Below are 288358 nucleotides of genomic sequence, written 5' to 3'. Positions count from 1 at the left end.
AACGGTCCTACCACGCTGGTTATCAACTCGGTAACTCAACCCAGGGTTTCTCTGTCCGGCTGAGAGCGCGTTCACGTGAGAGGAGCGGGGTTATCAACATTTGACCAATCACAAACATGGACAAGCGTACTGACAGCGCAGCATCATACTTCCTGATTGAATAGTAAACTATCATGTTAGACAAATATGAAGAAGTTAAACTTTAAACATCCATGACTTAAACACTTTATCCAGGATCAAAGCAAGGTGAATACAAAACAGCTGGTAAAAAAATTAAAAGTGTTTGAATTTGTACATTTTTATGATATCACTGCCCCTAAGACACGAGTGGATCTGACTTTAATTACATTTGACTCGAGTGTTTCGTCAACTTAATGTGTTGTTTTAAATAATACTTCTGCATACAATAGCTATGTGACATTAAGTGTTGCACATACAGGTATGGCTCGAGAAGCTGACTCAGATAAGGAAATATATGATACATTACCGGAAACCCAGAGTTAACCCTGAAGTTACCTCGCTAAGAATCCTGCTTCGTAGTTCAGGCCAAGGGTCTGCACATGGGGTTTGTCGTTAAATTACAAAAATAAAACAATTATTTCAAAAGACTTTGTATTATACATCTAAAATAATGGAAGATTAAGATGTCTGATTATTTAATCAGAAAACACCATTCAACCAAAAATACATAGTCCACTAACAGAGGTGTATCTTTTACCTTGTAAATGAAACTTGACTGAGATTAGTTTCACTGTGAGCCTATAACACAGCGTATGAGAAAATGAGCGAGGAGAGACACAATAATCAGTAAATATTTGTAAGACTTACAAATTAGCATCACATTCAGGCTTTTTATCAGCCTGGAATCAGAATTAAATAGTATCGGAACCCAATGTTATATATTGCATTTAGGAACAATATCAATACCACACGCATCAATTCGAGAAATACAAAGACAACCTGCTTATTTCCCTGCTCTCAGTAGGCAGTGACTCTCATTAACACTCTTCTGACCTGCAGGCAACAACATCCCCAGCATCCCAGCAGAAGCCTTTAACGGCATCCCCAACCTGGAATGGATCAACCTGAAGACAAACAAACTCACCTCTGACAGCATTGATCCCAAAGCCTTTGAAGTAAGACGCTAAACCATTGCAGCCCTTCAGAATAAAACCACACTAGTTTTCACTCCAACCATCTACCTAAGTTTCAAATGCAGCTTTTTTAATCAGAGAAAAGTGTCATTTAAAGTAATGATCAACAATCAACCAGAAACCAAATACATATGGTAACATTTCTGCTATGAAAGCGCTACAATATTCACAAAGACCTTTACGGCCCGTCCGCACAGCGGCGTGCGTTGACGCTTGCCGGCGGGCGTGTCTGACACTCGACCAACAACCAATCACATGAATCTCCCGCCCCTGACACACAAGCAGCGGTTTGATTGGCTAGAGCTTGTACTGGCATATGATTCGATTGGCTGACGCTTCTGCCGAGGCGTCAAAAGTTGAACATTGCTCAACTTTTGCAGCGAGCCACGCCAGCGACGCTCCGCGTCGCTTCCCACGATGCAGTTCGGCTAAAAGTGACGTCACCCCATTCAAAGTGAATGGGCAGAAGCGTTGGAAGCTTCAACGCACGCCGCTGTGTGGACGGGCCGTTAGGCTTCACATAAATAAACAAGAAAAGTAACTTAAACACAAAACAGTTGATGCATTTAAACACTTAGGAGCTTGAAAATGATGTTCATGAAAATTGTAAATAAGGCAAACAAAAGCTTATTTTGAAATGTGCATCAACAGTATGTGTGTGTGTGTGTGTGTGTGTGTGTTTCAGGGTCTAAAGATGCTAAGGCGTCTGTACTTGGACGGTAACCTCCTAGAATCCGTGCCCGCTAACCTCCCCCCCACCCTGCAGGAGCTGAAGATCAGTGAGAACAAACTGAGAGGAATCCAAGAAAACAGCTTGGAGGGTAAGTGCCACTGTATCCCATAAGCTTCAAATGTCACTACCCATCAATTAGCTATCTAATGCCTGTTAAAATGAACTTTGATCTAATGCCTGTTAAAATGAACTTTGATCTAATGCCTGTTAAAATGAACTTTTAAGCTCAAAATGTTGCACTTGTGTGTGGGGGACCTTTTGAATGCAAAACCTTTGAGACGTCTCTGTGACGTAACATGCAGGAGACCCTCGATGGATTGAGCCCTCCCGAGTGCCATGCTTTCAACATAATTCAGAAATGGTTGGTTAATCTTGGCTAGACTTCGCCTCTGCCTTCTGCAGTGTAACACATCTCCCACCAATGATCATTTTAGGGGGTCTTAATTGTTTAGCCCTTTGACATTTTGATAAGCTGTAATGGCAAAGTAATGCAAGAAATGTTTGTTATATTAAATGAAATAACTATTTACTTTTCTGTTGTGCAAAGTAACTGTGTGACTATTATCTTCTGACAGATGTTTCCTTACTGCACTGATTCCAAGACACATTTCCAGAGAAAAACAATATGTTTACACTGTATCATTTATTTCCATCTGCAGATCTGAGCAGCCTGGTGACTCTGGAGTTGGAGGGAAATCTGCTGAGTGAGGGGAATGTGAATCCTCTAGCCTTCGCTCCTCTCATCCAGCTCTCCTACCTCCGGCTGGGCAGAAATCACTTCCGCACCGTACCACAAGGCCTCCCCAAATCACTGCTGGTATGAAGTAATATCTGTTGACATAACGTCTGTGTCTCTGCACTTACATATTCATTCCCGACACTGGAATTCCAAAAGGGGCAGCATATTTAAAAGCTTTTTTGCCAACCTTGAGGACCAACAGCAGTTGAATATTGCGGTGCAATAACCATTTATTATGGTTCAATATTTCCCGAAAAACGTTATTTAAAAAAATATTCACAAAGGACACTCAAAGTAGAGCTCAATAAATGTATAAATAAACCCACCAGCAGCATATGCTTTTGAATTAAGTCTATCTGGTCCCATTTCCTGAGGCCTTCTTAAAAGCTGCTGCAGTCAGTTCATCCTTTGGGAGTTGAGATTTGCTGATGCATCAGTATTTTCTTTTTGGCTCTAAAGTGTAGGACTCCTTTACTGAGTAAACTCAGCTTCTACCTGTGGGAAACCAGTCCACCCAACGTGTAATTATGGGCTCTGGTTAACCACAAACTGCAAAATACCAGCCACATGCTGCTGATGTAAATCCACCCTAAAACTAGCCTAGTTTCTACACATTACAAAATCCCAAAACCTAGAACTTTGGAGGTGTTAGTCCTAGAGATCATGGGTTTCCTGTAGTTATCACACTAATAGCACTTTATAGTAAAGTGTGATTTTGATAACGATTTAAGAATGATGTAGAATTACTAAGCAGCAGTCATCCAGAGTGTCTGGTATTCATTTCTCAGCTTGGTAGATTATGTAACCCAAGAGTCCCAACAAACCACAGACTAAACCGAAAGCACAATTAACATAATAGTTTAAAGTGGTAACTCATTAAAAACTAGAAAACCTTTAACATTTTGGGATCCTAACTTGACTCAGAAACTAAATTCCATGAATTTGAAAGCAAGTTTCCACTAATCTATCAATTTTACTTTCCAACCTTGATGTGAAACTTTTTTTCCGTCTTTCAGGAGCTTTACTTGGAGAACAACCTGATCGAGGAAATATCAGAGACAGTTTTCAATCAGACTCAAAATCTGAACGTGGTTTCTCTGAGACACAACAGGCTGGATGAGACCAAGATTGCCCCGCTGGCCTGGTTCAGCCACAGGTCGGACAAAAAGAGACTTCTTACTATCACCCATTATTTTAAATTGCTAATGTTTGTCCATCATTTCCTTACACACCATTTCTTCCTTCATATTCCTCTTTCTCTGCAGAAATCTGGAGTCCATTGACCTTTCTCATAATGACTTCTACCTGGTTCCATCATACCTGCCCAGATGTCTGGTCCACTTAGTGCTGTTGGGAAATAAGATTGAGAGGATACCTGGTAAGTGGACAGTGTTGATAAAACACCTGGCTGACAAACCTGACCCACAACAGATATGAGAGGTTTAACTGTTGGACTGAGGACTAGGGTTGCAAAGGGGCGGAACATTTCCAGTACATTTCCATGGGGAATTTTGGAAATACTCCATATTGGAAACTTTCCATGGGAATTTATGGGAACTAACTGGGAATTGAGGGTAATGTAATGTAATTGTATCATATCCAAGCATAAATATAAACATTTTGTTTTGTCATAAGAAAACATCCATGCAAAATGGATGAAAAACATGACATTTCAACAGATTTAAACAGAACAAGTTTTAATTATTTCATTGAACAATAATTTGTTTCATTGAAGAACAAAAACATGAATGTTGAGTTGGATATTACTTCTAGAAATCATCTGTGCATGTGATGGAGGAATGCACAGTGCCTGTAGGGGGTGTGGTCTCAAAAGCCATGCAGTAAGCAGTGTGCTATGTGCATGTGATTGAGGAATGGCATGGATATTCAAGTGTACTTGAATGGCATCTGTTTTGTTTTAGTCAGATAGATTATGCTAAAATATACTTTACCCAACTATATTTAAGTTCCCTATGAAGAGCCAACCTTCAATTATTTATTTGTTTGGTTTATTCTCATAAATACCCGTTTATTCCCATGGAAAGTTTCCATCTTTGAAAATTCCCGGAATTTTGCAACCCTACTGAGGACTTCCTTTAACAACTTCTAGGCCTACCATATATGAAGAATGACATACCACTATATTTCTCATGTCGCTAATAGATTTAAGGAAAACAATTGAAACAAAGGCAAATGGCCTGACATTACCCGGCCAAAGTGATAGTATCTCGAAACGATTTTCTACTGCAGGAACTCACTGAAACATTACCCTTCATTAAATCTGAATTTCCCCAGGTAGTGCTTTCCTTTCCACTGCACTCTGCCATTGTTACTGGATGAGCTGAAGAAGGACAGACTACACTGTTTTATAAAAAAAAATAAGATCAGTATTCATAGAGCTCAGCAAACAGCTACCACACATGAATATATAAAATCAACAGCGGTCTTCTGATAATGATGATACACTATTTCCTCCCAACACCTCCACAGGTTACGTGTTCGCCCACATGGACCCGGGTTTAGAGTACCTCTACCTCTCGTACAACAGACTAGACGGGGAAGCGATCGAGCCAGAGTCATTCTTCGGCTCGTACCACTCCATGGTGGAACTGTGTCTGGATCACAACCAGCTGATGTCTGTCCCGTCTGGCATCAACGAAATGACCAACTTACATTTCCTCCGTCTCAACAACAACAACATCAGGTATGAAGCCATCGTCCACCAATATCCATCGATTAGGGTTACAGATTTGTATCTTTAAAAGGAAAACTTCCTTGGAAAATATTGCCCTTTTTACCAGGATTTGTGTGATTTCTTGCCATGAATTAAGTTTAATTTAAAAATAACTATTAATTAATGATCATAAAGTTATACTTATTACAATAATAGGATGTTACTTTTTATGTATGGTTATATTTTGTAGAAAAACAACAATTTCTCTCTTTCTTTTTTTTTTTAATGGAAGAAACAACCGAATTTCACCCTAACTTATTTTCCCATCAGATCCCATTAGAGGTATCAGTTTGAATGATTAAGTGTGAGAGGTGTGTGATAGGCTGATTTGTGCTTTGCTGTACAAATCTGATTTGTGATTTTGGGTAATGACTTGACAAAGTTAACATAATGTCTTCCTAAATGTCAGCTATGTACTATACATCAGGACTGGTAGAAATGATGGATACAACTATAGAAATGACTATTAGAAGAAGAAGAAGCTGCTGACAGAAAACCAAAACCGGGTGAGTGAAGATAGAGTAAGGGAAAAAAATGTCAATATAGTCCTAAAAGATCAACAACACAGAGTCCCCCAACAGACCTGAGCGTGACCAGACGACTGACTCACTTCTCTCAGCCCGCCAGACAATATTAAAGCTAAGAAGTTCACTGAACGGAGAGTCGTCTTGACGACAAGAAACAAAACAAGTTGAAGTTTCCACCTGAGGGTCACCCTGAATAACCTCATTAAACTCACATTGGTCCATGCAAGATACACACAGCTAGTCCAGGCTGTAGCATGGCTTTATATAAAAGTAACCATTTCAACACTACACAATTCAGCAAATGTACTGCCAAGATGGTACTTCAGGTGTGAAAGTGTATTAGGCCTCCAAGCAAATATTGCTATTATTTTAACATAAAAAACCAACATCAATAATGTAAAGTAGAACCCTTTTTTAGTACGTTCAAATCTTGGCTGCAGCATTCTAAATAAATTATTTTTTGTATAGATGTTTTAGATAACTTGGTAAAAGAAGGCAATTTATAATAAAACATCAGCATCATATAAACTTAAAAGTGGTCTCCTTTTTGGCTATACTCTGAAGATGAAAAACGTATATATATTACCTTTATAGATTTGGAACTGTTGGTCCGACAAAACAGGTCTAAGATAATAGTGATGGTCATTTAAAAAATGTTTTTCTCATATTTAAAAAATATTTGATTGGTGATTATTCAAAAAAAATAATTATCATCATATTAATCGCTAATTGCTACATTAGTTGCAGCTTCAGCCCTAGACGTACCAAAAAAGTGCATTTAACTGACTGTTCTAACTGCATCCTGACACTGTCTTCCAGGAGTATCCCTGACGAAGGCATCTGCGACCCAAACCACAGCGGAGACTCCACTATGGTGGCCCTGAGACTGGAATACAACTTCATCGACCCCCAGAGGCTTTCACCGTCAGCCTTCTCCTGTGTACGCTCCTCTTCCAGTGTGGTCTTAAAACCCCAGAAAACCAAATGACCACACAAAGGCGAAAAGACAATTGTGTAAAACCCCAGAAACACTGGGGAAAAGATTTTGTTTTTTATTTGTCCCATAAGAAGTCAAACATAAAATAAGATACATTTCCCCTCCCTAGCTTCCTCTGATGCTGTGTTATTGAAATGACACCCAAAATCATAAGAAATCACATGATGTACAGGTAGAACATGGAAACATATACAGTATAATTCAACTCGGTTACTGCTGATGTAGTTTTCATGTCCTGTCCCGTCATATCCTTGGACTGAATCCTTACAAGCTGCAAAAAAAAAACCCTACTGATTTGACCTCTCCTTTGGCCCTAATATGTTTTATGGTAAATTGTTTTTCACATGGCTCACCTAAACCTGCTATCGAAATGCCAGAACACCTTCAAACTTTCTAAATCTAACACATCTGTCTGCTTTACTAAAATGTCAAACTCTCTAAAATGGAAAGACCTTCTGCACCATACACCGTAAAATGAAAATGCTAATAAAAAGAAATGGAAAGAATTCAATGAAAGGAGACCACAAGCCAAACACGTTATTTTTTAATGACCTCACCACCTTCATGTTCCATTTCTCAGCTCTATTTCTTCCAATGCCTTCTTTCATAAAAACTCTGACATGGAAAGGAGGAGTGGGATCACATGTGTGCCACATACTTTGAGCTCTTTGTGTAAAATATGAAGAGCAGCCATAAAGGATTCATTTAAAGTAAGTGCTGATGGGGAGATAATCCTACAGACGGATACAAAAAGACAGAAGATGTTCAGTCATGCCTGACAAGTTCCTCCATCTTGTGCACTTAAGTGTATAGAGGCAGAAGGACAGTAACTTCCTCTTCCTTTTGATTAATACTACATCATCAGACACATCACACATGTACTATCAGAATCTGTTGTGCTTTAATTATATTCACCGCATTTTTTATTAACCATGTGATATAAGAGACATTCGATGGTGCACACTACATCTTGTATTTCACCGTGTCTCATCATTGAAAAGGAAACTATTAAATGCAGTTGTGGTGTTTATCAAGCACCCAGGAAGTGTGTTTGACATTGAAGCAAATGTTCCTAGTGGCCAAACGGTTGAACTACAACTTCAGTGTCAGTCCGTGATGTCATTGGGCCCCAAAATACTTTTTCCCATCGTCTAACAATTGGAAGGAGATGACTGTAAACAATTAAAAATAATATATATTTAAAAAAAACTAAATCAACTACCCAGTACAAACACTTTTTAGCGCTTATTTAAATGATTACAGTCTCAAATATGTAAAATGCGCTGAAAGGCGAATCCAGACTTATTTCTCTCTCCATTAATTTGACTGGTGCCAGTGCGGATTGGAGGCGGGGTTTAGAAGAAACAAGTGCCATGCTCTACCTCTCAAATGCTGTATGGGGTTCTCTTTACACATCCATGGTGTTTATGCCATCGCAGCAGGTTTTCTATGAACTTTAATGGAGATAAGTCTAGCTATATGGAAACAACCTTCTAATGCATGTGTTTAAGATGTAGGAGGATCTAGTGGCTCCAGAAGTTTGACTGTAAATTACAATTCTAAAGTTTTCTTTGAATGACGTCCTCAGTGTTCTATGTCTATGCTTCAACCTTCAACCTGTGTAACTGCAGTATACTGTATTAATTACTCAGCACTGATCATGAATAAAAAAGGCTTCTGCTGGTTTAAAGAGATGTCATTGTGTATAAAAGAATATATAATAGCACAACTATGACAGAAAGAGCAGCTGGTAGCGTTCTTTTAATGGGCAATATCTTATGAATAACGAAGTGGAAAATAGTCATAGACTATACAGCCTCTTGATCTGAAAGCAGACTTTTTAGATGAAAACAATCTGAGCAGTGATTCAGAGGTCTGGAACGAGGCTGACACCTAGTTTCCACCGGGTCCGTCTGCGTCGCGTAACGGCTGCGCCGCGGTTTTGGTCCGGCCTCATACCGGGCGCGTTTCAGAAGCATTTCAGAAGCGGAGCGTCTTGCCTGCCGGCTCGCAGTTTTTGTTGATTTGTGCATATATCCTGGACAGGTTACTTTGTACAGACAACGTTAATAATAATTGTAATATTCCAGTTATAAACGACATGAATCAAAGATGTGTTAATGTATTTTAGTGGTAAAATCATCATAATTATTCTATATATATAATTTACACAGTGCCTGTAAACCGGAGGAGAACGCTGGCATTTCTCCTCCTACTTGAACGACTACGGAGGGATAGGGTCTGCAAAATGAGTTTGCGTGTGTGTGTATATATAGGCTATGCTATATATGCTCTGAACGTTCCACTTTACCGGGTCCGTCCACTAGTTTCCACCGGGTCCGTCTGCGGCGCGTTAACGGCCCCTACACACGGCGGCGTGCGTTACCGCTTGGCGGTGGGCGTGTCTGAAGCTTGGGGATTTTTTGGGGACATACAAAGCAAAGCATTCATGCTACATCCATGCTGGCTAAATATACTGTCTATGCTTGCTAGCTGTCCATTCAAACGAAGTACACTGGCTATAAACTCCCCAAACAGGCGAAAACCTACCAGTTTCACCCACTGTCTCTGCCACCTCCCCCCATGCCTGGCTCCTCCGTTTTGTATCCCTGTATGTAAAGAGGGACTGGTCATATAGTACCAGGTGATTCCCTAACGCCACGATCATTTCCTCCTCCATTTTTTGACATATGGGAAATAACTGCGGTCTGGCTCTCCCAACATACACGCGGTTTGATTGGCTAGCGCTTGTGCTGTCAGATTTGCATACGCGGGATTTGATTGGCTGACGCCTCCGTCGAGGCGGCAAAAGTAGAACATTGCTCTACTTTTGCAGCGAGCACCGCGAGAGAAGCTACGCTTTGCTCCCACAATGCAGTTCAGCGAATCATGACGTCACCCCATTCAAAGTGAATGGGCAGAAGCGTTGAAGCGGCAACGCACGCCGCCGTGTGTAGGGGCCGTAAGCCTCATGTTTCCATCTGGAAGTCTGTAGAGGTTTTCTTTTCAGGATTAGACGCATGTTGACACTGAATGCAAATACTCAACCTGCCTGAAGTCACAACAAGATTATATTCCATTGAATCTCCTGAGCCCATTTACAGTCTGCACATCCAGTACCTTGAGGATAGTATTCATTTATTTTCTTGTTACCAAATTTACACCTCAGTCCTTTGGGAGGAGATGGAGCCATGCTGACTATTGAGAATGATTCATGATCAAATGTGGTTATCTGGACATCATTTTTCCTCTGCCCTCCTGCATTAAGTATTCAATGGAAGCTGCAATTATCAGAACTGAAAGCCAACTTTATCATAATATTTTCCTCTGGAAGCCTGAGGTTGAGGATCAGTTACTTCAGTAGCAGACAGATCTGAAGGACGATTGGAACAGAAAAGTTAAACTGTTAAACTGTGTTAAACCTCAGCTCCTTCTTTGTTAATGTATATCTAGACAATAATACTTTATAAACTAAAAGAAGAAAAGCAATACAACAAAAACTATCAGTAATGTCTGGTCACTTTCTAGATATTGGCAGCCGACATCTCATCCTTCTTCAGCTGGAAAATGTTCTTGCAATGAGCCAGAGCTCAAAGATCAAACGTTTTCCTGGTCGAAAAGAGAAAGTTCTTCTTGTTTGCCAATGTGAACAGCTGCTGCATCCATCAGTATCACATATCAAACACATGAAGAATCCATCTAATGCTCATTAGTCACATAACCTCTCCAATGCTTCTCAGGGTGAAGGCTTAAGGCTCAAGGTAATAACGAGGTTATGTACTCAGCAGACATTTCATCAGGTCAAAACATTCACCTCTATAGCAGGATGAATTCCTTAAAGGATGAATTTGGTTTATTGTAACGTGGGACTTATTTAGACTTGTTTGTTTAATTCTGTTACAAAGTGACATGTAACAGTGTGACATCACTATTTTACACTTGCATTTCCTTTGGCTAGTGCTCCAAGGCATTGTACCTGATAGGCTAAGCGACGGCACCTCTTTAAGCGGTTGACCAATTACAACAGAGCCGGCCAGCTAACCAATCAGAGCAGACTGGGCTCTGGTTTCAGACAGAGGGTGAAAAGAGGTGCTGCAGCACAGGCAGTGTGAGACAAATAAAGAGCTTTGTGAACATTAAAGCACGGAGACATGTCACAGGAGAGGCACTACATACAAATGTGAATCTAATATTTAGCATAATTGAGCCCATTTAAAGAAGTTAAAGCCTCCAAGCAGAACGATATGAAATATTTAAAATGCCTTCAGTAAAATAAATCAAGTTAAAGTGTTTTATCCATTCCAATACTTTCACTCGTTTATTTGATCATTTAGATAATCCTATCTTTTAAAGTTAGAAAGAAAGTTAAAAAATACTCTTTAATGGACACGGTCATCATCTATAAATGCAAATATCCACTGACAATGGGCTACGTTACTCCTCATTTTAAGAGGTAACATGCCACACAGTTTGGAAACCATTGATCTCAACTAATTATTTTGTATATCAAACAAAGTGGGGGTTAAATACAATGAATTGTTAAAAATGTCTCATCTAAAAATCTAACTTTTTTGTGTGAAAGTATTTGTTGTTAACACTTAAACCTATATGTAGGTTTATTGTCCATGGGCTGAATAAAGGCCCTGGTGGCCCAAAACATACTGTACCTAAAATCAAAAAAACATAGGTCTGTAAGTTTAAAATCATATTTTAATATGTTTACTGAATAAGCACATCATGTACTTCTGGAATCTAAGCTTGTGCACAATATTTTTTATCACGATCATAATCTTTACGTGGACTCATGTTGAGTTAACATCATGGTAAAGTCGACCTGAAGGCTGTGTAACACTCTCAGCAGTAGGTAACACGCCCTGAGTTATGACCGTGTCACTGCTCTAACTAAATGTTTCCTGGCAAAAAGAGGCTACAAAAAATCACTAACGCACACCAGTGCTGAGGCAACTCCTTGGCACGGTTGCTCTGCAAGTTGCTCTGTGACTAACAGCATTTAAAGGGTTCAGATGGAGGAACATCTTTTTCTCAACATAAGAAGCTCCATGACAGACGTCTGAAGGGTTGGAAAGTATGATATCCTGAGTGAACAGACATCCTGAGCGCAGACCATCTCCCATCAGGAAATAATCTCTAAATTGTAATATGCAGTTTGAATACTGTGACTCCAACAATTACGCCATATATTATTTCAGTACCACAAACCAGTTTCCGTCTTTAGACTATTGAAGCTACAGTTTGAGGTTTCCATTCACAAGATTCTTGAGAACAGAGATTGAGAGCACAACAAAAATCATGAGCAAAAACTAAAGTTCAACCATTCAAAGTTGACTTTTGTATCTTTTTGTTTGGACAGACTAGAAAGATGTCCAGGCAAATAAAATCACAGGAAATACTTATGGGCTATTGGTCCTTGAAGTGTAGAACAAAGCCTGTGTCCTGTCACGCTGCATAGAAAGCAGAAAACTGTAAGGCGGCTTACATCATGCTACAATTAGATTCCTGCAACATTTGGGAAAATGGTTCCTTTTATCTTGAAATCTGGCTCATAGCAGGCTATTGTTTAAGCACGACTACAACTAAAGCTCTGAAAATGAGGGATTAACCCTGAGGTTTTAACAGGGAATAAAAGTGAACTTTGTAATATCAGATAACAGTACTTTACAGTGGACTTTTGAAATGGACGGACTGTCCATTACTGGTGCCTTCAATTATTCATTATTGATGCTTTTCATTTGAATCAGAAATGTATATATTTTTTATTTTAAGCTTTTTAACAGATACCAGTAAAGACTCATTTAGTTAAGTCAATCAATACTTCCCTAATAATCAAATAATAATACAAAAAACAGACCTTCTTTTCTAGTTACAACAAAGCCTGGACTCAAATCTCAGAATCAAACCAAAGACCTTTGATTACAAAATACATGTATACTGAAGACAAATGGCAATCTCTATGAGGTTAATTAAGAGTGACAGCAAAATAGTTTGTTGTGTTAAAACTAGAAAACTAGAACACTAAAGGAAAAACATCTAAAGATACTTTTGCTTAAGATCCTCTATGTTTATGAATTTTTCGTCAAAGAGTATGTTAAACACGAGATGATCATTTAACCAGATCTCCGATGGATTGGAAAATATGGTTTCTCCAAGAAGATGCACTGAAACCAGAACACAATCCATTTGGTTTCGTCTGACTGCCAGACCAGGGCATATTTAGATCAGCTCAGCAGAAAATAGCAGCACCAAATGTAAAAAGGAATAGTATACGGATAAACGAGCTCCTGTTAGCTTTTCCATTCCTGGGAGGTATTTTTTGCCTCAAATGTAAAGATTTAGGCTCTCATGTTGTGCCTTGTTAAGACTCATCATGCAGAACACAACACAGAACATATGATGTGGACTGCATGTTGCAAGCATCATCTCAGTTTGTCTTCTGCTATTCCTTTCCAGTGAAGAAAGATATGTATACAAAGACAAAAAAAGCCACCAGTTCTTACTCACTGTTAGGCTAACTTAAAGAACCTTATGTCGGAAGACTTATTAGCTTTATGTATTGGTTAAAGTAAAGTCACAGCTTTATGGAGACGTGAGGAGAGCATTACAGAATGATTAGCAGTGCGTGGTGATATTAGTTGGTGTTGATGTGAATGCTTTGCTTGAACTACAAAAGGTTGAATCCGACTTAATTGTCCATATTGGCTCCCTTACAGGGAAAACTGTTTTTTATTTATCTGCAATCTTGCCTTACTTCAGTGGATCATAACATATGAGGTTCTGAATCACTCTGGAAATAGTTTCAATGACAAACAGACTTTTCTATGGATGTCAGTTTCTGAGCCACAACAAAGGCCAACATGTGGTCTGCAACAGGCTAGGGTGCTTGTTTTTTTGGATTGCAGATTATGCTCCGAGATGTCTATATATGTTTCCTCACTTTGATTGGATCATTGTTTTTACAGAGTGTTGCAGCTTCTTTGTATGTTGACATTTTTGAATATATTTTCAGTCATTTCTTTGGATAAATAAAAAAAAGGGTTAATTATTCTGTGCTCTTAACCATAAATATATTCTGCTACCTGATGACAAGCATCACTACATCTCAAACATTCTCCTCCTGCTAGTTGCTTCACAAATGCTAATTTAGATGAATTAAATATGAATTCCCACTCTCCCTGTTTGCCCCAGTGCCAACAGGCCTTAGTGTAGGAACCGTTCATGTTGAGGTAAATATTTGATGTGGCACCAAGCTGTGAGGGTGGCGACAGACCTACCAGTTTGTCCAATATAAAGACTTCAAAAGTCTGAAGCTAATGATCCTGGCATCACTTCAAAGCTCCTGAAGAAAAGCGCATGAGTGAAATCCTAACATTGGCATTTCAGCTGTAGACCCAGAGATGTACAGACGGTGTGATCACTGAGTCACAAGCTCTTCACGGAAACACAAACTCTTACCCCAACAGCGTGGGTTTTCCGTCAGTGGGGGTGTTCAGTTTTTTTTATTATTTCTAGTGAGAGAGGGTGATGCTGTTCTCCGTTCACTGGGAATGTATTGACTGAGGATCCAAAGCTCAGCCTTCCAGCTGGACCCTGCTGCTGCTGCTCTGCTCACTGCGCGGGGTTTAAACCAGGACACAAACACCTGAGGTAGGACACTCCTGGATTTAATAACAACATAAGTGACCTAATCTTTTTGATGAATACGTTTTAGTGAAGTTTTATTTACTAAGAATGTATAATCTCCAATGTATATACACGTTTTACTTCTGCTGTGTGCCTTAAAGGTGATGGAGTTGTTACAGAGGAGCCACTAGGATGCAACATTTATATAATTATTTGTATTTAACCAACTCATCTGTGTCTGTATTGTAGGAAACATTTATCTATATTAAGATAATATTTCAGGTTTATTTATTTTTCTGACTGAGTTCGATTTGCATGCAAGATCAATTTACAGGAATGTTTTGTGGATGTCTGTGGATCACCTTTTAAGTAAACTATCATTGATATCTGAAGGGAAGATGAACATTGATTAAGTGCTGTGGTCTTTCATGTGTTACTTGCCCGGAGTCTCAGTTCAAGTAGATCTCATTTGACAAACATGCCATTTAATTGTCCAAGGGAAAACAAGTTAATTCCAAATAGTAAATACAAACACATGATGGAAATCTGCCAGAAACAGCTCAGATTTCTAAAAGTGGTACAAAGCAGATAGCTCTTATACTAGTATGAAGAGTGCTGAAACTATGAGTCAATTTGTCAATCAACAGAATCGTATCTAGTAATAGTTTTGAATCAATTGAACATAAGCATATTTTAAAGCAACTATTTTTGCCATGGCACATATTCGCTAATTCCAGCTTTCTTAATGTGAGATATAACAATTTTTTCTGCTTTATATCATTGTAAACATTAATATTCTGGGATTTTGGACTGTTGGTTAAACATATACAATGGGTGACTAGAGCTTCCTTTTTTGTTTACATTTAATTGACTTAAATACTATCCCAATAATCATAACAACAATTGACTTTTTGATCATTGGGACAAATACTGTATCCGAGTCCTGATGGAGACAGCAGGGATCAGAGGAGGATAGAGGGTGACTATACTCTGTTTGGATGTTTTTAAACTTCAAACCTCTAGAAAAATAATTCAGACTGTGAACAAAAGCTCTTTACTTTCACCAGTCCGACTGGAGAGAAGACAGGTTTAATGTATTGGTTGGGGCTTGTTTGATTAGGAGACAGGAAAACACAATAAACAGCATAATTATCTCCAACTCCGGGCCAAGTTGTAAAATAAATAACCATGTTGCACACATCAAGAAATTAAATGTGCACATGTGGAAGAAAAGGGAGTCTGAGTGCCCTCAGAGGAAGGGTCTACGCTGAGCGGTATGTGCTGATGCAGCAGGATGCTCGACCACCAACACATAGTTGTGGGAGGACTGACTCCTCAACTGAAGAATCTTATAATCCATTGAGATTACTAAAAGCACGCAACCAGACAACCTCTCTCTGCTGACTGTATGAATGTGTAACAGAGGACCATATATAAATCTTTTTGTGAATCACCAATGATGCTGAATAGGTGAGAGCTGCAGAAACATTTATGTTGGCTGCAAGAACTTGTTTCCAGTGGAAGTTCTCAGAAATTCATGGAAACACTAATAGAAAAAACAGCATTTACTGAAACTGATCACTTAGGGAAAACAGAGCCATTTCCCACCACACACTGTTTTAGTAATACATTCCTAAATCAGGATTATTGGAGGGCTGTAACTCAACTAGAGCACTAAAACAGTTTTAGTGGATATGAGGTGACATTTGCACTGGGGAGAAAACAGTTCATATACAATATGGCTCCAATACCCAAGAGTGTTGCTACCTGCTACCTACTTTAGTACAGTTCTAAGATACTTGTACTTTATATCCATTTATTGATACTTTTTGTCCTTCTCCAAAATAATTTTTTTTAACTTTTAAATGTATTTGGAAAGTAAAGTTTCTTGTTTACTATTTAGTAGGCCTTAACAATAGTTCAATATGATAACTATAAAGCTTTCAAAGAAATCATATCGTAATGAAATCGTGTATCAAGATGAATTATTATGCCGTTTAAATTGATAACATGTACATACTAACATATATACCAGGGGTGCCCAACCTTTTTTGAACCGAGAGCTACTTTTAAAATTGCCAGTCTGCCGAGATCTACCAGTCCAAATAGAGAGGCGTAGCCATTGTAGAGGAAACTTCTGTGTAGCTATGCAGTGGGAGTCACCGACTCAGGAAGGAGACACGGTAGGAGCAGTAGCTTTGATGTCAAACACATGATGGTTTATTTGGAGTTATGGCCGGATGGATTCACATCACAAGTCCAAGAGTCAGAGGTTCTGACTTCACGGTAGAGTTGCCACGTCAATTCTGGAGAGCCTCTCTCTTGCCAGCCCATCTAACTGGTTTCGCAGAGAGTAAACAACATATTTGAGGAGATAGCCTAAACAGTGTGGGAACACTGAGCTACCTGCGTCGGACACCTATGACCTCGAAGATTTCACCTTGGAGTCCACAAATACAGAGAAGGAAGTGTCCCAGTGTACCCACAACACAGACCATCTGTGACCCAGTATTGACCGGTCACAGAATGGGAACAATAACATTATTGGCTAAGCAGCCTGTGTCCTTAAAGAAGGTAAACAGACATCAAGGTTTGTCCTGTATGTCACATCTTGGCGTCTATGACAATTATTTCCATAACAGCCATTACTGACAGCCTACTACCAGGTAAATACACACTTCTACTTGTATAAAACTGACCTTTGTACGATTAATACCTCATAAAATACTGCAGATCCTTTATCTTACCTCTTTCTAATCTACACACATACAAGTATTTAACTGAAGTTACACAACAGTGTTGTTGATACAGAGTTGGAGTTTATTCACACGTCACATACTACAGTGGGTAATGTTTTCAAGAAACATTGAACAGTGCTGCCACATATGACACAGGGAAAAAAGAAAAGACTCTGAACCCTTTCTTTGCCATTATATAAAAATAGTGTTGCTACAAAAGTATAAATGAGGCTTACTAATAAGACAACTCAGATCTGAAGCTACTCAGGAATCTGCTGCCAAAGTGCAATAAAAAAGACAAAATGAATAGAATCAAACCCTTTTTTTGTTGCATTTTAGTAGAGTATAAAAAGAAATGCCTTTAAAATAGCAACACTAGTTTCTTAACCTGAATTGATAATAGACTATAATCAATTTAAACAGAACAGATCTTAATGTTTGCATTCTTATACCATTTTGTACAATAATTATCATGAATAAGTTCAAACAAACTAAAACTTACAGCTGATTAATAACGGTATCTAACTTGAGTTTTTATTATATCAAAAACCTGTTGAAATGCTACTGTTATTTTTACTGTCCCCCAAAAGCGCATCGGCAGCCTCCAGGAATGCTTCTTTCACAACTTCGCCGTCTTTGAAAGACTTCATGTGTTTCGCAAGAACGTGACTGACACGATAAGATGCTCTGGTAGCAGCCTTGCTCTTGTTGTTGGGCCTGGTGAAAATGGACTGCTGTGCATTTAGCTGTCCTTTCAGGCCCCTCCCCTTTTGGAGCGTAGGGCAGAATTAGGAGGGAATTCCGTCTCGTAGCGTTTGGAATCTTGAAATGCCGCTCCTAAATGGCCCTTCTTCGATAAAGCCACGCTCGCATTGCAGATGAGACAGATGGACTTTGAATTGGAATAGATACAAAAATAATCATCCTCCCACTCGGAGTGAAAATTATATATTTTGGGCTTTTTTGCTTCTGCCATAATTGCGGTCTTGTGTGTGTGCGGACTGTCACTCCTGTTGACACGGACAACGTCAGCGAACTAGTGCCCACCAGCCACGCCCCGACACATGGGGTCACGCCGGCCAATCACAAAGCTTTGATGCGTTCAAGTGCATTATTCTGGTACAGGAAGATTATGTTACAGGACATTAACGATAAAACTGAATATTGTTGTTCTATTTTTAGACACATCTCGCGATCGACTGGGAATTTCCCCAACAGGTTGGGCACCCCTGATATATACTTTTATAATAGAAACTGGATTTAAGGATGCAAAATATAGTGACAGCAATTAAGTAATGTACTCAAGGGAGTTGCTTTCTTTCTTTGGGTGTGTCAATGTGATATTATTATCACAAGTATCTGTGTTATTCTGCCAAAACGCCTTTTGTTACAGTATGTCAGCACTTTAACAAGGGAATAACTGTTTAATATAACAGTAACATTTTAATATATTGTCTGGCCTTATAAAACCGTGATGTTTGGCAGGTATGGTACAGTTCATAACACAGTTACTTTCTGTTTAAATAATTGATTCCTTTGGATCACTTTTTTTTAACTAAATACCTTAGGAAGGACTAAACACACACACTTAGGGATGTGGCGGTCCAAATACAACCCTTCCCTCAAAACGGCATGCAGTGATTATCAAATTGTTTTAAATTTAAATGTAAATATTTTTCAAAGACCAGTAGATTTTAATCTATCTAGTACTCAAAACAGCATCAATTAGACTTAAGTCCAAAAAAGTTAGGAACAAACCCTTTTGTGTGTAGCACAATTAAATGTTGCTCTTTCCAATCTTTTGTGAGACAGCGACCATTTAGCGGTTGGATTTTCCAATCAGATTTCCAAATAATCTGCATCTAAATGGAACTGTGTGTTCGAGTTATACAACAACGCTTTGCTCCAAGTAACTACGATTGACCCAAGATTCAAGTTTGGCTGTGTGCAAATTACTTTCAATCTAGTTGGGTTGGGTCCACTTGTATTGCTGCTAAATTCTGCACTTACAGAGACCTCTTAAGACAATATGGGTTTAGATCCTGTGAAACTCTTCCTTGTTCTTTTTACAAACATTGTATATAGTTGGTTGATTGCTGTATGCATTTCATAACTATCCTGAGAAAGATGGAGAGGAAGCAGACAAGTTCCCTGATTACGCTTATTATAAAATGCCATTTACACATGCCTGCTAGTGAAACAGTCATTCAATAATTGATCAAGGTTTTCTGTAACTGTTTTAACTTTAAACAAGGCCAAAGCCTGTACTGTGGTCCAGTTAGTGTTTACTTCCTGTCTGTCATCTTCTGTTGATTTCTCTGATGTCCAGGGCTCTATCTTTTCTTTTTCTTTACTGTGGACAGTTTAGCCATCTTCAACCCAACGTTTGGTGCTCTCCGCAAATATAAAAATGAACATTCAAAAAGTATTCACGATATCTTCTGATGGAGATAAACTATTGTTTGTTGTCCAGTATTCAACTAAGCCGTGTAATAACTCATTATATCCACAATGCAGAAGATTAGTTTTCAAATAAAATGTTGTACCAATATTCAATGATAGGACCACATTTCTACAATAAGGTATACAATATTAAAATATCGTGATATATGATTTTCTGTTTGTTGGAATAAAACTGATGGAAAAAAGAAACAAAAACATTTCCCTTCCTAGCGAGGTTATTTCCTCAGTGTCTCGTCCTGCCTCTCACTTTAGAGCTAACCTGACCTCCTTCTTATCCCCAGCTCTCCCTGGTTGCTGTATCTCGGACCCGCCCTCCAAAATAAAGCCATGAGGGTCTTTCTCCTGCTTTGCCTGCTGGCGATAGGCAACGCCAAACCCTACGAGCCAATCAATGTCATGGAATTCATGAAAAACTATGACGTCATGATGGCTGATTCAGCAGATGAAGAGAGCGATGAAGACGAGGATGATGATAATGACGATAATTATGAAGATGGGAACTGTCCCTCTGACTGCCGTTGCTCACCAAGAGTGGTGCAGTGCTCCGACAAAAGTGAGAGAACACCGCGATTGATATAAATGGCTTGTGTTTTTGTTTGGTATCACTGTTGTATTGCCTTGTATCCTGCTTTAGCGTTCAAAGCACTTTATACAACTGTTGTCATTGGTGCTTCATAGATAGTTTATATTATTTTAACTTTACTATTTTATGTCAGAAAGTGACAAGATGAGTAACAAATACTGCTGATCGTTTTATCCATCTTGCATCAATGAAAATGTTAATTTTAACTGAGATGGTAGCGTTTGAGTCAAAAACACAACAATGACTTCTTCACCTGCATCTCAGTATTGTATTGCACACATTGTTGTAGAATGAGCTCTCTCATCACTTTTAGTCCAACTCTGGTCTTCAATGAGGCATTTTTTTCTGCCAACAGGTCATATCTCTATTCCTGAGAAGATTCCTGAGGACACTGTGATACTTGACCTCCAGAACAATTACATCACCGAGATCAAGGAGAACGACTTTAAGGGCCTCAACAAACTTCATGTAAGAGGAACCTTGAGCACAGGTTTAACCCGCACACAGTGATGAACACCACAACCCCCTTAACATTAGACAGATGTAAACAAAAGACATGTCCAGAGTTCAAGACGTAATGAATGAAAAAATCCATCCGATCAATTCAAGCCAAATCTCCTGCACGCATCTAAAGCAGAAATATGCTGCAGGAAATGTTGTTAAATTACCATATACATCTGTAAATAGGAACGCCAATGTCTTTCCTACAGAAAATAAAATAAATGTGTGCTTGGAGCAAGTGCAATGCAAGCCATTACACTTTCTGTATAGACTTGCTTGCTTTTTTTCAGACGAACATACAATTTAACAATGTTTTAAAATAATTTTTAGAATTGGTCAATTGATCCAGAGTAGTAGAAGTATAGCATTTATTATTTGAAAATATTTCCCCCCGACTCCTACACCCAAAATGTGCATCTCTTGAGCCAAAATCAACTAAATAAGCCCTAGACATATTAGAAACAGAACTAATGACTTCCTATTACTTCCCTCTACAAAATGCCAAGATTTGGTTCAGATCTTCAATCACTCCCAATCAGACTCAAATTCCACGAAATGACAGCTTTCAAAGTTACCAGATAAAAAGAAACGGCTCTCTAATATCAGTCAGAATGTAGCCTGCAGCCTGACATATTACAGTTCCTTTGTATGAAACTCATTAGAAAATATGAGGTCTACCAACAGGTCTGTCTTTGATTTAACAAATGTTTTTTCAGCTGAGAATAAACCACATTAAGGCCTAAAGTTGAATAATACTCTGCTGTATCAAAGCAAACTAAGTAAGGACAGTATGACGTTCTGTGGTCATGCATTGGCTTGTCATCAAGAGCTGAGTGGTGCAGCTGACCTGAACCTGAATAGTTCCCTTTAAATGTGATTAATTTTGAGCAAAATAAAGAAACTAGAGTATTTTCGAAGCTAACAAACAGCTTTGAAGTAAGCCGAGTTTGACTGTCAAACATTTGTCAAAAATGAGAAGACATCTTCTTTTCGTATATAACATAACAGACAAACATTTATTTTTGGGAATAAGAGATTACTTGGGGCTCATTATACTCAATATATACTGTACTGTAAAAAGTAATATTGAATGTACTACATTTAATTTTTCCTTTCTCCTACATCAGGGCCTGTTTCTGATCCACAATAAGATTTCCAAGATTCACCCCAAGGCCTTCAGAAACATGGAACACCTCAGACTGCTGTACCTCTCCTACAACCATCTAACTGAGATCCCCGCAAACCTTCCTCCCAACGTCATCGAGCTCCGTTTCCACGAAAACAAGATCAATAAAATCCAGAAGGAGGCGTTCAAAGGCCTGAGGAAATTGCATGTGCTGGGTAAGACCTGACTTTAGTTTCCTGTATTAATCAACTCAAGTGGGGCAAACAAGTATTTAGTCAGCCACCAATTGTGCAAGTTCTCCCACTTAAAAAGATGAGAGGCCTGTAATTTTCATCCTAGGTACACTTCAATTATGAGAGACAAAATGAGAAAAAAAAAATAATCCAGAAAATCACATTGTCTGATTTTTAAAGAATTTATTTGCAAATTATGGTGGAAAATAAGTATTTGGTCAATAACAAAAGTTCATCTCAATACTTTGTTATATACCCTTTGTTGGTAATGACATAGGTCAAACGTTTTCTGTAAGTCTTCACAAGGTTTTCACACACTGTTGCTGGTATTTTGGCCCATTCCTCCATGCAGATCTCCTCTAGAGCAGTGATGTTTTGGGGCTGTCGCTGGGCAACACAGACTTTCAACTCCCTCCAAAGATTTTCTATGGGGTTGAGATCTGGAGACTGGCTAGGCCACTCCAGGACCTTGAAATGCTTCTTACGAAGCCACTCCTTCGTTGCCCGGGCGGTGTGTTTGGGATCATTGTCATGCTGAAAGACCCAGCCACGTTTCATCTTCAATGCCCTTGCTGATGGAAGGAGGTTGTCACTCAAAATCTCACGATACATGGCCCCATTCATTCTTTCCTTTACACGGATCAGTCGTCCTGGTCCCTTTGCAGAAAAACAGCCCCAAAGCATGATGTTTCCACCCCCATGTTTCACAGTAGGTATGGTGTTCTTTGGATGCAACTCAGCATTATTTCTCCTCCAAAGACGTCTAGTTGAGTTTTTACCAAAAAGTTCTATTTTGGTTTCATCTGACCATATGACATTCTCCCAATCCTCTTCTGGATCATCTAAATGCTCTCTAGCAAACTTCAGACGGGCCTGGACATGTACTGGCTTAAGCAGGGGGACACGTCTGGCACTGCAGGATTTGAGTCCCTGGCGGCGTAGTGTGTTACTGATGGTAGCCTTTGTTACTTTGGTCCCAGCTCTCTGCAGGTCATTGACTAGGTCCCCCCGTGTGGTTCTGGGATTTTTGCTCAACGTTCTTGTGATCATTTCGACCCAACGGGGTGAGATCTTGCGTGGAGCCCCAGATCGAGGGAGATTATCAGTGGTCTTGTATGTCTTCCATTTTCTAATAATTGCTCCCACAGTTGATTTCTTCACACCAAGCTGCTTACCTATTGCAGATTCAGTCTTCCCAGCCTGGTGCAGGTCTACAATTTTGTTTCTGGTGTCCTTTGACAGCTCTTTGGTCTTGACCATAGTGGAGTTTGGAGTGTGACTGTTTGAGGTTGTGGACAGGTGTCTTTTATACTGATAACGAGTTCAAACAGGTGCCATTAATACAGTTAACAAGTGGAGGACAGAGGAGGCTCTTAAAGAAGAAGTTACAGGTCTGTGAGAGCCAGAAATCTTGTTTGTTTGTAGGTGATCAAATACTTATTTTACAGAGGAATTTACCAATTAATTCATTTCGAACCGAACCGTGACATGGATTCTTTCCCCCCATTCTGTCTCTCATAATTGAAGTGTACCTAGGATGACAATTACAGGCCTCTCTCATCTTTTTAAGTGGGAGAACTTGCACAATTGGTGGCTGACTAAATACTTTTTTCCCCCACTGTATATGATATAATCGATATTGCAATTTGGACTAGTGCAATATTAAAATCGCAGCAAGCAGAATACTTGTTGAAGGATAATGTTTTGAATAAAGTATTGTAGAGCTGTAGAAATAATGAGTCCTTCAAAAAGTACTCTAAAGACTAAACAAAACACATGTTACTGTATATCCTCTTAGCACACTTTTTTTTACAGCCTAATCATTTTGATTTAATTTTCAATGTTTATTTGAAGAACGAATCCATGATGATCAATCCCTCCTATATCGTATTCACAATGTCAGTCAAAATAATGCTAACTAGGATTTTATCATATCATGCAGACCTAGATCAGGTCATTGCCAAGGAGAAGTTGGCAGCTTTCTATTCAACCCAAAGACTGCAGCAAATCATTTCATGATTCATATCTGTTGTGCAATCAACCATGTGTGTGCACTTTTTTTTAACACATGTTCTTGTCTCTTAATTGAATATGTTAGAAGCAGTTATTTATCCTTTTTAAAATTAGGTCTGGGACAGCTGCTCCATTTCAGAATGAAATAAAACACGTTATAGTAAAAAGGTGCAATAAGAAGATAAAAGTAAAATAGAATAAATATATTTATACAACAATAATACATTACAATTTAAAAAGTGCACATTGTACTACAATATTTAACAACAACAAATATGTAAACACTAGGGATGTAACGGTTCACAGAAGTTACGGTTCGGTTCGTACCTCGGTTTGGGGGTCACGGTTCGGTACAACAAGAAAAAGCAAAAAAAAGTCCCAAATGCATAATTCCAGGTTTGTTGTTATTTATTTTTTAACAGTAGTGCAAGTTTCAGTTTAAAAATAAGGAACTCTGACATTTTGAATAATTAAGCTTCCGTTATAAATTTTGGTCTCACGGCTTTCATGTCTATTGGCTTCTTAAAAACAGCGGGGATAAACTGTTGAACTGCTGTTGTCTTTCGCCGGGCTCCGGTGATTGGCAAATCTGGCTGATGCCTTCTGATATGATTTAGCATGTTTGGCGTGTGTTGCCATTAGCATACTGCACCGCTATCGAACAACGCTGACACACCGTCCTCGTCCGATCCACCACTCGCACACTCCATCGTTATTGTAGTCCACAGGGAACCCGAAATGTTCCCACACAGCTGATTTAAAAGAAGCAGGTGGGTTCTAGCTTTGAAGTTCTTTGGATATATTCCAAGTACACAAAGTTTGACGTTCAAAGGGACATTAATGTTAAACATCTCTGACAGACACCTAATAACATCCTTCCAGAAGATTTAAAATTGTGGACATTCCCAAAGACAATGAAATAAAGTTCCTTTCTCATCCAAACACTTAGAGCAGACATCTGGAATATTGGCAGACATAGGATGAAGTTTGACAGGAGTTATGTACATTCTCATTAACCATTTATACTGAAGTAATTTGAACCTAGTATTTATTGTCTGACTTTGTGCTTTTAGGCAAGCAGCATTCCAATCTTCCTCATCAATATCCTCTTTCATATCCGTTTTCCATGCACTTAATTTATCTAATGCTGATTCAGTGTCAAATGCAACCATCATGTTGTAGAATTTAGATACTAGGCCCTTTCCTTCCAAATTTCGATAAAGGTGGTACAGACATTATCTGTTTATGTTTTGATGACATGTAACTTTTTTTTAACTGTAAATATTAAAAAAAGTGCTTTTTAGGAATTTTATATCATAGCTTATCACAAGAAAGCAAAACTCCGTCTGTATATAGATCCATCATTTTCTGAATGCCTTTTGTATTCCATGATTTAAATCCTCCATCTCTTTTCCCAGGTGTAAACCTGTAGGCAACCTGTTCATTGCCCCAAACAGGAGTACATTGAGACAGCGTAGCTGTGTCGCCTACATGTTTGTGTGCAGCATACCAAACTGAGATCGTATTCTTAAGAAAAGGGTTTTTTGTACGTTTCTTAATATCTGAAGAGTAAAGATATATTTGTAATGTCAGATCTGGATATGGAGTTGATGTCTGCTCTATGTTTACCCAAGTCGGGGTGTTGTTGTACAAAAATAATATGAAGCTGAGTTTAGTTGGGCAGCCATATAATACCATATAATACCATTTAAGATTAGGGAATTGAAGACCCCCCCTCTCATAAGGTAGGTATAATAGTTTAAGATGGAGTCTGGCTTTTCTGCTGTTCCAGATGAATTGACTAAATCATTTGTTAAGCTTTTCGTAGAACATATTTGGTAGTGGCAATGGAAGCGTTTGAAAATAATATAAAAATTGAGGTAGGATGGTCATTTTTATGATATTTATTCGTCCGATCATAGATATAGGCAAGTTGGACCAGCGGCTTAGTTTTTCAGTCACTCCATCTACCAAGGGATCATAATTAGCTGAAACTATTGCCCCGGCCACACGAGGACGAAAACGGTCGTTTGCGTTGCTGTTTAGTGTCATATAGACCGTTCGGCCACACGAGGACGACCGAATACAGCACTAAACGACTGCGTAAACGATAACGGGTCCCAAGGTGGATAGAACGGCATACGCAACGCTCTGGGGGGTCCAACGGCTCCGTGTGTACGCCTTATACAATCATTTTCTGATAATGATGAGGCAATAGCCCCGCCTCTCCCCACCTCTGCTGCTCACCCCCGCGTCAAAATAAACTGCACACTGAATTCAGATTATTTATCTTTCTCTCGATATGGACCTAAACGCGAGTGAAGTCTAATCTGACAGGACGGAGACACGCAGCTCTGCTCACCTGCAGCTCCTCCCGCTGTGATGCGGCGGTGAACGGAGTAAAACACACACTTCAAGTCCGATCATCACCCTTAGCTATTTTAATTACCTCTCAAACTACCTAAACTAGATATAAATATGTTTATTTTTACTGTCGGCCGGGTCACTCATTACTGGATCAGCTGCTGCATGAAACAGACACTGGCGCTGTCCGAAGAGAGGGAGGAAAAAGAGAGGCTCCGTGTATTTTATTATTATAATATATAGATTTGTTATTCATTTGTTTTAAAGCTCAATAAATAACAAAGAAGACCTTTGACCGGCACTTTTATAATTTTGTCGGAAGATTTAAACTTTAATACACGTTGACTGGCGAAAAACTCTGCCCGGTTCCCTCGGCCCCCACCGCGGAGAATAAACAGAAGGGCAACCATGACAACCATGCTTCTTCGCTGCTTTTGTGGAGGAAGTTACAGCGCCACGTACAGGCTCCTGCATATGTACTGCAGCTTCTCCAGCGGTTGGAGCTAAACGGAGCTGTCTCGTGTGGACAGACACTATCCGGATGACTATTGCGTGTGGACGGAAGCTTTTTTGCGATTGCGTTTGCGTTAATCCTATGCGTTTAGCCGTTTTCGTCCTTGTGTGGCCGGGGCATATGTCTCTGAGTTCCGGGGGTGATTTTAACACCCAAATATCTGAAACCGTCAGTTGTTGTCATAAATGGAGTATCTACTATGGCAGTGGTTCTCAAATGGGGGTACGCGGACCCCTAGGGGTACGTTGGAGTACTGCAGGGGGTACGTGAGATTTATTTTATGTTAATGAAAGAAAAAAAAACATTAGTAATGCATGTAAACAAACTACTAATAGTAGATTAACTACTTTATTCAAAGGTTTACAGTAATTCTGGATAATAAAATGGGAAAAATAAACAGGGTGCTCTCTTTTCCTCTCCCTCTCCTGACAGCCCGTCAGTCTCGTGCAGCTCGCTGAACCTGTAATAAGTGACCCGAGTCACCCGACAGTAAAGAATAAATATATTTCTTATAACTAGTTTAGCTAGTTCCAGAGCAGATAAACTAGCTAAGTGTGTTAGGTCTAACTGTATTTTGCTCCACTCGGCGGAGCTGTGATCATGCAGAGCTGCGTGTTCTCCGTCAGCAGCAGCTGATCTCTGATCTCTGTCTCGCGTCCGGTTAGACATCACTCGCGTTTATGTCCAAATCTATCAGATCTAGCTAGTTCTAGTTAATGATATGACTGCCTGCTTATCAAAGGACCTAAACAATAAGCGTTGCTTGGCAACAGCTTGTGGCTGCAAAGTATTGCACAGCATTATGCATATGTTCAATGAGGGGTCAAAATCTCATGCTCATATATCTTTTTCTCTTCATTCCCCACGCCCCAAAATAAATAAATATACACATTTTAGGAAAAGTAACGAAGTTTGAGCAGTGTGGGTTTTATATTAACAGAGTTACACATATTTCAAAATGCGAAGTGTAACAACGTTTGCCTCCCTGTCAGAATGACAAAGGTCCTCAGTGAAGCACAAGCCCATGTTTCTCACTACATTGTAAGTACAACTTATTAAAAAGATCAGTTCAATGCAACTAATGTCGTCTTAGTGTTAGTGCATGATGTTAAAATTGGTTTGCCATGAATTTAGTGATGGATTGTAAACATTTGAAATGTAGCATTTAAGTGTTTCTCAGTTACAAGGTTGTTGTTTTAATAAATCAGACACCGATGGTGCAGCGCTGTACTGTACCTCTTTATATAGGCATTTTTTCCCTTACAAATAGTTTTTGCGCTGATCAGGGGGTACTTGGCTGAACATTTTTTTCAAAGGGGGTACATTATTGAAAAAAGTTTGAGAACCACTGTATTATGAGACTGTGTCTCTCTTTGTCATTCAGAAACATCAACACTGATTTAGAGTTATTAATTTTGTATCCAGAAAATTCACCAAATTCCTTTATTACTCTCATTAAATTGGGAATACTATGTTTTGTATTTGTCAAGAAAAATATTATATCATCTGCGTATAAAGAAATGCGATGTTCTATCCCCCCAAGAGTAATGCCTGATCATTCTGTATGTGCTCTAACGGCCATAGCTAAAGGTTTGATTGCTAATGTAAATAGCAGTGGAGACAGAGGGCAACCCTGTCGGGTAGATCTCTCTAAATTAAAGGGTGCAGAGATAGTGTTGTTAGTTAGGATCTCAACGGTTGGGGTTGTGTATAGCAGTTGAATCCATTTCAGAAGGGTTTCACCAAACCCGAATCTTGGAAGTACTTCAAAAAGACAAGTCCATTCAATCCTATCAATTGCTTGACACGCATCCACTGAAAGCATTGCTGTGTCCTTCGCGTTATGTTCCTCATGTAGTATATTTAAAACTCTTCTGATGTTGTGAAATCCCTGTCGTTTTTGCACAAAACCTTGTTGATCATCAACAATTAATTGAGGGAGATATTTATCCAATCGTCCAGAAAGAGCTTTGCAAAGTATTTTTGTATCACATCCCATTAAGCTAATTGGTCTGTAAGATGAGCATTCTGTTGGTGGCTTGTTTGGTTTTAATATTAAAGTTATCATAGCTAATCTCAATGAATCTGGGAGCGTTCCTTTGACAGAAGATTCTTCAAACATATCGAGAAGCGGCTTTACAAGTTGTTTTTTAAATGTTTTATAAAACTCTATGGGAAACCCGTCTGGTCCGGGTGCTTTACCGCTGTTGATATTCCCTATAGCTTCACAAAGGTCGGCTATTGTCAATTCTAGTTTTGCTTTTTCATCATCTGACAGAGTATGAAACTGTAGCCTGTCAAGGAAATTGCTCTGAGCTTCCCTGTTTTCTGATTTGTATACTGATTTATAAAAGTCTCTACAATTATTATGTATCTCTTTTGGGTCTACAGTTAAGTTGCCAGACACTGATTTTATACCATTGATTATTCTTTCTGCTCGCATTTTCTTTACTCTCCAGGCCAGTAGTTTCCCCTTAATCGTAGTACGTTTGTTTAGTCCACATTAGGCTTTTAGCCACTCTGTCACTTGTTAACTTATCGTAACTAGCTCTCATGACGGATAGATCACGTAATTTTTCAGGATCATTGTGACAGTAAATTTCAGTCTCTGCTTTCTTAATTTTGTTTTCTAATGTTTGTAATTCTTGATTATGCTGCTTAGTTTTAGAATTTGTAAAACTGATAATTTCTCCTCTTATATAAGCTTTAAATGCTTCCCATCTAATGCTGGCTGAAGTTTCATCTGTATTTAGTTCAAAATAATTGTCAATGCAACTTTCCACAAATGTAACAAAGTCTGGGTCTTGAAGTAGATCAACTTGTAACCTCCATCTTGTGTAACGTTCAAACCTGCCTAAATTGATCTCCATAAACACTGTTGCGTGGTCACTTATTACAATACTACTGTAACCACAACTTTTGACCTTGGAAAGAAGATCCACAGAAATCAAAAAATAATCAATGAGCGAATGAGTTTTATATGAGCTTGAATAGCAAGAAAATTTCCTCTTATCCGGGCTCAAGTTCCTCCAAACTTCACTTAACCTTATATCCTTCATATATCTAATCAGTGTTTTCCTTGTTTCCACATGAGTCATATCAACCTGTGTAGATCTATCAAGGAGTGGATCAAGAGCACAATGGACTACCTATGTTGCAAATGTATTATCTTTTCAATTTACACACGGCATCTATTGCACGCCTGTCCGTCCTGGGAGAGGGATCCCTCCTCTGTTGCTCTCCCTGAGGTTTCTCCCATTTTTCCCTTTAAACTGTGGGTTTTCTTCGGAAGTTTTTCCTTGTACGATGTGAGGGTCTAAGGACAGAGGGTGTCGTATTGTCATACTGATATTTTGTACAAACTGTAAAGTCCACTGAGACAAATGTAACATTTGTGATATTGGGCTATATAAATAAACATTGATTGATTGATTGATTAAAGTCTCCTCCTATAATATAAAGTCCCTCCAAAGCAGACAGAGTTAGAACAAATCTTTCAAAAAATGAGGGGTTATCCTCATTCGGGCTAGACACTTGTACAATGAATTTTTTGTGACAAAATATTGCCTTGGATAATAATATACCTTCCATGTGGGTGTTGGATAGTTTTTATAAGTTGAAATGGTATCGATTTGTGTACAAGGATGTACTATGGGAAGCATAAAATACTTGGCCACCTTTTGCTCAAATAGTGAACATCTGCAGCGAGTAAATGTGTCTCCTGTAGAAAGACTATTTTAGATTTAAGATATTTTACCCTTTAAAAACTTGCTTAAATGTAGCTAATTTTCTCATTCCCCGGACGTTCCAGCTTGTAACTTTAAAATCCAAACTACTGCACTGACTTGCTCTCTCCATAGACATTCATCTCAGCATTATAAAGTAACGAAACTGTAAATATCTTTACAAAATGATTAATATGGTGCAAGTGACCCCCCTCCTCCCCCCAAACGACACACACACACACACCCCAGAACAGGCACACCCTCAACCCTAGCATTTCCCCAACTGAAATGCATACCCCACCCCTTGTGTAGAAACATTGAGGGACGTTGATCCACAATATGCGAGGAGCAACCAGTCAGTGTAACTCGACCCAAGCTCACAAAACAAAACAAAAATTCGGTGCCCAACAACCACACATTAAACCTTGTCAAGTAATATATCCCTTCAGGACATAACACAATACCATCTAAACATATTAAAACAATATCTGCTGGTCTAATGAAACATACAAAAGACATATGAACACAATGCCATCCTTATTATATAGGTCTACTCTCAAACAGAATTATATTTAAATGGGCTTTCTCTTAAGAAGGAGAGAGAGAGGAATACAAGAAACCTCCATATACACACGCATATAAAGACAATGTAAATGTTTGCAACTGTAACTCAACTCACAATGCCTGATATCTTCCGATAAAATCTCAAGCTCATTGTGGCCGTGTGATTCCCACACAACACACACCAGAGGCTATTGTTTGATGCTTTTGTAGAACTTTTCGGCTTCTTGTGGCCTTGTGAAGAGATTAATCTTGCCGTTGTGTGAGTTTGCAGGGGTTGTGTTGGAATACAAGGCGTTGATGTCAACTTTGTAACGGTGTTAAATCCCTGTCTGATCCGGACCGTTTCTGCAGATAAATCCTGCGCGAATGATATCTTGCCCCCGTCATGTGTGATGTCTCAACGTCTTGATTCACGGTAGACAAACTTCTTCTCCTGAAACTTTAAAGACCCTGACACACCAGGCCGAAGTCGGCCGTTTTCGTTAGTCGGACGACGAAGCGTGCCGTGTCGCCCAAACTCAATTTGGTGTGTCCAGCACCGTCGGCCGTGACACGCCTTATTTGGCCTTTCATGGCTGACGCATGGCCGATTCAACATGTTGAATCGTCCATGCGTCGGCCACAGGCAGTCGGCCAAAGAAATCACTCCGATCGCTTCCGCCTCTTGAGAGACTGTTGCTTGAGAATGTCTTCCACAAGCAACACTCCAATGGCTGATAGCTCCAGTACCGCACGAAACATGTTTTCGATGGACGAGAGTGAAAATGGAACGCACACGCTATTTGTTGTTTGTTTATATCACGCAGTCCGTTCTTCTTCTCTGTTTTCCGGTTGTTGCCTCTTTTGAATGACGAATACACACTACCGCCGCCTGCTGGTTAGGAGAGTTATTGCCACTCACGCATGCGCAGTTCGTACGTGCTCAGCTGAAGTCTTTGCGGTGTGTTCCAGTGCGACACATGGCCAAGACGCAGGAGAACACGGCGACGCAACAGTCGGCGTCGGCGAGTTCTCTGGTGACTGCTTGGTGTGTCAGAAAATATCGCAAGCCTTGGTCGGAGGAGGGTTTGACATATCAAAGCTGATATTGTGTTAAAATATTTTTGCCGTGTAGGTAGGGATTTTGTATTAAATTATGTGTGGTTGTCGGGAGCCTCCCAGCTAAGCTGCCATCTTGGTCTCGTCCACGTGACCCCCTCCCCCCCCTCCATATATTATTTTTCTCTGAGTATACAATGTAATACAGTATTGCACAGTTAAACATTTTAGGTTATGCAGCCCAATTAATTAGTTTTTACCTTTCATCTGCATGGTCCCATCTGTTGTTACAGATCTGATTTAATGAAGCTTCAACTAGGAAAAGAAAAACCTTCTACAGTAAGTTTTTGATTGGTAAACTGGAGAGATATTGAGGACTAGCAAGCCCTGAAAATGCATTTTCTTGAATTTAATCAGGAGAAATATGGGATCATTGAAAAATGTAGCGGATCTTCTGTTATGACCTGGCTCACAAGGCTACAACAAAGAGGAGAAACACCATGTCAACGGCTATCAAAAGATGTTTATTTAGAACAAACAATTCAAATCAACCAATTTGTTATACTGTACTCAACAGAGCCGGGTGCCTGCAGGGAAAAACAGAGAGGGAACAGAAAGGAGCAGAGAGGCTTTAAATAGCTGCAGGGCACCAGACCCAGGTGCCCTGAGTTACTGCAATCAATACAGCACAGACAGGACAGCCACACCCTCTCTAATGATGAACCCACAGGGGCATCACAGCCCCCCCCCCCCTTAAGACGGAGGACCCAAAGGGATCTCCGAAAAACCAACACAAAATATCCAGGCCCAGAGAGACTTCCTACCCCACCGGGGCACGAGAGAGAGCATCCGCTACAACGTTGTCCTTGCCCTTAAATATGTCGAATGTCCAAATTATAGGACTGCAGAAACAGGGCCCACCTCATCAACCGCCGGTTCGGACAATTAAGTGAACAGAGAAAGGTATGGTCGGTATAAACTATAACTGGGCTACTCCCACATACACCTGCTGGAGGGCACATATTAAGGCCAATGCCTCCTTTTCGATTGTCGAGTAATTGAGTTGGTACGAATTAAACTTCTTTGATAAGTAACAAACTGACCTATCAATCCCCTTCACCCGCCCCAACAAGACTAGCATCAACCTCCAGTTTGAACGGCTTATCCAGGCGCGGCGCAGCGAAAACCGGAGCACAGCACAACAGGGTCCTCACATTCTCAAACGCCACCTGACACTGGTCAGACCAAACAAACTTGACTGTACCCTTCAGCAAATCAGTCAGGCAAGCAACCACTGTGGAAAAGTTCTTACAAAAGGCGCGATAGTACCCGACCAGACCTAGGAACCGCATGAGTTCCTTCTTAGTAGTGGGCACAGGAAACTGCAAAACGGCCCGCACCTTCGCGTCTACCGGACGAACTTGCCCCTGTCCGACCCCCCGTCCAAGGTACGTCACTGTCGCCCTAGCGAACTCACACTTGGCCAGGTTATCAGTGAGATGCGCCTCAGCCAGGCAACAGAACAGAGCACCAATGCGTTGGATGTGGTCATCCCATGTGTCACTAAACACAACTACGTCGTCAAGATAAACAGCAACCCCCTCAAGACCTGCTACCACTATGTTCATGAGGCGCTGAAATGTCGCTGGCGCATTACAAAGCCCAAAACTCATCACTGTATACTCATACAGACCGAAAGGTGTAACAAACACTGAAATCTTTTGCGCACGCGCTGTCAAAGGAACTTGCCAGTACCCCTTTAACAAGTCAAATGTATTGACGAGTCTAGCAGAGCCCACCAAGTCAATACAATCCTCCATCCGTGGTAACGGGTAAGAATCTGTTTTTGTCACCTTATTAACCTTACGATAGTCGTTACAAAACCGCGGAGACCCATCTGATTTGCCAACCAGTAGGCTAGGCGACGCCCAACTGGAGAACGACTGTACTGCAATCTGATTGTCTAACATGTACTGGACCTCAGCCTCCAGTACCCTACGCTTATCTGCAGGGCAACGATAACATTGCTGCTTGATTGGAGGACTGTCCCCCACGTCGATATCATGCTCCACGAGAGTTGTGCGCGACGGCGTATCGCCGAACAGTACCACAAACTTCCCGATTAAGGCCGCCAACTCGTCTCTCTGTGCTGCAGGTAAGTGACTCAACAAGAGGTCCAACTGGCATAACGACTCCGAATTCCTCAGCCTACCACACATAACAGGTTCATCTGCCGCCTTAACATCACACTCCTCAGCCAACCCTGGAGCTGAAAGCACAGAATCAACCATCATTATGAGGCCAACAATCAACTTTTTAGCCATGAAGCTATCCCCAACGGTATCACGAGCATAGTATGGTTTAAGAAGGTTGACATGACACAGTTGAGACAACTTCCTCCGATTTGAGTAGCAATCAAGTAGTTTTGATCTGACACTTTAATTTCAACAGTGTACGGGCCGGCAAACTTAGCTTTGAATGGTGAGACCTGCAGTGGCATTACAGCCAACACCTGATCCCCTGGGCTGAATTCATGATATTCTGCTTTACGGTCATAGAGTCTCTTCATATTAGCCTGAGCACCAGCTACATTTTTCCTTGCCATTTCCACCGCTACATACAGGCGATGACGAAAGCCCTGTACATAGTCCACTAAATTCTTAGGTGGCTCACTCTCATCCTGGAGAACAGCTAACGGACCACGCACCGTATGCCCAAAAACCAAATCATTAGGGCTGAACCCTGTACTTTCCTGAACGACTTCCCTGGATGCCAACATGAGCCATGGAAGTCCCTCCTCCCAGTCCTTCCCCATACAATAAGCACGCAGCATGGACTTCAATGTTTGATGAAACCGCTCCTGGCTTTGGGCATGGTAGGCCGACACACGGTTATGCCTCACTCCCAGCTGCTGCAGGATCCATTTGAACATATGGGAAGTATAGTTGGTACCCTGGTCGCTTTGAATCACACGTGGGATCCCAAATGTGGAGATGAACTGGGTTAGAGCCCTAACTACTGGCTTCACTGAAATGGAGCGCAAGGGAAACGCTGCAGGATACCCTTGTAGTCTGGCACATTATAGTAAGCATGTGCGCACAACTAGACTTAGATGGAGGCAACGGCCCCACACAATCTATGATAAAATGCTCAAAATGTTGGCCAAGGGCTGGAATGGGACTGAGGGGCATAGGCTTCACCACCTGACTTGGTTTACCAGTGAATTGGCATATGTGGCATGCTTTAATATAACTTGCAACATCGCGCTTTAACTGAGGCCAGAAAAAATAGCGTAGGACACGGTCATAGGTTTTTTTTATCCCCAAATGTCCACCACTATCATGCACAGTTTGCAATACCACATCACGAAAGCTACTCGGCACCACCAATAGCAGCGCCAAGCCAGCACACAGCTGGACCACATCAACTAATCAGCTGCTCAATGACACCATGTGCTCTGAGCACTACACAAACTTTTAACCAAATAACCCGTAGGACGAGCCCCCATTTGTTATGACCTGGCTCAAAAGGCCACAACAAAGAGGAGACACACCATGTCAACGGTTATCAAAAGATGTTTATTTAGAACAATTAGAACCAATTTGTTATACTCAACAGATTCGGGTGCCTGCAGGGAAAAACAGAGAGGGAACAGAAAGGAGTAGAGAGGCTTTAAATAGCTGCAGGGCACCAGACCTACAGTAGGTGCCCTGAGTTACTGCAATCAATGCAATCAATACAGCACAGACAGAACAGCCACACCCTCTCTAATGATGAACCCACAGGGGCATCACATCTTCTCTTTGTTTTTTCCAACAGAGCTGGGCGCCAACCCTCTGGCCAACGCTGGGATTGAGTTTGGAGCTTTTAACGACTTGTCCACCCTGTACATCGGTATTGCAGAGGCCAAACTAACCACCGTACCAAAAGGTAGAATATCACTCATCTCACTTACAGTATTATACACAGAGTACACCTCAATTAGGCTTAAACACTGCTTAAGACTGTTGCTTTATTTTAATACGTTTAAAAAATAAGTAATTAATTGAGTATACAGTATGCTTGTCTTGTTCTGCTCTTTATATTGGTTATGTTTGATTTTCTCCCAGACCTCCCTTCTTCCATCACAGAGCTGAGCCTAGACTACAACAAGATCACTAAGGTGGAAATAGAAGACTTCAAACGATACAAAAACCTGCAGAGGTAAAAAAAAAAAAAAACAAGCCTCACATTATGCCGGAAACTAACTTTTTTTCATCACTTCATTTCTGGAGAGTCGAGGATTTCTATTAACAAGGGGTGATAATGAATTGTACCTTTCAACTATCTTTTGACATTTCTGCAGGCTAGGACTGGGCTTTAACCAGATCAAGTCTGTAGAAAACGGCAGCTTTGCCAGCATCCCGAGCATCCGTCAGATCCACCTGGACCACAACCGTCTGAAAAAGGTCCCACCGAACCTTGGCTCCATGCGCTACCTCCAGGTGAGATACAGACACTTTGATCAGTATCAGTAGACTAAAGTGCGAGCCACAAACTGAAGTCATCTAGGTTTAGCTGACTGTGGAGTTAGGACAGGGCTAAAAGCTGGCAAACCCGCTATCAGGGCAGGATTTCTGAGATGCTGTATGTAGTCACGATGGTTGGTCAACAAATAGCTCCAAAACGAACTCCGTTTTACATTTCTTTAGAAGATAAACATGATCTTGACATATCTTTGTATTGGATGCTTAGAGATGGAAAATATATAATTCAAAGGTAGCAGCATCTGAAGGCAAAGCAGGTATGTTGCCAAGACTTCGTACTCAAAGGCCATGTCCTCCAGCTCATTCAAAAATAATCCTAAATTTCTAATATATGAGATAAAAAAAAATCCACAGGGTGGCATGCAGGTCAAGTAACTTCTCGTAATTAATCCTTGTCTCACTGTGAAGGAGCATATTACCAAGCCCAGACATCCCACATAGTAAATTTATTTTGGAACATAAATCCATAGTTAGATCAGGTCAGTTTCCTTTGTACTACAATAGCAGTTTCCTTCAACTCAGCAACCTTGAACGATGAAAATAAGAACTTTCTGACTCAGACTTTCTTTCCTGGTCAATACATTGTGATCTTGAGTTCAGGGAACATAACTCATGGTGGTTTACTGCACAAAAACAACTGTTTAATCTCTGTCTGTTTAGATGATTTACCTCCACGGCAACAACATCAACAGTGTGGGAGTCAACGACTTCTGTCCCATGGAGCCCAGTTTCAAGAAGAACTTGTACACAGGCATCAGTCTGTTTGCCAACCCTGTGAAATACTGGGACATCCAGCCGGCCACCTTCCGCTGTGTGAGCGGACGGAGAGGCGTTCAGTTCGGAAACTTCAGAAAATAGTTTGGAATGAAAACAATGCGCTCAAGAGAGAACTAGCATTATCCTAGTGTCCAAATTAGGAAGAAGTTGAAAACTAATCTGATAGATAAAACAGGATAAAAACTGGATTCTGAAAATGAATTTTGCGTATAAATCAAGATGTTGGTTAAGCTACCACAAGTAAAACATGTTTTTGTAGCTGAAGATCAAACACAGGGGGAGGACGTTATAACTTGCAGTACATTATAATCACATTCAACACAAGTGCCCTGCTACCTTCGTGAGGTTTCTGTGAGGGGATCCTTAGTTTTTGTCACTTGACTTTTCTGTGTAAACCTTTCCAGGAATAAAGCGCCTCCCTCTGGTCACTTTTAGAGCACAACGACAGAATCTACTGGCTTTTAATGGGTTTAAGCTATTTTCTTTCAAGTTTTAAATTAGACAACATTTAGAATTCAAAAGCTTGAGTTGTTTTCTAAACCACAACAAACATACTAATTGTCCGTCTTATGCCATATCTTTGCATATTATATTCATGTATTTTTTAAATTAAGATATATTAATCATCATAGAAGAGTCACTATAAGGCCAGAGTATTACATGACCCTAAAAACCACTTTCCTTCCAGCAGAAGTCTGTACTTGCATTTTTATTTAGTGCAATATGTCACTTTGAAGCTGTCTGTATGTGGATGTTTTATATTATCTCGCTGCATGTCTGTATTGTCTTTATTTAGAAGCGGAATGCTTCATGGATCATACAAGTCTTAGAAACCTAAAAGGTAATTTTGTTTTATTGAACTATAGCAACCAAGTGAACTAGAGTTATTATAAAAATGATAAGCAGGTAATGTAATTCCCAAGCTGAGAGCATCTTCCTTTTAAACTGTTTGTTTCTTTAAATGCTTCTACTCTTAAATGGTGCTATATTTATTGAATTTGCGATCTAATAAACCAGGATTACCCCCCCCCCCCCCCCCCTTGTATTTTGTAATTTATTTTTGAAAGGAAAATGGGTTTGAGTTGTAATGTAAACATTTCATTTTGTTCTATAGGCAAGTTATGCCATATCCTTTACACTTTTGATTTCAGACTATTTAAATGACAGAGCTGAATATAAAATAATGTTTCTGCCTAAATCAGTGGGCAAGATACTGGTTAAGATAATAGTGAAGAAAAAGGTTGATTATGATGAGGAATGATCAACACTTTTCAAATAACTTGATCCTTAACTGAATAAAGAGAGTCCGATGTGGATTGTATTCTTAGAGGGGCTGAAACTTATAATTGTATTTATTTTATTAATGCTTGTAAATAATTTGATTTAATCAAATCATCAATAGTCTACTATAAAATGTCATAAAACTGCTAATTATGTCCACATAGAGAAGGATAATTCCCTAAATGGTGTGTCCAAAAATATTCCAAAACCACAATATATTCATTTTAAAGCGATACAGACAAACAGCAAATCCTCACATTGTAGTAGCTTGAAACTCAAATAGAAAAGACTGAATCCAATACATTTCAATTATTGGGAATTGTGTGGTTTTGATTGAATAATAAATTAATCAGTTTCAGCACAAAAATGAAGTTTCCTGACTTGGAGGGGTACAGCTGTATTATTTGCCATAAGGCAGGGGTTCCCAACCTTTTTTCCCAAGAGCCCCCCCAAATGACTCCTGTTGGAGGTTGCTCCCCCCCCCCCACACACACACACACACACAAGGGGTGGGGGTTAGGGGGGCACAACAGCGGTAATTAAAGTTTCCTGGTTTGGACACTTTACGGGCAGAAGAAACATTTCTATTAAAGGAAAAAAAAAAAATGCTGTCTTTTTATGCCTATAATAACTTCGTACATGCTGCCCCTCTTGGCCAGGTCACTCTTGGAAAAGAGATTTTAATCTCAATGAGTCTTTTACCTGGTTAAATAAAGGATATATCATAACTACTAACTTGAATTTTTATTAAAATTAATTAATCAATAATTTTTTATATTTGATTGTAATGTAGAGACAAGACTTTTAGCGACAATCATGTATTGCGTTACAATAATATGTAAAAAAAAAGAAAAAGTACAAAAAAAAGTCTAAATATGATATTTGGCCTCAAATCATCTGAGGCCTGGCGCACCCCCTGCGATCTTTGGCGCGCGCCCCCCAGGTTGGGAACCACTGCCGTAAGGAATACCTTTGTTAGTTTGTTACGAAATAGTATAGGTTGAGCCAATGTCATTCCTGGCCGTGGATTCTGCAACAGCAGGCTCAGGAACAGCCTTTTCCACAACACCATAACCCTGCTGAACTATCAAACTCAGACCTAGCCCACTCTCCCTCCCCGCCATGATCCTCGAACTACAGTACAAACACACCACCACATTCCCCTTTGAATGTCATGGGGCTCCAACCCACAGCGCCTCACACTCGGGGACATTTCACTCCTTGTGATACAAATTTACAATTTACAACATCTATATTTGATGTTCATTACAACTGTATTTAACTTTGATATGCCTAAACCTTATATGTAAATGCTTCTAGATATGCAAAAATATGTATTAATATCTATAGTTTTATGTACATTACTACAACATTGTTGTTGTATAATTTATTGTAACCATATGCACTTAAATCTTTGCACCTTCTCTAGTTGGATGCAAATGCATTTTGTTGTACTCAATTCATTTTCATTTCATTTAATCGTTTATTTGAACAGGGACAATGCACATTGATGAACACTTTAAACAAATAATGCTTCAAATGTAAATATGCCGGATTTTTAGCTCTGAGCTAAATTCCATCCGTAGTCCGTCACATACAACATTTAAGAACATGAGATTTATATACAGTACATAGCAAAAATAAATACATGATATGCAGAAAGAGCATGAGCAGCATATACAAGCATTAAACACATGGCAGTAAAATATAGCAGATACGACATATAAAGTGCGGTGATTGCACATCTGTTTGTTTCTCAACCATTCTTTTAGTTGACCTTTAAAACTAGTGACAGTGGGACAATCCCGTATCTCAGTTGGGAGGCTATTCCACAATGAGCTGCCTTTAATGCAAAGGACATTTTGTCCAAAAGTGGTCCGTCTATGTTGGACTTCTCAGTCTCCTCTGGTTTCTGACCTAGTGCAGCGTCCAGTGTGTTTTTTGTGGATGAATTCCCCTAAGGGAGGGGGGGGGCCAGTCCATGTAAACATTTATAAAAAATGCACATACTTTTAAAAGACTTAAAATTGTCAAAACTCAAGAAATTGTGTTTATCAAGGATGGTACAGTGGTGGTATGAATTTGGCTTTCTGTCAAATACCTTGATAGCTCTCTTGTACAGCTGTTCTATTGTAAAACAGTATTCAATGTGGGATAGAATCATACAGTGAGTGGAGGTATGACTTTGCAGCATTGACAGTTAAGAAAGGTCTAATTTGTTTAACATTTTGCAAGTTGAATTCCCCTCTCTGGGGAACCAGCACCTTACCGTGGTAGAGAGGTTTGTGTGCCCTGATGAACCTGGGGGCTGTGTTGTCTGGAACCTTGTGTTCCTGGTAGGGTCTCCCATGGCAAATTGGTCTCAGGCAAGGGGCCAGACTAAGATTGGTTCAAAAGACCTCATGAAAGACGACACAAGAAGTGAGGATACCCGGCCCGGAGGAAGCCCGGGGTCCCCTTCTGGAGCCAGGCCCAGAAGGAGGACTCGTCGGCGAGCGTCTGGTGGCCGGGCTTGCCACGGAGCCCGGCCGGGCCCAGCCCGAAAAGGCAACGTGGGCAACACCTCCGCTTCTCCGTCCCGCGGGCCCACCACCTACGGGAAACATCGATGGGGTCGGGTGCGCTGCCAGAAGGGTGGCAGTGAAAGCGGAGGGTCTCGACGGACCAGACCCGGGCGACAGAAGCTGGCTTTGGGGATGTGGAACGTCACCTCTCTGGGGGGGAAGGAGCCGGAGCTTGTGCGGGAGGTGGAGCGTTACCAGTTGGATCTGGTTGGGCTCACCTCTACGAACAGCGTCGGCTCTGGAACCTTACTTCTGGATAGGGGTTGGACTCTCTATTCTTCTCCGGAGTTGCTCAAGGTGTGAGGCGCCGGGCGGGTGTGGGGATACTCACAAGTCCCCGGTTAGGTGCTTCGTTGTTGGAGTTTACCCCAGTGGACGAGAGGGTCGCCTCCCTACGCCTGCGGGTTATGGGGGGGAAAACTCTGACTGTTGTGTGTGCTTATGCACCCAACAGCAGTTCAGAGTATACGGCCTTCTTGGAGACCCTGGAAAGAGTCCTGTATGGGGCTCCTGAAGGGGACTCTTTAATCTTGCTGGGAGACTTCAACGCACATGTGGGCAATGATGGAGACACTTGGAGGGGCGTGATTGGGAGGAACGGCCCCCCTGATCTGAACCGGAGTGGTGCTTTGTTACTGGACTTCTGTGCTAGTCATGGATTGGCCATAACAAACACCATGTTCGAACATAAGGATGCTCATAAGTGTACGTGGTACCAGAGCACCCTAGGCAGAAGGTCCATGATCGATTTAGTTATCGTATCATCGGACCTGAGGCCGTATGTTTTGGACACTCGGGTAAAGAGAGGGGCGGAGTTGTCAACTGATCACCATCTGGTGGTGAGTTGGGTCGAGTGGCGGGGGAAGCCTCTGGATAGACCTGGTAAGCCCAAACGTGTAGTTCGGGTGAACTGGGAACGTCTGGAGGAGGCCCAAGTTCAGGAGGCCTTCAACTCACACTTCCGGCGGAGCTTTTTGGGCATTCCTGTGGAGGTTGGGGACATTGAACCAGAGTGGTCGGTGTTCAAAGCCTCTATTGCCGAAGCCGCGGCGGGGAGCTGTGGTCTCAAGGTCCTAGGTGCCTCAAGGGGCGGTAACCCTCGAACCTCCTGGTGGACACCGGTGGTCAGGGAAGCCGTCCGACTGAAGAAGGAGGCCTTCAGGGATTTGTTATCCCGGGGGACTCCCGAGGCAGTTGCAAGGTACCGACAGGCCCGAAGGGCAGCAGCCTCATCCGTGGCCGAGGCAAAGCAGCGGGTGTGGGAGAAGTTCGGAGAAGACATGGAGAAGGACTTTCGGGCGGGCACCAAAGTTGTTCTGGAAAACTGTCCGACACCTCAGGAGGGGGAAGCAGGGAACCATCCAAGCTGTGTACAGTAAGGATGGGACGTTGTTGACCTCAACTGATGGAGTGTTAGGGCGTTGGAAGGAACACTTTGAGGAACTCCTGAACCCGACAACTCCGCCCTCTATGTTAGAGGCAGAGCTGGAGTATGACGGGGGATCAACACCAATCTCCCGGGGGGAGGTCACTGAGGTCGTCAAACAACTCCACAGTGGCAAAGCCCCGGGGGTGGATGAGATCCGCCCGGAAATGCTGAAGGCTCTGGGTGTTGAGGGACTGTCATGGTTGACACGTCTCATCAACGTTGCGTGGAAGTCGGAAACAGTACCGAAGGAGTGGCAGACCGGGGTGGTGGTTCCCCTTTTTAAAAAGGGGGATCAGAGGGTGTGTGCCAATTACAGAGGCATCACACTACTCAGCCTCCCCGGGAAAGTTTACTCTAAGGTACTCGAAAGGAGGGTCAGGCCGATTGTCGAACCTCAGATTGAGGAGGAACAATGCGGATTCCGTCCTGGTCGTGGAACCAGGACGACCCGACCACGGATAAGCGGGAGAAGATGGATGGATGGAAGTTGAATTGAATGGTAGTGGATACTTTCTTAATATGTTTCTTAAAAGTCAAGTTCGAGTCCAGTACGACTCCAAGATACTTGAAGTGGGGGACTAGTTCTAATTCTGCTCCGTTTAAAAACACGTTGGATCCTTCTATTTTGACTGGTCGTTTACTGAAAATCATGCATACTGTTTTTTTTTACATTTAACTGTAAGCAAATGTTGTTCAGCCAGTGTTGAACCTTGTCCAATCAATCAATCAATCAATCAATCAATCAATCAACAACTTTATTAATCCCGCAAGGGGCAATTGGTTATGAGCAGCAGCTTATGTCATGTACACAGGCAGGAACATACAAGAAGAAAACACACAGATACACCCGGGAGCACAGATGTGGATAATTCTAATTTACACTATAAATAGTGAATTTGAGAGACAGGATGTGATTATTTCAGTATTTTTCCCGTGTACAAAGATGACCGCATCATTGGCATACATTTGCACATTCAACTCAGGACATACATTAGGCAAGTCATTAATGTACAGTGAAAAAACGGTCCAAGAATGGAACCTTGTGAAACCCCAACAGGGTTGACAAGGTAGGGGGATTTGGCACCGTTGACCAAAACACAGTTTTCTGTTCGATAAGTAAGATTTAAACCAATGTATCGAAACTGCAGAAAAATTGAAATGAGTCAGCTTTGTAAGGAGCACTTGGTGGTCAACAGTGTCAAAAGCCTTCCTGAGATCAAGGAAGACAGCACCTACATATGGGGTCGTGTCTAACATACATTTAACCTTTTCCACAAAGACACAGTTAGCTGTCTCAGTGGAGCGGTGAGCACGAAAACCAAACTGCATTGGGTGGAGTGGAGCGAAACCTTTGTCTAAATGTTTGCAATTACAATAAAGTTGAATCTAATCTTATCTAAAAAGTGAGTTCTCTCAGTCTCCCTCCAGCTAAATGCTGTTAGAGGTACCAGTAGTGGTGTTCCTGGTAGGAGGCTGATGAAGACCAGTGGGTCAGTTCCTTTATACACCAGCAGATGTCACAACACACTCAAGAGTTGAATTTAGTTCCCCTGGTGTAAGTGCAGGTCTGGAGATTGGTCCAGAAGAATAAGGGGAACGAGGAAGGGATTTGTCTAAATTTCAATTCTAAATTGTTAAGAAACTGTTGCTTCCTGGGAGACCCTTTGGACTTAAATGTTGCTTAAGTTTTTTTTATATCTTATATACCACTATTTCTAAGACAATTAACTCTGAAGCCAGACATTCAGAAAATAAAGAAAACATGAAGCACTATAAATGCCACAACAATTCATCAATACAGTACTTATAGAGACTATTCATGCCAAAGAGTTTTGAAAATGTCTTGTACAAAGCCTTGGGATCAGATTTGGGATCTGAGGAAATGTTGGGATCTCCACTAGAACATAAACAAATGTACATGTACATTTTTTTAAGGTTGACAGAAGCCCTGAGCTTACTGTAGTATTTTATATTAGAGACCTGCATTGCCACGGAATGAGGATTAATCTTTGTAAAACCTGTTGACCCCACAAGACACTGCTTAGAAGTTTTTCCATTAGATTGGAAAGACACAGGAAAAGGTGTTGCTATCTCAATGATGTGTTAAAAGTGAATGTTTCCCAAACTACAGAAAGCAGCGGTTACAATTCTTCATGTAACCGGGGTCACTTAATTTCAAACGTTTCCCTTAATAAAGTTGTTGGCACACAGGACTTACCTCAACCACATGAGAGATTTTGATAAAAATGTATTTATTTTCTTTAGAGTGCACTGAACATTATATTTATCTACTTCATGAAAAGGTATAGGCTGCTGCAAATATACAGATGCAAAAGTACTGTAGGTTTCGTTTTGATCAATTCTAAGGATAATGTTAGTTCATCTTTATTTCTTTGTGGCTTTTTGTTTAATAATTAATAATATAAAGCGGATCTGAGCTGAGATTTTGCTTGATTTGTATTGATGTTAACTGAAAAGTAATGTTATAGGTGATAATATAAAACAATAAGCAGAAACAGACTGGAAAACAGAGTTGGTGATAATGCTCTGTGGGTTCATCGGAACAAGCAGCATGAGGCGTCAGTAGTACTAATATGATGTTGCTTTTGAAAAAGGCTGTTTGTGTTTATACACTGTGAGAGATCTTGTGTAGGCCAATCAACTGTCAGTTATTGATATAAGGTGTCTTTTAGTAAATGTATTATATACCATTTACAATATATTTTATTCTTCTTCTCTGTACTCACAGACCAAAACTACTGAAACTGTCTAATTTGCATACCTCTGTACTTAAATTTGCCATTTTGTGTGTTCTAAAGCCAAGTATGTCAAATTGTAGTGCTCATAAGTATTCACTCGTAACGGTCAAAAAGTTGAGTGTGGAATGCTGTACACTTTTCACACCCAACAACCGACATCTTTGCTAGGTAACGGAAGTTACACGACCAGCCATCATTGCTGTTGCTCTGGTAAACACAGCACAAAAGAGATAAAAGGTATACATGTGGTTTGTTTTCACTAATTACTATGGTGGTTTTGAAAACAAGGCAGTCTGTAATGATTTGATACTGTGAACAACACCATTGCTAGTTTACTAGCTAGCTAACAGCAGTGATTGTCACTTATAACGAGGGCACAGCAGCCATGTGCGAACACTTACCAGTCGTCAATTTACACACACACACACACACACACACACACACACACACACACACGTGATGGGGAGTGTTTTCTTTACCCTCTGCGTCTCACTGGGAGGCCCCTGTCAAACAGCGGCCAGCTCCCTGCTGATTCCCAGAAACACAACACCTGTCAAATGCCTTTCTCAAATACACCTCTACCTGGAACTGATATCTACAGTCCACAGGAATCCAGGCCGAGCTGCAGCACAGTACAAACGGTGTATAACTGTTGATGGTTTGCTTCTCGACTGTTTTGTCTGTCTAAATGAAGATTTGTGCAGTGGGTGGGGTAGAGGGGAGCAGCCTCTCGCTCTTTCTCCAGGAAACATATGGAAAAGATCTGCCGGTTGGCCAGGCCTCATTCTGCCACGTCTCACAGCCACAGACACAGCCACACACACAGCCACACACACACACAGCCACACACACACAGCCACACACACACACAGCCACACACACACACACACACACACACACAGCCACACACACACACACACACACACACACACACACACACACACACACACACACACACACACACACACACACACACACACACACACACACACACACACACACACACACACACACACACACACACACACACACACACACACACACACACACACACACACACACACACACACAAACACAGGTATGTTGAAAAAAGAGAGAACTATTCGAAGCAGAAAAAAAACAGCATAATATACCGTCTGACAAAGGCCTGTGCTATAATGCTTCAAGTAACTGGCTATTCTTTACAACATCCTCAGATCAATAGGAGACAGAGATGTTAAGTTATAAATCAAGGGTTTTTATTATCATTTACAGCAGGGGTGAGGAACCTTTTTCCTTTCAATTTTTACAACATCCTCCGAGGCCCGTACACATTATTGAACTCAACCTCTGCTTAAAAAAAATTAAATCACAGCCCATTCATTTGGCCTTTCTTTCATGCTGTGCAAAGAAAAAGCAACCTCTTAATCCAGATATCTGCGCCGTTGCTGAAATATGTGCGACGCTGCTAGGGGGCGCCAGCCAGGTCCCAACAATTAAAAAAAAATATATATATATATTTTTTAGAAATAATAATAAGTGGCGACCCTTTTTGATTGTTTGTTATGTGGATTTGTAGTATTTCTGTTATTGTATGTTCAAAAAGGTATATTTTGCTAAATCTTGAGACATTGCCACTGGCCATCGGGAGGATTTTTTTTTACCGATCATACATCAAAGCCCTCGATGGGTCTCTGAGTGTCATTGAAGCTCGGGAGGGTGTGTGTATGTGTGGCACGAGCGAGCGAGAGAGAGAGAGTGCGCACCGGTTACTTGTATTGTTGTTGTTAGCATCTGGTTAGCTAGCTGCTCTAAAAGATATAAGGAGCTGTTTCAACAACAAGGTGGAGGGAGAGTCCTCTGCTGTCAGACTGAGAGAGATAACTACAGCTCAGGTGAGGTTAAGGACTCTCTGAGTGTTTAGATAGTTAACTTAGTCTAAGTTATCTTTTTGGGTCTCAAACGGTTTGGTCACCATTTATGTAAACACATATTTCCATTTGAGGGGGGAGTGATTAGTAAAATATACATGAATAAAAAGAAATAAATGTTAACTAGGTGAAAAAAGGCAAGATACCAGAGGTGTGGACTCGAGTCACATGACTTGGACTCGAGTCACCAATTTGATGACTTTGGACTCAACTTGACAACATCACAAAACACTTGCGACTCGACTTGGACTTGAACACCAATGACTCGGGACTTGACTTGGACTTGAGCCTTCTGACTTGAGGTGACTTGACAATTTAATTCAGGGGTCTCCAACACGCCGATCGCGAGATGCCGCTAGAAGAGCAGACTCCCGTCGGGGAGAGCAGAATCTCCAGCCGCTTCTACTGTTGTTGTGAATCCTTGCAGGCAGGGGCGGGACTTTATTTTGGTGAGCCACCATGCGGCCAATCATATGCGAGGACACACTAGGATCATACCATTATGTGAAAGAAGGGTGGGGGGCAAGTATTATTCTGTTGATCGATGTCATTACATTTGTTGAAAAGCACATAATGACTTGTTTAAGACTCGTTTTGTCAAAGTTTAGGACTTGGACTTGAACTTGCCCATCCTGACTTGAGACTTGACTCGGACTTGAGCGCAAAGACTTGAGACTTGACTCGGACTTGCAAAACAATGACTTGGTTCCACCTCTGGTTCTTGGTTTCGGTTCTTTGAGAGGGTAAAAATAAGTCACAAAAACATTTAATGATAAATGAATGTATTGATAAAAAACCTTTAGTTCAATTCATATTCACAAATCTCTTCAAACTGTTTAATTGAGTTTGTTTCACTGTGAATGGGATCAAAACTATCTCGATTTTTATGGACATAGTCCTAATGCATTGATGCTTTCAGTAACCAGTGTACTGCTACTTTTAGAAATAAAGTACAAAAAGGGTTATTTTTGGTTATGGAACATCCCTTCAATGTTTTAAGCCCTGCACATTTTCTGCAATGTTAACAGTTACAGATCCAAGCATTGAAACACAATTATTATCGTGGATTAGTTTTTTGCAGAAGCTCATTCAATCAGAGCCTTTCCTTTTCTTGTTTCTAGTGCTCGGCAAATCCTTCATGGGCATTGCCAACAAACCCAAACAACTAATGAGGTACAAAGTCTGCCCAGACTACTGTGGACGCTTTAAGAGAGAAATTAAGCACTCCAGGATGTCGAAATCACAGCAAAGCAGTCAAGAAAGTTGAATATTTGGTCTGTCAGCGCTCCCTCAACACACCTTCACTGTCCACACACACACACACACACACACACACACACACACACACACACACACACACACACACACACACACACACACACACACACACACACACACACACACACACACACACACACACACACACACACACACACACACACACACACACACACACACACACACACACACACACACACACACACACACACACACACACACACACACACACACACACACACACACACAGCTAAATGAGGCCAATGAAATTAAAATGTTTAGAGGCAAAGAATGAAAGGACTGTTTGTTCATTTGAGAGAATCCCAGCAGTGATGCTTTCTGCGGGGGAAAGACTGACATGAAAAATGAGCAAACGAGCAACGACGAGCCAATAGCTGTCTGGCTCTGGAGTGGAAAAAACTGGCCTAAGATGAATGTGTGTGTGCATGCCTGTGCGCGAGGGTTTGTGAGAGTGTAGATGAAACAGAGCATCACAAAAGTCAAATAAAAGTAAAAAGTAGAGTAATAAAACTATATATGTAAACTAATTAAAAAATAAATTGCTTCACAATTTACTTTCAAAGGTAAGTCTCTGTGTAGTGAAGCCAGCTAAATCTAGCATGACATTGAAAATGAGTCTGTTACCACCATAGACTGTTACAAAGGTTACATTTTTTGATGTGCTCATGCGAGTAGGACATGATTTGGTGCAAAACAGGTGGGTGAGATAATGCCTGAGCGATGAAAAAGTGTTAATAAATGTAAAGAAATTAACCAATATTTATTTATACTGTATAAAGGTAGTCAATAAACGTTTGCTAAATCCTGTTGGAATTATGGCAAACACATGTTTCTTCTTAAGATAAGCACTGAAAGAGGCCCTATTATGCTTTATTTGGTTTTCCCCTCCTATAGTGTGTTCGGTACCACTTTACAATAAGACTACCCTTATAAAGGGTTTACGAATAGTTTGTAATTCATTTATTAATTAGGTTGTGAACACTTTATAAATCATTGATAAGCTTTTATAAGACATGAGATAAACAGGGCAACTGTGACCGGTTGCTTGCCAAATAGTGAGCCCACATTTATCTGTACTGCTAAGCCTTATATTGGCTACTTAGCTTACTTCGTGTTCTTCATCAGCCAGCATCCTTGGTATCTGTGGCTCACTGAGTTGATTCTCGCTAAGCCAATATAAGGCTTAGTCATCTTGCCAAATAGTGAGCCTGTGTTCATGTATGAAAACTATGTTAGAACTGGTTTATAAATGGTTCTTAATGATTAATAAAGTGTTTACAACCTAATTCATAACCTAATTATAAACCCTTTATAAGGGTAGTTTTATTGTAAAGTGGTACCGTGTGTTCTATAGGTTTTTGTGCATGTAAATGGTCTGCAACGACTAAAATGTGTTCCCTCCAGAGGGAGTTTCTCTCCCACACACTCCCCCCCCCTGCCTGAAATGCTGACATGGACTTCTTGGTTTACTTCTGTAATATAGTGACATCACTATGTCACACTGGTTAGCGGTCCAAAATATTGTAGGTGATAGGCTAAGGGGCAGGAAATCTCTAAGCGTTTGACCAATCACAACAGAGCCGGCCAGCTAACCAATCAGAGCAGACTGGGCTCTGGTTTCAGACAGAGGGTGAAAAGAAGTGCTGCAGCACAGGCAGTATGAGAAAAAGAAAGAGCTTTTTGAACATTAAAGCATGGAGACATGTCACAGGAGAGGCACAGAATACAAAGATGAACATTTGCAAATTATGTCCTATGTATAGGCTCTTCTTCTGACCAAAATAAAAACATTCAGTTGTTCAAAATTGATGCTAATGCGGCCTCAACAGAAAACTTCAAATTCCTCTCTGTGGTGTTCGTCCATGTTAAAAAGTTGTTATTGGCCCTGACATGTCTCAGACCATTGGAAATATTTCCAAAGCAGGGGGGACCAGACTCACCTGCCAGAGCAAAAGGTGCACCATAGAGAGCATCCTGACCTTCTACAGGTACACCATAGAGAGCATCCTGACCTTCTACAGGTACACCATAGAGAGGATCCTGACCTTCTACAGGTGCACCATAGAGAGGATACTGACCTTCTACAGGTGCACCATAGAGAGCATCCTGACCTTCTACAGGTACACCATAGAGAGGATCCTGACCTTCTACAGGTGCACCATAGAGAGGATACTGACCTTCTACAGGTGCACCATAGAGAGCATCCTCACTGGCTGCATCACGGCCTGGTATGGCAGTTGCACCGCCCTCAATCGTAAGAATTTACAGAGGGTGGTGAAAACTGCACAGCACATCACCAGGACGGAGCTGCCATCCATAGAGGATCTTTACTCCCAGCGGCTCAGGAAGAAAGCCCTCAGGATTACAAAAGACCCCCATCTCCCCAGCCACAAACTGTTCTGTCTGCTGCCGCCTGGCAGGCGGTACCGCAGCATCAGGACTAAAACCACCATCCAGGCTGAAGACTTTTCTTTTTGTCGCTGCTTTTAATTGAACTATTCATATCTTAGACTGCACTGTAACTTTTATCCATGTACTTTTTTCTTTTAATGTTTAATTGACAGCACTGTAACTTTTATCCATGTATTTTTTCTTTTTAATGACTGATTTTAAATGCCATTTTCTTAATCTCTTTCATTTTTTGTAAAGCACTTTGAATTGCCTTGTGTTGAAAAGTGCTATATAAATAAACTTGCCTTGCCTTACCAGACTCGGCTACCAGACTCCGCCTTCACTGTCCAAGCTCTTTCCAGCAATAGGCCTGCAAGCACTATTCACACTAGACGCATCACGACACGCCCATTTCCCAAGATGGCGGCAGGCAGTTCTGGCGCAGTGGCAGCAATCTATCTCTGCATGATTGCCCTAAATCTCAAACCTCTGTGTAGCTACACCACTCATCTTGCCCCCATGGTAAAACAACATGTTGAGGATACATCATTGTCTGCACCAGCAACATCGTTGAATATCAAGCACTTCGGCCATGGTCGGCATATTATCTACAGTTCACTCATCTGGCACTCCTGGCAGACTCTCTCAAACAAAAAAAAGGGTTTAAAACGAAAAGAGGAGAATATTGGGCTATTGGCTCTGCTGTGTCTATTGCTCTAGGGCAGGGGTGGGGAACCTTTTTCCTCTCAAGGGCCATTTCAATTTTTACAACATCCTTCGAGGGCCGTACAAATTATTGAACTCAACGTCTGCTTAAAAAACTAAAATCACAGCCCATTGATTTCGCCTTTCTTTCATGCTGTGCAAAGAAAAAGCAACCTCTTAATCCAGATATTTGACCATGACCCGCGCATGCATGCACTGTGGCATGACCACCAAAACAGAAAGATATGGACACAAGATGTGTGCAAATGTATTTAGTTTCATATCCATGTGGACATGATTTAAGTGGGGGGGGGGATCTAACCTCATCTAGGGGGGTTTGGGGGCATGCACCACCAGGAAGATTTTTTTTTAATGTTGAAGTTAAAAGCATCAATCTGGTGCACTTTGAGAGTAAAACTAATAGATTTATGGATACATCTCTCAACACCCAGATGAAACAGAACTGTAAGCAGATTTTTTTCTTTATGGATATTTTACAAATCACTCCCCTTTTAAACTGTATTCTTGTTTAATAATAACTTTTTTTTACTGTCATATAGTATTTTATACCCGTTTACTTTATTCTCTTATTGTTTTATAACTATAATGATCATATAAAGATGTGCCTTTACCAGACCCGGCGTCATGGGCGGGCCCCATGGGGCCGGGCCCGCCCATCCAGGATTTGGGCCCGCTGTTTTAATCAGGGCTGAATACAACATTTTAATTGTTTTATTATTATATTTATTGTTATTTGTAGGGCTTTGTCCTAATATTTATTTTTGTTTTAAACTATGTTGAAAGATTAGTTTAATATCATGTTTTTATTTTGCTATGAAATTCTGAATGAAAGGCTGCGCGCGAGACTGGTTTTTCGCTGGGTTGAGTCGTGTGGGTTTTTGAGTGAGATGCGGCACAGCAGCCTGTCAGTTTACTCTTGCTAGGTTAGTTTGGCTATTATCATTTATATTTATCTGCAACAATGGATATCAGGAAGTGGTTCATGAAAGGAATATGGCAACTCAGCGCCAGATGCAGGCACATTATAAGACATCAGTTACGTTACCAACGAGCTAGCAAGCCAGCCAGGGACAAGGGAGGCTGGCAATCAATTATATTTTGAAGAGAAATTGACTCTCAAGCCGGCTCTCTCATAAACTCCGGCTCTGTGCGCAAGCAGACCGCTGTACACGCTCTCTGCCTCGCTCAATATCGCTCTCTCTCTCCATGACTCAACCTCACTCCACCTCTCCACCCTGTGTGCGCTCCTCAGGTTTGCCTGCGTGCTTTCCCAAGTTGGGAAGCGTCTAACAGCCCTCACCCGTTGACAATTCAGATTTCCCGGGATATGTACGTTTCGGGGTGGGCCCGCCCTGGTGAATCAAATGCCCGCCCAGAGACGTATGTCTGCCGCCGGGTCTGGCCTTTACCTCACTGGTTGGAGAAAAAGCTTCTTATATTCGTTAGCATAGCTAGCTAACCAGATGCTATTAACAACAAAGTTATTGACTGTATGATCAGTATGTCAGATGAACAGATCACCACTGGGCTTTCAACTAAAGACACAGCCACGCAAAAACTGCGGCATGTGTACAGCTCCTTATGGGTATTGCAATTTGTGAAGTCCCGGCCCGGAGCCGCGTTCTGGTGCTCTCCGTTAGAACTACACCCCTGTCAGACGAGACATATACCACGTGATGACACGTTAGGCTCGTGTTGTGTTCAAGGACCCTGACCTTGGCCAGGAAAAACAGGCACTCGCTTGTTTAATTATTCTGCGGTCTAGATTTCTTTTCTTTTTTGCGTGTGTTTATAAATTACCTCGAGGGGCGTACCAAATGGTCTCGCTGGCCGTATACGGCCCGGAGGCCGGAGGTTCCCCACCCGTGCTCTAGGGAGATATCCACCTGTGTCCGGGTCCCGGCGTCGTTTCCATCAACCTGACGGCTGGCGGCCCAGCCGCTGAGCTCCACAAACCATCAGTCGGCTTCCGAAGAGGCTGGCTAGCTGAGCAGCTAGCACCACCAGCGGGTCTCTGCGGTCTCGCGCCAACGGCTGCCGGCCTAGCAGCAGGACCTCTACCCACACCACCGGAGGACTACGGGTCCACGCCGAGGGCTGGTGGCCGAGCAGCGGAGATCCACACACCGCCGGCTGTCTTCAGAGGATAGCTAGCTAGCGGCCTAGCAGCGGAGATTCTCGCACCGATCGCAATGATCTCCTTATCTTTCTTACAGTGCAGACGCTTTTCTGCTTGCTCCTGCCTCTGCTTACTTTTTATGCTGATTTTCCTATTCTTATTCTCTAAAACTTCGAGCAGCGGCTCCTGGACATTAACTTATCACTGGGACAGTTCATCTTCGTAAATAGACGGAGGGTTTCAGCCATATTTCAACATTTTTACGACGACCTCAGTCTTACAGTAGCGTTGGCCTAGCAACAGCTAAAGCCTGGTAGGCTACTGCATGCTATTTAGCTTAAGCTAGTTGGTAGCAAAATGCCTCCGTTCTCTACAGATGACTTCCACAAACTTATACAGAAGATGGCTGTGTTGGAAATGAAAATGCAACGGTTGGAAGTTAACGTGGAAGTGAATGGACTATGTCGTGGGAATGACACCACTTTACCAGTGTTGCAAAATAATGGAGAAGGGTATGCTAACTCACAGCTAGTTAGCAGCTACAAGGATTCCAAGGAACAGGAGGGCTGTATACTGGGTAATAAATCTACAAGTGGTAGTCCTCCCTGGAACTCTCTGGGTGCAAAGCCTAAGAGTAAATCATTTCCATGGGATTTGGGAGGACGGATAACAGGCAGAGCCCAGCGCTCTGAAATCTGTGATGCGACCGGCTGGCCTGCATTGTTATCACCCAGGAAGAGCGCCTCTTCAACCCCTATTCATACTAGGAAACAGAAGTGGACAGCTGCTAAAGGGAGAATTACAAACAATCCTCCTAAACCACCAAGTGTGCCAATCCAGAACAGATACGTTCCGCTGACCGAGAACCGGAGATCTCTTTCTGATGACCTGGATAACCCGTCCTCTTCACACAGCAGGTTAAGAACCAATAGCTACTCCAAAAGTAAAAGGCTAGAGGGAAGCTAACGACTGGGCCTGAAAACTCTGATTGTGGGTGACTCTGCTGTAAGAGATGTAAAAGGTCTGTGTAATAAGAACAACACCAAAGTACTCTGTTTTTCCAAAGATGTGGTCTCTGACTTGGCTGAGAAGATCCTGCATATTGGGGCTGAACATCCGACTGTGAAGAATGTGGTACTACACATTGGAACAAATGATGTTGTGAAACAAGAGTCAGAAGTGCTGAAAGAAGACTTTAAATGTTTGTTGGAAACTGTCAGCTCTCTAAATGCGGAGGTGTTCATCAGTGGCCCCCTCTACCGCCAGTCAGAAGAGGAGTGGAGAGATTCAGCAGATTGTTTGCACTGAACACCTGGCTTTCAACTGCCTGTACTGACCATTCTGTCCATTTTATTGACAATTTTAACTTTTTCTGGGATCGCAGACATCTTTTCAAGGCAAATGGAGTTTGCCTGAACAAGTCAGGAGTGAAATTGTTTATCTCTAACATATTCAACTGCCTGCGTCATCAATCTGTTCCCTCTGCCAAGGACAAGCGGCAAGAGGAATCAAAACAGGAGATAGACACAACACATCGCGCAGAAAACCCTGAAGAATTATCACTGCACCCGCCTGAGGGATGTTCTGATTATGGGAGACCTATGAGACACATGGAGGAGTCTCCACTGCCCGTCACCCCCCCCCCCCTGTCAACGCCTTTGAGGATACTCCGTTCACCCCTTCACCCTCCTGGAGATCGTTGAACACATGAAGGAGATACAGAGGGTTGGCACCGATTCCTTCCTGGAGTTCAATAACCAAACTAAGGCGATACGCAGGGCTGGCAGCATGTCCTTTACCCCCGCTCCTCAACGACGCCCACCAAAATCACCGCAGAGACGCGCACCATCTCCCCCGTCTCCATCACCGTGCCTACGTCAACCACCTCTCCTCCCTTCAAGAAAGCATCTGCAGTCTCCGAAGCCTGATAAGGATGTGTGTGTACAAAATGCAACAAACTCTTACTGATATGTGCTGGGTCCAGGCTCAAGGGCGTATGGCACTCTCAACTCTTTCCAGGACATGCCGGGGCCCTGCCTGCCTATAGCTTTGCCGATATCTGTGTTGATAGGTAATAGATTAAGAGCGGTGAATCATCTTAGATACCGGAAGCGCTCAAACGTTTGTGTGATTTTATCTAATTTAGCAGTGATTCCATGTCAGCCACAGCTTGTTACAAAAAACATGACTGATAGTGTGTTTAACAAACTTAAACTAGCTTTATTAAATGTCAGGTCTTTGGCAGGAAAAACATTTTTAATCAATGATTTTATCACTGAGCACAATCTCGATTTTATGTTTTTAACAGAAACTTGGATTGAACAAAATAACAGTGCAGCTGTTCTTATCGAATCAACCCCTCCCACTTTAGTTTTATGAGTCAGGAAAGAATGCATAAGAAAGGGGGTGGAGTTGCTATTTTGTTCAATGATTCCATTCAATGCAGGAAGACATCTTATGGGAACTTTGCTTCTTTTGAATATGTGGCCCTTCAGCTGAAATGCTCCTCTCAAGCTCTGTTCCTAAATATCTATAGACCACCCAAATACTGTGCAAGCTTTTTTGATGACTTTACTGAACTGCTGTCTATAGTGTGTATTGACTTTGACCGTCTAGTCATTGTTGGTGATTTTAACATCCATGTTGACAACCCCCAAGACAGAGGGGCAAAATAACTGTTTTGTGTTCTTGATAGCTATGGACTGACTCAGCATGTGACGGAGCCCACGCACAATAAGGGGCACACTCTGGACTTAATTATCTCAAAGGGTCTGAATATCTCTAAGGTTGTGGTGACTGATGTTGCACTCTCTGACCATTCCTGTGTTTTCTTTGAGAGCTCTATTTCTGTTCACAAAAATGTTCAAAAAGAGGTAACCACAAAGCGATATTTAACTGAAAATACTAGGGAAATGTTTACTCAGAATTTTTCTTCCACACTTGCCCCTGCTAACATCTCAGTAAATGAGCTAGTAGATCATTTTAATTAAAAAATTAAAAATGTTAGAGATGCAATTGCTCCAACTAAGGTAAAGGAAGTGTCTGGCAAGAAAATATCTCCATGGAGAAAGGCCATGACCGTGAAAACAGAAAAAAGAGAAAGTCGAAAAGCTGAACGCAGGTGGCGAGAAACAAATCTCCAGGTTCACTTTGAAATCTATAAAGAGAGACTCGGCCTTTATAATTTGGAATTGAAAAACGTACGACAATCGTTCTTCTCTGACATCATTACCAAAAACAACGCACGTGCCTTGTTTGCTACCGTCGACAGACTAACTAACCCCCCAGTGTCAGTAGCCTCTGAATTTCTATCCACCAGGGCGTGCAATGATTTTGCCTCCTTTTTCACTGACAAAATTCAGAAAATCAGTCAGTGCCTCTGCATCAGGAACAGCAAATGTGTTGTCTCTGTGTCCACTTAACATCAATTCAAACACCATGACACAATTCCATCAGATTAATGATAAAAACCTAGAGGACATTATACAACTTCTGAAATCCTCCTCCTGCTGCCTTGATATTATTCCAACGGGATTTTTCAAAGATGTTTTGCCTTGCATGGCCAAAGATCTACTTCATATAGTAAACACATCTCTTCACTCAGGTATTTTTCCACAGGCCCTGAAAAATGCAGTCATTAAACCGCTCTTAAAAAAGAGTAATCTAGATGCTTCAGTAATGAACAATTACAGGCCCATATCAAACCTCCCATTTCTAGGTAAAATCATTGAAAAAGTTGTTTTTCAACAGTTGAGTAATTTCTTGCATTTAAATAACTGTTTCGATGTGTTCCAGTCAGGCTTTCGTCCAAACCACAGCACTGAGACTGCTCTTGTAAAGGTCTTTAATGACATCCACTTAAACACAGACAGTGGCAGAACTTCAGTGTTAGTATTATTAGATCTCAGTGCTGCGTTCGACACTGTTGACCACAGCATATTACTAGACCGATTTGAAAACTGGGTGGGACTTTCGGAAACAGTTCTAAATTGGTTTGAATCCTACTTAAAGGACAGAAACAACTTTGTTTCTATAGGTAAATACACATCTGAGTTGACAAATATGACATGTGGGGTTCCTCAAGGCTCCATCTTGGGGCCTCTTCTCTTTAACATCTACATGCTACCACTGGCTCAGATAATGAAAAACAACAAAATAAGTTACCATAGCTATGCAGATGACACACACATTTACGTAACAATTTCACCAGGAGACTATGCTCCAATTCAAACACTGAGTAAGTGCATTGAACAAATCAATGACTGGATGTGTCAGAACTTTCTCCAATTAAACAAAGATAAAACTGAGGTAATGGTTTTTGGAGCCAAGGCAGAACGTATAAAAGTTAGCGCTGAGCTTCAGTCTGCAATGTTCAAAACAACAGATAAAGCCAGAAATCTAGGTGTAGTCATGGACTCTGACCTGAGTTTCAACAGTCACATTAAAACAGTTACTAAATCAGCCTACTATCACCTAAAGAATATATCTAGGATTAAAAGACTAATGTCACAGCAGGATTTGGAAAAACTTGTCCATGCTTTTATCTTCAGTAGACTCGACTACTGCAATGGTGTCTTCGCAGATTTCACTAAAAAATCTATTAGGAAGCTGCAGCTGATTCAGAACGCCGCTGCTCGAGTCCTCACTAACACTAAGAAAGTGGATCACATCACTCCTGTTCTGAAGTGTTTACACTGGCTTCCTGTGTGTCAAAGAATAGATTTCAAAATACTGCTGCTGGTTTATAAAGCTTTGAATGGTTTAGGCCCAAAATATATTTCTGATCTACTGCTAAATTATGAACCATCCAGATTTCAGCTTTCTGTCCCCAGAGTCATAACTAAACGTGGTAAAGCAGCGTTCAGTTATTATGCTCCAAATATCTGGAACAAACTCCCAGAAACCTGCAGGTCCGCTGCAACTCTGACTACTTTTAAATCCAGGCTGAAGACTTTTCTTTTTGTCGCTGCTTTTAATTGAACTATTCATATCTTAGACTGCACTGTAACTTTTATCCATGTATTTTTTCTTTTAATGTTTATCCATGTATTTTTTCTTTTAATGTTTATTTTATTAGCTTTTCTTTTTAATGACTGATTTTAAATGCCATTATCTTAATGTCTTTCATTTTTTGTAAAGCACTTTGAATTGCCTTGTGTTGAAAAGTGCTATATAAATAAACTTGCCTTGCCTTGCACACCACCGGACACCACCGGACTGGCTTCAGAAGAAGCCGGCTAGCTGAACAGCTAGCTTTGCCGGCGGGCCTTGGTGGTCTCGCGCTGACGGCTGCTGGCCTAGCAGCAGGACCAACATCCACACCATCGGAGGACTGGGGCCCGCACCGAGGGCTAAAAGCACAGCAGCGGAGAACCATACATCACCGGCTGGCTTCAGATGAGGCTGGCTAGCAAAACAGCTAGCTCGGCCGGAGGATCTCTGTGGGCTCGTGCCGGCGACTGCTGGCCTAACATCTGGACCAACATCCACACCATCGGAGGACTGCAGGACTGCGCCGAAGGCTAGCAGCCTAGCGGCAGAGATCCATAAAACCCCAGCTAGCTTTGACTGCTCCACTGTCAACAACGGCACCGAGGCTAAGCCTAGAAATCCTGTATTTAAAAAACACAGTTGCACAAAAATGTTTCAAACAGTGAATCAAGCTAAAATAGTGTGGGATCTTCGGTGCAAGCCAAAGGGACTATTCAGTGGACATTTACATTTCCGCAGCATCTGCAATAAACATGAACAACTAGAACATCTCCTCCTTGAGTCCAATATTGACTGTTTGGAAATATCTGAATCTTGGCTAAAACAGTCGTCACCATCTTCTATTGCAGGGGTGGAGAACCTCCGGCCCCCGGGCCGTATACGGCCCGCGAGACCATTTAGTACGCCCCTCGAGGTAATTTATAAACACACACAAAAAAGAAAAAAATTAAAGAAATCTAGACCGCAAAATAATTAAACAAGCGAGTGCCTGTTTTTCCTGGCCAAGGTCAGGGTCCTTGAACACAACACAAGCCTAACGTGTCATCACGTGGTATATGTCTCGTCTGACAGGGGTGTAGTTCTGCCGGAGACCACCAGAACGCCGCTCCGGGCCGGGACTTCACAAATTGCAGTACCCATAAGGAACCGTACACATGACACCGTTTTTTTACTTTGTTGTTATTAGCATCTGGTTAGCTAGCTATGCTAACGAATATAAGAAGCTTTTTCTACAACCAGTGAGGTACAGTAAAGGCACATCTTTATATGATCATTATAGTTATAAAAACACAAGAGAATAAAGTAAACAGGTATAAAATACTATATGACAGTAACAAAAAGTTGTTATTAATAAACAAGAATACAGTTTGAAAGGGGAGTGATTTTTAAAATATCCATAAAGAAAAATAAAATCTTTTTCTTTGCACAGCATGAAAGAAAGGCAAAATGAATGGGCTGTGATTTTAGTATTTTTAAGCAGAGGTCAATAATTTGTAAGGCCCTCGGGAGGATGTTGAAATAAATAGCCCTTGAGAGGAAACAGGTCCCCCACCCCTGTTCTATTGTATCCATGTCAGGATATAATGTGTTTAGGAAGGACAGACTGAAGGGAAAAGGAGGGGGTGTGTTGCTTAATGTGAGGGATACCTTTACTTGTAGGGAGATTGCACTCCCAGCTAATATTGAATTTGATTGTGTTGGTGTGGAAATCAAACTATCTGAGGAAATGTCCCTCACCATGATTTGCCTGTATCGACAACCCACCGCTAAGGTGGATTTCTATGACCAGGTAAAACTCATGCTGAATTCTTGTGACTCCAACAAAGAGCTAATTATTGTAGGCGACTTTAATATCAACAGGAATGACAAACAAAATAGAAAAAGCTTAAAACGGATCACAGATAAACACAACTTAATACAACTAATGGATCAACTGACTAGAATAACCAAAACGATTTTGGTGATTGATATCTCTTTTTGACCGTTAGAGCCAATAGAATCGAAGGGGAATTTCCACATACACACACACCTTACCATTGAGAAATGAGAGCTATGTGCACACAGTTTTGCATGAGAGCGAACCTATCTCTCGCTCTGACATCTGGAAACGAAAAAGCAGGTTTATTGCTTATGGATTATCAGAAATCATTTCAAAGGGACACATACACATTGGATTAACCTATGGATTAACTTTAGCAGCGTTTTTATCGTTTTTAATGCCATTGAAGACCACTTTTGACCAGACAACGACAAAGGTGAGCCATTTTGCCGTTTTTAGCTACCTAGCGCCACATGTTTTGATGTCTGTTCTTGTAAATATCTTGGCGAGTTCTTATCATGGAGTGATGATGTATGTACCGATCGATTTTGTGTCTTCTCACGATGCGAATCGATGGGTTGGACGTGCAGCTACGATAAGTAATAAGGGTGTTATGAGTGAGTTTCTGTGCAGTAATGCGCTAGCTTTGTGGGTTTTTAAAAAAATAAAAAAATATATATATCAGTTAGCTGAGTTTCTTCCCGTTACATGGATATAAACATTCATAGTTTATTGAATATTAAGATGCCCTCAGACGCTGTTTCCTGCAGATGATCCGGTATCGGGGGGGGCGGGCGGTGTAGAACAGGTTAAACAAATCAGACCTTTCTTAACTGTCAATGCTGCAAAGTCATACCTCCACTGTATGATTCTATCCCACATTGAATACTGTTTTACAAACTGGTCGTTTGCTTGTGCCACAAACCTGAAACCAATAGAACAGCTGTGCAAGAGAGCTATCAAGGTGTTTGACAGAAAGCCAAATTCATACCACCACTGTACCATCCTTGATAAACACAATTTCTTGAGTTTTGACAATTTTAAGTCTTTTAAAAGTATGTTTTTTTTATAAATGTTTACATGGACTGCCCCACTCATACCTCTCGGACCGGACACAGTTTGTCACACACAGTCCCCCAAGGCTCTGTGCTCGGTCCCCTTCTATTCACAATATACATCCTTCCGATTGGTGATATCGTCCGCAGCCATGGTCTCTGTTTCCACTCCTATGCCGACGACACCCAACTGTACATCAGTACAAAACCTTCTGCCCATCTCCCCCCTCAGTCACTAATCAACTGCCTACACGAAATTAAAACCTGGATGACCACCAACCTAATCAAACTAAACAGTGATAAAACTGAGCTCATGGTTGTGGCCCCCAAGGCACTGCTCGGGAAGGTTGGAGATCTGCTCCTCAACATCGACGGTTCCATCATCTCCCCATCCCCTCAGGTCCGCAACCTTGGTGTTGTCTTGGATTCAACCCTCTCATTTCAAAACCACATCAAATCCGTTTCTAAATCAGCCTTCTTCCACCTCAGAAATATTTCAAGACTCCGGCCATCACTGTCCGACTCTGTTGCTGAGAAGCTGATACATTGTTTCATTACCTCACGCCTGGACTATTGTAACGGACTCCTGTCCGGGGTTCCCAGCAAAACCCTGAACAGGCTCCAGTACATACAGAACTCAGCTGCCAGGGTTCTCACACGCACCAAGCCCTGGGAGCACATCACCCCCACTCTATTCAACCTCCACTGGCTCCCGGTCAAGTCCTGCATCACCTACAAACTCCTCCTCCTCACCTACAAATCCCTCCATGCCCTCTCCCCTCAGTACCTCACAGATCTCCTCCACCCATACATCCTGTCCCGCACCCTTCGATCCTCAGACTCCGGCCTGCTCTCCATTCCCCATTCACGCCTCCGCACCTTCGGTAGAGAGTGAGTATCAGCCGATCTCGATCAGTGACCGATCGATCGGAGCATCCCTAGTTCAAGCCATCATACTATATGTATGTATTGAATGTGTGTGTGTGTGTATACAGGGGCGCCGATTACCGACAGGCAAGTGCTTGGACCAGAAGGGGCCCCCAAATAAAGTAGATTAATCCAATCCAATCCAACTTTATTTATATAGCACTTTAAAACCTCCAGACCAAAGTGCTGTGCAGAGATATATATACAATATAAAATCACACAGCTCAGCTCACAAAACATAACATTAATTAAAAATAACAGATACAAACACAAAACAAACCAGAATAAACGTAACAATTTCAAAATTTTAAATTTAAAAAAAGATTTTAAAAAAGATGAAGAAGGTCCACCGCAACGACAACATGAAACACCCCTTAATTTACTGCAACGACTTGTCGGGAAACCCCCTCAAGGGGGCCCCATGCGTGCCGAAACTGCTTCTTCATTTCAGTTTCGTTGCTCCGCTCCGGGGGTGTGGCGACTTTACTGGCATTGATCCGGAACCATTGACCTTGTATAAAAAGTTTGAGTACCCCTGTCGTGGCTGCTACATTGTACTACCTTGTGGTAAATGCTTGTATGCTGCTCATGCTCTTTCTGCATATCATGTTTGCCATGTATATAAATGTTATGTTCATAAATGTTGTATGTGACGGGACTACGGATGGAAATGAGCTCAAAGCTAAAATCCGGCTCATTTACATTTGAAAGCATTATTTTGTTTCAAATGTTCATTAATGTGCATTGTCCCGGTTCAAATAAACGATGAAATGAAAATGAAAGACTCAGAGACAGTTTCATCCCACAGGCCATAAGGCTAACACTTTTGAAACAACATCCATAACTTTTCGGCGCCTCCCGCTTTTTTAACGCTGATTTGGGTGACTTGTGTAATTCGTGGAGAACCGAAGAGTTTTCGTTTCGGGGGGGGGAGTCCGTCCGACTGACGGACAACTTCTCACTTCAAAAAAGAAGAAGAAATCTAGATCGCAAAATAATTAAACGAGCGAGTGCCTGTTTTTCCTGGCCAAGGACAGGTTCCTTTAACACAACACGAGCGTAACGTGTCTTCACGTGGTTATGTCTCGTCTGAAAGGAGTGTAGACTAGAGTGCTGACGGAGAGCACCGGAACGCCGCTCCAGCTCTTCAAATATTGCAGTACCCAGGGCCGCCCCTCCCTACAGGCCAATCACGCAGGCTGCATGGGGCCCCGCCTTGCGCAGGGGGCCCCGCCCAGAGGGCCTCAGCTGCTGTGCGCAGTTCTCCGCTCAGATCTCCGCGCACCCCCCGCGAGAGTGAGAGGTGAGACAAGGGGAGCACGTTTGTAACCCGACACCGTTGCAATGAATCGACATCTGACCCATCACGGCTTTGATACGGTCACTAGTGCAGGTGAAGAGATGTCGGTGAAAAGACAGTTTCAGTCCGGCGCAAGCAAGAGGGTAAAAAAAAAAACATGAAGAAACTAGAGCATCACTCGAAGGTGGGTTATTGTATGAGTCAAATGTACAACTTGCGAATGTTGTATAAGTCAAATTGCCAATTGCCATATTAAAACATCAGCTGCAATTCACGACATGAAGAAGGCAGTCTCTGCAGCATATAGGCTAATGGAGATGCAGTTATTTCCAGCATTCTTTATTTAACATTCATTCAAGTATGTTATGCCTTTTATCTGCTAATGTACAGGAGGAAGAGTGATAATCTGTCTGTCTAGTTGGCTTACATAACAGTTTAAGTTTACAGCTTAAAAAACATGGAGCATTTGTTTCCCTTTTATTCATTTTTATGTCAATTTGCACATTTCATGATGATGCTCAGCCTCTCCCCTTAACTCCTAACAGTCATCATCATGTCAACCACAACACAGAGAAATACTGATAGAAATGTGTGTGTAGTTGTTGATACATTGCTGACAGAGGGAACTACATTTGAATACAGATTTAAGAAATATCAGTTTTGAGCATGTCATAAGCATGTTTTGTCTTGACTATATTACAACTATATTATAATAAAAATAATATAGTATTTATATTATTGAATTGATTATGATTATGATTATTATTAGTAGAAGTAGTTTATTTGCATTAATTATATTTTAATCTTTTTGAGGCTAGTATTTGGCAGGAAATGCAGACGTATTCACCTGTAAACGCATACTGAACGACATACATGCACATTTACCATTTACCTCACTGTATAAAAAAGTAACTGTGTTGATAATAATAATAAACAGGAATTATATTTGCAAAGTAGCCTACTTTGTTTCTAAATATGTTTTTTTCACTCCTGTCGGTTGGGGGGGGGGCCTCATCTCACAATGTCGCTTGGGGCCCCAGGTTGACCCTGGCAGTACCCATAAGGAGCCGTACACACCGCAGTGTTTGCGTGGCTGTGTCTTTACATGTAGTTGTAAGCACAGTGGCGATCTGTTGCTATTAGCATCCGGTTAGCTAGCGATGCTAACAAATTTAAAGAGCTTTTCTACAACCAGGTGGAAGAGAGCTCTCTCCTGAGAGGCTCAAATAACCTCAGCTCAGTGAGGTTAAGGCACACCTTGATATGATCCTCATAGTTATTAATGAGACATTAGAGACTAAATGAAAAACAGGTATAAAATACTATATGACAGTAACAAAAAAGTTGTTAAAAATAACAAGAATAGAGTTTAAAAGGGGAGTGATTTGTAAAATATCCAAAAACAAAAATCTGCTTACAGTTCTGTTTCATATGGGTGTTGACATATGTATCCATAGATCTCCTCATGTTGCTCCCAAAGTGCAACAGATTGATGCTTTTAACTTCAATATTTAAAAAATAATCTTCCCGGGGGAGCATGCCCCCGGACCCCCAGAGGAGGTTAGGTCCCCCCCCCCCCACTTAAATCATGTTCACATGGATAGGATACTAAATACATTTGCAAACATCTTGTGTCCAATCTTTCTGTTTTGGTGGTCACGCCACACCGTGCACATGCATGCATACGTGAGTCATAGTAAGATATCTGGATTAAGAGGTTGCTTTTTCTTTGCACAGCATGACAGAAAGGCCAAATGAATGGGCTGTGATTTTAGTTTTTTTAAGCAGAGGTTGAGTTCAATAATTTGTACGACCCTCGGAGGATGTTGTAAAAATTTAAAGGAAAAAGGTTCCCCACCCCTGCTGTAAATAATAAACCCCTTGATTTATAACTTAACATCTCTGTCTCCTATTGATCTGAGTATATTATAAAGAATAGCCAGTTAATTGAAGCACAGGCCTTTGTCAGATGGTATATTACGCTGTTTTTCTTCTGCTTCGAATAGTTCTCTCTTTTTTCACCATACCTGTGTTTGCATCACTTACTTGTATATAGACTCTTATTGCACTATTTCACTATTTTTCTTTTTGTATTTACTTGGTCCATTTTTTCAGTTGTATTGTGTTGCACTGTTGGAGGAGCCTGTGACCTCATATTTCCATTGTCATAACTACACTGTAGCTATGTACGTATAACTAAAAAAAGCCTTGAACCTTGAAATAAAACATGACATGAGGTTGCGGATTCCTCTTGTTCCGAGGCAAAGATTATTCATGAATATCAACCAATGAAGAGTCATAACTGATAACAATATGTCAAGGATAAATAGTTTGAAGTTTTTCATGGACAAATACTCTAGCCACCTGCACAAAGCAACATAGATTAACCTTTAGTTTGAGTGTAAAGTAACACAAACTGCTACAATGAAACTGGTTAGCTTACTAAAAGCACAATTTTGTTCAATTCCACCATTTGTACTTTTACCAGAAATAAAAATAAAGTAAGTCAACTGTAATACACTGGCATAAGAGTAAGGGTGGGTGTTTTTGTCCAAAACTTATATTACAGTACAGGGTTTTTTCTATAGTATGAGGGTGCTATTTCTGGCATCACTTTAGAATAGTATGTGGAAAAATCGACATGTTGGCGCACGCCGGAATTAAGTGGGCGCAGGGCCCCTGTTACCCGGTTTAGACAAAACCCTGCATGTTATATTTGACGAAAAAGTTATACATAACAATACTGTAATTTTTCTGTAAATGAATTTGTAAACGGTTTTAAAAAACCATACCATAATTCTTCATATTTGATTTTTTTCTTTTTTTTGCAGCACACAACAATAGTTAAATTGAAAGACTTTGGCAACTACTTTGTGTATTGCACACAGAAATACCTTTACCCACATTGGGAAAGACACGTCTGTTCATCAGCGGATATCTTTTTTGAGCTAAACTACTTTAATCAACTACCCAGATTGATCACTCTAAGGACTTTTTTTAAATCATCAGGGCAGAAACTTGTAAAATGCACTCAAAGCTGAATCCAGCTTATGTGTTTCCAAGACTAAAAAGTCTCCGTGGGCCCAGATACAGGTTATTTTGCTTTCGAGAGTCAGGCCATTTGGGCTACATGCGCCACTGAGCAACATTCTTAGGAATGAAGGGGCCTTGCCTGTGACACTGTATCCAGTTATCTTTATAGATCCATTCTCTAAACCCTTTTGCACGATATATATACCATCATATCGCCCAATCGCAGGGTTACAATCTGTCTAACACTTTTTTGTCCTATAATCATGTCATTGTTGCATAAAGCAAAAATCGTTGCTTTAGTAAAGGCATAAAGACAGACAGGAGAGCAGAAGAGAGACAAACAGACAGTCATAGCCAGAATCACAGACACTGTTATTTTAGCCAGTAGCTATCCTAGAGCAGGAGCTTTTGAAGAACAGTCCAATAAAAATAGATTTTATCCAGATGGAGTCTACTGCAGAGGAGACAGCCATGCTCTCCTCGTCAATTAGCTTAGGGGGAAGCATCCAAGACCACAATGTCCTATTAAACAGACATCATTACATTAACATGGGAACTTCCCAGAATCCCCCTGCTTAAATAAACACATGAAAAACACATTGACTTAACCACAAACAATAATATAGATGAACTGTAACTGGAGAGTAGGCTACTGTTTATGATTCACCGACTGCTAATACTTTACTGCACCTCAAAACGTGAGAAAGGCTCAATTAAAAGTTGAAACATACAGGTGTTTCCGACAAATTAAGAATTTCAAGCTACTTTTTTTGCAAGACCTATGAAAAGCAGTGCTGAATAATTTTTTTTGTAATGGGCATAACATGAATCGACAACTATATTAATCAATTAACCTGTGACCTTAAATTGTAGTTTTAGTGTCAAGGAAAAATAAATTGATTCTTATTTTTACCATATTTGTGCCAAATTACTCGATTCAACACGTTTGCAGAATTGTGATAGTAAAATGGTGAGAAACCATGTTATTACCAGAACCTTTGTCTCAGGTGTACTGGGAATATTGACGCCTAAGACAAACATATATTTAGGGATATTGGAACGATATTTGAACGTTGATTGGATTTCTAAAAAATGGTCAATGAGTTTATTGCCTCATTGGTTGCCAGTGAAGTTCAGGATTGGTTTCAAGACTATTTTAATTATTTGTAAAAGGCACACCATGGCCTGGCTCCTGCCTAAAGATCCGAGCTACAAACCCTTTTACCACAGAGTGGCCAACCAAAATAATGTTAGTCTTAATGCGTTCTAAATGTATAACAAAAGGTTAGCTCTTTGGCTATGCTAGCGTAGTCTATTGACCCTTTTAAATTTTTTAAAAAACACACTTCTTTTATTAGCTTTTCTTTTTAAATAAAGGGTTGATCTGTGGTTTGACTAGTTTGTACTATTTATTCTCTGTATGTTTGCTCTTTGCGATAGGTAACATTTATTTTCGTTTTTCTAAACTTTGCACTGTTAAAAAGGTGCTATATAAACAACATTTAGTTACTACTCGTAGAATCAGTATGACCCAGTTTTCTTTCAAAACAGAAGGAATGTCTGGATAACAAATTCAGTAGTTACTGGAGAAAAGAGAACACTTATCCAAAATAACCCAACACTGGAAGGCATTCAACACATAACACTCTCCATATGCCCCATTATGGTTTGGTCGACACACTTGTGCAGATCACAGCAGGCCTTCAATTAGTCCCATCATACTGCACCTGTCACTGATGACTGTCAGCTAGCCAACAGTGGGACTCATTAGTTTTAATGAGGAGCAAAGGTAATGTTTACCAGCAGAAGAGACAGTATTTCAGGTGATGTAAAACTCACTGATATTTACAGACTGAACACAGGATAGACACTGAGATTTCAAGCGCTGGCCCTGCACAAAACCAACCCCCTACATTTGGGGGACAGTCACTTTTTGGTGTTCCAAATGTAAGCTTATGTAACAAAAAACAGAGCAAGGCAACTTAACAGCCATTCTTATTCATGACACCTAAAATAAATAACGAAAAAATTACAGAATGAGAAATTGTATAATTTGGTTAAATTAAAACTCTGGTATCGTGGGCAATGCTTAATGATGCATGGAGTGTGAACTGTGGTGTAAATATTTAATATAAAATCAATCACTAATTGATCATTTAAAGGGGACCTATAATGCAAAATGCACTTTTTGATGCATTTTCTACATAAATATGTGTCCCCGGTGTGTCAGGGAACTCACGCAGCATCAGAAAATAAAACCCTCTCTCTTTTCTTCGGTACCCAAATCTCTAAAAACGGGGCTACAACGGAGCTGATCCAAATTTGCGTCCGATATGACGTAATATCAAAAATGTAGGCTGGCTTTACACGCACGGCCCTATCAGAAACGTTGCTATCAGAAACAATGCCCGACTGTTTTGGACGTAATATGGTCGGTGCATGTTTACATTAGCATCGCTAACACTCAGAACTAACCTGTACTGCACAGAGCATGTGTGTGAAGAAGCAGGAAATAAAAAGGAACTCACCTTGTGGTATAACCGGCAAGAGAGAAAGCCTTTGAGTTCCATACTGTTTCAGAAATAATTCTTGATAATCCATGATATGGCGTTTCATCACGGCAGTATTTAGTTTTTGCCGGGTCCCGCATGAGCTCAGCCCCCTCCTTCTTTCTTTTTTTTTTTTTTTAAAGCTTTATACCCCAAATCAGCACTTTGATACAGGAAGTGAAATAGAGGGATATGAGGCATGGCGAGAATGGGTGATCTGTTTGGTAATTTGAGCAAAACACTTCATAGACATGTTTTTTATATATTTGTATATATCTGAGACATATGCTATTGCCTAAAAATAGCATGATAGGTCCACTTAAAAAAAAAATAAGGGTTAAAAAAGCCTGTTTTTACTTTTCAGGGGATAATTTTAAGTTAAGATGTCTACAAAAATGCAAAATCATTCACCTTTACCGAGAACATAAATTCTTTAACTCTCAATCATTCCAATTAACTAACTTCCTTTTTAGGAGCCTCAGGTCCAACAATGAAGTGTTGCAACTTGGAAACACATGTTGACTTTGAGTTACCTCCAAAGATCCAAGTCATACTAAGTTCCCTCGAGCGATTAGAAAGCTTTCATCTTCTAACTGAAAAGGATGACAAATGCAGGGCAGCCGGGGACAGATGACCTGAAGTCAAATGAATAACTCAAACGTTGATACTTTTGAATATATTCGATAAAATAACCAGAACTCCTGATCTTTCATTCTTCAACAGCAGTATGGTCATCGTAATGGTACAGTATGATACAGTAATTGCTCTGTAAATTAATTTCGAAATTGTTTAAAATAAACATTACATTATTTAGATGAAAAACCCTTGGGTTGATAACCAAAACACTCAAAATGGTAAAACAAAAATTATTTCTGAATGGAAACATTAAGGTCTATGAAAACAATGACTTCAAGTTTTACAGGTTTTTTGTGTAACAGGTACAAATAAATACAAGGCCAAATGTAATACATGCAATCAGAGGGTGCGCTAGACTTTTTCGCTGCCCGTCATTTTGACGGACAGGATCGTAAAACTTCCGTCAAAATCCAGAATTACCCGTCGGCCTTTACACAACTCTGTCAACGGGGGGGGGGAGGGACAGTTCACATGCGCCGTGTTATGCATGGCTGCTGCACCTCGCGGGAGCGTACACAGCGTAAAGCCAAAACTCACAGACATTTCAATGATTTGTACGGCACAGTTAGGTTTGGAAACGGTATAATTTCCTTTTTGGAGGGCATGCATAACACGGCATAACACCGGAGCCTCGCTGCAGGGAAACTTTGGCGCTGTTCCGAGTTTGTTCTAATCTGTCAAAGTGACGGACTGCTTTCAGATTTGTCCGTCATTGTTAAAAAAATCCGTCATAGACGGAAAATATTCGGTTAACGCAACCCCTGCATGCAATAGTAAGCACACACAACAACAACAACAACAACAACACTCACATTTGTATTTTAGATTATACCAAAAGAAAAAAAAGTCTAGTTTATTTTCAAAATAAATTACAGTGTTTACATTGGGAGGAAATCTGCCTAGCTACTGCAGTAATCTACATTTCAGTAGATTAAAATGGAAATGATGAATTACTTTGGAACCAACATTATACTGTCGCACAGTTCCTTCTTAGAGAAGGAAAATGGCAGGAATGCTGGCATAACAAATCTAGTAATCATCAGAGAACAACTGTACAATACCACTGCACACTGAAACCCAGTCAGCGGGTAATACTCGCCATATGTCTCGTACTGGTGTAGTCCAAATTGTAATGTCTCAGTCTAATCCGAGCCTTGTCCAGTACTAAGTACCGACAGATCATCATCAAGACACAGTGCCAATAAAAAAATAAAATATTTCATCAGAAAGACGTATTTGTTGTGTTTTCCGAAATCTCAGCATGGAGGCTGTTGGGGTCAATAATTTATGGATGACTGTACTGTGAAACTTAATCTACTATGTCCATGTGTTTCTCAGATGCTTTTCAGATGGTTGATCAATCTTATCTCATACCTTTGTATGAAAGTATGTCTAAGGATAGAGGGTGTCGTTTTTCTCATACTGATATTCTGAACAATCTGTGCTGTTGTATTTGCTGTAAAGTGTCTCTACTGTAGGCTATTTTTATTTTATGTACAGCACTTTGGCTCGACCAAAAATCGTTTATAAATGTGCTATATAAATAAAACTTGATTTGATTTGATTTGAAAATTAGTCTTGGTTTTCCAATTAAAACAGGCATCTGAGGTGGGTATATACTGTGTTTTACTCTTTTGATGTATTAAAAGGCTAAAGTTAGCTAACAGCAACATTTAGCTTCTTCTATCTTTAAAAGCAACATGTTCCTATCTTAATCAGACAAATATTCATTGAGCTCATACTTTATCAGGAAACATGTCCATGTGTTTCTACGATACCTCTTAGATGGTTTATCAATCTAATGAGCCTTGGTTTTATCTAATTATTACAAACATCTAAAGTTGGAGGCTGTTACTCCACAACGCGGATTCCACAAGGTAATTTGACCAAATATTGGCAGATCTGTGAGATGTGAAGGGAAGTCCCTTTTGCTCTGTCTGCTCAATGTTGTGACTTGTTAGTACTGGGTCTCAGATCAAATCTTTATTTAAGTATTTTGTTGATAATTTGTTGGATTTAAACTCCAAGTTAATACGAACGGCTGCACGAACATGGCTGCAGGTACTGCCATTCATTTCAAAATGGATTACCAGCAGATATCTGTAAACTCACTCTAAATGACCTAGTTGAATGAATATTGAAAAATAAACTAGAAAATATTGTGTTTGAGTTTGAGAGCCTATTCACCTTTCATCATTCTAAAGTAAAATAAAAACGTGCTGTATGAAGTTCAAAATATGCTGATGCCAATGTTTATTCTGACCCTGCAGGTAGTCTGGCCTCCTGTACATCTTTCAAAATAATTGACAGTTTGAATTTGGATGTTGGTATATAAACATTGTGAGAGTTAGGGTAATCATTTGCCCCTGCTTCTAAAAAGAGCAAACAACAACACTGACCACCCATCTCTTTCACCACTAGTGGAAGCTACTGAAAGACCCTTCTCCCTGTTTTTTTAGAGCAAAGGCAGTAAACCTCATGCTGGGATAAGAGCTTCCAGGCATAGTTAATCAGCTCTTTACAGTAAGCATTTAGCAGCTGCACAAAAACAGAAGACCCTGAGATGTCCACAATAAGACATAAACCATAGATATTTTGTGATTCACCATACCACAACATATGAAATCAATGACTGTAAGTCTAAGGAGAGTTAACCATGAAAAAACTAAAAGGGCAGTTTAAAACGCAAAGACCAAGGCCAAGGTTGTTTCCATTTGTGAGATATAATGTGTGTATTCCCCTCGTGATTCGGACCCAAGCAAAAAAGTACAATTGGTTTTACTTGGTTTGTGCTCCACCGCTCCACAAAGTTTCCGAAAAATCGGTAGATTTCTGTAATCCTGATGATAAACAGACAAACAAACAAACTAACAAAACAGAGAACCTCCTTGGCGGAGGTAACCAGAGAGGAGCAGAGCTACAGTAGATGTTTACCCTGCGACTGCACGGTCTTCCTTTGGGCTGGATAGAATGAAAAAGAAAAAAAAAGGCTAATCTTCCTAAAGGCAAAAACATTTCTTGAACTGGAGTTGTAATAAATACACAAAGCAGGAAAGAGTACACAGTCTGCTCAGCATGCTGATTTATTTCTTTGACATTTCAACAAGAACAACATTCTGGCATTGGATCACTGTCATATCAAACTCAATAGGAGGTAATGGGAAGCATGCTCCGGTCCAGGCGTAAAATCGATCAATCCTGTACCTATACAACCCAATAGCAATACATCAGCTGTCTTATAGAGAATAACTTGTATAGCCTGACAGAGTCATGCTACATTTTAAGTCCCAGCCTTCCTCACTATGCCGTTCCAACATCTGCTCTGCAGCTGGCTCCATGCTGCAGGCATACTGCAGTTCGAAGCAGCAGCACAGCAACAATCTTTAATGCAGCTTCTTCGTGACACAATAAACATCAAGCAAACAACCTGACAAAGCAATTAGTAGATTTAATTTGATCTGAGCACAAAACTGCATTTACAATTAGAATTATATTACTTTTTAAATTGCTTTGTTGATATCTTAGTTAGGAATTTTCCTTAACACATTCTAAACAAGAGTACATCCAAATGGTCAGAAAAGAACAATTCAGCCTCGTCCTAAAACTCTGAGTTCAAGAAAAATAAATGAAATGTAAGATGTTGTATCAAATAAAAACGAACCTGTCGTTTCTAAAAAGAAGTGGTGGTGGTCTACTTGTGGAGGCTACAGTTGTTCTGTTTTAATCATCAGGTTGTCTTCGGATCCTCTGGGACTGAATTCCAAGGCTTAATGCCAGAATTTGAACCAAAGCTCGGCATAAGGAAAAAGACTCACGTCTACAGTAAATAGTAAGACAGAATACTCTCCTGTAAGGAGAGTACTTCCAAAAGATTAGAGGGGAAACTTTAAAAACAGACCTAAGAACTTAACTAACATCGTAAAACAGACAGCTCAACTGTAGGAATAACCTTTTCTGACATTTCAGTTTAAAGCAAAGAAAAAATAATACAGTAAATGTTGCACAAGGCCAAATCTATAAGCTACAACAGACTTACAGCTATGTACAGGTGCAGAGCTGCTTGATTATTTTCTGCACATCAGTTTGATTAGCCTAGTTTTAGTTTCACATGGAGGCTAATAAGGGAATTTAATTAGAAATATATGCAAAACGTATTACATAACAAGTCTCTGAGCTAAAATAAAAAACCTCATTGCTCCAAAACACACAGCTCCCAGGGGTGGGTCAATACATCATGGCAGTTGTCAGCCAGACCCATGCAGACCTGTTTAATGCCTCTCCAGGTGGTCCACCATGTTGAAGGCAGTCAAAAGGGCTGTATGTGGATTATATGTTGTTTTGTCTGGGATGGCTGTAGTCTGCTGTTACGTATTGCTCGTTTTCACCCGTCACCATAACACCCCGCTCAGTTGTCAGAAGAAATAAGCTAGAAAAAAAGTTTACAGGTATGATGATTATGTTTACATAAGGGAAAAGTGGTGTGGACCATAAAGGCCCTGTCACACTGTCCCGAAATTGACACCCGATGGACACACGATAAAGGAAATGTTCAAATTCGGCTGTGATCGTAGCAACATCGGGCCATTCGTGAGGGCATCTTAAGCCTTCGTATGACCGCCGGTGGAGTTTCTCAGGCTCCGGCAGCAACTTCGTGAGCGGCAACTTCGTAAGGCATCGTGAGGGCATCTTGTCAAATCGTGTCATCTTCGTGTTATCATCGGTGCATTCACCCTCACTCTGATCGGGGCGAATGCCCGATGGCACCGATGATAACAAGATGCCCTCACGATGGCCTTACGAAGGGCACAATTGACACACGAATTCAACACGAAAATGAATCTTCGCAAGGTCCTTCGGCAATTTTTTGGCATGCCAAAGATTTTGCCACCGCTCACGAAGTTGCTGCCGGAGCCTGAGAAACTCCACCGGCGGTCATACGATGGCTTAAGATGCCCTCACGAATGGCCCGATGTTGCTACGATCACAGCCGAATTTGAACATTTCCTTTATCGTGTGTCCATCGGGTTGTTTTATTGCACAACAAAATCATGTAAATATATTATGTAAATAACCCAATTTGTGTTCTGTGAAACTAAAAAGGATATAATATATTATTTTGAAGGACAGTTGACAGGAAGTTGTTGTTGTTATGGAAACAACATTACGGAGAAAACGTAATATTTTCTACATATAACGACGGATAAAGTAAAGAACAAAGTCTGAAGATATCAGTACAGTATCATAGTACTGTAACATAATTGTTTTTGGTACTTTCATTGCAGTTGTATGTCTTAAATGTAATGTAAATGTTGCCTTCGTGTGTGGTTCGGGGCCATCTTCGTGCGAAATTCACAATTCCATATTCGTGTGTCCATCGGGTGTCAATTTCGGGACCGTGTGACAGGGGCTTAAAGGATTACAACAGCACTCTGGAACCAACTAATTGGTTTTATCAGTTTGCTGAAAATTATAGCATTTTTACAACAAAGGAAGTATTTTAATGGAACCATTATTTTGAGTTGTATTTTTTGTTGTCCGAACCAAAAGTCTAAGAATGGAAGGTGCTGTGGAGTTATTCACCACTAGTGGCACTACAGCAATGTTTAGTGTGGTTCCCCAATTCTTTGTATTTTGCACATTCACGTTCAGGACACACATGCCTTTGGGCAACAGGACTCCTACCTCCGGTTTTCCCTAATTTGGCTGATCAAAAGTGGCTGAAACAAACATAGTAATGCACCAGCAAAGGCATTGAAAATGGCTGCAAGCCATTAAATAGAATAGTCAACATTGCAACGCGGATACAAGCGGCCGAGATGGGTTTTCTCCGCAGGGTGGCTGGTGTCTCCCTTAGGGATAAGGTGAGAAGTTCGGTCATCAGGGAGGGACTCGGAGTTGAGCCGCTCCTCCTTCGCGTCGAAAGGAGCCAGTTGAGGTGGTTCGGGCACCTAGTTAGGATGCCACCTGGGCGCCTCCCTAGGGAGGTGTTCCAGGCACGTCCAGCTGGGAAGAGACCAAGGGGTAGACCTAGGACCAGGTGGAGGGATTATATCTCTTCGCTGGCCTGGGAGCGCCTTGGGATCCCCCAGTCAGAGCTGGTTGATGTCGCCAGGGAAAAGAAAGTTTGGGGCTCTCTGCTGGAACTGCTACCCCCGCGACCCGACCACGGATAAGCGGGAGAAGATGGATGGATGGATGGATGGAACATTTGAAATATTCATAACAAAATCTGCTCTGCAAATGTTTCACAAGGAAGTAAATTAATTGAGCATAGTCTTGGGCGCTTGTTGTTTCATACTATTTTTTCCATCTGCAGTCTCGTGCAAATTGCCTTTTCCTGAGTGAATTATAGCATAAATGAGCAAGGACAACTGTTTTCAATATGAGTGAGCTTCTATTTTGCTTTTAAAAAAGCATTTTTAAAATTCCAAGTTTTACAAAAAAAGCTTTCTCATGTTCAGAAACTAAGACAGGAAAAAATTGCAGGAATAATTTGTTTTTAGTATATTGTTGTGGGTGGCTTTCCCCATCGGCTTTTTATTATTACTGTGCAGTAGAATTCTGTGAAACCACCCTGATAGTCCAAACTCTGGTATAGAAAATTAGTGACAGTAAAAACATTCTCCAGTTGCTGGCCGTCTTCCCAGAGTCGTAAAAGTTTAAAGGGGTTCATAATTGCTAACACACCTGTAACAGTCCGGGCTCATGTTCCTTGGATGTTTATATCTGGGCCCCATTCTTTTTCCTCTCCTCTTGAAGGCTGAAATAGTCACATGTTTTCTATTTAAATGTTTTGCTGTTAAACTTCAGTCTTTGCTCTTTCGTTCTGCTTGTTTATAAAGAAATACTGCTTCTCGTCATTTCACCATGTCTAGGGACGGCACCAAAAAAAACGAACAAATTCTTGAGAACGGCTCTGGGTAAGCCCAAATCTCTCTGATTTGACAACCAAGGTTGAAATCAACCCAAGAACAGCTGAAAACTAGAGAATACAATTCATGAAGAAATTGCTAGTGGGAATGCTTTATGCTGAAAAGCTGACGCTGAATTGCTATGCTGAAATGTAATGTGTAAGAAGAAAGTGAAGAATTTAGATTGAAATGATACATGAACACTGGGGGCTTGAATGTGTGATAAGAGAAGAAAATAAAGTAAAAAGGCTTGGAAAAGCAGCAGAATATTTCAACTGCAAACTTTTGAACTAACTTGATGGCGAATGATCTGTCGCCATGGCAACAGTATTTGATGACACCCCATAATACGCTTAGATATGTTGATGACTGCATCGTTACCAAACCTGTGAAGTTTTGGGCTGTTTGGAGCATTTTCACTGAAGTTATGAGAAAACCGTGTTTCATGGCGAGCATTGTGTTGCCATGGCAACGGCATTTGAAGAAATCTCAAAACTGTCCTGCAGATGTCTTCACGGCTGGACTGTTAGCACACGTGAAGTTTTAGCACTTTTTGACAATTTTCATAGGAATTATAGCAATATCGTGTTTTATTGCAAGGGATGCGTTGCCATGGCAACGGCTTTAGAGGAAAACTCACTAATGGCACATAGACATGTTGAGGGCTGGACCCTTAACTGTCATCTGAAGTCTGGTGGTGTTTTGACCATTTTCATATCAGTTACGACAACATCGAGGGATGCGTTTCTATGGAAACAGCCTATGGTGAGATCTCAGATTTGGCGTAGAGCTGTTGAGGCATGGACCGGTGATATACAAGTGAAGATTGGGGAACGATTGAACCGTGTCCATTGGAGTTACAGCGACATCGTGTTTTATGGCGAGGGATGCGTTTCCATGGAAACGGCATATGATGAAACCCCATAATTTACATAGGGCTGTTGAGGGCCAGACCATTAACCATTATCTGAAGTCTGGTGCTGTTTTAGACCATTTGCATAGGTATCACGACAACATCGTGTTTTAAGGCGAGGGATGTGTTTCCATGGAAACGGCATATGGTGAGATGTCAGATTTGACGTAGAGCTGTTTAGGCATGGAGAGGTGATATACAGGTGAAGATTGTGGGACGACCGGACCGTGTCCATTGGAGCTACAGCGACATCGTGTTTTATGGCGAGGGATGCGTTTCCATGGAAACATATGATGACACCCCATAATTGACGTAGAGCTGTTGAGGGCAAGACCATTAACCATTATCTGAAGTCTGCTGCTGTTTTATGGCGAGGGATGCATTGCCATAGTAACACCAGATTACGTAACATCAGATTTGATGTAGAGCTGTGTTAACCATTATCTGAAGTCTGCTGCTCTGAGCATGTCAGTTGGAGTTATGACATCATCGTGTTCCATGACACAGGTGTTTATATTTGAGCTAATGACGTGTCCAGAGATCAAAGGTTTCCATGGTGATGTACAGTAATCAGTGAGAGGAGAGCATTGTTCTGAATGAGAGATAAACCTCTTACATGTGAACGTTTTGTTGAAGAACCGTCTCAGATATCGGTGAAATGTCAACGTGTGAAGCATGTCAAGGAACTTGAGCATCTGAAGTGTACTTTTTGTGTACTTTTGGGTTAATAATGTGGCCTTTTTGTCAGATTAACTAAAGGTGTGCGGCTGCTGCTGTGAGGAAAGATGAGCTGAGGAAATAATTTCACTTCATGCCCTCAAGAGGCATTTTGTTTAATTTTTTTGCTTAATTTTTTTTTACAAGCTACGAGATGTTTTCCTACGTTTCTCATGAAAAATTATGTCTCAGGAATGTAGGGTTTGGGAATTATGGCAGGTTTAAAAGAAAATATGAAGACAAAATTAAATCTGTCCTGCACTCTAGCTGTGACATCACGCACTCTAAATCTGAAGAAGGCCTCTTTCCAAGGTCTGAACAATGTTTAATATCTCTAAAAGTATGAATCAGATTTAAAAGTTGTGTAACACGAATAATGTCAGAAAGATGTGTAACATTTTAAAGTTGGAATGAGGTTTCTGAGTGAAAGTATGAAGGAGAAGTTAGCAGTTGAAGTTGCATGAAGATTGTTCAAGTCTGAAGAGTTTCTCCATTGACTTCCATGTTAAAAATGTGATGAATTATGGGATGTATCTCTGGAATTTCATTATTATTATGAAAGTATGAAATAGCAATCGATTCCCGACCGAGCTGAACGTTTTGATGTTTGAACGGAGTTTCTGCGATGTGGAATGTGGGAGACGAAGAGCAGCAAAATAACCCGGCGGAATAATAATAAAGAATTGTGTGCGTAGCATAACAGATAGTTGGAATGCTGAATCAGCATTCCCACTAAATTACAGCTGTTAAGTAGACTGAGGGATCAGAGTTTCTTCATTTTTTATTACAGAGAAAATCTTGGCCTTATTGCTTTGGAAACATCTCCCATTCTACTTTTTCTTGCCACTTGCCAGTAATTCTGCTGATTTAATTTATGGTGTTATTTTGTGTGTGTTTAATCACATTAGCTGTAATTGTTGCAGAGTTCCCGTTAGCCGGTAATTACCGGACTATGACCGGTAAAATATGCTGAAGACCGGCAAATCTAAATCTCTCCGGTCAAAGTGTCTGGTCAAAATAATTTCCCCTTAGCGCAATACCGCATCAGTTGCGCCACTTATGTGACAGACAATAATAGTCAATTCTAATGTCTAACATTTATTGTGGAGAAAGAGATGTCCTGTATGGGTTGATTGTGAGTTGATCTGTTGGTAACGTCTCCGGTGGGCATGTAAACAAATGCATAATGCTGCGCTATACTTTGTGGCCTCACCCGGTTGCATAGCGACGCTTATTGTTTAGGTGTCTTTTAATAAGCAGGTAGTCATATCATTAGCTAGAACTAGCTGGATCTGATCGATATGGACATAAACGCGAGTAAAATCTGACGGGAGAGAGAGATCAGCTGCTGCTGACGAGTCGACACGCAGCTCTGCATGATCACATGCAGCGGTAAGCAGAGCAAAACACACTTCAGGTTAGAATATCACACGTAGCTATTTTAATTACCTCTCAAACTACCTAAACTAGTTATAGATATGTTTATTTGTACTGTCGGGTCACTCATTACTGGATACGCGAGCTGCATGATACTGACGGGCTGTCAGGAGAGGGAGAGCGCTCCGTTTATTATTCCTGTGTTATTGTAAGTTACAGTACACGTTTGAATAGTTAATCTACTATAATTAGTTTGTTTAATATCAAATCATAACAATTTGTTTTAAAGCTCAATAAATAACAAAGAAGACCTTTGACCGACACTTTTCTAATTTTGTCCGGAAGATTTAAACTTTAACGGACATTTTGACAAGCAAAAAAACGGGAACTCTGAATTGTTGCGTTATTGCTTGTACAGCACTTCATAACTCACTTAAAATGTGAGTCTGCAGAGGTCTGATAGATATTAAAACCATAGAGATGTGTTGATTAAAGAGATACACAGCTGAGATATGACTAGGCATCATTGTTCTAATTAGAGTTCACTCAGGCCACTGAGAACCTTTTCACCTCTTTTTGCACTCTTAATGATAATTTACATTGAATTAAATTACGTTTTATATGCTTGCAAAGGATATTTATCTTCTTATTTTTAAGAAGAAGCTAATATATTGGCTCTTAAGATACACATATACTCTCTAATAAGAAGGCAATGCCTATACAAATAATGTATAGGCATTGTAAAGACATTTAGACTTGAATATGGCTAAAAATCAAAGATGAGAAATCTCAACACAGATGATGTTTTTTAAGATGCATTATGGTAACTGAAGTTTGCATGCACTAACTAATAATGTATTAGGGATAACTCAATAAGAAAACTCACACATTTAATAAGATTGTCCTTTATCCTGAATAGGTAAATAAATACATATTACTGAGGCAATGTTGACAATAATAAATACTATGTCAGTATTTCAAAAGCTAATCACTCATTCCACATATTCAAAACAAAGACCTGACCATCAAAGACACGCTTTACCTGTGAAGTTAAGCAACACAACCAAATCGTTTTCCCCTTTTAGACACAGAACATAAAGTCAGAAATGGTTAAAGATGAGAATCATCTGAACTTTGGACCGAATTCTCATTCAAGATTCATCAGGAAAGAAGCAATAAGGACACCAAAGCTGCTGCTGGTCTGTTCTGGTTCCAGTCTCTAGTTGGCTTAGCTAGAGCAGCTTATGTCAGAACCAGGTTTGTGCCAATTTGCAAATAGATTGTATTCCAAAAGATGAAAGGCATGATTGAAGAGTTTCCTTTTTCTTACGCCAATCATTTCAACCAACTTGCTATAAGAACACAATGTTATTAAATTGAATCTCTAGAATCTGCGCTATACTATGAGTTGCATGTCCTTCTGCTGAGCCCTGTTAACCAGCACAAGTATGAGTGAATTTTAAAAACTTGCAATGAATTATCTCTTTTCCAATGGGTCTTACAACTAGCATCTCCATTATCTACATTCATGGTAACCAAAAGTTGTTGTTCGCTCCATAGAAACAGTTAACATTATGGATATGATTTTGATTGTGATATTCAAGCTAATTTATTGTCGCAAAAGTGTATAAACTCTTAAAAATGTTTATTCACCTGACAGATTCATACTGAATAATGTCCATTATCCAAGTATGTGAAGTTCTAGTGAAGGGATTAACACTATTGTTTCAAAAATATACACCCGCTTTCATGATGGTCTAGCTGAGAGAGTTATCAAACACATGAAAACCTGTTAAACCAGATCCACTAACATTTCCCAAAGGCTTATTTGAAGTTCCTAAGGTACCACAGGAACCTCTTTAAGGGCCCCTAAAACCCATGAACATCCTCAATTACCACAATAACCCACAGAACGTCCCAACAAATACTAAAACATCTGTTAGGGACCCTAGAATCTGCTTTAGATTATCTAAATAAAAAGAAAACCAAACACTAACAAGTAGTCTTACTGTTCCAGAAAGCTTAGCAGATAATTATATTGGTCAGTCCAAAGTAATCACATAAAAGCGAGCCTACTGTATAATCAATGTCTGTCTTACAGCTGCTAAATGTGTTTTCTGATCAACGGCGGAGAGAAAAACAGAGCCAGTGAAAAAGAAAAAAAACCTCATCCAGCCTAATGAAAGATTGGTTGGTTATTACGAGTCATTACGGCGTGGCTGGGCACAGACCACAGACATTCCTCCTGACAAAACACACTCGCACTGAGGTTGTCAACTTTAAAAAATGTTGCCATCTCTGCAGTTCTTGCTTTTTTTCCTGTACACATTTAAGGGACACTTCAGTCTCTATTTGACTCTTTGTTTCTTTTCCATGTGTGATTTTATTTGGTGTGTCTACCTCTTTCTGTACATCCTGTCTGTGTCTCTCTCTGCCTCACTGCAGATGGATGGTGGGTGGTCAGGAAAGGGTTAAGTGCTCTGCTTTATAAACTCTGCGTTAAGAGTCTGCTGGAAGCTACTGGTTCAGCCTTTAAATACAGTCATTTGACACATCCCAACACAGGCTTGAAGCATAGAGCAGCTGCTGACCCAAACTCAGGCTTTAAAGGCGAGCTGGTGTGTTGGCTTAACACTGCGTTGGACAGCATGAACGCTCTCTTATTCACCTGTTTGCTGGTGCCCTGGCTGGTGGCAGCCTCGGCCAGGAGGTTTGACCAGGAATCACAGCTGATAATGGGATCTGTACCTGGCAAGGATCCGAGCGGATACTTCATTGATCATTTAAAATCAAGGAGAGCTAGGGTAAGAAATGTATTTATTATGCCCTAATTATATGCTAAACTATTTTCTCTTCAATTAATGTGACATACACAAAATGTGCATGCATTTTAAATATGCTTTTCAATGAAGACATTCAAATGAGCTAGTTTATTAATGCTTTAGAATTTTTGGAATGTAGTTAAATGTCAGCAAATACATTTTTGCTTCACTGTTCACTTGTTTAGATAGAATGCAAAAATGTTGGTCAGACCAGTCAAGTGTTCTCTTATAAGATACAATTCTGTTAATAATGAATAATTAAAGTGAGAACAATAAATAACTCAGACAGATGAAAAAGTGGTAGGAATATAAAATGTGACTTTACTTAGTAACCACTATGTAATGCATAATAATAATAAAAGGTAATGAAGAAGGATTACAGGACCTAGTATTATATGTTATGGTTTAGTTATTTTGTCTTCTACTTATGACACACACACACACACACACACACACACACACACACACACACACACACACACACACACACACACACACACACACACACACACACACACACACACACACACACACACACACACACACACACACACACACACACACACACACACACACACACACACACACACACACACACACACACCACACACACACACACACACACACACACACACACACCACACACACACACACACACACACACACACACACAATCAACTAACCACTATTACATCTTGAAAAAATTAAACTCAAAACCAAACTGGTCTGGTTTATCTTTCAGCATACACTTGTAGAAAGTGAAAAACCCACAAACAATCCAGAGACTGAGATGGATAGAATAAGGGTGCTTCATTGAAGTCAACTTTTTAGTTCTTCCCTTTGATTGGTTTGAATGCCAGTCACTTAGTTTAAAAACAAAGGCAGTAGGATTGGGGATTGTTCTATGTTCAGGGATACTTTGATTTGTTACAGCACCTGAAGGGGACCAAGTCAGGGGATGATAATGGAAGATAAACCACCCAAACGTAAGGTGATGTAGAATTCCAACACTTGTTGGATTAAATAATTTTGGTTGCAAGCCCGCGGATAACCCTTTAGACTGGTTAGGTTGAGCATTGAATGCTTTATTGTTGACAAGTTATCCAGCCACGGAAGTTAAGAAAATGTACAGCTGTCCAAAACTCCCGAGGCTGAAGGACGCAAAAGATTGCAACCTCCAGAGGTCCAAAGGCTCATGGGGTCAGGGGCTTGGAATGCACTATACCTTGAACCCAACCCGATTCTCGTTGGCACTCAGCAGCACTTAAGACACTTCTGAAAATATGTATTGACCAGGTATGGTAATTTATCCACAAAATCTCTATCAGAAAGAACACTGCCTGGAATCAAAAGGCATTAACACAAATTAAAAAAGATATAATTCCTTAAGCACTGCAGCCAGCTCATGAATAACTAGAGTCTTTCAGCAGGAAAGGCTTTGGTCTGTCTTCAGCCAGTAGGCAGCTGTGAAATATAATGTGGACTGCAACAAAAAAGCTCTGCCAACCAATAGAGCTTTGGAATCAAAGAGTTGATAATGAGCCAAATGAATGGAGACTGTTTTAGACCAACAGCAGAACTATGTCACAAATTAAAGCCTCCTCATTCATGACAATCAGACCACTGTGTTGGCAAAGTGGGGTGGCCAGATGCAGAGGCTTTGGCCAAAGCATTAGACTTCCTGGATTGCTTTTCATCTTCTGACTTGTACGCTGACACCAACACAGACCTAGGTTTAATTCACCTTTAACAAACTTAAATTCTTGTTATGCCATGATTAACATTGGATTATCCCCTTCAATGTTTACAACTCATTAATGACAAAGCTTTATATTGTTACATTCAGTGTGTACATTGTATTTTCTAATTAAACAATGCCTAAATCTCAGCCTTCATGCCCATTAAATCAAACCTAAACAAACCCTGACAACCTTGTTTAAATGAAAAACTTAATTAACAAAATGGCATTCGTATATTACTAAACGGTTTGAAACCTCTAATTCTTGTTTTTCTTGCATGCCTCCATGATTAACTGGGGCTGCATTTAATAATAGCAGAACTATTCAAAGTTATCAAACAGCACTTTATCAACTCTCGAACAACTCACGCAAAAATAGTGCAAGTCTCATGTATCCAGTCGTGTGCTCACTACTTCCAAACGCATTTGTTTTTTAGTAAAAGCTTGTTAATACACCTGGAATCATCCAGGCTTGAGCGGACTCACAGCGCATCTATGCAAGTATGAGACTTTTTTTTTTCCAGGAGTGTTCAAAATAGTTATACATTAGCATGCTAGACTTAGCAATAGACACTAGTTGCTCAAGAAAAGGACAATGCAGTACAGATATCTGGGATTGTTTTACATCTTCATTTGGTATTTAGCCACAATTTGTTCCAAAAGTAACCAGTCCTAATCCCATCAAATGTCAATGTTTTGTTGTAGCAAAATGATTTGGCTGTAGTATTAAGATGCCATGTTTTCTCCTGCAGAGGGCGTTGCCTCTGGCTGATGAACCTGATGACAGCCCAGTGGAAGCAGGAGGAGATACCTCTGGTAAGAGAAAGACTTACGATTGTGTAGACACAACATCTCATTTAAACAATAGGATAAACTGCTAGCCCATTGTTAAAGATGCGTTCACTCAAATCTGATCATGGTTTGAAGGTCTGGTAAAAACATCAGATTTCTCAGAACAAATTAATCAGTGTTATGTTTGGCTGTGTTGATAGTGGTTAATAATATCCATCCCAAATTGTTTTGTAGTGTTTGGGGAATCTATGCCAAACCAGGGTACCTGTTCCTTTAGGTACTGCACTCAGAACTCAAACAACCTAAAAACAGGGTCTAATTGTATCGTAGAAAAAAAAACTATGAACTGTAGGATAATCATTGTAATTGCAATTACCTCAAGTTAAGTGTTTAAAGGACATTAAAAAACACAAGTTAACCGTATTGCTTTACAGAGATTTAACATACAATTAAATAATTAAAACAAAAAACCTTGACAGGGAACATGGAACAGTGAGGAATAATAGATCAAAGGCTAAACTTTTATTGAGTAACAACTATTGATAATTATCACTGTAACCCTAGTCTGATTTGAATTGAGCTGGATTAAAGATGAAAGAAGTGCTATAGATTCTTCTTCTGAAGACTTTATGTTTGTGTGGTGCCTTTGTGTTGCAGATCTGCCCACCTGCCTGCTGTGTGTGTGTCTAACTGGTTCAGTGTACTGTGAGGAGGTCAGTCCAGACATGACCAGCGTTCCTTCCTTGCCTAAAGAGACGGCCTACCTGTACGCCCGCTTCAATAAGATCAAAAAGATCCGCGCCAAAGACTTTTCCGACATTGGTAAGTCTGTAAACTGTCTCCATCATCACCTGTTGATTGCCTTATTAGCAAAGACTTACAGGCAAAGAATAAAAGCTTGCGATGCATGCTTCGTCTATCTTTGTCTTGTTCAATAATTAGATTTAAATGGTTAGCATTATAGCATGTGTTATCGGATCATGCTGGCCGAGGAAATAATTACAAAAGGCCTGGATACGTTTTTAGAACTAGACCCAAACACGCAACTAAAAGTCAGGCTTTATTGATATCTGCTGCTCATATTTACACTATTAATCTTTCCCTTGAGAGTTTCACAACTTTATGGAAGTGTAAAAGAAAATACTTCCTTAAAAAGGAATAGCTAAGTATCATCAGCGTAGCAACAGTAAGGGATTTTGTAGTGAACAGGGAAAACACTAAACAGCATTTGCTTTTTTAAAAACCGGATAAATAGACTCTCACTTTCTGTTGGCTCACTGCTCATGAACGACATGAAATGTTATGATAAGTGAATAGGTGTCACTCAAATACCAACCAAACAAGGTCAAGTAATGGCTGCCGGTCATTCTCCAGTCTAAGTGGGTAAACATCAGAGTTCACTTTTTATATTTGGTGTTGAAAGCACTGAATGTGATGCATCTGGGGTAGAAAATACACAAAGACGCTGGTCTATGTAGCTGCACTTTATTAATTAGCTGGTCATCTGGTCTATGTTTTGGTCTCTAAGAAAAACTAGAACATTCCGAAAAATGTTGACTATGTGACTGAAACTTGGGCGTGCGTCCCGATGCTAACATTACCCCCGCTTTGTAAGTATTGATAGCATTAGTTGTAGTGTTAAGGTACAACAAAGAATATCCCATCATTTTAGCTCACATTTAGCTGACTATTTGAAGTGTTTATCTATTATATTTTTGGATTCTTTTACCACATTCCTGCATCGTTTCTGAACATCTTTACCAACAGATTACTACTGGATTTAGTTAACGACAGACAGGTGTGTTCAAAGATCAAAGCGTTTTTTGTACAGCTCCTCTCCCCTCTAGCCGTGATGTCACCCACTCTAAGTCTTAACGAGCTCTCCCATTCATTCCTATCGGGCAAATGATCGCAGTTTTCTGCGATTTGCGTGAAAACGGTTTGGCGAATCTCTTATAAAAGACATAGCAACCCGATCCGGTCATTCCGCACATTTGTGCTGCTGTGATGTGTGTTTTGTGTGTTTTGTGTCAACGCTGCCGGACGAGTAGCGTGACAACATTTGTGGCAGAAGAAGGAGAATAAGATGAGATAAGTATGTTGAATACTATACTGTACGTGGCTTCGCCAGTCACACAGAACTACACAACTGTTGTAAGTCCTTACTGCATTTCTTAAATAGAATGCTTAACACAAAGGATAAAATACGAAACAACATTAATATGATGGATCTCTCAACAGTTACTCTGAAGAGGATTGACCTGACAGGGAACCTGATCTCAGAGATTGAAGAGGGGGCGTTCTCCAAGCTAACCATGCTGGAGGAATTGTCTCTGGCGGAGAACAGCCTGGTCAAACTTCCTATGCTCCCCACCAAACTCATATCCTTCAACGCCAACCACAACCATCTCAAAACCAAGGGAGTCAAAGCTAACGCTTTCAAGGTACAAATACACATCTCTCAAACTTGTTTTGATTAATAACATAACATACTTGGCCAAGATTGCAGAAAGCTGCACACACTCATTAAACCTGGCTGTTGTTAAAACAACAATCAGATGCAACTCTTAACCTAAATGATTTGGGTAATTGTTAACAAATGAATCTTTATGCTGATAATATTTTTCATCTCATCATATATATGTAATGAATGTTTACTAAAATGTTAAAGCATCTATAAAAGTCACGACTTTGCTAGACTTTACACCCAGGTATGCTTTTTTATTTACACGTTCACTTTCCACACAGTGAAAAGAAAACTAATAAACAACTCAACTGAATCTTTTTATTTCTTTGCTTCCCCATCAGAAAATGACAAAACTGGTCAACTTGTACTTGGCAGACAACGAAATGGAAGCTGTTCCACACATCCCAGACAGTGTTCGGACCCTACATCTACAGGTTCGTATCTTTTGCTGCTAAAATAAAATAAAAAGTCTTTGGAGACTCTCCAATAGTGGTTCAAGTTGCTGTCTTCTAAATTGATTATAAAACAGAATACAATCATGAATATACTTCTTTAACATAATGAGCTAGACATAATACGCTGTTACTTGACATTGTTTATATTTCCTCCAGAACAACAACATCACTGAGGTCAACGTAAACACCTTCTGCAAGTCCAATGACACCTACTACCTACGGCCGAGCCTCAATGAGGTCCGTATGGACGGCAACCCTGTGGTTTTGTCCAAGAACCCGGACAGCTTCACCTGCATGAAGGTTCTGCCTGTCGGACGGTACCGCTGAGGCGACAGAAACTTTACTGTACCCCCTTTGTTGTTGATGGAGCATTGGGATACCGTGTTGTTCTGGATTTTGGGGTGCTGGTCCCATAATGGGAATAAACGTGACAATGTTTTTACTTCAGCAAACCTACAAACAGTTTGTGAGATTGTCAGGTCAAAATGAAACCATTCACTGGACTGAAGGTTTAAAATGTAAGGACTTTCTCTACTCACGCATATTTCAGTTGTCGAGTCAGTCGAGTAATTGGATCAAAATCCCCTGAGAAGGGGTGTGAAAGCCTAAATGTGCTCCAAACAAGCATTGCCGGACCACTTAAAACATTTGCATTTCAACTAATCATGAAAGAAGTTTGAACACTTCCGCACACCTGGCCAATCACTCCGTATGTGTTTGTCAGATTGTCTGTTTTGCCAACATAGCCTTTGATTCTGCCATCAGAAAAGGGGCTTAAGAAGATGTTAATACATCGTGCAAACAGTTTGACTATATCTGACAGATTAAGGCCAACTTTTCAGAAGACGTAATACCAGTAGAACAACTGTATCCCCTAAAATGAGTGGAGAGGTGTAAACACCTCTACCTACTAACAGTCCGACTCATGATTTCATTTTGACCTGGCGCTGTACTGCCTACAGTACATGAATGAAAGTACACAAACTCCTTGTGAGTTTGGACCAACACACACACATGCAGCAACAAGCAAACAGGCGTGCTTGTAACTACCAGAACTTATAGGTTCAAAACACAGGCCAATGTCTTCATATTCTTTGTGAAAATAATTCTAAAATAATTTTTGGATTTCTTTCCAAAAGTTACTTTAAGTCGTTAAACAAACAAGATATAACTAAAACCTTTTGGATATCTTTGCTGCTTTTGCTAACCTAATGAAGTCTCTTGGACAAGTGTTAACCCTTTCATTTTTAAGGTTTTACAATACAATTAAACAACTCAATGTTGTATAATATTACAACAATTAAAATGTTTTCAAGCCTTATAAAGCCAGCTCTGTTTTCACCTTGCTCATTGTCGGTCATCAGGAATTTCATTTGGACAGACGTCAATGAAATATCAAAAATAATACATGACCGAATTGCAGTCTTTGATTATGTGTAATATTGGTGCTGAATGGCATTTCAAAATGTCCATACTAAAAATATAGGCTGGCTTTGAGGCAAACACATAATGTTAAAAAAAACGTTTTCAAAACAGAATTTTAGTCTGACACAATCAAATGAAGATGTTAAAATGTTTTTGCTTATTCCAATTCAAGTATGTTTTGCATTTAATATATTTTCTTATGACAGTAGTAGAAAAAGCTACAGTATCTTCAAAATTACAATTCTATAAGTCATGAAAAAAGGTAGATTCTGAAATGGCACTTAAAGGTGCAAAGAGCCTTTGAGCATTATTAACAGTCCTCTTTATTTGTTGTTACATTTTTGTCACATGTAAACACTTTCTCAGTGTTTCTTAGAAAGATACTACAAATGAACAAAACATTGAGTGAATTAATTGAACTTTCAACTATAGCATTTTTTTTTTTAAAGGCCTCTTTATAAGGGCAATGGCCATGCAGATTTGTGCAGAATTTCTTAAGTAATTGAGTGACTTAGCTTCACCTTTTTTATTTATAGACTGCAGTGAACTGGGGCACAATGTATCTATGAACTATAGTAATGTGAAAATTACTCTTTTTTTATTTTGTCTGCTTTTAAAATGTCTTGCTTGTGTCCCTAACTCTTCCCTTCCAGTAATAAAGATGACTTAAGAAATGATTACTGATGTGAATAAGACAGTGATGTTCAAGGAGATGTATGTGACATGGCTATGTTTTAAAATATTTTAATAAAGTTACACTTTTTAAATTAAAATACTTATTGAGTTATTACATTACATTACATTGCATTTAGCTGACGCTTTTATCCAAAGCGACTTACAATAAGTACATATTGTTGCCAAATACAAAACTTTCAAAATCTTATTTCAGATTAAGCTATCATTTGTAAGTTGTATTTAAAACTACTTGCTGATATCACAATTTTAAAGCCCCACCAGGAGCACAGCAAAAACAGAAGTGCATTACACCATTGCCCATGACTAACTGGAGAGTGTGCTTGTGTTGTGCATCTGTGTGCAGATGCCCACAATTGCAAAATGCCATTCAGTGATTGGCCACATGCTTTTAAATGTCTGTGGTCTGTGTACATGGCCAAGTTGCCAGACATCATCTGCAGTCCTTAACTGGCTGGTTAATGTTGCGGTTTAGCAACAGGAATGCAATGTATGAGAATTCTATGTGAATTTGTTATTCTTCTCAATACATGTTTATGTCTTTATGTCATTAATCATGAAAATCAGCATACAAGGCACTGCCCACACTACAGCAGAATCGTTACAATGGGAATTATATTTGTTTCCATAATAATACTGAAGAAAATGCAACTAAAGCAAAAACTAGAGTTTAGAGCAAGCAGGCCACTTTGGAAAATGTGGGTTAATCTTCTTTCAGCGCAGCAAACTTGGCAGAACTTGATATTCTTCAAGTAAACAGGAGAATGAGATCCATATTGTATCTGCGGCTTCACTTACCATTTGACATCTTGCTGCTACCCCTTCAATAAAGTCCCACTCAATATTACTCGATATATACCATGTCGACATTGATTCACACAAACAGCACTTACCTTAATTTTCATACTCTTTTATCAGCCAGAATCCAAGCACTTTACAAAAAATACTGACTTTGGAGGTGTCCTGACTGATGGACCGTCTGCTCTCAAATATTACAGGATGGACTGATCTCGTCCCCAACAAATAATGCAGAGATGTAATTTAGCAACAAGTAAAAATATTTCCCTCATGTTTGTTATGCTTTTTGGGGTTTCCCCTTTCCGTGTGTTATATAGGTTTTTGTGCATGTAAATGGTCTGCAAAGGCTCAAATGCCAAAGTTCCCTACAGAGGGAATTTCTCCCAACACCCTCCTCCCCTGACTTAACGCCTCCGTTGGACTCCTTTGTTTACTTCCGTAACATAATGACATCACTGTGCAACACTCTATTGGCTAGCACTCCAACACATTGTACGTGATCGGCTAAGGGGCGGGACATCTCTAAGCGGATGACCAATACAAATATCAACCTGAGAATAAGCATATTATGTCCCCTTTAAAAAAAAAAACTAAAGAAAAGCTGTGGCCATGTCATAAGGCAAACATTCTGCCATGTTTCCCACAAATGTGATCAGTGGTGTTAAGGGACAAGCACCAACCTGGTCCAATCCTCTATATTTGTTGTGAGGACCAAAATGGTTTATCATGCCAATACACACAAATGGTGGAAAGCAGGTGTGTGTGGGTAAGGTTGCCAGATTAAGGTCCATTTAGGTGCAGGTGTCTCTTTAATTACCTGGAAGTGTTGGAAGGTTCTGAGCCGGTCCTTACATCTGTCTGAGAAGGTCCTGAGAGTCCTGAAGAACAGCAGAAGGTCCCTGCTCTCCTCCACCCTGAAATGACATAGAATGCATCATTGACATTTTTTTTATGGAATGTTAATTATTTCAATTGTTGATCGATAAAATGTATACGAAATACTTGCGATAATGACAGCTTTTTCATTAAGTCATATTGAGTACATTGACACTCTTAGAATTCAAAACTGTGGTTTAGTCTTGGATCACGTTAGCAGAGTAGCAGTGTGTTCTCGAGAATGGGAAGGACACACGGAAACCCCCAAAAGGATGCTCAAGGATTAGCTTTTCAATCAACAAACATTTTCATTCAGTTATGCTTTCTTGGCCAATGCGCCTTTTTTAATACAAACTACAATTTACCAAGGCAGTCAGTCTTTACTGAAAAGGGTTACATTTGAAGACTTTTGCCTTATTATAAGAACATTATGGACGAACAAGGTTTAAATCCTATGTAAATCACTATGCTTTGACTCAAATGCATTATAATTATTACGATATTTCCATTAAGCATAACTGTGTTGTATCTCCAAATGCAAGAGCAAACCATTCATTTACAAGCAGACCCATCCAAACTACCTATACAAAAACAAAAGTATATTACAAAACGGTTCTTCCTTATATGCAATATGCTGTATTTCACAATGCTATAGCAAAAAGAGCATTGCTCTGTCTGATGAGTGAGCCTGGGATATTCTGTTACAGGTTTTCCAGAGTTTTCCATGGGGGCCCGGGGCTAGACGGCAGCCGGGTGAAGTTTCCAGACGACTGTTATTCCGCGCAGAGCTGATGGAAACATGGCTCACATAAAATGGAGCATTACCAAAAATACAAAGAGAGTGAGGGACTGATCGTTGGTTTGATATTGTTGTTTTTAAGTGATTTGGTCCAACTCCTTGTGTATTATTCAGTTTGATTCAGTGAACCAACTATAGTGGTTGTTAAAACCTTTTCATGGAGCGAGTTTGATGATGATTTGTGGGCTTTGAAATGTGGAAAATATAGGCGTTTATTAGTGTATCATCCAAAATGAGCAGCTAAATGTTCTGGCAGCAAACCGTGGAAAAAAACATCAAATTAAAACAAACAACACTTTGACTAGAAGCTATTTTGGTTTTGATTGGAACAAAACAAATACTGAGCTCAATACCCAGTCCTGCAGATATTAGGGCTGCAACCTAAAATAAAAGTTTTTGAGTAAATTAAAACAAACTTATGTTGTTGAATGCACATTGAGCTCATTTGAAGTGTATTCACTGCTTCACTGAATGAAAATTAATAACTTACTCAGATTTGGTGTTGTGATCATCTTTTTAGTATGGCTTTGTCTGCTAATTTTCAGGTTCATATTTGAAGTTTGTGCTTCTTCTGTGACATGTCTGTCTCCATGCTTTAATGTTCAATTAGGTCTTTATTTTCTGACACTGCCTGTGCTGCAGCACCTCTGTTCACCCTCTGTCTGAAACCAGAGCCCTGTTTGCTCTGATTAGAGTGCTAGCCTGACAGAAACAATGAGGGGTTACGTATGGTAACCCTTGTTATATAAGCACAGGCGGAGCCCTCTACTGGACTCTATGGGTACTACCCCTTGATCATATCATGCAAGCATTCATCCACTGAGACTTCTATAAACCTAGCCGGCCCCGGGGCGGTCCTACCTGAATGCGCTCGCATTTCACCGTATAAAAGGAGGCCTCGCCTCCTGACTGTCATCCTAAACCTCTCTTCAGCGAGCGGCATAGGACCGACAGGGCCCCGAGTAGAGGGCTCCGCCTGTGTTTATATAACAAGGGTTACCATATGTAGCCCCTCGTTATACAGTGGGGCAAACAAGTATTTAGTCAGCCACCAATTGTGCAAGTTCTCCCACTTAAAAAGATGAGAGGCCTGTAATTTTCATCCTAGGTATACCTCAACTATGAGAGACTAAATGAGAAGAAAAGAAAATCCAGAAAATCACATTGTCTGATTTTTAAAGAATTTATTTGCAAATTATGGTGGAAAATAAGTATTTGGTCAATAACAAAAGTTCATCTCAATACTTTGTTATATACCCTTTGTTGGCAATGACAGAGGTCAAACGTTTTCTGTAAGTCTTCACAAGGTGTTCACACACTGTTGCTGGTATTTTGGCCCATTCCTCCATGCAGATCTCCTCTAGAGCAGTGATGTTTTGGGGCTGTCGCTGGGCAACACGGACTTTCAACTCCCTCCAAAGATTTTCTATGGGGTTGAGATCTGGAGACTGGCTAGGCCACTCCAGGACCTTGAAATGCTTCTTACAAAGCCACTCCTTTGTTGCCCGGGCGGTGTGTTTGGGATCATTGTCATGCTGAAAGACCCAGCCACGTTTCATCTTCAATGCCCTTGCTGATGGAAGGAGGTTGTCACTCAAAATCTCACGATTCATTCTTTCCTGTCTCTCTCTCTCTCTCTCTCTCTCAGACTTGGAGAAGGCATTAGTGTGTCAGAATCATTATCTCCAGTATTTTTCCATTTCTTTTTTGCCAGATTCTGCAGACTGGACGATAAAATCCAGATGTGGTTTGGTTTCAGATATAGAGCAAATCAGACTGCTGCTCTGGTGTGTTGATCCACTGACAAAACGGACGCCTTTGAGCAGACTGTGGTTATCAGGAGAGACAATGCACCTGAGCATATACACACAACAGCTACAGCAAACAGGACTAGGACATCTTAACTTGGATCCATCATGAGTTATTAGATGCTCAGATGAATACTGATTAATTAAAGGACAAATGATTTGTTGCATGTTGAATCATTTAAAAATATATTTGTCAACTGCTCTGGTTATTAAAACAATATAGGGCACCTGTGAACGACAGCATTTGTGGTAAAATTACTGATTCTATGATGCACGTTGCTTCATCAGATTCTGAAATTTGGAAGTGCATGGTATTGTTTGGCAGTGTGAAAAGCAGTGAGGGTATGGTATAGTCAAGCATATGTTATCCATGTATCATTAACAGATTTATAATTTAAAATCACAGATTTTCAGATGTTTTCAGACTGCCAACTAATTCCATGGTCTTCCATTAAAAGTAAACTGTTCATTCCCTCTTTGCCTATCTTTTAGGAATATCTATTATAAATATATAATTTACTTTAACATCACTAAACCTGGCAAAAAAAACTGAGAAAAGACCCCTTAAATTATGACTTCTGGTGATGTTAGGGGGGAGGGGGGGGGGGAAGGACAAATTGAGGCTTAAAAATATGAGAAGACTGATCAATACCTCCATAATCTTCAGTGTGGTTAGCTATGAATCTTCCAAAACTTCCAAACATCTTGTCCTGGACATAGTTTCTACAGTATAAACTGTGCAACAGTACAGTAGGCTCACACAAACTGCAGAACACCGGGGCTTTGGGAGCACTCAAAATAACTTAAAATGATTTAATTCCCATTTAACCTGTTAAGGGGCTTTTCCCCCCGTTTCTTTTCTCACGAAACTGTGTCTCAGGGCTTCTTAAAATGTAATAAACTATTCATGTGTCCTACTCATTTAACGGGAAGAAACTCAGCTAACTGATAATATGAACCATGTTTATCGAAACAAAACACAAGTCTCACAAGAAGAGTCTAAATGAGTCCCGAGCGAAAAAATGCTAACGCACTCTAGGTATAAATCAATCGATATACTTATCGGATATGCACAAACAAGCTTAGCTAACAAGCTGAGATTCCACATATTCTAGAAATATAAGCATCATCACTGAGCGATCAGAACTCGCGACAGGGGAAGAAAATACAGACATCACACGACGTAGCTTTAGGTAGCAAAACACGGAGATATGCTCACCTTTTGCTGTTATTCTGATCAAAAACGAGAAAAACGCGGCTGAAGAATAATCCATAGGTTAATCCAATGTGTCTGTCACTTTGAAAAAATTATTGATAATCCATAATTCCATTTTTATGTCAAAAACTGAGTTTACACATTAGCTACTAATGATAGCTTCCAGAGTGTATGACAGCTTCCTGTTTTGTCTCCTTGGATACGAGTCCAAACAATTCACAGACTGCACCGGGCGCTGACGTAGGCGCCCTGTGACCATCAGATTTGACGATGCTGATTGGCTGAAAAAAATGTCGGCGCCATAGTTTAAAGATAGCAACAGTTGGCTTCTGCTGCACTTGCTGCACTCTCGTCTGGGCGCTATGCACAGCGCCCAGATGAGAGAGAGTAATGATACACGGGCAAGGCCAGGCAGGAAACATGTGACTTATCAGTAACCTTAGACATCGTTACACAATTTTAAACGAGATTTTATTGTAGATTATACATTTTACTGATACCAATTATATAATTGACCTTGTTTATTAAAAATATATATATATTTTTTTTTAATGTGGGAAGAGGGGGGGCGGCGCCCCTAGCGCCCCTATGGGCCAGCCACCACTGGAAGTAGGGCATATGTACTACAGCGTTTCCAGCATTCTCGTGTCAACGGACAAGTTAAATGAATCGAATGCGTGTGAACGGAAGACTTTTTTTTATGAAAACGCAAACGTTCCCGTGTAAATGGGGTCTTAGGCCCCGGCCCCACGAGGACGAAACGGGTTGTATCTGCATAGTTTCTCTTGCGTATAGCCCTTTCGTTTACACAAGGTCGTAACAAAACGATAGAAACGGACCCCGCAAACGATAGCGGGTCCCAAAGTGCAGATCTGCAAACAAAACGCTCTGGGAGGGGCAAACGGCTCCGTGTTTACGCCTATACGATCATTTCCTGATAATGTTGAAGCAATAGCCTCTCCCCACCTCTCCTGCTCAGAGATCAGCTGCTGGCCTATCAGAAGAGGGAGAGGAAAAGAGAGGCTCCGTTTTTTATTCTTATATTATTATATAGAGTCGTTATTCATTTGTTTTAAAGCTCAATAAATAACAAAGAAGACCTTTGACTGGCACTTTTCTAATTTTGTCCGGAAGATTTAAATTGTAATGGACATGTTGACCGGCGAAAAAAAATCGAACTGAAACTCTGTTGCAAGGTCCCCTCATCTCTTGAAAGAGGGGGATAGGTGGGTGTTATTCATCTGCTGGTGGAGTACCGGAGAGATTTACAGCAGGAGCAAACGCTTGCCTCGGGGAGGGAGAAAAAGAGCCAGAGCGTCCACAGCGGAGAATAAATAGAAGGGCAACCATGGCAACCATGCGCGGGGAAGTCTTCTTCGCTGCTTTTGTGGCAGGACTACAGCGCCACTTACAGGCATATGTACTACAGCGTCTCCAGCGCTTTTGAGCGGTCTTGTGCGAACGGACAAGTGTGGACGGAAGACTTTTTTGATAACGATTGCGGTCCATTTGCGTTATCGTCCTCGTGTGGCTCCAGCCTATGGCCTCACACTCCATGAATGACCGACGCCTTGCTAACCGGCTGAATCAGTTTTACTGTCGCTTTGAAGACCAAGAGGACAGCACTGACACCAACCCCCATGACACCTTCCAACAGCGCCAGTCCCACACTTCCCCGCCACCACCCTATCAGAGATCTGCTCCCCCACATCACTGTCCTCCCCTGACACATCAAAGACTCTCTCTATCAATAGGCGCTTTCACAGCAAGTACTTTTCCCAGGAATAGTTCCCGGAACTTAGTTCCCCGGAAATCTTTAGTTCCGGAACTATCTAAGATCGCGTTCACACCGGAATAAGTCCCTGAGGGAGGATTACGCAAATGAAGGCGCTGACGTCACTTCTGCTTTGGGTTTACTGGCAGGCCACAAACAACTTCACGGCGTATACTGCCACCCAAAGTCCCCGACCTGAAGTCTCCGGAGTTGGGGACTGGCTTCAGTTGAAGCCTTCAGAGTAAATAGCCAGAAGCACCGACACCTCCTCATCACTCCACCGCTCCCATGTTTTGCCATAAATTAGTCTCTCTCCGTTGGTGCGCTGGGCTAATGCTAATAATGCTAATGCGAGCAAATAATATGTTTTACGGGGCGTGGTTTGCAATTCGCCCAGCCAATCAGAAATTGGAACCTTTTTCTCCCCAGGAAAGTCCCTGCTCTCTAGCAGGGACTGAAAAGGGGTGAAAAGGTTCCCGAAAAAAAGTTCAAGTTCCAGATCTTTTTGGTGTGAACGCAAAATCCCCGGAACTGTCAGAACTATTCCTGGGAAAAGTACTTCGGTGTGAAAGCGCCTCATGAGAGTGAAGTAAACAGACACCAGGAAAAGCTGCTGGCACGGACAATGTCTCCCCCTCCACCCTGAAGCACTGTGATGATCAGGTGGCCCCAGTTTTTAGAGACATCTTCATGCCACGTTCCAGCATGCTTCAAATCCTCCACGATCATCCCAGTCCTGAAGAAAACAAGGATCACAGGATTAAATTACTACAGACCTGTCGCCCTGACCTCTGTGGTTATGAAAACCTTTTAGCGTCTTATCCTGTCCAACCTCAAAACCATCACGGACCCCCTCCTGGACCCCTGCAGATTGCCTCCAGAGTCAACAGGTCAGTAAACGATTCTGTCAACATGGCCCTTCACTTCCTCCTCCTCCACCTGGACACAGAAGGAACCTACGCCAGGTTCCTGTTTGTGAACTTCAGCTCTGCGTTCAACACCATCATCCCGGCTCTGCTGCAGGATCTCCCAGCTGCACGTGCCCGACTCCACCTGCTGGTGAATCACAGACTTCCTCTCCGACTCTGACCCCCAGAACATCAGCACTGGTTCCCCTCAAGGCTGTGTTATTTCCCCTCTGCTCTTCTCCCTGTACACCAACAGCTGCACCTCCAGTCACCAGTCTGTCAAGCTACTGAAGTCCGCAGACGACACCACCCTCATCGGACTCATCTCTGGCGGGGACAAGTCTGCCTTCAGGTGGACCGAACATCTTGTGACCTGGTGCTCAACGCTCTCAAGACAGTGGAGATGGTTGTGGACTTTAGGTAGAACACAGCCCCAGCTGCCCCCATCCCTCTGTGTGATTCCCCAGTAACTGCTGTGGAGTCTTTCTGCTTCCTGGGCACCATCATCACCCAGGACCTCAAATGGGAGCAGAACATTAGCTCCCTCACCAAAAAAAGCCCAGCAAAGGATGTTATTCCTGCGGCAGCTGAAGAAATTCCGCCTGCCAAAGACGATGATGGTGAAAATCTACACCACCATCATCGAGTCCATCCTCACCTCCTCCATCACCATCTGGTACGCTGCAGCGTGTCATCCGCTCTGCAGAGAGGGTGATCGGCTGCAATCTGCCATCCCTCCACGACCTGCACGCCTCCAGAACCCTGAGGCGGGCAGGGAAGATAGTGGCCGACCCCTCCCACCCTGGACACAAACTGTTCACCCCCCTCCCCTTGTGGGAATTTCGAGAAAGAAAGAAAATAAATAAATCACAATTTCAGTTTTATTAGAACAACATTGTGAAGTCCACTTAAAGAATTGCATAAAGAAGCAATTTTACGAGTTCCTGAAGTCATGTTAAGTGTTCATTTAAAACATTTGTCAACCAATTATAGCAATTGTTTTTTTTTTAAAAACTGAAATACTGTATCTTTCAAAATATATGACACTATATTCCACACAATACTTCTCACAGGGTTATCTGTTTGGCACAGTATGGTACCAAAAAAATAAAAAACAACAGTTGAGAGAGATTGAGGACAAACAGAATATGAAATAGATCAGAGTGACAGATTATTTTAAGAATTGCTTCCAGTTCAGTACAGGATACGACCTGTCCTGCATATACATATAGAATTCTGTCTTCAAACTGAACATTTTAGAGATAAAATAAAAACAAGCCAGTTTAAAAAGGGATTTGATGATTAACAGGGTGAAACAGAGATTATTTGCTGATTTATCATTTGTAATCCACTTGCTTTAACACAATGAATCATCTTCCCCTCTAGCGTAAAACGCACCTGGTAGAAAATTAATGATTCATATTATTGCTGAGTAAACCTCCACAGACCAGACTGAGCCCAGATATTTTTCATCAGTCACAGCTGGATGAGAACAGGTGTGACTAATGCTAATCATGGCTGTGCTCCAAATACAGGTGGGCGGGCCAGTGAGCCCAGCACAACTAAATGAAATGCAGCCTTTGCGAAAGTAATGATTTACAGTAAATGTGTGCCGTGAGAGAGGCTTATTGTTTGTGAGTAAAGAGCAGACTGAGAACAAGTACAAGTGTAACTGAGGGAGTTCAGCTGGACCACAGCCGTTTGCAGTTTCACATTTTCTACTTTAATAAACACTTCAACTAAAACAGGCAGCTTCATTTTGATATCCCAAATTAAATATGGAGAGCTGGACTGAGCCAAACTGACAGCGTAAATAATTAACAACTCACTGGCCAGAAACACCGGTCATAACGAACCAATTACGTTATCTATTTAAGTCAACTCTAAATCACATTTGATTAACTTCAGTTTAGCAGACTTTATACTCCACATGGCAAGGGATTTGCTCCCATTCAGCCACAAGAGCATTAGTGATGTCCAACATGGCTGGGGCTGCACAATTTTGAAAAAGATAAACTGATTGCGATTATTTTGACTGTAATTGCACTTTTGACATGATTTGCGTTTTTAGAAGAATAATGATTAGTCGCATTATTATTGAAATATATTATAAAATGAACATGTTTGGATTTCGTAAGAGCATATGTATGTACCAAACATGGATTTTGGTTGTATATAATGTTTGACTTCTCTGCAACACCACAATACTTTATTGATATATTGTCACTTTTTTTGCCTTAACCGAATATTGGGCATACTGCGATTTGGATATTGCATTAGTCTTTATTAAAAAAAAACGCATTTATTCATGTCCTGGGCCCAGGAGTTCAAAACTTTTAATCCCTATCTGATCGGATCAGATTTGGATTTTGGGGAGTTCAAAACAAAAAAACAGGATTAGGATCACTTTGATATCCGATCAGATCAGGAAATCCAATCCAAGCTTTAATCTGGATCAAATCTTCAAAACGGGTAGTTCAAACCGACAACACAGGATCGGGATCAGTTTGATCAATCCTGATCCCACCAGAGGGGTGGATTTCCAGTGGATTACCAGAGCGAAATGTACTGTACAATTTATTTTAAAATATGTTTCAATTTAAATAAGATGGCAAAGTTTGTTAACTGAAATAATACACAATGTTTAGCCTTCATGGGAAATACATTTTATTTTTTGCTCACGTTTGTGGTGGCCTATTTTGTTTTCAACCAAATCTTGAGGACATAAATGTTTATGTTCATAAAAGTATCACAACAAAGATTGTCAATCACAAATGTAATTTAGATTAAAGTAAAAATATCTTCAACAAAAAAAAAGTCCATCATCTGTCATCACCTTTCAAAAGTAATTGTGGAAAATAGATGTCTCTGCAATGTGGTCTCTTGTCTTCCTTGTATTATTTGTCATACCCACTAGATGGCGATCGGTAGGATTAAAGCACTGATATTCAGGATCTAGTAATCTTGAAAAATCGTAATCTGGATCAGGGTGATCCTATCCTGAATTGCTTTGAACTCCAGGGACAAAATCTGGCCGACTTGTCTGATCCTGGATCACAAAAAAATGGGATTTCAAGATCGGATCTGATTGAGATTAAAGGTTTTGAACTCCTGGGCTCTGGGCATCAGCACAGGAAAGTTACACAATTCCCCTGGCGGCTCTTATCTTAAAAAGCATTTGGTGATCTTCATTGGAAAGGGCTTTCATGTGAAATACATTTATTATTATTAGAATTAAAAAAGTCCCAGACTCAGCTTTAAGATGTCACCTAGACAGGACAGTCCAAATACTTCTGGCCAGAGAAGCTCACATGATGTTTTATCACAAGCAAAGTCAGAAATTGTACATAAATGTGAGCATACCTTTAGTGAAGCTTTGATGTATTTCACACAATTCCTTTGATTAATTCATACTGATTATTACAAGTATTAACTAATTAATCACCAAGAGGTTGATCCCTCTGGTTATTCCAGATCATTGGAGATGATGCGGCAGAACTTGTACAGTTTTGTTAGTTCTTACCCAGAGAGGAAACTGCTAAATGGCTGCAGGTCGCTGGCATCGATCACCACATTCAGATCACTGATGGTCTTCTTCAATTGTTCATCCTTCTGCAGGACAAAACACACCGTCAACTACTTCGTCGTTTTCTGTAAACCAGTCTGTTTTCAGAGTTAATTGTATCTATCTTTCATGAGGAGTGACAAAATAACAGACAAAATAATTCCATAATCCATAGCGGATGATAGTTAAACTTCAATAAAAGCTGTACATTATAAGATTCATTATTTTAATACATTAAATACAAAAGTAAATACAAGCAACACTAGAAGATATATACCTGGTGTACCTTATAAACTGCCCTAAAAAAAAAAAGTGTATGTTTATAAAAATGACTGTTGCAAAAATGACAAAGCCAAATAAGGAATGCCTTTATCAAAACAAGATAAGACATAAGTAGATATACTATAATGTTTAATGATAGCCAGGGAGGAGGAGAGATTCAGAGAAACCAGCTGTTCTGGTGGCCCATCCAGGCAGAATAACAACCAGAAGACTGCTGGACCAACATAAAGCAGGTTTACAGATTTCCCTACAATAAAACAAAATTACTCCTGACTGTACATAACAGGATATTGACTGCTTTTGAAGGTCACCCATCTTTTTTTAAATATGTAATGATCCAAAATGTGCTTCTGACTGGCCCAATGGGGAAATCTATCCTTTTTTTGGTTAAAGGTCCCATGACATGGCCATTTCTACTGATCATAATTCCATTGTTGAGGTCTACTAGAATAGATTTACATTGTTCAATGTTCCAAACTCACATTGGTTTCTCACAGTATCTCTGTATAGTATGTGTATTCACTCTTTGTCCTAAACAGCTTGTTGGAGCTCCTGCCCCCCTCCTCCCTATGAGCCCACTGTGCTCTGATTGGTCAGCTCGCCCACTCTGTTCTGATGAGTCCACCACCGTTACAGCGGAACATCAGTGATTATGTGTTACAATGGCGTTTGTTAGCAACCAGAAAATGACACCAGTAATGACAAACAGATGAGAATGCTGCGTGGGGTCTGGGTGCCGTGTTGGTGGGACGTTGCGAGGACAGTGTGAGCTGGGTTCATTTCCTGCTTGCTGCGTGGGGTCTGCGAGACAGCGAGACATCGTGAATGGGCGCGGGAAGGGGGGGTGCTGAGGGGGCTTCAGCACCCCCATCTGCGAGGCTCCACTAGCACCCGCACCCCCTAACGCGACGCACCTACAGTGTAAGCGCGCCACAGTTTCGCCGCTGCGAGGCTCCACTAGCAATTTCACTAGTTGTTGTGACTGTAAAATATCATGTATAGCTGCTTGTGTTTAGACAACATTTAACGAAAGAAGGGTTCTGCAGAAAAACATGTTTATATTTCTCAAAGTAAGGTATAAATAAAAGGATTGTTTTTGCATTGTTACTGTAACTCGGGCATCATATTTCAAAGGATACCCAGCTCTAACTGGAGGAAATGATACAACATATTTCTGGTGCACGAAACAATAAGAGGTGACGAGTAAAATATGAAAAAATGACAGTTCTCTAATATTAACTTAGTCGGAGTGACCAGAAAATGACAAACACCAGCTCCCAAATCGGAGGGTCGATTGTCAGTCCCTGGTCCCTACAGTCGAAATGTCTGAGTGTCTTTCGGCAAGATACTGAACCCCACATTTTCCCTGTAGACATTGTGTGTGATTTCTTTAGAAGTCTTTTTGAGTTTGGATACAATTGCAGCTAAATGTAATCAGTGTTTGGACGAGATGACCAGTTGTTATTGTTGCCAGCAGCAGGATTAACCCAAATACTACTTGCCACAATTTCTTCTTCCAAGACAGATTGAATGACATTAAAGATGCAATTTCTTTTCTGACTAAATAAAAGGAAGAGTGCATTTTATCCCTGATCATTGTAAGTAGCTCTCTTTCGCCCTCTGATGGGTGGTTAATGACAGTGTGTTACCTGAACCCTTCTCAAAACAGCTGGTCTTTTAGTATTTGTTGTGTGCAAATCTACAGATTTCTAGACCTACCACTCAGAAACAAATTATGCTTGATTCAAAATGAAGTGTCAATGAAAATAAAAGGCACCATCAATTAAAAGATCAATAGGCACTAAAGTGTGTGTGCAAATAATACAAGTGTGTGAATGCATTAATGTCTTATTATTCACACAGGTCTAAACAGAAGTTTCTGAAATCCGTGATAACCGGATAACATTTAGCACTAATAATAAGTATACTAGCCTAGTTACTGGAACAAAGATAACGTTAGGATACACATCAATAAAAGAAATGGCTGAGGGAATTCTTTATCAGTCTTTTAACACTGAAAACAAAAGACAAGAATAGAGAGATATGGATTAAAACCACAAATACTAATATGCAGTTTTTGTCTCCTTAAGAGAAACTTTATGATTGAAAACATTCAGAAAAAATTAAAGATCTAATCAAATCAACTCCATTTGTCCGATGCTTTGGTGAGGGGGTAATGATGGCCACATCGTACCAGAGATTCTCTGTTTCTGCAAAAGATGACTTGAACAATGACATGTCTCACCTTGACTGCAGAGAGCAGGAACTCCATCTGGAAGACCAGATCAGAGCAGACACCCGATACACAGAGCTGCTGGACCAGCTTCTTCTCACCTATTGGATACAAACACACCAGTGTGAGTACATTATTACATAAGAGACCCATTTAAAAAATTGCTCTGTGAGTTTTCTTGTAAATAAAACAAAACTTAAGTGTACATCCTGTGTTTCTCATCAAAACATATTGTGCATGTCCTTAGGCTGTAACAAAAGTGGTGAATGCATTTTATTCTTCTAAATATTTCCCAAAGCATGTGTTTTAAATATTTAAAATCTTGTATTGGTTAAACTCATGTTGACATTATAACATTCTACAGCTTTCCTGCCTTTATTTGTTTGCTATTTCTCTTGCCGTGTTATAGCTGCCATATGTGGATCAGTGTAATAGTGTAAACCAACAGGATGTGATTCACCATTGGTCAATAGAAAATTATTTTCAAAACATTGCTCGATAGCACTACTGGGGGTCAAATACTACACAGGGTACCTTTACATTTTCAAAATGTGTGGCCAGGATCATTATAAGACTGGGAACAAGGTACTAACCTCTAATAACACTTCGGGTAAAAATAATTTACTGCACATATAGAAAGTAATGTTCACATCATTTTTCTGATTCACTGATTAAAGGTGGGGTATGTAATTTATTTCAGAAACACTTTTTGTTATATTCCATGGAATGCTCTTAACATCCCGATAGCAATGAATATATGAAATGCTTTGACAATAAATCCATAAAGAAATGTCATCTCTGGAATCCGTAGTACTGTAAAAAGCACGACCAATCATTTGAGCCGGCCCGGCTAAAGTAACTGGATGGCCTACCTGCCTGTCAGCCTTCCATCTGGGCACAAACTTAACTCGTGCCCTCATTGGTCATGTGTGTGTTCGTGTGTGTTGGAGGAGGGGCTCTGTAAGGAAGTGGCAGATTTTTTCCGGTTGTGTATTTTCAAATTCTATCGCACTCGAGCTGGTTTCTCTAAAATTACCTACCCCACCTTTAATCACTAAATCTATAAAAGGCTATAGTGTAGATAGCGTGGTGCTCATACTTTTTTTCAGAGTCTTGGTACAGCTTTTCAGACTGATGCCATTCATCCGTGTCTGCAGCTTCAGATCCTCCTCCATCTCCTCCACCTCCTCCTTCAGCCCGGACAGCACCTTCTCTTTCTCTGCTCCATGTTTCTGTCCACAGATATACGACCTGTTGGGACAGGTGACAGGCCGTTCATTTACTGTGATGATGGTTGAGCACTTATTGAACATGTTCTACTTAATTTGATGCTTCTGCAGCACCTAGGTATACTTGTATGTGTACAAATATTACAGTTTGAAAACGACTGTGAGAGAGATTTAAACTTTTAAATAAAAAGAAACTCACATTGCATCCTGCATATGTCCCCTGAAGTTGAACGATATGTCCTTGTGGTTGTCCTGCTGTTGCTGCTGCAAGTCTTCAACTTCAGCCTGGAGCTGCTCGATCTGGGCTTCCAGCACTCGCACCTCCTCAATGGTCTCCTCGCTCATCTTCTCCATCATCCTGAAGGACAAACACAGACTGAATAAATACAAATCGTTTAGAACTTTCACTGGCTGAAGTTAGACCAATACATACAATACAATCAAAATGGCAAATAAGACCACTGTCACCAAATGCCATTAGTATTGTACTTTAGATTTGATACTCTGTAACAAATAAAATACCTGTGTTTTTACTTCAGTCAAAAAGTATTAGCATAATGTACCTTGAGTAACCATTATGCAAAATGGCTCATTTCAGAATAAACATATAGCAGTACCTGGAAATACTTAAGTTAGGTACAAGTGACGTTACAGCAAAGTAAAACTTGTTTTAATGTAATGTCATTAACGTTACATTACGACCTGGTTACACTTAGAATTAAACAGGCTGTTTCCCCCACATTAGTTATGAATGCATTTCTCCTCCTCTCAAAAGTTTGCTGAACATATTTCATTTATAAAAGAAATTCACTGTGAAGGGGTTAACGTTTATTTTGTATTAATCACGACAGTAACTTTAGAGCATTCTAGCTAGCTAAACTTACAAAGGCTTCAAAAAGACACTAGATAAAGTCAAACTGTCAAGTCTAAAGTTAACTTACCGTATTGGTCTTCTTTATAATGTAAATTGAATTAAATAAAAGTGAATTTAAGTGTATTTAACCCTCTTTTCCTCACTCTTCTTTCTGACAACCAAAACAATTTGGAGACTCGCGCCCTCGGACCTTACCACTTTCCCCCTAGAGCAGGGGGGAGAAACTATTTCTGTGAGAAAGCGTCACACAGTTTGCCCATCTAGAGATTCAAGAGCTGATAATTTTAATGTAAAGATCTGTATTTTAAAAGTACATTAGCTATGTATTATTGTTAATATGACTAAATAAAAAGTTGTTCAAGCTGGAAAATATGAGGTTCCCCTTTACATCGAAGCCGTATCTGTCAGCTGTTGGTAATCCTGAATGATTACAACGTTTTTTAAGCTAATTAATAAAGATAAACAAATATTTCGACATGATTAACACTGATAAATAAATAATTGTATTTATTAATTTACCGGTATCCCTTTCTGCGTTTATTTTCGTTTTTTCTAGAGCGGTTATTGTATCTCACACAGCGGAACGTTTCGCTTCTGCGGAAGGGAACAAGCGCGGAAAGGAAAGACTGCAGGAGTGCAACCCCGGACAGATTTACCGGTAACACCAGCTGGATACATGTGAGGTAAACATTTGTTGGTTTTTCTGTCGATATAATTTAAACCAGTGGTTTGATCTAGAATCTTCGGCTCAGTTATTGGTGAATTTATTTAGATAAGGTGGTTTATTTAGACTGTGTGTCGCTGTCTTAGTTCCTCCTAAGATTTAAAACTTGAGTTTTTTTTACACAGGGCTGTCTCTGTCTTACTAGCTGCTGGCTCACACTCACCTGCAAATTGCACTATATTTGCTTAAACACATTGTTTAAAAAACTTCTATCGAAACTGTATATACTGACCTAAAGCGTATTCATGGTATACCACTGTTTATACTGTACATGTCACGTCTTTAGTCTATGCACGTTTAATATCACACATTCATCAGTTTGTTTCTGTATGTAATGTCTACTTTTAACATGTTTATGTTTAAAACCTCTCTCTGTATGTTGTACTTATACTTGCACTGCCTACTGTAACTGTTACTGTTTAATCAATCCATTGTTTTATTTAAAGGGCAGAGTCACCATGCAGCATGGTCCCAATACAGTTGACTTAAAAACCGAATGAATACGTAGAATAAAGTCTACAAATAAAACATAATCCGCGTTAAAAGGATAAAAGTACTAAGTTCTAGGGTAGGCTGCAATGAAGTGAATACAAAGGTTCACTCTATTTCAGGTTTTCAACTTAACTTACTTCTTAAACATGTAGCTCCCCAAAAAAGGATTGAATGTTCAAAATATTGACCCAGAAATGTATAATGTACAGCTTTCACTATTGTAAAACCAAAAAGGTGCATATTTCCAGAGTTGAGAGCATAAAGTAAAGTGAAATGAAAAAATTAGAAATGCCAATTAATCTATACTCAAAAGTGTCATTGAGTACATTTCTGGTTGATTCACCTGTTATTGACCTTTTAAAATATTTTTGGTATTTTATGTTACATTAAATTGCACCCATGCATGTTGTATTGATGAGCTACTGACTCAGATGTATTGATGAGCAGACTGACTGCTGGTGTTTGTTGTGTGTGCAGTGACAGTGTTGTCGTGGATACAGAAAGATGCAACGGCTTTACGTTGGTGGGTTGAGCCACACAATCACTCAGAAGGATCTCAAAGATCGGTTTGGGAAGTTTGGACAAGTGGAGGATGTGGAGCTCCGGACCAGGAAGGACGACGAAGGTGAGGAGTCAAATTCATGGTGGACGCTCAGACATTATAATTAGTTAGATATTTAAATTACATTTAATTCTGCTCACTATCATGCTGTATTTTATGTTGCACACAATCTAGTATCCACCCTTGTCAGTCATTATTTTGTGATATTTACAAAAAAATCTGTTAGTTGCATTTAGGGAAGCTCTTTAGGTATTTTCGCATTTTCAATTATATTGTAAAAATTACGCTTATTATCGTTTGAAAGACACTTTTCTAGTACTGGTTATTGCTATAAATTATTTTAATTTGTAATATTTTTAACCTGAATGTGTTCTGACTCTTGTTGCAGGTGTTCCTTACAAAACCTTCAGCTATATTAACATCAACATTACAGACGCCGACCTAAAGAAATGTAAGTGAACTGAGGCATCTGCACATTTGGAATCATTCATCCTTATTTGAATGAAAACAGGAACAAATACTTTCAGTGTGGGTAGATAGAATACTCTTCATAGATAATGTTCAGTATCTACAAACTAAAAAATAATCAGATAAATGGCTGCACAATACTGGTTCTGGAAAATTATTTTAAAATGTTGATTTATTGTAGTGTGTTTAACTCTGTGTTTACCATACCTGACGTCAGAGCTTGTGTTGTATCATCAGTATGAGATCAGTCTGTTTGCTCTGCAGGTATGACGGTGCTGAACAAATCCAAATGGAAAGGAGGAACTCTGCAGATAGAAACGGCTAAGGAGAGTTTCCTGCACAGGTGCATTCACGTTCACCTCATCATAAAAGTCTTCTCAGTCTAACATTAACTCAATCACTATGGGGCAGGATGAAGTTGACATATTCAACCACCAAGTTGAACATTCATTTGTAATATTTGTATCTTTAGACTGGCTGAGGAGCGGCAGATGGCAGAGCAGCAGCGCCTCCTGCCGCCTGCAGCAGAGGATCAGAAGCAGAAGATGCTGGACTCCCTGAGCAAAGCCGGCGTGGAAAACTTTACCATGAAGGCAGCGGTGCCGGGGACAGAAGTACCAGGACACGAGGTACACTCATTTACAGCTTTATTTTTGGTGGTTTGACTGCCAAAAAATAACTAATAACAGCTGGTCGTGTAAAAAAAGTTCTTTCTTGCCCACAACTCTACCCAATTTAATATTTTCCTTAACTGGTTTAGCTGTTTTAATTAAAGTCATTGACATCTAAGGCAAGAAAATCCTGGCAAAAACATTGTTTTTCAGGCAGTAGTTCCATGACATGTGTCTTTTATACACTCTTGTCTTGTAAAAAAACTCAAATACTTATATATAATATGTAGGTGTTTAATTTCGTAAACTTTGTCTACTTGAACCTGTATTGTTTTCCAAAATTACTAAAAGTTAGAATAAGATAATGCCTCATTTGCATATTGTTACATACCATTTTTGAAAACTTGTAACATATAAGTCATTATCAAAAATCAACTGTTAAATTACCACTCTATGCACCTGTAGTGTCTCCCATGAAAACCCAAAAGCAACAAGAAGGATGAGAAATGGGAAATATCTGCTGTTACTGTTTGGTTGTATTCATAGTAGCTTAAGATTCATTAGTAATCAAATAAGAAGAGATGCTGTTAATGTCTGCTATTTAATTATTGCTGTGAAAATGGGTTGGATGGAGAAAGTGATATAAGAATAAAGGTGATGACTTCATGTGCTCTCTGGTTTCAGGACTGGGTGGTGAGTAAATTTGGACGCGTGCTGCCTGTGCTGCAGCTTAAGTGTCAGAAAGGCAGCCGAGCTCGAACCCTGAAGTACGACCCGTCCAAATACAGCCACAACATCCGCAAGCTGGACCGCCCCTCCGCAGACCAGTCCGCCTCAGACCTGCCCACCCCGGTGAGTCAGCTGACCTGGGAGCTGCAGGGGGGCGATGACGACATCAGCAAGAAGAGGCGCGGAGAGTTTCCCGCATACGAGCCGCCGAAACGCAAGAAGAGCCGGACAGACGCGGTCAACTTACTGAAAGCTGAGGGCAAACCCAGGTAACCATGGGAGGTTGTCCACTCATCCGAGAGGTCCACATGTTATTCTTAGAATTCCTGAACGTTTCAGTTTGTTTCTGTGATTCCCAGATGTTTTCAGTCTTATCTTAAATTCTCTGGAATTTCACCCGCTTCCTGGAATCTCTTTTAAGGTCCTGCTGGATTCTCAAATTCCCCAAATCGTTTAATGGTTTCTGGGCTTCTCAGCTAATTCCTGACATTACATATTCTCCAAGTTATTTTCAGGATTCTCAAAGTCGCAACCATGTTTATTGGACTCCCAAATGTTTCTTAAGGTTTCTTCTCATTTCTGACACCTGCTGGTATCGGGTAATACACATTTCAAAGTCCTCTTCAGGATTCTCAAAGCTTTCCATCAGTTTCTTGGATTCCCAAATCTTTCTTTCTTTTCTTAAATTCTAATAAGTTCGTCCTCGATTCCCCAAACTTTATAGCTGGCTTTTGATTTGCTGGGATTCTCAGTTCCTGCTGGTTTGTTGAATTAACAATTGCTCACACTGATTTATTTTATATTTTGTTTTAGGTGGCTCCTATGATTCTCATTATCCAAAATGTTTTATACAATTACAGAACCCCATAAATAATAAAGCCCTATTTTTAAGCTATCGGCAAACATCAAACATGTATTAGGTAATCAGTGCCAGGTGGGAACAAAACAGAATCATGTGGGAAATAGAGTCTAGAACTATTTCAGGTCAACTTAAGTCAAGATCACTCTGTTGGTATTAACAATACAAAGTTCCTGGAAGTGTAGAACTATGAATATGTTTAGTCTTGTTGAGTATTTGAGTATTAAGATTGACTTCATCCAAGTGTTATTTTACCCCTATCATCATCACCCTGTCTCCTCTGTTGTTTTCCTGTCAGACTGAAGCAGAGCGTGGACTCTGTCGCTCTCACAGAGGCTCCTCAGGTCACCAACGGGCATAAACCCCCCAGCGCAGTCAGACCAGCTCAGAGGAAGGGGCCGCCTCTTACTCTCAGTGACATCGATTCAGACGACGAGATCCACAAAATAGTGGCAGTCCAGAGCTCCTCCCATAATGCACTGCAGCAGGAAGAGGACGAGGATAAGCTGGAAGTGGTTGGACTGGATTATTTGGTGACGCCGGGCCGTGCTCGTCAGCAGCAGAAAGGTGACGGCCGTGTTTCAAACATTAAGTCCATTTTTTGAGAATTATAAATCTTTTTTGCATTTGTCTTTTTAAAGGAGCTTCTAAGAAAATCTTATACCAATATTTATAGTTTTTTATTTATCAAAGAAATTGTGACCATAATATATACTGAGTGGGTCATTTCACGGTAAGAAAAAGAACTTGTTGTGCTCTAACTATGTAATGAAAACACTGCCAGTATATCTTTGATAACAAGTGGAAATATTATCTGATTTATAGAAATGATATGTAAAGGAATGAAAATGGGAGAATGTATTAAATTGATAAATAAATAAGAAATCCTTTCTTTATTATTATTGAAGATGAACCCATTTTCTTGTATGTGTGTATACATATATATATATATATATATATATATATGTTGTTAAAATGGGACAAACTGCCAGAACATGCTTTTCTTTGTGATTTCAGGAGGTGATGAAGAGGAGAATGACTACGACTCTGCAGACACAGATGAACTGTTGGCCTCCAGGAAACCCCCTCCTCCTCGTTCTTCTTCTCCTCCTCCCCAGGAGAGACCGACCCTCACGGCAGGAAACATCTCCGGGAACAACACAGACAGGAAGAGAAAGACCAAGAAGAAAAGTAAAGCTGAAGAGGAAGAGGACGATTCAACAGATGCTGAAGAACCCTCCACACAGAAGAGACAAACAAAGAAACAAAGCAAGAAGATGAAAGTCCTCCCTGTTGTAAAACCATCTTCCTCAGAATCAGAAAGTGATGATGATGAGGAGGAGGAGGAGTGTGAGTCCGCTGATTCCAGTTCAGATTCTGATTATGAAGCCATGTTCTCTAACGTCACTCGTCTGGAGATCTCCCTGGCTGATCTGCAGAAGCTAGCTGAAGAATTCCAGGATACTTCTGAGACTACAGCTCCCAGCAGCCTCAGCGTCTCTGAACAAGAAACTAAGCCCCCAAAGAAGGGCACCACGCCGGAGGAGATCCTCGCCGCCCTCATGGAGGACGACAGCAGCGAGGAGGAGGAGCAGCAGCCGAAGAAGAAGAAAAAGAAAAGGAAAGCAGACGCTACAACCCAACTGCTGCCGGCCTTCAAGGGGACGAAGGCGCTGAACGAGGGGTCGGAAACAGAAGAGGGACAAAAGGAGGAAGAGGAGGGAGAAGGAACTGAGGTTAAAAAACTAAAGGTGGACCACAAAGCAACTAGCAGCAAAATGAATGGACAGAAACACACAGAAACCGAGAGCAGTGAGGATGAGGAGGAGGATGAGGAAGAGGAGGAAGAAGAACCAAAGAAAAAGAAGGCAGTGGTGAAGAACATGGCTGAGAAAGCTGAATCAGTTTCCTCCTCCAGCAGTGATGAGGAGGAGGAGGAGGAGGAAGAACAGGAGAACAAGGGGAAGGTGTTCAAGACCATGGCTAAAAAAGCTCAGAAAGAGTCCTCCTTTAGCAGCGATGAAGATGAAGAGGAAGAGGAAGTGCCAAAGGCAAATCAGAATGTTCTTCCATCTAAAGCTGCAGCAGCTTCATCCTCCAGCTCCTCCTCTGAAGAAGACGAGGACGAGATCCTCCCTGCTAAAGATGCAGTGAAAGCAGCACCTCCCCCTGCTCCTCACAGTGAGTCCTCCTCCAGCGAGGAAGAGGAGGAGGAGGAGGAGAAGCAGGCTCCTCTCCGTGTCCCGTTAGGAGCTAAGGAGGAAGAGGAGCGCCAGAGGAAGGCCAACATAAGGAGGCTGGCAGCTGTCCAGCAGAGGCAGAAAGAGACGGAGGAGAACAAGAAGCTGATCCAGGGAGCGCTGGCCAACCTGGTGAGGAGAGCCCGTCTGGGCCGTCCTCTGCTGGAGGCAGAACGGCTTGAGGTCTAGAATAAGTTCAGGTCTTTAAGATGTTTAGATTTAGATGAATTGACCCAAAATGTGTTTTTGTTTTTACAGCAACTTACACATAAAGACAGTACACCAAATGTGAGAGTGAGGAAGAAGGAACACAAACAAATGATCATATAAATGAATGAAGCGACTAATTGAAAACAATTATTAAACAGTCATTCATTTTACAGAGGGAAAGTCTTGACCTTGGAAACTTTTCAGATGAATAAAATTAGCATGAATTGAATTGTATATTATAATCCTTAATAGACGTCTTCAGTGGTTAAGTTGGCAGACACAGAGGAACATTAGCATGCAGTCTGGCTTTTGGAGGGGTGTACCTTTCTAGTATTTGTTTGTGGTGCAAAGCCACAAACAAGCAAGTTATTAACAAAGCAAGTTATTAAAGCTCTAATATTTAATACTAAAAGGTAAAAAGATTGAAAACACACCGATGTACCAATTGAATGTGTCAAACAGCCATACCTTCAGCCTTCAGAGCAGCATTAAACTGAGCATTGTCTGTAACATGGCAGCGTGTCTAACACACAGTATTTCCCTTCATTAGGATGCTCCAGCAGCAGGAGCTGGGAAACACATCGTCTTCGGCTCTGATGATGAGGATGATGAGGAGGCTGACAGTGATGATGAGCAGCAGACAACTTCAGAGATCAAAACGCCAAAGAAGACGCTGTTCCAGGACAGCCAATCAGAGGACGAGGCACCAGGTCATAAGAACACCTCAACAAAAGAAAAGGTGAGAGAAAAGTTACTGATGTTATTAATGTTCAGAATCTGCCCATGAATGTATGTAACATTCTGTATCTATTCGTTATCAAACACAACATTCAATCAGGAATACTCAGAATATGTATTATGGGTCATAGTGTCGAGTGACAATCATTTAGATGTTCCAATAATATCAATTCTGAATGCCTGAAACACTTTTAACCCTAATAATCAAAAATGTAAGAAATAAGAATTATTGTTGAAGTTTTCTACAGTCACCTTGCTGTTCTATGATACTAGCCAATAATAGAAAAGTAATCGTTGTTACATTTACCTTGTAACAATAACCTAAAATGTTATGTCCTTAAAGCTCTATAATTTTTCCACATTTTTACTGAATATTGATATTTTTAATATATTTGTAAGTAATAATAAAATATTCCAGCATCTTGACAACACTAATAGCAACCTTTTCCTTTCTTGCTGAAGAAACACATCTGAAATCAACTCCTTAATCATCTGTTTTTGAACTGTGTGTGTCTGTGTGTGTGAGAAGCTGTCGGGAACTCACCTGTTTGGCAGCAGTGAGGAAGAGGAGGATGCTGATGAAGAGGAGGATGGCAGCAGGTTTGACATCAGGCCTGAGTTTGAAGGTCGAGCAGGACACAAGGTGAAAAAAGGAGTTCACACATATATCTGTTTTCATTATATTCAAGTTCTATATATTATTACAAATGACATCAATGGCAAATCAATAATTGCTGTGTGTGTGTGTGTTGTTCAGCTGATGGAGCTGCAGTCCCGCTTCGGGAAAGACGAGCGCTTCAAGATGGACTCTCGCTTCCTGGAGCAGAATGAGGACAAAGAGGAGGAGTCAGGTGAGGCTGAGGGGCTCTTTGGGTATAGCTTCGAGCTAGATAGTTTCCTTCCTTTCTGCAGAGGTCTGGTATGTTCACGCTCAATGATTCAGGCTCATTTCCTTATTGGTCCATTTGTCCTTCTCCCACACAAGATTTATTATTTTTGGACAAAATAGATTTTTATTCATTTCTTTCTCAAATAAGTATGTGTGGGTGTATTTTTGTAATTGATTGTAAAGGCTCATTCAGGAGCTCCAGTAGTGAAGCTAAGAAAATAAATGTTGTCTTTAGGTTTGCGTCAAAATATGAGTTGTTGTCTAAAGAAATGAATACAGTAACTTGTCGTAAAGATTTGGAATTTTCTCTGTCAGTGCGAGAAGATATTTAGGCTTGAGTAGAACTAGGCTTATATGCATTTATGATGTATAAAGACAGTCGTATTGTAATCCTGCTGGATACATGTTGTTTGTGTGATATGCTTTGTTTTGTCCATCTGGACCACTTATTGCACTGAAGTGAAAGCTGTGAACTCAACTTCTTGTTAAATAAAGCGTGGGTTTGTGATTCAGAGAAGAAAAAGAGCGGGACCGAGGAAGAGGAGGCGCTGGAGGAGGAGAGGAAGAAGAGCCTGTCCATCCTGCAGAGCGTCCTCGGCATCAGCCAGCACACCTCCAGCAGCAGCAAGGCCACCAGCAAGGCCAAAACCTTCAGGTAGCACACTGACTCACTCACATTCACACAATGTGGACACGTTTCATCTGAAATAGGAAATAAATCCAAATAATAAAATGTGTGTTTGCAGAGATGTGTCAGCGCTGCACTACGACCCCAGCAGAGAGGAACACGCTGCGTTTGAGACCAAGACAGAGGAAACCAAGAAAGAGAGGTAAACTCACCGATCCATGTCATCTGCTCGGATTCTGACCCAAATAACTAGACATATTTTATAGGTTTAAGTCTGCCAAAGACAAACCAATCAAATAATCCAATCCAAATGTACAAAAAGGTCATATTTACCAAATACGTTTATGCAGGAATGAGTCCTTAAACAAAGGGTACACAAGCGTAAGAAATTGTCTTGTTCCATTCTATGAAATAAAATACGTCCCTGGTTGAAGCTTGTACAGTACGTGCCTTTTAAAAACGGCGGTTGCTCACAAGTGGCTAAAAGGTTGCTGGGGACACACTTTAAAAGGCTTGTTGAGTTTAAACTCACGGCATGTCAATCTTCCCAACGTATTATATCACCACACTAAGAGGAAGGACTTCTGTAGAGGGTGAAGTCATGTGACTGCGGTGTTGTTCAATTTGATCCTAACATATCTCTTTCACTTCTGGTGATTTCATTGAATCTTAAAAAGCATAAAAGGTGTTGGAAGTATTTTGAAGATGATCTTGCATTATAAATGTTTGTTTGCCCGAGAGCTTATTATCTGCAATAATCCAAGATCTAATAAAAAAAAGATCACAATGCCTTTTTGTCGAAGCAACCAGGGTTATGATAACTTCCAGGTTGTTCTCAAATAAATCTGTCCTCCCCTCCGCCCTTTATTATCAGCTCTACCTGTACTTCTGTAAAACGGTCATGTGATCTGATGTCTTCACAGTAAGGCAGCCAGGAGGAAGAAGAGGGAGGAAGCTCAGAAACTCCCGGAGGTTTCTAAAGAGATTTACTACGATGTGTCCGGTGACCTGAAGGCCGTGTTCGGTCTTACAAAGGAGGAGGAGGAGGAGGACGCTGTTGCTGTTGCAGAAAAAGAGGAGACAAACTGGGACCAAGAGGAAGAAAAGAAAAAAGAGCAGGAGGAGGCAGGAGAACAGGTTGAACAGCCGAGCCTGGAGTCTTCCCTCCCGTCAGCTGAGAAAGAGGAGGCGTCAGGATTTAAGTTCTCTTTCTTCGGAGACGACGTAGAAACAGGAAGTGGAGAGACAGGTAGGTCTTATCTCAGATATTTACTTTGACTCTCAGAGAGATGATTTCTTTTAATACTTTTTATATATCTGCCAGCTGAGTACAAGATAGAGAGCATCCAGGCGCCAAAGCTGTCATGGCAACAAGACCCACGTTTCCATGACAGCAGCTCAGATGAGGAGGAGGAGAAGGGGCAGGAGGAAGAAGAGAAGACGCAAAGCAACGTCATCGCCAAAATGTGAGAACATGCCGCTTGATTCCTGTAAACTGCTCTATGTATTCAAATTCCTCTTTTGGTTTGAGCTATTATTCTAACAGCTTAAAGTAGAATTCACCTGCATGAATAGGCCAGCTCTCAGTCTGTTTCTAAACTGTGTCCGTGCACAGAGAGGAGACTCCAACAAAGACCGGCCTTTTCTTCTTCTACCCTGAAGACAGCAGGCTGACCGGTAAGACGAAGATGACAAAAGAAGACCTTGTATATATGTGTGTGATCCCACAGACACTGTTAGATGTGTGCCTGGTGGAAAACCTACAGAACAGATAACAAAATGATTCTGAAATGTTTCTCTCCGTGCTTCCTCCATCAGAGGGTCCCAAGTTGTTCTGCCGCTCCTCTCAGCTGGAGGAGCAGAAGGAGCAGTGGGAGGAGAGGAGGACTGAGCTCAGACAGGTGACCTTCAGTTTCAACTTTTCAGCCATTCTGTCATTTAGGCCAAAATAATTCAGAGCTTTTCTTCTACTCGATAAAACAGCTGGATTGTATTTATGTTGTCAATATGCTTAGGTGTTTAGCGCTGCATCTAATGATTATTTGTCATTTTTGATTAGTCTTCCAATTTGTGTCCATAAAATTACACAAAATATGAAAAAGGCCATCTCAGTTTCTTTGAGTTGAAGATCTTTAAATGTTCATTTTGATTTGTACATGTTTACAGAAGTAATGCTTTATTAACATCAAACTCAGGGTTGAGTTTGGGAACATTTGTTAAAGACATTTCTATTTTTTGTTTCTACAGGAGTATCGCAAGAAACACAAGGATGCCCGGAGGAAGCTGAAGACCTCTGTAAAAAGCTGAGGATTATGGGAGGTGAAGTCTCATTGTTTGGGTTTCCGCTCACTGGTATGGACTTTAGAAATATTCATCTCCTTTGTGCCGTTTCGTGCCCCAGACTGGTTTCCACAGTCAGCAGGAGAGACACCCACTGGGAAAGTTCAAGATCATCTATTACTTTTTAAACTGGGAAGTACTTCCTCTTGGTCCGTCTGGTTTTGTTTTCTTGTTGGTTTACTGCTGCAAATAACCTTGTGGACAATCAGCAGAATGAGCCAATCACAACTGCAGAGGACCAAACCTGTTCATACAAATGGTTCAAATGCATAAAGAAGAGTTTATTCAAACTTTAATAAAAAACAATTGTGCAAAAATGTATGGCATTTTTTTTGTATTCTGTTGATTTCACTTTGTTTGTTGAAATGTATTGTTTATTTAAACGCAACAGTCTCCCCAATTCCAGAAAACACTGTATTTCATAATTGTTTGGTTCCATCCAGTACATTTTAAGGGAGAAAAACAACTTGTAAAAGACCAAGAAGTGTAACATCAATGTTACATTTAAAACGCCCTCATGTCCATTTTCACTTTTCCACTTCAGTTTGCCTTTATTTTGAAATGTATAACCGGAAGCTCCGTGTTGTATTCATGATGAGCAACAAGTGCTGAGGCAGCAGACTCAAAACTTCTGCATCAGGACCGGACGGTGGTCGGACTCTCAGAAAAACTGATGTATGGACTTTTTTTAATAACACAAGTTATATAAGTTGTTGCAGCACATGTCTGTGAAAGAGACGGATCACACGGAACTGTTGTTGTTACTTAAACGGTAACGAAAATGAGTCCGGTTTTGTTTCTTCTGCTGCTCTGTCTGCGGACCGCGGAGCTCCGTCACAGATCAGCCCGGGAGGTTCAGCCGGGGTCTGCGATGGAGACGGAGGATGCTGGACCTCCGGCACCGGGGACAAATGATGTTCTCTCCCCGGATAGGACTTCTCTTGGCCGAAATGAAAGTTTTAAAGTTCCCGGCCTGAAGCGGGTCCCCCGTGGAGCGAAGGATGGTAATTTCAGGAAAAGAGAGCCGCACTCACCGAGCAGTAACGGGCGACCGTACGACGACCCGAGCGGTTACTTCACCACCACCCCACGGGCAGCCTCCTCAGCCCGGCCCGGTACTAACTCATCGTCAGTACGCGGGTCGGGGCTCCTCAACCCGCTGTTCCCGGTCACCGATGGCTCCTACGCGGCGTACGCGGTAATGCTGCTGGCCCTTGTGCTGTTCGCCACGGGCATCGTTGGTAACCTCGCGCTCATGTGCACAGTGTGGCACAACCTGTACCTGAAGAGCGCGTGGAACTGCATCCTCGCGGGGCTGGCTTTCTGGGATTTCCTCGTGCTGTTCTTCTGCCTCCCCGTGGTCATCTTCCACGAGCTCACCTTGAAGAGGTTGCTAGGAGACCTGTCCTGTCGGCTCGTGCCCTATTTGGAGGTGAGAAGGGGCAGATGAATGTGTGAAACGTTTTAATTTACCAAAGTTGTATTTACTTAAACATTACTCTGCCGAAACTTAAGTTAGACTGTTGAAGTTGTGAGAAAATAGAAACGAGCGGAGCAACTTAAACTTTTCAGAATTTGTGCCAAAAGACTAAAATTGCCAATATATCCCAAAGCTTTGAACAAGCTTGTCTAAAACCCAATTACATAGTTTTCTCTCATTTTTAAAGAGAGAATAGCAGCAAATCCTCACAATAATGTAATCAAGTAGTGCTATTTATGTAGGCTAACCATGAGTTGCTTTTGAAAGTATTTAAGTTATCTCTCTATATATATATATAGATACACACACAAAAACGTGGATGTCTTTGTCAAGAGATATCAAACAACTTAAACAGTTCAAACAAACTACTCAATGTGATGATAATTAAGTCTGCCTTCACACTGTCAGTGCTGTTTTTATACCCCCATGTTAGACTCATTGTAAATGTTATCCAGTTTAATAAAGAGACACCAGGGCCGTGATGAATGGCCTGCCTGTGTCTTGTTGCTGCTCAGTTTCAGACTCGGAGCAGTAACAAACGTGCTGTTATGGGCTGTTTGGCCTCTGAAGCCGTCTGTTATGAAGCAGCAGTAGAGGCCGGTGGGGCCCTGCATCGAGAGACTCTTCTTCCCCAGCACAATGAAACACAGAGCCATAGTTATCAAGGACCTAGGTTGAATTTGGGGACATGGAAGACAAGTTATGCTTTCCAGAGGGGGGAGTTAACTTGCCACATTTTAAAACAAAAACATTTCTTTGTTATTTTAAGACCCAGTGTTTCTGCACCATGGGTTGCATATATTATTCTCCTTGGCACTGATGAAAGATTAAAACAACATGAAAACTAGTGCTGCAATCAAGTTCATTGATAAATCACACAATATATTTTTAACGAGTCGATTAGATGTCTGTAGATTCTCAGAAAATGAAAAAATAAATCCATAAAAATGTCCTAAAGCACAAGACAGCACATCTTCTAATTGCTTGGTTTGTCTAAGAAATGTACAAACCTAAAGATAAGACATAAATATATATTTTATATATGTCTCAAAGCGGCTCTACATGTTGATACTGTTTATACACATCTTACTGTCCACATGTACACGTATGTTTATATACTTCTATACTTTTTTTAAATGATAATGTTTTTAAAGCTAAATAATGATGTGAAAGTTCATGCAGTATCTCAGTGTTTTGGGTGAGTTTCCTTCACAGAGTATGAACTGAGATCCCTCCCAGCCTCTTGGCTATATGTTGGGTTTTCAGCAGCTTCATCTTCTTCTGTTTCATCGTGTGGAGTCCTTGTGGCTCTTACCCACTTCCAAACGCCTACACAGCTCTAAATCACTGAAGTGGAGTTTCACTCATTTGTAATAACAGCTTGTACGAAGCAGTCTTTAACAAGGTCAGGGTGCTGGCCTCCTCCTTTCTTTGTTGCGTCACCTATTTTCATGCAAATTAATGACTGAATTTCTTTCTAATTAATGAACGTTCTCAAAATGGTCTTTAGCAGTTTGTGGTCTCCTTATTGAGCAAAGTTGAAAGCGGGTCAGGCTGCCAGCTGCCCCTGTGTTAGTTAAACTATTTTCATGCTGATTAGGGCTCTGCTTCTGTCTTAATTATCTTCTGTTGTGTCTTAACTGTTTGAGGCCATTAAGCACTCTCTGTAATGATAGTCTGTGTTTTTAAACGTTAATGGGCACGAGGCACCAATAACTGTCTCCAGTCTGTCGGGTAAAAGCTGCGACAACATAATGGCTCTTTATTCCCTCTGTGGCTCCTTTTATTTCCCTGTTTCTGTATTCTAAAGCAGTTTCTTAGAACCTTGTTATTACTGTAGTTGTGGCTAATTTCCCTGGCTGGCACAATAAGGCAGAGGAAAGCCGTAAATCTGTTTTTTAAGCAACAAAACACCTTCCTGTGGTCTATTTAAACCATCTGTCTGCATGAAGGCGTGTTTTGTCTGAGTCGTGCTAACAGGTCACGTCTGACTGAACTGAGAGCATGAATGAATACAGTGAAAGTTAAGCTGCTTAAAAGAAGCTCTGCAATGTTCAAAGAAAACGATTTTTTTCTGATTTATTAACAACTAGGAAAGGCTCTGTTCTAGGAGGTTTGTGTGTGTATGTCTTTTTTCAATATAAAACTATGTTGTTCCCCAATGTGTGCTATCTATCATTTATTATTATCCCTTACTGTGGAGCTTACTGTCTGAGGAGGATATAAGTCTTGCAAAGATGTATCTCCCCATTGATATCTGGACATCAGAAAGACTACACATCTTCTGTCACACACTGTTAACCCAGCTTGTTTCACATGGCTGTTAAACCTAAGACACGCACACAAAAGGTACAGCTCATTTGAAATTAATGCACCAGCACTCACAATTATAAGCTTATTGGGTTTTTTAGGTGCAGCAGCAGCAGCAGGCAGTATGAGAAACATAAAGAGCTTTTTGAACATTAAAGCATGTAGAGACACAACATACAAATATGAACCTGAAAATGAGCAGAATAGGGCCTCTTTAATTAAATGTAATGTAAGTATTAACTTTCATCTGACTGCCACTCCGTCTTGTCTCTGTCAGGTGAGCTCTCTGGGTGTGGCCACATTCAGCCTCTGTGCTCTGAGTATTGATCGTTTCCATGCAGCCACCGGCCCCGGGCCCCTACAGACGCCGAGGGTGGAGCCCTGCCAGTCCATCCTGTCCAAGCTGTCCGTCATCTGGGTGGGCTCCATGGTGCTGGCGGCCCCTGAGCTGCTGCTGTGGCAGCTGGTGCAGGAGACCGTCAGCCTGCCGATGCTCCCCAGTGACCGGCAGGGAGGAGGCTCTCTGATGGCCGCCTTAAGGGCCCGATCAGAAGCCTTTAAGGTGGATATCTGCGTCCGAGAGCCGTCGGTGGAGCTCCCAGAGAACGTCTACTCTCTGGTGCTGACCTACCATGAGGCCCGCATGTGGTGGGTCTTCGGGTGCTACATCTGTATGCCACTGCTCTTCACTCTGGCTTGCGACTTAGTGACGAGGCAGGTGGTCGCCCAACGTCTCCCGCAGAAACCCACCGTTGAAAAGGTGATCGAAAGTTGTTCGTCCTCCTCGTCGAAGAAGAAGCAGCACACGAGAGAGCAGAGGCTGCGCACAACTGTGATGTCTCTCACCATCTTGTACGTCATATGCAACCTGCCGGAGAGCATCTGTAACATCACCCTGGCGTACGTCTCCGCCCACGTGTCCGCAGCTCTCCCGGCTCTGGCCCTGCCGGCTCTGGGTTTGCTGGGACATTTCCTGCTGTTCGTGCGTTGCTCGGCGACCCCGGTGCTGCTGCTGTGCCTGTGCCGCTCGCTGGGCCAGGCCTTCATGGACTGCTGCTGCTGCTGCTGCGAGGAGTGCCTCCCCGACGGCAACTCTTCCTCATCTGCCTCGACTGCAGCCACCTCCAACCCCTCCTCGCCCACGTCGCCAACTCCGTCCTCCCTGTCCCCTTCCTGCAAAGATGAGACCATGAAGAGCTTGTTGCCGATAGAACCATCAGTTTGCTACGACCGGGTGAAAGACTCTTCAACAGTTATCGGGACACCCTGCTGAGTTTTAGAACTGCAAATAGGTTTATCATTTAGGTGTATTTGTTTTGTCCATCATATAGTGAAGCAGGGAAGACATGTTTTTGTAGGGTGACCCGGAAGTCAGCATCACCCTGGTTCCCTCAATTAAAGACGATGGGATTTTCCCAATGGATTGTTGCAAAAAAATGGGCATATTAACTGACGTCTTTGATGCTGAAAAGAAATCGTTAAAGTATGTAAGCTTGTGTCAACCACAGATCTTCTTCAACCCATCGAGACGAGGGAACCGGAACTTCTAAATGCTCACACAATTCCGGGCTTTAGGACTTATTCCTGAATCACTCTTTCTCTATCACTTATAAGAATGTTGTACTCTCCAAGTTGATATCAGAGATCTGGGGGAAACAAGAAGAAGTCTGATGTGTCCGATTTTGTTAAGTTCTTCCAGATCCCCAGGGCAGTAAACCGATCAGACAGGTTGGAGAGAAAAGTACACACACTCCTCTGCACCAGTCTGTTTTCTAAGAAGGGAAATCTTTATACTGTAGCATTCAATAAGATTTAGGGGAATAGTATACTTCCTACTTTCCCCTTTTTAACAAGACGATGCCCTCATATACAAAACCAGCTCCATAAAGAACTGGGTTTCCCAGTTTGATGTGAAAAAACGTCACTGGACAGAGCCCTGATATCTGCTCTATCCAATGCAAACCCAGATTTGATCACCAAACATCACCATAACAATGCTTGTGTCTATCTTGAGTCTATGTAAACTTGATTTGGCACCAAAATATTTATTTTCCAAGGTAAAGTTTTAACATAAGGTGGGTCTGTAGAATGTGATGGATGTTACCATTGTTGACTTTGTTTTTCTTTCCGAATTAAGTTTCTTCAACCAACAAATTAGTTTCTAACCTGTTTAAATGTCTGACTGATCCATAATCCCTGTTTTTCTGTCAGCGGTAAACCTGCAAGTCCAATAAAATATTATTAAAACTGATAGAAATGATGGACAAAACTACTGAAATAAAAGTTGTTATAGACTGGAATTATCCTAAGTCTGTGAACCGGTAGTTTAGAGCCTGTAGGAGCAGAAACGTGACTACGGTTAGATGATTACAAACAATATAGAATGTCTGATTTTTTTTGTGGGGGGATTTTAGTGTTGTCCACCTGTGATGGATTTAATCCTGTTATTTTAGGAGTCATACATATTTTACAGGTGTTTTTTATTATTATAAAGTTATTCATATGGATCTAATGCTCTTTCGAATATTTGTATGTTCTGCTCTAAGTACTGTATCAGATAGAAACACTGGACATTAGAGGGATTTTTTAGGGTTAAACTGAAATAGAAATACTACTGAGACTTATCAGCAAATTGACTGCTGTGAACTTATTGACGTATTTGTGTTTGTTTTTTGTACATGATTTTGCTGTTGCTGTTTGTGTAGACAGCAGGTTAAACATGGGGATGAAAAGAGGTCATATTAGATATAAATCAGAATTTTGAAGCTACAAGACTTGGGTATAGTCCATTTTTAGGATGTCAGTAGATTCCTTTTGTTTTTAGAATTTACATTTGATTGCCCTGAACAGTGGAGATGTTGATAAATGCTCTATCTGTGTTCACAAAGCCTTTTATACAACAAATTACTGGAATAAAAATGAACTTAATGGATTTACAATTCCATTCAGCAAAAAACCTCTTCTTAATTCTTATTTAAAATCTGAATTCTTTTTTTCATTACATCTTTGAATATAAAATCTGTTTATTACCCACATTTTAAATGAATCCCATCCAAAGACCAAAACAAGTCCTCAACTGATTCATATGTCTTCCTCTGTGCTATAGAAGAAGAGCTTAACAAATGCTCTATTTCCTCCTGTTTGAGTAACGTTTGCTAAAAACTGAAGTGACCAGCTGAAATTACTTTAGTTTTAATTGCATTTTAAAGATGAACATATTCAGTAGAAAAAATGATGAGCTCGGCAGAAAAAAGTCAGAAAATGGGTCAGAAATTGACTAACAAGTTGTTGGTTTTTTTCTGTATGTAGGATTTCTTTAAAAGAAAAGTATAAAATAACTCAAACCAAATCCTGGAAATCTGTGGTTTTCATAAAAAGCAGGATTTTCCTCAAAGGAAACCTTGGAAACTAAACTTTTGTGTAAAAAAGAAAAAACTGAAATGACTTTCTGCAGAGATGTCTTTATATGTTGTTGTAAAAGACCTAATTGTATTTTACTTATAAAGTATTGGATTTTCAAAACTGCAGACATCCTGGTCCAGTTAAAGAGTAAAGTCAAATATTAAACCGCCAAAGAAATTCAGAGAGAAAAGTCACACAGAAAAGACATAAAGAAGACACAATAGAGAAACAAAACAATGGGGAGAGGAGAAATGTTCGGATAATATCCGACAAAGGAAAAACTGAGAGAAGGGGGGAAAGAAAAGTTTCCTGTTAGCGGGGGTGCCTTTGTTCCTTAGCCATCATGTTTTTCAGCAACAATCTGAACACTTGTGGATTAATTTTATTTGGAAAAAGACGGCGGATGTTTACTGTGATCTCCATCGGAAGGAATGCAACGCAGCAGTGCTCTGGACACCCACTGCAGGAGAAAGCTGTGCATGGCAGACTGTGACGCTCCTTTTTGTCATTATTCAATTATTGAAGGTCACAGCTTCACAATAACAGTTGGCCTTTGAGTTTCTGCAGACATAATTAACAAAGTCGCTCTGTGAGCAGTTGCTGTGGAGAGTAGACAGGAATTCCTCGTTTAACCAAGTGCTTTCAGCTGTTTCTAGACGTTTGAATGTTTACTTAAAAGATTGTCATTATTTTCTTCGAGCAAACCATTTTCTACAACATTTAAAACCACTTGGAGTAACCAGAAGGACACATTGTTCATTTAAGAATGAAAAACCTCAGAAGAAATTAAAATACATTTCAAACCAAACATTCTTGGTATTCTTCCCAGAATACCAAGAATCCTAAAAGACACATTTTTCAATGTATCAATCCTTTCTTGGAAGATGGCTTTTAGCTTTCAAGAATCATTCAAGATACTATCCTGTGACAAGATATGGATCTTAAATGGACTTTAAATCAATACAAATTTAAAAAGGGAAACAAGTACTTATATTGTTGCAATTCAGCATCAATTTAGGAACAAGAAACAAATAGATATTAACAAATAAAAAAGTATTTAACCTTTAAAAAACATAAGGCCACCTATTTGCAGCTTGGCATGGCTCCTTCACAAAATTAGTCCATAGTTAATTTAACTTGGTCTAATTCTGGTTTTTGGCCCACAGCTGACCCGAGTGCTGCTCTCTGCCAGACTGCACCCCCCCAAACCTGAGCCAAACCTGGACCAAACCTGGCAGCTGTGTTGGGCCAGAGCCGGATCGCATTTGGTCCTCTGGGACCAGAAAGAAATGCAAATATCCCGACGCTCAAATGGCCTCAGTTGTTAGAAAATCTTTGACAGATATTAGTACTTTAGGTGCATACCACTTGTTTTAAGAGCGTTTTTCTTTTTGGTTAAAGTGTGCCGTTTTTTTTCTTAGATTAATCCCACACTGTATTTTCCAACATGTTTTTATAAAAGCAACCCACTATCACTACAATAGACACACATACAGTAGAATAAACTGATATTCATGATCTCGCCATAACAATTGGGAAGACAAAAGAAAATGTTTTTTCATCTATTCCTTTTGTATGTATTTCTCTTGAAAAAAGGCTTACAAGTGTAGGAGTTCTCATTGTGTGTAGATTTGTGTTTGGTATTGACTGTACAATGTACTGTGAAGGTTATGCTTTGGACACAATAAACAGTAGAAGTTCAATCTCTGCTCCTCGTTTCCATGATGAAGAAAAACAGCAACTCTGAGTTAAAAGCATCAGGTGTTGGGGGGTGGATGTTTACAGTTTTTTTCAATTGCTAAAAGGGCTTATTTTCTCAAAACACTTAACACAATTCCCAAAGCCACACACCCAAAGTGAAAAACTCCTCATATATCCTGCAGAATGAAGCACTGCACTCAAGACTACATAAACACTAAAACCAAAGTTGCACCAAATGGCATTCATAGTAGGCCTATAAGGCACTTTGTCCAACCAACTACACACTGTGGTGCTTTATCTAAAGCACACTCATCTTTTATGGCGTTCTGTATGTAAAGAATTCTGCATTTAAAGATTGTTCACAAATATACTGTTGTTATACTTCTATGTTTCTCCAAAACAAATTAGTGCAACATTCATGCACAACACATAGTCACAGTTGTGTAAACAAAAAATAATTTTTTGGGAGTTTTCGAAATGTGAGCTTAGGTTCTGTTCTTTGAGTTTCAGTTTAAATAATTATGATTTGTGTGTCATTTTAGTGTGTTACCAACTGAAAAAAACTGTAAAATCACCGACCGGAAATGCTCTAAAAAGGTCCAAAGATATTCTTTTATTAAATAAATTAAGAAGAAGCAGTATAGGGAGATTTTAAAGTTTATTTCAGTGGCTTAATTTTTTTCCGAGCGGTTTAAGAAGAAGTTTTAGACCATGTCTGCTTGAATACTATAAAAGCATAAAGCATTCATTTTCCAAGGGACACCTGCAGGCCCTTCACAGATGTGGCGGGCCCCTAGTTACACTCTGCTGTTGTAAGTTTGAGCTTCGATTTCTTTTTGAGCTGAAAAATGTGTCCTCCCACGTCGCTGTGCATGGGCACAGAGAAGGAGGAGGGGAAGCTTCAATAAGGCCGGCTTTGTTCAGGCGTCCCCCTCTCCGGCTCAGAGAGAGAGACACTTGAACAAAGCTGCATATCAATCGCCGTCCACCAAGGGAGTTGCTAAGCTACACAACACCCACCGCCTCCCACCAGCTGCCCCCGTTACTGAGGAGAGAGAAAGAAGAAAGCGGGAGGAGATGCAGGGGAGGAAAACTGCTGCCATCCTCCCAGATAAGCCAAAACTCCTCTTTTCTTAGTTGCCTTGACAGCCAGCGGAGACGCATGCGGCATGGTGGCCTCAAGTTAGCATGATGGCCTAAAACCAACAAGGTCCTGGGTTTTAACCCCACTGTGTGTGGAATTCCTGCTGTGTACACGATGGCCCCTCAGGTGCTCCCTCCCCAAAAACCAAACAAGTTTTATGGCTTTAAATAATCAATATTAACTGATAATTATAAAACCAACACAGAGTCAGACACTGTCTGGAATCACTGTCTTATATAGGGCAGTGGGCACTATGTTGTCTACAATTTTAATTAACTGTCCTTGGAGTTGCCTTTTACCAAACTTCATGTTACTGTTATTTGTTGACGTCAAACTTGGAGTTGGCTTTTCCCACAGTTCACTTTTTTCTATCTTTATCTGAAAATCTAGAGATACGTTTTTACTAGACAGACAATAATCCTTATTAATCTGCAGTTTTTCAAGTGTTTTGAAACCATTGGTATCCATAATTCTTTGTATGTAATGTAAATGTAATTCTAAAATAATGCTTAATCCCAAATTGGGATAATTAAAAGATAGCGAAGGGCTACTTTGGAGATACAAGCAAGAAATGCACAGGGATATACAAATAATTAAAAAATATATATCAAAAAAAGCATTCGAAAATAAATTCCCACCTTAGCCATCATTTGTTTTTATGTATTTTGCTTTCAGCTAATTTAGCGGCATATATATGAATGTATAAAGTAACTGTACTTTACAAAAAGATCCATTAAATGAACATATTTTTAGCACTGACTAACCTATGCATGTGTTTTGTTCCCTTGTTATAAAGTGTACCTCAAATAAAGTAAATGTGGCCTTCTTCTTTTAAGCCTACTGTTAGTTACGTTAGCATAGCATGCTAATCATCTGTTAAATAGTCTTGACTGCCTTATCACGGGGAACTGTAACATATCACAAATAGTTATTGGGTTAGACCTGCAAAATGCTGACACTTTTCTATAAAAAAAGGGTTAACAAAATAAATACAGATTTTGAGTAATTAAACAGGCCTATGCAAATGTGATATGTCATGTAGGCAAAGATTTCAAAAATAAAAGTGCTGTCCTTCATGTGTTTGTGCCCCCAGCTCTCCTCTGTGTGGTCTGACAGCTGGTTTTTACACTTGTCTTGTTCTGTCTCGAGCCTCAGCGGGATGAGGAAACAGACTCAACAGCACAATATCTGTTAGCAGCAACCGCTACCAACACGACAAATCAATGCTAATCAGCTATGCTAACATAGTCCTATCCACATGTGGAGCTCTCTGTCGGCCTGACGCAGAGCCAGAGCGAGGAGTCAGCTCACTGACTGTTTGCTTAGGATCCCAAGACAACAGGGGGGCTTCTGCTTATTACTTGTATTACATTTATACTTATTTATGTTATTATCATGCCATCTAACAAATGGCTTACCATCTTAGGACCTTTGAGGATTTGGGAACATGAGCTATGTTCCTGTAGCTGGTTCGAACGAAGTTGGTTAAATATCTGGATTTGTAAAATGAACGAATGTCTTATAGAATATAATGTTTTCTGATACAGATCCTAAAAGTTAATTGATGATCTTAAGAGGTGTTCGTGGTGAATGTTTTTACTTTGATTGAGCCAAGCTAGCTGCTTCCCGTCTTTTCCCGTCCTGCTTTGATTTATTTAGTTGTATTAAAGGTCTCCTATCATGATATTTGTAGGCATATATTATGGGTCTCAGATATATAAAAATATGTAAAAAAACATGTCTATGATGTGTTTTCCTCAAAATACCAAACAGATCATGCATTTTAGACATCCCTCATATCCCTCTATTTCAGCCCAGTTAGAGAACGGCAGGTTCGGGGTCCTTAGCTTCTCAGCTAAATACTGCCGTGAATAAATGCCATATCATGTCCCAAACCACATCAAGGATTATTTCTGAAACAGTATGGAGCTCAAATGCTTTCTCTCTTGCGGGTTTACTACAAGGTGAGTACCTTTTTTTATTTCCTGCTGTTTTACACATGTGCTATCTCCAGTACAGCGTTAGCTCTGAGTGTTAGCGATGCTTGCTAATGTAAACAAAGACCATATTACGTCAAAAACACGTCAGGCTTTGTTTCTGATAGCAACGTTTCTGATAGTGCCGCGGGTGTAAAGCCAGCCCACATTTCCGATATTACGTCATATCGGACGCACATCTGGATCAGCTTCATTGTTCCCCCATTTTTAGAGATGTGGGTAAGTAGGAAAAGAGAGAGGGTTTTGTTTTCTGACACTTTGTGGGTTCCCTGACACACCAGGGACACATAATTATGTATAAAAGACATACAAAAGTGCATTTTGCATAATAGGTCCCCTTTAACTCAAAAGTTAACTCTATTAGTACACTTTGTATTTTACACAGGCCTCTCGAGTCCTGCTATTTCGTATTGACTTGACTCAAACAGTTGGTTGAAATTACCTGTTGAGTGGACTATTGCACATTTATATCAATTAATTTATCAAAATGGCAGTATTGATTAATGGGTACTGTAGGAGCAAACACAATAGTGGTGGCTTAAAGCCCACCTCTGCTCCGCGCCGTCCTTTAGATGAGCCTCGTCAGATTTAATAAAAGGAGTTCAAAACACCGGCATAAAAGTTATAACAATAATCTGATTTTAATACAGTAAAAAACACAATACGAAATACAGAGTGCCCTGAAACAGAGCACTCCGGGCTCCCCGCTCTACTGCCGTGCGATACAGATATCGGGACCAGCCAGTCAGAAACAGGGAGCATTTTGCATGAAGAAACAACAGTATATATGGACATATTTGGGGCGGAGATGTGTGTCGGCTCTTCCGTCCCATTTTACTCCTAAGCGAATCAGAGAGTCCGTGGGGAGGAGTTTGGGTCGGTTGCTCACTCCCCTAGGTGTTCTTACTGGTTGGATTCACTTTGGGTCGGGCCCAATACAGCGAATCAGAGTTCTGGGAAAAAGTATTTTTCTTCTGAACAGAGCGTGAGAGCCTCAGAACTACAAGGTCAGAATCACTTTTTATCTTACACCTGGGTTAACTCCTTTACTTTCCCAAGAAATATTTCACACAAACTATTCCTTCCCAAACAATCAAACATTGTACACAGATATATTGGTATCAAACATTGTACACAGACATATTGGTGCTTGGGATTATATTGGCCCCAGAAAGAACCTTGAAAAAGAACATGTGTGTGTTAGTGAGGGGAAGTGTATGTGTGTGTGTGTGTGTGTGCTGATAAGCGGAGGCGTATGTGTGTGTGTTGCTGATATCTGGGTTAAGGAGTTTATGTGTGTGTGCTGCATGGAGACAGGAGGTGTAAGTGTGTGTGTCAGGGTCTCTGGGTCATGGAGTGTAAGTAAGAAGGTTTATATATATAGGATTACTTTAAACAGTCCCAAATAATACATGTTCACTTCAATACAGTTCAAGATAATACCTGTTTACTTTAATACAGTTTAGAACAATATCTGGGTGCTTTAGTACCAATTTACAATAAGACTACCCTTATAAAAGATTCATAAAGGGTTTATAATTAGGTTATTAATTAGGTTGCAAACACTTTATTAATCATTAAGAACCATTTATAAACCAGTTCTAGCATAGTTTTCATACATCAACACAGGCTCACTATTTGGCAAGATGACTAATATTGGCACTAGCTTACTTCGTCTTCTTCATCAGCCAGCATCCTTGGTATCTGTTCACTGAGTTGATTCTCCCCCCATCCATCTTGATGTTTCTTGGCATCTCTTTATGACCATTTATTTATGAGTTACTAACATTTATAGCTGCCAAAAGGGAGCCTTGTAAAGTGTTACACAAATCACCATTTATTAATGAGTTACTACCATTTATAATTTGTTTAAGTTATATTAAAGGTCCCATGTCATGCTTTTCTGGTTATTACCCTTGTGTGTTATGTAGCTTTTTAAGCATGTAAACGGTCTGCAAAGTCACAAACCCTCAAAGTACACCCTGTAGCGAGTAAAACTAACACCGAAAAGACCTGTCTATGCTGCCCCAGAACGCCTTGTTGGAGATGTTTCAATTGTTTTCTTCCTGGTCATAGCAGAGATGGAGTACTCGACTCGGACTCGCGCACTGAATGACGCGACTCAGACTTGGACTCGTGAATTCTCGCGCACGATGACTTGGACTCGGACTCGTGAATTCTCGCGTACGATGACTTGGACTCGGACTCGTGAATTTTTCCCCCCACGATGACTCGGACTCGACTTGTACATTGACGCTCCGACTTGGACTCGGACTCGAACACAGGAAATGATGATTCGGACTCGACTCGGACACTCCTTCGGTGACTCGGACTTGGACTCGGACTCGACTACGACTCTCCCTTGGTGACTCGGACTTGGACTCGGACTCGATTACGACTCTCCCTTGGTGACTCGGACTTGGACTCGAAGAGTGGTGACTCGAGAGTGACTTGGACTTGTGAATTGGTGACTTGACTACAACACTGGGTCATAGTGACATACACACACTCACTCAGCCTTATCTTTTCTCAGCCGCGGTACTCTGTGGAGTTTCGCCGGAACACACAGCCTGGCTGTGAGTGTGTGTGTGTGTGTGTGCTCAGGCTGAGTTCTGCGGTGTCTCGCAGACCCCACGCAGCAACCAGGAAACGACACCAGTAATCCAGCTCACACTGTCCGCTCCTCGAGCCTTAAAGGGCGGAGCAGCGAGCCCTGCAACGTCCCGTCAACACGGCACCCAGACCCCACGCAGCATTCTCATCTGTTTGTCATTACTGGTCTCATTTTCTGGTTGCTAACAAACGCCATTGTAACACATAAACATTGATGTCCCGCTGTAACGGTGGTGGACTCATCAGAACAGAGTGGGCGAGCTGACCAATCAGAGCACAGTGGGCTCATAGGGAGGTGGGCAGGAGCTCCAACAAGCCGTTTAGGACAGAGAGTGATACACATACTATACAGAGATGCTGTATGAGAAACCAATGTGATTTTGGAACATTGAACAATGTAAATCTATTCTAGTAGACCTCAACAATGGAATTATGATCAGTAGAAATGGCCATGTCATGGGACCTTTAAGCCTTAAAGTTATGCATACCTTAGGGCGTGGTCACATTGAGTGACAGGTCTGTCCAGTGACTGCTTTTGTTAGCTTCCTGTCTCTCTGCTAGCAGCTACGTGATGCTACAGGGACTCAGCCTGCTCAGCTCATCCGGGGAACATAACATGAACACGGCCGTGTTTGTTGTGCTGGTGCCTTGTGTACTATTTTCTCCATGCTTATATCGGACTATTGTGACTCGCTCCGCGTTCAAAACAGACGGTGCATGAATGCGGTTTTGCGGTAAGTGACATTTTAGTACTGTAGTGCCGATGAAAGGGAGTCGGAGGCGGTATGTTGAGAATGGAGTTCCACTCTTTATTATCATTTAACATCAAGAAGGTAAATACACGTCTGCTCGGTATGACAAGCTAAGCAGGAATGACGATCTAAAGCTAAGTGTCCCCACTAAAGGGTCCGTGTGGCAACACAATACAAAAGGTGAATTATGGTCAAACATGGTGTCACCACTCAAGCCCCCCCAGAATTCACGTGTAAACAAAATCCGTATGGCGGGGAGGAACAACCCGCCTACCCCCACGAGACCTGCGCACCGGAGTCGGCACAGCGACTTCCGCCTGTGCGGCCCCCGTCAAAGGAGGGACCGGAACAACAGGTCCACACTGACAGGAATCAAAACCGGGGGGCGGCCCCGTCTCGGCGGCCGAGCCAGAACCACCAGCTGGTCCACGTCCAAGTGAGCAGCCTTCACCCGGTCAACCGAGACGTGCTCCGCCTTACCGCCCATGTCGACCACCAGGTGTTTGTCACCGTGTTCCAAAACCCGGAAAAGTCCATCGTAAGGGGGCTGCAGGGGGCCTCTGTGTGTGTCGTGACGGATGAAAACGTGCCCAGCCGAGCGTAGCTCCACGGGAACTTGAGACCTTGGCGCACCGTGCTGAGTAGTCGGAACTGGAGCGAAAGCCTCCGCTGTGTCTCGCAGGAAAACCCGCTGGGCCATGGCAGACCAGGGAGCTGATGCATTTGGGAGGAAATCCCCCGGAACTCTCAGCGGCTGACCGTAGACCATCTCCGCTGTTGAGCACTGCAGATCTTCCTTAGGTGCGGTCCTCAGGCCCAGCATCACCCAGGGCAGCTTGTCGACCCAGTTACCCTCCGTAAGGCCGGCCTTGAGGGCCGCCTTCATGGAGCTATGGAAGCGCTCGCAGAGGCCGTTAGCCTGAGGGTGGTAGGCGGTAGTCCTGTGCAGCTTAACCCCCAAACCGCCTGCCACGGCGTTCCAGAGCTCGGACGTGAACTGGGAGCCCCTGTCTGAGGAAATGTCCGACGGGGTGTCAAAACGACACACCCTTCACCTTGCAATGAAGGCCCGGGCAACGTCTGCAGCCGACGTCGAAACGAGCGGAACCGCCTCCGGCCAACGGGTCGTTCTGTCCACCATGGTGAGGAGGTAGGAAAACCCCTGAGAGGAAGGCAATGGACCAACCAGGTCAATGTTGACGTGATCAAACCTCTCAGGAACCAGGAAACGCTTCGTGTGGGGGTGCACCTTAGCGCGTTGACAAGCACGCACTCTCTGGCCCAAGTCCTCACGTCCCTTTTCAGCCCTTGCCAAACGAACTTCGCCGCCACCAAGCGTACCGAAGGCTTGACGCCGGGGTGTGACAGGCCGTGTCACAAACTATTCATAAACCCTTTATAATGGTAGTCTTATTGTAAAGTGGTACCGATTAAGGTGTACTTTTTCATTAAAGAGGTATCTATAACACATATTTATTAAAATACTGTACTTCAATACAAATTGGAGGTTATTGTTATACATTTGAGTATTTTCATTTTATACTAAAAGTGTACCTCGCTACTTTTCAGAGAAAAAAACATTGTACCTTTTTCTTCGCTACATCTGTTTGACATGCACTAACTTAAAAGAGTAATAGAGGAATGTAAGGAGGCAATTTGTATAAACTGTCTATGCTTTTGGACCTTGGACCTCTTTTCTTTTTGCACTTTTATCTTTCCCACTGAAGAGCACCTTCAGTACTTCTAAATCTTCAGGGCCTTCTCTTCTTTAAAGCCTATTTTTACACTTTGGCATTACGAGCTCTTCTCGAATACTTCTTCCATCAGTGGACCATAAGTCGGACAAAAGGCCGTCTCTGCTGGATGCCGGATGGGCTCTGTGCTTCCCACCAGGACCAGAGATCCGGATGCTTCCATGTCTCCGTCACCAGAACACTGAGCAGGATCCGGTTTGTTCTGGGGTCACGTCAGCGTTAGAGAAAGCAGGCAGCAAAAGCTAACCAAGCACCCGAGCCACTTCCTCTTTGAGATCTTTAAGAGCCATGGGAAACATCAGTGAACTCTGGGGTCCCTTTCAATCCTGAGCAAACACTGCTTTCATTAAATTGGCAGCACTCGAACTGGAAGAAGCCATAATCTGAGGATCGTCTTTCAAGGAGAACATCAAACAGTTTAACCCAAATTAAAATGTCCTTTTGTGTTAAAAAAAAAGAATATGGCAAAATCACAAGATCTAGTCTAGATCTGATAACTAAGAACCAGAATTACCAACATTCACTGATACTTTGGATTTTTACAAGCAGCTAATACAAATATCATGTTAGGCAGAGCAAGTCATGGTTTCTGTTTATATTGAAACTTATCACACTAGTGTTTATACTTTAGGCCACATATGCCCACTTCAGTTATAAAATCATTAACTGAATTTACTGTATTGGTTTGAAAATGTGTGTATTATGTATTTAATGAAGCTGACTACACTGGGTTGGCCGAAGCCTTAAAGAGGCATATTCATAGTTACAATTACTTTGGTGAGGAATATGTTTACTTTGAGGGAAAACAAATTGAAAAAATGAACAGAATTGAAACATCAGTAACATGATGATGACTCCTAGCATATTTGGTTGTGAAATTCATGCTCACCATCAGTAGGTATTTAAAGTGATGAACGTTTCAGTTTGGCCACATGGGGGCAGTGTTGCTTCATCCTGGAAGACTCACCCTCAGAAACACTCTGGGACTTGATAGTCAGATACAACATTATCAATTCAAAGTTTAACATAAAATAAGTAGTTTTTTTAAATGTGCAGTAACATACTTTATATATATATATATATATATATATGTTTTTTTCAAGATGCAGTTAATAATAATTGATGGGGTGTTGCGACCTTTCCTATTCCAGTAGAAACCATTAATTCAGTAGGCCTACTCAGAAGAAAAAAAGGAATCATGCGAACAAAATCCTTAAAAAAAATCACAAATTGACACTGATGTATTTCAAATTCCAATGGCTTTATTTTATGTATATATATTTGTATATTTTTATATATATTTATATATTATATATATACTTATGTAACAACTTTTACTCAGTTGCTTGATTATCATCTTTTGTTCAGCTTAAGTTCAAACGACATGACACTAAGACCAAGGCATTCCACATGATCATATCTTACAAAAGAGTAAAGAAAACAGCATGAGTGTGTGTGCACCTGTCGCGCACACACACACATGCACACACATACATCAATGTACAGGTATTGTGGTTGTTTGTAGCAAGAACTGAGAAATAAAAAGCAGATAAAGAGACGAAAGACAGAGTGAGAGTGTGAGGGAGAGAAAGTGAGAAACTGGAGGATTCTGTTGCATAGATTGAAGCAAACAGGAGGAGGATGTGTGATTGAAACAGACAGGATGAGAGTGACAAGCACACACACACTGAGGAAACACACCTTCACCGAGCCAACAGCCCACCACACACGCACACACACACACACACACACACACACACACACACACACACACACACACACACACACACACACACACACACACACACACACACACACACACACACACACACACACACACACACACACACACACACACACACAGAAGCACAGGATCACTGCTAAGGCTCAGAGTCTGACAGACAGGAAGAAGTCAAGTCCTCTCTTCACCTAAAGATGGAGAGACTACAGTCATGTGACAAAGATTTGCACTCAATGCTAATATGAGGCAAGCTGTTGTTTAGCAGGCGTCATTTTGCGGTGTGTGATTACATTGAAAGTCAATGCAACAAAGCACATTTTCGCCGGGCAACACCGATAATGCTAAAAGGCCCTATGCTTAATGTGTGCCATGTGGAAAAAAGCAAACAAATCGGCTTTCTCGTACGTTATTCAGCTGAGGCTAAAATAAGTCAGAGGATCACTAAAGTCATACAAATACATCCACAGTGATTAAATCAAACGTGGTTGCCACATTTAGCCTGCACCAAGGAAATAATATGACAACTTTTAGACCAAAAACGAATTAACTGTACTAAAAAAACATTTAGACCTCCATGTTGATACATATTAGAAGCTAAGTGATTGAACTCAATCTTCTGTTGCATTAGGTGTCAGGGAAACTGCTGCAGCAATGGAGAGTCAGGACTCAGAGAGACACGAGGAGAGTTGGAGCTTTGATGTCAAACACTGGTAGTTTATTACAAGTATTGGCCGGAGAATTAATATCACAATTCTCACCAGCCTCTCTCTCTCGATAGACCTTTTAACTAGTTTACAGAGAGTTAATCAACAGCTGGGAACACTGGAGATATCCCCAACATCTGGGCATACTGAATCACTTGCCTGACTCTTAGGGTCTGTGACCGAGAGTTGACCGGTCATAAAACTGAGAATGAGTGCAGCAGCACATTCTTTAAAGGAGATAACGAGTCAGGGTCGGTTATAAACGTCAACAGGCGAAAAGGTTAAATATCTTAGGAGTAAGACAGAATTATTCCCTCACATTAGGAACTCCTAGATCCTTGAGTCCTGTCTGTCAGATTTGCCAAACTAGTCTCCTCACATTCATTTCATCGTGATCACCAACATTCAGTCCTACATAGATGCAAAACTTTAAATGCTGTCAACATGATCGCCATGATTGACAACGTCATGTTTAGCCTAGCTTAGCGCAATGACTGGATGCAGAGGGAAACGGCTAGCCTCTTCAAAAGAGATATTCATGTCTGATTTAAGGTTCGAGTTTTTCATTGTTCCGGTGTGAAAATTCAAACCCAAATATATTTTCTTGTGGTTTGGATCAATACTTCCCATTTGGTTATTAACAAAGTCAAAAAAGCTGCTGATTACTTATTCTGCAAATCGACTAAGCGATACAAATGTTATAATAGAACATGTTACAATATTGTCAAACATTCTTTGAATTTAACTTTTATGTGAGGATTTCTCCTTTTCTTACCAAATAGGATAGAGAACTGAATATCTTTGGGTTTTGGACACATTTTATAAAAACAAAGATAGTGATAAATAAATAAAAAAGGGATAATAAGTAGATATATCAATACTGAGAACAATGCTGGGCTGCAGCCATACGTACATTCCTCAGTGCGCTCTCCTCAGGGACACACATCTGTTGTGACATGTCTTATCAGAAGACATATTGAGACACAGTATACTGTTTCATCTGAGATTAATAAAACCAGCTGATATCAGTCGGGCACTAACACAGACATTTTACAGGTGACAACAAACTCCATAATCCTCATAACCTGCAGCAGCAGAGAATCAGGAGGACGATGGATCCATGGAGATGATTGGATGTGAGATGATGATGACGATGATGAAGCCATCCTGAATGTCTCAGGTTAACTGTCATCATCTCCCTCCTCCTCTCACTGCACACAAGAGTGGGAGATGAGTGTGTGTAAACGTATGTGTGTGTGTTTGTATGTTGGGACAGGAGGATGGACATGGGACATTTTGTTTCTGGATAAATGAAACGATGGAAACAAAAGAAAATGAGAATTTTTTCATCTTTCATCTTTCATCAATCCATCCATCAGAAGTCACACAGTTTTAATTTCCTCAGTGTGTTTCACCTCACAGTGCAACAGTGTGTGTGTGTGCATGTAATGTTGCATGTGTTTGGGGCGTGTATTTGAGATTCATTTGGTAAAAACAAGTCAACGTTTTGGGATGTTTCATTCCATACTAAAACATGCAGAACACAGAACATTGAACACATATACTGAACAGTTAGTTTTATCCAAATGCAGTTTCTCTTTTTTTTCATCTCTTTTCACACAGAGTGGCTTTAGGCTACACAGAACACGACAGAACCAATCGCACCAGGTTGGACATATTGCTTTAAACCACCAAATGTTGTATATATGTCATGCATGCCACATAGATGATATTATGTTTATACAAAAATAACACCAACGCATATTACTGTGTATCATAGTAATTACAGAAAACAAATATTTTTCAGTCTTTTTTGCAATGAAGTTCAACTGAGAAACCATATACATCTATGTATTTATATCTAATATACACACGTATATACTAGATATAGACACATAAAGATAATATGTAAATATATAGATATATATGTTGAGTGGTTATGACTTTTCCAACTGTGGTATTCCAGTTAGTTTGATTCGTTTTTATATATTTTGTTAACGTTGAAGTGGAGTTTCTCCAAAATATTCCTTAAGATCTGACCACAGGAAGCTGTTCTGAGAAAAGGCAGTGCTCTGAAGAGGAAGCAGTCAAAATGCAACAATGACTGGATAAGAAGCGAGTTCCTGTTCCATTCAGAAGACCTGTTGGTAAACTGAGATCTTCTCCACTGTACGGTGCACCTGCCGTGAGATGTGAGGGCAACCAGTCCAACAGAACCACAGCCAGAGCAGAGGGACAGTCTTATCCAGGCGGCATGGGGGGGGGGGGGGGGGGGGAGTCAAACTAATTTGTGCAGAAGACAAAAGGAAAGGAGAAAAACAGCTTTGGCATCCTTAAAGCTTCGCTGGATGACGATTGGCTGATTGCCCTCTTTCCCACTTCCTGTGACCGACACAGACAGCAGGTTCATTCACTTTTTATATGACAATATTTACATTGCACTGACTGCAGGAGCAAAGGTAATCTTTCCGATTCAGCAGTTGAACAGAAACAAAGAGGGGGAACAAAATCATCATTTGGAAAGGTGCGTCTCGCTTCTAGCCAACGGACACACGGCAGGAAGAGGACGAGCTCTTTAACAGTCCTGCGCTCTTCCCCGGAAATGTTTCTGAAGTTGGTAGTTCGTAGAAAATGGCAATGACATCTACAGTTACAGCTGTGTCCCTCACAGGCTCCGCCTCCCTCAAAGTCCATATTTCACAACCAAATCAGAAATGCGCCGTCTTCTTGTTGTCAGAAAGAGCCCCCTGACCCCTCAGTATCATGTATTTAAAAAGCAACAGTTAACAATTGATCATGATCAAATCAGAGATAAAACAATATAAAGTGAAAAAAAACTGTTCTCGTTGTTGAAAGTGCAAAAGCACTGAAATGTCAACAGACATCCCATACTTTTCTCAAAGGTATTACTGCAGCTAGTCATAGATATTTATCGTAATCAGCGTAATAAAGTTACGACATATAAATGAACAGAGTGTCTGTTTGATGGGCCACTTTGTGGAGGTCCTTATGGGTACCATCAGTTTTTAGCATGGGTCCTGACCCAAGAGCCGAGTCGAGCTGGGTCCAAAGTATATTCAGTCTAATTGGGAGACGTTGCAATGCCCTACGACTCATCATGTTATAGAGGAAATCCAATCTTCCTGCTTCTAACTGTCCTTGAGTCAACTTTGAATCAGAGTCCATAGACCCACAAAGGGAGGCTGCCTATTCACTGCATGGTACGGTTCTACTCAACTCGACTCAATTTGTACTTTTTGGTTTTCCATTAGCAAAAGTAATGGATATCACTCAAGAAATTGCAACCCAGAAAATAGGCTGTAAGATTGACAAAGTGCAGACGTTTCCTCCGCTTGTTTGCTGATTTCATGATTTAAAGAAGAGGTGATGATTTCACGGCAGTTTTGATGCGGGGTTAAGTGTTCAGCTAATAATTGATATTGGGTCATATCTGCAGAGGTAAATGGAGAAAAGGAGCTGGCACCTAAAGTGAGTTGAGCCAAACCATGCAGTGGAAATATGGCAAAAGATCGTCTTAGTCTCAAGATGCTTTTTGATATTGGCCTATTTTTCTTTAATTACAAGCTGATGATGAATGCATGTTGGTTTTGGGTTTTTTCCCTCTTGGGTCCGCTTTGATGAATTCTAAGCTGTGGGGCTCAAAGCACTCATTGATTTGTCTTATGACTGGTCTTTGGTCCTCAGGTCACTTTCTCAAGTTTTGGTCCGTCAGAGAGGTCGAGGGTCGGAGCTCAGTTTGGACGAGGCAGGCCATAATAGGCCACACCCCCTTTAAAGGAGGCGGAGCCTGAAGTGGGACACAGCTGTGATCCTCCTTAAAGCTCTGACAACAGTCAGTTGGAAAACAGCATCAGTCCACTCATTCAAAGAAATCAATCGCAGTAGCTTCAAAATACAGAAACCCATTTAATGTTTGATACAGTTAGCTGTATTCACGTTGCATTGGCTGAACTCTAATGGAGCTGAATAACTGCGTAATCACATAGCGTGTAGTGTTTCACAACATTTTAGATAAAGTGAATATACTCATGTAAAAGGGGGCTGATGAGACTAGATTTTTGAGTTTCCAATTGAGCGGCCAACAGGAAGTAAACAAGTCACTGCAGGTTTCTGAGCCCTAACATCAGGTGACCAAGACGACACACGTGGCATAAATATTTAGAGAGCTGTAAAAAGACAGAGTCCACGTTAGATTCCTCTCATTCATGTACCGTACTGTCACCAAACTCTTCAGCCTATACATATATATTCATATATCTCCAAAATATTAAAAAGTACTTAATATAAAAATACAGAAGAATTGTAAAAAATGAGCAAAACATTGAATTTTATATGAAAACCATGCAAGAAAGATTCCCCATTTAGTTAAATAGTAACTCTAAGATTCGGGAAAGCAAGGGAATGAAAGGGAAGTGGTCGGATGAGAGAAGCGCAGGCGAACTGCCACCCACTTGCTTTTCATGTAAACATTGTAGAGGTCCTTTAAAACTTGGTACGGCAGTGACGACTGAAGATTTTCTCCTTGCTTTTTGGTCGTGTTTGGAGTAAAGGGCCAGGAGGGGGAGGGGAAGTCCAAAGGAAACCTCGATAACAATGAGATAAAAAAAACAATACAGACAACCTATAAAATATGGCTCTGAGTGACATAGAAAAAGCTCATCAGAGGGGGGAGGAAGAACCTAGTCATGAAAAAAAGTTGGAAATATGGCAGTAGTAGCACATAGGTTGAAGGCTGCTAGTCAGACTAAGAGGGGATTACACCATCGCTGCTTCTGATTGGAAGATGATTCCTTCTTCTTTTCAGACAGTAATCTGCGGACAACGGCAGGCAGGAAGTACTAAGCGGCAGTGTGGACACAAAGTCGATTTAACTCATAAAGACTGATTGGTGACATCGTCAGTCTCCCATAATCCTCAGCGTGGCCACCACACTGACGCCTGTCAATTAAAACAGAGCACGGCAGACAGAGATGATCAATCATCTGCTCTGCTGACGCTGTGTGATGTCACTGACAACCCATTTAGTTTCTGTCCGTAAAGTCTGACAAACGAGGGGACGAAAAACAAGAACTGGTACTAAGATGTGTCTTAAACACAGAGAGACGGTCCAGACGCTGTTCAGAGATCCATCAACTTCCTGTCTGTTAGATTTCAACTTCCTGTATTTTGACCCAAAACAGACTCAATCAATACTTTTCACATTATCCTCTGGGGGCAAATTAATAAAGAAAGGATATTGACAGTTGATGAGCATTTTTTATGGACAATTGAGTATTTGCCCCTAAAAACTGATCTATTAGTAGATCGGTGTTTACACCCTTATCCATGATTATGAGTTCCTGTTGAGGTGGTTGAGGTTTACAGGAATCCTCCCTGTAGGCGTATACTGGACAACTGGGGAGGAAGCCCCCTGTCAGACCCAGAAAACACTCTGCAGGGATTATGCATCCAATCTGGTCTGGGAACCCCTCAGGATCCACCAGGAAAAGAGATACCTCAAGGAATGAGTCTTGAAGGACTTTTATTTTGAAGAGACAAAGGCATGATTACTTGTCATCCACTTGTCTTTTTGTTCCTTTATTGACTGCCCTGCTCCAGTATTGAAGAGCCTCTCTTTGTATATGGTCTTGACAGGAAATCCAGTCCTAAAGACAGGAAGTCGAAGGAGTCGTGATCAGACGCTGCTGCAGACTTAACACACATAATGGTCGTCTTAACACAATCCCAAATATTCATTCCTAAAGTTATCATGCGACTCAACACGGATGAAACATAACATGCATCCTACTAGAGCGGGAAACATGAACCACACTCCTGTTTCCTATGGACACTGTGGACGTACTGGGCGGGGGGGCAGAGAGAGCCAGGACCCCGACTGCATGAGACGAGGACGAGTCCTCCCTGGACGCCGCCATGTTGGATATATTTGGGGAGTAAACATTCTGTCCTTCCACATGCAACACAGCTGATCAAAGAAAAGCCAACACATACAGACACGATAAAGGGAAGAACATTGTTTTAACAGTTGAACCTTGAAGACCGTAGTGTCACACTCACAAGACATTCTCAGGCGTTTTTGTATCAACCATCGATTAACATTCGCTTTAAAAACAAAAATTAAAAAAGATTACATTTTTGCATTTGCCAAAAAACAATTCTGATCACCAAACCCGGCTGTTAGCTGTGTAGAGGGGGGGGGGGGGGGAGCGTATGTACATGAGAATCACTCGTTCAAGAGTTCTGTGCCGAGAGCGTTACGCAGGGATGGGGCGAGGACAGAACATGCTGCGAGACCCCCGGAGATCCAACCACACGTGGTTTAAAAGCTTTGTCAAGAAAGGATCATCGAGTAAAAAATATACATGAATGGACTTCCAGGGTGGAGACTCCACCTTCTACTGATACATGTGTGAGGGGGGGGGGGACGACACACACTTACAGGCAGAACGACGCCACAGTCAGTATGGAAAACACAACGTGGCAGGAATGACTGAGGGGGGGGGGGGCGATGTGAAGCGTGTGTGAGCAGGATGAGATGTGACTCCCCTCCTCAGCGACAGTTCGGTTGGTGGGATGACGAATGATAAGAGGAGGGGGGGTGGGGTGGTGGGAGGAGGGGCTCAGATGGATGACTCGCAGCTGTGGGGGAAGGCGCTGGGCGGCTCTCCTCCCCCCCCCGCCCCAGAAGAGGAGGCGCTGGGGAGGGGGTCGATCTCATCTCCGGTCTCCTCGATGGTGGGGATGCGAGCCTCCTCCTCCGACTGCGGGACGAACTCAGGATGGGCCATGAAGCTGTGGATGGAGCTACGGGACTCTGGGCTCTCCAGCCCCACGTGCAGGGAGCTGCGGAACGCATTCACCACCTTAATCTGGAACAAAGAGAAGACGTCAGAGGGCTGAAGATGTATGAAATTGTGATGCAATGACAGGCAGCGGGGGCTGATGGGAAACATGGTGGTTGAATGGCTGAATCTGGCAGGGAGGTGCAAAAAAACACAATTTCAACACGTGAGAACTGGATGGGAACAACAACTCTAAAACACATCAACACAAATGCTAAAAAACAAGGTCAACACGATAATGGAGTGCAGGAAGGAGACCAAAAATCCACCAAATCAGATGCAACACACGCATGCGCACACATAGGGTTTGAACCGCTGACTTTTAGATTCTGCCGTATCTGTTAAATAATATGGTTTCAGACTCCACCAGTTCTGTCTGACTCACAGCTGTCTGGCACTGTTTCATCCAGAGGTGTGAGATTGAGTTCTCTCACGCTGAACTGGAAAACGCTTTTATTTAACGAGCTGGCTCTGTGCACGGAGCATTGTCATGTTAAAACAGGATTCTGAAGACCTGAATAAAGGATGTCCACATGCTTTAGAGCACAGACTCCAAACTTAGTGCTTTAAAACTTTCCTATTTGTATCTACAAAAACCTTAACCCCCCACCCGCCATATTTGATATGATTTCATTTATAAAATAGTGATCAAACCTGACCAAAGTGAGGAGAGCCAAATAGTTTTATAAACAGACGTTTTTGTACATTTCATAGTAAATGTGATGTGATTTTAGGGTATACGTGTGCAATTCACTCAGACGATCTCAAATCAGATAAACGTTGTGATATTAGGTGCTAAGGGGGGGGGGGGGGGGGGGGGGGGGGGCTTTATTGGGGTCTTAGGCCTATTGGATTTTAAATAGTGTAACACTCAGCAGCCTATATAACTCAGGGTGTCAAATTACGAAAACTAATTAAGTGTTATTTTTTTAATACAAAGTTGTTGAAACAGGTATTACTAGCATTTTTTTGTGTTTTCTAAACATGTTGTAATTGTTAGCTAGTCATAGGCCAAACTAACATGTTAACAAATGTCAAATATATATATATTTTTAAATAACATCTGTCATTTAGGTACAGTAGTTCCTTTTGCAGCTAAATTAACAATATATACATATATACCACTCTTCTATGGTATAAGTCGTTTTAAGTAGTGGGCTTTATAGGTGCATTATTTTACTGCAAACCAAGCAAGGCTAGCTTTTCCCCTCACTTTCTTTATGCTAAGCTAACCATCTCCAGACAGATGTGAAATTAATAAACATCTTCTTAAATCACTTGTAGAAAGTGCTTTTCCTCATGATATCTTGTTCAGTGTGATATTTCAGTGCAACATCACTAACATATTTGCATTCAATCACATTTGAATGCATAAATAAATATAGATAGAAAATTAAATTACAGTTGATATGCAAGAATAGTGTTACTCTTGTGTCCTCTGGGGGTCTGAGGCCACTTTCCCAACCATCAATTCAGCCTTTAACACTTTCAAACAATACCCTGCCCCAGTAATCAACACACAATGCAACAACACATGCACTGTCTAGTATCTGTAATCACATTCAGAGGCAGAATCATTTTGTCCTCTAGCTGCTCTCTCCTCTCTGCCTTAAGTCGTTTCCTCTGTCATGAATCCACAGAGGCTGCAGCTGATCACACTGATTTATACACACCAGCACACACTCTTCATCATAATTAATAACCCTGCAGTTCAAAGCTCTCTATTACTGAACCGCATGAGAGCTACAGGCCGAGCACTGCAGCTCAGAGAACACATGCAACCATCACACACATACAAAACACACGTTAAAAAGCTCTCAGCTGTTAAACCATGAGAGACTTGCTGAGCCTGACAGATTGAACCCTGCTCTGGATTAACCCATACAATTATCTCGGTGCCCAGGATGTCGCCTCAGAGAGGAAGAAGAAAAACAAAGGGAATAAAGCGGGATGTCACGAATCAGAGCAGTTCACAGCTTAATTCTCTTCTTGTGGGCAAACAGTTGTGATCTGTCATCGACTTGTCAGCCAGCAAGTCACGTCAGGGTTAGAGACGTGTGAGTTTAAATCCCCACAACATGCAGGAGGAGGAGCGGCAGCAGGCGCAGAGGAAAGTGATAAAAGGCATTTAAATAACAGAGGGAAAGGAGATTAAGATGGAGAAAATAAATCTACAGCAGAGGAAGGTCAAGTAGGGAGGAAGTGGATTTCAGAGATCGAAACAGATCAGCTGATCAGGTTGTCTGCACTTTGAGATGATAAAGAGAGCTTTCAGAGGAATGACGCTGGCCATATTCTACTTTTGTCTTTCTTCTATTTAAAACATCACATGGAAAGACCAGGACTCTGACATTCCTTGATTTGACATTTCTGGTTTTGTGTAGGTAAACAATACAAATGAGCTTTAGATGTGTATTATTCTACTTCTAACAAAGCCAGGCTAGCTGTTCCCCTGCTGTCGGTCTTTATGCTAAGCTAAGCTAACCACCTCCAGACTCCAGCTTAATGCACAGATGTGATATTAATAAACATCTTTCAAAAACACTTTCAGAAAGTGTTTTTCTCAGAATATGGAACTACTACTACTACTACTACTACTACTACTACTACTACTACTACGACTACTACTACTACTACTACTACTACTACGACGACTACTACTACTACTACTACGACGACTACTACACTACTACTACTACTACTACGACTACTACTACTACTACTACTACTACTACTACTACGACTACTACTACTACTACTACTACTACTATTACTACTACTACTACTATACTACTACACTACTACTACTACTACTACTACTACTACTACCACTACTACCACTACTACTACTACTACTACTAAAATGCCTTGCTATGTTTATCCTCAGTAGCTTTGTATTTTCAAACTGAATCTCTTGGGGTCTTAATACTGTACATATTAGATTTCCTACAGATGTTTGAGATGTTTTAATTGCGACAAAAGCAAACTGAGCACTTCCTGCTTTACATTAAAGCTTTCCACTGGAAAACCTTTCATTTGTAACATACCATACCTCCCTTCAAGTATTCACATCTGTCTGGATATGATAAAAGAGTTACTACCAAGTGTCCTTTGACCTGTGAGTGACCAAATTAAAATCATTTGAAGGAGACACTCTTAAGGCGAAACAATGGAAAACTGCTAGCTTTACTGTTAACCCTAACCCAAACCAATGTAGGATTTGTAATAACGTCATGTAAATTACAACTGTCAGTTATCTATATTATCATTAGGATGTTTCAGATCATTTAGGATAATATCGAAGGATGTGCAGATATTACAGAGACAGAGTTTTAGTGTTGGTGAGTCATGCAGCGTTCATGCGGTAAACACAGAGAGTAAAGGAAGAGTCCAGCTGGGTGAAGGAGGTGTTAGCTGGCCTCTGACACCCACTCACTGCCTGCAGTGGAGGAGGAAGCAGCGGCAGCAGCAGGAGGCACAGCCCCGGCCGAGTTGGTGAGAGAGGAGGAGGCGCTAAGCCCTACGTGGGTGGGGCTAGAGAGAGTTTTGGCGGCGGTGGAGTCATTGTGCTGGCTGACCACGGAGGGCTGACGGCGCAGGGCACCGGGCACAGGGGCCTGGCCTGTCTGGAAGGTATACACCACATCCATCTGAAGGGAGCCACAACACACCGTTAGAGAGCCAGGAGACAGGACAGAGGAGAGGAGACAGAGCAAGGAAACAAGGAAGAAAAGACAGGAAAGCCCTTTGAGAGGTTACAGAGACAGTTTTCCGTTTGAGAGTCAGGACAGGAGTCATGTTTCATGCTACAGTGCAGTACACTTCAAAGACCTTTACATGCAGGCAAATATTTCAATATTATTACGAAAATGACAATATACTGAGTTTGAGACAGTTATGTGGACAGAATTCTACGTTTGAGTGTTCAGAGTTAGACTTAAGTTTGATAAAGCATTTTCTCATTCAAATAAGTGGGATATGCTGACATTCAGGCTTTAGGAGCATTCTTTGGGCTTCTGTAACGCACATTTGAAATATGAGTCTTAATTGGGTTTTTCGCGCAGTTTGCGTTTGTTTATGACTGTCCCTGTGCATTGTACACAGACTATGGATGTATAACGAGAAGTGGATACTGCGTTGGAGCGCATTGTACAACTCTTAAGCTACAATGATTCAATAAGGGCTGTAAAAGTGTTCGTACTAGGTAGTTCATTTACCTCAATAAATGACAGACGTATCTTTCCCTATGTAAGCCAATGTCACTGGCTGACGCTGACATTGTAGTACCAGTGCTTGGCCACTAGGAACATTTGCTTTAACGGCCCTGGGGTTAACATGAATCAAACTTTGTCAAAATGTAAAGCTAACATCAACCCAACGTTGGATAAAGCCCTAGCTTATATTATCTATAACAATGAATACGTTGGTTAGCTGTTTAAATGTCTTATAATAGAAGAATAACAGATCAATACAAAAATATATTAGACGCAGCCCACTTAGGAGACAGGAAGTGCATCTGATCTCATAACATGGCCTATAAGGGTGTCTTACAGAGCCTAGCCATAGGAACAGAAGTATGCATGGCATATATGCAAACAGGTGAGTATTAGAACAAATATTTTAATCGCCCATATAAACAGCTTACTAGAACTATTCTTAATAAGGGCATAATGTATATTTTCATATTTTGAGCATGTAAAGGTCATTGTCAACAACTTGGTTCAAAGTGGGTACAGAGAAACAGAAGAAGGTGAGACAAGGACAACATGAAGAAGTAGTAGTACACGAGAAAGAGATCAGGAGTGAGGAGAAGAGGAAGAAAGTTTGAACATCTAAAAAAAGCACAAAGAAGAGAGCTGTAATTAAGTTAGTGAAAGACAATACATGAGAATCCAGAAGGAGCTGCGAGAGAACGAAGGGATTGACGGAGGAAACGCAACAATGAGTTAAGAGATTTTGAGTCGGACTGAAAGACCGTGTCACTCTGAATGACTGATAAAGTTTCTGCAGCGAGGTGCTGCTTGTACCAATTATTCCCCCTCTGTGTTTGACTGTCGAGGCGTTGAGCGGCACAACGCTGCCCACCAGGATTAGAGAGGAGGAGGACAGGAAGAGGAGCGTGGAGAGATAAGAACCTAATTAGCTTGCAGCCTTTCGTTGCCTCGCCCTCCACCTCCTCCCGTCCCAGGAGGATGACAGACTGATAATACAGATACACAGACAGGAAGAGAGGAGAGTCAGCTTCCTCTTTTCTCCGCAGCGTGTCTGATGGTGCAGAGAGCTTTATTTGGATTTCTCCTCACATCACTCCCTCCTTCCTTTCACAGGGCCCTGAGGCTTCACGACAGACAAGGTGGAGACACTGTCTGCACCCCCACGTCCATTTCAAAACCTCTGATGGCATCACATGGTCTTAATCCGCAGGTGGAGTAGTCAAATTGTCCTTGTAAAGGTTTGAACTCAAATGTTTGTGAGGACATCCAGCCAATAATGAGCTTTTAACCTACCTATATTTGTTGGCCACTTGAGGATGGGGAAATATGTAATCTTTTAAGGTAACATCGTGGCTAACTTGGGAGAGATACTTGTGCATCAGAATCAGGGTTCTCATCTGTATCCGTCCCCTTCTGATCTTATCAAATGATCTTACTTGGTAGGTGAAGTTACCAAGCTGTCAATCAAACTTCAGTAGATTTTTCGGTCACCTGATTGCATTGGGAACAAGTGGTGTGATGTGATATGACCAACTTTTGCTCACTTTATGTCAATCAGTGTCCTATTTAGAAATCCAGCAGCTAGGGAGAAACATGAACACTCACTTGGAGTCGCGTTTGTGTCCACCTGATCAATGGAAGTCCAATATTCACTCTTCTTTACGTCCATTTGGTATCTACTAACTCCTAAGGTCTTTTTAATGGATGAACGCACCACTATGTTCATTGGTTCGTCTGTTTAACAGAAAGAACAGTACGTTTTTACAGATCCAGTTCTTTTTCTAGATTCATTTCTTCTTTTCATATTATCTTTTTATAAATTGTCCCTTTACATATAAACCACTTTAAATCAAAATGAAATAAGATTGTTGCAAAGACGTTGTAAAGTAGGTATCATTGTAAAGGTATCAGAAAATAAATATTTAGATGTCAGAAAAGTCTTGAGTTTCTGTCTATGAGACTTTTTCGAGGTCAAACTGAAAAACTCTAGAGGTCAAAGCTGAAGAAGATATCAGCTATTATTAATTCAGATGTGTTTTTCCGACTGCAACAATAAGTACAAGTTAGTTCACTGCCCGGAGGAAAACACCGGACCTCTCTGAGTGTTTATGCGTGTGTGTGTTTGTGTGTGAGCAGAGCCCTGGCTGCTGTTACTGTATTTGTGGGCGTTAGCATCGAGGCTAATGAACCCCATAGGGACTGAATAGGACTGCCTGTGTACAAGCTAATGCTCACTGAGTGCAGATGTATCCTGTAGGAGGAGAAACACACACACACACGCTGCAGACTGTGAGATGAGTCACAGCTGAAGACGGCGCTGTTAAGGTGCTGCTGTTGGGCTCCAACACCGACTAACGGAAGAATACAAATATCTTATAAGCTTTTTGTCCCACGCTGGATGCTGTCTGCACCAAAGCTCTGCAGCAGTGTGAAATTAACTGGACAACCGCAATGTGTGCGTGTTAAATATCTCCACTTTAGCCTCCACACACTTCACTGTGTTTTAATTCAACACACACGTGGCTGAACATGCTAAATGTGGAGGATGGTTTGGAAATGAAGAAACAATAAGCTTGTCTCAACTGGATTTGAAGTGTTATGAAAGAGTTCTTGGGCAGTATTTCAGATGCTGACGTGGGACAGATGTGAGCAGTGAATATTTAAGGTGAATATAAACTAAAAACATGTATGTCACAAACATTTAAGCGTTTGCTTCAGGATTTAGACAAATCACTACACTAACCTCTCATCCAAAATACATTTAAGATGCGTCAAGTGTTCATTCTGCCTCAGCCTCTGGTTTGCAGTTGCATAAGCTCTGAGTGGAGACATATATATACCCTGCTTAGTGTGGTTTATGTGTAAAGATTGATGTTTTTTCCCTTCATAATCCTAGGTAAACTATTGAGCAATCAGACGATACTCTGCACTGACACACTGCTCATTCCACCTTAAAATTACATTTACGATTGTGCCCTGCGGCTCATGACAGGACAGTATCATCAGACCCATCACTGTGTGCTACGCTAACAAAATGGCTGGTGCTTCGAAGGAGAACTCCACGTCATCTTTCTTCTTTAGAAATGTTTCAAAAAGCTGCCATAGTGTATTTCATCTGTTCTAAAACTAAACAAACACTGTTCATAGAGCAGATCTAAGGAATGTTAAATATTTAGTTACATAATGAGGAAATGATGAACTAGGGAAGATTTCTGTGTAGTACTTTTGCACCTTAAACATGCAGTTGACTGAAAGCCAAATTAAACTTTAAAGCCTTGTCTCTTTCAATGAATTCCGTTTATTTTTAGAGGTGTGTTTCTGATTCTGTCTGAATGACTTGCTGTGTGTCTTGGCTGCAAAAGCTTAGGTAGAAACAACACAGTGGAAATGTTTCTATCATTTTATCATTCAGCTAATATGACATTTTGTTTTTGGCTCATTTCTTCTGCACTCACGATACATTTTAACTTGCCATAAAGGACACATTAAAGTCCAAGCAGCTTTTTGGTGTGATCATATGGGCTGAAGATTCAAATCCAAAAATAATATTTTGTTCTAACTTTGACCTCATGAGTTTTTGTTCAAGATTACAGTTGATAGTTTCCACGATTTGCAGGAACTATTATCTGCTACTTTTTGAGTTGGTAATAAATCCCAAAAATATATATTTTTATATTATTAATATATATATTTGTTACAATACCTTGTGTTCTACTGTTTCTGCAACTACAAGTACACTATAACACACATTTAAGATGAGCTTAACCAGCTTCTCACTGCCGACTCCAGCTCTTAGAAATGTGAAATACATCTTCCTCACTGTCTTCATGAAACAGATTATCTCCATTTGATGCATCTTACTTCTGTTTGATTTTAGAAGGACGAAGAACCGGAGGAGGAGGAGGTTTGTTTTTAAAGACGACAGCTGTCAGAATTGTACCTGAAAAGCTTTTCAGGTTTAAACAACAATTCACCAACACGAAAACAAAGAAATCAATTAAACAGAAATAAGTCAACAAAAATCATATTTTTTCTTCAAGCGCCTCCTGCATCGCTATGGCAACTGATGCCTTCTGCAGCTCCTTTGACAGCCGAGTCTCCGCCTTGGAAACTTGACATGGGAAAAAAGTTAGACTGTCGGTGCGCCTGTGGGGGGGGGGGGTCGTACCTGTGTCTGGATGCGGTTCAGCCCTCTGAACCACAGGATCTGGCCTCTCCGCAGCTCCATCTCAGCGTGGTCGATCTCGTCCGCTCCCTCCGCCATCTCCTCATCCTTGATCTCCTCCTTCGTTGTGCCGTGCCCAGCCTCCATCAGGAACTTCAGGTGGTGAGTGGGGATGGCAGAGATCAGCTGAAAAAAAGAAAACGTCATTTTTTCAGCCTTTGAAAGATTTAGGAATATACAGTTATAATAAAGAACCTGCGAATAAACGAGTGTGGAGTTTGAACATTTTGTTGTTTTACCAAAGTGATAATAACAAGTGCATTATGGCTTAATGTAGGAGCAAGTGTTTTTGACTCATTAAGGGATTATAAATCAGGATATCTTGGCCTCTACTGCTTGCATGTTTAAAATCTCAATGTCTATGAGTCTTTTCCTTTTGTGAAGGTGCCCCTTTAAGAGTGGTGTGAATCAACATCATTCAGGATGTTTTTTGTGAAATACACGCAAAGTTCAACAAATATATATATATATATATATTGTTTATTTCTTTACTATAGAATGCTATTGCCAGAAGTCCGACAAAAACAACATCTTAACCTGATTTTCTAACTATTATAATTTTACTTATCTTTTCTTAACAATAAATGAATTATTATGATTAAAAAGATTGAGGCATAATAACTTTTATTTGCAAGATACACTTTTACACAGTTGTTAGTGGCTGCTTCATCAATATATTTGTATGTTCACCTACTTTGTTTTATACTGCTGTTTATTTGATTTGATTACAACATGCGCTCACCTCTTTATATGATGTATTAGTATACTAACCTTATTTTTGCCTATTATATGCAATTTCGCTTTGCTTAAACAATGTACATTTCCCCACAGTGGGACTAATAAACCATTTCTGATTCTGATATGTATAATGGAGTACTGATGTCTCTGCACATCACATTGTGTATTGTTGCTCTGATTATTCCTTGTTCATTGTTCAAATAAAAAAAGAAAGGAGAGAGTCACACCCAGCCTCCTGCTGCAGCTGCACATTTGTACGTCTGTCACTTTCCTTCTGTTAGAAACCAAAGTGGTCTAAAATAAATCACAGCCTCAGATCAGCGTGTTTCTGTCAGCATCTTCCCGCCTCTCTGTTCTCTGCCCTCCAACTGAACCCACCAGGCTTCCTGCGACTCAACTTTAGTTTCTTTCTGCTCAATATATGCTTTCTAAGCCTGTGTGTATCCACAGAGGGACTGACACGCTGGGTTTGTTTTCCCTCGGCGCTCGTAAACAGGCGCTGCTTTCATGTGCCGCGCTCATTACCATGGCGATGGTTGGGATGGCAACGCTGCAGCAGCAAGAAGTGTGACAGGCAACAGTTTGCTGCCACAGACCTCAAATATCCACCTCTTCATCTTCCTCTCAGTAAATGTTGCTTATTCTTAAGTTAAGCTCATTTCCCACCGAACAGTGCAGTGCATTTGGCCATTTCTGGTTCCCTCAGGTGAATCGGTTTTCACTGCGGTTTTGGTTAGGCGCCTGAAGTGAACAAAGGCTAAAGACATTTATGCGTTTGTTCTACAACTTAAAATATTTAAATACAAAACATTAGCCACCTTTAGCTTAGCGGTGGTGATGTGAAGTTTGTGATTGCTGTAGCTTGTTTTCAGCTTTATGTTTTTTACTCCTGGCGATTGCATATACGCTTAAAATCATAAAAGTGGTGTGAATACGTGGAGATGATCCTACTGCTGAACAAAACGTTTCAAAAAACTAAGTTGCCAAAGAGCTTATTTTTTTTGCAATAATCCAAAGTCGAATTGAAATATCTCATTGCTTTTTTTGTGGGAGCCCATGCAATCAATCTGTAACACCACCTAGTTGAAACATCGATTCTGATATTTCAATTTGGACAATCAGCAGTCTATTTGTTGTTCTATATTTGTGGAAAGCCCGAAACACAAGAAAACCTGGATCAGTGCTGCCGTCCTTTTACTTTACGTTGATATTGCTGCAGTTCAGCCGTTGACACGCAGCTGAAGAGACAGTTTTTTTGTCTTAGGAGAAGAGATACAATCATTTTTTAAATAAATAAACTCCTATTTAAATAAATTATTGATTTATGCTGTAATTAGCAGTGTAATAAGCGAGACCATTGGCAATGAGCAGGTCATTATTGCATAAGGAACAACTACAGGGTCGGAGTTCCTTTCCCAATAAAGAACTGCCCACTGCGCATTCACTTTACTGATCCTCTGGTTCTGGTTGTGGTCTCACCTGTCCCCACAGCAGCTCTCCGACTCCGATGAACACACACCACAGCCACTGGTCGATGGTCAGCGCCGTGCAGGAGAACGGCTTCCCTCCGAACTGAACGATGACGATCTGAGGAGCAACAGAAACATACGGGACGTGTGAGCTGAGCGCTGCTTCAGTCTTAAAGGATTACTCTTCTGTATTTGTCTTATAGTCAGAAAATCCTTTATGGAAACCAAAACTAACAATGAATTGATCCACTAACAAGTACTGTCTGTGTAAGTCTGATATATCTGTTCCTCTCTGCCATAGAGCTCTATGTATGTCCACAATTATTATAGGAATAATTCACTGCCTACATTTATTTTTTTGATCAATTATACTTCAAATTCTAGTTTTTTTTCTCACACTAAGAGATAATTGAGCCTTCTATATGACTTCTTTCTGAGCTTTTTTTAAGATGTATTTCCTCAGTTGGAAACAAAGGACTGCACCAAATGTGTCGGAACAAAGACAAGAATATCTATCCTGAGTTCCAAACTTACAACTTAAAACAGATGGTGACACATCTGGTGCAACATCAATTCAGTTAATAGATAATATACTAAACAATGACCTTATTACATAGAAATGATCTAATGAAAACCTGCTGTATGTATCTCAAAAGAAACAGTACGCAGTTATTGAATGACTGCACTAGCTGATGGTGTTGGTGGTGGAGTTACCTGCAGGATGAAGGTCCCCAGCACCACGCTGCAGAAGATGGGGTTCTTGTAGATGCCCTCGAACACGTTCCTCTCTCCGTGGATCTTCCTGGCGTTGATTTCGTTGAACAGCTGCATCATGACGAACACGTTGAACACGATGGTGTAGTGCTCCGAGGGCGGCGCGTGCAGGGGAGTGTTGCGTCCGCTATCGATGTTGAAGATCATCTCGCCTAAGAAACACAAAATAAATATCTTAATATGCATGATTTATTTCCAACATTTATTCACATCCAGATTTTTAAAGACTGAACAATAAAATCCACAGGCTACATATCTTACAAAATGGGAAGGACACGATGGATTTCAAGAACGTGCAATTGTGAAAAGGATTTTTCAGTGGAAATACAATAATATATAGAAATCATTCAAATCACAAAACAGATTTTTGCCTTCAAATGTGGTAGGTTTGTTTAACTTACCGGCGAAGAGCAGGGTGAAGATGATGGTGAGCTGGTACACGGCGTGGCCCAGGATGTTCTTCATCATGGTCCTGGAGATCAGAGGCTTGTTGCGGCCGTACGGTTTACGTAACAGCAGAGACTCGCAGGGCGGCTCCGTGGCCAGAGCCAGAGAAGCCAGAGTGTCCATGATGAGGTTCACCCAGAGCATCTGGACGGCCTTCAGAGGGGAGTCCTGCAGGAGGGGGGAGGAGGAGGGGGAGGAGGAGGGGGAGGAGGAGAGGGAGGAGGAGGGGGAGGAGGAGAGGGAGGGGGAGGAGGAGAGGGAGGAGGAGGAGGAGGAGGAGGGGGAGGAGGAGAGGGAGGAGGAGGAGGAGGAGAGGTCAGGGGTTTCATTTACAGGAATAGTGGAAATAACCAACAGCACAACTCCATCTCTTCACATTTTGAGAAATACAGATTTCATCATCATTTCCAAACTCACAACAACAAATATTTGACCTCAATCATTTTCAGCACCAACATTTAGATTTATGTATCAACAATGACAACAAATATTTGTTATGCCATTTTTTTAGTTAAATGCGTAGAAAAAGCATCTCAACAGATTTAAGAAGCTTTAGATGTAATTACAGCCCTATTTGTAACACTCTCAAAACAGACAGTTAAAAAGGACGTTCATAATTAATAAAGCAGAATCAGAAATGCAGTCTTTTCTATTCTATACTTTCTTCCTCCAAGTCAGGCCTGCTGCCAACATTACGTACATTATCCATAATGCACCTTGACTTCGGTCATGTTAGGGATACCTTTGTTGTGCTAGAATCAGCTAATGATAATATAAAGCTCATCTTTAATAGTTCTTTTTGTTGTTTTTCATTTTGCATAAAACGTATTTGCCTCAATCAAGGGTTGACACAAGTAAGTGATCAGACTTTACAGCACATGTTTTTTTACTTTTTTTTTAAAGAGGGCCTATTATACTCATTTTCAGGTTCATATTTGTATTGTGTTTCTCTCCTGTGACATGTCTCCATGCTTTAATGTTCAAAAAGCTCTTTATTTTTCTCATACGGCCTGTGCTGCAGCACCGCTTTTCACCCTCTGTCTGAGCCCAGTCTGCTCTGATTGGTTAGCTGGCCTGCTCTGTTGTGATGGTCAACTGCTTAGAGATGTCCCTCCCCTTAGCCAATCACGTACAATGTGTTGGAGAGATGGCAAATTGAAGCGAGAGAGTTACATAGTGATGTCATTATGTCACAGAAGTAAACAAAGGATTCCAATGGAGGGGTTCCAGGCAGTGTGTGTGGCAGAGAAACTCCCTCTGGAAGGTACACAGGGATTTTAGCCTTTGCAGACCATTTCCATGCACACAAAACGATATAAAAACACACCACAGGGAAGGGAAAACCCCAAAAGCACAACTTATTCTAAACGTGCAGCAGTACTAAAATGGTGGAGTCGCCCTTCAAGTATAGTGGGTACATTAACAATACAGAGCTTTACATAGCATTTATATATTTTGTCACACTACCATAATAATAACCAATTATATCCTAGCGTGTTGTCTGCAAGGCTGATTCAAATGCATATAAAATACAGGAGAAAGCGTTTACACACACACATTTAGTTGGACCCCCTCCACTTGTGATACCAAACCCACGCCCAGAGCAGTCGCTCTGTGTTTACAATAACGACATAAATCAGTTTACCATCTTTTAATGATCTGTGCCAACATGTCAGAGGATGATCAGTGAGAATAAACACAGCGCAGAGACCTGCTGAGTCCCCGCTGCATTTCAGGATTATGATGGTGACGTGTTGCCATGGTTTCAGGCTGTATCTTAGCCTACTTTGTGTTCTTTACTCTGAAGCGGAGTTTGTTATCTGTCCTGCCAGCTGTGAGGCTTTCAATTAATACTCAGCCGCAAGTTACTTTTTATATTGTGTCAGGAGTTCAGTTTCCTTATTAGAGACCCTGTATGAAAAAAAAGAGAAGAAAGTGACACAGCTGCATCACACGGTCACATCAAAGTAAAACACTTTTGATTTGATCAAAAATAAATCCACAGAAGAGCAGATGCATCAAACACGAGAGTAAGTGTTTAAATGTAATATAACTATCAAGACAGAAGCTCCTGTTCATGTTCCACCCTTAACATCTACAAAGAAGGGAGGATTCACTAACAGCTGGGCAAAATATATCCTTGATGCTCCTGCCCTATTTGCACATACAGTATTTAAATCATGTAATATGCACACCTTTGGCACAAAAACCCCTTCTATGCAAATAAGCCTAATTGCAAAACAGTATAATGCACAAAGCACTTATAGCCACACGTAGTTACAGTGAAACTATTAGCTCTTCAAAGTGTTGGTGGTAACCAAAGTGCATTAAACACACAGACTGACATTTTATGTCACTTATTAAATCTCTGTCACTTTTACATTTTCACCTTTAACTTTTTTTTTAAGATGCCCTATTATGTTTTGGGGGGTTTTCACTTTCCTGTAGTGTTATAGAGGTTTTTGTGCAAGTAAATAGTCTGCAAAGGCTAACATCCAAAAGTTCCCTCCAGAGGTAGGCCCAATTCCAAACCGCCCCCTACACCCTACCCCTCCGTTTGCGCGTTCGCCATCTCCGCAGTGTGTTGCATGCATGTAGCAGCCGTGTGTGTAAACTGCCCCGCCCCCTCACACACAGACGGGGGAGAGAAATCTCGTCTCGATTGGAAAGATCGAAAATACATCATAGACGCATTTTTTTGTCTTTTTGCATATTAGAAACAAGTTGGCGACACTAAGACTGCGATATAATGTTTTTGTAGCAATAATACATGACATATATTTTTTAAATGTCTCCTAGTACCGATAAAAAGACCAATAACACAGGAGTTTAACGGGGTGTAAAACACACGTGATGATGTCACCAACGAAACGACGACTGAATTAGTTGGCAACTAATTTAGTAATCGATTTTAATCGATTAAGTCGATTAGTTGTTGCACCCCTAGTTATTAATTTCAATTTTTTTGTCAAAGAGATGCTGATTTGAAACCGTTGTTACATACAGTTACGGCATTTCCTGTTTCTGCTGGAGAGAGGGGAGGCCGTCCCTTTGGGGGGATTTACCTCCTCTTTGCCTCCGTCGTGACTCCCGCAGGACTCTAATGTCTTCGTCTGTCTGCCGCTGAAGCTGACGCTCCAGGAACGTGCTACCTAAAATGGACACCTGATTGCTGAGTTCTCACAGCTGTGGGGCCACGTCCCTTTAATTAGTTAACTCTCTGCAGCTGGTGGCCCTCAGATCCGTTGCAGCCCCTTTTTTAGCGATTTGGGTATGGAGGAAAATAGAGAGGGTTGTGTTTTCTGACACTTGGTGAGTTCCCTGAGACACCGGGGACACATATTCATGTATAAAAGACGTACACAAGTGCATTTTGCATGATAGGTCCCCTTTAATGTACATCCCTAAATCTGGTTACACCAGGTGACTGACTGTAGAGACACTAGCAATGTATTCCTACTGATATTATACTCTGTGTGTAGGAAGTCACAACTATAGTCTAAAACAAGAGGCAGAAAGGGTGAAATAATGTTGAATGTTATAATTTCCATGAACATTTATATGATTCAATTATTTTATGATGATGTTTGGCCAGAGTCCTGCATGGGTCTGATTTTCAAGACCCGCTCCCGCCCCGCACCCGCGACGTGCAATACCGAACCCGCCCCGCTACCCACACATATTGCCAATTAGTTCCGCAACCCGACCCGTCGGCACAAGATCCGCAACCCGACCCGAACCCGCATATGAGCAGTGAAAACGTGCAATTATTAACACACGCAGTTGCATATTTGTCTCAAAAAGCGTGTGATGTTGGTTATTTCTTCCATCTAGGAACCACAAGCCTCCCAGACGTTAGATTTCGCTCTTGAGGAAGTGTTATTGAAAATGCTGTATTCTCCGCTAGAGAGCTTCAGCTCAGCCATTTCGAATGTGGCGCGCTCAGCAGCAGATTGATGCGCTGCAGAGGTTATGATTATGCGCGGTCCCGCGGGGGAGAGGTCTGAGGATTTTAAACATTAAACAAATGTATTATTATTTTAATATATTTATTATGCAACACCCGCGACCCGACCCGCATCATCTTTGTTTTACCCAGAACCGAACCCGGAAAAAAGCGTTTGAAAAAATACCACCCGCGAATCACCTTTTTTGCGGGTCATCCGTCGGGTACCCGACCCGATGCAGGACTCTGGTTTGGACTACCATAATAACCCCAATGTTGACAGCTGGGACCGAACCGCACTTACAAACACTGTGAAGTAATTTATTGTTTGTTTAAACCTGCTGGTTATTTAGATTATTGAAAAGCATATTAAACACAATTTTACATACTGATTGTTGTTAAATATTGTAGTTTAATATACATTTTATGTTCACTTATGTATACATAAATGTGTCAATGTTTTAATCTTATTTTATCTTATTCTCAAATTGGAGTAAGGGTTTAAAAAGGATTTCCCTCAGAGGATAAATTGAGTATTTTCTTATCCTGATTAGTGTGCAGCTGTCCTACCTGTGTGATGCAGGCGCCGGTGAACGCCACGATCACGGCCACCACATTGACGGTCAGCTGGAACTGCAGGAACTTGGAGATGCTGTCGTACACGTTTCTTCCCCACATGACGGCCTTTACGATGCTCGAGAAGTTGTCGTCCGTCAGGATGATGTCAGACGCCTCCTTTGCCACATCTGTGCCGGCAATTCCCTGAAAAGAAGGAGCAGGAAGTGGAAATTCAGATCCTGTGTTATCCAATTTAGACAAAAAAACAGCTTACAGCTTGTTACAATATGATAAAGAGCTCCATTGCAGAGTATAATCTGATCCGATCATTCAATGCCAGTTTCTGCAAGATAAATCTGAGGAGTATTGAGTTCTGAGAGGGGAAGATCACTCTTGTATACAATATACAATGACGGCTCACAAGAAAATGTTGTAATCATCTCATGGGTCTAAACAGGCTGGTGTGCAACTGGTCAACTTTCTAAACCTAAAAGATTGTTTGAGCACAATTTCATGAGTTTCAGATTCTTTTTTTATGGAGTTTATTGTGACTCAGGAATACCAACTCATCAGTATTCTTCTTCACCTTTATATCAGTTTGATATACGCAAGGAGAGGGAAACACCAGCTGCTCGGCTTCAGAGTGGATAATGTTTCAATTTAATGTAGAAAACAACGAATTTACCTGTTTGTCCTTTAAAAGAAAACCAGACAAGGGGCCTTTGGTTTAAAGGATAATGCAGCTTAAGTGTACAAAGCTTGAAGGGACAATTTTTTTAACCCAATCATCTGGTACATTAAACCAGGAGAAGGTGTGTTGTGTTCAAATAAAAAAACATATTATGAATCTCAGCGTCTCGTGTCCGCTTTCCAGCAGAACAGGTGATAATTACACTGGGACAAATGGGCGTCAACTGAAAATATTCCAAATGGGACACTTTAGCACTGAAAGGTCTGCGGTTGAAATCCCCATGCTGCCTCTGTGATGTGTTCAGGAACAGTAGCTGTTGTCTGAGCGCAGAGCAGCTGCTCAGCAGTCTGCAGGGGATAATGGCATGCCCATGACTTTCCTCACAAAGCAAAGGTCACAATAACAACAAAGAAGAGGCAGCTGATGTTACTCAGCTCCTCCACATTTTAATGTGTCAGTATCCACTGTAACCTCAGCTGAGCATTTGTTCAGTGCAACTATTTGAGCTCTGAAGTCAGCTTGGAAACCAACACAATTTCATTCTTTTTTTAGGATTTTCTCCATTTACATTTATTTTTGAAAGGTGTATTTGGATTATACAATTTACTGTTAACATTTCACATTTATGGCATTGAGTACATTTTTATTAGTCTTTTACCTTTATTGCTGCTTAAAGTTGAAATTAAGGTCTTTGTCTTTATTTCCACAATATTTGATCTCAAGTGAACAACCTTCGGAAGCTTCATACGGTAGCACACAAACCCACTTTTGCAGGTTTAATGACACCCTTAAACGTCTAAAAGCATGTCATAAATTATTATTTACAGACCATGTTAGGCTCCAAGAAATATAATAATGTATGTTTTTATAAAGTTTATTTTTTAAAGATAATTTAACATGATTGATTGGAAACCATTCCACTCCGGGAATAGAGGAAAAGCTTAATCCTAAAACTATATATGCATATTATTAAATAGGATAAAACTCACTTGCATTTCAAAGATTTAGGTGAAGATCTTCAGAGATAATATTCAGTCAAGATGGATATAATGTCTGATATTATTTACTGTTTATAAAACAGGAATAATTACTAATATAACAGAGAGAATGTTCTCCCTCTCTGAGTTGATCTTTGGAGAACAGTCTCAGTAACGTGGCAGCAAAGTGAGACCCCGCTGTGCTGATGAGCACCGAGGCTCGGTATTTATTGATTTATTTTTCCATTTCACAGCTCTCCTAATGATTTCATGGCACTAAACTAAGAGCTATTGTGGATGACGTTTGGAGAAAAAAACCTTCTTTCACGGCTACTTTAAAAATGTAATGAATTTCTTTTTTTTCAATATTGGGAATAACGTGGAGCTAACTGGAGCAGCAGAGGAGTGAAGAGCTGTGGCACACATGAAGAAGTGGTTACCATGGCAAAGCCGACATCAGCTTTCTTGAGGGCGGGGCCGTCGTTGGTGCCGTCTCCTGTCACTGCCACCACCTGTCGGGTTTCTAACACTGTGCTGTCGATGATACCTGCAACATAAACAATTCTCCGTTTCAATCAGGGTAATACATTTCAAAAAGGACACTAAGAACAAATACAATTTCTATTTTTGTCAGAGCGTTTGTGTTTGATGTGTTTTTATTGTGCCAATGTGTTTTTGCCTTATTTTCTCTTGTATGTTTGCTTTTAATGCCATCAACCTGTATGGCTAAATCTGGCACATTAACATGATGGACTGAAGTGTTCATGTTATTAATGTGCATTGTCCCTTCTTAAATATATATTTAAAAAAAACCTAAAAACACAAAAAAAATCCACTGATATCACTGTAGTTCAATAAGATGTCAACCAATAAGAGATATGGACTGAAACTACGATTATCTCACATTGTACACATTAGGGAGTAACAGATGACATGTAAAGGGATTATGTAATCAGGATAGAATAAGGTAACTGTATTTCCTTACAGTTATATCAAAAAGTGTATTCCTGTTTACTGGTACGTTTTTAAAAAATATTTTGGATTACTAGCAGGATTACTTACAACACATTTACAACAACGATTTATTTATCATAGCTGTATAGCAAGAGACTGCCTCCATTTTCTTTTTGGTTTTCATTTAGGCTACTTTATTGTTTTTTATTTTAAATATCTTTTTTTTGTAATGCAGTAAGTGAACAGCTGATTCGTACAAAAAAATCCTGTGTTTGGTTTCAATTCATGTATTAAACCAAACCTGCATTTGTAAACTTAACTATTCCTAGGGTTAAGGGTGAGTTAAGAAGAAACATTTTTTAAACTAAATATCTTGGTTTCTTCTTTTCACATTTTCTGTTGCCTTATATGATACACTTAAGTTAAAGCCTTCCCATTTTGATTTATTTGCTTTGCATTTGATATCGAGGTAAAGGTTACTGAATCATTTTTTTTACATGTAATTAGTGATTATAACGGACTACATTTTTCAAGTAACCCTCCCAACCCTAAGCTAGCAGTAAATCATGCTAAACAACACATGTTACAACACTGAACCCACCTTTGACCAGAGTGTGTTTGTCTGTCGGTGAGGAACGAGCCAGCACGCGCAGTTTGGGCCAAACTTTGTCCAGACGCTCTTGTTCCACCTAGAAATGCAAATCAATAACATAAGACTCTCAGCAACAAGAGTAACGTAATGTTTTAGTGTTCGATTGTTACGTGTGTACATGCCCTAGGACTGCAGATGGAAATGAGCTAATAGCAAAAATCTGGCATACAGTAGATCATCTTTTCTCTTTTCGTGATGAATGTATCGTTATGCATGACCTTGTTAAACTTCTGTGCACGTGGCTCACCTCTCCCTGGTCGTTTCTGATCTGCTGGTTGAATTCTTTGCCCTCCATACACAGGAAGTCCTCCCCGGGCAGCAGGATGCCACACTTGATGGCGATGGCGCGGGCGGTGTTGATGTTGTCTCCGGTCACCATGCGCACAGTGATGCCGGCACGCTGGCACTTAACGATAGCATCAGGTACCTGGAAGAGTGTCAGAAGAAATATGTGAAACGAGCTCAGATGTTCAGAGGAACAGCCAGGTTCTCTTCCTGATTCATACATCTGTTTAAAGGTCCCTTTGCTGCTGTAACACAGCACATCTCCCAGTTGTGGGACTAAAGAAGGGTTATCTTATCTGATGTCTTGAAATGTCTTGTTTTGTCAGGCCAAAACACAAGGATATTCACTTTAAGATGAAACACGGAAAAACCCCCTAAAAATAACTTTTAACGACTATCACAGTTGTCCATTACGTTTGAGTCGATCGACTGCAAAGCATTTCATCTCTACTTAAAACTGCATTCCTTAGACTGGTTTATTAAACTGAAGTGCTGCATGATAAGACAGATCTAGAATCATATTTCCAGACAGCAACATGTGGAACCACACAGGCTCTGCACAGTGGCTGCTCTTTGTCCTAACAGAGACCTCATTCATCTCAGATAACATGAATGAACATGAATGAAAAGAGAGACAGACATCTGTGAGGAGTCTGTGGTGACATGACGGTCAGTGGACAATCAGAAAGCAGCCTCCTCTGCTCAGCGGGGGGTCAAATGACATTTGATGGAGAACAACAGGAGTTCTGTGTTACTTGCACAAACACACATCATATGTTTGATTCACCTCAGTGGAGGGCTTACTCATTATTAATCGCAGGTTTAAAATACTAGTTTTGACTTATAAAAGATAAAACAGATACCTGTATGGTATTGTAATAAAGAAATGCTTGACAGATGATATTATTTAGTAGCCAACTGGATCTGGGTCAAACTTGGTCATTTGAATCATTCTTTTTAACATGTGACAGCCTTAGTTTATAGCATTCATCTGGTTACGTCTTTATTTATTTTTACAATTAACAGTATTTTATTCACTCCACAGTATGTCATTTTTCTTTCTGTTTAAATTTGATCTTATTCTATTTTAGATGTATCAATCAATCAAAGTTTATTAATATAGCACAATCAGACATTTTAGATTTGTCTCAGGGGGCTTTACAGTTTTTACAGAATACATATGAATATGAATCTGACACCCTCTGTTCTACAGACCCTCACATTGGACAAGTCAAAACTTCCAAAGAAACCCCCCAGTTAATGGGGAAAATAGAAGAAACCTCAGGGAGGGCACCACATGTACTGTATATACTTTACTTATTTCTGCATTAACTTGCACATTGGTCTCAACATCGTCTTGCACTACTTTATTTGTATTTCTGTTTCTATTGCACTATTTTGTATTGCTTTGTGCCCTATGTATATTCATGTTGCATTGTTGGAGGAGCCTGTTATATGACTATAGATAGACAATAAAGCCTTTGAATCTTTGAATCTTCAATGTGCTGCACCAGGAAAGAAACCGGCCGGGTGAAACGATGGTTGGTGGGGGGTTCTTTAGGATGGGTCATTTGTCACACTCGCACAGTGAGACATATTACCCAAGGCAAATGTTCTAACCTGGAAAATAAAGTATATCGTATCGTAATGTAAGAAGTAGGGGGGGCTGATTCGGGCTGCTTTATTCAATAGTTGTTGTGTGTTGTCTCTGGAAATTGAACAGTTGCTACACTGTTTGAAAGTGGAAGTAGACCCTTTCAGGTCACAGATAAATGTACAATGTTTCATGAATATGTAAATTAATGTATGCCTAAATAGCCGAAATATCAATTTGGTGGCATCACATGTTCTTTTTGGATAACTGTGGATCTGCTGACTGTCTCCTGCTGCGCTCCAGTTATTTCCATCCTGCGTGTGTTATTTGTTCTCTGACATTAAAGCAGCAGGCAGCATCACTGATGTTGTCTGAGCTTCATTACTTCATTTAACACTTCAGAGCATCCACACACCTGACCACGACTACCTTCAGTGTCTCTGTTTGGAGAAAACTGTTTATCTCACCCCATTGACGTGCTATTGAACACTTTCCCCCTCTCCTTATAACACTAATATAATTATGAGCAGCGAGTCAGATCAGTGCAGTAACACTCTTGGGTTCATGTTCTCCTCTGTTCTTTCAGAAATAAAATCAACGTAGTCACTCAACGTTATGCCTACAGTGTGTGCATTTCAAGCTAAACCAAAGTCATTTAAGTACTAGCTAAAAGAAAACGTCATATCACTGATTGTTGATCATAAAATGCTCACAGACTGGACAGGCAATGGTAATGTTGCAATGCCAATACACAGTACAGTGTTTATCAGACCCAATTTATCAGATTGTGTTGTGCAAAAATAAAGATAGATGTTGAGAACCTTATGGTTAGCCTAATATTTATATAAGGGTAGAGCAGGGTTTCCGTTAGCCGGTAATTACCGCTTTTTAGCTGGTAACATGTATTAAAAACCGGTAAATTCAAAACCTGCAGGTCAAAATGTCCGGTAATAATTAAGGATGCTCCGATCGATCGGCCGCCGATCATTATCGGCCGATATTCTCCCTTAATAGTTTGATCGGGGCTCTCTATAAAGGCCGGTCAGAAGAGCTGGATCTGATCGATATGGACATAAACGTGAGTGAAGTGTAACCGGATGCGAGAGAGAGATCAGCTGCTGATCTGCTCTGCATGATCACCTGAAGCCCCGCCCACTGTTTAGTGAGCTGCATGAGAAACAGACGGGCTGTCGGGAGAGAGAGGGAGGGAGAGGGGAAAAGAGAGCATTCGTTTATTTCTCCGTTGTTAATATCCAAAGTTAATGTAAACTTTTGAATAATGTACTTCATCTACAAGTAGTTTGTTTCAATGTAATAATGATGTTGTTTGTTGTTTGTGGAAGTGCATCATTTATTGAAAAATGAATCTGAACTTTTCCATCTGTTACGATTATAAACTGAAGCAATATAAAAATGACTCCCATTAACTGAGTTTTAAACATCAGCATATCCGCTCATAGTCCGGTAATTACCTGCTAACGGAAACTCTGCTACACAACTCTTCTTCTTATTATTGCAACATGACCAGGAAGTTTAAAATGTGTCCGGTAAAATAAATTATTTCCGGACACTTGACCAGCAAGAAAGAATCCTAGCGGAAACCCTGATGTAGAGCTCTCCCTAAATATCTAACATGATGTTTTCTAGGGATCTTTTGTCTCTTTCAGTGGAGCCGAGTTACACATAGCTCCTCTTTATTTTCAACCCTTATGTCATTTATTTAAGGATGAGTATGCTCATCTTCAGGTTCATCTCAGTATGTTGTGTCTCTCCTGTGTCATGTCTCCATGCTTTAATGTTCAAAAAGCTCTTTCATTTTCTCACACTGCCTGTGCTGCAGCACCTCTTTTCACCCTCTGTCTGAAACCAGAGCCCAGTCTGCTTTGATTGGTTAGCCGGCTGGTTCTGTTGTGATTGGTCAACCGCTTAGAGATGTCCCGGCCCTTAGTCTATCACGTACAATGTGCTGGAGCTCTAACCAATGGAAGCGCAATGGGATTTATCTGTATAAATAAAGGTTTGAAATGAAATGAAATGAAAGCGCAAGTGTTACAGTGCTCCTTCTGGAGGGAACCTTGGGATTTTAACCTTTGCAGACCTTTACATGCACAAAAAAACAATTTATCACTACAGGAAAGGGACAAACCCAAAAAGCATGATAGTGCCTCTTTAGGACTGATCCCTACTAAGGCTGCATTCACACCAAGTCAGGTTATGTGGCGAAAAATCCAGTCCTCTCCCTTAGTTCCATTCAAATGAGGCAAAAGTCTAGCTGCTGAAAACTACTTAAAGATGAACCGATGGTGAAATATGATGTTTTCTGAAGCCGTTTCAATAATACCCCTAGTCTCCAGACATTTACATAACCCAGTGTCAGTGTGAACTACTTTTCCGGTGGATATCTGCGTGGGTGGTGTGAGGTTTCTTCTGTACCTCAGGTCTGACGGGGTCCTCGATGCCGACAACCACGATGCAGGTGAGTTCGTTCAGGATTTCGTTCTCGTTTTCCCAGTTGGGCTCTCCGGCCTGGGCGGGGAAGTCCCTGTACGCCACGCAGATGGTCCTCAGCCCGTCGCACGCCATTGGCTCAATCACCTTGCGCACCATCTCGTCACGGTCCTTAGGCTTGAAGATGCGGGGCTGACCCTGGGTGTCCAAAATACGAGAGCATCTGGGAGAGGAGAGGGAGGGAGGAGCTCATTAAGGGTAACATGTCATCGATCGACAGCTCTTCCCTCAGACTGGGGAAAACAATCACTAATTATAATTATTTTCAGTTTATTTGTTCTCTTTTCTTACTTCCTCAGGATGATCTCCGACGCCCCTTTGCTGTACATGCGGAAACCTCCATCAGCGTTCTTCAGCACCGTGCTCATGGACTTGCGGGAGGAGTTGAAGGTGTAAACCTTGTAGAGTTTTTCCTCGGGGACCTCGTCTCTGATTGGCTGGTAGTCCCTCTTCAGCTGCAGCACCATGCCCAGCAGAGCGCACTCCGTCTTGTTGCCAACGTGGCGAGGCAGGCCTCCTTCTTTCTCCGGAGGCTGAGGAGGGACAAAAGCATTAGGTGTAATGTTTCGAATTGTATCATTATCAGGCAACATTAGCACCAACACTACTTCTGTATGTACAGATGTGTTTGATCTGAAAGGTTGTTAGTCCACAAGTTTTAAGTCAGAAGAGAACAGAAGCTAACCTGGATCTGAAAACTTGTCTTATTTTCAGATCCTTTTACAAAAAACAAAATGTCCCGAACTAAGAGCTTCCGGTTCTTCTGAACACTGTTGCTGTTCCTGATTAATAACACCTTCAGAGAGCAGATTATATCAGCTGCAGCTATTTCACATGAATTTACTGTTCACTAAAGCTCTCACTAAAGCAATCAACTGTTGAGCTGTCATGTCTGTAAGCCAAGTCAATCTATTCTGTTTTCTGTTGAAGGGAAACCATTTGTATTTGCCCTGTTAATGTAGCTTACATGTTTATGTTGGCTGGTTGTAAAGTTAAGCAAGTCTTTAAGGCTAAATAAATGGTTAACCACCACTCAAAAACTGGGGGGAAATTGAAAAGGGATACATTTAGAGTCTATTTGCATGCCAAAGGTAAAGCCTTAAGAAATGGATCTGCCAGGTCTTTGAGGATAAGGTTTAGGTTATTAAAGGAAATCTTTAAAATATCCTACCAAATGAAGATCGACTTTTGACCTTGTTGAAATGATTGGTAAGACCCATTTTGTCCATGTCTTACTTCTTATAAGGCCTGTTTTTTTTCTACCATTGTGTCTTTATTGAATATAGAGAACAGATTGATTAGAAAGGGGGGAGAAAGAGGGGACGACATGCATCAAGTATTATCTTTTTTAGACTGGATTTGATTACATGTTTGTTAGTGTTGTGGTTGGTGGTTGCTGTGACAGTGAAGGTCTCACCAGGATCTTGGTGGTGTAGGCCGAGTTGATGGAGATGCTGTTGACCATAACTTCCAGAGTTTCCGGTTTGATGGCATCGGGCTCGGGGACAGTTTTGAAGTGCGTGTCGTTGACGTAGGCCTGCACCACCGTCATGCGGTTCATGGTCAGCGTGCCTGTTTTGTCCGAGCAGATGGCTGTAGCGTTGCCCATGGTCTCACAGGCATCCAGGTGACGCACCAGGTTGTTATCCTTCATCATTTTCTAAAATACGAACAGCGAAGTTAAAGGCTTAGATTTGCATTTGGACTTTGTTATTTAAACACAACATGACTCGTAGTTATCGAATCCTACACAAACACGATTCTTTGGGGGTTTAAATCCATTTATCTTACATTTCCCATAATCTTACCTTAACGGAGTAAGCCAGAGAAATGGTGACGGCGAGCGGCAGACCCTCAGGGACGGCCACCACCAGCACGGTCACGCCGATGATGAAGAATTTTACGAAGTACTGGATGTAGATGGGGGTGCACTCGGACGTCCAGGTTCGGCCCTGGACCGCGAAGGTGTCGATCACAAAGTAGAGGATGAGGATGATGACGGTCAAAGCCGACATGATCAGACCTGGTGACAAGAAGAAGAGTTTAAACACAAGTCCTTTTTCATGGCAAATCTTTTACTATGTAAGGGACCACTGGTTTCAAAGTATTGTATCTCATACGGTTAGAATTCAATTACATTAGCATTGTTTTTTTGTAGAAACACTTTTTAAACGTTTCGTGGTGCATTCAGGGACAATCCTATGTCCTAGAGCCAATGGCAGTTTGCTGAAAAGCCATGAAGCTGTTCTGAAATAAATCATTAATAAGTAATTCACAGAAAATAAACAAAGGATAATCATGTCATCACAATGTTCCTTTGATTGTGAACTTTGGTGGTCTCTTTCTCTCTATGTTTTTGGTCTGTCTCTAAAATTACTAAGTATTAAGGCCAACACAAATATTAGGTATGCAAAAATGTGCAGAAGACCATGTTGGTTTATGCATTTATTATTCAATGTTTGACTTGACTGAGTGCTGAATCCAACATCAAGCTCTGAAAACAAGCCAAATAAGTAATATTGGTTTATATTTTACGATGTCTGGATGCAATATAAAAAGGTGAAAAATATTAACAGGAAATCTTTGCACTAAGACGAGTCATAAAACAAAAATATACCTGTATTATCTGCCTAAAAAATATCATTATATTATAATATTCATCTGACATCATCCGGATCAGGTAGGACAGGTGAAACAGAGGAATCAACGGCTTGTGTTGTTTTCCTTCACCTTTCACGTCAGTCACCTTCTGTCAAAGTGTTTTGGCCCAGATTCTATTTCTGTAGTTCAACTGATATCTGAAGCCCCCCACCCTCCCGCCCCCTTCATCCTGTCCTGAAAGTCCCTCAATGTATTAAGGTCAATTGAAGTGACACAGAAAATACCTTCACTTCCGGGATGAATCTTGTTCCCAATAAAGCACCCGTCCAATAACACTGAGTGCACTGCCTATCCTTTTACTGCCTGATCACTTTGTCAGCTATTAAATGAACAGTGCTACATTTATCAAAATCCTCTCTTTGTCTTGCTGAAAGTCAGACATGAAGACGGGTATCAGGTAAATGTGTCCAGTACAAAGACATGTTAGCCTAGCTTAGCAAATGACTGGAAGCAGGGGATAACTGCTAGCCTAGTGCCAGTAAAAGGTTCAAATTGAACTTTTGTTATGTTAGCCACCATGCTATCACCAGCCCCTTCTGTAATTGGCTAATCACATTTAAAGTAAAAAAACTGAGTATACAATCTCATTAATAAGGACATGATCAGAGACTTCACAAATCATGCTCTCCCTCATTTATGAATTTCCAACTGGTAAGGAATAGATGAATTAGACCAGTGAGTTAAAGCTAAAATCCTAAATAATTCATATTTTCCATTCATAATTTTCAGTGAGGGGAGAATTACTTAAATATCCAAACACCTAATAAATGGATCCAGATGAAATGTGGTCTGCCTCCGGATGAATTGTTATAACAATGTTATTTACTCTATAATAACTCATTAGCCATTGAGAGTGTAAACATTATACCTGTTAAACATCAGAATGTTAGCATCATTATTGTATGCATGTTACGTTATGCAAACATATCATGTAGCTAAAAAACACTGATGAGTGTTGAAGGGTTTCAGGGTGTACTTACTCCCTAAATACTGTCTTACGTATATTTTTATAATTGTATTTTGTTCTACTTGTGTTTATTAAAGTCCCTCTAAACTATTATATGACATAATGTTTTGCTGATATTTTCTTAAACCTGTTTAGTTTTGCAAACAGTTTTGTCAAATATAAATGAATGAACTTTAAATTGACCTGACTTCACTTAAAATGTGATAAAAGGTAGATATTGAAAACATATTTGAAAATGTAGCCTGGTTAAAGTTTGCCCCGACCTCTAGTCTTTGTGCTAAGCTAGGCTAAACAGATCGTGGACTTTATGTAATGTTAGTGATATTTTACATGTATGTGTGTTTGTTTTACTCACCAGCCTTCCCGATCTGCACAGCTAGTTTGGTCAGTTTGCCCTGCAGCACTGATTTCTCCTTCTTGGTCACATTGACCTTCTTCACCGGTTTCACCTCCTCTTTCTCCTCTGACTCGGTGGCCTCCTCGCTCTTCAGAGGCTGGATCTCCAGGGCGATGCCGTCCTGGGTTTTGGCTGGGAGGAGGAGGAGGGGTGGGAGGAAAAGTTGGTGGTTTGGAGGTAAAAGGAGGAGGAGGAGAAAGGTGGGACCATGATGGAAAGTAAAAAGAGATGAAAGAGGTTTAAGAAAAGTGTTTTGACACGAAGAGGTGAAAAATGAAGGACAAGGAAAAGAGGGATGGAGGGATATTTTATGGAGGCAGATGTTTTTTTAAATAAAGATGAGGTCAAAAATGGTAGCAGAGGAAAAGGGGAGGAATTTAGAACGGGTTGACAAAAGGTAAATTAATGAAATTAATAAATAATAATACATTACAAAAAGGGGGATGGAGCAGAATTGGGGATGAAGGGTAGAGAAGCAGAGAAAACATTAAAGATTCAGTTGGAAGGAAAGCTGAAGACGACACACAACATTCTCAGAAAATACTTTGACATCTTCATTAACGAGTTGACCCTTTTACTGAATGCAGAGTCGCATATCTATTTATGATCACAAAACATTCATGAACAAGGTCCAAGTAGCGTTCAGAGACACACAGCGGTTCATAATGAGGAGCAGCAGACAGAACAGAGAACAGCAGGAACAACAGAGAGGATTTAACCACACACACACACACACACACACACACACACACACACACACACACACACACACACACACACACACACACACACACACACACACACACACACACCCACACACACACACACACACACACCACACACACACACACACACACACACACACACACACACACACACACACACACACACACACACACACACACACACACACACACACACACACACACACACACACACACACCACACGTCCTGCTCGCCAGCTTTGCTCCTCATTTGCATAAACAAACGGTGTATTTGCATTTCACTTCATCAGCTGGGATCTGTTTGGACTGTAGTACTGTAACGTGGAGCTTTTTGATCCGTTTGATGTCTGCTCAAGAGCTTACACTGAATGCAGCTGCACTCCCTCCACCCCCTGCCGTTTGTCATATTTCCATACCAAAGAAATGTGAGTTGGCGATGAATGTAAACAGAGCAGATGTGCACTCTTCTGAGTTTTGATGTTCTGTTTGTCCTCATGAACAACTGAGCTGACAACACCGGGAGGATTTATTAGCTTTACATGTTGAAAGTGTTCTGATCCATCAGCTAACTGTATTTATCCCTGTTGGAGAGCCACTGCTGGCAACACTGTCAACATCACTTCTGGAACCAACAATACCAACAGATCATGGACATAAAGCAGATCTAGATTCCTGGATGACCAGTGAGACGTTTTTAAAAGAAACAGGTGTTTGATGATTAATATCCTTTTTTATAAAAAAGCGATGAGGCAAACGTCTGTTAGAGAACCTGTTCCTATTTTATTATCTACTACTCCCTACAAATAACACTTTTTTTTTTATAATATTACAAAAATTTAAAAAATGTAATAATAATATTAAATGTATATAACAAAATAATTATAATAAAATTGATTACAACAATTATTACTTATATTAATATTATTAATGTCTAGTCCTCTTATGTGCCATTTCTTCAGTGCGTTTTCAACCGTCAATTGAAATAAAACATATATTAATACGAACTGATTGATTGGACCTCATGCAGGAAGAAGTCGTTAAAGTGTTTTTAGAGCACTCGTTACCTTCAGGGATTTAGCCTGTTGTATGATTAATGTACAGATACATAGATATTGGAGGAATATTAATGTGCTGTCTGGTTTATAGTGTGAAGGTGGGAATGCAGAGAGGCTTACCGAGGGGAAAGGAAATCTATGCTGAGTTTTATGTACATTATATATTTTATGGTGAAGATGTTTTTATTCTTCCTTTATTTTGAAGAAGAAGTTATTAGCTATTGCAGAATTGGAAATCAATACCAAGTGATCTTTTATTTACTCTTGGGTGACATTCTTATAAAAACAAAACGCAACAACACAGTTACTTTCAATCAAGTTGAAGATGTTTTTGTTTACTGCTTACTTTTATTAAATAAAATAAGTCATTTTTACACAGCTCTGTAACTTTTATTCTTGTGTTTAACACCTACCTGTCTTTTTCATTTGAACTTGTTTTATTTTGGTGCGTTTCTTTTGGCCTTTGATTGATGTACTTTGGCTTGCAGGAAATGTGGTATGTAAATAGACTTGTTTGAACAATTGTGCAAGAAAACCTGATGAAAAGGTTTTAGAATATGAACAATGTTCTTGAGTGGGGCTCCAAGTCTGTAAAAGACAAATCTGCTTTGATAACCAATACTTCCTCTTACATGGAGCTGGGGGAAATAAAGCAAAACCAGGTAATGTGTTTTTTTTAAAAGTGATATTTACCCAAAAACGTTTTCACTGTCATTTTAACTGCCTCTCTCAGAAGTCCCCGCACTGTATTTTGCTAATAGGGAAGTCCTTTCATGGCAGCATGACCTCCACATGACATTTAAACACTCTGAATGTGGGGATGAGTCGGTGTCAAACCAGGAAGCTGTGGAGCTTTATGCACATGGTCCACTCTGAAGACAAGCCACAACATAGAATCAACTGACACAGCTTCACATGAACAGGACTGAGACCCACTGACCAACCACAGAACTGTAAACAGGCGCAGCACTGAACCATGGGAGAGCGCACGGCGGGCAGCGGGGAGGGGGGTGTCTGACAACCAAAATAAATAAATAAAAGAAAGCAAGTCAACCAAACAGAAGACAAAGGATCACCCCAGAAAACGACAGCGATGCAGAACCACGACAGAGATTGACAGGAGGAGGAAGAGGAGGCTGCAGAGCTGTGGAGGCTGCAGGAGGCTTCAGCAAGACACAAAAAATAACCGAGAGGAGGGAGAGAGTCAAACAGTGATTACAAGACAACATGGAGTCCTGAGCAACACCCTGCAAGGAGGCAACAGTGAAAGAAAAGAAACTGAGGAACACAAACAGACCAGACGACAGCCCACTAACACTGCAAGGGTGCAACTCCCACACACACACCGACAGCCTCGCTCAGCCAAAACACATCCCGGCACTGTTGGCTTTTTCTGAGCAGTGTCAACACAATACAGTGGATACATGTGTGGAAATGTGCGATGGGAAAACATTTGAAATCCTCTTATTTATGAAAAGGGTGTTGCTGTCGGCGAAACTCAACACCTCCTGCACAGATGTTTCACATTAAAAGCCTTCCAGCAGCTCAAAGGGACAAATCCCCCCTGTTTTGGTGGGCTTATAATGTGAAACATCTGCAGGAAGTTTGATGAATGCTTATTTAACAGTAATAGCTGGCAAGGTCGAGGTTAATGAGGGAATGAGAGCAGTATCAGAGTGGGGACTGTTGCCTGATCTGCTCCACTTTCATTTGTTATTGATCAATCACATGTGTACAATAAGAGTCATTTCACCACTCTGCCTCTCCAATTATTTTTCAGCACTGAAACTGTTTTCATGAAGTCATTTTTTTCTCAGTTGCTTCAATTTTGGTATAATTAGCTGATTTATCAATCAGCCCATCTACTATTATATTTCAGGTTTGTTACAGGATCTCATTCAAGGGGATTTGTTCTATTTGAGTTAAGTGATATTTGAGTTTGTTTCCCAGATTATTTAGATGTGAAATTGGGCTTTAGGGAAGTGAAATGGAAATATTATTCATCAACCACCTGTAGGAAGTTGCGTAACAGTGATCGGAAAAAACCCCCAGCAAAGTTAAAGCTTTTGAAGGATTTAAATAGAAAGCAGCAGTCATTGTTTTTTCGGACACTAGGGAGCAGAAGAAAGCTAATCATAGTCTGACAAATACACCATCCTGACATATTGTAAAATACAAAACACAGCCTCGTTCTTCATCCAGTGAAGCAGAAGCATCTGGAGCTGTGTGAAACCAAAACTAGGAGCTTAAAGAATGAGTTCAATAGAGTGGTGCAGTGATGACGTATGTATCTAGGCAACCCAGAAATTAGCGTCGTAAGGGCTCCCTCGACAAACGGCATGGGATTTTTCCATTGGACTTTGTAATATTGCACATAATAAGATCTGTGGCTAACAAACGTTTATGTTACTTAGCAGGATAATCTCCACATATCAACACCACTCTATAAAGAGTAAATATCTGCAGAAGTAAAAAGCTTACGTGAGAGTATAAACAAACGACACCACAGTCCCATAGTCGTTAAGCTAAACTTTAAAGGCACATAATGTTCTGCGTGATGATGTTTGGTAGTCTGATTTAGTCACTTGTTAGCCACCGCATTTGCTCATTTTTAGATTCATAGAACATCATTAATAGAAGCCTCACTATTTGACTGACATGTTATGTTGTAAATTAAACTATTACGTTTCCCTTTATAGGTTTAATCTAATAAATAAAAACATTAAATATTACATTTTTTGAAAAGCTTTAAAAGGCATCCTCACAAAGCTGGAAGAAACTCATTAAAAGTTGAACTGTAAGAGGCATTTAATTCTCACAGGTAAGTACCACTATGAATATATGACGATCTCATTGAGTAGGATTCATTAAACTACCCAACGGTATATAAAGGAGATCAAATTAACGTTAAGTTACAAAGTTGTGTATCTGACTTGAGGCATTTCTGCAGATTTTGATCTTAATGCGTTTTAGTGGAGGTCATTCTTGATTGCAGGTCTGAAAAATATCAAATATTTTTGTGCAAAAGTGTGAGGAGGATCCACGTGCCAGAAGTGTGTGTGTGTGGTGTGTCTGTATGTGTGTGTGTGTGTTTGTGTGTACATCAAGTGGCATTCTGGTCGCAGCAGATGCTCAAACCATGGGAGGTCGGGAGGAAGGGAGTTGTGTGAGCGTGTGTATGGAGTGTATTGGGGTGTGTGCGAGTGTGTGTGCGGAGACAGCTTGTAGAGGAAGTCGGACATGTGTTGGATCACACGGGACATTGAGGACGGTTGGCTGTTTCGAGTTGGGAAGTTGGCACAAAGACGTCATCAACACAAACACACAGCCATAAACATTAAATATGGAGGGCAGCACCGAGGGAGCGCTTGATTTCAACACTGCGTCACCCAAGAAGGAGACATCAGAGGTCAAACTAACATGTTAGACCTCTGGTAGAGTTTATATTTGTGTCTCAATTCTTAGAGCGGGATAGGACATTTGAGTTTTTGCAAGCACATACCGTTATTTTTTAGCAATATATATATATATGTATATAAAAGAACAATTTCTCTGTGAACAAAAGTACTCTCAATTAGTATGTGTTGATCTAATGTAAGCTAATAACTCACACTCATTTGCTCTTTCTTAATTTAACTTATCAAAACAAGATAAGTTATTTATTTATTTTTACCTTTATTCAATCTTTTTATTTTCAGTATAGTTATCTTGTTAGGTCGTCAGCTATCTTCTGCCAGATTAGCAGTAGGTAAATAAACTAGTTTTCAACCGGGTACATCCAAGAAAGCCAGCACCAAGAAGGTTTGGAATCTAAGCTTGGAAAAAACACTTATGATTAATGAATCCACAAATCAGTGAGTCACCTTGTAACATGTTTTTAAAAATAAATGTAGCACACAAAAGTTTTTTTTTAAATGGAAAACATCAAATTAGCCAAGCCTAAATAGCTAGCTAGCTTAATTAGCTATTTGGGTCATTCTTTTTTTTTAAATCATTTTTAAAAATATTTTCTTTATTCTTTGAGCCAATGGTAACAATAGTCCATATATGAAATGAGCACAACACTTTTTTTTCTGGATCATATGTCTATGAAATAAATATAATGTGATTGCAAGAACTCTTTGTTGTGCTTAAACTGTGCAGACACACTCTCAAAAATAAAGGCACAAATACAACTCTATACTGTATTAACCCCACTATCACAGATCACCATGACAACTGTAGACGCTGTGATTGGCTGTCAAAGACTGAAGGTTGAGAGTTGCACCCTTAAACAGGTAAAGCAAGGCGAGAGAACGTCCCCCTTTATATAGCAGAGAGAGAGAGAGAGAGACATGGACTGGACACTCCCCTCCTGCCGCTGGGTGGAGGGGAGGTGAGGAGGGGGGGAGTAACAGGGAGGATGGAGGGACAGAGAGGGACAGATGGATGAATGGAGGGGTTACCTTTGTTGCGATTTTCAGAGGGTCCTTGTTTTTTACCTGTTCGGACAGAGAGAGAGGGCGGAATGCTGATAAAATGGCTCAAAAGAAAAATAAGATCAAAACAAACTGAGGGAGAACACAAAATTCAAACTGATAGAAACCCACATGTGTGTGTGTGTGTGTCGTGTGTGTGTGTTGTGGGCAGGAATGGACCAATCAGAGGAGAGAGACGCACCGCTTCCTGCTGTCGGAGAACCAACAGTGTTTGACAAAAGAGCTAATAAAACCAAGACCTCGGTTATCAAAATAAATACGAATTTGATTCAGTTGAATTTCAAACAATTATGTATTCAACAAATATACATTATCGGTATGACCAACTTCAATAATAGTCAGTATAATGTTCTGTTGTGATATTTGAATGGAGACATGTCAGTCGAAGAATAATCCTCTTAGCACTTTTAGTATGAACACCACTTAGTCACTTACAGACTTTATGATGCATAATGGTTGTGTACTGTGTGTGTACTGTGTATGGTGAGTGCTGTCTTATATGCCGGTGCCAAAGACACATTTCACACTTACACTTGTTATCAGTCGCTTTGGATAAAAGCGTCAACAAAATTAAATGTGATTTCCATTTTATGCAAATGTGTTGGACACTAAAGTGATCTGAATTTGAATGATTTCCCACAATGTACATCGGTTTGGCTACATTGTTGAGGGTACATGCTCCTTTTTGTCATTTGTCATTCACCTACATAACTAATGTATACAATACTGTTATACTGTTTGGCATTATCTACATTTTAAGACAATTATCGTTTGTAGGATACTTATACTTTCAACAATCATCTGGTTTCTTGAATGCAATTGATCAACTAAATTCTTTTTGGGACCATATACATACCCTCGGGAGACGAGTTGTTCACATCATGTATCTTTTTTGACAACATCTCTGATTTCAGTGTGTCTGGTTCAAAGTTGTCCCTTCTGATCTCTTATTTCATTTCCGGATGTGTCGATACTGCATGTCTGAAAATCTGAGCTGTTTTTTCTTTTGTTTGTTTTCTTTTTAATGAGGTGTCTTATTTCATTACAGCGTTGGTAAAAGAAATCCAGACAAGTCATCCTCTCAATTGGATGGTGATGTGAGGAAGAGGTTGTGGTTTCTAAATAATTATTAAGGACAAACCTACAAGTTCTTTCAAACAATGTGTGCACTGGTTGTGTTGAGGTTTTTTTTGAGTGATGGATGTGGCTTACTTCCTTCACTGCAGATATATAAACTGATATTATGGCTGCACAAGTCCTTGTTGATCTTATCATCTATTATTGATTTTTGTCATGTTTTGATAAGGTGTGTAAAAGAAGCAGGTCAGGTGTGTGTTTCCTCCCTTAGGGACATTCACTTCCTGTTGCCCTAATATGGAGCTATTTGCTTTTATGTTGAAAGGAGTTGTTAGCAAGGTCAAAGCCAACATGAACACCCACACACTGAAACAGCTCTTTGATATTCAGCCCGTGGTGTGTGATTGATGACAGGAGCTAAACTGCCGCAAGTGTGTGATTGTGTGTCTATGTTTACACATACTGGAGGCTCTTACTCTAAGATAACCAATGGGTGTGACTTTACTTGTATGCATGTGTTTTTGAACGTCTATTTGTGTGTGTTCAGGGTTGCTGCAGCCATGTGTGACGGTAAAGTCTGCTGTGTCGGCTGGTACCTCAAGAGACATACAACAGCTTCATGTGTGTGCATTCTTGTACTCCTATCTTTGTGATTACGGATGAAAAAAGTCAGTTCAGAGAAGTTTTTAGCCATTCTTCACTTTTCCAAGGGGCTTTTTGAAGGTTTCAGCTCTGGTTTAGGATTATAATTATAATAAGATTAGATATTAAGGTTACAGTTAGGGGCTCAGAAATGTATTATGAAAATCAGGGTCCTCTTAAGTGAGGAAGAACAGACGTGTGTGTGTGTGATTCTGATGAAAATGTTTAATTTCAGTTGTCGGTCTTCTGGTTCTCCTCATTAGGAATTCATTAAAGGTTGTTTATATTTAAATGAATGACTGGAGGCCGAAATGTAAACCTGAGCGTCTCTCTCCGCTGAGCTTGTACATTCAGCCAGTTCACAATGAATGCCTGACAAACTCAAACTTTAGCCAATAAAACAAATGATCAGACAAAAAACAAACTAAAGAAAAAAAGACATGAGTAAAAGGGGGTTAGCATGATCACAAGCAAATCAAAAGCAATAGAGACCGACTGCAGAAGCCTGTTGGTTTACATCAACCTGCTCTGTGATAGTACAAGGATCATCTGCACTTTTTGAAGGGTTCCACTTCAAAAAGCAACTGTATGTAAACAGAGAAGGTACGTTTCACGTTTTTTAACAGCATCACGTCCCTGTCGAATCAATACCTCAGTATTTCGGCCATAAACTACCATGAATAAATGAGACCACGATGTGCAGTAGTGTTTATCAGACTACCGACACAGAATTTTGTATTACGGTCTGTGTGGAAACATATTTTTTATTTGTCTGTCTATGATTTAAAAGTATTAACTCTTTATATCAGACAGCAGATAACAAGTCTCCATTATCTACCAATTTGTTGATATTACAAAATGGCTGGCATATTTTACAAGCTTTTATTACTCTACCTAAAATGTGTAGTTTGATGCTAGTAGGACTTTCTTATGGTTTTCTTATTTAAAATGGAAACATGTCAAAGACTCCTAAATAAGCATTATATGGTCACATACATAGTTTTAAGATTACTCCTCATGTAATTTAGCATATTTTTCCAATTTTGGCTTTCAGGTATAGCCTTGATCACAACTGTAGGTAATGAGCCAGTTAGCCAGGCATGCTAAACATATCAGCTGACTGCTAATTGACTGCCCTATAAACCATTCAGATGCCATGTACACAGGTTCAACGGGTGTTTGTTTAAGTTGCTCAGCTACGATTGGACAATATATGTTAAGGGCCAGGTGTTTCGTCAACCGTCAATTAAGCTTTCTGTCGTAAACATCTTATGTGAATTGTGTGTCGTAAGCAGATAAGATCACTACATATGAACTCACCCATGGTCTCATTTATTCACTGATGATGCTTTTGTGATCAGATGTAATGTTAATATATTATAGTTAGACCCTTCAAACAGCTCTGCTGGGATCAGCTCAGACTGGATGACCTCTACCTGCAGACGGCTAGTACGACAGGAGCAACTTCAAATCAACACCAGCTGATAAAAGCGTGCAAATATTTCCAATCTGCACTGTTCAAACAGTAGAGTAGAAATATTCAGAAGCTGACACGATGGTAGTTGTCTTTCTTTCTTTCCTCCCAACACTTCACACACTTTGTGTCTCATATGACCTTAAGCACTTCAACATGAGTTGTGTTTTTTTGTGTGCGACAGGCTTTGTCTCATGTCTTACTTTTCTTGACCTTCTTCACTTCTTCGTTGTCGCCGGCGCACAGCAGAGTAAAGATGATGCCAGTTTGAGAGTTGAGGCCGACAGCCGACACCACCATCCTGCCTGATCCCTCCATTACATGGGTCCCTGAGGAGACATTCAAAAAGCTGGGGTCACAACTGGAACTTTTCTTTGTAACTGTCTCTGCGTAATATCTGTAATCTGTGTTATACTTTGCTAATATAACAAACTCAGGGTCGCCACAGATCAATCTTAGGGCCAGTACTTCTTAACTTGATGCATGTATGAGGATGCTGATGATACACAGCTATATGTGGATGATTCTTCTGATGACACAGAATTAAAGGTTGCTCCTTTTAGATATAAATGTTCATCTGTGAATGTTAAACGTTTGACAGTTCAACAAGGATGATCAAGAAGTATAAAATTAATATATTATTATTATTATTAAGTGTTTTGCTTTCCCTGAGGCTCAGATTTGTTTTGGATTTCATACTTTTGACGTGTGACAAACAGTTTTGACAGTTTGAAGATGTTACTGACCAGATATATTACACAGTCAATTATACTCTAGGTCAGCAACTCCTTGATACAAAAAAATTAACTCAATGTCTGAGTGTCCCATATTTTAACACCAAAAATGGTCCATAAATTGGACATAGAGGCTACATAATGGAGACGCACACATCTATCTAAATGCCCAAGATAAGCATTCATGTACATATGTTGAGGGTTTGTCCTCTTTGCCTTAGCCTATTAGATATCGAATAACCACAATATCTGAGTTTACTGGACCTACTCTTGCTCTTTTGTTTGTGCACCGAGACAATAAGTGAATGTGCACTTAAATTAAATGTAATAACAGTGTTAATAACAGCTATAAGTGATTTAATTTTTTTTGTTTTACTTTTCATATTTGATGTTTCCTTTTAGCAGTTGCCTGTGCTCTGTATTGCATTAACTTGTATTAAGGTGCTCAAAAAACATTAACGGCAACAGCTGGTGCAGTGTGAAATGGATAAAATGTATTTTGATTGTTGATGAGTGATATCCGTTTCCATTGGATGAGTTTATTTAAAAGTTGTAGTATCAGTAGACACTTAAAGAAGAATCATCAGTGTGAGCAGGCACTCACCGGACAGCAGCATGGGGTCCTTCTCCATAGATTTCCGGACCTGATCGGACTCTCCGGTGAGAGAGCTCTCATCAATCTTCAAGTCGTTGCCTTGGATGAGGATCCCGTCAGCAGGCAGCAGGTCTCCTGCAGGCACAGAGATAAGGAGTTCAATTTCATTCATTTCTGAAAATCAGCTGCAGGGGAAACACATTTTTGTGACTCAAGACTTAAAGACATTTTGAATCCGTCTTAAATTTGGAAGGCAGATAGGCAGCTTTGATTTATTTTCTGCCTGGTGTTTGCTGTCTCGTACCGTATTTGATCTGAGCGATGTCTCCCACCACGATCTCGGACACAGGGATCTGGATGACCTGGCCCTTGCGGATGACGGTGAATTTTTGTTCCTGCTCGATGCGACTCTGCAAACCGCGGAACTGCTTCTCCTTGGACCAATCGTTGAAAGCCGTCACAAGGACCACAATAGCGACGGAGAACAAGATGGCGGCGCCCTCGATCCAGCCAGCCTGAGCCTCGCCCTCGTCCTCCACGCCGCCCGCAACCTGGCCACATGCTGAAAGAGAGGAAGAGGAAGCGTTCAATACAAATAGCTTTCACAAAAAACATTTTGATAATCAAAAAATTAAGAAAATGCTTCAATATTTTTTACTCAATCCTAGGCTAATTGGAACCGGTCTTATAAACATTATTTGTTTTTTATCTTTTTTTTTACATTTGTGTTGCTGTAGCTAGGATTGTGTCAATACTGATGTCATAATTATATTGTGAATGGGAGAATAAAAAAAAGGCATTGTTAAAAAAAAGTGCAGAATAAAATAAAAATAAATAGCCATCATGTGCTTTAATTGTAGAATTAAATATAGATTATAAAACAAATGGCGATGACTGTACCGACCTTCGCTGTCGCCCCCTGGTGGATGGTAGAAGGACAGGCCGAGCGAGATTATGGCGGCGATCTCCAGAATAATGAGCGTGACGTCCTGCAGAGCCTCCCACACCAGCGCCAGGAACGTCTTGGCCTTCTTGGGAGGGATGAAGTTCTTCCCGAAGGAAGTGTGACGTTTCTCCAAATCAACGGGGTTACCAGAGAGACCTGCAGACACAAAGACAACACATTCATGATCACATCAATGATACATTTCCTCTTTTAAACATTATGATTTATATGGGTTATGGTTATTATTGTGTGCATTCGTGGTTGTTGAGGTTCTTTCAACATTATTGTATGATTTTATTATATATAGGATTTGTGGGAAATAGCAAATCCAGTTTCATTTATTTATTAATAATACAAAATAACTGTAGTTTGTATTTGCTGAGCTACGAGGAAAGCAAACATTTAGGTCATATCATAAAAAAAAATCTTTAAAAAAAGATAGGATGATAAATTAAAAATGTTTTGAATTCAAAGAAATATAGATATGTATGTGAATATAGAAATATTTAGAGATACACGTTGGATTCATTAAGCATTAAGTATGTGTTATACAGTCAATCTCCCCTTCAATTACTTGTAATGTAGCTTTCAATAAAGCTTTTAGTTGTACCATTGCATCCAGTGATGCAATGGTGATGTTAGAAAAGAAAGCAACTAAGTCTTGATTGGAGGCGTGATACCTCTCTGCACACTGTAGCTGTGCTACAAGATGCACAGAAGTTATAAAAAGATTATTACAGGTTTCCATAAACAGAACTTTTGCAACATGACCTACTTCTGTTGCCATGAAAGACTGCAGTATTTCCATATACAGTGTTTATTTGGGCGGAACACCAACACAGATTTGTTCCACCCACAGAAATGACGTATTTCTGTATTCATTATATTTCCTCCCATTTCCATGGAGATTCAGTAAAAAAGTAAATACTGAGAAATGATGCTTTCAGGTATTTATACAAAAAAACACCTCTGTCTGTTGTATCAAGCAGCGATTCTCCTTTTTTAAACTGGTGAATTTTGATAATTTTAGGAGGCTTGACAAGCTGAAACGATCCAGTAATTCACAAGAAAAAGGTAGTGAAATATCAGAAAAAAAGATTGAACAATTCATTTTTATTTTATTGAAATTTAAATATGGAATAGTGTAGTAACCGAATTGCATTTGACAATATTTGTTAACGGCATAATACAATTCTAAATTAAGTATTAAGATATAGCTTAGATGCTCTGGCCTACAAATAATATTCTGAAGATTTAAGAAATTATTATTATTTTTTTTTAAAACATGATCATTTTGATTTTTTCACTGAAGATGAGAATAATGATGCACAAATTGTTATTCCCTCCAATATCATGAATCATACCCAATCAAACTAATCAGAAATAGATTTATTTTCCAAAATGGTCTAGCCCTAACCAGAGGGTACGTTTTCTGTAGGTTCCCCTTCCTGTCAATCATCCTGCGACCCCTCCGGGTTGATCAAGTGGCCCCTTGTGTGGGCCTCGACCCCCAGGCTGAGAACCACTGTTGTGTGTCGTCAGTGGTGGCGATGCGTTCATGGCAGCCTGAACTGCCTCCACCCCCCCCCCCCCCCGCCCTGCTGGACACACAATCTGCTGCTCCACCAGAGCCAACAGTCTCTACGTCACACCATGGTCTGAACAAGATAACAAAGAACATGTTCTGTAGAAACTTCTCTAAATATCACAGGATTTTCTCCACTGATTGATAATACCGGATAACTCAAAATTCCGTCTGATGTTTCTCTTCCTGCCCCTCTGCAGAAAGCAACGCTCTGCTCCCTGAAGACCAAACAGTATCTGTGAGTTATTGAATCCAGAGCCATGACTGTCATTTTCCGGTGACTCATATCTAACCGCTCGTTACTGTGCATACAAAGAAGATAAAAACAAAGATCTCACAGTCGCCCCGGATGTTACAAAGGGAGCAGAGCAGGAGGGCTTTGTCTGGGAAACTTCTAAGTTTAGTTATATAATTCACAAATCTAAAACACCATTTGCAGTTTATTCATTATCAGAATCTTAAATCAGGTTTATTGCCAAGTACTTGTGCAGCGTGTATTTATCTTGTGTTTATCACTCTACTAGAAGAGGATATGCTCATCACCAAAGCACCTCATTAACTTCAGTAAAGAGTTTATTTGCAGCAACTCTTCGTATGTAGTCGGAATGAACCGGTTGACCTGATGCGCTGCTTTGTCTTTTTTTAATAACTGTGACTTCCCCTGCACAGCTGTGTGGGCCACAACATGGCTGCCGTGGATTCTTGGAGGAATCGGGGAGATGTGCAGTTGAACGTGATGTGAATGTCGACAGACCGCACTGCCAGGATTTCTCAGTAAGTCAGCGTGAACATGTTCCTGCCTTCATGAGTTTGAATAATAATGGCCTCCAATTCCTTCTCTGGTGATTCTCTCCAGACAGACTACAGGAAGACGTCCTCTGTTCCTCTTTTCAATCTATTACTCTTTATTCCTTTGATGCATTATTCAGGAGAAATAATCAGATACCAGCTTTAAGCCATTTTAAGTATTATGCAACACAGGTACTATTTTCCTCATCTAAATTAGATGGCTTCAATGCCATAATTATTAAGCTTAGATATTCTCATGCATAATTACAGCCATTTAAGTCCAATATCCATGGGTGCACATCACTTTTTTGCCCTGGTTCTCAAAGGAGCACCTGGAGATGTTGCTTGGTGCTCATCCTTAAAATGAAATAAACCGTAACTTTTGAGGGGGTCTTGACTTTATTTGCCAGACACACGGCACTGAACACACATGCAGAGGTGAACACAGAACACACATGCAGAGGTGAACACAGAACACACATGCAGAGGTGAACACAAGACAACATTAGCACGACCAGTAATCCTACAAGCTGTCATCACTACCCTCCTGACTGTTCTCCTCACTGTCTTCCTCTCTGTCAGACATGGTAGCTGATGATGTAGGCCTACTTCTTCCTCTCTGGTTGAGTCTGCGATTAGCTGCTTGCATCCACAAGTCAACAGCTGGTTCTATTTCGTATATGGCTTCGCCCTCTAAGGCTATCGCTATTGGGTTTACCCTTCTGCGCCCCCGCGCAGTACTGAAAACACTTGTAGTCCACGCCCACCCGCTAGGTGGGCCCCACCCTCGGGCCTCCTTCCGGTATAAATAGGGAGGTTGCCCGGCGATCTGCTCCCTCTTTTCTTCAGCAACCAGCAGTTTACTGAAGCACGAGAAAAGCAACATCATGAGCAATAAAGAGTGTGTCCGTATGTGCCCTTCGTGCAATACGGGCTACATTATGAGCTACGATTTGCATCCGATATGCGCAGCCTGTCTGGGGCCAGAGCACGCGGACGCGGCTCTCAGCCAGCAGGTCGCATGTCCTCACTTTGTGCGTCTTCCTTCATCCGAAGCGAAGGGCGGACGCTCTAGCTTCTGCGGGTGAGGAAGACGTCTGGGGTGGGCAGGAACCCATCCAGAACACACCACCGTGGCCCCAGAGGAGGCGGAGGAGATCGCTAAGGCGGCCAGCACGGCGCTCTCGCTGTGCGCAGCCGTGGCGGTGTCCCAGGCGATGATTACAGCCTGGATGACACAGATCCAGCGTCACCTCTGGTTACAGCAGGCAGCGGTCACAGAGCCAGCCAGGAAGGTTTTACTGGACGCTCCGATCAGCTCGGACGGGCTGTTCGGGCCCCAGTTCCTGGCCATGGTTGATTCCATGAAGGCGGCATCGGAGCAGGCGGAGGACATCCGCCAGCACGTCGGCTGGCTCCAGCCAGCGGTGAAGCAGCAGCGACACCAGCGGCAGCAGCAGCAGCCAACCCGGCCACAGCGGCAGACGGACAGACACCAGCAGCAACAGCAGCCGAGGCATCAGAATCGTCCGTCAGAATCGTCCGTCAGCGGCGGCCGGGGTACCGGCCCACACCTCCAGGGCACCGTCCCGCACCTACGGGCCCCCACCAGAGGGGGGTAAAAAGGGAGTGAGATACTCCCGTTCGGCGTCTGCTCCATGAGAGCCGCCGAGGAGACAGAGCGGCCTTGACGGTTTGGGAGGGAGTGTGAGGAAAATAAAAAGAAGCTTATTTTCCAGCATGTTGGCTGAGTCATCAGTTTCAAATATGTTTCACATATCCCCCACTCTGGGTAAACCAGCTGCCATGACCTATCGGTTAATAGCCAGCAGGATTCGTTACAAAAGCCTGCGCATTTTAATCTATCGATTAATAAGCTGCAGAGCACAGTAACTACACCAGCTGCCTTCAATCTGGTGATTAGTAGGCAGCATGGTTCCCTCAGGGTTCTGGTGGTTATAACTTTCGGTTATTAAACCACAGACCTCGCGGCATTCCTCTATCCGAGATACGCCACCTACACACGGTGACAATAAGCCCATGAGCGCCGTGGTAACGCCTCATGTGGTTATCACTGCACACACCTCCACCCATCCTCTGAACGTGTACGCGCATCATGATGAGAGGGGGAGTGAATGCAACGTGTGAAGGCCTCCTCACAGCCTTTTCGCTAGGCCCACCTTGGGTTGCCTCACGGGGCCTCCGCCCCCCCACCAGGAGAGGGGGGGTAAAAAGGGAGTGAGGTACTCCCGTTCGGCGTCTGCTCCATGAGAGCCGCCGAGGAGACAGAGCGGCCTTGACGGTTGGGGAGGCAGTGTGAGGAAAATAAAAAGAAGATTATTTCCCAACATGTTGGCTGAGTCATCAGTTTCAAATGTGTTTCACATATCCCCCACTCTGGCCGGTGAGCCAGCTGCCATGACCTATCGGTTAATAGCCAGCCGGGTTCGGTACAAAAGCCTGCGCTATTTAATCTATCGATTAATAAGCTGCGGAGCACAGTAACTACACCAGCTGCCTTCAATCTGGTGATTAGTAGGCAGCAGGGTTCGCTGCAGGGATCTGGTGGTTATGACTCTTCGGTTATTAAACCACAGACCTCGCGGCATTCTTCTGTCCGAGATACGCCACCTACACACGGTCATAATAAGCCCAGGAGCGCAGTGTTAACGCCTCATGTGGATATTACTGCACACACCTCCACCCATCCTCTGAGCGTGTACACGTCTCATGATGCGAGGCGGAGTGATACGCAGCGTGTGGAGGCCTCCGCACAGCCCTTTCGCTCTAGGCCCACCTTGGGTTGCCTCACGGGCAGCGGCGGCGAGGGTTCTGGCGTGGCTCGTCGTCATGACAACCACAACACATCTCGAGCATGCGCGCCCGCTGTCAGAGTGTTTCTCGGCGTGGCAGCGCATGTGTTTGATGGACGGATGGATGCACAGGCTGATCAGCAGGGTACACCCTGCAGTTCGCCTCCCCCCCCCCACAGTTCAACGGGATACAGGTGACATGCCTAACATCCCGTGAACAGTGTCTTGCGCTCCAAGCAGAGCTACGGGAACTCCTGTTGAAAGAGGCTATTTCCAGGGTTCCCCAGGAGGAAGAAAATCAGGGGTATTACTCCCACTATTTTCTTATCCCGAAAAAGACAGGGGGAATGAGACCCATCCTCGACCTGTCAGTTTTCAACAAGGCAATAATGAAAAGGCCTTTTCACATGCTGACGGTCAAAAAGGTGCTAGAGTGTGTTCACCAGGGAGATTGGTTCACCTCTATAGACCTAAGGATGCATACTTCCATGTACCCATCATTCCGCAACACAGGAAATTCCTGCGGTTTTCATTCCAGGGAATAGCGTACCAGTACAACCGTCGGTCGTTCGGCTATTCCCTGGCTCCTCGTACTTTTTCAAAGTGTGTAGAGACGGCGTTGCAGCCGCTACACAGAGGAGGGATGAGAGTACTATTTTACATGCATGGCTCGCTCCAGGGAGGAAGCGGCTTTACAGACGGTACAACTCATATCATATCTGTCAAAGCTGGGTTTCATGATAAATTGGGAAAAGAGCTGTCCTATTCCAGCCCAGAGTATTGTTTACCTGGGTGGAATTGAACTCAGCCCGCATGAGAGCACGACTCTCACGGCAGAGAGTGGAGTGGACACGCTGACAGCTCTCCTTCGACGTGTCACACCCTGCAGCGTGGTGACGAAAAAGCCCCCCACAGTTCAATGGGATACAGGAAACACTCCTGTCCTCCCAGAAGCTATGTCTTGCGCTCCAAATCCGAGCTGCTGGAACTCCTGTTGAAAGAGGATATTTCCAGGGTTCCTCAAAGGGAGGAAAATCAGGGGATTTCACTCCCGTTATTTTTCTAATCCCGAAAAAGACTGGGGCAATGAGACATCCTCGATCTGTCAGTATTCCACATGCTGACGATCAAACAGGGGTTGGAATGTGTTCACCAGGACGACTGGTTCACTTCCACCTGAAGGATGCATACTTCCACGTACCCATCATCCCGAAACACAGGAAATTCCTGCGGTTTCTCATTTCAGGGAATATCAGACCAGACAATCGTCTGCCGTTTGGATATTTCCTGGCTCCTCCCATTTTTGTGTAGAGAAGGCTGGAGCCGCTACACAGAGGAGGGATGAGAGGGTGGTTTCCTTTGGACGACCTGCTAGTTGCTGGCTCGCTCCAGGGAGGAAGTCGCTTTACAGACGGTAGATCTCGTATCGCATCTGTCAAAGCCTGGGTTTCATAACAAGTTGGAAGAAGAGCTGTTCCCTTCCCTCTCAGACAAACGTTATCTGGAGTGGAATTAAAAACTCAGCCAGCAGCAGAGCGCTCTCTGGCAGCGAGTGAGAAACTGACAGCTCTCCTCCAGCGTGTCACAAACCACACAGCCCTCTCCGTAACGCAGCTGCTCGGCATTAGCGTCAGCTGGTCACGGGGGGATTCCCCTGGGTCTCCCCCACAGGGGGAGTCTCCAGAGGTGCTTCATTCACTGCAGAAGCCTGCTGTTTTAACCTATTGGTTTATAAACTGCAGAGCTCGAGGCATTCCTCTGTCCCAGATATGCCTTACACACGGTCATAATAAATCCACGAGCACTGTTATAACGCCTCGTGAAGACAGCATACACACACCTCTCATCCTCTGGGCGTGTACGCGCCTCATGATGAGAGACAGAGTGGAATGCAGCGTGTGGAAACTCCCTCGCAGCTTTTTTGCTTCACGGGCAGCAGCGGCGAGGGCGTGGCACGTCACCATGACGACCATTACGGCACATCACAGAGAAGCCTCTCCCCCCAGCAGTTCCATGGGATGCAAGAAACACTCCCGTTATCCCAGGAACAGTGTTATTTCCGGCGAATTTAACCGAGGGGCTCGCAGAACGCAGCAGCCGTGCTATGCGAGGAGTATGGAGACTCAGACCGGTGTCACGCACACTGGCGCCTCAGTGGGATTTGGCTTTGGTGTTACGCGCACTAAAGAAAAACCCCATTTGAACCTGATCAGGTTCCCCTTAACTGTATTCAGCCAAAGTAGTACTGCTTTTGGCTCTATCAGAGGAAAGGGTGATCTGTCTGCTCTCCCGGTGGCTCCGTCATGTCTCCGGATCCATGGAGATGCAGTTCAGCTGTTTTACGCCCTAACCCGGCTTCATGCCCATAAGGTCATCACAACTCTTTAGGTCAAGAGTGATCACCCTGGCTGGCTTCTTCCCCCCTCCTCACAGGTCGGAGGAAGAAGAAACATCTCATCTCCTCTGCCCGGTGCGCACGCTGTCTGCTATGTGGCGCGCACGGCGGCATTGCGCCGTTCTCAGCGCCTGTTTGTGCATTACAGAGAGCGCTCGATCGGGCAACCTCTGTCTACACAACGGCTGTCACACTGGCTGTGTGGGGCTGTGTCACAGGCATATGTCTCCTCTGGGGTGGAGCCCCCGGAGAATATCAAAGCGCACTCAACCAGAGGAATTTCCTCCTCCTCGGTGTTGCGCGGAGGAATGTCAGTGGAAGATATTTGCACGGCTGCATCTTGGTCTTCCCCCTGTTCATTTATTACATTGTATTTGAGGGATGTCTCCCTTTCCTCTCTGACACGCCCTGTACTGGGTGTCCTGTCAGAGTGAGTGACGTCAGGGATCCAGCTGTGCGCCTCTCTCCTGCCTCGCGGCACACAGAGAGCGGCCCTTTTTCCCCTCGTAGGAGAGGGACGTTCCCCTTCCTCTGACACACTTCGTAGGGAGTGCCTGGTCAGAGTGAGTGACGTCAGGGATCCAGCTGAGAGCTCTCCTACCTGGCTGACACGGAGAGAGCGGCTGTTCCCCCTCTATGATCGCAGGACAAGGTGGGACCTTCGTCTCTACTTTCTCACAGCGGTCGGTATGTATTGTTCCCAGCCTTCACCCCGTCAGGAAAACAGGTATGTTTGCTCCAGGGACGGGGATGTGCCATTACGCATGGCACAACAGGCAGGGGGGTGTTATTGAGCAGGTGTGTCTGTGCTTCTAGTGCTGGACGGACCCAGTGGGGCGCAGACTACATCATGCTTCGCCCTTAACCCAATAGCGATAGCCTTAGAGGGCGAAGCCATATACTAAATAGAACTGAGGTTACCTACTGTAACCCAGCTTCTATGAGTATTGGCGCAGCCCTCTAAGCGCTGGGCCCCACTGGCTCTACGAATAGCTGAAGAAAAGTTATATTGTATGGGAGCAGATCGCCGGGCAACCTCCCTATTTATACCGGAAGGAGGCCCGAGGGTGGGGCCCACCTAGCGGGTGGGCGTGGACTACAAGTGTTTTCAGTACTGCGCGGGGGCGCAGAAGGGTAAACCCAATAGCGATAGCCTTAGAGGGCTGCGCCGATACTCATAGAAGCTGGGTTACAGTAGGTAACCTCAGTTTTGGGTCGAAAGTCTCTGTTGTCATCTTAGACAAGTGGATGTAATCAAATAAGTATGTGAACATAACCAATAACCTACCATAGCCAATAACAAATGAAACTTAAATAACAATTCCAGTTTGTTTTCATCTTTGTCAATAACATCAGGGAAATGTTCTGCAAATATCAGACTCTCCTTGCTTCTGCTTTGTACTTGAATCACCTGCTTTAATGTTCTTTATTAACCACATTGGTTTAATCCATCCATCGTGTAAGCACCAGTTCAATCCTGGGCCAACAGCTCATTTGATGACTGCTCGTTCCCAAGTGGAGTAAAGTTAAAAGCACCTGCTCCTGCAAGTTTGTCCCAATGAATTTTGGATTATGGTTTTATCAAATAAGGCGAGATAAAAGGAGGTGAAGCGATGGAATTATGAGATGAGGTTATTTTTGGTGACACGAGATGAAAGGAGTTAAAAGTTACATAATACTGGTTTAGTGCTGCGAATGCGGCGGGTTTCATCTGCCAGAAACGGCAGAGCACACTCGCCTGTCACAGATGTTTATGAGCTTCAGCAACAGCACAAATGGACTTCATTGGTCCAAAACGAGCTCTCTTCCAATTCACAGCTTTATCAGCCGACGTGCAGCTTCAATCCTTTCCCATACAGCACCATTCATTCTCCCTCTGCAGCAGGGATTCATGTCCAGCCTCATTGTTCTATACGTTTGAAGCCCACTACAAAGTAGGGCTATGTAATATGGAGGGACTTATATATCATACATTTTTTGGACAGGATACATCGATATGTTGACGAAATGTAGCATAACCATTTCATGCTTTCACAAAGAGCAATAGGGAAATAACAGAACAGTCTGCTCAATTCATAACATGTAATTACACTTGCAATATACACATTAAATGATGATTTGTTAAGTCCCTCTCAGAGTGTCTCCTGGCGTGGAAACCTCTCAGTAACCCTAACCACAGATATAAGCTGACCAACAAGGCCATCAAGACCAATAAATACTGTAGTAGAGGAACTGAGACCCCTAAATCCTGAGATACCCCAACCTGAGGTAAAGCACAACTATTTTTTACATTACTTTAATCAATCTAGTTTTTGAAATGGAAGGTCTTAAACATTTGGACCTTTCCCATAACTGAAAACAGTGAAAATGTAAAAGTATATACATTCCTCTGGGATAGTTTATTTCCTATACAATTTCCGCCCGTAATTCACGTATGTCTAAGTGTATATATAGGGAGGTGTGTGGCGCAGTTGATTAGTGCGTTGGTGTTCAGATCAGGGGAGCACAGGTTCAAACCCCACTGCAGTCAGCATGTCGTTGTGTCCCTGGGCAAGACCCTTCACCCCAAATTGCTCCTGTGGGGATTGCCCACAGTATTGAGTGTGTAAGTCGCTTTGGATAAAAGCGTCTAACAAGTGACATGTAATGTAATGTATACAGTATATTACAAAGATGAACATAGGTATTGATGTAAAATTGTTTTATTGAATGCCATACTTCACGGTGAAGCTTTAAAATGTTGTGACATACTGATAATTATTTCCAGAGATACATGCAGGGAAGCAGACAGACCCATTTTCACTACTTTGGTTGTGGGAAGGTTCCAACATCAACTCAAAGAACCAATTTTGCAGTGAAATATTTGTATACATTTCAAAAGCAAGACATATTTAAGTAATGAAATAAACGTGTTTGTGCTAACTCGAGTAAGGGTATCTTGAAGACTAAAAACTAATCTGCTGTGGCTGTCCTTAACATAGAATTATTAACATGAACTCCATCTTTCATCACACACAAAAAGTGTATTAGCTGTTGAATATCCATGTTATGTATTCTATCTGCCCCTTACTGTATTCAGTGAGGCATTTTTTCCATTTTATGGAATGTAAAGGACTGTAAAGTTTAACACAGCCACAGCTGGACAAATAGTCTATGACAAATACATCAGGGTATTCAGATGTGTTCGGAGAGAACACAAAGCAACCTTTAGAGTCGGTGCAATTATATCTATATTTTAGAGATGTGGACCGCAGGGTCACTTAATGAAGTTATGCTTAATGACTCTTATGAGGCTTGAAGGTCAACTCCATAAACAGAAACTGTTTGTTGTTAGATAAGATTCAGTCACAAATTCTGAACTGAAGTATGTATATTTTTAGTGTGTTTAATAACAGTTCAATAGAAAATTCCTCATTTATCCCGAAAATGTAAGTTACATTTTACAGTGTAAATGGTTTGTATTTACAGAAAATAGCGTCTGTTGGTTAGATCTTTCGCTTATTCAAATATTTTGTCAAAACTGACTATTAAATAGAGGCTTATAAGATTATGTGGCAGTTGGTGACAAAGTTGTTTGTTCAGGATCTGTAAACTTTTTGGTCAAACGTCAAAATGCAAGCACATACAGTACAGTATCTGAATTTCATATCATTAGTGGTATTTCACCCCGTTTAATACGTTTTCAGCACTCATGACATTTTTTTATATAAAACCTACAAACCCTTTAATCAGGATCTTGACTCGAGTAATGGAATATTTTTCTATATATTTTTTGTTGGCCTGAACTGCTTTTCTTTTTCTTACTGTGTGTGCAACCCTTGATGAATGCACTATAAACCAACATAGTCAATTTGGTTATCATCATTTTCCTGTAACAGTTTTCCTTTTTTTTCTGCAGCAGTCATCTGAACTACCTACAGTTAGTTACCACCACTGTACTGAATGTTTATATCACATGTCATTTACTGTGATTTCTCCTTCGGTCTAATGGGAAAAAAGCCATTTCCCTCGATTTAAAAATGCATGAGGATATGTGGCGTAATGGCATGCATTGGTATGTGGTGACACACAGGTCACGCAACATGTACATTCACACCCACACAATGCTTATCTTTTTTATAAGAAACTGAGCTAGGCATCAATTGGAAAACAATTATATTCCAGGTGATTTTTAAAAACCCAGATGGTTATTTAATAAATCTTACAGTTGTATTGAACGTTTTTACAAAATGCATGTAATGTGCTGTCCCTTTGTGTAAAACAACATTTAATATATCACACTTTTTGTATGAAACCATGAAGCATTGTGAAGAAATATCAATTAATAAACGTAACTGATAATTATTTTAGTTTTGTTTGTAAAAAATTGAGATTTCCAGCAATCATCTTTGTTTTTGTTTAAGAAAAAGAAGTGCATCTTGTGAAAACCTTTTTTAATGTGCAGCAAATATGATTGTAAAACTTGTTTTTGTGGATTTCAGGAAAATACATTAAGAACAGCAATGACAATTGTTATGAATGTAGCTTAGCATCTATCTTAGCTCTTTGAATCAAATGTAACGTTGGTACATGAAGCCAAAGTCGGCACTATAGCTGGTTCACAAAGAAGACTATAGTCAGGGGTGCACATCACTTTTTTGCCCTGGTTCTCAAAGGAGCACCTGGAGATGTTGCTTGGTGCTCATCCTTAAAATGAAATAAACCGTAACTTTTGAGGGGGTCTTGACTTTATTTGCCAGACACACGGCACTGAACACACATGCAGAGGTGAACACAGAACACACATGCAGAGGTGAACACAGAACACAGATGCAGAGGTGAACACAAGACAACATTAGCACGACCAGTAATCCTACAAGCTGTCATCACTTCCCTCCTGACTGTTCTCCTCACTGTCTTCCTCTCTGTCAGACATGGTAGCTGATGATGTAGGCCTACTTCTTCCTCTCTGGTTGAGTCTGTGATTAGCTGCTTGCATCCACAAGTCAACAGCTGGTTTTGGGTCGAAAGTCTCTGTTGTCATCTTAGACAAGTGGATGTAATCAAATAAGTATGTGAACATAACCAATAACGGAATGTAACTTATTTTATTTTTGTTGTTCAATCATATCTTATTTTACCTTAACATTTATTTATTTATGCATTTTTTTTATCTCTCCAGTTTTAAAGGATATTTGTGGTTGCTGTCCTATAGTATACATTGGAATGATTTCAAACCTGTTTATCCCAATAATTATAAAGGAGTGCCTTGGAAATATGTGTTTACATAAATTGTGACCAAACCGTTTGAGACCCACTGTTACCTCATTCACACCAACGGTGTTTCAGGGCCGGTTCGGAGCTGGAGCTTGAAAAGTACCGGGTTTTCCTCTTCACACCGCAGCGGAGCAGCCTCTTAGCTCCGGAATCCGGTTTGTTTCAAGCACCAAAAAATTGTCCGGCCAGAGCAAAAGCACCACATACGTCACGCTTACGTCGAGGCAGGGGCAGGGGCAGGGGCAGGATCAACTCCTGAACAACAACAAGAAGCCCGCGTTTTATCCAGCTTGTACACAACGATGGAGAAACTTAACAAGCAGCAGTGGTCCACAAATCATGTGAAACCCAGATTTGGCACAAAAAAGGGGGAATACACGTTTCGCAATTATGCCACATCAAGGTGGAACGCTCTTCCCACAACTGTAAAGGAAAGTAAAACTATACTTACCTTCAAAACCTCTCTTAAAGAGCACCTTCGGGGGAGAGCATTGCAAAACTGGCCCCGGTAATGGTACAAATCTCAACCTGTCGTTCAATGGACAGCTTCCCCCCCCCCCATCTATGTATATACTCGCATTTTAGACTCTGTTACTAACTGTATATCTGTAGACTTGGTATGTCTTAAATGTCCGGTTAGGATGTATTAGAACGAAATCTAAAATGAAAATTGTAAATAAGCAATCTGTATGTAAAAAACCACCTGTATGTAAATTGTAAATAAGCCATCTGTATGTCAAATATGTCTTATATGTCTTAAATGACATGATGAATTGGAAATGGGGGACCCTGATGTAAACAAGACGAAAGTCTTTCTCTGGTCTGCATCCCCTTAACAATTGTATGTTTTGAGCTGTACTGTACTGTACCCAATATACAAGCTGTTAATAAACTTTTCAATCAATCAATCAATCAATCAATCAATCAACCACTGAAGAGACCAGAGTTGCGTTCCAATAGTCCATTTAGCTTAGGAACCTTCCTAACCAAGTGAAATGACCCAGAAGTACGTCAGTGGCAGCCATGATAAGTGCCGTTCCAATTCTCTAAATGAAAGGAAAGGAGGTTTCAAACTTCCTTTATAACCTCCTTTAGCTTAGGAACCACTGGACCTCCCTAACCGAAAGGAGAGGAGAAAATGCTGCCCCACAATGCATTGCAGCCGCAGCATTTGCCGTCACTCAACAGTCAACAAACGATTATGACGGAGAAATTATAACATGAAAGTTACGGTGCTTATGACGCATTTTAAAACGTATGTGGTAAGTTGCCAAAGTGCTTTGTTTTGAACGTTCATCAGTATTATAATCAAAGAGAGAAATATGAACGTTAGTTTTTACTGAAATTATCAAATAAAGTCAACATTTCACAGTGTTTACTGAGCTGTGTGGGGTTGTTCAACTTTTAAAAGATGTTTGAATGGTGTAATAAATAACATTTGTATTTATTTTAAGATATTTTCATCAATCATACGTATTGAGATCATTTGTATAAATGTGGAACGGAGGGAGAGGGTGACGAGCATAAGTTTCACTTTCCTTTTTTATTTCAATTCCAACTTTGGTCATGAAGAATATGTTTCTCTGTTGTCCACGTTCATAAAGCATAAAGCAACAGCATCAGAGCACGGTGCAGAGTCTCTAGATGAGTTTACAGTAGTCCCTCGTTCTTATTATACATCCATGTTGTAGTCCGCTGTATAGAAAACTGTAGTTTCCATAGTTTCCCCACAGCAGCAGACGCACATTCATGACGTCCGCTGGCGCATCATAAACACGTCGGATAGTGAAAGTGCATTCGGATTCTCTAAAGCACTGCAGTCTCTTCTCCTAAGTCCTTTTGAATTCTCCTATCCACTATCCCTTAACCCCGTGACGTTTCACTCAGAGGTCAAGGAATAGGAGATAGGGTTAGAATTTAGGAGCTGATTTTTGGATTATCGGAACGCAACCCAGCTACCTACTGGGAATCTGGTCTTCTGAAGAGGTACAGAGGAAGCTGGAGCACAATCGGCCATTGTTGTTGTTGTCGGTGTCAGCTGTGAGGGGTTTCCGCGCAGTTTGGCTTTATGAAGCAGGCACGCAAACGGTTACGTCATGACGCAAACGATGACGCAATGACGCAGCACCAGTCGGACTCTGGGCGGTGTGAAAAGAGCCTCCGCTAAACCGAAGAACCGGTTCTGAACCTGAAAAGCTCTAGCACGGAGCTTGAACCGGAGTTGCGTTGCTGTGAATGAGGTATGAGATAACTTAGACTAAAGTGAACTATCTAAACACTCAGACTCCTTTACCTCACTGAGCTGTAGTTATCAGCCTCTCAGTCTGACTGGAGAGGACTCTCCCTCCACATCATTGTAGAAACATCTTCTTCTTCCGTAGCAGCTAGCACCAGATTCTAATAGCAACAGCGCTGGTACCGGTGCACCCTCTCTCTCTCCCACCCTCGCATTTTGGCTGTGAGCTGCGGGCGCCAGATAAGCCAACATCCCCCATTTTCATCACTTACAGCGCCCATCGTACAGGGCAAATAAAACGTGTAACCGGGGTGAAAAGGGTGTTACATTTACTTAATTATGAATATTGTTACATCAAGGCTGAAAATTAGGATGAGCCCCAACGGTCAAAATGTTTTTTTTCCTCCCAGAGCTGCCAGCGCAGCGACTCCACAGATCTGGCGCCCTAGGCGAACATCTATAACGCCAGTGCTACGGGCCGGCCCTGAGTTCATATGCAACTCGCAAATATCTTTCTCTCTCTCCTCTCTCCTCTCTCCTCTCTCAATGTAGATACGCAAATGCACCTTTTTTCAAATGACCCGGTGCTCTTTTTTTGGCGGAGGTGCGCATGCGCACCTGCGCACCAGTTATGTGCAGCCCTGACTATACTCAAGTTTCAGATTGTAAAAATATATGCTGTGATATTATTCCTAGGACAGAAGTATCCTCAGGATGGGTCCTGAAGTCCATCAAAGATTTCCGGACATTTTAAAAGGAACTCACTAAACCCCATATCCTCTGGATTATCAAAAAAAATAAAATCCTTTTGCAGGATTAATATACAGTGAGTGTTTGGAGCCTCATTCGCAGTCAGACTGCTTTTCTCAGAGTATTAACTGTGCAGTTAGGGAAATGAATACGCAGACTATGAGCATAAACTCACAGACACTATAAACAAAACAGGTTTTTGTACTTTGACTGTAGACATCGCCTAAACTGCAGAGAAACTGTTGTCTTTAATACACATAGAATGGAATCATCATCATCTACCCTTGAAGGCAAGATCTCCTCAGATCCAGATACTGCTGTTGGCAATATTACATTAAGATCTAAATTATTAATGATAATAATATCGCATTTTCTTTTTCAGCATTGGAGAGTGATGTCTGTTTTTCACTCTCCAGTATACAGTACACACACTTCATTTCACACAGTATACGACATCCTCTGATGCAAGCTTTATAATATATTATGCAAGCTTTATAAATCCTAAGTCAAATAAAACAGGAACCATTTACACTACACATTTACATATATTTTAGATTTGTTTTCCTCGGCCCCTGTAATTTACTTATGTACCCCGCCTCTTGCCCCAATGTCCGCTGGGACATCAAGGATAAGTGGGTACAGCTAATGGATGAATGGTTCTCAGCCTCCTTTCAGGTTTTTGGTAAGTGTGGAGAGATAGTTTCAGAGGGTGAAGTCGACTGCAGATAACGGTTTATTTTTTATTTATTATAAGAGGTGTGACGGAGCGTAAAAAAAAGGAAAGGGAAGACATGAAAAGCGTTGCATGTCTTGGTGTATTTCCTTCTATCACTGATCGCTAAGAGGAGTTTTCTACTTTAATTGGTAGACATGGATGACCTGGGGCTATGTGTGCGTGTGTGTGTGTGTGTGTGTGTGTGTGTGTGTGTGTGTGTGTGTGTGTGTGTGTGTGTGTGTGTGTGTGTGTGTGTGTGTGTGTGTGTGTGTGTGCATGTTCACTACAGTGAATGAGACCCGGGTCACGCAGCTCAAGCTGAGGCTCAGATTGGTTGCTGACTTCTCACACCACAGAGCTCGAAAAGATCCGACATGCCAAGCAGGCCGAGAAACCTCTGAACCTACTTACACTACTGTAAAGAGTGTGTGTGTGTGTGTGTGTGTGTGTGTGTGTGTGTGTGTGTGTGTGTGTGTGTGTGTGTGTGTGTGTGTGTATATGATTTACAGCTCACATTAAACCCTAACTGAATGTCTTTTCTCTATACATATCTTGGTTTCAACAATATTGATAATGTTGGTTATCTATTTTTTTAAGGATCCAATGTTGGTATTGATCTCACAAAGCCAATATCAGCTCAGCAATTGTTTTGCTTTGTCACAAAATCTTTAAATGGTCTGCAGTTTGTAAAAAAAAAAAGACAAAGGAGGAGACAGTCCAAACTGACCGATAACAGTTGTCATGCCCTCTAAGAGTTATAGAAATTAATAGAAATACATCCACTTATTTATCATTAATCAGGGATCCAGCAATGGGACAAAGCAGATGAAAGGCCACAATAAAACAAGTAGGTTTTTAACATTAATAGAAGGGTCAAACACGTGATGAAAACAAATATGTACACATCTAGAAGTGTAATAAAAGTAAGTAAACTAGGAGCCAGTAATAACAATAATACACAGTTAAAAGATTCTGAATAGACCCTTTACTTTTCATAATGCAAGGTGAAAAGCAGGAGTCTGCAGAAGTGTTGATGTACACACTTACAAGTACTTTTTACAACAGTTTGAATCATTTTAATAAAATTCCCTTAATAAGTGAGCATATGAATGGATAAATGAGACTTGGACTAAAGTGTATCAATTATGTGAGAGTTTGTTAACTAATGTTTCAATATAATTTAGCTGTAAGCCCCCATTCTTTTCAGAAAAACGTATCTATGTTTTCTGATTCTTCTGTCAATGTCTTTCAAGAAAAAAAAATTCAAAGTAGCACAGATTGAGTTATTAATATACAAATGTTTATTTTGGGTTTAAAATATTCCTTTAATATTTCAATCCTCTGATCACATGTTCTCTGTAGATCTAACCCAAGGTAATAGTATCTGTACATGACAGAAAAAGTCGTAAATGTCGACACGGTTTGTTCTCTAAATGAACAGAAAACTAAACATCTGATCATCAGCTGATGTCAGGGACTGTTTTAATAGTTTTTTTCTGCCAGTTTCAGCTCTCCTTCCTCTGAAGACACTAACTCTTTTACATGAAAGCATAACTTTGACATTAAAGAGCCAAAAATAAATCATCTCCTGACGTCTTCTCACCTGAGCGGTGACATATCACGCTGCTTATCATTTTCCTAAAATAGTTGTTTATTTTTATACGAGTCTCTTTGTGAAGCTCTTTGTTACCCAAATCCTGTTTGAATAAAGTTTACGACTCACTGTGAGTCTCCTGCTAAGAGGCAGCCTGTCCTCCCAACATGAAATACACAGATTTAGTAAAATGATGAGGAGAACGATCAATGACCTCCAAAGAGGCAGCAGTCCATTTCATCAATACACATTAACCAGCGGGAGGGTGGGGGGCGTGCCTGCAGCTGAGCCTGTGTGAGTGTGTGAGTGTGGTCAGCGTGCAATCAGCAGCTGATTTAACAGGCGGAAAGTAAAAGCAGCTGAAGAAGAAACAAGTGACTATCACAGCCAGCACAGTGAGCTGATACAGAAACAGTTAAATATAACTGTGTGAAGTCGCTAACTGCTAACATAATGCTGCCGCTACTGAGGTGATCCACTTAGATAACATTCAGCTGGCTTCAGACAGAAAAACAGGCTTTCTATTGGGTTTGGAGATGTGAGAAACAATGACTCATCACAGCTTCATTATTTCAGTCCCCGATATAGTGTGTGGGAGAGACACTCTCTGGAGGGAACTTTGGGTTTTTAGCCTCTGAAGACCATTTACATGCACACAAACCTATATAACACACTACAGGAAAGGGAAAGCCCCAAAAAGCCTTATAGAGCATCTTAAGGCACAGACACACCGGGCCGATTTCGGCCGTCGATAGATGTCTGGCCGCCGATGAGCTGATTTGTGTGTCCTGCACCGTCGAGTCTTTTCGGCCGTGTCGACACCTTCCGCCCCCGATTCAACATGCTGAGTGTGTGAGTGTGGTCAGCGTGCAATCAGCAGCTGATTTAACAGGCGGAAAGTAAAAGCAGCTGAAGAAGAAACAAGTGACTATCACAGCCAGCACAGTGAGCTGATACAGAAACAGTTAAATATAACTGTGTGAAGTTATATTTGCATGTTTAAAGGCCCGGACACACCAGGCCGAAATCGGCCGTTTTCGTTAGTCGGACGACGAAGCGTGCCCAGTCGCCCAAACTCAATTTGGTGTGTCCCGCACCGTCGGCCGTGACACGCCTTATTTGGCCTTTCATGGCCGATGCACAGCCGATTCAACATGTTGAATCGGCCGTGCGTCGGCCACAGGCAATCGGACAAAGAAATCACTCTGATTGGCTGTTCAGCTATCGAATCAGTGCATGAGAAGCGAAACGGTTGCTTGAGAATGTCTTCCACAAGCAACACTCCAATGGCTGATAGCTCCAGTACCGCACGAAACATGTTTTCGATGGACGAGAGTGAAAATGGAACGCACACGCTATTTGTTGTTTGTTTATATCACGTAGTCTGTTCTTCTTCTCTGTCTTCCGGTTGCCTCTTTTGAATGACGAATACACACTACCGCCGCTTGCTTGTAAGGAGAGTTATTGCCACTCACGCATGCGCAGTGCGTACGTGCAACTTGGCCGTTGGCTGAAGTCTTTGCGGTGTGTTCCAGTTTAACTTTTTGGCCAAGAGAGACGTTAGGCAACAAAGCAATCGGGTCCGTCGGGACGTGTTCTCTGGTGACTGCTTGGTGTGTCAGGGCCCTGACACACCAAGCAGTCACCAGAGAACTCGCCGACGCTTACGCCGACTGTTGCGTCGGCGTGTTCTCCTGCGTCTTGGCCATGTGTCGCACTGGAACACACCGCAAAGACTTCAGCTGAGCACGTACGAACTGCGCATGCGTGAGTGGCAATAACTCTCCTTACCAGCAGGCGGCGGTAGTGTGTATTCGTCATTCAAAAGAGGCAACAACCGGAAGACAGAGAAGAAGAACAGACTACGTGATATAAACAAACAACAAATAGCGTGTGCGTTCCATTTTCACTCTCGTCCATCGAAAACATGTTTCGTGCGGTACTGGAGCTATCAGCCATTGGAGTGTTGCTTGTGGAAGACATTCTCAAGCAACCGTTTCGCTTCTCATGCACTGATTCGATAGCTGAACAGCCAATCAGAGTGATTTCTTTGTCCGATTGCCTGTGGCCGACGCACGGCCGATTCAACATGTTGAATCGGCTGTGCATCGGCCATGAAAGGCCAAATAAGGCGTGTCACGGCCGACACCAAATTGAGTTTGGGCGACTGGGCACGCTTCGTCGTCCGACTAACGAAAACGGCCGATTTCGGCCTGGTGTGTCCGGGCCTTTAAACATGCATGAGAGCTTCTGCAAATGCTCACAGCAGGGGTGAACTGTAGCTATAGATTAACTCAAGTGCTGTACTTAAGTACACATTGGAAGTACTTTTACTTACCTTGAGTATTTTTACTTAATTATCTTATATATTTATATTTTTACTCCACTGAAGATATTTGATTGCTTTTGTTACTAGCCATTGCCCATTTCAAAGATCTATATATATTTTTTTTAATTAAACAAAGTATCATACATAACTATACGTTAAACTACCGAATAGTTAATAAAGTAATTCTCTACTAAGTGCAACATCAAAGTGATGAACACATGAATGCATCACTAATTACAATCCAATAATTCAATATATATGAATCTGAAACGGCCATTCTGCGTAATTAGTACTTTCAGTTTTCGTACTCCCAAGTATATTTGAATGCTGTTACTCTTTTACTGGAGAACATTTTGAATGCTGGACTTGTATTTTTACACTGTAGTATGATAGTAGTACAATATATGAGTGCTATTCCACCTTTGATTTACAGGCACAACGTTTTGTGAGGGTAGTTCATGCACAATATTTATTTACATTTAACATTTTTAAATGGGAAAACCACAGGGGGGCTTATATAGTGATACAGCCAAAGGAAATGCAGTGCAACGGCTGCGACTGAAGGCATCTAAAAACCACTATTCTTTTGCAGTTTATGTCAGTAGTTCATTTTTAATGATCTGCTGAGAGCGAGCTGTTTGATGAAGAGCAGCAAATGAGTGTTTTTGGAGAGGTACACCTCTAACGCATCATCAGAGTAAACAACTATTTTTATCCTGCTGTGCACAGCATGGACTCATCAGGCTAATTAAAGGCCAATGACCAATTATTGACTTTTTATTTATTTAATAAAACAACATGAAGCGAGGAATCCTCTCAGCCCAAGTTTGTTTGGCTGTACTTTAAACAGATTGTCATGGAAATGGTAACATTTAAATTACGTAATTTTAATTACTCATGAGACCCTGGATCATCACATCACTTAACTAAAATGTTATGGCACATTATCGATTAGATACCTTGCTTGTGTTAGGTGCAACTAATTCAGGGATGTGTTTTTACTTCTGTATAAAGCTTAATGTGAACAACTGTAGGGGGCTCACTATTCAGAAGAGAAAACATTCAATGCATTAATAATATAGATACAAAAACATGTGCATTGTCCAAAAAAGTACATAAGCAACAAAAAAAAAACATGCTTGCGTCAACTTATTGACAGTTTCTTCTATTATGATTGATGAATATGGGTTACTGTTAACTGTGTGACATTGTGTGTTTTGAATATTTACGTATTTTGTTTTCTAGGCTATGCACTTTCAATGCGCCATATTTTACCGACCCACCACACTGACCCGGATTTCACTCACTAAAAATCCCTTATGTGTTTCATATGTCCACTCCACTTTTCAACACAAATTGTTACCTTTGGATACATGTTTGATTTTAAAATCTTTTAACTGTATCACCCAATTTCGATCCGGGATAGTCGAAGTATTCTGATCTCTGATGATCACATGCGAGCTCTGTAGCTGTTACCTTTTATCCAACATGGACAAGCGGTCATGATGGTGCTTTGTTTGAAAGTCTTGAGGCCAATCTGGAGGACCACTGAGCTAAAGACTGGTAAAAACTATTGGAAGCTCGACAAAAACACCTCAGTAAGTGGTTTTGCTGTGACCATCATCTGTTAGAGGCTATTTACATTTTCCCATCTACTCTCTGACCACACACTTTCATCTCAAATCTTTCCCATAAGCCCCGACCCAACCTCATGGCTGTTTTTCTAGGTCATCACACAACCAACTCCACAGCTAATTTGAATTTATATGTATCGATTCATTTATTCATTTGTTTATTCATGTATGTTTTATTTAGTTTGTATTTCATTGTTAAATACTGCGGAGTAATGTTGTTGGGCTGGACTGACTGCCAGTGGAAGAACAAACCACTGAGCACTCTTACGACTACCACTTGGTCACTCAGTTTAAGTAAAGTAAAGTAAGGCACAACTGTTGTGTATGGTATTGTATTACTGGAACAGAGAGACATTTCCATTTTATGCAAATCTAATGAACAATAAAGTAATCTAAAATCTGATAAATATTGGCTTAAGATTGTTCTGTCAAATCAGAACTACAATCTGGCCCGATATATACAGTGATAGCTAAAGCTGTGTGATAATATTGGCCTTTGGGTGTATATATCTGTAGTACAATTAAAATAAATCTTGCGGTACATATACTGTGATAAAAAGATTGTAACGATACGAGCCACTGCATCCCACTGCTGACATCCTGCTCTCCACTCAGTGCCACAAAGTGAATCAAAGACTGCAACAATTACCCTGGAGATACAATTAATTAAAGCGGACACAGTGTTATAATCTACGACGCATTAAAACTAAACTGAAAATCAGTTCTTACACTGGAACAACCATAGGGCATGACACAGAAACCTAAATATAGATTTAAAGGGCCCATTCCTGTGATTTCACACGTCAAAGTCAATTAACAAGTCAGGGTTAGTTCTATAGTGAAAACAAAGGGTGGAAGGACTTCAGTCACTGTGGAGAAAGAAACTAACCCTCCAGGAATTTCCATTTATTTTCTCTAGCTCTGTGAATTAATATATGGGTGCCTCAATGATTTTGTCTTTTTGAATTCAGTTTTCACGTGAACTCTCTAAGGCAGGGGTTTTCAAAGTGTGGGAAGGTGAGCCTCCCCTCAGAGAACATAAGAACAGCCGTGCACCCTCCTCCCAATTATTATTGCTATTATTATTATTATTATTGTTGTTGTTGCTATAATGCAGGGGTATTCAATTGCATGTCAAAGAGGTCCAGTAAGAGAACATTTCATTAAATGCTCTGTTTTCGCTGTCTACCTTTCTCTTTTTTGAGCACGCCATTTGAAATGACTCACTGACTGCACCGATTTGATTGGCTGAGAAGCGTCACCTCCTTAAAATATTAAACAATAACTTTTGTTTTAAACATTTTTAACATCGTGGATAAATCCTTATATGCTCCCACACACTGAACCTCAACTTTGCCTCCTTATTACACTCACCTCTACTTTAGTGGGAATAATGAGTCTGCGTCTTTGATGCGCACAGGCGGATGATGCGGGGATCAGAGTCCTGCATCGGGTCGGGTACCCGACGGGTGACCCGCAACAAAAGTGATTCGCGGGTGGTATCTTTAAAAAAAAAAAAAGATCCGGGTTCGGTTCTGGGTAAAACAAAGAAGATGCGGGTCAGGTCGCGGGTGTTGCATAATAAATATATTTAAATAATAATAATTAAATGTAATGTTTAAACATTCCTCAGACCTCTCCCCGCGGGACCGCGCATACAGTAACATTTGCACCGCATCAATCTGCTGCTGAGCGCGCCACATTCGAAATGGCTGAGGTGAAGCTCTCTAGCGGAGAATACAGCATTGTAAATAACTCTTCCTCAAGAGCGAAATCCAACGTCTGGGAGGCTTTTGGTTCCTAGATGGAGAAAAGAACCAACATCCCACGTGTTTTTGGGAATAATTGCATGTTTTCACTGCTCGTAGGATATGCGGGTTCGGGTCGGTTTGCGGATCTTGTGCCGACGGGTCGGGTCGGTTTGCGGAACTAATTGGCAATATGTGCGGGTGGCGGGGCGGGTTCGTTGGGCTATTGCACGTTGCGGGTACGTGGCGGGAGCAGGTGAAGGGAATGAGCACTTTTACAGCCTTTTGTCTCCACAGACAGCTAAAAGTGTGCAAGTGACACTTTAGTCATCGTTATTTTTTTCTCACGCTGTCCCTCCCCTGAAGCTCTCTGGCGCCCCCCCAGGGAGGCGTGCCTCACACTTTGAAAAGTTGCGATCAGAATCAATGTCCGACGTGTTTTGGACGTAATATGGTTTTTGTTTACATTAGCAAGCATCGCTAACACTAACACTCAGAGCTAATCAGTCCTGGAGAGCAGCACATGTGTGAACAAGCAGGAAATAAAAAGAAACTCACCTTGTGGTAAACCGGCAAGAGAGAAAGCCTTTGAGCTCCATAATGTTTCAGAAATAATCCTTGATGTGGTTTTGGCGTTTCATCACCGCAGCATTTATTATAAGCTCTGCCCCCTGTTTTTATTATTTTATTTTTATTTTTAAAGCTTTATACCCCGAATCAGCACTTTAGTAACAGGAAGTGAAATAGAGGGATATGAGGCATGGCTAGAATGGGTGATCTGTTTGGTATTTTGAGCAAAACACTTCATAGACACGTTTTTAATACATTTGTATCTATTTGAGACATATGCTATTGCCTAAATATTGCATGATAGGTGACCTTTAATGTTCAAAAAGCTTGGTTAGTCTGTGGGAGAAATGTTAGCCTTGGCAGACCATTTACATGCACAGAAACCTATATAACACACTACAGGAAAGGGAAAACAAAACAAAAAAGCTAAATAAAGCCCCTTTAACAAAATAACTGAAAATTATTCTTATGACGTATGGATACAAAAAGACAGCAGGTGGATTAAAACGTTTATCCTGTATCACCTCAGTTAACAGTAACAATCATGGTGTTTGCCCTCAACATTACATTTAGGTTTCCCCTTGTTCCCCCCTCTTCTTCCTCTCTGCAGTGAAAATATAATTACAGTTTCTTCATTAAAGTGAGTAATATCTTGCGTGGAGGACGCGACTACAGCTGTCCTCTGATTACCAAATGGAACAGAGCAATGATCTATGGAGCCATTAGGGGAACAGGCTGGAACTAATTTCAATCCTGGAATGGATGGACATGGAGACACACACACACACACACACACACACACACACACACACACACACACACACACACACACACACACACACACACACACACACACACACACACACACACACACACACACACACACACACACACACACACACACACACACACACACACACACACACACACACACACACACACACACACACACACACACACACACACACACACACACACACACACACACACACACACACACACACACACACACACACACACACACACACACACACACACACACACAGAGATGAGGTGAAATAAGAAAGAGCAGCGTGTCAGCCATTTTCTGGCGTCACATGAAGCTCTGACTGAAATCCAAGCTGATCATCAATAAACACAAATGCAGAGTGTGCTCATGCATTGTGTGTTTGTTTGTAATATTATCATTGTTTAATGGCACACACTGTCAGCTCCTAAAATGTGTGTGTGTTTTTTTTTTAAATGTCAATGCTATTTATTAAATCAAACAACTATTCAAATATTGAACAGCTTGCCTTGTTGTTAAAAATGTGCTTTAAATAAACTTGCCTAGCTTTAAATGTAGGAAAGGAAAAATAAATCACAAATTGGGATCAATAAAGTAAATCTTATCTTCTCTTATCTTAAAGTAATACACACAAAATGCATTTCCTGTACTATACCTTAGTACACTTTTTATGTACTTATACTCGAATATTCACATTTATAGAATTGTATACTTCCATCACAGTATAATTCATAATTTTCCTTCACTATATTTATCTGACAGCTTCAGAAACTAATTTCTTTGCAGATTAGGATTAATACGAACTATATTAAACAAACACATTGCTCATTCATACTTTGGTATTTAAGTAAAATAAGCAACAACACAGTGTAGAAATACAGATCTTTGTAAAAGATCATTGATTGTAAAATAGTTTAGGGGTGTGTTGAGACAGAAGAGTTTGTCATGCCATTATCGTATGTTACACTCTGTACAAGGACGAAGGACTTTCTTTGCTTTGTTGACAAATCAACGTGACAACCGAACCGTGATTCAATGGCATGAGATTCAAATGGGCAGCTCTCCTATTGACGATTCAAATCATTGACTTTACTATCAATAAATATCTTGATTAAATTAAGTATGAATCAAAACAGTGATTTCCAAGCCTTGGGAGTGGACCTGTAGCAGGCCATTAATCATTGAATACTGATACTAGAGCAATACCATTATGTAAAAGGAGGTCAATGGCTATTCATCTCGAAGTGTTGGGACTTTGCTTTTTATCATCGCTACCTGTCACACTCACAAGGAAAATGCTCTTGAAGTAAAGTAGGCAAAATCATCAGTCAGTCAGCCCCCTCTTAATAGAAAGTAAAAATAGTTTGAGCTTTATTGTAGGAAAAACGAGTGTGAGTTTTATCAAATCGTTTGATCTTTATGTTGTGACTAAAACTAAATCGAAGTAGAATCTAGGAAATGTTTCCTGGTGATGTGGACTGAGTGTGGGTATGGTGTGTTTCATGCGTCTCACCTTCGATGGCGGATGTCTTCAGACGGCGGCAGAGGCCCTGCACGTCTCCATGCGTGTCCTGGATCTTGCTGACACCCTCGGCGCTCCGCAGCTCCATCAGCTCCCTCAGGTCCATCACCGTCACCCCAAAGTCCCCGTCATGGTTGCCCTCTGCAACCGAATTCCCCGGAGGGTGCTCCGCCGTGTTGTTGGCCATATTGGTCCTCTTCACAGCAGCGTTTGTGTTTTTTTGTAGTTTTGTTCCTTTTGAGTGTCTTTTTTTAAAGCGTTCTAAATGTCAGACTGGGTCGTCAGTTCCCAGGTATTGTGGGTAGTGTAGTTTTCACAGGAGGCAGGTGGAGATGAAAGTTGACGTTAACTCCTGACCCGGTTGTGCATGCTCCTCTCGGGTTACCACGGAAACAAGGGAGTAAACATCGTTCTTGACGCTGCAGAGGAAACAGAAAGACATGGTTTTATAAACCAGATCCAGACAGGAAACAGTCCCAACATCATCATCAGCAGACAGACAGATCAGTTTGGTTTTTACTAATTAATAGCGCAGAGGCCAATTACAGCCAATTAGAGGAGAGTTTCTCATCGCAGATTATTAAAGGAGTCCGCTAAATCACTGACGTCGTTAAGATATAAACTGATTATTGCCGTGCTGCTCCTTTGAGATACCGTCTGCTCTGAGGTTTGTTGACTCTGACGTAGAAAGAACAATATTTTATTCAGGGCATTACCGAAAAAACCCAGAAACAAAACACTTTTATTCAACCTTTTAAATTCAAGCTTTTAATACTCCCATTACCACTTTTATCAAAAGTTTTAATTTTTTTTGAAGGACACATTTTTGCAAAGAAAAGACAAATAATATAAAACAATTGACAACCTAATGTACGCAACAAATACACCTGCTGGACAGTTCTGAATCCCAAACTCAGTAAATATAATGTCACGTTTATGTATGTATTTTATATATTTTTTACTGCTTATTGTTTCAGGGACAAAGCACAATTAAAAGTTTAATGGGAGTTAGTTAGGGCTGCAACGGTACATGTGTGTACCGAAGTGTACCGAACGAATATAACGTTAAACATAAAAAATTGAGAATGTGAACAACCTTTTGGAAGTAATCTCAGGTGCTGCGTCGCAGCATTCAGAGTAATTTGCTCACATTGGGTTCAACGCGTCATAGAGCGACCAAGTCATTTCATTGGACGAGAGGCATACTAGAGAGCTGGTCACAGGGATGCGTTCAGCAAAAAAAAGCACTTAAGGATACATTTTTTGTGACTCTAGCCATCTTATTTAATTCCTAGTTTTTTCATCGACCCTTTTTGTAACATAGTGTGCATCTAATTTGCATTTGTTGTCTCTTTGCAGATAGACAGTAAACAACCACAGAACCATGAAACGCACAAAACATAAAGGTCCTTTAAAGCGTTTTTTCTGTAAAGCGGGTTGAACACATTTTAAATAAAAAAGGTTGAAGAACGGAAGTGGAAACTCATGACTGGAAGTCTGTGAATTCAAATCAATTACAGTGATCAGATGACAACTAGTTGCTAGAATGAAACCTATGAACGCGTACAGTAACAAGGAAATTGTATTCATTTGTCCTGATAATGAACAAACTGCGAGTCAGAGAGCCAATCAACATCAAGCAGAGGCAATATATGAATGAAAGGGGGATTCCAGTGGGTCAGTGTGTGTGTGAGAGAGATAAAGTGTGTGTGGCCAAAGTGTGACATTCCAACCCATCAGCACGGATTATGTTAGTACACATCAAAGGCTGTCCTCCATTTCTCACTGTTTACACACACACACACACACACACACACACACACACACACACACACACACACACACACACACACACACACACACACACACACACACACACACACACACACACACACACACACACACACACACACACACACACACACACACACACACACACACACACACACACACACACACACACACACACACACACACACACACACACACACAGTGTTAGTTTGTGGTCATAATGAGAGCCAATAAAGTGGAAAACATTGAATACGTAACATGGCTGGTTTCTTTTTTTAAGCATTTAAAGGGACAGTGACACCAACATCTGAAATATGTCTCCCCGTTAGATGTAGTACTAGTAATCAATTTAGATTATTTTTTTGGTTGAACTAGCAGATTGGTAGAGATATCCTCCCTACAGATGTCTGTCTTATCTTAAGTATAATGGAACCAGATGGCAATGACGAAGGACATTATTAATATCCACATTAAACTGCTCCAAACAAGATCTGTAGATTATAAGTAGCCGGGTCATGACTTCTGGAAAGAGACATTGCTATGTAAATGTATTCTTCATCCCAACCCAAGTGGAGTGCCATCTAGTTCGATTATATTAGAGAGAAGGCAGAAATCTCTGTGGAAAACATCTCCAACACTCGGAAACTCAAATCAAAACAATCTAGATTGATAAAACGCAGTACAGGATTAAGTAACTCTGTTGTCCATTCCTATAATGTGGTATTAATTTCCTCTGAAACCTGGCACTCAAATGATTAATTCACAGATATTGACACTTGTGGAAATACAGGCAAGCAACTTAAAAAGGATATATTATTAATCAGAAATCATATCCTAGGACCATGGATGTACTGTAAGGGAAACTTCTGTAGCAATGGAGAGTCAGGACTCAGAGACACGAGGAGAGTTGGAACTTTGATGTCAAACACTGATGGTTTATTTGGAGCTTCGGCCGGAGAATTCACATCACAAGTCCAAGAGCCAGAGGTTCTGACTTCACGGTAGAGTTGCAACGTCAAATCTGAAGAACTCTACCCCAGACCCATGTATTTAGCTAGTTCAGAGAGAATAATCAACATCCTGCATAACAAGATATAATCATAACTAGGGATGCACGATATTGGTTTTTTGAAACCGATACCGATAACTTCCTGCTTCTCAAGACTGATACCGATAACCGATAATAATATAATATATATATATTAAATGTACCTGTAGTTTTTGCACACCTGGTGGTAAAAAAAAGACTAGTAGTGAGCAAATGACATGAGCATTACTACTACGAACAAAACAAAGCCAAGAACAGTTTTGACTCTCGTCAAGCGCTATGATGAAGTTAGAGATCGTTTTAGCCCTGGGGTCGTCTCTGGCAAACTTCTTGCCTTTTTCAAAGGCCTCGTCGATAGGTAAAAGCCCCGGTGCCTTTGCAGCTGGCTTTGGATTCGCCGCTAGTTTAGCAGCGCAGGCGTCTTCGTACGCTTTTAACACACCATCGTAGCGATGGCGATGTTTCAGGTGACTAATCAGGTTGGAAGTATTATAGCTCGTTGCCTTTTTCCCTCCTCGTGGAACTTCTGCATTTGTTAATACAAATAGCAAGCGAACTATCTAACTCTGAAACTTTGAAATAGTCTCATACTACCGGCGACATGTTTGTTTACTGTCCTGACTTCACGGCCGCACACCATTTACGTCACAGCCAGGCATGAGTTAGGGAGCGCTGGATTTGTGAAGAACTCCCCTCTTCCTAAACCACTAATACCACAGTACTGGCAAAACGGGAGGAGCCGAGTGAAAAACAAGCGCCCCTCATCCCAATCCACCCACACCGCAGTATTTTTTTCTTTTTTTTTTACCCAAAAAATATATTGTATATTATCGGGGCTATTAATACTGTTATCGGGTTTATCGGGATGACGTCATAATAATTATCGGGCCGATAATTATCGTGCACCACTAATCATAACACCTCTATCAGCTGACGCCAACAGGCAGGAACAGGGAGACAAAACACTGAGAGCACAGCAGCCAAGGTTACAGGTGCGTGTGCTCAGTCAGGACAGTTTGAACTGATAAACTGGGTCAAAGTTATGGACCGTGGAAAATATTTCTCCAACATGTACAAAGACACAGGACACCGCATTGGAGGCAGGCCCCGTTCAATCCTATGGAAGTTGTCCACTGGCACTTAAAGCCAAAAGGCCTTAACTTTTGAGAACAAGAAAAATCCAGCGATCTTCTTCAGCCAGAGCAAGCAGAAATGTGACTATGGATTTGGCTATTAGCACACTTTTAGGACATAATCACTTGGATTATCACCAAATAACATAAATTATCAACCAAAAATAATTGTGAGTGATTTACAGACTGTGAGGGAATATTTCTGTCTTTACTCCTAGATATTTAACCTTTTGCCCTTTGACGTTTATGACCAACCCTGGCTCTGTTATCTCCCGTAAGGAATGTGCTAATGCAGTCATATGTTGATATTTCTCAGTCTATGACCAGTCAACTCTGGGTTGACCGGCTTCAAGGCCATTAAGGGTCAGACGCAAGTGATTCAGTGGGCCCAGCTGTTGAGATTATCTGCCCCAATATGTTGATTAACTCTCTGTAAACTAGCTAAAAGGTCTATCGAGAGAGAGGCTGGGCAGAATTGATGTGGCAACCCACCCGTGCAGTCAGAACCTCTGGCTGCTATGACTTGTGATGTGAAATTCTCCGGCCGATACTTGTAATAAAACACCAGTGTTTGACATCAAAGCTCCAACTCTCCTCGTGTCTCTCTGAGTACTGACTCTCCATTGCTGCAGAAGTTTCCCTTACACAGACTTGTAATGTAAGTGAATGTATTTTTGGGCCCTATGGAATCCTTTAACTGGCACAGGAAATTGTAATTCCAACAGTTTGGCCACTCTGAGAATTGTCAGCTCTTCCTGGAGGCTTGTCTTGGACATGTAAGTGCACACTATTGCATACCTGACTAGCCTAATTTGTACAGCGGGGGCACTGTACGAGACTTTGCAGAGGGCACCAAAACATCCGGGGCCGTCACTTTAATCACTGCTGGGTTTTGTTGGTTTGTTCCACTGTTTCCGTTTCAGAGGCTCCGTGTGTCTGGGGGACAGTCTGCTATATCTCCCTCAGGAACTAAACCCCGGAACTAAATCAGGAACTACAGTCAGGACTCATTAACTTTTCATTAAATAGACTTGATAAACAAGACATAAACGCAGGAACTGAATGTCCATTCAGCACATTTGTGTTTGCTTTTTCAGTGATAATCAGGTAAATTCAGGAGAGGATCATTTAGTGTCAGTTTTTCCATAACAGCAGAGTTATTGTTTCTTTATTAATTTATGATTGTTTTCTGTCAAAGACCCTAAACAGGGTTCTGGTGATTTGAAAAATAGCCATGAAGAGCCAACTTCGGCAGAGAGTTCAGGATGAAATCAGGAGATAATGGTGAGTTTAATGTCCATCCAAAATCAGCATTTAAAAATATATATTCTGTAAGGCACCTAGGTTCAAATTAAAGCATATTTTCATATATATCTGACACAATGATAGCTTAAAGATTCAGTTTTTTGTTTTAAACTGTCTTTTATATTTGTTGTTGTTATGATTGTGTGTGTGTTATCTTTTACAGAGCAGGACAACAAATGGCGTCTCTGTGTTCACTAATTATGTTCATTGGCCAGAAGTGGATTCATTACTATGACAGAAATACATTACCCACAGACATCACCACGTTAATGTTTGTTGTAAGTTATTATATACTAGATGAGGCAAGAAAGCTTTCAAACAAAAACATATCAGAAGAATAACATGTTTGAGATTTAAAACATTTGATAACATTTAAAAAAGGACGATAGATAATAGAGTAAAACAGTTTTGGAGTTACGTCACAGTAAGAAGTTGTAGTCGACCTACTGAAGCGAGGCTACTGTATGGGTGATCAGTCGTAACGTAAAGTGAGAGGAAATGCATTATACATGACTGAAAATGACATGACCTGACTTAACATCGTTGCTCCGGGGTCAGCACTAAACCCTGGCTGTGGTCATGTTGATGGTAACGTGGAGACGGGTGAGTGGTGCTAGTAGCTTGTAAGAGCTGAGGAGAACTATGCTGAGGTCCATTGCTATGAATGTTTTTAACGTTCTGTCTTCTTCCTTATTAATACCTGACAGAAAGCACTTTAAGATGTTGATATGGAGTGGATCATATACTCTGAGCAGTAACATTTAATCCATGTCCTCTGCTTAATGAAGTAAGTATATGAGTGTGCCAGATTGGCTGGTTCTTAAACAGCTATTACCACCCAACACACGTCAGAATATTAATATATATATAAATATATAGGAAAAATATTGTAACAATCTTCAATCTCTGTTGAGCTTTAAACAAGCAGCTCACTATCACATTTTAAAGAGGCTCTATTCTACTTTTTGGGCTTTTCCCTTTCCTGTAATGTGTTATATAGGTTTAAGTGCATGTAAATGGTCTGTAAAGGCTAACATCCCTGTGTTCCCTCCAGAGGGAGTTCCTCTCCCACACACTCCCCCACCTGCCTAACAACACCTCCATTGGACTCCTTTGTTTACTTCTGTAACATGGTGACATCACTATGTAACACTCCTGCTTATATTGGCTAGCGCTCCAACACACATTGTACGTGATAGGCTAAGGGACGGGACATCTCTAAGCAGTTGACCTATTACAAGAGTGCTGGCCAGCTAACCAATCAGAGCAGACTGGGCTCTGGTTTCAGACAGAGGGTGAAAAGAGATGCAGCAGCACAGGCAGGATGACAAAAATAAAGAGCTTTTTGAACTTTAAAGCATGGAGACATGTCACAGTAGAGACACAACATACAAATATGAAAATAAGCATTTTCGGGCCCCTTTAAGGTCTGGTATATTTTATTGTTTGTTTATTTTTTATGGCCTTGCTTGCTTCTGAAGCACTTTGTCACCTTGCTGATAAAGCTGATATAATTAATGATAAATACATTATGAACTAATAAACTAACCTTTGTGTTACTGTTTATTTTAATGTTTTTAATGGTGTATTGTATGTACTTTTACTGTACTTGGGAGAAGTGAAAGACACATTTCTACTAAGTTGGACAATAATATTATATATCTAACCTTTATGCAATAGTTGTATGTCATTGTTTAATAGTAATATGACCATTCACCGTGATATTTATGGACTGCAATAATCGCAATATTAAAATCTTATACCTACTGTGAGAAGTGTAGAAGAAGAAGTTGGGAGGATTATGAAAGAAAGAACGACACAAGTTGCATGTATTGGGTGGAGTATTACAACATAATCCCCACACACACTTAGTTTCTTAACCACCACACCCACTTTAGTCCAAAGGTTAGCATTCCTAGCTTTAGACCTTGATGACACACACACACACACACACACACACACACACACACACACACACACACACACACACACACACACACACACACACACACACACACACACACACACACACACACACACACACACACACACACACACACACACACACACACACACACACACACACACACACACACACCACACACACACACACACACACACACACACACACACACACACACACACACACACACCTCAATGGCTGTTATGCTTTAACGAGCAAATGTTTGATTAACGCAGAATAATGAGAACACACGCACACACACACACTGATAACATGCTACACTGACTCTGCCAGTTACAAAGCACTTTGCTTGACACGTAGCGTTAGAAGAAGATATAATGCATGTTCAATAGAGAAAGAGGGGAAATTATTTGTAAAGGCACTCGTTTTCCATCTCTAAATTATTTTGCTGTAAACCTGGGTTTGTAATCCTGTAAACACTAGCGTTGATGGTGCTGTCATCCAGCTGCATTACAGTCACTTAGATAAAGGACACATTTTTCAAATGAGAGTTAACTCAGTCAGGCTAACATGCTGTTAAATAATTACCTATTTAAAAGACATTACTTAAAATGTTCAAAACCTTTATTTATCCAGGTAAAATGTTCATGTTGGAAGCTGAGTTAACTAAACAAATAGTTTAGATGTTATGCCGTTCAAAACTGGATTTTAATATAGGTAAAATGCTATGTCAATTAAAAAAAAAACTTCAATCCTAGATCAAAATATATATGTTAAAATGTATATATGGGATTTTATTGTAATATTAAAAGGGGCTTTATTATGCACATTTCCAGGTTGACATTTGCATGTTGTGCCTCTACTGTGACATGCTTAAATGTTTAAAAACTGCTTTATTTTTCTCATACTGCCTGTGCTGCAGCACCTCTTCTAACCTTAGCAGACCATTTACATGCACAAAAAAACCTATATAACCCACTACAGGAAAGGGAAAACCGCCAAAAGCATACAAGGGCACCTTTAAATCTCTGTTTGAGATGTGTCTGTCTCTATCAATTAAGGCCCTGATTTTCAAATGTGTGTTCAAATATATATTTTTTAATAAAAAAAAAAACATCATTACTAATTGGAATCTCACTAGTGAAGAACTGAGGAAGAACAACAATTCTGGATGTCATTGTGTTCAACACTGCAGTTAATCATAAGTTAAATCCTAAATATAAAAAAAGATGAAATGATGGTTAAAGGGTCTCGTAAATACTGTCTGCAGGGATGGTAATGTTATGTTCAATGTCTGTTTGATTATTTATTTTCTTAAATAGTTTACGAAATAGACAATAAAGTATTATCGTATCATCAAGTTGGAGCCACATCATCAGCACCATTTTGTCAGAGATACCTTAAAGAAAGCCTTAATGAGAAACTGTTCAGAGTTACATAAGCCAGACAGGAAGTGATGCCATGTTTTTAGCTGCCTCTATATATAGATGGGGCATCTGTGCCATAAGGCGAGCAGAGTTTCAGTGTATGCGTCTGAGTGCCTGAGAGCCAGTGTGTCTGTTCTTTGTCCGTTTTATCTGTTTGTTATTGACTCCAGATGAAATTATGCTGTAGCCACCATGTTGCCAGCCACTCGATTGTGTGTCTGTGTGTGTGGGGGATACAAGAGCCCATCCAATGAGTGTGTGTGGTGTGCAGAAAATGGCCAATAAAAAAGGCCGAGCGGAACAGATTTATTTTCAACATCATTTGTGTTGTGTGGTTTAAACATTTCACATTTTGTTTTACAACAAAACCCACAGCCGCCCCGTCTCATGCTGTGATCATATCATGTAGAAATGGAAAGATCCCCATGTTTATGAGTTGTGGATGTTTATTGTCATTGGATTTTCCTTCTATGCTGCAACATAAAAACGCTGAGCAGAGGCTGGCGGTAAAGTCGAAGGAGAAGAAGATATTACATTTAAGTGTTTTGGTGTTTCACTTACGATATAAATCTTTTGAAAAACACCTTTAAATAGATCGGAGAAAGGCACGTAATGAATAATCCGCCTTAGTAAGGAAATGATGTGTGTTTTGTGCAGGGTTTGCTTTCCAGGATTACATTTGGTTAAACTAAACCAAGAAGCAGAGTGACTCACACTTGCCACCATCACATCCATCATGTTGTTAATATTAGGCAATCTGATGCATAAAGTATAAACACAGCAGCATTAGCTTCATAAAAACATTTAAAAAAGGGGTTTTGCTTTCATTAACAGTGCCAACATTCTCTCATGGACAGTATCAATCAGCTGTTATCACAATCCAATATTAAAAACTGATCCATCCAATAGCATCTTACAGTAGAGACCTAGGTCAATATCCCCCTCCAGTTATCATGTGACTGGAGCTCCACACTTCATAACAGCTGAGTCCGTTCCATTTTATGTGTTAATTTTAATAATTGGCAATCGGAGAGCAGTGTATTACAACTGAGGGTCGAAGGTTTTTCATATTTGGTTCAAACCATGGTTGCAGGATTTTGAGAAAAAAAAACTAATTGCGATTATTTCATCAAAGTGAAGAAGGGTGTGGAAAAAACCACAAAGACCAACCATCACAAGCAGATCTAAACATAAACAACAACGGAGGGGAAATTAATACTACTGTTTAGGGCTGCACGATTTGGGGAAATAATCTAATTGCGATTTTTCTGACAGATATTGCGATTCGATTTGCGATATTTGTTTTTAAGCGACCCAACGGAAGTTTATTGTAAAATGCGGCCATAACTCCGGCTAGGAAGGTCATATCAACGTGCTCCCGTCTCTAGCACCCCTGCAGCCCGAGCTACGAGTGAAAAAACTAAACTTACATGAAACTTCCGTTGGGTTGCTTTAAAGTCAAGCTTCAGTTTAAAATTCACCCTGTAATAGAAACATGTGATGGAGCATTACTAACCTGACTCAGATGCTTTGTTTCACCAAACCATCTAGGAAAGCTCCATTGGAAGCCATTTGGAAAAGTATTTCAAAAATACTTGGCAGGTGATTGGATCAATCTGTCTATCACCTTCTATCATGGGCCACTTCTGATTGGTTAACAATGACTGGTACATGTGGAGCACAGCACTTCTGATTGGTGTGGATGACTGACACACAAGAAGAACAAAAAAAAATCGCAGGCTTTGTGATTTGATGATTGCATCATTTAAAATCGCGATTTCGATTTAAAATCGATTAATCGTTCAGCCCTACAACTGTTTTGTAGAAGGGCGGACCGTCAGTTCTCCCTATGTGGTTCAGACTTCCCTGCATTCAGAGCCATATTATGTACTTTACCTTAAACAGAACCTTTTACGATGGAGAATATTCTGTATAACAGCAAGCAGACATCCAAAGCCACTGAAGAAAACAGTGCACCAAAAACCAAGCGACTGGGATATTCAACAATAAAATGGGCTTAGGGATGCATGGCCTTACAAACGTAACACCAGCGATTTTGACCAAACAATCAACTGACCGACCACCAGGTATCAGCACTATTCGGTTATCTGATAAAAAAAAAGAGCTGATCAGTTTGACATTTTATTTAGTAAAGTACGCGGGACCGCAGTTAATGTTGTAGGGTCACGGGTTCAGGCTGGTTGGGGTTGTAACTATGTGAGCTAGCGTTCAGGCTAACAATAGCATTCCACAGGGTTGTAAAACATACTGCCTCTTATCAAACACTCGACTGTCATTAATCACTGTCTTTACAATCAGCGTCCTACCTTCAGTGGTGTGTTCTATGTCATCATGCGGTTATAAAACAGGCACAAACAATCTTCCTAAACGAGGTCACTCCCTCCTCCTGCTTGGTTAAGACTTTATGAAATTCAATCAGATTTATCTACGAGGAGTTTAATTTCAATGGCCCTTTTCTAGTCCTTTTCATTTTGTGGTAACTATAACTTTTGAATATTGATCGGAAACAAAGATAATATTTTGTCTGCAGCTAGTGACATGTTCTTGTCTCAGACTCATTTTTTTCTTTTAAACATGAATGAGAAAAACCACGATCAGTTTCAGTTCATGAGAAGGTTTTGTTCTTCATTATCTTCCATCAGACCGTCCCCTTTTCAGCTGCTGTTCTCCTCCCTCCTCTTCCTCCTCTCTGCCTCTGCAGACACACCTGCTCTGCATACTAAAGCAGCAGCCTGCACCTCCCTCCTCACACACACACACACACACACACACACACACACACAACACACACACACACACACACACCCACACACACACACACACACACACACACACACACACACACACACACACACACACACACACACACACACACACACACAGCACACACACACACACACACACACACACACACACACACAACACCACAAACACACACACACCACACACACACACACACACACACACACACACACACACACACTATGCAAACTTGCTGCTGGCCGCACCTTCCCCATGGAGAGGAACTTTTTTCTTTCTTGTTGCACCCAGCAACAGATCTCACCCCCCCACATACACACACACACACACACACACACACACACACACCACACACACACACACACACACACACACACACCACACACACCAACACACACACACACACACACACACATAAATCCCAGTGAAACATTCAGTCACACAGTGACTACACAACACGACATTTCTTGCATGCAAGGCACGTCAAAACACACACACACACCGAGCGGTGAAGTGTGTTTTGGTCTAGACAAACGGTGTTGTGTGTGTGTGGAGAGAGAGAGAGAGAGAGAGAGAGAGAGAGAGAGAGAGAGAGAGAGAGAGAAAGTGTCGCAGCACGCCAGACAGAGTAACAAGAGAGCGAGAGGGGCCAGGAATGCAGGAGACCACACCCATATCTGCAGTCATGTGACTAGGGTGGAAAAAGGAAATCCCCACACTGCAGAGAGAGGCTGAGGTCTGGTCTGCCACACACACACACACACACACACACACACACACACACACACACCACGCACCACAACACACAACACACACCAACACACACCAACACACACACACACAGCACACACACAACACACACTATCCAAGCACACAGCACACACCACACACACACACACACACACACACACACACACACACACACACACCACACACACATCACGCACACACACACACACACACACACACACACACACCACATCACACACACACACACACACACACAACACACACACACACACACACACACACACACACAACACACACACACACACACACACACACACACACACATCACACACACAACACACACACACACACACACACACACACACACACACACACACACACACACACACACACACATACACACGAATGAGTCATCACAGGAAACAGTACTAGTGTGGACTCGCTGCCAGTTTCCGGTTTGTCTCTTTGTTAAATGTAACCTGCTCTCTTAGCCCCTTAACCCTCACTGGGCACGTAGTGCAGCTGTTTTTTCAAACTCCATCCAAACCCAGAGAACTTTATTAAAAAATAATAATATGGATGGCAAGGTTTACAACCCGCAAAATAAATTGGTCTGAATGTGTGGATCTGAATATTGGAATAGATACGTGTCTTGGAATGGCTCAATGAAACTAAGATGTCATATAATCTACTTCTAAGATCCAAGATCAGATCCGAAATAAAGATAACTTGTACAATCTAACAAATGAACCGTCTGTATGGGATTAAATGAGATTGATGTTGAATATGTTATGTACATGAAAAATGGGTGGGAGCGTGTGATCCACTTTGGATCAGGCGTGAGCTCATCTTGGTGATACATCAGAGACTCTTTGCATCCTGATTGGTTGATAACCTGAACATTACTGAACACTGAGGAGCTGCTGTTGATGTTTGTTCAGGGTTCAGCTGGTGTCAACAATAAATGTTTTGTCAAGCGCTCTCACTGGGATACACAATACTGATGATGAGTGATGAAAGTGAGAGTGGTGTGAATTATTAAATCTCTCCACCTGATGTCTGCAAACATGAACTGAAGGTTACAAATATATACAAATACTCATCTGAGTGCTTACACAAAAGCAAATATGAGCAGAGATTTGTACATTAGGTATTAAGGTTTGAGCTTAAAGACCATTTGAAGCGTTTTTTTTGCCAAAACAGGATTTACTGAATTCAGGTAATATGAATCAAACTGCTAGGTAAATATATTTTCAGAATGTCTTTTTATCTATTTTTGCACAAGAACTCTTCCTTTTCCATCATCAGTCAAACTCATAGTATCAACTCAAAGGCTCCAAACCTTTCTGTGTTTTCTTTGGGTTTCAATCATTTTTGGGCTTTTGCATTGTGAGCACAGAATTGATCTTCAAGCAGATACATGCTTTTCATCACCGCAGCTACTGTCCAATCAGAGGAGAGGAGGGGTGGGCTTTACCAACTGAACAACAATGGTAATTTTCACCCTACGACAACAGCAAACATCAAGTTAGGCAGAACATAAATCCAATGCTTTAAACTACCAGTGGGGTGTGCAAACTAACAGCAAGACCATCATCATCACTATCACCTTTCCAAATGGATTAAACTGCTAAAACAGAATTGACAGACAAGTGACAGGCATCTAAAAACACTCCAGACATAAACAACAAGCTCATTGTGTTTGTCCTCATAGCTGTGTTAAAACACAGTCCACTCAATCCTTGGTTCCATGTTGAAAGCTCATACCTGGGATTCCTGTCTGACTGGCTGGATGACTGCACAGTTTACACAACCTGAGGCCCCATAGTTCATTGTAAGTGTGTGTGTGTGTGTGTGTGTGTGTGTGTGTGTGTGTGTGTGTGTGTGTGTGTGTGTGTGTTAGTCCTCTATTCTTTAGTCTTTTCCCATTCCTGCTCAGAGCATCAAACTACGGCAAGCTGTGTCTTCAGACATTAAAAGCATATGAACAAACCCCAGTCCAAGAGTAACACATTCATTCATCTGCTCATGTCCGCACGCACGGTCCACATACTAAACGTCATGACCGCACCAGTTGGACACGCCAAGAACGTGTGAAAACGCCTAGGCAGAAAATCAATGTTCAAGATACACTGAATGTGAATAGGGCTTCCAATGCTGCACCCATAAAAACACATGCATGAAAGACAAGGGTTAGACAGCTTCAGGAAACAAAAAGCATACCCAAAACACTTAAACAAATGGTTGCTAAAATGTAATTGTAAATACCTATGAAAAACGTTGCCACAGAAGAAATAGTCAATATAAAAGGTAAAAGTAAGTAGTAAAGTAAGGCAAATATCTGGGTCTCATTGAGATGATATCAAGTCCTTGAGGTTTGCACTGGCACTACCAAGCCCATCCTGTTTTGACTAGATGCTATGAAGACATTTTAAATACAAAACTGTGGAATTTACTTCCTTCGCCAGTGTTTTCAAAAATCAACTTACTCGTTTACCATTAAGTGAGTCTAGTTTAAACCGTGTATTTCCCCTGAAGCTTCTGTGGGAGTATCTAGTCGCTATCCTATATTTTAAGGATTTAACAATGCAAGTAATGGAAGTAGCAGTCTGACTGGGGTACATAGGAACATAGAAATGGGGAATGCTCACAGCGTGGGATGCATTACAATATTGAGCGCACTTTTTAGCATTTTTAAATGGCATATTTTGACATTTAAAACAAAGCAATAAAACTGAGAGCTGAAAATATGTATTAATCAAAAAAATGGCAGAAATAAATAATTGGCAACCATTCCAAATATCAGTCAATACTAGAAATAGAGTCATTGATCGCCAATATTCTAAACTAGTTGGTGCTGGTTCTTGTTTTTATATTTCAGGAAACTGAATAACCTTGGGTTTTTGACTTTGTGTTGGACAAAGCTAGACATTATATATATATTAACCAGAGTTTGGCAAATTTGTAATTAACATTTTCACAATTTATCTTGCATTTTAAAGATCAAATGATGACTTGATTAATAGAGAATGTCATCATCAAATTAGTAGATGATGAAAGTATTTGTTACCCCCAAAATACACCAGGAGCGTCTGCGCCGCGTTACGTTGCGGCTGAGCCACGCTGCGACCTCCTCCTGCGACAACACACACCAGACGCGTTTCAAAACGTTGCGGAAGCGGAGCGTCGTGTGTGCAGCCTCGCAGTTGTTGTTGATTTTGGAATATTTCCTGGACATTTGTACTTCTAAAAGTAAGTAGGCTATACGTAGTTAAATGGTTTATGTTTGTGTCTGTTTAAATCGTGTTTATTGTTGTTATTTCCTATTTTGTTGTTTTGTAGACTACAGACACAGTTAATAATAATTGTAATATTCCAGTTATAAACGACATGAATCAAAGATGTGTTGCTGTATTTTAGTGGTAAAAAAATATGCATTCATCATCATAATTATTCTATATATCATTTACAGTGCCTGTAAACCGGAGGAGAACGCTGGCATGTATTCTCCTACTTGAAAGACTACGGGGGGATGGGGGGAGGAGTTTACCTTACGGCTGCGCCGCGGCAAAAATAGGATTCATCCTAATTTTAGAGAAGCGCTGCGCCGAGCCGCTTCTGGGACGCGTCTGAGCCGTAACACGGCGCGTGTGGTGTAATAGCACCCATTGACTAGAGTGGCCGCGATCCTTACGACCGCCGCGGCGCGGCCGTAACACGACGCAGACGCTCCTGGTGTGTTTTGGGGGTCAGGCACTTGAGTGCCTGTTTACAGCGATTCCCTTCATCAGATAAAGTAAGTGGAATGGCCGAAGGCATCGAGACAAAGAGGTGGAGCACTGCTAATAAACTCAGAAGGACTAGGAGACGGTGGCATAGGAGACGGCGGCATAGAGGACGCGTCCTTCATGTCGTTTTAAACCAAAGAAAAGCATCGGTGAGAAGACAGATTCGAACGGAGCAGAGCAGGAACATCTGGAGGACGTCCAGAGATTTAATAATCCTGTTTACAGCCTGAAGCTCAGCCTTCACTGCAGAATCCTGATCCACACTGATCATACAAATGCACTGAAAAAGACCTCTGTGTGAGTGATTGTGTGTGTTGGGTAGGCACATCAGACACTGGTGGCACTGGTCAGTCCCCAGGTGTGAATGTTCACGAGGAGCAGTCAGATAAAGCCTCCATTGTCGCAGCAGATGAAGGAAAACTCACAGCGGGACGGAAAGATTTAGAGCCCTGTCCCTTTAATGTTTGTGCTTTTCATTCAACAGTATTGTGCATTAGGGTTTTCTATAGTAGGGGAGGTAGTCACGCTGCAGTCGAGCCAAGTACTTTATCTCAATGATGGGATGGAGGTTTTCTAGTCACAAATAACAGTTGGAGCCTAAAGCCATTTTCATCTCACTGAGGCTGTTACTGTTTGTTATATTGCCTTCTGCAATATGTAAACTCCTCCACTGGACAAATAGTGCAGAATATGTCCGTGTCTGGTGATAATACTGATTATTATCAAATAATGGTAATGCAACTGGATTTTTGTTGACTTGATGCAAACCAAATTACATTTGCATCGACCTAATAAAGGCCTCTTAACTGTGAGATAATCATACCATGGGATTTCATGAGCCCTTACTTAAATATATAAACACCTGTTATTACCAAAATACCATACTTCGGTCATTTAACAACCACTGAACCATCACCATATCAACTGAGCAAACTTCGTCCACTGAGGAAAGCCATTAGGTGTGGCTGCATTTTTATTTTTGTAATGACCATAGTCAGTAATTCATTTTTTAATTCAACTCAAAACTATGAATTTATCTGCTGTGATTTAATATTGATTTAACATTATTCAAAAGAATAATAATAATTCACTTTGGAGTGAAAGTGTAGTTGAGATGGCTGCAGCTTTACAGGACATCAAAACTGAATCGTCTTATTTATGAGATATAAGCTACAAGGCTATGCTAACTAAAAAATCCGTACGATGAGTCGGACTCGAGTGCCGATTTTCGGGACTCAACCTTGCGCACTGATTTACGCGACTTGGACTCGTGAATTCTCGCGCACGATGACTTGGACTCGGACTCGCGAATTCTCGAGCACGATGACTCGGAATCGACTTGTACATTGACGCTCCGACTCGGACTCAAGCAAGTTTTCTCTGGAGTCTGATGTCCTCTATCCTGGCATGTGCACCTGCGAGGCGAGTTCACGTACTGGGCCCCGCTATTCCAGTCTAAAGATGTATCAGACACACCCCGCATCGTGCTGTATGCTTTCACACATTCTGCTTCCACATTGGGAAAGAGCAGCGCAAAATGCTCGTTATGTGGAAACAATATTGAAGAGAAGGCTCCGTAACACATTACTCTCAGGATCGAGTTCAGACATATAGGCTGTCTTGAACACTATCATCAGAGTAACGTGATCTAATAAATAAATAAAGATTCAGCCGATAACACGAAAGCACATGGATACTTAACATGCAGAATGATGTCATTTTGCATGCTAAGTAGACATGTGCTTTCTGGGGCATCCCCGGCTGAATGATGGTCAGACTCTCTAACTGATGGTATCTGTTTATTGCACACCCTTGCTTGTATACAATCATTACCAACGTAAGAGCTTGTGCCCTTATCAGCCAGGTGCTAAAAACCGAATGCAACTATTTAGTATGTTAATTTATTCGTCATCTATCGTCATTATACATGTGTTGACACTGCTCCGTTGTCCATTGACTTCCGGTAAAAGTTCCTTCAAAATAAGAGTCCCGATCTTATTACTATCAAAAATAAAAGTGCAAAAGGAAAACGTTACCATAAGAAAATATTGGCATAGAAATATAATCACTTCTCTAAAAGGTAACTCATTTTAAATATAGTTAGACATATTAAAGAACATTTACAATAATACAAATAATAATAATAATAGTAATAAGCTTTATATTTGTATAGCACCTATTACAAGAATTGTAGCCAAACTCGCTTCACAGCAGTTGAATAGACATTAGAATAACATGACAGGATAAAAGCAATGTAGAGGAGCAGCTACATTTCAATACATATATCCACGAAGATTAATACATGAAGACTTGTGACTCGGACTTGACTTGGACTCTTCTCGGGTGACTCAGACTTGGACTCGGACACAGGTAATGATGACTCGGACTCGACTCGGACTCGACTCGGACACTCCTTGGGTGACTCGGACTTGAACACAGGTAATGATGACTCGGACTCGACTCGGACACTCCTTGGACTCGACTACGACTCTCCCTAGGTGACTCGGACTTGGACTCGAAGAGTGGTGTTGGACTCGTGAATTGGCACATTAAAACAGACAATATATCCGATTGGAGACTGAGGGGAAAATGAATGGACATTCCGTGTAGGAAACGGTGGGAAAAAACAGATTATCCGGATGCTATCTTGAGCAAAAACAGGTTAAACATTTGTTTTTAATGACTGCGATGACTCAGCAGGAGTTCCCAGGTCTGACCTCACCACCAGAGGAACATTTACTGTAAACGCTGCTCAGCTTTGTAGCAACAAACGCCACAACATTTAGATATTGGCAACATTAGACGCACTGCAAACCATCCCTTTTTAAAAAAAAATGTAATTAGTATTTTCTGTTAAAGTTGCTAAATTGATGAGTGTGTGGGAGATGAGGTCCTCCACAAGTGCAGTGATTGACGAAGTGTGTTAAAAATGTATAGCAGGGGTAGACATTAAGGGTACAATTCCCGGGGTGTCTAAATAACGAGTGTCGAGCCCTGTATAGTAATGTGAGTGGATGTGTGTTTGTGTTCATGTTCAACAGTAAACACAGCTGGAAGACATGCAGGCTGAGCGACACACAGAAACTAAATGTGAATTATATAATGATTGTGCTTCACCTACAGATCTAAAATCGGGGTGATGGGTTGAAGCCAACATTCCTCCCCAGCTTCGTATCCCTTTAAACTTTTTGACAGGCTGTGGCCATGCCCAGTTTTGAGCAGTTCAATGACATGCAATGAAACACACCGCCCACAGATTATGTTTCAGTCAGATACACTTCACATGAAAGGAGATAAAGATGCTCCAAATGACGTTTCCCTGTGACTTTAATATTGCAGCAGGAAATGAAATGTTCTTCCAATGTCCAAGTTTGTGTTTAGCCCTTTCCGGTTTCAACATGAAAATACCCGCTGTGCACAAAGCCAGCACAATAAGGAAAAAAATGTATACCAATTTTAGTACTTGACTGTTATACACAAAGCCCTGACCTCAACCCCATCCATACAATTGGGATCAGCAGATCTGCATAATTTCCCTACAATAATTCACTCCCAAACCCTGTGTCCACAAGCTTTTTTATTGTTTCTACGACAACAATATCTCAACACCATATCGCATGGTGATATGGTGTTGAGATATCGTTTGCCCTCATGGGTTTTATCATCTGTTAGGGTTACCACGTATTTATTTGACATAAACCAAGATCACCCACCGGAAGATCCTTGCTCTCACACTTTGTATAAACGAGGTTCACTGCTCAGTCGGACAAGTGTAGAGCTGGTACAGAGATAAAAGTACAACACCTGCCGGCCGATCTGCTCAAATAAACAGGTTTTTGATCTTTGTTTTGATAGATTTTGTCTGAAAGGCACAGTCAAAAACAAGCTTCTCCTCCAATTACAACATTGACGTCCCCAGGAATTTCAGAGAAAGTTGAAACCCTTTCAAATTCCAAGTGCTCGGAGCGGCCGCAACACAAATGGCGTAAAGCAAAAAAAAAGCAGGGTTGCAGTGCGCTCTCTCCTCATTGGAATCAATGGAAAAAAGGGTGCTATGGAGACGGGCCCTTCCTCTCCAGGTTCTTCTCTACCTCAGGAGTCAAACTCTTTATGCAGAATATTCATGTTCCTCCTCCTATTCCCACTCTAACCTGCGTGCTCTTTGAAGGGGAACTCCTTTGAAGTGCGTCAGCATCTGTGCAGAGGAGACCCTCCAAATGATCTGCCACTGTAACGAGCTCCATGGGGCCACAGGGCGGGGTCTCAGCTTTGATGTGGCCCAGGTGAAGTACCTGCAGCTGGGTTCAGAGTCAGCTGACAGGTGGAGCCCCATGCACAATAAAAACCCTTTAATCAAACACTATCACACGGTGTCTTTCTGAAAAGTCAGATTTTCCAGTGACTCATCCTTTGTTTTCCCTCCATATACTGCTGGCAATGAACTCAAAGAGTAAATGAAACAACCTAATTAGGACTCAGAAGTTACTCTTGTTAGCAGTTTTTCTCTTGGTTCATTCAAATGCACTGTACTCTGATTATGTTTTTTTAAATCTTATTTGCTGCGACCAGCTGCTCTATAGTCTGCTGTCGGTCTCTACACACATTTATTTCTGAGATTTGCGTCAAAGAACCGAAAATTTGGCATGGAGGTCAAATGTTTTTGAGTGTGTGTGTGAATGCTAGATGCATGCACAGATGTGTTTGCAGCTTGCCAATGTGTGATATGAAGACCTTTCCGATACGTTTAGTTTTACTTTTGAATATTTACGACCCCACATCAGAGCCATGACATGCTCCTTTCTCCTGCTGCAGCTACATGTCTAACCTCTCAGGCTGTTGGCTGCAGTTGGTAGTGCTGCTGAATGCTATGACTCAGGTTTCAGGACTGTTTCTGTTTGTACAAACTGCCGGCTGTGTAATAAATAACAGATTATAAAAAGGGAGGGACTGTACATGAGAGGAATGGCAGCTTGTGGAACATGAAAAAGCTGAGAGGGAAGGAAAAGAAGCCGATTGTTGCTCGACATTTCCTTCTTGATAAGCAGCAGCAGAAACAGTGAGTGCTGATTTGGAGACGGAAGCTTCTACAGTTGCAGTTGGGTGGGGGTGGTATATGTTTGGGGAAGGCTAAGGCTGCTCTTTAAAGATTGAGATAAGCTGCTTCCTACAGCTGTTTATAAATCACTGCTGTTTGCCCTGTTGTTAAAAGCAGAGCTTCAGATCACTTGTGAAGCAGCTCAATGACTCACACTCATTCATTCAGGTGCTGCACCTCCTCATTTAGTGGGAATGCTGTTAACAGCATTCCAACTACTGTATCTGTTATTCTACGCACCAAAAGTGTATTATTCCGCTGACTTATTTTGCCACGCTTCTCCTCCCGCATTGAACATCGCAGAAACTCCGTTCGAACATCAAAACGTTCAGCTCGGTCAGGAATCGATGGCTATTACTTTTCTCATTCATAACTTTCATAATTCCAGAGATACATCCCATAATACATCACATTTTTAACATTGAAGTCAAAGGAGAAATTCTTCAACTTCAACAAATCTTCATGCGCATTCAACTGCTAACTGTTCCTTCATACTTTCACTCAGAAACCTCATTCTAACTTTCAAATGTTACACATCTTTCTGACATTAGTCGTGTAAAACAACTTTTAAATCTGATTCTTACTTTTAGAGATATTAAACATTGTTCAGACCTTGTTATAGAGGTTTTCTTCAGATTTTAACATTAACTAGAGTGCGTGATGTCACAGCTAGAGGGTAGAACATCTTGAAATTTGCCTTCATAATATTTTTTTAAAACTGCCATAATTCCCAAACCCTACATTCCTGAGACATAATTTATCATGACAAATGTAGGAAAACATCTCGTAGCTTGAAAAATGACAAATAATTAAGTAAAATAATTAAACAAAATGCCTCTTGAGGGCATGAAGTGACAAAAACTTTCAACATGCCTCCATTAAAGCCCATTGTAATTTCAGGCAGATATTTCCTCACGGCAGCAGCCGCACACCTTTAGTTAAACTGCCAAAAAGGCCACATTATTAACCCGAAAGTACACACAAATTACACTTTAGATACTCAACTTCCTTGACATGCTTCACGTTTTGAAATTTCACAGATATCTGTTACGGTTCTTCCACAAAACGTTCACATGTAAGAGGTTTATCTCTCATTCAGAACAATGGAAACCTGTGATCTCTACAGAGCTCGTTAGTTCAAATATAAACACCTGTGTAATGGAACACGATGATGTCATCACCAGCGTTTCCGCCAGGGGGGCGTCTTGCCGTCATTTGACGCCCTTATTCAGCTCGGGACGCCCTAAACGCGAGCCGAGGGCGTCCAAAACTATTAATAATTCGAGAGAAGATCGAGAGTTTTTATTGCTTGAAATAATGAAAAGGAAAAAGGACAAGGACATCCCTCTGTTGGAGGGGCAAAGGAGTCTGGTGGGATTATTTTCGGACTATTGAAGATCGTTTCCCTGACATCGAAGGTGCCTGCTACCGGACAACACGGAACGTGCAAGATTTGGACGCGATGAGCGGGGGGGTTTTAGTGGAGCACGCGCGTGAGCTGCGAGCACCAGAGCCTCGCAGCGGCGAAACTGAGGCTCCATGGTAAACTGTGGAAACACGAAGAGCCGTGTGGGAGGCGAAACAGCCGGCGCTTTAAGAGAGCCGAGCCAAATGATCCGGCTCACTAACGTAAAAAGACAGTATCTATAAGGGACGGCTCAAGTAAAAATTCAAAACAACGATGCAGCCATCAACGCATCTAAGCGTATTATGGGGTGTCATCAAATGCCGTTGCCATGGCGACAGATCATTCGCCATCAAGTTAGTTCAAAAGTTTGCAGCTCAAATATTCTGCTGCTTTTCCAAGCCTTTTTACTTTCTTTTCTTCTCTCATCACACATTCAAGCCCCCAGTGTTCATGTATCATTTCAATCTAAATTCTTCACTTTCTTCTTACACATTACATTTCAGCATAGCAGTTTAGCGTCAGATTTTCAGCATAAAGCATTCCCACTAGCAATTTCTTCAGGAATTGCATTCACTAGTTTGGACTGTACCTGCGTTAACCCCCATAGTGAGCCTGTTGACCTAAAACAGTCATCATATTTAAAAAGTAGTTGTTCAGAGCTCAGGGCCTCTCAAACAGCATATCATAATTATAGATGGGAAGGTCTTTTTTTTTCCCGACTTTTTAATTATTTATTTAAGCAGGGGGATCAAATATAATTCACAAAATAATACATTAAAGAAATTGTACTAATAATAATTGAAAAGGATGATAAATTAAAAATGTGTTTCCTATGTGTGATGCAATACAAAATAATGATAATTACCCATTGAAGAAACATCCCATATTCCATTCACAGTTGTCCGAGGGGTCTGATAAGCAGATGACGTTGTTCCTGCTGACACCTGAGCTTGTTGAACTGTGTCACAAACGGTGTGCTTTATACAGCTACAGGTCACCTGACATGAACACTGATCTTTTATAGACTGAATTAAGATTGCTGGCAAAACTTGCTAAATCCAATCTAATGGCTTCCAATTAACGTATAATTAAAACCGACTTAGTCAACTTTATTTGCCTCCCTGTTTACTCCTGTACCACTGCGTGCTTAGGTTAGCGTTATTGGTATTTATTAAAAAGCTTAGTTGAATGCTCAAGTCTTATTGGTCAATATGGAAATTCCAGAGGTCAGCTAATTTTTGCTAAAATACTGCTGCTGAGAACAGACCATTGCTAAGGAGGATCAAGGGACAACGGGAAGTCATATCAATCAGCAGAAAGTAGTAGTACTTGTTAATTTAACGTCAGCTTTGGACAACGAACATTAGTTTTCTCCATCAGAAAAACAACATGGAATACTTTATGAATATCTACTTTTATATTTGTGAGAGCATGAGATTCAATAGCAATTCATGATTGCTAAACTGTCCCCAGTAAAGAAAAGTAAAAAGAGAATTAGAGAGTGCTGGACATCAGGGAAATCAACAGAAGAAGACAGAAGGGAAGTAAACGGTAACAGGGACACGGTATGGGCTCTGGCAATATTTAAAAATGGGTTCATGGAAAAGCAAATGTGAACAGACTTGGACAGTTACAGAAAACCTCGATCGTCATTTTAAACGACGTTGCTGTCACCGCAGTTCAAGCTCTTGGTACACAGTGGAATAAACTGTTTTTTTCTTAGTGGATGCAATACGATCATTTTTAAATGAAAATTGTGAGTCAAGCAGTTGATTTAGAAAGTATGTAGTCGTCAAAAAAGCAGGATCCAGTCCAGCCCTAAAAACAAACAAATCTGATCATTATTACTTTTTTATTATTACATGTCACTTGTTAGACGCTTTTATCCAAAGCGACTTACATACTCAATACTGTGGGTAATCCCCACAGGAGCAATTTGGGGTGAAGTGTCTTGCCCAGGGACACAACGACATGCTGGCTGCAGTGGGGTTTGAACCTGTGACCCCCTGATCCCACAACCAAGGCTCTATCCACTGCACCACACGCCTCCCATTAAATCCAAATGAAGCGCTAACATCTGCGGAGTGACATATTCAAAGAGACACACTTCGTCCTGCACTTCTCAAACCCTCTCATATAGCAACATGCTGAGGTTGTTTTGTCACATTGTGTTATCTCGTCTCGACGTCTGCCGCCCTGTGCAGTGCAGGGCTCGACATTAAGGACTGCCCGATGGCCCGGGGCCATCTAGTATTTAGCTCGGGCAATGAAGCCTCACCTGCTGGTTGCCCGATCGGCAATCTATTATGCCAGTATCATGCAGCTCGTGGATCCAGTAATGAGTGACCCGACAGTAAAACTAAACATATCTATAACTAGTTTAGGTAGTTTGAGAGGTAATTAAAATAGCTACAGTACGTGTGATATTCTAACCTGAAGTGTGTGGTTTGTCCGCTCACCGCTGCATGTGTTCATGCAGAGCTGCATGTCGACTCGTTAGCAGCAGCTGATCTCTCTCTCTCCCGTCAGATTAGACTTCACTCGCGTTTATGTCCATATCGATCAGATCCAGCTAGTTCTAGCTAATGGTATGACTACCTGCTTATTAAAAGACACCTAAACAATAAGCGTCGCTATGCAACTGGGTGAGGCCACAAAGTATAGCGCAGCATTATGCATTTGTTTACATGCCCACCGGAACCCCGAGGCATTACCAACAGATCAACGCACAATCAACCCATACAGGACATCTCTTTCTCCACATTGTTAGACATTAGAATTGACTATTCTTGTCTGTCACATACTCTTCTTGTCTGTCACATAAGTGGCGCAACTGAAGCGGTATTGCGCTAAAGGGAAATTATTTTGACCGGACATTTTGACCGAAGAGATTTAGATTTGCCGGCTAACGGGAACTTTGACGTCGCCATTTTGTGTGCTTCGCGGATGCGCTCGGCTCCTCTCGACTGCTGCTCGGGTCTGCTCGGTCGGCTTCCGGATGAGGAGGAATTCGTTCGACCAACTTACATTAATAACATTACAAACATTTTTAACAGGGGCCATAATAGTGTAAATAATGTTTGTTTTGGCATTAATAACTGAATGTAATGTTTTCTACTTTTGTACATCTGGGAAGGCATTTGCCTTCATCAGATGGAAAGTGTCTTGACCAACAACTTAAGTATTTCTTATAGCTATGCAGGGCATGCAAGCGAGCAAACACAAACAAGAACAAACAAACAAGTGAAATGAAGAATACAATTTAACAATATAATATTGTGGTGGTTCATCTTATAATTCAGTCTAGAGAATGCACCAGACAGCATCTCAGACCTGCAAATATCTAAATGTTCTAGGGGGAGGCCCCCCAAACCCTTTGTGCGTCATTTCGTCCGCGCATTTTTCAGGACAATCTCTATTGGGCTCAGGGCCATCTGTAAATTAGCTTAGATGAAATATGTTCAGTTCATAATCATATTGGTTATTTTCTGCCTCTACTGTAACATATTTCCATCCTTTAATTTTCAAAAAGCTCTTTATTTTTCTCATACTGCCTGTGCTGCAGCACCTCTTCTCACCCTCTGTCTGAAACCAGGGCCCAGCTCTGATGTGCCACACAGATGTCCGAATTGCACCATCAGTGGAGCAAGCGGACACACCATAGGCCTTGACAGAGAAATGTGGTTGTTTTTTTCCATTCAGAATTGAGTAAAACAAAAAATAATGAATGTTAATTGCAGCTATAAGCAGGACAGATTTGTAGAACTGAGAAAGTTGGTCAACTGTCTGACAGAGTGTTGGCACTAACTGTACTGTTTGATAAAGTGTAGTCTTCACAGCCAAACTTTAAAACTCACAGATGTCATGCTGTCTTATTAACTACAGTGATGGATGAGGCCGTCAGTATCACTAAGAGCTTTCTGGTTTTCACTGTGGACACATCAAATCAATAAATCAATCAATAAAAACACAGATTCCTTCCTGAACTCCTTATGGAGGTACTTTTTACTTTTCTTGGTTTACTTACAGGTCTGGGATGCTTTGGCAGAGCTAACCAACGACTGATCTCATATCTGATGTAAATTGGAGAGAAGTCCATTCTTGTGAAACAAAGCATGAAATCTTCCTGAAAGGCTCCCGCATCACAGGGATCTCTCGTCGAACTGTATTTAAGGATATTCAGGGGCCTGTTTTGTTGTTAGCCAGCAACCAGACAGCAGCAGGTTGTTCTCCGTTGAGCTGGAGGACTAATCAATGATGGTACATCGCAGGAAACACAGAGCCCCAGGACAGGCTGTTAAAAAATATATAGAAGCGATATTTATCCTGTCAATCAAAGGAATAAATGAAAAAGCCAGTAAGAAAAGAGAAAAAATCAATGAGACCATCAGCAGAGGAGGTCAGGTCTACATCATAGAGCAGGAGTCATTATGATGACCATTATTCACCCGTAAGATGACGGGCTGTCTCAGGAGAGTCCCCCTGTCCAACAGATTGATTTCTGCTGAAGACTCATGCTGCAGACTCTTTGAGTTAAATGTTACAGACCAGCAGGAGCCAAACTGGGAGATTCAGGCAGAAAAACACACCTCTTTCACTATCAAGGGGAACTTGATCTTTGGAACCCCTGGTCTTTATCAGCTCTCCTCTAATGCAGGAACATAGTGTAATATCTGTCAGCTTGTGTTAACATTCTGGCAAATTGGCACAATACAAATATGCCGAATAAGGTATGAGATACAATGTAATATGTATCTCATGTATTTTTTTTTAATGATTTCCAATGTTATTTATAGGCTTTTATTTTCCATGGACTTAAGAGAACTACTTCCTTAGAAAGTGTATGTCACACTAATCTATAAATATGTATAACATGTTTTTAGTTTTTTTACAATTTCCAAGGTATTTATTGCCATGGAGTTAAGAGAGAACTGTTTCCTCAGAAAGTGCATGTCACAATAAATCTAAATATATGTATTGTATATCATGTCTTTTTCTATGACTTCCAAGCAGATTCATGGACATTTATTTGACTTCAGAGAGAACAATTTCCTCAGAACATTTTAAGTCAAACTCAATCTTAATTTATGCACTTCCTGTCTTTGTGTCAGAGTTCCCGTTAGCCGGTAATTACCGGACTATGACCGGTAAAATATGCTGAAGACCGGTAAATCTAAATCTCTCCGGTCAAAATAATTTCCCTTTAGCGCAATACCGCTTCAGTTGCGCCACTTATGTGACAGACAAAAGAGTATGTGACAGACAAGAATAGTCAATTATAATGTCTAACACTTAATGTGGAGAAAGAGATGTCCTATGGGTTGATTGTGCGTTGATCTGTTGGTAATGCCTCGGGGTTCCGGTGGGCATGTAAACAAATGCATAATTCTGCGCTATACTTTGTGGCCTCACCCGGTTGCATAGCGACGCTTATTGTTTAGGTGTCTTTTAATAAGCAGGTAGTCATATCATTAGCTAGAACTAGCTGGATCTGATCGATATGGACATAAACGCGAGTGAAGTCTAATCTGACTGGAGAGAGAGAGAGAGATCAGCTGCTGCTGACGAGTCGACATGCAGCTCTGCATGATCACCTGCAGCGGTGAGCGGAACAAAACACACACCAGGCTAGAATAGCACACGTAGCTATTTTAATTATCTCTCAAACTACCTAAACTAGTTATAGATATGTTTAGTTTTACTGTCGGGTCACTCATTACTGATCCGCGAGCTGCATGATACTGACGGGCTGTCAGGAGAGGGAGAGAGCGCTCCGTTTATTATTCCAGTGTTATTATAAATGACTGTACACTGTTGAATAATGTAGTTAATCTACTATAATTAGTTTGTTTAATATCGAATCATATCAATTTGTTTTAAAGCTCAATAAATAACAAAGAAGACCTTTGACCGGCACTTTTCTCATTTTGTCCGGAAGATTTCAACTTTAACGGACATGTTGACCGGTAAAAAAATATTCTAACAGGCTTTGTGTATCAGATTTCACAGATGTTGACGTCAATAGCAGCAATCATCCTCAAGTGTTTTAAAGTACCTTCAACACACTGTTGCAATTGTTGACTGGTTTAAAATATTTAATATCTTACTTCCTGTTCTCTTACATTCATGCAGGATCTTTGCCTCACGTCATAACCAAGATAAATTTTGTATGCAAATATATCTGTTTTATATTTGAATATCGTGTTGTTTTTCGACTGTACTAGGGATGCATACCGGTATCCGGTATTACCGAAATACCGGTTACTGGTGGCTACGGTATACCGTACCGAAATCAGATCCGGTTTCGATACTTTTTAATTAATTTTAAAAGTGAGTCCGTGGCCCGTGATGGCGGGTGTTATAAATTAGATTGCATAATCGTTTTTCTTCATAGTTTGTTCAATACTAGAAAGGTAAAAGTCCCACAAATGAACTGTGATGGGATTTGTTTTCTCTCACCAGTGAAGCTCAATGTTGATTTTAAAAGATGAGATTTGTTTGTTTGTGCAATGCCGAGATCTCTTGACCTTTATTCTATTATGTATTTGTTCTCTAGTCGAATCTCAGGTTTAACATTAATTATAACGGTGCTATAACGGTCTGTTTGCATTGACAAAATGTGCTATTCACGCGGCACACCTGATGGCGGGTGTTATAAAAGATATTCCATAATCGGTTTTCTTCATATTTTTTATGTATTTTTCATTGTTTGTTTAGTACTAAAAGGTCCAAGAAGTCCCACAATTTAATTTAATATTCATTTGACATGTTAACTATATCGTAAAGCGCTTCATGGGAGCACTTTGTGCTATATAAATAAAACTTGATTTGATTTGATTTGAATTGTGGGATGATACATTTTCAAAGTATCACGATATGTATCGGTTGAGTATCGGTATCGTTCAGTGGTATCGGTATCGTAAAAAAGTCAACGATATGCATCCCTAGACTGAACAAAACAAAACATTTAAAAACGTTCCTATGAGGCTTGAGGAAATTGAATTAACATTTTTCACATGAAGGTAAAAACTAAAGGTTGTTGTTTTACGACAGTGAAACCAAGACAACCTAATCTGACTGTTGCACTTCCTGGAGTCCAAACACACTCTGTTGTGCACATCCTACTGTGCAGTGAAACACCCCACAACACCCAAGAGCCTGTTCCAGCCCTGAGCGGTGAGACAGCACATTACTCAGCCTCAGATGACTGATGTTGTTGGAGCATCTTGTGACCGAGAGGCAGAGAGGGGGAAAAGCCTCACAGTCTGCTGTTTGTTGGACAATGTAACACCAAACATTCCAGTTTTTTTTTTAATGAGAAATAACCGTTCGGGCTGTCATAGAGCGGAGCAGAAAACACAAGCTGCCATTCATGTGGATGGATGGGAGGAGGCGTATCTAACTGGCCAATCAGAGATCAGCTGAGTGTGACAGGGTCTTATTCAGGAAAGGAATGTGATGAAGGAGGTGATAATGGACACATTTTTCTCAGTGATCAGTAAGAGGATCTACAGCACCGTCAACATGATGACATGTCAGAGTCCTGCCGGTACCTGACAGAATGATTCAAAGAGCAGAAAAAAAAATGTGGGCAATACAAATAACAAGTCCAATGCAACATAAAGTATAATACAAATAAAACCTTGCAATGTAATAGTGCAAAAAGCATTACAGTGCAAGTAAAACGTACAGTAGGAATAGGTCAATAACTATGAATGATGATGTGTCCCCTTAATGGGGCAATAACCCCTCATTCGTGGACAATTTGACCTTTTGCCCTCAACTATTTCTGACACTAACCTCACCTGCCACAACTTTTTACAGTGCTTCAGCTCCAGATTTTACTACTACATAAATATGTTTAAGGCCAGAAACACTTTTATCCAGAGCCAGTAACATGTATTTTCCTACCAATACACATCAGGAACAATTGATGGCTCAGTGTCTTGTTCAAGGTCAAACTTTTGTTTAGACGTAGCATAATGTTTACCTTTAAAGCTGAAAGCCGAACTCATCAGATTGTCATATTTAAAAAGTCACATGACAAAATGCTCTATGTGCAACCACACACACACTCTCACGTGCCCTTTTTTTCCTAGTGAACTTTGAAATGAAAAGCCACTTCAGTTTCTTTAAGCACATGATCTCACAGCGCCGTGGCTAAAGGTACTGAACTGTGAAAAACACGACCCCAGCTCACAGATCAAACCTCCAGATCTTAAGTTAAAACGACTTTCAGAGTATAAAATAAACTTTATACAAAAGTAGTTTTCCCCCCCCAAACAGCAGAGGAGCGAGCAGGTCCCTGCTCCTTTCTGATGTTTTTTATGTATTAACAGATTGTCCCAGTTTTGGAGCGTCTGGGCTGTGACAGCAGAGTGTGTGTGTTTCTGTGATGAGCGGCTGCGTGCTGATTGTGTGCAGTCACCATGGAACAACAGAGAGCCATGTCCAGCTCTACAACACAAACACTGCATACCAACAAGCCCAGTACACACACACCAGAAATCAGGACCAACAGGATTCAGACCTGGTGGATGGACACTATGTGTGGGTGAGTGTGTGTGTTGCAGAGTTCCCTGTTGGCAGGGCTCCGGGTTGAAAGCCCGACATCACTCTGACAGGACAACAGGAAACAAACCAGCAGGGACTCTGTGCAGCGTCTGCAGTCTGAGCAGGAACCAGGACTGAGTGTCAGCAGGGATTCCCCAACTATTGAGCCGCACACATCCTGACTCATCTGTCTCTTGACCTGCCGAGGTGATGTTTAAAAAAAAAACACCATGGCAGCACTGCTTAAACAATCAAATACATTTGTTTTCTGATTTGAAAATAATCTACTTCTGACATGGGAGGATCCACTTTTCGTTGATATGCGTCTGGTGAGCAATGCAATGCTGATACTTAACGCTATGACGGCCTTCATTTCAAAGTCAATTTACTTATAGTGTGCATTATTATTCAGCGTGAATGGATATTCCTTGACATTCCCTCCACACAATACGAACAGGGATGCGTTTAAGGCGAGACACGGCAGGCAAAAACATAGTTTTTCAAGTACTGGTCAATTTTGAGATTTTGTGCTATTTTGATTCCATAACATGTTTTCTTTCAGGCTTTTGGAAGGAAAACGTACAAAATACACATTTAAGTGTTTATTTTACTATAGTTTGTCTATTTGCGTCTGTAGATTTCTCCTAAATTCACCAAAAGTGAGCATTCTAACGTAACATAAAGTACCGCGACCGCTGTGTGCACCATGTCAACAGAGGTATCGCTGGAAAGCTGTGTCTCTCCTGCACAATCTCATCGGATCCAAATATGGTCATTTCCTTTGTATCAGCAACCAATCGTGAAAGCACAAACGGGTCTTAAACCAAGAAACGAAATTTCATTGGCTGGTGTCAATTTCTGACAACGTGATTCGTTCAGATGCGTCACGTGGTGTGCTAAAACACTTCCTGGTTAGCTTTCAGCTAGAAATTGAAATCTCAAAATGGCAAAAGAACGGCGAAAAAAACGTTCACAGAGAAGACAACAACAATTGTCACTTGCACGAAGCAAGATTATATAAAAAACAAATGACCCCGAACATGAAATACCTTCACGGAGTGCGTCGATGCGAAAGCTATCATCCAAAGAACAGGAGGGTTTAGCTAGCGCCTCACTGCAATCTTTAAAGGTCGTTTTCTCAAAATGAGTTTTTTCTCCTACTCTGAGTTCGAAATTTCAACTTCAGTAGCACGTACATACACCAAACCTTCCAGTTATATTCCTATCAATATTATGAAGGCTTTTACAGAAGGGTTTGTTCATATATCATTCATAGCCTGAATTATACAACATTGTATACCTAAAAACATGGCGAAAATTGATATTTTAGGGCTGTTGACAGTATTTTCTGATTTATGGAGTGATAAAAAGAGATATCCAATATCCCTTCTGTAAAAGCCTTAGATACTAATATGACTACAAAATGAAACAAGAATTTTGAACCTGGCTTTATCCAAAGTTCAGATTTCGATTCCTGAAATGTGTTAAAATATGTGCATATTTAATAAGATAATGGATAATTTGCATATGTAAACATGCTATTTCAGAAAACTTGTAATACAAACAACAATTGCCTTATTGTAAGGAATTAACTGGAGAAATTTCTAGCTGATACCTTTAAGTTAAAAAAATTACCCTATTCACCTGGGGTGTCTTGCCTTAAGATGCTAAATGGTCGTCTATTTTAACTTTAATTTCAGGAACAATACTTAGTAGACACAGTGTCCTTCGAAATGAAATCAGTTACAAGCAGGAGCAGTTAGAAATAGCTAGACGTGCATTGGGTTAACTGTAACTGTAAATAGGTAGTGCCATCAGTACACTGAATTTTGCACAGGATGCAGGTGAAATCTGTGGGTATGTATAGATGTAATCAAACTAGCAACTCTCGTATCAGTTAATCTGTACTGACACTGCCACATGCTGCTCTGATTAATGACTGGCAGTGGGTTTACAATGTCATGCATTTGAATGTGTTTCATTTGATGCAATTTAACATAGATCTTAAGGCCCGGACACACAGACGGACACCGACTGTTGTGTCGCCTCGCGTCTCTGCGTTTTGGCCAGATGTCTCACTGGAACACACCGCTAAGACTTCTGCCGACGGCCAAGTTGCACGTACGAACTGCGCATGCGTGAGTGGCAATAACTCTCTTTACCACAGGCGGCGGTAGTGTGTATTCGTCATTCAAAAGAGGCAACAACAGGAAGAGAGACTGCGTGATAACCAGTGTTGGGACTAACGCGTTACAAACTAACGCGTTACTAACTTACTGTAACGCAAAAGTTGTTACCTAGTTGTACTAGTTACCTATTCCCATTCAGTAACGCCGTTATAGTTACTGTGATTTAAATGGGTGCGTTACTGCGTTACATTATGTGATGGAACTGAACCGAATCTCCCTGCGGATGTAGTTTACAGGCGAATACAGCGATGTCCTCTCACAGCACCATGGAAAAGTGAAACTGACCAGAGAGGAGTGATGATTGGTTAACGCGGGGTAACATTTCAGGGTAAGCCAATCAGAGACAGAGTTGGGCGGGTTTTGCCTTATGGGGAAAATACACAGACACACAAACACTTGCTAACACACACACATACACGGCAACCCCCACCACCAGCACACACACATACACTATGGCAGATGCAAGTATCAGCGAGAGCAGCAGCGCATTTACAACTTGGAGATATAACCACTATTTTCAATTTGTGGGGATAAAGGACGCAAAAAATATTACGGTCAAAACTGTGTGCAGGACAGAAAGCATTGTCCATATCGAAAAACAGCAATGCCAATCTCCTGAAGTACCTAAGTAATGTACATGTGGGGAGTTGTATTTTCTCTTACGGTGCCACAGAACAACACAAAAACTTGTATTTGTATTGTTATTATTTTTAAAGTAAAGTAACGTGTTACTAGTTACTTTTATAATTTAATAACTAATAAAGTAACTAGTTACTTTTTTGAGAGCAGTAACTATAACTATTACTAGTTACTTTTTAAAAGTAACTTGCCCAACACTGGTGATAACCGAGAGAAGAAGAACAGACTGCGTGATATAAACAAACAACAAATAGCGTGTGCGTTCCATTTTCACTCTACAACGAGAAGCTCATGGGGCTTTCCCGAACCTGAGTCGAGAGCTGGAGTTAAAGTGGACCTATCATGTTATATTTGAAACATATATTGTAGGGCCATACCTATATAAAACATGTCTGTGAAGTTTTTTTTTCAAAATACCAAACAGATCATTTTAGCCATGCCTCATTTTGCTCTATTTGCTCTTTTCCAGCCCTGTTTTTGATTCTGCTTTTGTGACAGACTACAGCGCCACTTACAGGCCTGGCATATGTACTACAGCGTCTCCAGCGCTTTCGAGCGGTCTCTCATTCCTAGGGATGGGTATCGTTTGAAATTTATCGATTCCGATTTCGATTCCGGTTCTGCTTATCGATTCCGGTTCTTATCGATTCCCCGTTTCGATTCCAAAATTGTAAAATAAAGAGGTCAAACGTTTAGATAACAAAAATATATTTATTCTTAAAAGCTTTAACTGAAATTGTTACTAAAAAATATACATGCAATACAAATGTATTGCACAATAGCTGTGCTTTATTTTAACTGAGCTATGCCTGTGGCAAGCTATTAACAGGCATTACACTTTGCCTTTTCTTTTTTAGTGTAGTGGAGCCTCACTTCAGAGTGTTTACCGCGACCTATCTTTGGTGTTATGAAGTGACTGAGCTCGTGAAATGTCTACGGGAGGGCGGGGGAGCATCGCTGCGGGGCAACTGTGGACCTCTGTCGCCTGTCAGCGCAATTTATATGATGCCGTTTAAAAAAATGAAGGGCGGTGCCGGCCGTCAGCGTACCGAGCCGGCCGTCAACGGCCCGCTGACGACCGGCCGTTCTGTGATTCTCCAGGTCCACCCTGTATTCCACCGGGTCACCGCAGCACCGCGGTGCAGACGGACCCGCTGGAATACAGGGTCTACCGCGTTTAGGAACCGTTAAGCAGAACCGAAATTGTGTATTTTGTATGGGTACCCGGTACCCGGCATTTTCTTATCGGTTCTCATCTGGAACCGAGTTTCGGTTCCCAACCCTACTCATTCCCCTGATAGGTGGAGAGTTGCCCATATAGGCGGAGCACCCCTTTTCTGACGTCAGAAAAATTCAAATAATAATCAGATCCGTTGCAGCCCCGTTTTTAGAGATTTGGGTATGGAGGAAAAGAGAGGGTTGTGTTTTCTGACACTTGGTGAGTTCCCTGACACACCGGGGACACATATTCATGTATAACAGACGTACAAAAGTGCATTTTGCATGATAGGTCTCAGATTTGCCTTCTTAATAGTTTGTTTGGGTCCCTCACTTCCGTTTCGCATCTCATGCACTGATTCGCTAGCTGAACAGACAATCAGAGTGATTTCTTTTGCCGACTGCCCGCCCATTCGACATGTTGAATCGTAATACAGATCATGAAAGTGACAGAGTTAATCACTTTTTTAATTTTCAACTTTTGACTGTAGTGTGGCTTTCAGCTTTCAGAATCATTACATCACTACACACTATGAATATGGAGATAAATATACTATGTGCTATCAGTGGTTACAAAATGATGGTGTATGTAACTGGTGGCATGTACAGCGTGGTGTGGTACCACTGCTCATGTTTACTGAAGTTTTTTTTCATTACAATTTGTTTATTTCTGAAAATGTTAGTGGGGCACCAACACAATAAGATAGTTTGCCAATATCTTGGAAAAATATTCATATTCGAATATTTTGACCCTAGTGCCTCTGACTACCAGTCAACTGTGCAGCATTGAACCATCAATCAAACCGGGATTATAAGCTGATTTTAAATTGCAGTGTGACAGAAGTCAGAATTAGTACAAACAAAAAGCTGTATGAAGTAGTGTTTAATATATCTTCATCTGATCTTTAACCAATGAACTTGCACTTTAATTGTTTAAAAAGGGTATTGAACAGGATGACCTCTGCAGCTCATCTAGAATGCAGCGGCTCGTCTGGTCTTCAACCTTCCTAAATGTTCCCACACCACGCCGCTCCTCCGCTCCCTTCCTGGCTTCCGGTAACTGCTAGAATCCACTTCAAGACAATGGTACTTGCGTACCATGCTGCGAATGGATCTGGCCCTTCCTACATCCAGGACATGGTTAAACCGTACACCCCAGCGCGTGCACTCCGCTCTGCATCAGCCAAACAGCTCGCTGCACCCGCACTGCGAGGGGGACCCAAGTTCCCATCAGCAAAAACATGTCGGTTTGCTATCGTGGCTCCAAAATGGTGGAATGAGCTCCCCATTGACATCAGGACAGCAGATAGCTTGCACATCTTCCGGCGCAGACTGAAAACTCATCTCTTTCGACTCCACTTCGAGCGATAGAATTACTAACAAATAATTGATAACAAAGCACTTATATACTAATAAAGGACTGGCTTATCTAAAGCCAGTTGAGTAGCACTTGAAATGTTTTGGCTCTATGAAACCTGATGTACTTATATGATTCTGTTTTCTTCAAGTTTGTATCTTGTTGGTCGAACGCACTTATTGTAAGTCGCTTTGGATAAAAGCGTCACCTAAATGCAATGTAATGTAATGTTATTGAAAAGGTGAAAAAGATACCAGCGTTGGACTAAAAAGTGACAAAGATACACATATTCACACACAAACAGCACCTGTTGGCTGTGTTTAGAAGAGGGAAGTGAAATCCTGATGGTTGCCAACACAACATGAGGAAACCATCAAGCCTGCACTTCTTGTTGGCCCTCCATCTGCTCACTTCCTCCTCTGACCGAAACCTTTGTCTGAATATCTCTGAGAGGGTACAAATCACCAACACACACTCTTGACATAAAATCGTAGATCATTGAACCCCAGACTGAAAGTAAATGTACCATGGTGGTTCTGCTGTTGTCCCTTTAGTGTCTCTGATTGTAGATTGTAAATAATGTTAGACAATAAATTAGCTGGATTGTGAAAACCTTTTTGTCAGATTCTGAACTAGCTTTCCAGAATATTAACTATATAACAAAATATTGATATACAATTCAGAATAATGTGATATGGACTTAATCCTAATGAAAGCTTCATTTGTGATAACATTTTTATTTTAATATCCAATCCCTTTTCTTTTGTTACAAATCCTTATATACTACATTAGGACAAAGACATAACCCAATGCACCAATGGTTTGTTTACGCAGAACAATCCAAAAGCAATGGTAAACATTGTAAAATACTTTGGACGCTGATTTCATGAACAATCTGTCAATCTAACTCTTTCCAAGGGCAGTCAGAACAAGATCGGGAACATTTTTATTTTCTACTGAGAAAAAAACACAAGATCTATTATTTGCTCTTCTTTAAATTAAGATATACACCTAGTAAATATAACTGATGCTATTATAGCATCTACACTAACCTCTTTATGAGCCGCATGCCATTGTTTTTTTTATTCTTTCAACACACCTAAACCACACCTGTAGCTACAAACAAGTTCATTGAAGCCTGACAAGTTACATTTTTGTGTGATACGTAATTCTGCCTTGTCATTTTGCAAGAATCCAGCTGCCATGCAAGGTTACTACAGACAGTATTCTTCAGCTGCTAGTTAGCTTGAGCTACATACAGTTTGTGATGAGAGTGAGACGTCACGCCATCATCTCATTCACAGATAAAGTAACTTCCAAAGATAAACCTCATTTAAATACAACATTAATGGCTACCGCACAAACACACAGTTATGACAAATTAAGATGCTGTATTTCTAAAAATGTTGGTTCAGACAGTGATGATATAATGAAGCGTGTTTCAGTTCTGCAGGCCTATCAGTAAAAGCCTCTCTGCTCTGATACTCTCTCTCTCCTGCAGCATCGCTCTCTTTATTCTCTCATCTTTATCAGTTGTTAACATGCTGCAGAGGGATGCCAAGTAAGCTGCCAGCTTTGAATACACACACACACACACAGAGACACACACACACACTCACAAATACACACAGTGGCCTACAGAATCTGCACAAACACCGGTCTGAATTAAACAGCTGCTCAGTCCTGGAGCTGACTCAGTTTGCTGCAGTCTGTTTAAAGAATAATATATAAGGTTTAACTGTAAAGGTCCCATGTCATGGCCATTTCTACTGATCATATTTCCATTGTTGAGGTCTACTAAAATAGACTTATTGTGCAATTTTCCAAACTCACATTGGTTTCTCATACAGCATCTCTGTATAGTATGTGTATTCACCAGGTATTCTCTCTGTCCTAAACGGCTTGTTGGAGCTCCTGCCCCCTCCCTGTGAGCACAGTGTGCTCTGATTGGTCGGGACGTTGCGAGGCTCGTTGCTGCTTGCCGCTGCTGCGAGGAGCGGACAGATTTCTGGGTCGGCGATACAGCGAGAACAAGCGAAACTCATCCTGAGCACACACAGACACTCACAGCCGAAGTAAAAACAATAAGTGTGGCTTGATATTGAGAAAGAAAAAGGTTTATAACGGCCCGTCCACACAGCGGCGTGCGTTGAAGCTTCAATGCTTCTGCCAGGGCTCGAGCTTAAGGGCGTCCCGTCGTCGAAAAAAATAGGGTCGGGGAGGATAAAAAAAAAATGTTGGGACGAATTTGGGACGAGAGTTAAAATAAAAATACCTTGCTAACCCTACTACGAACGGCGATGAAAATGAAACTCACTGCACGTTTTGTGTAGCACACAGTTATTAAACCTCCTTGTCAACACAAACACACACACACAAAACATTTAGCAACCCGCGAAATACACACACACACACCATGTATACATCACTTCAGGGGACATTACATTGACTTACATGCATTTCCTGGAGACTTATCCTAACCTTAACCATAACCAACACATGCCTAACCCTAACCCTTAACCTTACCCTAACCCTAAACCTAACCAAGTCTTCACCCTAAAATTAATGATTCCCCTCATGGGGACCTCCAATTTGTCCCCATAAGGGCGGGGAGTCCCCACACGTGACTGTAAACAGATGTAGGTCCCCACAAGTATAGTAATGCTAGGACACACAGACATACCATGTATACGTCATTTCAGGGGACATTACATTGACTTACATGCATTTCCTGGAGACTTATCCTAACCTTAACCATAACCAACACATGCCTAACCCTAATCCTTAACCTTACCCTAAACCTAACCAAGTCTTCACCCTAAAATTAATGATTCCCCTCATGGGGACCTCCAATTTGTCCCCATAAGGGAGGCGAGTCCCCACACGTGACTGTGTAAACAGATGTAGGTCCCCACAAGTATAGTAATGCTAGGCCACACACACACACACACACACACACACACACACACACACACACACACACACACACACACACACACACACACACACCACACACACACACACACACACACACACACACACACACACACACACACACACACACACACACACACACACACACACACACACACACACACACACACACACACACACACACACACACACACACACACACACACACACACACACCACACACACACACACACACACACACACACACACACACACACACACACACACACACACACACACACACACACACACACACACACACACACACACACACACACACACACACACACACACACACACCCGCAAATTCCTGGCCTGCGAATAATGAGAACTCTCCATCGCATTCAGTCATTAGCAATATGCTGCGCCTCTCCCCATGTAGGGATGGGTACAGCGCCCTGGTATCAAACGGGCCCCGGGCCGGAATTATTAAAGAACTTTGTACCGTTAAGCTCCGACCTTATGGTACTGGAGACATTTAAAAAATATACGTCTTATGTATTATTGCTACATAAACATTATATCGCAGTTTTAGTTTCGCCAACTCTGAGATCTCTCTCTCTCCCGTCTGTGTGTGAGGGGGCGGGGGCAGTTTGTAAAGGTCTCCTGACTGTGTTACAGACTGTCATCCTGGATAGTGGTTACTCTGGGCTCTATCTTCTATCTTCAGGACAGTGTTGGATTTTTTTGTTCGTTGAATGGGACTTGATTGGATTCAATATTAGAGTAACTTTCTCGTTTGTGTGTTTTAAAAAATATATATTTGGCCTTTGTTTCTGTGTTTGACTGATTTCCTCAAATAAAAAGGTTGATGAATAATCATCTAGATTTGTATGATGTTTTATTTATGTTAAAGGTCACTTTGAATGATTTTAACTAATGATAATGTAGAAAAACTAATATTTTAAATTCGGGACGGTCCACATTAATTTCGGGAAGGCTTAGATTGTATTTCGGGACGGTTCCGGGAGGATGGTGAAAAAAGTTAGTCGAGAGCCCTGGTTTACATGCATAAAAACCTTCATAACATACAAGGGGACGGGTAATAACCGGAAAAGCATGACATGGGCCCTTTAAGAAGTGTTCAGACAGAGAGCAGTTGGTGTCCCTGCATGCTTTGCTTCTGATGTAAACATGCAGTCTCTTTCGTGACTATTTAACACTGCCGTCTGGCTTGGCCAAAGTTTAACTTGTTTCATGTGAACATTGCAGAACAATGCAGACGTTTAGATGTTCAGATAGTTAGGTTTCAGTGAATCATCCTTTAAATGGCAGTACATTCCTCTGTGAAGGTGATGACTAAATACATGATGATTTGCTTAAAAAGTGTCATTTTGCCCCAGAAAGATTCTTCTAGGCTTTAATTCGTTGAGAAATCAATTGCATAGAAATATGGCGAGTTGGAAGCACATCTTTGATCAATAACAGGGTTGAAGTCTCTTTCAAAATGTTACATACAAAATACCCTGCAAAAATGAAACTTGAAAATGTTATTGAACAGTCTCGTACTTCCTGTAATTTACAAGAAGAAACTATGTCATTAATTGTATGACTGTATAAATAAAATAATGAAATTCATTTTATTTATAGGATAATAAGAGATGGACTAACTCCAACTAAATGTTGCACCATTTTACCTATAATTATAGAAATATGGTCAAACGATTTGATTTTGAATATTATAATTTGTATTTTTTACATTTTTGTTTAGTTTTAATTTTGGTACCCTGATGTCAATTTTTTGGAATAAATAAGGTTGAAAAGATAATTAAGTAGAATGAAGGAGTTGATTTAAAGGTGGGGTAGGTAAGTTTGAGAAACCGGCTTGAGTTACACTTTTTGTTATATTCCATGGAATGCTCTTAATATTCCGATAGCAATGAATATCTGAAGTGCTTTGACAAAAAATCCATAAAAAAACGTCATCTGTGGAAGCCGTGGTACTGTAAGAAGCACGACCAATCATCTGAGCCAGCCCGGCTAAAGTAACTGGATGGCCTACCTGCCTGTCAGCCTTCCATCTGTGCACACATTTATCTCGTGCCCTCATTGGTCATGTGCGCGTTCGTGTGTTGGAGGAGGGGCTCTGTAAGGAAGTGGCAGATTTTTTCCGGCTGTGTATTTTCAAATTCTATCGCACTCGAGCTGGTTTCTCCAAAATTACCTACCCCACCTTTAACTAGTGTCCGTATACAGGTACATCTTCACCAAAAGATAACCTGAACAAAAACCCTGTGATGAGTACAGTAGGTGAAAATCAGCAGTCTGTAGGGAAAGGCACAAGTTGTAATGGTCCTAGTTTTTTAGTTTATCCGTTTCCCGTTTTATATTGACAACATCATGTCTGTTTTAACTTCCTGTCTTTTCGTGTTTTCCCACCTGTTTTGATTGTTTGTCCTGCTACTTAGTTCCACCGGTTCCCCATTAGCCCTGAAATCACCTGACTTTTGGTACAGCTGCCCACCATTCCATAGTTCATCCCTGTGCTGCTTGGCTCGAGCTGTAGCTATTTGTATATATCACGCAGTCTGTCTTCCGGTTGTTGCCTCTTTTGAATGACAAATACACACTACCACCGCCTGCTGGTAAGGAGAGTTATTGCCACTCACGCATGCGCAGTTCGTACGTGCTACTTGGCCGTCGGCTGAAGTCTTTGCGGTGTGTTCCAGTGAGACTTTTTGGCCAAGACGCAGGAGACGTGAGGCGACACAACAGTCGTGTTCCGTCGGGACGTGTTCTTTGGTGTGTGGGGCCTTAAGAGTATCTGTCTCTGGAAGGAAACAGTAAGTTCTCATTCATAACACTCCGTTCGATGTCTCACTATGGGATGCGCCTCATCGCGGAGCAAACAGAAGCATCAATCTCATTACGCCAATCCTGATTGGCTGGTGATCTTGACGTCAGCGTCAGGGAATTCACCCCCTATAAGTAGCTTGCGCCACGACGTATGCGTCATTCAAACACCTCTTCTCGCTTCAGAGCAAATCTCTATAGTAGCCGGACAAGCTTAACGGTCCACAGACTGAACCCAAATATAACCATTTTGGTCGACGGGCGCTCGCCGGCTACTCCTTCTGCTTCGCAAGAAGACGGTAATACTAACGCCAGTTAGTATTAAAATCAACCTCGCCGTTTCTTTCCCCGGAAAGTAAGGTAAGGTTTTGATTTTTCTCAAGCTAGCTACGCACCTGTTGCTAGCTAGCTTCCCCTTACTACCGACACCACGGTAGCGAGGACGCTTTTCTTTTTCTCTCTCACGGAGGAGAAAAGGATTAGAAGTATATTGACACACCAGTCAATATTCTTTGAGAACAAAGGACCCACACCGTCCCTTTTTCTCCGGATTAAGGACGGGTTGGTAACACTTTTTCTCTCAACGACGTACCTGTTACGAGCGGGTCCTCTCCACGCCACAAGGCGAACAAGATGGACGCCTCTCCCCCTCACACCAGAGGAGTCAGGGACTCGGAGGCTCGGTCATGCGGCTGCGGGTTGAAGATAGCAGGCACAGACTCACACCAGGTCTGCTCGTCATGCCTCGGGCTGGAACACGCCCAGGAGGCTATCGACAACCCCGGCTCGTGCGGGCATTGTGCCCGTTTCATCCGAAAGAGCCTCCACCGACGGCTAGCACACCAAGCTAGCTTGTTGGAACAGGACTCCCTCATGTCCACTGATTCGCCGTTTGGCAATCAAGACACGGGGGTGTCCGCCGCAGAGACTGAGCCCCTCACTGTGTCGGTCTGGGGCTCACTAACAGCGGCAGCTGCGGAACCGGGATCCCACGCCGTGTCAGGCCGGGACCCGGTGGCGGCAAAAGACGCGGGAACGGAGCCCCACGCCTCACCAGGCGGGAGCTCCCGGCGAGACCTCACCATGGTCTCGCCCGCAGAGGCTCGGCCTGCTCCGCATACCGCCGATGGAACTGCTGGTGGCAGCCCACCTCCTACCGAGGATGGGCCCGTCACCAAGCAGGAACCCCACGCTGCCAGCGAAGGTGGACCGTTTCCAGTCGACCATGACTGAACGGTCCTACAGAGCCGCAGCGTTGTCCGCCAGGGCTCTGAACGTTTCCTCACTGCTAACCGCATACCAAGCGGAGCTCTGTGAGGATATGTTGAGTAATCCTGGACCGGCCGTTCTGGATGAGTTGGCCGCGGTCACAGACATTTGTCTCTGTGTCCAACGCTGCGCCGTCCAGGCCACGGGCAAAACAATGGGGATCATGGTGGTGCAGGAAAGAGCTAGATGGCTCAACCTCACCAATCTCCCAGACCGGGAAAAGGAGGATGTGCTTGACATGCCCATCGTTCCCGAGGGGATTTTCGGCTCCGCTCTTGCCTCCATGCAGAGGAGATGCGAGTCGAAAAAGAAGGAGGATGAGGCCCTCCACCTCTGCCTCCCTCGAAGGGCCCAGCCGCTGCCTTCGCAGCGGCAGCCCTTCGTCCAAGCTGCTCCGAACCCTGCTCGGTTCAAAATACCGAAAACGCAGAGGTCGCAGTCCGCCCCGAGTCCCCAGCCCAGGCAGGGGACGAGGGCGAGCTGGCCTAGAAAATCTCCGGTTCTGGCTGCAGCCCAGGCGCAGCCAACCCAGAATTTCGGCCAGCAGTCGAGGAAGAAGAAGCGAGCGGCGTGACAGCCCCTCCTTCTCCCCTCTGTGACAGAGCTGGAAGTCTACGGTTCCCCAGCTCTAAATGTGTTCTCGCCGCCTCGAGAGATGCCTCAACACCATCCTCAACACCATCCTCAAGTCCGCATAAACACATGTCACACACTTATTGATTTTTCTGTCATAAAACATTTTCCGCTGACGCATCCAGGCTTCGAGCCAAGGGCGCAGCTCGAAAAAATGAAAAGAAAAACAATAAAAACAATAAACAGTCCGTCAACTGTTCCCCTTCTGAGAGCAGCTACGGCCTCTCTCAAAGGGCGGACAATTGACGGGTCTGTGAAGGCACCACCGTCACGCGCATGCGCAGTGCCGGCTGGCACTGTAAAGGCACCACCGTCACGCGCATGCGCAGTGCCGGCTGGGGTCGTGAAGGCACCACCGTCACGCGCATGCGCAGTGCCGGCTGGGGTCGTGAAGGCACCACCGTCACGCGCATGCGCAGTGCCGGCTGGGGTTGTGAAGGCACCACCGTCACGCGCATGTGCAGTGCCGGCTGGAGCCGTAAGGGCACCACCGCCACGCGCATGCGCTGTGTCGGTGGGGATTGTCGAAATGGGGCACCACAGTGCTCAGACACTGGAGGGCCCCATAACACAACAAATAGAGACTCAGAGGGGAAGAGACGTGACATCTCAGCTGGCTCTAAGGAGCATACAGCGGGAGATGCTCACGACATCTGCTTGGGTTTCTCAAGACAGTTACACGGAGCTACAGACTCCAAGTCACCGTAACCCCCCCTCGCTTCTCGGGCATTCTGCATTCGCAGGCCCGAGGAGAGTCAGCCCATATTCTGGAGAGAGAGATTCTCTCACTCCTAGAAAAGAGGGCTATATCTATTGTACCCGCCGAGCAGAGTCAGGGCGGCTTCTATTCCAAGTACTTCCTCGTTCCCAAACGGGGAGGGAACGGAATTCGGCCAATACTTGATTTGAGGGCTCTGAACAAATATCTAAAAAGATATAAGTTCAGAATGCTCACTCACACATCTCTGCTGCGGCTCGTGCGACAAGACGACTGGTTTACATCAGTCGACCTGAAAGATGCGTATTTTCACATCCCAGTATATTACCCACACAGGAAATATCTGAGATTTGCATTTCAGGGGATCTGTTATGAATACAGAGTACTCCCCTTCGGTCTGTCTCTCAGTCCAAGGGTGTTTGTACGATGTACGGAAGCCGCGATAGCCCCGTTAAGACAACAGGGTATTCGCCTGGCGACCTACCTGGACGACTGGCTGCTTCTCGCACAGTCGGAGCAGGAGGCTGTTACGCAGACAAATGTCCTCGTAAAGCACCTGCTCAACCTGGGTTTCATAATAAACACAGAGAAGAGCATGTTGTGCCCCGCGCAGACTATACTCTTCCTGGGTTTACGCCTGAACTCGGTGCCCTTTTCAGCTCGCTTGTCAGCGGAAAGAGTGAAAGCTTTCAGAGCTTGTCTCGCTCTTTTCCAGCTACGCAAACATGTTCTCTTCAGATCATGCCTGCGATTGCTGGGGCTCATGGCGTCAGCCATCCTGGTCGTACGACTGGGACGCTTACACATGAGGGAGTTTCAGCACTGGGTGGCCGCCCTAAAACTAAACCCCGCGCACCATGGCCGCCTCTGGCTTCCCTTGGCATGGCCCTGACCAATCACAGGTTGGCAGGGGCATGACGTGAGCCTCATCTGATTGGTCAATACCTCCATTTTTTCACCAAGGGAACCCAGATTCGGCTGGCCTCCTCTCGCAACAGTGAGTGCAATCTACTGTTTCACCATACCATCTAGAGGGGCGCTGTTTGTTTCACTCTTTGTAAAATACTCAATGAGAATGGGGGAGAGACGGGCCGGCAGCAACACACAACAAAGGAGAATTATCTAAACAAAACAAAGTGTTTTTATTTATTTATTTAAATTATAACTACAATCCGGAAAAAAAGGGGAAGCCTGGCTTCCCTTGGCCTCCGGGAGAAAACGCCACTGGATTTCACGGATCAATAACTCATGAACAAAACATTATTCAGACACAAATTACGTCTCCTAAGTACCGTGGTAAGGTTGACAACGAACTACAATCACATGTTGATCAAAAAAAGCCAATATGCGCCGTCCTCGCTCCGAGCTGGACACATTACATTGGTCTCTATGGTTGTCACTCAGTCATCAGTTTCTATAGACTATCTGGATTTAGTTATTGCGTAATAATGATTGTGTTCCCACGAATTACTAATGCGTGGGAACATAATAACTAATTCGTGGCCACGCATTATTAATTAGTGGCCACGCATTATTAACTCGTGGCCACGCATTATTAACTCGTGGCCACGCATTATTAATACGTGGCCACGTATTCATATTTTTCTCACCAATGTCACAAGGGGGGCTCCGTAGTTGTTGGCTATGGTAGGTTATTGGTTATGTTCACATACTTATTTGATTATTAAAATGTAAACCGATCTTTTTCATATGGGTGTTTTAGAGTTGTACCCCCTAGATCAGGTCTCTAGTAATCGTGTGCTCAAAGTGCACCAGATTGAAGCATTTTACTTTCAAATGTTCAAAATAAATCTTCCCGGGGGGACCTACCCCCGGTCCCCCCTAGAGGATGTGACGTCCACCACCCAATTCAAACATGTTCATACAATACTGAATACATTTGAAGCCATTTTGACGTATATGACCTATGTCAATAAGTTTCTGTTTTTGTAGTGTATATGTCTTTTGTAGAGATTTTTCATTTATTCTTTATATATAAAATCTCGCCTAGGGCAACAAATTGGCTAGAACCGGCCCTGGTACTAGGCCTCAAGAGCCTTTCTTGTGCTGGCAGACACATAGAAACAAATTGTCGGGGCGCACTTCGCACGTGCACACACTACAAAATTCTACACGCTCCGCTCTCACATTATGCTGGGCCCACGTGCCTTAGCACCGCTGCTATGACTCCAGCCTAGGGGAAACACTGAGACATATCAATATGTTGTGACTGAGTATCAGCTGAGAAAGCTCACAAAAAAAGAATCATTGAGCTTCATAGCAACATAAATACAGTGGAAAAATAAATCCATTCGCATGTAACATTCTCTCCCACACACAACATCACGCACACACACACACACACACACACACACACACACACACACACACACACACACACACACACACACACACACACACACACACACACACACACACACACACACACACACACACACACACACACACACACACACACACACACACACACACACACACACACACACACACACACACACACACACACACACACACACACACACACACACACACACACACACACACACACACACACACACACACACACACACACACACACACACACACACACACACACACACACACACACACACACACACACACACACACACACACACACACACACACACACACACACACACACACAAACAAATTCCTGGCCTGCGAATAATGAGAACTTTCCATCGCATTCAGTCCTTAGCAATATGCTGCGCCTCTCCCCATGTAGGGATGGGTACAGCGCCCTGGTATCAAACGGGCCCCGGGCCGGAATTATTAAAGAACTTTGTACCGTTAAGCTCCGACGTTATGGTACTGGAGACATTTAAAAAATATACGCCTTATGTATTATTGCTACATAAACATTATATCGCAGTTTTAGTTTCGCCAACTCCGTTTGTAATATGCAATAAGACTACAAAATGCGTCTATGATGTTTTTTCGATCTTTCCAATCCAGACGTGAGATCTCTCTCTCTCCCGTCTGTGTGTGAGGGGGCGGGGGCAGTTTGTAAAGGTCTCCTGACTGTGTTACAGACTGTCATCCTGGATAGTGGTTACTCTGGGTTCTGTCTTCTGTCTTCAGGACAGTGTTGGATTTTTTTGTTCGTTGAATGGGACTTGATTGGATTAAATATTAGAGTAACTTTCTCGTTTGTGTGTTTTAAAAAATATATATTTGGCCTTTGTTTCTGTGTTTGACTGATTTCCTCAAATAAAAAGGTTGATGAATAATCATCTAGATTTGTATGATGTTTTATTTATGTTAAAGGTCACTTTAAATGATTTTAACTAATGATAATGTAGAAAAACTAATATTTTAAATTCGGGACGGTCCACATTAATTTCGGGAAGGCTTAGATTGTATTTCGGGACGGTTCCGGGAGGATGGTGAAAAAAGTTAGTCGAGAGCCCTGGTTTACATGCATAAAAACCTTCATAACATACAAGGGGACGGGTAATAACCGGAAAAGCATGACATGGGCCCTTTAAGAAGTGTTCAGACAGAGAGCAGTTGGTGTCCCTGCATGCTTTGCTTCTGATGTAAACATGCAGTCTCTTTCGTGACTATTTAACACTGCCGTCTGGCTTGGCCAAAGTTTAACTTGTTTCATGTGAACATTGCAGAACAATGCAGACGTTTAGATGTTCAGATAGTTAGGTTTCAGTGAATCATTCTTTAAATGGCAGTACATTCCTCTGTGAAGGTGATGACTAAATACATGATGATTTGCTTAAAAAGTGTCATTTTGCCCCAGAAAGATTCTTCTAGGCTTTAATTTGTTGAGAAATTAATTGCATAGAAATATGGCGAGTTGGAAGCACATCTTTGATCAATAACAGGGTTGAAGTCTCTTTCAAAATGTTACATACAAAATACCCTGCAAAAATGAAACTTGAAAATGTTATTGAACAGTCTCGTACTTCCTGTAATTTACAAGAAGAAACTATGTCATTAATTGTATGACTGTATAAATAAAATAATGAAATTCATTTTATTTATAGGATAATAAGAGATGGACTAACTCCAACTAAATGTTGCACCATTTTACCTATAATTATAGAAATATGGTCAAACTATGTATTTGAAAAATATTTGATTTTGAATATTATAATTTGTATTTTTTACATTTTTGTTTAGTTTTAATTTGTCAATTTTTTGGAATAAATAAGGTTGAAAAGATAATTAAGTAGAATGAAGGAGTTGATTTAAAGGTGGGGTAGGTAAGTTTGAGAAACCGGCTTGAGTTACACTTTTTGTTATATTCCATGGAATGCTCTTAATATTCCGATAGCAATGAATATCTGAAGTGCTTTGACAAAAAATCCATAAAAAAACGTCATCTGTGGAAGCCGTGGTACTGTAAGAAGCACGACCAATCATCTGAGCCAGCCCGGCTAAAGTAACTGGATGGCCTACCTGCCTGTCAGCCTTCCATCTGTGCACACATTTATCTCGTGCCCTCATTGGTCATGTGCGCGTTCGTGTGTTGGAGGAGGGGCTCTGTAAGGAAGTGGCAGATTTTTTCCGGCTGTGTATTTTCAAATTCTATCGCACTCGAGCTGGTTTCTCCAAAATTACCTACCCCACCTTTAACTAGTGTCCGTATACAGGTACATCTTCACCAAAAGATAACCTGAACAAAAACCCTGTGATGAGTACAGTAGGTGAAAATCAGCAGTCTGTAGGGAAAGGCACAAGTTGTAATGGTCCTAGTTTTTTAGTTTATCCGTTTCCCGTTTTATATTGACAACATCATGTCTGTTTTAACTTCCTGTCTTTTCGTGTTTTCCCACCTGTTTTGATTGTTTGTCCTGCTACTTAGTTCCACCGGTTCCCCATTAGCCCTGAAATCACCTGACTTTTGGTACAGCTGCCCACCATTCCATAGTTCATCCCTGTGCTGCTTGGCTCGAGCTGTAGCTATTTGTATATATCACGCAGTCTGTCTTCCGGTTGTTGCCTCTTTTGAATGACAAATACACACTACCACCGCCTGCTGGTAAGGAGAGTTATTGCCACTCACGCATGCGCAGTTCGTACGTGCTACTTGGCCGTCGGCTGAAGTCTTTGCGGTGTGTTCCAGTGAGACTTTTTGGCCAAGACGCAGGAGACGTGAGGCGACACAACAGTCGTGTTCCGTCGGGACGTGTTCTTTGGTGTGTGGGGCCTTAAGAGTATCTGTCTCTGGAAGGAAACAGTAAGTTCACTTGCTGCTTCACGTTTTCTTAACTCGGATCATTCTTTGCAGCTTTACACATTTGTTGAAAAAAAAAAAGCATCCAATCAGTTTCCTTGCTTTCTCTACGTGGTATCTCCGTAACTTCAACACGTAGAATCGACCATTGTATTTTACTTAAAATACACGTCAAGTGCATATTCAAAAAATCAAAAAAAAAGTCAAGGATTATTCAGGCTCACCACCAGATAAATTACAGACACAGTGTTTCTCCTATATACAAATAGTGGTGGCGCAGCGCCGCTGCTGAAATATGCGCGTCGCTGCTAGGGGGCACCAGCCAAGTACACAAAAAAAAAAAAAAATATTTTTTTTTAAAAAACTTTTTTTTTAATTATTAAAATAATAAATAATAAAATAATATTAATTTTGTATTGTTTGTTATGTGGATTTGTAGTATTTGTGTTACTGTATGTTCAATAAAGGTGTATTTTTGCTAAATCTTGAGACATTGCCACTGTATGTACTAGGCAGGGCCGATTTTTGGCATAGGCGGTCGCCTGGGGCGCTGCGCTGGTAGCTCTGGGAGGGGGAAAAACATTTTTGACCGTTGGCGCTTATCCTAATTGTCGGCCTTGATGTAACAACATTCCTAATTAAGTAAATGTAACACCCTTTTCACCCCGGTTACACTTTTCATTTGCCCTGTACGATGGGCGCTGTAAGTGATGAAAGTGGGGGATGTTGGCTTATCTGGCGCCCGCAGCTCACAGCCAAAGCGTGAGCGTGGGAGTGGGAGTGAGAGTGAGAGTGAGAGTGAGAGTGAGAGTGAGAGTGAGTGAGAGTGAGAGTGAGAGTGAGAGAGAGGGCGCACCGGTACCGGCACTGTTGTTATTAGAATCTGGTCCTAGCTGCGCTAACGGATATAAGAAGTAGATGTTTCTACAACCAGGGTGGAGGAGAGCTCTCCTGTCAGACTGAGAGGCTCAGTGAGGTAAAGGACTCTGTGTTTTTAGATAGTTCATTTTAGTCTAAGTTATCTCAGTAGGTCTCAAACGTTTTGACCACAAATTATGTAAACACATATTTCCAAGGCACTCCTTTATAATTATTAGGATAAATAAAAACAGGTTTGAAATCATTCCAATGTATACTATCGGACAGTAAACCAAAAATATCGTTTAAAGTTGGAGAGATACAAAAATATGCATAAATAAATAAATGTTAACTAGGTAAAATAAGATATGAATGAACAACAAAAATAAAATAAGTAACATTTATTTGTTATTTACGGAGCCCCCCTGGTGACATCGGTGAGAAAAATATGAATACGTGGCCACGTATTAATAATGCGTGGCCACGAGTTAATAATGCGTGGCCACAAATGTGTTATTATGTTCCCACGCATTAGTAATTCGTGGGAACACAATAATTATTACGCAATAACTAAATCCAGATAGTCTATAGAAACTGATGACTGAGTGACAACCATAGACTGTATATATAAAGGTGACAACACTAGCTAAACTCTGTACCGTATGCTACGGCTATTATCGCGAAGCATGGATCATTTTGATTTGATTTTATTTTATTTTCATTTGGGTATGAATTATAATTATATTCTGCCATCCCTTGCAGTTAAGCACAGTGTCATCCTTAGCAAAAAGCACTTGATTCGGCTGCTGAAAATGCACGGTTTGAAACGTAGTTGAGTAAAGTTAGAACTATATCAGATTTGGATTTCACGGATCAATAACTCATGAACAAAACGTTATTCAGACACAAATTACGTCTCCTAAGTACCGTGGTAAGGTTGACAACGAACTACAATCACATGTTGATCAAAAAAAGCCAATATGCGCCGTCCTCGCTCCGAGCTGGACACATTACATTGGTCTCTATCTGCAGCCGGAGAAGAAACGAGTGCTCAGGGACCGTCTGCAAAGTGCAACTCCGAAAAAAGAGAATATAATAATATCACTTCACTATTCTACAGTATATTACTACCAAACTCATTACCCACATCAATAGTCTTCTGTTGCTCATACTACATCAGAGAGTTTGGAAGAATATGGTTTGGAATAATTTTGGTGAATATTTATACTGTATAATAGTAACGTTATTGAAGATGATGCCATATTTATTGAAGATTTTACAATATAAATATTCACCAAAATAATTCAAAAGCACATTCTTCCAAACTCTCTACTGTAGTATGAGCAACATGAGACTATTGATGTGTGTAGTGAGTTTGGTAGAAATATACTGTATAATAGTGAAGTGATTGAATATTATTGTATTCTCTTTTTTCGGAGTTGCACTTTGCAGACGGTCCCTGAGCACGCATTTCTTCTCCGGCTGCAGATAGAGACCAATGTAATATCTCCAGTTTGGAGGACAGCACGTATTGGCTTTTTTTGATCAAAATGTGATTGTAGTTCGTTGTCAACCTTACCACGGTACTTAGGAGACGTCATTTGTGTCTGAACAACGTTTTGTTCATGAGTTATTGATATCGTTCCAACTTTACTCGACTTGTTGTCACTCAGTCATCAGTTTCTATAGACTATCTGGATTTAGTTATTGCGTAATAATGATTGTGTTCCCATGAATTACTAATGCGTGGGAACATAATAACTCATTCGTGGCCACGCATTATTAATTAGTGGCCACGCATTATTAACTCGTGGCCATGCATTATTAACTCGTGGCCAAACATTATTAACTCGTGGCCATGCATTATTAACTCGTGGCCACGCATTATTAACTCGTGGCCACGCATTATTAATACGTGGCCACGTATTAATATTTTTCTCACCAATGTCACCAGGGGGGCTCCGTAGTTGTTGGCTATGGTAGGTTATTGGTTATGTTCACATACTTATTTGATTATTAAAATGTAAACTGATCTTTTTCATATGGGTGTTTTAGAGTTGTACCCCCTAGATCAGGTCTCTAGTAATCGTGTGCTCAAAGTGCACCAGATTGAAGCATTTTACTTTCAAATGTTCAAAAAAAATCTTCCCGGGGGAACCTACCCCCGGTCCCCCCTAGAGGATGTGACGTCCACCACCCAATTCAAACATGTTCATACAATACTGAATACATTTGAAGCCATTTTGACGTATATGACCTATGTCAATATGTTTCTGTTTTTGTAGTGTATTTGTCTTTTGTAGAGATTTTTCATTTATTCTTTATATATAAAATCTCGCCTAGGGCAACAAATTGGCTAGAACCGGCCCTGGTACTAGGCCTCAAGAGCCTTTCTTGTGCTGGCAGACATAGAAACAAATTGTCGGGGCGCACTTCGCACGTGCACACACTACAAAATTCTACGCGCTCCGCTCTCACATTATGCTGGGCCCACGTGCCTTAGCACCGCTGCTATGACTCCAGCCTAGGGGAAACACTGAGACATATCAATATGTTGTGACTGAGTATCAGCTGAGAAAGCTCACAAAAAAAGAATCATTGAGCTTCATAGCAACATAAATACAGTGGAAAAATAAATCCATTCGCATGTAACATTCTCTCCCACACACACACACACAACCCCACACAACATCCCACACACACACCCAGCTTAGCTCACTGCAGCTCATCAAATTCACAACAAGCTTTAACACCTTTCTGCACCAGTACAGCTTCATCAGGATTCACACACACACACACACACACACACACACACACACACACACACACACACACACACACACCACACACACACACACACACACACACACACACACACACACACACACACACACACACACACACACACACACACACACACACACACACACACACACACACACACACACACACACACACACACACACACACACACACACACACACACACACACACACACACCAGGAGGTGAAAAAAGTTAAAGTTAGAGCGACAAGAGGGAAAAATGAACACGACACACATCATTTTGTTTTATATTTTGTATTCTTTGATAATCTCTATTTTACTTTTAACCAGATCATTATTTCACATATTGTAGAAGGGAGGATGCATGCAGCCAGGAAATAACCGCCCCCTTACTACATCTTTATACTCACAGCTGCATTATATTATTAATATTACTTTTTTGATTGTTTATTGAAGATGTATTGCTTTTCTCTTTTAGCTTTATGACATGCTCAAGCTTCCTGTATACTTAGCAGTCTGTCTGTTGGATTTGTTTCTACCTCATTTGAATGTGGTATACAAATCAGCACGTGCTGCTTGTGTCGAGCTAAAAAGAAATCCAGATGTTGGTCTAAGGACGGTAAATAAAATGAACTTAAGGTGTGTGTTTTTGTTTAACTTTAAAAAAGGGACATTATTATGCTAATCAGGTTTATTTGTAGTTTATGCCTCTACTGTTCCTCTTGTGACCCTAAATGGGACCCTTTGAGTTGGGTGCATAAGGGTTGTTTTAACTTTGTTGGACTTAATGTGATACTAAAATACAACATTTCGATATTTATCTTCTCATCTCATTTTCAGGTTGGAGCTACAGGTTTTCCCCATAAATTAGGCCACAGATAAAACGACCATTTTGTCTGTTTCTCAGCCAATAAAAGTGATACGGATCTAAATTAAATCTTTGAGTTATTTAAAAAATGTAGTTACTTACTGATACAAGCTTAACATAATTAGATTTGATAATACGATTGATTAAATACCCTATAGGTAGGAAGACATAAATCTTTATCTGAATTTGTTTTTTTTTAAACTGTGTCGAGGAAAAAGCTGTTATTGAAAGTTCATCCTGCTGCAGAAATCTTCAATGACACACACACACACACACTTCGACATTCCCACCCACTTAACACCTGCCACCTACACACAAACACACAGGCGTTATGTAAGTGTGTGTTAGGATGAGAGCATTCTCAGATTGACACAATCATCAATCCTGCTGACGCCTCCATGTCATCTGTGTGGATATTTCCGTAAAAAGCAGGTGCAGGGCAAAAAATCAGCAACAAGGGGTCTCAGTGCAAAAACTGTCATGAGGATATCTGTAATCACTTCTGTTGGCTGAGAATCCAGAGACATTAGCATTTTTTACAGTCGGCCTAATTATCGTTAACAACCTGTAGCTCCAACACTGCTTCTATTATCGTCTCCATGTAGGATTCTTTATCATTTTGTCTTTAAATCATGTGTTTGTAGGCAGTTCAACCCACGGTTAGGTTTTTTTCACCAGCCTGAAGCATCAGTACTGTTGCTATGGTTACCTGCACTTTAAGATACATTGTGCAGCGCTGGACACGTGTTGCACATCCCTCTGATGCATGTGAGATGACGTACAACAAAGTCTAAATGATCGGTTTATTATTACGAGGGGGGATTTATTTTATTATTAAAAACAAATTCTTATTTTCAGAGTTCAGTATGTTTAAAATGGTCAAATTAGAGACATTTCTGCTATGAATGTTTAGTTAAATATCTGCAACTACGTGCGCATAAACATTCATACATATTAATGCATTCTACACAATCTCTAACGAATGCCATATTTCTGCCTCAGAAGGCCCCCAAAACAGTTGGGATTTCTTTTTGGACCGACCAACAGACAGAGCTATGGAGCTTCTCGTTGCAGCCAAAAAAGGGTTTTTATTCTAAATGAGGCTTTCAAAATGTAGGATAACCATTTAAAAAAAGCTTAATGAATAAAACATTAGACAAGTTCATATTTCAGTAGGTCTCCATTGAATTGGGGTGAACCCTTTTCTGTCAAGAGGGTTATAAAAGAAAGATAAAGGCCAACAGCTCTTTTATAAGCACAAATACTGAGGAGAGCTTCCATATCTTAAATGTAGGGCTGGGCCATTAATAATTGATGTGGACTTACATAAGAGACTAAGTGTGCGCTGCAGGATGCGGTTCACAGGCAGGGATTCCTTCTGCAGAAGGGTTTCCACATTTAAAAAAAAACCTCTGTCCACATCAGCGTAACGTCCAGTGTGTTTGGTCAATCCACTCAGCTGTGAGCGATATCCACTCTGCTGCTATGGGAGCATGACTCTCTGTAGGTGGTGTTGACTCAGTGACGGAGGTTATCATTTACACACATCGTCCGCATTTTGATCAGAGTAGAGAGAAGCTTCTAGACTGGATTCATTTGCTCACAAGACATGGGAAGATATACAGATTATATCACGGATATTGATCAAAAACATTAATACGTTTTTTTGTTGAATTTCTATTTGATTAATCTCTTGATCATTAAAAAAAGGATTTTCATCCTCTTGTGATGCAATACAAAATAACATGTATGACTAAGGTTAAGTGATTCTAGTAGGGCTGTACCGAAATTATTCGGTACGGGCCCTACGGTTCAGTACACATGTGTACCGAACGAATATAACGTTAAACGTAAAAAATTGAGAACGTGAACAACTTTTTGGAAGTAATCTCAGGTGCTGCGTCGCAGCATTCAGAGTAATTTGCTCACATTGTGTTCAACGCATCAGAGCGACCAAGTCCTTTCATTGGACGAGAGGCATACTATGAGGACTGGTCACAGGTATGCGTTCAAATGTTGTCAGTAATTTGAGGAACTGTCGAAATGGCGAATGCAGAACAAGTTGAGCTCGAAAATCCTCCAGCATCATTGAAGTCTCCGGTTTGGGAACATTTTGGTTTCGCAGTTACGTACAAGGATGACGGACAAAGACAGGTGGACCGAACCAAAGCTGTTTGTCGGCATTGTTCAAATAAAATTGGTTACGCGGCTGGCAATACATCAAACTTGCACACTCATTTGAAAAGGCATCACTCGAACGTGAATATCACCGGTACCAAAAGAAAAAAGACTGAATTGCAAACCCGACTCCCACTAGCATTTAAGCCTCCACCACTCGCAGAGAGTTCAGACCGAGCCAAAGCTATTACAAACGCCAAATATCCTTATGTTGCCATGTTAGCAAAGCACTACCTGGCTGTATCTGCTACCTCTGTCCCTAGAGAGGGTGTTCTCCACAGCAGGAGACATTGTTAGTGCCAGCAGATCTGCCCTTTCGGCAAGCAATGTGGACAAGTTCATTTTTCTTTACAAAAAACATGAAAATACAATGACAAGCAAGTCATAATGTCAAACTGGCTGCTTAGGTGCTAGTACAGTACAGTTCAAATACAGATTATTTCAGTTCATCGAAATGCTGCACCTTAATGTTTATTTTATTATATTTTGTATTTATTATATATTCACAGTTTAATAATAATAAAAAAAAATTAAAAAAAATTAAATTTTGTGATAATTTGTTCTGCTGTACCGAAGACTTACCGAACCGAACCGTGACCTAAAAACCGAGGTACGTACCGAACCGAAATGTTTGTGAACCGTTACACCCCTAGATTCTAATATTTGTATTATTCAGTTTTGTCATGTACTGTACCTGAATACCAAGGAGAATTCATTGAATGTGAAAATCTGCCGAGCAACAGACATGATTCTCGTCATATCTTATAATATTTTATAAAGCTACAGGATTTAATCATTGACAGAGTTTACTACGCTCAACCAATGTAAAGTACATTTTTGTCATTTGAACTGTAAAAAAACATTTTAGATTACATATTCTGTATGTCTCAGATGTATCAAAGTAAAAAGATAACATATGTCACAATTAAATTATTAATATGACCTGAAACATGAGCCAGTGTGGTGCAATGCCTCTTTTTTCATTACTTTAGATTTTTTGCAACTTTTCAGACAGCAGTCATGTAGCAATATTTGTGTCTGAGTATGAACTGCATTATGAATATCATCATTAAAGTCACAAACCGACTCAAGACCCGACAGCAGCGAGGGAGGAACCGATTCGATTTGATCCGTAAGTGCCACGTGGTTCAGACTCATTCTGTGGTCTACATGTCTGAACATCTGAGATCCCACATCACAGCCTCAATGTCAGAGTAGCAGGTTGGTCTGACACATTTCAAATCCACCTCCACCAGAAACCACACGGGCAAAAAGAAAGCGGTGGTAAAGCCTCCGATCCAATAGTGCAAAGTAGTATGAACATTGCATTTTATAACTCCAGGACAGCAGATTTAGAGTCAAAGAGAAAGAGAATTTTATAAAGCCGCCATTTTGAAAACCAACATTGGACAATCACACAGGGAGAAATCCATCATCCACGATGATCCAGCTCACTAAAAAGAGCCGGAATTCCCATCACTAATACGTAAAGAGATAGTATCTATAAAGGGACGGCTCAATTCAAAATTCAAGTCACGTGACACAACGTGACGTCACACCTCCCGCTCACACCTCCAGCTCTCGGGGTGGACGCCCTCTCAGCCCTGGTCTGGCGGAAACACTGCTTGCCACCCACAATTCAGTGCAGCCACACATCACATCATCTGCTTTTTCCGAAGTGTAACAGTTCAGAGGAGCATCAGTTTGTAATTATAGATAGAGGATTTTACCACAGATTCATAGTGTCAAGTCCAACAAAAATTCTTGTTTGTAAACATTTGTTTCGCAGTATGTGCCTCAAGCTGCATGTAAATGCATTCTGCATGCACCCCGCGAGGTACAGAATTCCATTGACTAATAATAAATCAAAATGAATTTTACAATCTATTCTTTTCCTCCTGCAGGACGTTAGGAGGACGGACACACTGGGCCTTTCTTATTTCTCTAATTTCCCCTCCTCGACTCCTCGAATCCTTGGTCCTCCGGTAGTGACCCGGAAATGGTTTTCGGCGCGCCATGTTGAAGGACATCTAATTTCTCTAAATGCACATCGAGGACCGAGGATCGAGCGTCGAGGAGGCTCTCTGGAGGAGCTATAATCGAGGATACACTGATGGGTCCTCCACGGCTCCTCTGTGGATGCATTTCCAGCAACAGTGATGTTTAAAAGAGTCGTGACGCACGGCCGGACTTATCTCAGCCAATGACAGCTCTGCATGCATCCCCTGGATATTATTTTATTAACTGCTTTCATCGCAACGCAATGTTTACAGTGAGAACAGCTGTGAGGTCCATGCAGAAAGCAGAACAGTGTGTAAAATATATATCACTCAGTATAACAGGCCTACATTACTCTCTTTATTTGCTTTAGTTTAGTAGATATCTACAATCAAAGAGTCGATATTTTTTAAAAACTATTTAGTGCTTCACATCAGGGTTTCCGTTAGGCGGTAATTAACGGTTTTTAGCTGGTAAAATTGAATAAAAACCGGTAAATTCAAAACCTGCCGGTCAAAATGTCCGATGCTCCGATCGATCGGCCGCCGATCATTATCGGCCGATATTCACTCTTAATAGTTTGATCGGTGCTCTCTATAAAGGCCGGTCAGGAGAGCTGGATCTGATCGATATGGACATAAACGCGAGTGAAGTATAACCAGACCCGAGAGAGAGATCAGATCAGCTGCTGCATAATCACCTGAAGCCCCGCCCACTGTTTAGCGCGCTGCATGAGAAACTGACGGGCTGTCAGGAGAGAGGGAGAGAGGGAGGGAGGGAGGGAGGGAGGGAGGAAAAGAGAGGATCCGTTTCTCCCGTGTTGTTATTCAAAGTAAATGTAAACTTTTGAATAATGTACTTCATCTATTGCAAGTAGTTTCTTTGAATGTAATAATTATGTTGTTTGTGGAGTCATTTATTGAAAATGAATCTGAGTTTTTCGATCTGTTATGATTATAAACTGAAGCAATATAAAAATGAGCCCCATTAACTGAGTTTTAAACATCAGCATATCCGCTCATAGTCCGGTAATTACCTGCTAACGGAAACTCTGCAACACAATTCTTATTATTATTATTATTGAAACATGACCGGTAAGTTTCAAATTTGTCCGGTAAAATAGATTCTGTTCGGACATTTGACCGGCGAGAAAAAATCCTAGCGGAAACCCTGCTTCACATAATAAAATACAACGGCTGTATCCTGATATTATATGCTTTAGGAGCTGTAGGTCCGTGTGGTACAGTGTGTGTATGTGTGTTGTCACGATACCAACATTTTGGTTTCGATACCGATACCAAGTCAAGAATTGCGGTTCCGATTATTTTCTTAAAAAAAAGGGAAACAGTCTTAAATGTAATTATTGTGCTTTATTTCACACCAGAACCATAACAATATTGGTAAGTTAGCTAAAAATATAGCCATATTAGACAATTATCATTGCCATTAATTGCCTCGGCAAACTACGAAAACGTTCATTTGTCACAAAATAAATTACACTGGTTTGACACGGTCTTGAGCATGATGTAATTATGTTATCTATCACATTCGCTAACCTGTCTGGATGCCGGTCAGCGAGGTGCTTAGCCAAGTTTGATGTGTTGGCTCCCTTGGTTTGCAGGGATCTAAAACATTTCTTACAGACAGGCCTCGTGGTGTCCGTAGTCTTGCCCTCACTGTCAGAGATATAGCTAAAATACTTCCAAATTTCGCTTGTGGCGCCTTTTTTGTCAACAAGCCGAGGCGCAGCGGCAGTTGCACTCTCACTTGCAGCCATGCTTCTTGCTTTCTCACATGCTCTGGCAGCTAGCGCTGCACGAGAGAGGGGAGGGACTTAGCGCATGCTTGAGAGGGGCGGGACTGCAGGCACGGCTGCAGTGCAGGGAGTGGAAGCAGAGCGCTGAACACACACAGCTCTTATTAAAACGGCGCTTTCTCACCGGAGTACTTTTCCCCGTCATTCTTAAAGTACCGATACTAATGAAACGGAGGAATCGTAACGTTTTTAACGGGAGGGTATCGCGGTACCTTTCAAGTATCGGTACACCGTGTAACACTAGTGTTGGTTTGTTGTCCTATGCTTACTTTTAATACTTGTAAATACAACTTTTGATATATCCAGTCTCTGATAGTGTTACGCTAATATGCTGTGAGTGCTCTCGTACTTGTTTGATTCTGAAATTGTATATATTTATATAAATATATTAGGGATGCACGATATTGGTTTTTTGAAACCGATACCGATAACTTCCTGCTTCTCAAGACCGATACCGATAACCGATAATAATATAATATATATATATATTAAATGTACCTGTAGTTTTTGCACACCTGGTGGTAAAAAAAAGACTAGTAGTGAGCAAATGACATGAGCATTACTACTATGAACAAAACAAAGCCAAGAACAGTTTTGACTCTTCAAAGTGACCATATTTATTTTCCCAAATAAACTTCTTGCCTTTTTCAAAAGCCTCGTCGATAGGTAAAAGCCCCGGTGCCTTTGCATCCGGCTTTGGATTCGCTGCTAGTTTAGCAGCGCAGGCGTCTTCGTACGCTTTTAACACACCATCGTAGCGATGGCGATGTTTCAGGTGACTAATCAGGTTGGAAGTATTATAGCTCGTTGCCTTTTTCCCTCCTCGTGGAACTTCTGCATTTGTTAATACAAATAGCAAGCGAACTATCTAACTCTGAAACTTTGAAATAGTCCCATACTACCGACGACATGTTTGTTTACTGTCCTGGCTTCACGGCCGCACACCATTTACGTCACAGCCAGGCATGAGTTAGGGAGCGCTGGATTTGTGAGAAACTCCCCTCTTCCTAAACCACTAATACCACAGTACTGGCAAAACGGGAGGAGCCGAGTGAAAAACAAGCGCCCCTCATCCCAATCCACCCACACCGCAGTATTTTTTTCTTTTTTTTTACCCAAAATATATATTGTATATTATCGGGGCTATTAATACTGTTATCGGGTTTATCGGGATGACGTCATAATTCCTAATATCGGACCGATAATTATCGGGCCGATAATTATCGTGCACCACTAAAATATATATTTGTGTGTGTATGTCCGCATCTGTAGCCTGTTATTGTCTCATTATACCGCACTGTGAATGAATTAAAAGTAAATATATAAGTGGTCATGAACACATCTGTCCATCAGACAGTCAGGCTGCTGTGCCTCCTATCATCATTAACGGACGTCTCTTTAAAATGACCGCTCAGAGGAGAGGAGTTCTCATTTCTCTAACCGCCTGCTGCTTCCCCTCCTCTCTGATCCTCGGCTCCCCTCCTTGGCTCCTCCGCTCGCATCTCCTGTGGGCGGGACTAAGACACGAGGATAGGAGTCGAGGAGGGGAAATTAGTGAAATGAGAAAGGCCCACTGAGTCAGCCCCCGTCACTTCCTGTGGTCATCATCAGGAGCTCAGCAGCTGCAGCTCCAGAAACAAACAGAGCGCTCCTCCGTATACAGGTAAACCTCAGCATGGAGGTTGGACAGATAATATCCATCATGCATTATTTTCAGGCATTATTTATTAGGATAATGAAATGTTGGACCACCAGTGGCTCCATCCATCAATAATCTATAAGCATCCATCATGCTGTGCAGGGAGTCTGAGGCTGCATTCAATCACACACCGGGGCAGGTCACTAGTCATTATGGGGCTGATATTTGTACAGTGAAGTCTCACATAAAAGACAATGTTAACCCTTCTCTTGCGTTTCGGGTCAAAAGTGACCGAATGACTTTTATTTTAATCATATATATTGTGTTTTTCATCCAATTGCCTCAATATCTTATGTTATCCTCCACACTAGGCCTCTGAACATATACACTTGATGGTCACCACTTGCATTTAATTTTGAGTGATTTATTCAACAGTGAAACACCCTTGATGTTTTCGGTCAGATTTGACCGCCATAGAAAATGAATGGGTATGAGTGTTTTATGTTCATCCTGCAGATGGAAAACATCTCCACACACACACACACACACACACACACACACACACACACACACACACACACACCACACACACACACACACACACACACACACACAACACACACAACACCACACACACACACACACACCACACACACACACACCACACACACACACACCACACACACCACACACACACACACACACACACACACCACACACACACACACACACACACACACACACACACACACACACACACACACACACACACACACACACACACACACACACACACACACACACACACACACACACACACACACACACACACACACACACACACACACACACACACACACACACACACACACACACACACACACACACACACACACACACACACACACACACACACACACACACACACACACACACACACACACACACACACACACACACACACACACACACACACACACACACACACACACGTTCCCGTTAGCCGGTAATTATACGGACTACGACCGGTAAAATATGGTGAAGACCGGCAAATCTAAATCTCTCCGGTCAAAGTGTCCGTTCAAAATCATTTTCGTTTAGCGCAATATTACATCAGTTGCGCAACTTGCGCCATTTATGTGACAGACAAAAGAGTATGTGACAGACAATAATAGTCAATTCTAACGTCTAACACGTAATGTGGAGAAAGAGATGTCCTGTATGGGTTGATTGTGCGTTGATCTGTTGGTAATGCCTCGGGGTTCCGGTGGGCATGTAAACAAATGCATAATGCTGCGCTATACTTTGCGGCCTCACCCAGTTGCATAGCGACACTTATTGTTTAGGTGTCTTTTAATAAGCAGGTAGTCCTATCATTAGCTAGAACTAGCTGGATCTGATCGATATGGACATAAACGCGAGTGAAGTCTAATCTGACGGGAGAGAGAGAGATCAGCTGCTGCTGACGAGTCGACACGCAGCTCTGCATGATCACATGCAGCGGTGAGCGGAACAAAACACACACCGGGTTAGAATAGCACACGTAGCTATTTTAATGACCTCTCAAACTACTGTAACTAGTTATAGATATGTTTAGTTTTACTGTCTGGTCACTCATTACTGATCCGCGAGCTGCATGATACTGACGGGCTGTCAGGAGAGGGAGAGCGCTCCGTTTATTATTCCCGTGTTATTGTAAATTACTGTACACGTTTGAATAATGTAGTTAATCTGCTATAATTAGTTTGTTTAATATTGAATCATATCAATTTGTTTTAAAGCACAATAAATAACAAAGAAGACCTTTGACCGGCACTTTTCTCATTTTGTCCGGAAGATTTCAACTTTAACGGACATGTTGACCGGCGAAAAAATATTCTAACGGGAACTCTGACACACACACACACACGCACGCACAAGTTACGGGAACCACAATACCTTCTCACAGGTGCGAGCACTGTGCCCCTCGAGAAACACAAACCTCTCACTTTCTCGCGCTAAATGTGCTTCCCTTACTATCTCTCAAGCAGTTATATTTGTGCCTTGCTCACATTTGACTAATTGACACAATGAGCAGGCGACCGATTAGGCTATTTTCTGTACCAGGGGCTGGACACATTTTTGAACCAGATGAAGAGGAGATTCCTCTATCTCCCCTTCATCTGGTTCAAGATGTCTCAGAAATGGAAGACAACAGCGATCCAGACTATGAGCCTATAACAGATCAGGAAGAGGCACCTGAGGGAGAGGCCCCTGAGGGAGAGGAAGGAGAGGCCCCTGAGATAGAAGCCCCTGAGGGAGAGGAGCCTGAGGTGACATTCCACAATTTTGCATTGCCAACTATGTGCGTGAACACACGTGAGCACACACACACACACACACACACACACACACACACACACACACACACACACACACACACACACACACACACACACACACACACACACACACACACACACACACACACACACACACACACACACACACACCACACACACACACACACACACACACACACACACACACACACACACACACACACACACACACACACACACACACACACACACACACACCACACACACACACACACACACACACACACACACACACACACACACACACACACACACACACACACACACACACACACACACACACACACACACACACACCACACACACACACACACACACACACCACACACACGTTCTGTTATGGTGTATTTCTCTTTCAATAAATGTTCATTGAAGAAAACAGTATCAGTGTCTTATTTTATATTCATCACAGTGAATGCTGAACTTGATGGGCCCACCGGTGGGTCCGGACCATGACATGAAACACTGGCTTGCTTGTATCAAATCAATACATCCCATCATTGGAACGGGAAGAATCTCAGCTACAACACTAACTAAATCATTTCCATCTCCAGTAAACACAGCCTATGGCAAGCATTTTTATAATATACAGTAATGTAAAATAAGCACTATCTTTGAACTTACTGCCAAAAATAATATGAAATTCACCCCTGGTGTCATTGTGTATGTCATCCCTTGATTCTACTTGCTTTGACTGTTCAAATTAGATGTCAACCATCAAAATTGGATAAGGGGTTCCAGAGATATAACTGTGCAAAACACACCGGTCAATTTTGACCGAAAATAGCATGGGAAGGGGGGTATGACCTAACGCAAGAGAAGGGTTAAAGTAATTGAAGTCTCAAATAAAAGCAAAAACAAATAAACTCTGTGCTGAAGTAATTTTCTTTTTGCATTCACTAACTATTCCCGGTCTCTTCATGGTGTGATTTCTCAATTAAAGTGAAGCTACTACCAATTACATCAAGCATTTCCTGCTGATTTTCCACATTAAGAGCCAACCAATTAAAGCTGAAAGAATATAGTGGAAACCAATCCCATTATTAGGTGCACTAAGCTGAAATTTGGCTTCTTCAGGCCGCAGGTTAGGAAACATAAATGGTTGTCGCTAATGTTCACGTGTGTTTCTTTTGGAATATTGAGGGCAACACGTGTCCAATAGAAAGTCAAACCAATTCCTACGATGATGTGCGGCCGATGGCAGGCATTTACACACAGTCTACATTCTGTTGGTCCTACTACGTTTAGCAAACCAAAATGTTCCGAGAGCATAAAACAATCAGAAAATAAACAAGTACATCAGTGAAAAAGTGAAAGATCTTGAATATGGCTTTCTTATCGGACAATGACAATACGGGCAACAATACTAAAAGCCTTGAGTAGATATTCAGTTTGCTGCCCTGCTAGAAGATTAGAACAACATGTAACTGCAACCAGTGTTTCCGCCAGACCAGGGCTGTGAGGGCGTCCACCCCGAGAGCGGGGGGGGGGGGGTGCTTGAATTTTTACTTGAGCCGTCCCTTATAGATACTGTCTTTTTACATTAGTGAGCCGGATCATTTGGCTCGGCTCTCTTAAAGCGCCGGCCGTTTCGGCTCCCAAACGGCTCTTCATGTTTCCACAGTTTACCACGGAGCCTCAGTTTCGCCGCTGCGAGGCTCTGGTGCTCGCAGCTCACGCGCGTGCTCCACTAAAACCCCCCCCGCTCATCGCGTCCAAATCGCGCATGTTCCGTGTTGTCCTGTAGCAGGCACCTTTGATGTCGGGGGAAACGATCTTCAATACTCAGAAAAGAATCCCACCAGACTCCTTTGCCCCTCCAACAGAGGGATGTCCTTGTCCTTTTTCCTTTTCGTCATTTCAAGCGATAAAAACTCTCGATCTTCTCTCGAATTATTAATATTTTTGGACGCCCTCGGCTCGCGTTCAGGGCGTCCCGAGCTGAATAAGGGCGTCAAATGACGGCAAGACGCCCCCCTGGCGGAAACGCTGACTGCAACCCACACTCAGACAGGAACAAAAGAGAATACTTTGCAACAGGATATTTGATCAACCATTAGCTCGCTTGAGACATAAATCTGCACTTTGCATTGTTGAGATTTGGGAGACGTTCACCTCCTTATGTGTATTTACAAAGACTAATGATTACAACCAATAATTACTTTCACTACTAATTAGTCCTGTTGATATTTTCTGAGTCTGAGCAATATACCAAAACCAAAATAAGTTAATCGTGATATAAATCAGAGAAAAGCTAAAATGTTCAAAAGATTTGACAAATTGGAAATTGTGTTTTTTTTTTTTTTTAAATTACTATTGGTCAGTTAATCAATTAATTAACTAATCATTTCACCTCTAGTTATAGCAGATGTAGAAACCCTTGCCTGAAGCATAGACCACCTCTGCTAACGTCATGAAATAACAATTACTCTTTTATTCAAAATTACAACATTAACCCTAAGGGAAAAAGAACAGAGGTGCCATTTCTCACAACAAAGTCATTATATGGAGTGTAGCTAATTGTTAAGGCCGTCATCTGTTAACATCACAAGACAATATGCGTCAGGATCTGTGTGGTGGACCACCTCAGCTGAAGCATTTTATGGGGAAAACCCTGAATACTAGTCATCAGATTGCACATTTTAATATAACCTCCTGTGAAATTCCCTCAGAATCTTGCACGTTGTTAATCATCACATCATTACATAATAAATGTCTGGGGTCTGACATCTAGCAAATAAAGTGAGAGTTTCTGATCCAATGCACCTGTCAAAAATACTTTGTACTGTATAGACTCTTGTCACATTTATATTGTTTTGTAAATGAGTCAGGGAAGTTAAATCCCTGGTTTCTCCAGTCTGCATGTCAAAGTGTCCTTGGGCAAGATACTGAAACCTGAATTGCTCCCGAAGGCACCGCCATTGGTATGTGTGAGAGTGCACAAGCATTAGATCAGATGAAGAGCAGTTTGGCACCTTGTATAGCAGCCCTGCCATCAGTGTATTAATGTGTGTTTAAGTGGAAAATGTTGGCATGTAGAGTAAAACTGCTTTAAGTGGTTTGAAGACTAGAAAGGCGCTGTCAAAGTACATTTATCGTACTGATACAATGCATTACTAATGATCTGCTTTAAAAAAACATAGCACATGTCAGACCTCTGGACTCAGTGGGTGAAATATGATGCATTCATCAGTGAAAATGGGGACATTTGATCAACTAGTCCTGTTTGTCTTTTGGGATGCAGTAAACCTCATCTTGCCACTACTCTCATGAAAAATCCCCCTAAAATGTAACCGATATCCATAAAAAGATACCAAAGTTTCCCTTGCAATTCATTTTATGTTGCAAACAGCTCCATTGTTTGGTAAATTAGCATCAGAGGAAAACAGAAGGAGCTATGCCCTCGTTTGGAGGTCACAAGCTGAGGAGTCACCATGAGCCAAGATGCGGGATCCCCCCTCCTTCCTAACGCAATAAGGCAGGACACACCCAGATAGAGAGGGGAGGAGGAGGAGGAGATGGATATGGATGAAATGAGGAGTGAAAAGGAGCAGAGCTGCTACTGGTGCTCATCCGCCCATCTTTGCATTATGACGAAAGGACGGATCTTAGCGAGCTCAACGCCCGTTAATTAAAATAAAACGAGCTCGGTAACGATTATTTTTCTCCACCGTCGTTCACAGCCTCCCCGTCATTATGACAGCCTGGAAAGCAGAATTGCTATTTACAATGTAAATGTGGGCAAACCACTCCAACAAGCTCACCCTGAAGGCGCCGCATTCATGACGACAGTGCGAGGATAGTTCTACCATAAACACATACCTTTAATATCAAAACAGGACCGCAGCAACCAGTGTTCGCTGCAAAAAGCCGCTTTTTTCAATGAAGTTACAAGAGACAATGTAATGTACTAATGGCAAAGGGTTATTTTGGTTACCAAGGGGAAATATCGGTCGGAAAACAAAACACTGTAGGCAGGAACTATGAGCAAACTGTTTCCAGACACTCGCAGGCGGTCTGATTCCTGCCTCGCAACCACTGCAACAGTCGATACGTGCCGCTGTCGCCGGGGAGACCCCGCCACAACAGCGCCATTCGGAAACTCACCATTTAAATAAACCTCCTCGTTAAATGGTGGACGTGAAGATTTTATAGATCTTAAACCCCCCGTAAGAATCAGTAGAAACAGCCGTTCAATTCGGCATACCTCCAGTACACTTATAAACATGATATGTTACTGAAATTATAACTTTACTAACTGACACTCACGGTCTCCTGGCTGGAAAACAAACAGAGGTGGGCGACAGGGACTAGCAAGGAGCACTGTGTAACATGTCTAAAAGTTGATATTTTGTCGAAATTAAGTGATATTCGATCTATTACAGATGAATTATTGTCTTAAAGATCATTTAACAGGTGTTTTGATAAGTCTTCAAGCGATGCAAGTTGGTGTTTACAAGTCCACATTTTTTTGAATGGAGACTTGACAGCATTGGCCAGTGCAGACTACAGAGGCACGTCTCGGGGCTGTAACCTAGCTAACTGTCGGGACGTTTGACGAGGAGAAACAGGTTAGAAAACGTGCCCCGGCGGGTTTGTGAGAAATTGTTTGGGGAAATACGATACAATATCAGGTATATTATCCCTGGAGCCTGATAGTTGTGCTTTCACACCTGTGGAAAACCCCAAATGTGCCTCTTGTTGCTAATAAGTGGTGGTCAAGGTAAAGAAACAGCGGTTGAGCACGTTACCCGGATGCTAAGCAGTGCGGACAACTGGGGACACGACAGTAGAAAACACGTTAGAAAATCACTTTAATGGATACTGGGAGACAAACCACGGCGTGTTTCTTGCCACCAGCCACAAGTGAATTGAAGGAAACAGGACTTTAGCCAATAAAGTTTTTTTAAATAGAGAATTTACGTTACCTCCACTCGGGGAATCCTGTCCTAATCACGTCCTGGCTGTGGTAGTGTGTGAGGCAGAGCAGCGTCTTCAGTTCAGAGGTTTGTCCATTTCCCAGCAGGGCTCCAACTTGACAACTGCAGTGGTGCAAATTGATTGACAGACCCGGGTAAGGGGGGGTGTAAAAAAAAATCTTCAACGTCCCTTTTGTTCCGACGTTTAAACCAGTTTTATTTGCAGTAATTGCGTTAGAGGACGCATCAAGCCCTGATCCTGCAGCGACAGCCCCCCCCCCCCCGAGGAAGGGAAAACAATCCAGATGCAGTCAGAAATCAATCCGCTGAAAGGAAGAAATGAACTCTTTCTCATGTGGAATAAAAGCAGAGGAGGGGGCAAATGCTGTGGTAACAAAGAGCAGTGTGTGAGGATGTTTTGCAGAGTAGTGGGTGGGACTGGAGGGGTCCGTCTACAAACAAGGGACCGGAGAAAATACCCAAAGTCCGGGTGAGCGTCTTTTCCTGGTGGAGGGGGAACTGAGAGAGAGGGAAGTGAGCTGGTGCTGGAGACCGCAAAAGAGGGAGGGACCAGCCCGGGATTACCCTGGTTTTTTTAAGGTGGATCTATGAATTAATTAGGTAATCAGGCACAAACAGAGCTATTTGCCAAGAGAACTTCGGGGTGAAGAACATCTAGTAAAGCTGTCTACTTAAAGAGGAAGAAGAACATAATGTATATTATTAATACATCTGGTTCTCCTATGGATCAATGTATGGAGGCTCATTTCCGCCAACTGCAAAGAATCAAATTATGAGACAGTCTCTCTTTTATTATTAAATACTATGCTCTCATTGTATTTTTCTAGGATACAGGAGAATGTATTGCCACTGTTAGTAAGAACATATTTTTGAGAATCAAGTAAAAAAAAAAAAATATAATAGATTAAATATTAAGTCATAATATTTTTAATATTAAATCACATTGGAAATGTAAGCTAATAAAAAAACAAAGTTGTAAATTCATAATATTTATGATAATAATAATATTTCAATATCTAAATCAATATCTAAATCAATTAATTCAAGATTAACCCTGTAAGGCCCCCGGTTGTAATTTTACAACATTACTTTAAGCTATTCTAAAAAAGTCAGTAAATGTTTTAGTTTTTTTAAAGACTACATTTACATAGTCAAAATGTATTTTTGTTCAGCCTCACAATGCTATTGGGTATTACATGTTTATAGGTCCTGCCCTCTGGTCATACACTCACACAACTTCAGAATCTTCAAACGAGCAACATCTCTTTGTTTTAATGGACTGGATTTGTCAGATTCATGTAAGTAAAATGCCTCAAATATTATTTGTTTGTGTGATTATTAAAATGTCTAGATTAGAACATGTACATATTCAGTTTTTGTGGAATACATTCATCAAATTTGATTTTGAGCAGCTTATGTCTTTGTTGCAATATGATATACCTGGGTCAGTGTGGTAGTCAAAATAGCATGTGCACCTGTCATGGACATTGCCCTTCTTATATGTTCACATATGGTAATAAAACACAAATAGAAATATAATGTATTTGATAATTCACTATAACTAAGTTCTAAATGGGTCCTCTGTTAAGATGTTGAATTAAGACCAGAATTGAATAAATTAATACATTATTTCTGATAGCAGTATGTTAAATGATATCTCTAGCAATATTTTAAACTCTACTTGTATCTTATCAGTTAATTAGTTACTGTCATGGGTTTGGATTTATGTTTTCCTTTTCCACCTTTTATTTTGAAATGTTTTCCTCCTTGTGTCTTGTCTGATCCTATTTCCTGTGTTTGCCTTCCTGACGTTAGTTTCCCTGGTGTGTCTGATTGTCTGTATAGGCGCTTTCACACTGGAGTACTTTTCCCAGGAATAGTTCCGATAGTTCCTGGGATTTTGCGTTCACACCAAAAAGATCTGGAACTAGAACTTTTTTTCGGGAACCTTTTCACCCCTTTTCAGTCCCTGAGGTGGTACTTTCCTGCGGAGGAAAAGGTTCCAATTTCTGATTGGCTGGGCAAATTGCAAACCACGGCCCGTAAAACTCCGAAAGGTTTTGTGAAGCCGCCATTTTATTTGCTCGCATTAGCATTATTAGCATTGGCATTAGCCCAGCGCACCAACGGAGAGAGACTAACTTATGGCAACACAAAAAAAAACGTGGGAGCGGTGGAATGATGAGGAGGTGTCGGTGCTTCTGGCGATTTACCCGGGACTTCGGGACTAAAGAGTTCCGGGGAGTTATGTTCCGGGAACTATTCCTGAGAAAAGTACTATTGTGTGACTTGTTGAACTGGTTTACCTGCATGTGTGGGTGTAGGTATTCCTTTTATTATGATAATAGGCAGTATTGTGCAGGGGCGCGGGAAGGGGGGTGCTGAAGGCGCTGCAGCACCCCAGCGGCAGGCGGAGCAGAGCTCCCCTGCCTGCAAATGTATTTTATTTTTATTTTATATTTATTTCATTTCATTGTGCCTGAGATAATATTTTATATTATATGTGTATTATTCAAATGATAATTTAAAACTATATCATAAATTATTTTTGCTTTAGGGAAGAAAAATAAAAAAAGATGTGGAAAAAAGTTTTTTGTTAGTTTTTAGTCGGCTACTTTTAATGTGACGCACAACAACACAAGTAACTGACATGGCGCAAAAACGCATCTCGGAATTTGTTCTCGCTAAAAACGCTAAATCTGCTAAATCATGTGCATAATCTGTGTACTGGTCAATATCATGTTTGTGGTATTTGAATTATTATTTTATGGTTATTGCTGCTGCCGCCGTGCATAATCTGTGTAATATGTAGCCAATAAATTCCAGATTGTTGGTAAAATAATATTTTGTGTGTGTGTGTGTGTGTGGTGTGTGTGTGTGTGTGTGTGTGTGTGTGTGTGTGTGTGTGTGTGTGTGGTGTGTGTGTGTGTGTGTGTGTGTGTGTGTGTGTGTGTGTGTGTGTGTGTGTGTGTGTGTGTGTGTGTGTGTGTGTGCGTGCGTGCGTGTGTGCGTGCGTGCGCTTTTGTGCGTGCTCTAAAGTGCCCGTAATAGTGTTCACTGGAGTCCATTGTTATGCCACTATGTGTGTGTGGTTGTGTGGTTCCTTTTAGTGTGATAATAGGCTAAGCCAGACAGAATAAACACTTGTTCCACCACCCTATCTATTCCTTCAGGTAATCTATTACAATATAATAAGCATATGTATTATTGATACATATTTATTAATTAATTTTCCATTTTAGAATGCCACCAGCAAAGAGAGGTCCTCGATTCAGTGTGAAAGTGAGTTTGAAATGGAAAAAGCTTTAAATTCTGCTCCAGAGGCTCCCTACAACATCTGAAAGGTCAACAAAAAAAATTCTAATGTTTTTCTATATTTGGGCTTTACAGGGTTAAACTCACAATATTTCAAGAATAAAAGCATATCATTTTAAGAATTAAGTAATATTATTGCATGATTAAAATCATTTTATTTCAAGATTAAAGTCATCATATTTCAATATGATACATCTAGATTAAACTAGTATTTCCATATTAAAATAATTACATTTCAATAATAAAGTCATATTTTAAGATTTAAATTGAATATTTAAACATTTAACTAAAAACATTTCATGCTTAAAATCTGAATATTTTGAGATTAAAATCAGAACTAAGAGTTAAAAAAAAAAAATGTGGGATGAAAAATAGAATATTGAAAAAATTAGGACAAAATAAATCGAAATTAAGACCAAAGCGAAATAGAAGGAGGAATTGGAAATTGATGTATCAGAAGACAAACGGAAATAAATTAATATCGACAAATTCGCTTTTTGGGCGTTGTTTGCTCTTTTTTTGCATACTTTGTTGTATTTTTTGAACTTTGAATTGATAGGATAAGAAAATAAATTAGAATAAATAATATGATAAAGATCGATAAATAAACTGGAGACTGGAACCTTATAGCGACATAAAAGTCAAAAATATTTAAAGGATCATACTGTCGTTTGTGTGCAATTATGAATGTGTCAAACAAAAGCAGGAAAGCCATTTTGTAATAAATATTGTGAATAAAGAGGAAATATGTTCTTATAAGTAGAATGTAGGGCAGCACTCAGATCACTAGCTTTGTCTCTTTTGTAGTGCAGGAAACAAAAGTTCAAATATCAAAGAAAAAAGGTAATTCCCACACTTTTATCAATTCTGCATTGATTCATTAAAAAATATGCTTTGGTCACAAGGACCTTTATATAGACAAAGTCTAGATACGGTTCTTTCAAAATAGTTACTGCCAGTTCAAATTTAAACACACACAATTCAACACAAATTCAACATTCCAATGAAAAATGTAAAATTGAATCTCAGCTGATTCATATAACAAGAAGCGCTGGCCTTAAGTGGCGCTGTATTGAACCATTCACTGATCCTGATCATGTATCGCTATATCAATTTAATATTTAAAAAAGAAAAGATACTTGTCCTTAAAAGGTGATTTTGAGGTTTATTAAATTGGGAAGTTTGAACTGCTGTTTTAATGAAAATCTACAAACTGCTCCTTTGATATGATAAAAGGCTTGAGTATTACGTAAAGTAGAGATTGCATCATTATCAGTGAGAGATGAAGATGTACCTTGATAAAGACTGTTTGTGCTCATTGGTGGTGATTTTCTTTGTTTGTCCAAACGCGGTACATGAACAAAGAATCTGAAAAGAAATTTCTCTCTGACTGCCAACTGGCCACTCAATCAGCACTGCCTCCTACGCTATGCTAATGACAGAGGCAGAGAGGTGGTTAAGGCTGCCATTTAACAGCACAGTACACTGCCTCACTTTCAGTACAGAGACTGCAGAAGAAGGAGGGCTACTGATTCCCAAAGTAACCATCACTCATCACAGCTGCTCTTCTTTACTGTTTGTCAGTACTTTGCATCTCAAACTGCACATACTGTCATCTTTGTTAAATAATTATTCTACACATGGTACGCAAAATATTCTCATACCGATCAACCATGCTCCTAGAAGTTTATACTGTATAAGACTACTGTAACCATTTTTTTCTGAAAGGAGTTATCAAAATAATTCAAATGGTGGAATACAATTTCCAGCAGAATTGTGTTAAACACCATACATACAAAACAGATATTAACACAGCATTTGTGTTTATTAGTGTCATTTATTTATAATTTTTTTATAAAAGCATTGTTTTTGAAAGGGATTGTTTCAAAAATAGGGAGGACACGATGTCAGTGTTGCTGGTAAATTAAGTCAATTGAAGCAATAATAATTTAGTGCACCTGAGGTCTTCTGCTTCAAAATCTGTATTTCATCCTGAGAGGAACGTGTGGCTCTTTTGCTGCCGAATGCTTCCCTAGTTTCTAACTTACATGTCGCTTAAAAACAGACCTTCCTGGTCCTCTTCACTTATGTTCCCAACAGCTTAAATGGCATCCCAAAAGTAAAAAAAGAATGAAAATATTATGGATGAAAATATATTAGCAGTGCTATGCATGAGTTGGATAATCAGCTATATTTATTTAATAGCAATAAGAAAATGCAGCGGAGAGAAGCCAAGGCTGCAGCTGTATTAGCCATGCAAAAGCACATGACTGAGGGCCCCTCTGGGCATCAGAAGCTTGCATGCAATGCATCCTGGTATACTCTGCTCTGGCAGGGATTCACAAGTAGGATAACTCAGCTTTTTCTATCAATAAATGCTCACACTGATAACATTTTACAACATTTTCATTCACCATCAATGGCGACTTGACATTCATATAAAAGGAAACCATTTATTTTCTTTCTAATTATTCAACCAGCAATTAATCGAAGAGCAAATATTTGTGAAAGCATTAAAGTATTTTCCATGATAATGGTATTCCAACATCCAAGAAACTCTCTAAATGTCTGTAAATGCATTAGACATGAGACCTGAACATGAAGCAAACTATCTTTGGCGACTTACATTACATTACATTACATTGCATTTAGCTGACGCTTTTGTCCAAAGCGACTTACAATAAGTACATTCGACCAGGAAGACACAACCTTGAAGAAAACAGAATCATATAAGTATATCAGGTTTCATAGAGCCAAACATTTCAAGTGCTACTCAACTGGCTTTAGGTAATCCAGTCCTTTATTAGTATAAAAGTGCTTCGTTAATCGTTCTGACTTGTGGCAGCAAAACAAGCAACACTATATTGTGTTCTTATAGAGTGGTGCAGGAAGGAGTCCTTAAACCTGATATAACTTTTTGCAAGGGTTTATGGTTAACACTAGCTGAAGAGATTTTAACAATTTCTTCTACAGCATAAAATATGTCAGTAAATACCCCACTTGTGAATGTCTGAAGCTTCTATGTGTCATAAAAACACCTGTTGCTAACAAGTGACTAAACGAGACTACTAAATAGAAAGTTATCCACCTTTAGTGGTAATGCGTAGCCATCAGACCATGAGGTAGTATGTTTAAAGCTAAAAGATAGCTTTTTACTTCTGACGATTGCAAGTGGTGTTCATATAAAGAGACTATCCTACCGAACAAAATTGGTAAGTATCATAAATGTATGTGCGCCACAGGGCTTATTTTTGGAAATGTTTGGAAAGCCAATGGAAAAAGCCCATTGCTTTTTGTTGAGGGACCCCTTGAGATACTAATGAACAGTTTGCCTACAGAAATTAATTAATGACTGCACCACTCCATTGTCACCATGTAAAGTTGATGAGGTGGATTTCAGCAAAAAGTCACTTATGTACACATACAGCAGATGAGCTACAGTATCGTTTATAGGGAGGTGGTGTTGTTTCCCCCATATTCAGACAGCTTGACCCTGGTGGACAAATAAAAAAAAGCAGTGGACTTCATAAAGTTTAAAGTTGGAATAAATGACCTGTCATCAGGTTGACCGGATTTGATTTGAAGTCGGTTGTGGCCCTCAGACCATACACCCCTAGACTACAACATAATAAGCTACACCTCAACCAACTACTTCAAGAAAATCCCGCTCTTACATTAATGCATGAAAATTATCAATGCATAATTGGGGGCATTTTCTTCTGCATTGGTACTTTTAATATTAATAAGTACATTTGGCTGTTACTCTCACATTTTCAATGAAGGATTTTCACTTACCTTATTTTACTTCAGTAAAGGTTCTGAATTTCTCCTCCACCACTGATTTAAATGTTTATGGAACATTTTGAGGCCTCCATCCGGTTATAAATTAGATCAGCAGATCATGCCGTGTCAGTCTCGCCTGCGTGATTCGCTGCAGTCCTTCACCTC

General features: G+C 41.1%; 7 protein-coding genes across 19 annotated transcripts in view; 5 read left to right on the top strand and 2 right to left on the bottom strand.

Annotated features, from left to right (window-relative positions):
• The window catches only part of ecm2 (extracellular matrix protein 2, female organ and adipocyte specific), an 18798-nt gene extending 10220 nt beyond the window's left edge, over positions 1–8578 (top strand). For all 4 annotated transcript variants that reach the window (XM_034202332.1, XM_034202331.1, XM_034202329.1 and 1 more), the window contains 7 exons: positions 1021–1136; positions 1840–1975; positions 2547–2704; positions 3643–3782; positions 3892–4004; positions 5117–5330; positions 6707–8578. In XM_034202332.1, coding sequence (XP_034058223.1) covers positions 1021–1136; positions 1840–1975; positions 2547–2704; positions 3643–3782; positions 3892–4004; positions 5117–5330; positions 6707–6875 — 1046 coding nt within the window. In that variant the 3' untranslated portion in view covers positions 6876–8578. The remainder of the gene's footprint in view (positions 1–1020; positions 1137–1839; positions 1976–2546; positions 2705–3642; positions 3783–3891; positions 4005–5116; positions 5331–6706) is intronic.
• cenpp (centromere protein P) overlaps positions 1–107800 on the bottom strand; it is a 122387-nt gene extending 14587 nt beyond the window's left edge. Inside the window, exons 1-6 of one of the 4 annotated variants that reach the window (XM_034202338.1) lie at positions 107668–107800; positions 106474–106632; positions 106145–106296; positions 105058–105146; positions 102489–102577; positions 92402–92498 (exon numbers count right to left, since the gene is read on the bottom strand). In XM_034202338.1, coding sequence (XP_034058229.1) covers positions 92402–92498; positions 102489–102577; positions 105058–105146; positions 106145–106296; positions 106474–106631 — 585 coding nt within the window. In that variant the 5' untranslated portion in view covers position 106632; positions 107668–107800. Of the gene's footprint in view, positions 1–92401; positions 92499–102488; positions 102578–105057; positions 105147–106144; positions 106297–106473; positions 106651–107215; positions 107519–107667 lie in introns of those variants that run through there. The other 3 variants (XM_034202337.1, XM_034202339.1, XM_034202336.1) reach the window with 3 other exon arrangements.
• aspn (asporin (LRR class 1)) lies at positions 14280–38721 on the top strand. Its single transcript, XM_034202335.1, has 8 exons — positions 14280–14546; positions 20005–20276; positions 20662–20774; positions 21935–22148; positions 36204–36314; positions 36494–36587; positions 36730–36868; positions 37571–38721. The coding sequence occupies exons 2-8, from the start codon at positions 20051–20053 to the stop codon at positions 37766–37768; spliced, it is 1095 nt and encodes a 364-aa protein (XP_034058226.1). The 5' UTR covers positions 14280–14546; positions 20005–20050; the 3' UTR covers positions 37769–38721.
• On the top strand, positions 82951–90770 carry ogna (osteoglycin, paralog a). The gene is made up of 6 exons (XM_034202340.1): positions 82951–83198; positions 85707–85770; positions 86404–86568; positions 87988–88190; positions 88555–88647; positions 88825–90770. The coding sequence occupies exons 1-6, from the start codon at positions 83043–83045 to the stop codon at positions 88993–88995; spliced, it is 852 nt and encodes a 283-aa protein (XP_034058231.1). The 5' UTR covers positions 82951–83042; the 3' UTR covers positions 88996–90770.
• On the top strand, positions 107716–118957 carry nol8 (nucleolar protein 8). 2 transcript variants are annotated; one of them, XM_034202327.1, is made up of 18 exons: positions 107716–107831; positions 108842–108989; positions 109315–109377; positions 109659–109737; positions 109867–110023; positions 110690–111003; positions 111892–112160; positions 112611–113965; positions 114594–114782; positions 115311–115424; positions 115539–115632; positions 116184–116325; positions 116417–116500; positions 117222–117547; positions 117623–117764; positions 117914–117975; positions 118117–118199; positions 118546–118957. In XM_034202327.1, the coding sequence occupies exons 2-18, from the start codon at positions 108869–108871 to the stop codon at positions 118603–118605; spliced, it is 3654 nt and encodes a 1217-aa protein (XP_034058218.1). In that variant the 5' UTR covers positions 107716–107831; positions 108842–108868; the 3' UTR covers positions 118606–118957. The 2 variants fall into 2 exon arrangements, with proteins under 2 accessions (XP_034058218.1, XP_034058219.1); XM_034202328.1 differs by having other exon boundaries at positions 107805–107831; positions 108865–108989.
• Positions 118958–119229: 272 nt separating this feature from the next.
• On the top strand, positions 119230–127533 carry gpr37l1a (G protein-coupled receptor 37 like 1a). The gene is made up of 2 exons (XM_034202333.1): positions 119230–120070; positions 122706–127533. The coding sequence occupies exons 1-2, from the start codon at positions 119420–119422 to the stop codon at positions 123699–123701; spliced, it is 1647 nt and encodes a 548-aa protein (XP_034058224.1). The 5' UTR covers positions 119230–119419; the 3' UTR covers positions 123702–127533.
• A 12078-nt stretch (positions 127534–139611) lies between these two features.
• On the bottom strand, positions 139612–281609 carry LOC117537192 (plasma membrane calcium-transporting ATPase 1-like). Of its 6 annotated transcripts, none has more exons than XM_034202346.1 (22): positions 281084–281609; positions 211597–212024; positions 184841–185038; positions 184241–184498; positions 183946–184071; positions 182811–182936; positions 179382–179417; positions 173115–173288; positions 170940–171154; positions 170549–170791; positions 169423–169664; positions 169057–169294; positions 164992–165171; positions 164694–164781; positions 163579–163685; positions 161483–161674; positions 156921–157134; positions 156460–156671; positions 155756–155863; positions 153482–153664; positions 148654–148749; positions 139612–145120 (listed from the first exon to the last, which is right to left on the bottom strand). In XM_034202346.1, exons 2-22 carry the CDS (start codon positions 211790–211792, stop codon positions 144878–144880), a joined length of 3675 nt encoding a protein of 1224 aa, XP_034058237.1. In that variant the 5' UTR covers positions 211793–212024; positions 281084–281609; the 3' UTR covers positions 139612–144877. The 6 variants fall into 6 exon arrangements, with proteins under 6 accessions (XP_034058237.1, XP_034058232.1, XP_034058235.1 ...); XM_034202343.1 differs by having other exon boundaries at positions 144912–145126; positions 148536–148749; XM_034202341.1 differs by lacking the exon at positions 148654–148749 and having other exon boundaries at positions 139612–145126.
• Positions 281610–288358: the final 6749 nt, after the last annotated feature.

This window comes from Gymnodraco acuticeps, unplaced genomic scaffold (genome assembly GCF_902827175.1).
Source record: "Gymnodraco acuticeps unplaced genomic scaffold, fGymAcu1.1, whole genome shotgun sequence".
Classification (NCBI taxonomy): domain Eukaryota; kingdom Metazoa; phylum Chordata; class Actinopteri; order Perciformes; family Bathydraconidae; genus Gymnodraco; species Gymnodraco acuticeps.
The sequence above is the reverse complement of the archived record's forward strand: the minus strand, read 5'-3'. Positions and strand labels throughout refer to the sequence as shown.

Bases quoted from the DNA above. Each gene is read 5' to 3' on its own strand.
- aspn (XM_034202335.1), top strand. From the start codon at position 20,051: ATGAGGGTCTTTCTCCTGCTTTGCCTGCTGGCGATAGGCAACGCCAAA. The intron at 20,775-21,934 runs GTAAGAGGAACC...CTCCTACATCAG, and splicing joins AGGGCCTCAACAAACTTCAT to GGCCTGTTTCTGATCCACAA. The intron at 22,149-36,203 runs GTAAGACCTGAC...TTTTTCCAACAG, and splicing joins GAGGAAATTGCATGTGCTGG to AGCTGGGCGCCAACCCTCTG.
- gpr37l1a (XM_034202333.1), top strand. From the start codon at position 119,420: ATGAGTCCGGTTTTGTTTCTTCTGCTGCTCTGTCTGCGGACCGCGGAG. The intron at 120,071-122,705 runs GTGAGAAGGGGC...TGTCTCTGTCAG, and splicing joins GGCTCGTGCCCTATTTGGAG to GTGAGCTCTCTGGGTGTGGC.
- nol8 (XM_034202327.1), top strand. From the start codon at position 108,869: ATGCAACGGCTTTACGTTGGTGGGTTGAGCCACACAATCACTCAGAAG. The intron at 116,501-117,221 runs GTAAACTCACCG...ATGTCTTCACAG, and splicing joins GAGGAAACCAAGAAAGAGAG to TAAGGCAGCCAGGAGGAAGA. The intron at 118,200-118,545 runs GTGACCTTCAGT...TTGTTTCTACAG, and splicing joins GGAGGACTGAGCTCAGACAG to GAGTATCGCAAGAAACACAA.
- ogna (XM_034202340.1), top strand. From the start codon at position 83,043: ATGAACGCTCTCTTATTCACCTGTTTGCTGGTGCCCTGGCTGGTGGCA. The intron at 85,771-86,403 runs GTAAGAGAAAGA...TTTGTGTTGCAG, and splicing joins AGCAGGAGGAGATACCTCTG to ATCTGCCCACCTGCCTGCTG. The intron at 88,648-88,824 runs GTTCGTATCTTT...TATTTCCTCCAG, and splicing joins TTCGGACCCTACATCTACAG to AACAACAACATCACTGAGGT.
- LOC117537192 (XM_034202346.1), bottom strand. From the start codon at position 211,792: ATGGCCAACAACACGGCGGAGCACCCTCCGGGGAATTCGGTTGCAGAG. The intron at 171,155-173,114 runs GTGAGTAAAACA...TCTTGTCACCAG, and splicing joins TGTGCAGATCGGGAAGGCTG to GTCTGATCATGTCGGCTTTG. The intron at 163,686-164,693 runs GTGGGTTCAGTG...TTTATGTTGCAG, and splicing joins CAAACACACTCTGGTCAAAG to GTATCATCGACAGCACAGTG.